Below are 288,358 nucleotides of genomic sequence, written 5' to 3' on the forward strand. Positions count from 1 at the left end.
CATCAAGTGACTGAAAATGTAAGTATATTGTCAAATCATCTAAGTTATAAGGTGAGCTTGGACAGCAGTGATCTATCATATGTTGGAAATGATACATACAGGATCAGGTCTAAGAAAGTCCAGAGGGCACAAGTAAATTTCACAAAGGGATGACTAGACTCCCATGTCACCACCCTCTGTTGCACCAGTGATTCTCTATCATTCCACACCTATGGTCTCATGAGATGTTCCCTGTGACCAACTGACAGAGGAGAAAAAAAAATCCAAGCCTATTTTAAATATGGCTTGGCTCCATATATTGGTACAAGTGAAAATGATCTGCTGTTGTGCTATATCCCATCCATAGGACTACTGCCACTAAAAGACGGTGGTAAAAAGAAAGTCTCATTGCGGGCAGAGGTTGGAATAGACACTTCGTGTATGGAAGAAAAACTAGCCTAATATAAGGATATATACGCTCTCCTGTGCAGTGGTGAATTACTTGGCTGATTGGTCAGAGGCCTAGGATGAATAAGATTTTAATATTGAGTATAAAGTGGGAGAGAGGTATATGGAGTATAGGAATAGAAACAAACATGCACATCCTTGTGTCTTACACTAATGTCTACCAGAGAGTATCTATGACCCCCAACAACCAGGAGTCTCCTCAAGCAAATGTTAGCCAGCCTCTGTTCTTAATACCCCAATGCTAGTACAATGGACCCATGCACACAGTAGCCTTGTTAGTAGGTATGGAGGCCACGCATGGCCCCAATAATATTGGCTCTTTCTTAGCAAACTGAAATAGCTACTGCTTCTGCAGAAGTTCTGACTTGCCAGCAGCAAAGACCAATACTGAGCATTCAATGAAGTACCAATCCTCAAGGACACAGCCAGGCACTTAATGGCAAGTTGATTACATCAGATCCCTCACCCCCTTCCGGAGGAAGAAGTGATTCATCCTTACAGGAAGCATCTCCTATTCTGGATATGTTCTTGGCTTCCTTGCCCCTAGCATCTCTTTCAGGATTATTACCTGAGGGCTTAGAGAATGATTTATTTACTGACATGGTATCCTAAATAACATCACTTTGGACTAAAAGAACCATAGTGAAGGAGATACAACAACACGACAACAATGAGTACAAGACCATAGGATCCACTGTTCCCACCACACACCATGTTATCTAGACAAAGTTGATCTGATGGAGTGTAACAATGGACTAGTAAGGGTTCAGTTAGTTTGGGGACAACACCCTGTATGGTTGGGAGTTGTTCTACCTGATGAGGTATATGCACTGAGCCAATGATCAATATATGGTGCTGTGTACTCAATAATTATAATACATGGGCCTGGAAACCAAAGTGGGGAAGTAGGAATGGCTCCTCTCACCATAATATCCAGTGAACCTATTGCAAAATTTGTGCTTCCTATTATCACATCCCTAGGCTCTGTTAAATTATAGATCTTGGTTACTGTTGGTGGGAAGAAGAAAATTTCTACTACTGAGGGGTACAACAAGAGTCTCACAAAACCTATAGCTACAACTACCACCCTCTCACTTTGGTTCTTTACACCAGGGTACTAGTAGATAAAGAAGGGCATTTTTTATACTGGCAGGTTAATTGATCTGATTATCATCAGCACCTGGGATTGCTGCTAAATAATGGGAACAGGAGGAGTATTTCTAGATCTCAAAAGATTCACTGGGATTCCCCTTGTTTTTTCATGCCTGGTGATAGCAGTGAATGAAAAGCTGTAGCAACCTCAGCCTTACAGGAGCAAGTCATCCAAGGGCTTAACCTCAAGGATGAAAACCTGGATCTCCCCATCAAACAAACAATTCAGCCCAGCTAAAGTGCTTGCCAAGGGTGAGGAAAATCTATAGTGGGTGGTAGAGAAGGGACCTGATGAATATAAATTATGGTCTTTGGACCAGTTGCAGCATGGGACATCTGCTTGCTACACTAACTCTCTTGCCTTAAGTCCTTTTGAGAATTAGCAACTGGTCATGATCTTAAAGAATTGATGACTGAATGATTTTATATAGGGCAAAAATGGATCTGAAAAGTTTAAATGATAGATGGTAGCAGATACTTTTGGTGTCCTGTGGCACTTCCTTTGATTTCAGCTGCAGAGGTGTTGGACAGTTCCCACGCAAGCCACAGTTCTCCCCCGAGTGCCTGGGGCATCTACCTTCCTGACTCACCACTCTCTCCAAAGCCACAGAAGCTCACTAAGCCTACACTGAATGACCAGACATATGAGGGGACTAATTCCCCTGAAAGCTGCCCTCAATTAATAAGTGAAGGGAGTCAGTTGATAAATGCATCAGCCTTTGTCCTTGGGCGGGAAAATTCTAAGATGGATTCTATATGGTTTCTTGGAGAGTCCTCAGTAAAATTGAGTTCCAGTTGATCGATGTGGTAGCCAGCTCAATAATGTGTTCTCGAATGGCTCTTCTTTCTTATCTCTCTCAGTTTCTCTGCTTCCCAAGATTACCTATCAAATAAGCTACCTCATTCAGTCTGCTTTCTGAGGAACCCAAAGTAGATAGATAAGCCAGTTAGTTGCTGATTGATTATGTTTATAGAAAGGGTTGGCTTTGTTCATAAAGAAAAAGCTAATAATTATTTTGGTGGAGAAAGTGAAATTAATTAAAATTTTGAAACAAACATTTATTGAACACTTTTTATGCATCAAACATTTTAGAAGTATTATACCACTTTCAATTAATTGATGTGACTGGGATGAGTTTTCTAAGCTCATGGGGAAGGAACAGAAAAAAGAGAGAGAAAGAGAAAAGAACACAGACCAAGACATCAGTGAATGAGAGTCAAACTCCTTTATAGTAATGTCTACCACTTATCTAGATAGAGCTACAAACTTTTTTGGGATTATACTGTGTACTATGCTTTAGGTGTGTTAAGAGGTGAAGTTGAGAGTTGATACATGACTGACTGTAGTATATCCAAGTAAGTATAATAAAATTATGTGTTCTAAAAATATGAAATAATTCAACCTGTAGTATGTGGGAAATACAGGGAATCCTAAGATCATTTAGTCCAATGTCCTAGCTTCACAGATGAAGAAAAAGAGTTGGCTTAGTGGCACAATCAGTCCTGGAATATAAGGATTCTGATACTCACCATTATACTTAGAGACTGGCACCACAGGAATGGTTATCAATTGGAAAATGTTTAATACAAAAAAATGTTCTGTACTTATGTGAAGTTTTACAGAGATATGGTGTGTTTATTGATTCCACTAGAGTTCAGTTTCTTGTACACAGTCTCTATTGACTGTGAGTCCCTTATGCTATTAAGCCTTGTTGCGTGACCTTAAATTAAGTTTCATTCCAGTACTTAATGTTCCTAAGAGGCTTAACAATGCAATGCAGAAGAGAAGCGAGTTAGTAGGTTCCTTGGAGATCACCTGCCCAACCTCACCTGTCAGGCAATTTTGTAGATATTTAGTTCCATTCTCAATTCACTGATTTGAATTCTATGACTCTTCTGGCCCAAATGGGAAGGATGGGAAAATAAAAACAGAGAAAGAAGATCATTTTCCAACCTCTTTCTTCTTTCCAACTTCATATCTAGATGTCCTCTATAGCTAACCATGACCTGGGATGGGAAATGACTATTTTACTCCATAAAGGAAGCATTCAATAGATACTTGTTGGTTGATGGGAACAGTATTTTCTAATTATCTGTTCTCTGGAATGGATATCCCAAAGGTAGTGAGGGAAACTTTCATTGAAGAAATCAATGTCCATTTTTTTTATTGTGGTGAAATATACATAACATAAAATTTACTATTTTATCCATTTTTAAAAGTACAATTCAGTGCATTAAGTGTTCACATTGCTGTGCAACTATCACTACCATCCACTTCCAGAGCTTTCTTATTTTCCCAAACTGAAACTCTGTGCCCATTAAATAATAACTTCCCATTCTCATCTCCCTCCAGCCTCTTGCAACCAGCCTTCTCTTTTCTCTATCTCTGAATTTGACTACTCTAAGAACCTCATATAAGAACCCATATAAGTGGAATAAGTGGAATAAGTGGAATCATACAGTATTTGTCCTTTTATCCTTTTGTGACTGGTTTATTTCATTTAGCATAATAGCTTCAAGGTTTGTCCATACTGTAGCATATGCCTGAATTTCCTTCCTTTTTAAGGCTGAATAATAAGCCATTATATATATAACATATTGTTTATCCATTCTTTTGCTGATGGACACTTGGGCTTCCACATTTTGGCTAAGTTAATAATGCTCCTATGAATACTGGTGTACAAATTTCTCTTTGACTCTTTGCTTTTAATTCTTTTGGGTACATACCCAGAAGTGGAATTGCTAGATCATATGGTAACGCTATGTTTAATTTTTTGAGGAACTGCCATACAGTTTAACACAGCAGCTGTACCATTTTTAATTCCTACCATCAATGTACAAGGGGTCCAATTTCTCTTCATAAAACTTATTTTCTGTTTTGTTTTTACAACTGTCATTCTAATGGGTGTGTAGTAGTATTTCATTTTGATTTTGATTTTGATTCTCATTTCCCTAATTATTAGTGATCTTCAGCATTGTTTCTTGTGTTTATTGGCCATTTGTATATGTTCTTTGGAGAAATATATGTGTATTTAAGTCTTTTGCCCATTTTTTAAAAGTAATCTCCACACCCAACATGGGACTCGAACTTACGACCCCAGATCAAGAGTTACATGCTTCATTGACTAAGCCTGTGCCTATTTTTAAATCTGATTGTTTTGTTGTTGTTATTGAGTTATAGGAGTTTTTAGAAAAATTCTGAATATTATTCCCTTATCCAATATATAATTTGCAAATATCTTCTCCCATTCTGTGGGATCCTTTTTTACTCTGTTGATAATGTCCTTTGATGCACAAAATTTTTTAGTTTTGATGAAGTCCAATGTAGCTATTTTTTCTTTTGTTGCCTGTGCTTTGGTCTACTAACTTTTTTTTAAAGATTTTATTCATTTATTTGACACAGAGAGAGAGAGCACAAGCAGGGGGAGCAGCAGAGGGAGAGGGAGAAGCAGGCTCCTTGCTGAGCATGGATCCCAATGTGGGTCTTGATCCTAGGATCCTGGGATCATGACCTGAGCTGAAGGCAGACGCTTAACTGACTGAGCCACCTAGATGCCCTTGGTCTACTAACTTATAAGCTCACATTTTAATGCTAATATTAATTCTTAACTTCAGATACTGCTGGTTGGGTTAACCTAGGTTTTCTAGAGTCTGAAGTATATACAATTCGGGAGACTTGAGAGAAAAATACACGGAAGTGATTTTCATAATTTTTTACTAAATCTTGTAACCATGTTATCACTAGTTAGGACCCCTTCTGGAAGGAGTCATGGAAGCTTCATTAGCTTTATTATTAACCGGCCTTTACTGCCACCACTACCACTTTCTTCTTCCCTCCCCAAAACACCTCTAACAATTCAGAGAGTGTGTAGGGAATTTGAGAGTCTGGGAGACATCATTCCAAGTATAAATCATAATTGAAATATCAGTGCATGGAAGTTTTAGAATAAGAAATTTGCAGTCAAAGAATATCAGAAGAGATTCTCCTATAAATAGCTTTAAACTATTGTTTAGTAAACTGGAAAGAACTGGGGTTTAAAATATCTAGGTCATAATTCTAGCTCTATTACTAATTGGTTTTGAAAATCTGTGCAACTCAAACTTTCTGATATTCAATATGTATAAAATAATGGATTTGGATTTGAAGTTCTCTTTCAGCTCTTATAGGCAATAATTCTTCTTACTTCCAGCTTATTCTTCTACCTGCTTTCAGTGACTGTTCCCCTGCACCAGCCTCTACTCCTGCTTTGCTATAAGCCCATGTCTCCGGTATTGTTCCCTTTGGCCATGGGTTATGACCATCCATGGGTTATGACTCCTCTTCATAGAGAAGTTCTAGGATGTCATAGATGACAACCTGCCTAGACAGATGTTTCTTTTCATATACCAATAGCTTCCAGTCTCTTGTAAGCAATATTTACTTTCTCCTGTTATATTCAAATTTAATTACTATATTACCTCTCCTATTCTATATTGCATTGCACCTGAACATCTCCATTTGGATGTCCCACAGGCACCTCAAAGGTAACATGTTCTACTCTGAACTTATTACTTTTCCCACCTGTCCCTCCTCTAGCCCATCTCAGGGGGCACCCTTGACCACTCTCTCTTCCTCAGCCTCAAAGTCCTGTCTGTTTTACCTTATGGATGTTTCAAATACATCCATTTCTTTTTATTCTCACTGCTATAGTTTAAGTCAATGTTTTATCCTCTCTCACTTCAATAAGTGCAATAGCCTCATAACTAGTCTCCTTGCCTATAAAGTTGCCTCTGAAATCCCATTTTCCATAGTCACAAGAATTGTTACTAAAGTGCAAATCTGATTATTTCATTCTCCTGCATAAAGCTCTTCAGTGGCTCATTATTACTTTCAAGATAAAGACCCAACTCCTTATCAAGGCAAATAAGCCCTCCCCCCACGAATAATCTTGATACCTGCTTTATCTCATATTTTGACATCCCATCAAACTCTTTGCTCCAGCCATATTGTACCTCTTGCTGTTCCCTAAGTAGATTGTGTTATCTCTCATCTTCAGGGCTTTGCCCTTGCTATCCTCAGAGCTTGTAGTCCACTTTCCTACCACCCCTTTTTGTCCGAAAAACTCATCCTTCAGAAATCTGTTCAATTATTGCCTTTGTGTGTGTATGTGTGTGTGTGTGTGTGTGTGTGTGAAGTCTTCTCTGACACCTCAAGCGAGGTTAAGTGTCCCTCTTCCTTTAACACCACATTGCATTGCACCTTATTCTTTGCCGGTCTCTTCCACTAGATTACTAACTTTTTGAGAACAGAGACTGATCCTTAGTCATTACTGCAGCCTCAGCACCTAACGCAGCACCTGGCACACAATAGGCATTTGATAAATATTTCTGCATAAACCATCTTGTGAGAGAAACAGGTGCTAAATAAAGATATCTTGCCTAGCTATCTTTTCCTGTTTCTCTCATATTGCACACCTCCTTTACTGGATTTTTAAAAAGTGAGATTCTAGGTAATAGGATTATGGGTGTATTATATTATTATGTTTCCATTTATTATTTATAATTGAATAGAACTCTACACCAGATGACCTGTGTTATCCTTTTGTGGTAGGGCAAAAAATATTAAATTCATGGAATGACACTGGGTGTCTTGTGAGCATAATGTTGAGGAAAAGGGTCCTCTCAGGCTATGCTGTATAGTGATGGCAGGAACTCATGTGATAGGGTTCAGTGTAAACCAGGGCCTCAATCTCTAACTGCCAAGTTAGAGTGGGAAGAGACTGGTAAATATTGTCTCATTTCAGAGGACACATTTGAGGGGCAAATAGCCTCAGTGACTCAGCTGAGGCTATACATTGGTCTCCTTATTTCCAGTATTATGCTCTTTCCACTATATCATAGAGACAAAACCAGAAACACCTTCTTTGCCCTAGCAAGACTTAGTTATAAAAATTTAAGGAAACAGGGAGTCTTTAGAGCATACGTTTCCGCCTAGAATGTAAAGGATCTAAGAATTCTAAAATGATTGTGAATCTTCTATGCCTAGAATTTGATGGAATAACACTAACTCCTAATTCTCTTTAATTTCATTGAATTATTAGAGCTTAAGAACAGAGCAAAATTTGCATATTTGTTTCTGGCCATCTGCTCCATTCAGAACCTTGGAACTAGACAACTTATTTTCTGGGAGGTCTATGGGGGATGGAGGAATCGGGGTGGGGGGGGGGGGGGGACTGAGTACCTAGCATCTGGGAAAAGATGTAGCCAATTTCAGTCTTCCTTTCTGGAATTCCAACAATTCTGGAAGTATTTCATGATGCTATTCAATCTTCACCTTGTTGTTTTAGATTTTGTAACAGACACTTTATGATAATTTGGCTGCCAATTGGATTTGTTAATAATGTCAGATTTTATGATTGTTAGTTGCATGCTAAAGAGAAATCACATATTATAACATGGGGGAATTCAGTTCTGCAAAACTGCCTGGAGAAAAGAGTTTTTAAAATAGGTACAATTCTACATTTTTAAAGTTTGTGTTAAGATTGTCCTAAAACAACTGATTTACTTCAACACAAGATACACTTTAAAAAAAAATCATTTGACCTACAGGAGTAGAGATGTTAGGAGACAATCAGTAAGAAATAACACATTTAGAAAGGTGAAAATGCACAAGTAATGACACACTTTGGCCCAGCCCTAAATCCTTAAGGAGCTGGCATCTTGTTCCATCTTCTGTTTTTCCCCTTAACTTCCAGCCAACGAGATTTCATATATAATTGTCTCGGTCTCCATTAAGACTGGGAAAAAGTAGGAGTGTAGTGCCATACTAACTGACTGATGAGTTGTACTCTCTCCACACACACATACTGGCGTTGAATTTAGGACAGTGATCGGCCTAGTACATTGTGACCGTCATATCTGTATGAGTTTGAAAGGGTCAAGGCAGGGATTATTGTATTCCGGGCTATTTCATTACCATGTCCGAGGTGCTGAGGCCGGCCTTGGGAGGGAATTGGATGTGAGCTTGACGCTCTTTTTGGGGAAGAGCCACTTGGCCCCAGTGCACGCGACGTTGCGCGTGGAAAGCCTCAGTAATTCGGCACGCGTTCTGCAAACCGAAAAGACCACAGATAGCCCCGTCCTCTTTCGCTGATTTTTTTTACGTAGAACAGCACGCGCGGCACACGGGGCTCACCGCCCAGGTGGGGCTTTGGGGATCCCCACCGCAGGGGGAAGCACCTGGCGGCAAGGTCCCGGCAGGCCCTCCCGAAGCGCCTGTAACCGGCGAGAATGCGGGGCTGGCGGCGGCGGCGCGGGGCGGGGCTTGGCTGCGGAGAAATGACGTCGCCGTCCCCGCGAGCTCGGCGGGCCGCGCGCCCTGGTAACGGCAGCTCCGCGGCTACCGAGTCCTCCTCCATGTCCCCGCCTCTCCCCGCACCAGCCCGCCCCGACTCCTCCTCCCTCCGCAGCCCCGGCGGCGGCCGTCTCGCTAGGTCCCTGGTGCCGGGTGGGAGCAGGACCCGCGGGGCCACGCTGCCCACGACGCCTCCGCCAGACGTCAGCTGAAGAGCGGGAGAGAGCGGGCCGGGCCCGGGACCGCGCTGCTGGACCCCTGGCGTCTGTCCCGCGTGGTTGTCGCCTGCGGCCTCGATCCGGCGGGGCTGCCCCGTCCCTGGACGGGGGTGACTGGAGGGTCGTGGACCGGAGGGCGCCTGCGGCCGCACCTGACAGACACCCGGGATCAGGTCCGGAAGCGGCCGCCCCGGGTTTTGCCTCCCAGACGCCGTTGCTCCGCGGGCCGCCCCCAGAGCGCGAGGACAGGTGCCCCGGCCGGGGTCTGTCGGGAAGATGGCGACCCCGGGCATGAGCTGGCAGCAGCACTATTACGGCGGCTCTGCGGCCGGAGCGGCCAAATTCGCGCCCTCGCCGGCCGCCGCGCAGCAGGCGGGGCACAGCATGGACTATAGCCAGGACCTGCACCTGAAAATGAGCAAGAAAATCGCCCAGCTCACTAAGGTAAGGGCGCGGCGGCGGGGTCGGCACGGCGGGGACCCCGTGCGGGCCGCGCAGCGGCGGGGCTGGGAGGCTGCGCGCCCTCCGCCCGGGGCAGTTGAAGGGGGCTTCTCTGGGGAAGCAACAGCCGGAGACTAAGCTCCAGGAACCGTTCAAACTTCGGTGGAACGCTGGAGATGTTCATTTAAACTAGACAACTCAACGGCACGGCCGGGTTTACGGGACTTGCACCCCGCTGCCCTTTAGGGGCAAGCCAGCACAGAACAAATTGGGATCTACTTCCTTTATTGCACGATAATAAATCACTTTAGTTTTGGTCGCATGCATCTGCCCAGACTCCACGAGCCTTTACACTACTGTATGAAGTACTGTACCGTATTTACCTAACATGACCCGGAATCTTCTCAATTAATCAGTATCTTCTATTGTTTATGTACTTAAGGGGAGAATAAACCTGAGCAATGTAGGAGGGTAAAACATACTTTGCGTGCCGTTTGGGGGATTTAATGAGTCATTCCTTATTCTGACAAAATGTCAAACAAGGCTTCTTAGATGAATCATGTGTCTGCATATAGATGTTTCAGTCTATCAAAAGATAAATTTTCAGAGCTTAAGCCTGCAGATTTGGTCAACTGTAGTTTAGGATGGTGAGCTTTTTTCTAGTTAATGTCGATGATAAGTAGTTGGTATCTGTGAAGCAAGAGCAATTCAGATCGATTGATTCTGTTGCTCTGTTTACATCTCACCAGCAGTCTTTCAATACCCCTTAATTGCGAACAGGTGATTCCTGGTGTCGAAAGTTAATAGAGGTGATCTTAATGTGTTTAAGCTGAGTCAGCTAACCACTTGTTAGTGGCGTGGCTATGATGAAGAGAGGTGGGCATCCTGGGCGTTTACTAATAGGTAAGCCCAGAAGTCTGACTCTTTTCAACTCCAAAATTCCCATTATATAATTCCAGTACTAGTTGACACTATTGAGAGGGTAAAGTAAAACAGAGCTGGAAAAAAGGAAATGGGAGTGAAAATGGGGATCAAAAGAGGGTAAAAAGAAGATTTAGGTGAAGAAATATGATTGACGGTAGAAAGAGAAGTAACATGAAAGGACTGAAGAGTGAGGGCTCCAACAGAAAAGTAAAGGAAAAGGAGCAAGTACCTAAGAGTTAAAACTCAGCCATGCAGAGCAAGGCAACACTGGGGGAAATTTTGTTTTCTGATTTTTGTTTTAGGTCCGTGCTGTCTCAGAGTTTGCTCTGTGCCCGGTTTTTACTGTTTCCTCTTCTTACAGTCCCCATATTCAGAGAAAGGAAGGCCCAAGAAGAAACAATAGTATATCATCAGGGCATTTATACATTTGGGAGCCCAAAGCCAGGTTTCCTGAAATCATGTTTGTTCTTCAGAATAATGATGTTCAGAATGAAGCACATGGATGTTTATGTATTCTGACTTTCTTTTTTTTTTTTTTTTTAAGATTTTATTTATTTATTTGACAGAGAGATAGCGAGAGCAGGAACACAAGCAGGGGGAGTGGGAGAGGGAGAAGCAGGCTTCCCGCGGAGTGGGGAGCCCGATGCGGGGCTCGATCCCAGCACCCTGGGATCATGACCTGAGCCGAAGACAGACACTTAACGACTGAGCCACCCAGGAGCCCTATTCTGACTTTCTTATGGTGTGTCCACAACACCCATTGTTCTGATTTTAGATTATAACCCTCTAGGTTCCTACTGTAAGTAATAGAAACACTCAGTAAGTTGGTAGTGGAACTGTGTGCAGTTTAATGAGGTTTCTCATCTCTCCAGTAAACTGCTTTTCTTTTTACTTATACTTTTTCAATTATCTGTTCTTTTATCAGAAAAATAATTCACAACTGTTAAAGGTGAGAGTATTGATAGAAGCTGCTATCACGTTCTGTTTACCCACTTTAAATCTAATGAGGCAGGAAGCTGCCCCCATACCAGTGTTCGTCAAGGCTTGAGTGCTATCCGGACTCTCTGATTTAGTGTTTATAGTTACAATCTCTAAACACTCATGCCACCTCCTCTGCTAAGTGCCTTGGACATTTAATCCCTTATACTAGAGTTTCTCAGCCTTAGCACTTGAGCATTTTGATTTGGCTAATTCCTTGGAAGCAGGCAGGGCTGTCCTTTGTATTATAGAATGTTTAACAGCATTCCTGGATTCCTGGTGCTACCTAGTAGATTCCAGTGGCACCCCACACCTGCATGACATACCAGCATGACAATAAACATGTCTCTAGACATTGCCATATGTTCCCTGGGAGGTGTGAGGACTCGCCCCATGTTGAGAAGCACTGACATACTGGAATATCTAGGGTTTCTCTTGCATTTATTACTAAGATAAGATGTGAGAATGAAATAATCAGATAATAGGACTGTGTTGCAGCCAACACCCTTTAGTTTCTGAAACATACAATAAGACATGCTTCCCTTATGTATCATTTTGGAAACTGTCAAATTTTACAGTCACATATACTTCATGTAAATACTATACCATAAAAATGATATCATGAATAATATTTCAACTGTTAGAAACTTTACTGGTATCTACTATATAGAATTTTCATTCATCAGGAGTTTATTAATGAATTCACATCAGTAGAGGTAGGTTGGAAGCTTAGCTTATATTTCAAAATTAGACATTATAATCATTAAAATAGGATTTTATTTCTTTTGGTAATGAGTCAGTAGTACTCAACTCTTCAGCATTATAGTTAGCATGGTTTGGGAATCTGACTGTCTTGATTTAAAACTCCTATTCTACTGCTTACTAGTAATATGACCTTGGGCAAGTCACTAAATTCTGAGCCTCCATTTCCTAATCTTTAAAAGAGGGGTGATGATACTACAACTAAGATAGTAGGCTCTTAATTCAGGCTGTCACTGAAAAGAGAGAATCTGTGCCAACAAAGTATTAGTGAAATACTGGATAATATATTTTTTTAAATGTTCCTCTTTTTTTAAACTAGTCTGCATTTAATAGCATTGTTATTGTATTTCTTTTGAGAGTTTTCTATGAAACTCTTTAAAAATATATACGGTAATTGTTCTATTTGAATAGCAAAGTTTAAATTTTTCACATGTATCCTGCATTGTTATAGTACAGTATTGAAAATACATGCATTTTCCAGATACTTGGCTGGCTATGAAAGGATAAGGATGAAAGTAATCTGTATTACAATTTTGTACATAGTAAGACTCAATAGATGTTTAACTAAAAAGCCATTCAGCTGCAGACATATTTGTTCAGATTCTATTTCCTTAGAACCTAACATAGCCATCTCTTAGAAAGGAGAACAGTAGTTTTTAAAGTACCTTTTTATGTAAGGGATGCTTTGCTAAGTGTTAAGAGATACAGTAGGGAGCAGGACACAGTCTCTGCCTTTAAAGTGAATCTATTATATTTAGGCTACTCTTAGTAAATTTTAAGAATTACTGTTAGATTTTTGAGTCATGTAATGGCAAATTTCTGGGACTGTTAATGGCTGAACCATCTCAGGATAGCAGAGAAGCTGGATGGGCTGAGTTATGTTTAGTAGGATCACATTTGTGTACTTCTCTACTCTCCACTGTGTTGCCTCTTTAGTGCATTAGGGTGAAAAGCAAGAATTGTGGAAAGTAATTATAAAACAGCTTTTTTTGTGTTACTCACTGTCCCTTTCAGTTTACTCTGTGAGGCTGGCTCATCCTCTGCCCATAGATAAACTTGGCTTTTCTGGTTGCTTTTAGAAAATATAAATTGTCCTTCAGTAACTAAATTGCAGAAGTCTCAATTTGATTATTAAAATGTTCAGGCACCTGGCTGGCTCTTTTGGAAGAGCATGTGACTCTTGATCTTGGTGTTGTGAGTTCGAGCCCCATGTTGGGTGTAGAGATTACTTAAAAATAAAAAAATCTTTAAAAAAATAAAAATAAAATGTACAGTGCCAACAAATAAAAACCCTAAACCAAACCTAAATTAAGGATGAAGCTTCTCCCCCATGCCCATTCCCAGCCAATAATCGGGGAAGGGGGACATCATTGACTTTTTTCTTCTGACTCGGCTTTTCTATTCTTCTTGCTTTGTCTTGCCAGTCCTAGTTTAACACCCTCCCCTCCCTCACTGGGCAAAGAAGAAGGAAAGAGGGGAAAGACTAGCAGTAAAATTTATTTGAATAGTTCATGGTAATCTAGCTTCAGTGCTGTTGTAGACTTGGCACACATTTAAAGCTCATTCTTTCACTCCTGCATCTTCCACCTCCTACCTCCATTGCTCAGGATTCCTCAGCTCAGGTTGCTTGACAGTGAGAATGCATGTGTATTCTGGCTGGTTGCTTAATCCTTCCTCAGCCTCTTAGATCTGGCAGGACCTTCATGTTTATTTTGCCAAGGTCTGTTCAAGCTTCAGGTAACTCTCTTGGATAGACCCAGATGACCCCACCCCAGCTTACTCTGTTTCTTTCCCATAGGGCCCATCTTGGTCCATAGGGAGCATTCATTCTATGTCCAGACAGACTCTGATAGTGGTCTCAATTCAGCATCTCTCATTCAGTCTCACATACCTCTTCATCCAGTTTCTCATCCTTTCGATTTTCCAAGAATGAATCAGATGCCACTTCAGTATGCTCTTCTAAGTGCTTGAGACACATATCAAGATCTTCAAGTGGTCCCATCAAAGCCTTTTCCTCTAGGCTTTAGGTGAGTGACAAGCATCCATCCTTTCTCTTAAAGGCAAGGACACTTGTTCCTGTAGCTCTCCCCAAGGAAACCTTCTCCAAAACCCTGCTCTGTAACCTCTTTGAGGCTTTTCTCACTAATACTGGGTGTAGGAAGTAGCACATCTCAAGACTGCTCTCTTTAGACTGCCTTTTTTTTTTTTTTAATTTTGAGAATATTCTGTCACCTGCTTTGACATGTCAGTTGCCTTTGGTTCTCAATAGAAACTTCCCTTTTAATATCTTGTTATGTTAGCTGCTCATAAGTGACTCCTTAGTTGATTGTACTTTTTTAATACAGTTCAGTCTAGATATCACTAACTGACATAACTAGTATAAGGTAGGGTATATGGTTCCAAAGAGCAGGAGTAGTTTCTTTGTGTTCTCTGTGCTCAGGATCAATCATTCTTAAAAGTCTTCTTTTAGGGGCGCCTGGGTGGCTCAGTCGTTAAGCGTCTGCCTTCGGCTCAGGTCATGGTCCCAGGGTCCTGGGATCGAGCCCCACATCGGGCTCCCTGCTCAGCGGGGAGTCTGCTTCTCCCTCTCCCACTCCCCCTGCTTGTGTTCCCTCTCTCACTGTGTCTTTCTCTGTGAAATAAATAAAATCTTTAAAAAAAAAAAAGTCTTCTTTTAATACTCAGCTTATGTCTCCCCCCCACCCCAACCCCTCCTGAAAATTGCCCTGTCCAACCTAGGCCTTGTTAGGCTTGCCTTACTCTGAATTACTATAACATTTATTGTCTGTTGTACTTATTGGTACTTAATACAGATATGTGAAATGTTTATTTTGTTTATAAATATATCTTGTTTCTGTAATTTGAATGTAATTTCTTCAGCTATAGAGACTATTTTTCATGTAACTTTAATTTGAATACTTTGCACGTAGTATAAAAGCTTAATAGATATTTATTGAAAGTGATGGTGGTGGTGTTGATGGTAATGATGCTGTACCAAGTAATTTTGTTATACAGTTGGTTTAGTAAATATTTCTGAGGACCATATCTGCTATTCTTCTGGGTTAATGTTAGATCATGTCAGCTGAATTAAATTACTTTTAAATATTTAAATGTTTATTGGTTTCCTCTTAAACTGTTTCAAAAGCTATATTATTTCATAATATACTTAATATTTTTGATGCAAAAATAAAAAATATAAAGCACTCTGTTTAAAATATAAATATTTGTCATTGCAAAAGTTAGGTAATTGATACCAGATTCTTAGCAAATAAAAAAAAAATAGTCTTGTGATCAGTCATTTAATACTAACTGCTTTTACTATATCCCAAATCAGACTATGTTAATATACTAGTGAAATTTTCAAACAATTGTGTTTTCTGTTCATTAAATACAACCCATTTTTCACTAGTTTGAATTACCTAGATATTGTTTGATCATACTATTCAGTTTTAGTTATGACCTGGGTTGTTTCGGTTTAGCACATATCAGATACTGCATCTTTTTTCCCCTCCTTTGTTTCACTGCAGCTTTGCCATTCTCTTATGTAGTAGCTTGGATGTAATCTTTTAGTCATAGTTGAGTGGTTTGAATTAATTTCTTATATTTTACCAATGGGCACAAAAATGTGATGTATGGTTTATCAATTGTCCAAATGCTTATAAAGGGACTCCCTTTAGAGTTAAAAGGTTTAGAGCTGGAAGAAACCACAGATTCTGACCAGCCTAACCCTCTGATTTTATAGGTGTGGAAGTTGAGGGCCCAGAGTCATTTGAAGATTACACAGTTCGTCACTAGCAGAACCTGAACACGAACCCAGGCCTCTGGATTGGTCTAAGAGAAGGGCAGCTATGCTAGCAGGTCTCTTTTCCCTGTGTCTGCCGTCTTTCTAATACTACTCATTCATTTCCTGAGAAGCCAGAGTTGTCTTGATGGTGGTTTTCTCACACTGGAACCATGTTTTGTTTACTGTCTGAATCAGACTTCTGGTGACAGTGAACCATGTGCCGCCCCTCCCATACACTGAACAACCTCTGGATTTATAGGTTGTACAATATGTAACTGGCTTTGGTAAATTTGTAACAGCTATTTTTATGTATTCTCAGATAAATGTCATAATATTTTTATGTTTTTATTAACAGCTTTAGTCATTCCAGACTAAAAAAATGTTTTAATTACTTTGATTTGGAGACTGTCATGCTTGGTGTCAAAGTTACTACTGGATGGTATTTTAAATATTTTTCCTTTGACTGCTTGCTTGCTTAATTGGATTATTGCTTAGGTCTCATTCCCAAAGACAGGAAGTTGGAAGTTTTCCTGTTTTTCTCCTTCCATCCCTCTCTCTGTGTTGTTCATGAAAATCCTTTGCGGTCTTCTAATTGCCAACCTCTTAAAAAGTGGTTAAGAAGGATAAAGGTTCAGCAAAATGCGAGTGAAGCAATCTGGTAAATTTTTTTAAGATTTATTTATTTATTTGAGAGAGAGAGAGAGAGAGCGCGCGCATGCGTGCATGGGGAGGGGCAGAGGGAGAAGGAGAGAGAGAATCTTCAAGCAGACTCCCTGCTGTGCGAGGAGCCTGACCTTGGGGCTCCATCCCAGGACCTGGAGATCATGACCTGAGCGGAAATCAAGAGTCAGCCACTCGACTGACTGAGCCACCCAGGCACCCTGCAATCTGGTCACTTTAATTCTGAATGGCAATAGGAAGTAATTGGGGTGGGGAAGGGAGGAGGAATTTTAAAAATGATATTCTGTCCTTTCAGTTTATCTTATGAGATCTAAAAAGTTTCTAATCCTTGAGCATTCAAATAAACTTGGATATTATGCCATGAAATGGGACTGATGTGAGTAATGGAAATTTGTTAAAGCCGTACTTGTTTTTTCAGTACAGGAAGTTTCTATTTTGTAGACCACTTAATAGGTGAGAAGGACATTAAGTACGTCTGTCAGAATTGTTATTCCCCAGTCCTTTTTGGAGATAAACACCTGAGGAAAGGTGGGAGACAATTGCTAATTGAATTCAGAATTTTTTTTTTGGTAAATAAAAGTGATGTTATAAATGGTAGTTTGATGTGGGGGAAATATTACTATCAAGTTTTATTTTGTATTGCAAGTGTGACCTGAGCCACAAAGGCTTTTTTAGATTGACCTGGAAACTTACAGTTATTTAAGTATTACTGGAGAATAGCTTCTGACGGCCAATCAGTGTTAATATACAAAAGTGAATTTTGGGAACACCAGTCTTCGCAGGTTGGGGATTGCCACTTATAGTCAGTATTTTGGTATACTTAACATTTGAGACCGAAGAAAATATTTTAGAAGATAAGCTTTTATTCTTAGCTTTCTATTAAACTACAACAGTGTGCACTGTCATTTGTAGGTCTCAAGCTTCATTATTGATTACATCTTTCTTTCCTACTAAAGCTTTGACAAAATGTACAAAATTAGTGAAGTTGAATATGTAAATTTTTTTTTTTTTTTAAAGATTTTATTTATTTATGTGAGAGAGAGAGAATGAGAGATAGAGAGCACGAGAGGGAAGAGGGTCAGAGGGAGAAGCAGACTCCCCGCCGAGCAGGGAGCCTGATGCGGGACTCGATCCTGGGCCTCGAGGATCATGACCTGAGCCGAAGGCAGTCGCTCAACCAACTGAGCCACCCAGGCGCCCCGAATATGTAAATTTTTTATCCTACATCTTTTACCTTCATCTTGAGATGTAAAGGGAGGTTAAAACTACCAAAGGACCTATAGTAGATGGAAAAGCAAAAGGTTTAGTGATCAACCAGAATACTTGGGATTTGAACAGTTTAGACTCAGGTCCTAATGTGCCACCTAATTTATTACAAAGGAGATACTATTTTTAATGACTTCTAAAAATTACGAATCAGTATTTTCTAATTTATATGTACCATTTCTATTTTGAGGTTTAAAAAGGTTTGAAAATGAAAATTTGATTTACAAAATACATTGCTAATATTTATCTCTAAAACTGACAATTTTAGTAAAATATTAGGATAAACCCTATTCAAAATTATTGGAGAATGAGTTATTTTAGTTGATGAGAAATTACCATAAGTACTGATAATTTTCTGCCTTCCAAAATAATATACTTACATTTAAACCATACCATTCATAAGTTACATGGAGTCCTTTATTATCTCTAGATCATTGTTAGAATCATCAGTATATGCATTGAAGATTAGGCCAAACCTATACTAATCCTATGGCAAATGCTGATATTTTATTTCTGAATAAATTCTGTTACTTCTTTTTTTATTTGCCCTGTCTCTCTTATAAAGTGAAGTGCAAAGTTTGAATATGCACAAATTCTAGACATTGACTTTCTGGTTGGGAAGATTTAGTTTATTCTGCTGAATGTGTGTCTGTGTGCTCACAGGTATTTGCATTTTTCATCCTGTTCCTTCTGAAACACTTCATAACAGAATTTCATCTCTCTCAGAAAACATTTCATAACTGAAACCCTAAATAGTACCAAAATGCATGTAATTTTGAGGGGAAGTTTTGTGTGTGTGTGTGTGTGTGTGTGTGTGCATGCGCGTGTGTGCATGTATATACATGTGTTTGATATACTGGTCTACCCAGAGTAACAAAAGAAGGTATACTTAAATATGACTAAAATAGAGCATATAGATCCATATGGTTGGTAAACTTTTGTTGAATGCCTAGTCCATGAAAGATGCTGTGTTAGGCACTATTGATTATTTAATACTAGTAATTTATCATTCCACTTCTGGACTATATTTATTTTTCATTCTTTTCAGTAGACTTGTGAGAAAATATCAGAACAAAGCAGGTGAACATTTTAATCAACAGATTAATCTGACAAAAAATTTTTTAAAGATTTTATTTATTAGAGAGAGAGCACAAGCAGGGGGAGCAGCAGGGAGAGGGAGAAGCAGACTCCCCGCTGAGCAAGGAGCCGGATGCAGGGCTTGATCCCAGGACCCTGAGATCATGACCTGAGCTGAAGGCAGACACTTAACTGACTGAGCCACCCAGGCGCCCCTAATCTGACAAATTTTAAATGCTTAATTATTGGCAACTTTTTGGTTGGTTTGTTTTGGGTAGAATTTATATATCTAATTTTCTTAGATAAAGAAGCTAGTGCCTTCTGGTGTCTTCTTCAATAAGGTTTTTAATAATAATTTAAAGAATAAGGTTGACACATTCTCTGGTTACGAATCTGTAACGTATTTGTCCAGGGGATAAAGGAGGTAAGGGAAACTTCAGTCTTCTGAAACCCAGGAGTTAATGGGTCTGTATTAGGTTTAGGTGTCTCATGGGCAGGCCAGAGAGCCACAGTCCCAGAGCCATATGGCCCAGTGAGGCAGCAGTGTCTATCATGTAGGTCAGAGGTATGGGGTCAGTGGGTTAGACAGACCCCAGTTTGAATTTCAGGTTCACCACTTATTAGTGTTTGACCTTTAATAAATTTTAACCTGTGAGAGCCTCAGTCTTCTCATCTATAAAATGAGAATAGCGAAGCCTACCTCATAGAATTATTGTAGAGCTTAAATAAGATAATTTGTGTAGGAAAGAAGGTCAGTAAATGTCAATTTCTACCCATTTTCTGGGCCCCTACCCCTTGGTTCAGCCTTTAACAGTTAACAGTCTTTAGCAATTAAGTATGTTGGGGTACCTGGGTGGCTCAATCAGTTGAGTGTCTGACTCTTGGTTTCGGCTCAGGTCATGGTCTTGGGGTCCTGGGATCGAGCCCATGTCAGGCTCCGTGCTCAGCAGGGAGTCTGCTTCCCCTCTCACTCTCCCCATCTGCCCCTCCCCCTGCTCAGGCACATTGTCTTTCTCGCTCTCTCGCAAATAAATAAATAAATAAATAAACAAACAAACAAGTATGTTTTTGTATATATTTTCTCTTTTGATGGAGATATATTCTATATTATTAGGGACCACAGCTATCAAAAGTAAAGGTTTAACAGCAAATAAAATACTGTTGATTCTCACTGAGATGGTTATATTCTATCAAGTTATGTTCTAGGGGTAATACAGGGTTATGTTCCTGACACCCTCTGGTCACGTTTTTATCAACCAGTAAATATATAACCTTGTTTTATGTGTGTTTCTGTTTAATGGCACCTTATTTAATACATATTATCTATTCATTAAGAGTGAACTCATAGAGGGCGCCTGGGTGGCTCAGTCGTTAAGCGTCTGCCTTCAGCTGAGGTCATGATCCCAGAGTCCTGGGATCAAGCCCTGCATCAAGCTACCTGTTCTGTGGGGAGCCTGCTTCTCCCTCTCCCTCTGCCTGCTGCTCCTCCTGCTTGTGCTTATGTGCAGCCTCTCTCTCTCTGTCAAATAAATAAATAAATAAAATCTTAAAAAAAAAAGTAAACTTATAGGCAATAGCATTATAGCTCATGCGTGAATGAAGCTTATCTAACATTCTGTGAGTGTTAGATTGTGAGGTTATATATAAATTTTAGCAAGTAGGCAAACTTGGAAATATGGAATCCACAATAATGAGGATCTACTGTATCTAAAAATGGATACAGAACTTTGCATCTGCTGTTTACTTAGCCCCTGCTCTGGTTTTTCAGCTGTTGCCATGGACCTGTGTGACTACGACTCTTATTAATACCCCGAACACCCTCACATGAGTGTGACTTTGACTCTTATTATCTTGCTAAGCTCCCACAGATGAAAGGGTGTGGATGGGATAGTGGGGGCAGGAATACTCATCTTTTGTGTGAGTTGCCAGTCACCAAGCAGCTACCCTACAATCATAAATAGGGGACAAAATTACACGATTCTCTCCTTGTGTATAAACTGTGATCTTCATAATCTGAACGTGGATCTACTACATTGCCCTAGGTCAGAAGGAATAAAATATATAAATTATTCCACAGCATGGAGTGAAACCTTTGGAAGTATAATGTTGACTTAATTAAAATAAAGTCTTATTTTTTTATATTCATCATTTGCTTAAAATATGTTTGTGGTTCCTTCCCAATACAAACTGTCAGTGTGGGAGTTGTTTTTGTTAAAAGCCTTTGTCTAGGTATCTAAAGATAACTAGGAATCTTATATTTTCTGGGTTCAGCGCATTTGGTTGGAAGTCTCTGTAGTAACTTTATGCAACATACAGGAAACTTAAAATATTTAAATAGAGAATATTTTGGCAGATAATTAGGCTTGACCTATACCTTTTTTAAATGACTTAGAAGAATGTGTATTTTCAATGTTGTTAATAGTAGAGAATGTTCGTATCTGTCAATACCTTCTTATCCTAGTCCCCCGGTGATTATCAGAAAATGCTGGTGAAAAGGAGCCTGGATAAGAGCACTCTGTGGTCTTCAAGGAGTTAGTAAGGTTAACTGGCCTAGAAAAAGACTTTGATCTGAAGCCAAGCCTGTCACTTTGATATTGCTCTCTTTAGGACCCTGCATATCTTTAATTTCAATCCTGAGTCTCTCTTGCTATTTATTTTTTCTGTTTCTGGATTGTGGAGCATTGTCAGAGAAAATTATGGAACTGGACTCTGGCAGAAAAATGCTACCCCTCACTTCCTTACCCCCAAAGGATTCTACATCCCAATCCCTGGAATCTTTGAACATTTACTTTACATTTGCAAATATGACTAAGTGAAGGATTTTGAGATGGAGAGATTATCCTTGATTATTTGGATGGGGCCAGTGTAATTACAAGAATCCTCCTGAGTGAAAGAGGGAGGGAGGGAGGAAGGTAAGTCAGTGCCAGAGTGATGGGATGTGAGAAGGACTTGACTAGCCATTACTGACTTTGAAGATGGATTGTGGCCATGAGCCAAGGAAGGTAGGTGGCCTCTAGGAACTGGAAAAGGCAAGGAAATGAATTCTCCCCGAGAGCCTCCAGATTTTAGCCTAATGAAAGTGGTTTGAGACCTCCAGAATTGTAAGATTAATAAATCTGTGTTGCTTTACACCGCTAGCTTTGTGACAAATTGTTACAGCAACAAGAGGAAACTAATGCTTGCACATTGATAGCTCTCTGCAACATCATGTGACCCAATTCTGCTTGATCATGTAGTGTTGGTGCATAATGTTGCTGTCTCTCCGAATTGCCTCCTGTTGCTTCCTCTCATACTCATCATGTAGATAAGCTGCTCTCTATTTTACTAAAACTGTGAAGACTATCAAGCTTCAGTTACTTGTCTACAAAGATACTGGGGTCATTCATTCCTTGAGAGAACTTTCTCCTGGTCCTGCCACCTTAACTCTTACGTATATGCTGCTTCTCTATGTCTTAAATAGCTCACTCTTGGCAGGGACAGATGGGAATCAAGGAAACTAATTGGGAGGGTATTGGAATACAGTATTGATGAGAGATTATGAGGGCCTAGATTAGGACTCTGGTAGGAGAGAGAAAGAGATTTGGGAAATCTTGAGGGGCAGATTTAAGAAACATTTAGGAAGTAAACTTGTCAGGTCTTTGCAACAATCTGTTGTAGTGGAAGATTGAGGATAACAGATCTTTTGTCACATGGTAGATACTCATGAATGAATGTTAATGGATGAGTGACCAGATGGATATTAATGTCAACTGAGATAGGAATATAGGAAGGACATCTATTTCTGTATAACAAGTTACTCCCAAATTTAGCAGGTTAATACAACAAACATTTATTATCTCGCTATTTCTGAGGTTCAGGAATGTAGGTGTCAGTTAGCTTGGTGGTTTTGGCCCAGGGTTTCTCATGAGGTTACAGTCAAGCAGAAGATTTGACTGGCTCTGGATGCTCCATTTTTTTTAGTTAACTCCTCTGCTGTTAGCAGGAGACTTTAGTCCTTCACCACATTGACCTCTCTCTACATCAAGTGATCCTAGGGGATTGGGGGAGAAAGAGACCAAAATGCAAGCTGTGGTCTTTTTGTAATATAATCGTAGAGTGACATATTATCACCTTTGCCATATTCTTACACAAACCAACCATGGTATACTAGAGGTAGTGACTACACAAAGATTTGACTATCAAGAGACAAAAATCAGTGTAGGCCATTTTAGAGGCTGGTTATCCCAAGAGAGAAGCAGAATTAATGGGAGAGAGAGAATGAGTTCAGAGTCTGAGATGGCTGTGTATATCCAGGTAGAAATAGTTAGCAAACGTTTGGATATTCATTTTAAGTCAAAAAGAGAGATCAATACTAGAAATAAAAATTTAAAAGTCATTAGCATATAAGTGATAATTAAAATCATGAGTGGCTGGGGCCTCAAACAGAGTAGAAATTATTTAGTATAGTTGCTAGGGGAAAGAAGAGAAAATCAATGGCCAGATCTTTTCAAAGAAAAAATCCAGGGAGATGTGTTGTTGTCCCAAGAGGAAATTAGATGTGGTATTTGGTCTTAATTTAAATGCTTCACAGTTTTCTGGAAAGTCCTATGGAGAGGATCATTGTTCACCAAATGTAGGAGAGAAGAGGGCAGTTATTAAAGGATTATTCCAGAGTCTGAGTTTTGCCTGATGGGTATAGCAGAAGGACTGGGGTAAGAGAGCTAAAGAACTTTGATAGACAGTTCTGTTAATCTGCCTTCAGGCTGCATGGGGAAGGAAGTGAGGTTAGGACAGAGTTGACAGATTACGGAAACGTTAGGAATTGAGAGGACCATTGGTGTGAATGTAGATAATGCTCAGAGGCTGAGGGTTTACAGCAAGGAGTTTTAACGTGAGAGGGGGGCTGTTTCTGAGGTGGAGTAAGTTAAAATGAGATGCAGGGTACAGTCTTGAGAATGTTTATAGGGGAGTGACAGTTGTTGTATAGGGGAGTGACAGTTGTTGGAGTTAGGAATCCCAAAGAACTGTAAGTCTGGTCTTTTAGATTCTACATGCATTTTTGAAATCTCCAAAGGTAATGACAGTTGGGATAGGAGGGAAATTTGTGAGTCCCAATGCCTAGGTTTACACTGAATATAGGCATTGTGACAGGCCATGGCTACCCTGACCCCAACTACCTGCAGAATGTGCTGGCAGAGCTGGTGCCTGGGGGTGACCGAGGACTGCCTGGAGCAGCAGTGACCCCCAGCCTGACCAGCCCCATCTCCACCCGCCTCCGGCTGGCAGCCAGCCACCCTCTCCCCATGCTGCCGGCTGGGCTTCCCTGGGATGGGCAGGCGGGAAGGTGCCTTTCCTCAGAGGCTGCAGTGTTTGTCGGGGGCCTGCCTTCCGCCCCCAGCCCCCCCAGGCCAGGATCTGTGTGAGAGTTGGACAAGCCTGGGGAGTTGTACTTGTGTGGGCTTAAGATGCAGCTACCTCAGTGCGTGGGACCCTGCCCTTGGCGGGCTGCTTTGCATCCATAGTGCCGGGGACCTGGCGTGGGGTGAGTGAGACTGCCCCATTGTAGCCAGGGCAGGCGTGGGTTCCAGGTCAGCTTCTTATACCTCAGATATTCTTTTGTAATAAATGCCCTATAGCCAAAAAGAAAAAAAAAAAAAGATTGAGTCTGGTTTATTACTATCATGAGGCAGGTGGAGTGATAAAGCTAAATAATAGAACGATTTGTCTGACTGTGCCATGTTGTGCCTTTTAGAAGGCAGCACTGGGTAGCTAGGTAAATGCCCAAGTCACTTCCAAATCCCATGATGAGTTAGGTGCAACATAGAGTATGGCTTCTGGTGGAAGGGAATCCGTGTCTTTGGCCAAGAGGGGCAAAAATGAGGTTCTGAAGATGTAAGAAGTTAGTTTTATTTATGTGGGTGGGTGGTGGGTGTTTGATCTAATACTTAAATATGGGCTCAGAGATTGAAAAGAGTACAATAAGAAGAGGGTGGGGGACCAGCGGTGGAGGAACCAGGGGATGAAGATGGATACCAGAATTTAGCTTGCAGCCGTTCTGCAGTCATATGGCTAAGTAAGGTGGAATATATTGTCTTAAAATGCAGAATCTTGGGGCACCTGGGTGGCTCAGTCGTTAAGCGTCTGCCTTCGGCTCAGGTCATGATCCCAGGGTCCTGGGTTCGAGCCCCGCATCGGGCTCCCTGCTCAGCGGGAAGCCTGCTTCTCCCTCTCCCACTCCCCCTGCTTGTGTTCCCTCTCTCGCTGTGTCTCTGTCAAAGAAATAAATAAATCTTTAAAAAAAAAAAAAAAAAAAATGCAGAATCTTATTTTGCTTAAGTTTTTTTTTTAATTAGCAACTAGAAAATCGTAAATCTTCAATTCATATTAAACAAGAAACTACAGGGCGCCTGGGTGGCTCAGTCAGTTAAGCATCTGCCTTCGGCTCAGGTCATGATCCCAGGGACCTGGGCTCGAGTCCTGCATCGGGCTCCCTGCTTAGTGGGGAGCCTGCTTCTCCCTCTCCCTCTGTCTGCCGCTCCGCCTACTTGTGATCTCTCTCTCTCTTTCTCTCAGAAATAAATAGAATCTTAAAAAAGAAGAAAATAGAATTTTTAAGAAAAACATGATGTATTTGTGAATTATTTGATCAAACTGTCTTTTCTAACTGATTAATGTTTTAGAACTTTTAAGAAAAATATATATTTGTGAATTATTTGATCAAATGGTCTTTTCTAACTGATTAATGTTTTAGAACTTTTAAGAAAAATATATATTTGTGAATTATTTGATCAAATGGTCTTTTCTAACTTGATTATTAATGTTTATATAAAATTTCTGCATAGTTTGTCATCCTTAAAATAATAGCATGAATAAATATACCAATATTCTATTTATTAGATATATGGGTATATTTTTAGGTTTTACCTTTTGTTGGTTGATACTTAAATCTGAAAGTCACATTTTATAAAATCTAAACATCTTTTAGAAAACTAGCATAGAAGCTATTTAACAAAAGAAGAGGTATTGTGCCAAATACAGCCTCTGGAATTAACATGTCTGAGGTATGGAACTTTGGCTGTTTTACTTTATTCCTATATGGATAGTCGTTCAGTAGCCATTTTGAGTGTCTAATAAATGCTAGACACCGGGGGTGGGGGGAACAAGTAAGTCCTGGAGCTCATCCTTCAGGAGCTTGCAATTTAACAGATGTACAAGACAGAACATACCTGAGACAAAGCAACATTTGGCAATGCTCTTAATGTTTTATGTTATCTGAGTGAAACTCTGGCCAGATCAGTAAGCGCCTTCTGAGTCCTTTCATTCCCTCTACTGAGCACGACTGCTTCTACCACAAGATGGGAGAGAGGAACTGAGAGGACCATTGGGGTGAATGTAGATAATGCCCAGAGGCCGAGGGTTTACAGCAGGCTGTCTCGTGCACACTTGGTTACAGTTTCTTGGAAGGACCATATCAATAAGCAAAAACAATTAAACCAAAAAGTGTACTGTGCAATACTGTGTGTTGGACACTGTGTTAAGCACTTTACATGCATTATGTTGTTTCACCATCATAACTTCATAAACTAGATACTTGCTCTCTAGAGCTCTTGCTCCCTGCTGAACAGACTTCTCTGTAGCCACATCTCTTCATCAAATACTCTATCTGCTCATTGTAATTGAAAACCTGCTCTCTCCCCAGGTTACTGCTTTTTCTGCTGCCTTTGCAGGTGACCACTACTCATTTTCACACATTGCATCAATCAAAGGTCCTGGAGACAACATTTTTCTTCTAGCTCTCATTGCAACCTGTAAACCATTCCTGCTAGACTCTTCTGTAAATACAGTTCTTGAGATTTAGGCCAACTATCTCTTCCTCCTGCACCTCTCTTTGTTGCTTCCCATGCTCAGCAGAGAGTTGCTGTCTATGGGTGGCTCATCTAACATCCTAGTCTCACGGTTCTTGACCTTTGCAGATTCTGTGATCTTTACCTTTACTCAAGCTACTCGTACACATTTTCCTCTCAATCTTAATTGATTCTTAATTCTCAATCTCAGAATACCCATATGGAAGATGCTCTAAATATCTGTTGATTAAATCAATGAACTTCTCCCTTCCTTTTTCACATTTTACCCATTCTCCAGCCCCTCTGGTTCTTTTTCTTCCTGTTCATGAGCCCTTCCTTTCTTCACTTCGCTCTTCATCTGTCCTAGACTGCTTGCACTATTACTGCAGCCACTGTCGTGCCCAGTGTTTTTCCACCACACTTTCCAAACCAGCAAGAGGATAATAGTGGCCAGACGTGCAGCTTGTTCACCCTGTCAGTAAGAAAGCGTAATGTCCTTGCAGACACCTCTAGAAGGACCCAGCTGAGTGGGGTGAAAGCAGAAGGGACACTGGTAGGGGTGCTTAGAAGTGAGTGAGTTCCAGGGGTGGGATGTAACTGGGATGATAACACCTGGTTTTAACTGAATATCTTCTGAAAAGTCTAAACTTTAATTAGAAGTGACTAAACACTTAGAGAAACAACAGGACTAAGTTTTTCTCTGCCAAGTAGTTACAAAGATTCATAAAGAAAATGAAGTTCTCTCAGGAAAATGAAGAGCTTGATTTTTTATGCTATGATTTGTGAGTGACCAATTTGTCCTTGTTAAATATAATAACAAGTTATAAAATAGACTATTTATAAAAATGCAATGGTTTGAAGAGTTTGTATTAAGATTACATATTAAACAAGAATAGTCTTTTTGTTAAACAGTAAAATGAGCTTTTTCTGGCAAAATATGACTTGTGATGAGAGTAGATATATAGAATTCAATATAGCTAACTCAATAATAAAGCGTTTATAATGATAAAATGTGAAGTACTGGTATAGTGCTTTGTTTACGATAAGTGCTGAATAATTCTTATGCCTGACAGAATGTTTACTTATCATGGTTATAGTTGGGTGCACAACATCTTGCTTCAAGTAATTATGTCTTTAGTCATGACCTAATTCAAACATAGATTGCAATTAAAGGGTGAAAAAGACTGAAATAATTCCAGTAAGTGGAGAGAATGTTAGAAACAAGCTTTTAAAACAAATAAGCTGGAAATCAAACCCTAGGAAATGATTTTATTGGATATGATGGTTTCTAAAGTTGAATTGTCAAAATAAATGGGGAAATTAACAAAACTGGCAAAAAAGAATTTCTTTGGGAATGGAAGTTTCAGCAAAGTGAAGGGGAACAAAAATGTGAAGTTCAGTCACTAAAGTGAGTGGGGACGGGCATGTTACCCACCATACACATTCCAGTTAGCTGTTGCTGCTCTGGGTTTCCAGTGCTGCCTTCACACCACCCAAAAGTCTTGCAAAAACAGCCACCACTTTATTCTCACAAATTCTTGGGTCAAGAATTCAGAGACAGAGGGTCTGGTTTGTCTGCTCAATGATGTCTGTGTTTTCAGATGGGAAGACTGGAATGGATGGGTGTGATTTGCTCCGCGGGCAGTTGAAACGACTGGGGTTGGAGAATCTACTTGCAAGATGACTTCTTTCTTCCTCTGGTGACTTGAAGGCTGGGCTCAGCTGGGGCAGTTGACTAGAGGACCTCATGCCCTCTCATGTAGCTTTCGTCTTTCACAGCATGGCAGCATCTGGAGACTGAGTCTTCCAGAGACTGAGAAGGAAGCGGCAAGACTTCTACTGATCTGGGCTTGGAAACCATTCAGTATCATTTTTGCCACATTTTGTTGGTTACAAGTGAATCATTAAGGCCAGCCTAGAGTTGAGAGACTTGAACTCCTTGTCGGGGGATTGGCAAGGTCATATTGCAGAAGAGCATGTGGGAGGGAAATATTGTGACCCTTTTGGGAAAACACAGTCTGCTAAAATGTATACTTTCTGGGAATGGGGGAAAAATTAACCCACATTTATAGCTTTTTCAGGGATTAGCCACAGACTTTTTTTTTTTTAAAGATTTTATTTATTCACTTGAGAAGGAGAGATGGAGAGAACATGAGCAGGGGGAGCAGCAGAGGCAGAGGGAGAAGCAGACTCCCTGCTGAGGAGGGAGCCCGACATGGGGCTCAATCCCAGGACCCTGAGATCCCGACCCGAGCCGAAGGCAGACGCTTAACCATCTGAGCCACCCAGGTGCCCCTAGCCATAGACTTTTAAGAGAATAAAAAAATGAGAGAGATGGTAACGTAATATAAATTATTAGGAAAAAGCTCTTCCTGCCATTTGAACACAAATATAGAATCCTCAGATTAGCAGAAACACTTTCCAGCAGCATTTAATAAAGGCATTATTAGATTTATGATAATATATGGAATAAGAAGGACTTTTTTATTATAAGCATAGCAGAGAGTTAGAGCTTACACTATATAATTGCATGCACTTTGGGTATTGTCACTCCTTAACCACTTGTCAGTTTTCTACCTATTGGGACAGTAAGCAAGAGGACCATAATTGAAGACTTTTTGAGATGTTGAACTTGAGATCTTTGAGATTTTGGATCTTTGCCTCAGTGGTAATAGTGCATGTGTATGTATTTGGGCAGCAGCCTTTACTGGTTTCAAGTTATGCTACATTAATTTTTAACCATATTGTGGAATGAAGTTCTCAATCTGACTAAGCTCTTTTTTCTATCCTCCTAGCCCCTTTGAGAAAGGGGCAGATGGTGACACAAGTAGTGGCTGTGTCAGGAAGAAAGAAAGCCAAATCTTTAGCACACTGGTGAGGGCCTCCCAGACCAGAGTCACACAGGACATAGTCCTATCTAGGAGGACTTAAGGGGGTTAATGATTTTGTGGTTTGAATGCTGAATATTTATGATAATTCTTGTCTCTTGGTTTCCTTTTATCACTATGTAAGTGCTCAGCATGTGTGAGTGCCCAAGTTTACATCGCTTTGGAAAGGAAGGAAGTTCTTCGTAGATCATATGAAGAGCATCAGTTTGGGAAATGTTTGAAGATTTTAGTGATGGAGCTGATAAACTAACTGCACAGTAGAACCCTGGTTCAGTAGCCAGTTACTTTGATGCCCAATGCCAAGTGATGCCCTTCAGTAAGACAAGGGATACATTCTGGTGAGCATAAAATGTTGCTGTGGGATAGTAGAACCCTAAATTAATTTTAGGAAGCTTCTGTCCATTTCATCTTTTAAGACCGTCATCTGTACCTGGATGTCTGCCATCACCTCAAATGCCACATGTCCAAAATTGAATTAATCATCTTCTCCATCAGACCTCTCCCATATGCCAAAGAATAAAGAAATAAACCAAAAAACCTAGTTTCCTTTCTCAACTGTAGCATTTCTGTCTGACCCTACTCTCCTTTTAGAGTGGAACTTTGGAATTAAATTTTCTTCTTTTTTCTTGCATTTTTGTTTCTCTGATATTTTTTTTAGATTTTCAATTTCATTTGCATTTGCCCCAGGCAGGAATCCATGTAGGCCTTGTTTTTGTAGTCTCCTGACTTTTGTACTCTCCCTATTTCAATTTGTCTTGCTTAGTGATGTTGTACTATTAACAAACATAAGCCCTACACAAGTACTCATTGTCTCTTTTTTGTTCACTGGAGCAAATCTAAATTCCTTTGCGTGAATTTTGCTTATTTGCTTATTTGTTTGTGGGGTAAGGGGCTTCTAAGGCTCAAGCACCTGTATTAGTCAGGGTTCTCCAGAGAAACAGAGCCAATAGAGTATGTGTATGTGTATATGCCCTATGTAAGCAAACCAAAATCTAAGCCTGTAAATGTCTCAGGGTTATGAAATCTAACCCTAAGGATAACCATTCACAAAGAGCCAACTAGGGTTTATGCTATAGCCAATCAGATAATTTCCTTGCTTTGCTTCCACGTCTTCACTATAAAAGTCTCTCCCCTAGCTCCTGTCAGTGGAATGTTCCTAATCACTTTTGGTTTGGTACCGCCCAATTTGAATTGAGTTTTGCTCAAATAAACTTCAAATTTTAAATATGCCTCCGCTTATCTTTTAGCAATGTGTTAGGAAATATAAATATGATTTATTATGAAGTATTGGTTCACATGATTATGGAGGCTGAGAAGTCCCAGGATCTGTACTCCACAAGCTGGGGACTCAGGGGAGCTGATGATATAGTTCTAGTTCCAGGGCAGGAGAAACCAATGTCCAGCTCAAACAGGACAAAGAAGTTAGTTATCTCTTAGTCTTTTTTGTTCTATTTGGGTCAAATAGAACCAGTAGCCTGTTTTGATTGATGAGGCAATCTGCTTTACCCAGCCTACGAATTCAAATGTTAATCTCATGCAGAAACATCCTCACAGACACACCCAGAATAATGTTTGACCATATACCTGGGAACCCCATGTTCCAGTCAAGTTGACACATAAAATTCACCATCACAGCTCTTCAGTTGGAAAGGTTTTTTTTTCCCATCATTGCTTTTACTCACAAATCAAATGGCAGACAGACTGCCGACTAGTGAATAACAGGAATAGAGAAAGAGAATGGGATAACATTTAATAGTACCAAGGACAAAGGGTAGGTGAAGGACTAAGTCTGTAGGGCTTGTCGCCTATGCATATTAAGAAGGAAGGACGTGGAGGAAGAGAGAGGAGCCTGGAGTCAAAGGGAGAGGTGGTTTAGAATGTGGAAAAATTAAGAAGGACTTTGGAAATGTGGAACATGAGACTGGGAAGCAGAAGAGGGAATTGAGAGAAAGGGAAAAGTTAGTCTACAGAAGTAGGCCTGAGAGAGGCTGCTGGGATGAGGGCAAGGCTGTATGAAGGAAAGCTCAGTATGGGTTGTCCAGGTGGGAGCAGGAACATGATGGGGAGTAGGCCTCAGAGATGAAGTGGAGACTTCAGGCTTTGCAGGAGGAAGAAGAGAGTAGGCTAATAGACAAGGACCATGGCTTTTGGGGAGGTAACCAAGACATACAAATAATTAGTTGCCATCACTAGTCATTAGGGAAATGCAAATCAAAACTACAATGAGATCACCCACTAAGACAGGTATAATAATTTTTAAAAAATAGACAGTAAAGTGTTGGCAAAGATGTGGAGAAATTGGAACCTTATATATTGCTTATGGGATTGAAAGATGATGCAACCACTTTGGAAAATAGTTTTTCAGTTTCTCAGTAAGGTAACGTAGAGTTACCACATGACCCATCAATTCTACTCTTAGGTATATACCCAAGAAAATTGAAAATATGTCCACACAAACACTTGTACATGGATGTTCATAGCAGCATTACTTATAATAGCTAAAAAGTGGAAACAGGGGCGCCTGGGTGGCTCAGTCGTTAAGCGTCTGCTTTTGGCTCAGGTCATGATCCCAGGGTCCTGGGATCAAGCCCCGCATCGGGCTCCCTGCTCGGCGGGAAGCCTGCTTCTCCCTCTCCCACTCCCCCTGCCTGTGTTCCCTCTCTTGCTGTATCTCTCTCTGTCAAATAAATAAATAAAATCTTTAAAAAAAAATAAAAAAAATAAAAAGTGGAAACAGCCCAAATGTCCATCAACTGATGTGGGTGAACAAAATGCGGCATGTCCATATAATGGAATATTATTTGGTCATAAAAAGGAGGGAAGTACTGATCGATGCTAAAACACAGATGAACCTTGAAAACAGTTAAGTGAAAGCAGCCACATATTGTTGATTTCATCTCTCTCAAGTGTCCAGAATGGGCAAATCCATAGAGACAGAAAGTAGATTAGCTATTGCCAGGGGTCAGAGGGGAATGGGAGTAACTACTAATGGTTATAGTTTCTTTTAGGGTGATGAAGATGTTCTGGAATTAGATAGTGGTAATGGTCATACAACCTTGTGAATTTACTCAAAACAATTGAATTGCATACTTTAAAAGGGTGAATTTTATGGTATGTGAATTATATCTCAAAACTTATTTAAAAAAAAATCGCAATGTTTAAGGCTCAACAAAAGCATTTTTTGAGCATAGGGCCTGTAAGATAAGAAGTCTGTGAATTCCTCCTGCTTTCATCTTTCCCTAAAAAATAATGGGTGATTTCACAGATTTGATGAGCTATTTTAGTGACTGTTAAGGTAAATGTATTGATTCCTTAAAGTCATCTCCTGTGCCACACTTTGGGAAAATCTGGGTCATTGCACGCGGTTGCCAAGCTAGGATGCTTTATTTTATTGTAATTCACTCATTTACGTTAGCTTCCCTTTCAGAGTTACATATAATATTTTCTTTAAAAATTTCTGTTAAAGCGGTGCCTGGGTGGCTCAGTCAGTTAAGCGTCTGTCTTCTGCTCAGGTCATGATCCCAGGGTCCTGGGATTGAGCCTCACCTTGAGCTCCCTGCTCAGCAGGGAGCCTACTTCTCCCTCTCCCTCTGCTGCTCCCCCTGCTTGTGCTCTCTCTGTCTCTCAAATAAATAAATAAAATCTTTAAAAAAATTCTGTTAAAAAAAGTAGAGATGAGTCAGTAAAGGAATATGTGTTTTGTTTGTTTTGGGTCACCAAATTAAATATGAATTTTTTTCTGTAAAGAATTTGAATATTGACAACTTTAAAGCTCTTTCCTAGAATTTCATTACCTTTCTTAACTTCAGATCCTTTCAGAATGGTACTGAAATTTTCTCAGTAGGGAGAGCATCATAATATTGGTCTCATTAAACTCTGTGTAGTTCCTGCTGAGAAGTAGATTGAGACCTGAAAATGTTTATCACCATAGGAAACAACAGAAAAAATATATCAAACATACACAGTAACTTCTCTTAGAATTCAATTTGGAACACTGCTGCTACATATCTGAATTCTTATTCTTATAAAATAGGTTAGTAAAGCAGTAGGTGGTTCTCAATCTTTTTTCCACTTTAATCCCTTCCCTCTGTGGGTGTGTTGGTAGCCATCAGAAAGGGAGAGGGGAATGAGTGTGTAGTTTTAAAAGGCCACTTGGTTATTCTTATCTTGCAACCTATCCCTAGATCAAAGTAAGAATGTCTGCCACAGTGATCAAAAGTTTAATGGGAGTGAAATATCCCCTTGGTTGTTGGGCAGAAAAATGGTTAAGGACAAGTAGCCTTAGAAAGGCTAGAGAAATTTGGGATGATGTGCTTTTACAAGTGCCTGCTCTGCTGGGAAGGTAGAAGCTAAAGACAGAACTGTAGACCTGGGAGCCAGAGGCTCCTGAGTTCTGTCCCATTCCAGCCCAGGTCTGTCTGAACAAAGACACTCTGGAGGTGGGGATAGGTGGCAGAGGGGTGGGACATGTGAGTAATATCATTTAGTAGGCGCTGAACAAGTCCCCTGTAACTCATCAGGTATGAGCCCTGGTTGAAGACAGAATGAAATTTGTAGAGGTACATAACCTCCCTGACAGACCGAACAACTGGGAGAAGCTCTCTCTCCTCCCACTTTGATTCCCTTGCTGTGTATGACTTCCTAAATAGCTCTGAACAATCAGGTTATCATCTCTCCCTGCCAAGGGTTTGTGTTAGGAACCTCATGAGGTTTCCTGAGTTAATTTAATGCATTTTGACTGTTTTTTAGTCTTACCCCATCTAATGTATCCTCCACAGTGCAGTCAGAATTTACTTTCTAAAATGCAAGTCAGATCAAGTTATTTTTCTGCTTAAAACCCCTCACTGATTCTCCCATTACTTATTAAAAAAAAAAAAGGTGTATTTATTGAATTTCTTTTTCTTTTTTTTTAAGATTTTATTTATTTATTCATGAGAGACAGAGAGAGAGAGAGAGAGAAGCAGACTCCCAAGGAGCAGGGAGCCCGATGCGGGACTCGATCCCAGGACCCTGGGATCATGACCTGAGCCGAAGGCAGACACTTAACCATCTGAGCCACCCAGGTGCCCTATTTATTGAATTTCTTAAAAGGTGCTGGCACCTTGACTTTTGATTGATTCATTATATTGGAGTACTTTCTTTAAGAAAACTCAGTATCTAGAAATTCAAGTTCCTCATGAGTTTTACACACATTGCTTCTCAACACAGCCTGTGTAGTACTGGTCTCTCTCAGCTAGTGCTGTTTCCTCCCTTGTCTCTGGTGTTATGTTTGTTGAATCATTTGGGGAAAATGGCTTAGGTCAGGAATGGGGACCAGATCAGGTACAATTTTGAAGGTCACAAAAAAAGGATTTTTTTTTTTTTGTATTTGTGTGATGAAAAACTATTAGAGCATTGTTAAAATGACCTCAGCTCTCTGAAAAGTTCAACAAAACTTACGATTTTGTAGGTATAGCTCATTCCTTTTAACACTGAGTAATATCCCACTGTCTAGATGTACTACGGTTTATCCCTTTACCTACAGCAGTATAACTTGATTGCTTCCAAGTTTTGGCAGTTATGAATAAAGCTGCTGTAAGCATAATGTATGCAAGTTTTTGTGTGGACATATTTCCAACTCATTCGGGTAAATACTGAAGAGCAAGTTGCTGGATCATATGGTAAGAGCACATTTAGTTTTTTGAGAAACTGCTGAACTTTTTAAAAATATAGTTGACCTACAATGTTATATTAGTTTCAGGTGTGCAACATAGTGATTTCCACAGGTCTATACTAAACTTAGTTATGCTAAGTTTATAGTAAATTATGTTAAGTTTACACTAAGTGTTTACTAAGTCTATACTGCCTATAAAGTAGCTATTCCATATTGCATTCCTACCAGCAATGAATAAGAGTTCCTATTGATCCTCATTCTCACCAGTGTTTGGTGTTATTGGTGTTTTGGATTTTGGCCATTTTAACAGGTGTGTAGTGATATCTCCTTGTTTAATTTGCAGTTGCCAAATGTCATGTGATGTTGAGCATCTTTTCATATGCTTATTTATTTCCCTCATATCTTCTTTGCTGAGGTGTCTGTTCAGATCTTTTGCCCATTTTTAAAATCAGGTTATTCATTTTCTTATTGTTTGTTTGAGTTCTTTGTATATTTTGGATAACCATCCTTTATCGGGTATGTCTTTTGCAAATACTGTCCCCACGTTGGCGGCTTGTTAGATTTTTCACCAAATCCTCTGCTCCTAGTCCCATGCCTCATCCCTGCCCTCTTTTGTGCCCAGTGTTATCCAGCCTGGAGATGTTCCAGCTGACTTTTCCCAGTTCACTTCCCTTCTAATTTTTATCAGTGTAGAGAAGACTTAACTGTTTGTATGCTTGATCCAAGAGATGACTTGGGGGCTTAACTGCTCTTGACAAACTTGGGAGCTTAACTGCTCTTGACAAACTTGGGAACAACCTCCCTATCATCATACCCTGATTTTACCCACTGCTTTCCAGAGCTCTGCTGGAAATGGCATATCTCTCTCTCAACTCAGGTTTTACAACTTCTACTCTGAAAAATAATTTACGATTTCCACATCTGATTTCTATCCTCTGGTCTCAACTCTTCACTTTCTGTGAGGACTCAATTTCGATGTGTTCCTGCCCCTTCCTGCTGTAGACCATCTGATCGTTTCTGTTTCTTGTGAGCAAGAGGTTCAGGCAGTTTTTTGGAGAGTTACAAATTGACTATGTTCTACCTTAAACATAAAACACTTTTTTTCCCTCATCTACTCTTCCTAATGACTTCATAGCACTCTTGATTCATAGTGGTTGATTTTTAAGATGCCCATCATTGTTTTATGTACCACTAAGGGGGAGAAAAGTTGCTGTCCAAATATGATACACAATTTATTGCAAGATTCATCCAAATTTAAGAGATGTTTAAGTGTGGAAAAAAACAAAGTATGTCTTAGAATCATTGTCCAGGAGTGCTTGGGTAGCTCAGTCAGTTAAACATCTGCCTTCGGCTCCGGTCACGATGCCAGGGTCCTGGGATTGAGCCCCGCTTCAGGCTCCCTGCTCAGCAGGGGAGTCTGCTTCTCTCTCTCTCTCTGCCCCTGCTCGTGTGCTCTCTCTCTCTCAAATAAATAGCATCTTAAAAAAAAAGAATCATTGTCCAGTACCATAGTAAGCATACAAACAGGAAAATATGTATAGATCTAAATCTAAAATTACTGGAGAGACCTGTTTCCCAATTAAATTACAGGGACAAAATTAATCACTGGGAACTTTTTATTTTTAACTTTAACTGACTTACCCTAGCACTCACCATTTTGTCTGTTCAGGATTATCTGACCATACCAACCACCAGAATCATTCTTGTCTTATACCTTAACTCAGGCTGCTTTCTTCACAGTTACTGCAGTCTTCATCTAATGAAACTCCACTGAAAACTTCTCATGCTGTATGTGGTGTTTTGTGCTCTATAGCTTGACACTGAATATATATTATCTAAAATTGTCTGCCATTATTTTATGTATGTTTTAAGTAGTTCTATTTAAGTAAGATTAAGTAGGAACATGTATACTTTTCTTTGCCAGAATGCATATAAAAATGTACTGAGCACATAAGATGGTATTCAGTAAAAGTCTGTTGATTTTTAAGTTTTTTTGGTTAAAGTTCAGTAGCACAGATCCTGTTGCTCAAACCCTAAATAATAAACCTTATAATAAGATTTTTGTTTGCTATTTCAGAAGTCAAGTTAAATCTTCTGGGGAAACAGATGTATTCTACATTACCATAGGGGAAGATACATCCAATGTTTCTAGATTTTATGAATATTTTTCAAAAGACTTTTCCAACAATAATTATAGATAGCATAGAGAACAAACATATCTCTAAAGGTAATTCTTTCTCAAAGCAATTGGGCTTTAAAGCTCTTTTTAAATTAGGGTTTTATAGTGCCCTTGGCTTAAATAAATCCAAATGAGCTTTTTGTGTTAACTGCCTTGTAAATGTTTCATTTGGACATAAGTCTATTGATGGAATTAATTTGATTACATAATGTATGGAGAACAGCCTTTGTTTTTTTATTTTTCTATCTAACTTAAAACAAAAGAACCTGGACTAAGAAAAGAAAAAATATGGAAGCGATTCATTGCCAGGACTAAACTACTCTATTGTTCCCTTTCTACTCACCTTAAACTCCACATCTTCAGTGTATCTCCCTAGTTCTGCAGTCATTAGTGGCGATGCGATGTGGCTGAATATTTTGTGAGAATATGGGTTAAGAGGGCTTACATCTCACGTCATATTATAAAGGAGTGTTAGGATCCTCTCTAAATACCCAGCCTGCTTGTCTCCTCATCACTCTCAAAGACTCTTAGAAAAATCCCCTCCATACTAATGAGCAGTTCAAGCCTGGCCTTTGGCTTACAAACTCCACTCAGGAAAAGAAAGGAGAAGTAGCCCACAGGAATGATTATTATTCAGACAATCCCTCTTGAAGGGCTTGCCACACATAGGTAGGATGCTTTATCTTAGGGACTAAACTTTTTGTAAACAAAATTAAATTAATTTTGTAATTTTTGTCCTCATTTCTAAATGGCTTTAAACTGAGTAGGACATCATAAAGAAGGGACAGTGGGTTGGAAGAGGGCGGAGTTGGGGGGAGAGTTATATTGGAAAAGCAGACTGATAAATGTGCCTTCATATTGTGGTACTAATACCCAAAAACTAATAGGATGGGTTGAGAAAACACAACATAAAATTTCCACAAAGAGGAACCTGACATAATTCTATAAAAATCTTTATCATATGCATTCTACAAGACAACCTTAGCCTGGTCTGTTAAAAAATGTCAATGTCATGGAAAAAAGGCTTAGTTTTGCTTCTTGTCTTCAATACAGTAAAGGAGACTGAAGTAATATGACAGCTCAGTACAATATGGGATCCTTGATTGAATTTGCATCAGTAGAGAAAAGCTCTATAAATTTCACTATTGGAATAATTTGTAAACTTGAATACAGGCTGTGTATTAGATAATACTCCATTGGGTTAAATTTCTTGGGTGTGATAATGCAGTTGTCTTTGATCTTGGTAAATATATACTAAAGTACTTAGAGGTCATTAGTCCTGATATCTGCAATTTATTTTGAGATGGTTCAGACAAAATGTGTGGTGTGTATGTGTGTGTGTGTGCATGCGCACATGCATGCATGCACGTGCATGTGAGTGCACATGTTTGGTGCTGAGTTAGGGGTTTTCTCTTTCAGACATTTATTTCACACTAAGTGATGTTCTGTGTGTTTTGCTTCTTGCTTTTTTTTCTTTAGGATGCACGCTCATTTGTGACTTCCTAGTTTTTATTTTTTCCTTGTATCCATTCTGCTACATGGGCTACTTGGGACTAGTTTTTTTTTTTTAAGATTTTATTTATTTATTTGACAGAGAGAGACACAGCAAGAGCAGGAACATAAGCAGGGGGAGTGGGAGAGGGGGAAGCAGGCTTCCCGCGGAGCAGGGAACCCGATGCGGGGCTCTATCCCAGGACTCTGGGATCATGACCTGAGCCAAAGGCAGACGCTTAACGACTGAGCCACCCAGGCACCCCTACTTGGGACTAGTTCTTGAATTGAGTTCTATAAACCTATAGTTTATTTTTAAACTGTTTCTTTTCTTACACTGCAATGATTAAGCCTGTAATCTAGGTTGCAAAAATACATGCTATTATTACTGATAGAATAGGTAAGAAAATATGGAGGGATTTGTGCAATTTAATCACCTCTAAAAGAAAAAGTTTTTTGTTTTAAAGATTTTATTTATTTATTTGAGAGAGAGAGAATACAAGCAGGGAGGAGGGGCACAGGGAGAGAGAGAAGCAAGCTCCCGACTGAGCAGGGACCCTGATGTGGGACTCGATTCTGAAGGCAGATGCTTAACTGACTGAGCCAGCCAGGTGCCCCTAAAAGAAAGTGTTTTTAAAATTGAAGTATAATTAATATGTTAATTAGTTACAGGTATACAAACATATTGATTTGACAATTCTATACATTACTCAGTGCTCACACAAGTGTAGTTACCGTCTGTTACCATACAGTGTTTTTATATTACTGACTGTATTCCCTTTACTGTACTTTACATCTCTAGGGCTTATTTATTTTATAAGTGTAAGTTTGTACCTCTTAATCCCCTTTATTTTGCCCACCCACCTAATACTCTACCCTCTGGCAGCAACCAGCTTGTTCTCTGTATTAAAAATCTGTTTTTTTTTTTCTTCTTAAGATTTTACTTATTTATTTTAGAGATATAGCACGAGAGCATGTGTGTGAGTGGGGCAAGGGAGAGAGGAAGAAGAAGAGAATCTCAAGCAGACCCCACAGTCAGCGCAGAGCCCAACGTGGGGCTCCATCTCATGACCCTGAGATCGCAATCAGGGTTGCAAAATCAAGAGTTGGTAGCTCACCCCACTGAGCCACCCAGGCACCCCAAGAGTCTGTTTTTGTGTGTTTGTTCATTCATTTGTTTTGTTTTTTATTTTTTTAAATTATTTTTTAAGATTTTATTTTTTTAAGGGATCTCTGCACCCAATGTGGGGCTCGAACCCACAACCCCGAGATCAAGAGTCGCATGCTCTACCAGCTGAACCAGCCAGGTGCCCCCATTTGTTTTGTTTTTTATTTTTTATTTTTATTTATTTTTTTAAAGATTTTATTTTATTTATTTGACAGAGAGAGACACAGCGAGAGAAGGAACACAAGCAGGGGGGAGTGAGAGAGGGAGAAGCAGGCTTCCCGCCGAGCAGGGAGCCTGATGTGGGGCTCGATCCCAGGACCCCGGGATCATGACCTGAGCCGAAAGCAGACGCTTAACCACTGAGCCACCCAGGCGCCCCTGTTTTGTTTTTTAGATTGCACATTTAAGTGAAATCATATGGTAATTGTCTTTTTTTGTCGGACTTATGTTGCTTACCATAATACCCATTAGGTCCATTTGTGTCACCAATGGCAAGATCTCATTTGTTTTTTTGTTTTGTTTTGTTTTAATTTTTTTTTATTATTATGTTGTGTTAATCACCATACATTACATCATTAGTTTTTGATGTAGTGTTCCATGATTCATTGTTTGAGTACAACACCCAGTGCTCCATGCAGTATGTGCCCTCTTTAATACCCATCACCAGGCTAACAATCCCCCCACCCCCATCCCCTCTAGAACCCTCAGTTTGTTTCTCATATCTCATTTGTTTTTATGGCTGAGTAAAATTCCATTTTGTGTATGTATCATATCTTATTTATCCATTCATCTATCATGGATACTTGGGTTGCTTCTATATGTTGGCTATTGTAAATAATGCTGCGATATACATAGGGGTACATATATCTTTTTGAATTTGTGTTTTTGTTTTCTTCAGGTAAATACCCAGTAGTGGAATTAAAAGATTGTATGATAGTTCTGTTTTTCATTTTTTTTAATTTTTAATTTAAATTCAATTTAATTAACATATAGTATATTATTAGTTTCAGAGGTAGAATTTAGTGATTTATCAGTTGCATATAACACCCAGAGCTCATTCCATCAAGTGCCCTCCTTAATGCCCATCACCCAGTTACCTCATCCCCCTCCAACCTCCTATTTTTAAATTTTTAAGGAACCTCTATACTGTTTTCCACAGTGGCTGCACCAATTTATATTCCCACCAACAGTGCACAAAGATTCCTTTTCCACATCCTCACCAATACTTATTTCTTGTCTTTTTAATACTAGTCATTCTGACTCAATATCTCATAGTGGTTTGATTATTTGCATTTTCCTGGTGATTAGTGATGTTGAGCATCTTTTCCTGTGTCTACTGGGCATCTGTATGTCTTATTTGGAGAAATGTCTATTCAGGTCCTCTCCTCATTTTTTAATTGGATTGTTCGGTTTTTTTGTTGTTGTTGTTGTTGCTGAATTGTATGAATTCTTTATATATTTTGGTTATTAACCCCTTATGGGATATGTCATTTGTAAATATCTTCTCCCAGTCACTGGGTTGCCTTTTCGTTTTATGGTTTCCTTTGCTGTGCAAAAGTTGTTAATTTTGGTGTAATCCCAATAGTTTATTTTTGCTTTTGTTTCCCTTACCTAAGGAGACATATCTATAAATACATTGCTAAGGTCAATGTCCAAGAGATTACTGTCTGTTTTCTTTTAGGAGTGTTATGGTTTCAGTCTTATATTTAACTCTTTAATCCATTTTGAGTTTATTTTTGTATATGGTGTAAGAAAGTGGTCTCATTTCATTCTTTTACATATGGCTGTCCAGTTTTCCTAGCACCATTTACTGAAGAGACTGTGTTTTCCCTTTGTATATTCTTGCCTCCTTTGTCCTGTACTAATTGATCATATAGGTATGGGTTTATTTCTTCGCTCTCTCTCCTGTACCATTATTCTGTGTGTCTGTTTTTGTGCCAGTACCATACTAGTTTGATTATTGTAGCTTTGAGTGTATCATGAAATCTGGGATTGTGATACCTCCAACTTTGTTCTTCATTCTCAAGATTGCCCCGGCTATTTGGGATCTTTTGTTGTTCTTTACAAATTTTAGTAGTATTTGTTCTGATTCTGTGAAAATACTTACTGGTATTTTGATAGGGGTTGCATTGAATCTGTGGATTGTTTTGGGTACGATGGACATTTTAATGATAATCTTCCAGTCTATGAGCATAGTATACCTTCCCATTTGTATCATCTTCATTTTTATTCATCAGTGTCTTACAGTTTTCAGAGTATAGGTCTTTTACCTCCTTGGTTAAATTTACTCCTAGATATTTTATTCTTGTTGGCACAATGGTAAATGGGATTCTTTTCTTAATTTCTGTTTCAGCTATTTCGTTTTTAGTATGTAGAAATGCAACAGATTTTTGTGTATTAATTTTGTAGCTGAAAACTTTACTGAATGCATATATTTGTTCTAATAGGTTTTTGGTGGAGTCTCTAGGGCTTTCCATATATAGTATGTCATCTGCAGATAGTGACAGTTTTATTTCTTCCTTATCATTTGGGATTCCTTTTAGTTCTTTTTCTCATCTGATTGCTGTGACCAGGGCTTCTAGTACTATGTTGAATAAAAGCAGTGAGAGTGGACATCCATGTCTTGTTACTGATCTTGGAGGAAAAGTTTTCAGTTTTTCACCACTGAGTATGATGTTAGCTGTAGATGTCATATGTGGCCTTTATTCTGTTGAGGTATATTCCCTCTAAGCCTGGTTTGTTGAGAGTTTGTTTTTTTTTTTTAATCATGAATGGGTGTTAAATTTTGTTAAATGCTTTTTCTGCATCAATTGAGATGCATCTATTGAGATTTTTATCCTTCTTCATGTTAATATGATATATAGCATTGATTTTGCAAATACTGAACCACTCTTACATCCCTGGAATAAATCCCACTTGATCATGGTGTATGATTTTTTTTTTTTTTAGTGTATTGTTGAATTTGATTTGCTAATACTTTCTTGAGGATATTTGTATCTGTGTTCATCAGAGATATTAGCCTGTAGTTCTCTTCTTTTGTAGTGTCTGTCTGGTGTTGCTATCAGAATAATGCAGTCTTCTTAGAATAAATTTGGAACTTTTCTGTCCTTTTCTATTTTTTTGGAATAGTTTGAGAAGAATAGGTATTAACTCTTCCGTAAATGTTTGGTAGAATTTACCTCTGAAGCCATTTGGTCCTGGACTTTTGTTTGTTGGGAATTTTTTAATTACCAAGTCAATTTTGTTAAAAGTAATTGGTCTGTTCAGATTTTCTATTTCTTCCTGATTTGGTTTCGGAAGATTGTATGTTTCTAGGAATTTATCTATTTCTTCTAGATTGTCCAATTTCTTGGCATATAGTTTTTTTTATAATATTCTTTTACCATCCTTTGTATTTCTGTGCTGTCAGTTTCCTGTTTTGTATCTGATTTATTTATCTATTTATCTTTTTTTCTTGATGAGGCTGGCCACGGGTTTATCAATTTTGTTGATCTTTTTGAAGAACTGGCTCTTGGTTTCATTGATCTTTTCAATTGTTTTTTTAGTCTCTATTTCATTTATTTCTGATCTAATCTTTATTATTTCCTACTTTCTACTACCTTTGGGCTTTGTTTTTCTTCTTTTTCTTGCTACCTCAGGTGTAAGGTTAGGTTATTTATTTGAGATTTGTTTCTTGAGGTAGGCCTCAAGTTTATGTTATAAACTTCCTTCTTAGAACTGCTTTTGCTGCATCCCAAAGATTTTGGACCATTGTGTTTTCATTTTCATCTGTTTCCATGTATTTTTGGTCTCCTCTTTGATTTGTTGGTTGACCCATTGGTTGTTTAGTAGCATGTTGTTTAGCCTTCGTGTGTTTGTGTTCTTTCCAGGTTTTTTTTTTTGTTTTGTTTTGTTTTTGGTAATTGATTTCTAGTTTCATACTTTTGTGGTTGGAAAAGATGCTTGATATGATTTCAGTCTTCTTAAATTTATTGAAGCTTGTTTTGTTGCCTAACGTGGAGAATATTCCATGCACACTTGAAAAGAATGTGTATTCTGCTGTTTGGGTATGGAAAGTTCTGTATGTATCTGTTAGGTCCATCTGGTGTAATGTATCATTTAAAGCACTGTTTCCTTATTGATTTTCTGTCTAGATGAGCTATCCATTGATGTAAATATACCATCCCTTACTATTATTTTATTGCTGTCAATTTCTCCTTTTATGTCTGTTGTTTTCTATTTAGGTGCTCCTATCTTGGGTCCATAGACATTTACAGTTATCATATCCTCTTGTTAGATTGATCCCTTTATCATTATGTAGTGCCTCTCTTTGTCTCTGGCTTACAGTCTTTGTCTTAAAGTCTATTTTGTCTGATACAAATATTACCACCCTGACTTTTGTGTTTTTTTGTGTGTTGGGGTTTTTTTGCTTCCATTTTTCTACCCCTTCACTTTTAGTCTGTTTGTTTCTTCAGGTCTGAAATAAGTCTCTTGTAGGCAGCATATAGCTGGGTCCTTTTTTTTTTTTTTTTTTATCCATTCAGTCACCCTGTGTCTTTTGGAGCATTTCCTCTATTTACATTTAACCTTGCTGGGTAGAGTATTCTTGGTTGCAGGTTTTTCTCTTTCAGTACTTTGAATATCCTACTCCTTCCTGGCCTGCAAAATTTCTGCTGAAAAATCAACTGGTAGCTGGTAGCCTTATGGGGTTTCTCTTGTATGTAATTGTTATCTTTTATTGCTTTAAAATTCTCTCTTTATCATTACAGCTTGCCATTTTAATTATTATGTGTCTTTGAGTGGACCTCCTTGGGTTCATCTTGTTAGGGACTGTCTGTACTTCCTGGACCTGAATGTCTGTTTCCTTCCCCAGATTAAGGAAATTTTCAGCTACTGTTTCTTCAAATAAGTTTTTTGCCCCCTTCTTTCTCTCTTCTCCTTTTGGGATCCCTGTCAAGTGAATGTTATTATGCTTGATGTTGTCACTGAGTTGCTTTAACCTGTTTTCATTCTTTATTATTTTTTTTTGTTTTTGTTGTTCAACTTGGTTGTTTCCCATACACTGTCTTCCAGAGTGTGGATCCGTTCTTGTGCTTCCTCTAGTCTGCTGTTCATTCTCCAGTGATTTTTTTCAGTTACTTAATGCTTCTTCTCTGACTGGTTCCTTTTTATATTTTCTATCTCTTTGTTGAAGTTCTCACTGAGACCCTCCACTCTTTTCTCAAGTCCACTGAGTATCTTTATGACCATTACTTGGAATTCTTTATCAGTCATATTGCCTATCTCCATTTCACTTAGCTCTTTTACTGTGGTTTTGTCTCATTCTTTTATTTGGGAAGTATTCCTCTGTCTTCTCATTTTGTCTAACTCTCTGTGTTTGTTTCTATGTATTAGGGAGGTCAGCTATGTCTCCTGGTCTTGAAAGTAGTGACTTTGTGTAAAAGAGGTCTGTGGTGTCCTGTAATGCAGTACCCCCTGGTACCAGAATGAGGTTTTCCACTGAGTGTCTCCTGTGTGGGCTGTGTGTCCCCTACTGTTGTGACTGAGCCGTGTTTGCCTGTAGCCCAGATGGCTTCACTGACCTGCTTTTCCTACTGTGGGCATATTGGGCAGGGTTTGGTCCCCACACAGTTGAAAGGCCTCTCTCAGGTTGCCTAGAGCTCATTGGTGGGTGAGGTTGGGGTCAGGCTATTTATCTACAGTTAGCCTCTCTGCCATAACTACAGGCATAGAGGATAACAGGGCTTGCTCCCTGTGTGCTCAGCTAAGAGGCTCAGCTGCTGGATCTGCAGACATGCTGATGTGTTGGGTTCCATCTCCCCCTCTCCTCCGAGTAGGAGTAAAACTTTAGGGTGGCACATGTCCCTGCTAGGGCTGCTTGTAGGGAGTGATGGGGCAGAAGCTACTTTGGAGGATGCCTGCTGAGGTGGGTTCCCAGGGAATGCAGTGCTAACAACATCGATGGAGAGTGTTAGTCTGGCTCCAGCAAGTGTCCAGTTATCTAGGCTGGGGGAAGGGAAGAGAAATGGTGCCTGTCAGCACTATTATTCCTGGAGAAATCTGAACATCCCTGCCCCTCCAGTGCCCGTTCTGAGATTAGTAAATAAACCTTCATGTATAGCATAGGTCTGTGTCTCTGGTTGAGTTAGTTATTATACTGGCTCTTTAAGGATGGGGACCCAGTTTCCTATTGCCCTTCAGCTCTCCTGGAGTTAAGCCCGCTGATTTTTTTCCTTTTTTCTTTTTTTTTTCTAAGATTTTATTCATTTATTAGAGAGCAGGAGGGAGACGGAGAGAGAATCTGAAGCAGACTGCGCTGAGCGCAGAGCCTGACGCAAGGCTTGATCCCATAACCACGAGATAATGATCTATGTCAAAGCCAAGAGTCAGTGCTCAACCAACTGAGCCACCCTTAGCTCACTGAATTTTAAAACTCCCAAAGTTAAGGCTCATCGGTTTTCAAAGCCAGGTGTTATAGGGACTTGTATTCCTAGTACGGGTCCCTAGTGCCTAGAGTGCCTGGTGTGGGGTCTGATCCTCTCGCTTCTTTGTGCTTGTGGTGTCCCTCCTGTTTGTGGTTAGTTTCACAGAGGGGTTTGGTTCTCAGCCACGCCTATGCCCCTCCTACCCTTTTCGATGTGGCTTCCTCTCTATGATTAGTTGTGGAAGATCTGTTCTGCCAGTCTTCAGGTCATTTTCAGAGTTAGTTGCATATATGTAGTTGTTACATCAGAGTGTCCATGGGAGAAGGTGAGCTCAAGATCCTGAGAAGAAGTCTTAAACACATTTTATTAACATGCCCTTATATAGCTAAGTATGCTAATAATATGCCAGCTTCAAAAGATGAACCATTTCACAGAAACATTAGATTCCCTAATAAGCCACATAGAGTTCATTGGTAATATTTGATAATTTGTGAAAATTTTACTTATACAGCTGGTCTGGGAGTACTTTTGAATATAAACGGTGGTATAGAGCAATGGTCCGTGTTATTGCTCTGGAACAGATAGGATAGACGCTGCATGGCAGAGTTCAAGAATCCACTATTTTTGAGAAGTTTTCTTAAGGCTCAAAGTAGCTTTTTGGTGAGTAGCTCAATTAGAAGAACTGAGTGTTTAATAATAAAAGCATATTCTTCGTTCGTTTAAAATGTACAGGATCTTTTTTTAATTAATCTGAGATTGCTCTTTTATTACTTCATAAGTTTCCTTGTGCTTCATATAGTGCTTATGTACTTGAGGGTAAATCCTTTCTCCCTCCCTCCTCTCTCTCTCTCTCTCTCTCTCTCCTGTTGGTACGTTTTCTGTCTCTGACATTGATAAGAAAGGGAAAGTGACCAAGTTTCCAGAATTTTCAAATAAGCAAAAAATCAAGATTGAGACTGGCAGGAAAACATTTGGAGGAGCAGTGAGGAGGAGGATCTACTCATGGTTGCTGTGCGTCTGAGTCTGTCTTCAGTGAGACGTACTGGGAAGACTGGGACTGGCCTCACTAGTAACATTAGTAGCATTGTCTACGGCCAGTGGGGAGAAGGTGCTGACGGCTCCTGTGCTCTATGAGGATGATTTCATCTCCCAATTATGGAGGAGTGTGAAGCCATCAGAAAGTAGTTGTCCATCTTCCCGCTCTCTCTACCTAAAACCTCAGTCTTCAGCTTTGCTCTCTTGGAGGACTTTTTCCTACTCTGAGCCAACACCAGTCTTTCCACCTGTGCTGGGGAAGCCTGACCTCAGCCTTTCTCCATGACTTCGGTTCCATAGTTGACCCTTCCTGGTTCCCATTTTCAGTCCCTCTTTTAAAAAAAGCACTCTCCCTGGATTCTGCTGCCTCCTAGTTGTCCCTAGTTGTTTCTTACCCACAATTTCTTGGAGTTTTTTCTCTACTAGTGGACTGCCTCCATTCACTTACCATCCACTCACCCACTTTTGCCACTTATCCTCCAGCTCTTCCCGCCCCATTCTACCAAATGTGCTCTCAAAGACCTACTTCTGAGATTTAGGTTCTGAATGCAGGGGCTTTGAGTCCTCATTTTTCTTGATTTTTGTGCAGCCTTTGACAAGATCTACTGTCCATCCCTTGCTTCTTAGACCTTGGTCCTCCGTCTAAAGGTCCTCATCTCTCCAGGACGTTGCCTCTATCTGTGGGTCCTCATCCTCCCTGCCACCCCTGAACCTGTCCAAGGCCTGGTCCTCAGTCTTTTTCACTCTTTCTCAGTAGTTTCTCCCCTCTGGATCCCATTCAGCCCAACAGCTACAAGTACCTCTGCAGTGTGAGCATGTCCACCCTTCCAGCTCTGGAACCCATTTTTCCCTTCACAGAGTCCTGTACTTTTTCCATCTCTGTGCCTTCTGCTCTTACTGAGCCTTTGGCCCAGGATTCTCTCTCTATAGCTTCCCGCTTAAAATTCTCACTAAATGAAGAGATCCTGGTTAAGATAAAGTAAGCATTTCACTCAGAATAAGGGGAAACTCCTACATTACCATTGTCACTCCCACCCCTTGCAAAGACTCATTTTGTATTCTCCTTTGTATAACTTACTGAAATTTTACTTTGACTAATGGAGTAAATATTTCTTTAAGGTTGTCTCTACCAAGCAGCATGAGAGCAAATACCACATATGTGCATTCAGTTCACAGTTGTGTTTACTGTGCCAGTTATAGGTCTTGGCACATAGCAGGTGTGCAATATATTTTTGCTGAAGGGAAGAATAAATGAAGTAGGAATTGACCGTTAAAGATTTGCCAGTATGTTATCAAATTTTAACTACGTAATTGGATTTTTAAAAATTTTCTCAAAATACATGTTCTTTTTCGTAAGTAAAATGATTAACATTCAATATTCTTTAAAAAATTTAAGAATGACTTTTATAAATGTTTTATTTCAGTGGGTGATTTTTAAGGAAATTTTCAGGGTATCTGTTGGTAATTAATGAATGTTTCTTTAATTTTCCCTTTCAGTTTGATTGTTAGGTTTTTCTAAAATGAAAGCATTTTGAGTATTGATTATTATTTTAGCATAATTAATGTTAATCTTTGAAAAGGGTTTAATGTTTTCTAACTGTAATAGTAACATATATTCATTATTGAAGGTTCAGAAATACTGAATATCTCCAATTAAAATTTGGTTTATTTCTTTACATACCTTTAATATGTATCTGCACACACATACACACATTTTTCCCTCTATAAGATTGGATCTTATTGATACAGCATTATGGTCTCTTATAGGCTTTTTCTTATATTATGAAATATTCTTCTAAATAAGATGTGCATTTTAATGGCTTCACGATACTACATTGTATGAATTTACCATCATTTATTCAATGATTCTGTTACTTTAACAGTGTTAAAACTGTTGGTATAACATGCAACAATTTAGCTTAACATTTTAAGCTAATATACACACACTTTTCAATGAAAGTACTTTATTACTAATGAGTTAGATTTTAGTGGGAACATATTTATATATTGCCAATGTATTAGTTCAGTCTGCCATGACAAAGAACCATAAACCTTCCCACTGTATCTTCACATGGCTGAAAGAGAAAGGAAGCAAGCTCTCCAGTGTCTCTTATGAAGGCACTGATCCCATCATGAGGACACCACCCTCACAATCTTGTCTAAATTTAATTATGTCCCAAAGGCCCCATCTCCAAATACCGTCATAACGGCAGCTCAGGCTTCAAGAGATGAATTATGTTTGGGGAGGGAGGTGGACACAATTCGGTCCGTAGCAGTCAACAGTGAGAACTATTTCAGAAACAATTTGTTGTTCCCCAAGTAGCATTTTAAAAACTAGGACATAGAATTGTTTTTATTTTATCCATGGGTAAGATTATCTGAAAATCTTCATAGAAGAAGTAAAAATTCTAACTATTCCTTATTCATCATGGAATATATAGGTAAATTATGCATTATTGGCATAAAATGGCACTGTGAAGTTACATGAAATTGCTGAAATGATTGTACTGTCCCATTCTCTGAATGTTCATAGTTCCAGAAAAACTACAGGTGGCTCTTAATGTCTTTTAAAATAGTTTATGAAAAGAGACATTAGAGAGTTTCCTTTTCCTGTGTGGAAAATAATAGCCAATTTTATGGGTGATTATTATCACTTACCAAAGTTTCTTCTAAAATTAGTCTCATTCTGTCCATAAATGATACAACTAATAAAAACGGTTTACCATCTTATAGTGCTTTATATTTTTTGAAAAATCTTTGTATAACATCATTTTTTAAATGTCAGTGATAGATCTTATAACAATGTCACTAGAATAGAATAAATATCTCTATTTAATATTTGAGAAACTTGAAGCTTGGAGAAATTAAGTTATCTTACCTAGGGTCAAAAATCCGGTTTGGATCAATTCTATTACTTCAAGTCATATCTTCTATGTGTTCAAAGAATCTACAACATTTCTGTTTCTTTGGTCTGAGAAATAGTAATTAATCAGAGAAAGATACTTTAAAATGGTTACCTTTGTAATTATGTAGAAAAGTGAACAGTTAGAGGATACTACATCTTGTTAATGTTAACTCGAAAATTCATATATAGCATTCTCATTTAAAAATAATATCATTAAATAGTGGTATATTTTAAATGGTCATTTAAGAGCACTATTGGGGCCCCTGGGTGGCTCAGTAAGTTAAGCGTCTGCCTTTGGCTCAGGTCATGATCCCAGGGTCCTGGGACCGAGCCCCGCACTGGGCTCCCTGCTCAGCGGAAAGCCTGCTTCTCCCTCTCCCCCTCTTGTGTTCTCTCTCTCTCTTTCAAATAAATAAATAAAATCTTTTTTAAAAAATAAAAGCACTATCGGGGTGCCTGGGTGGCTCAGTCGGTTAAGCGTCTGCCTTCGGCTCACGTCATGATCTCAGGGTCCTGGGATCGAGCCCCACATCGGGCTCCCTGCTTAGCAGGGAGCCTGCTTCTCCTTCTCACTCTCCCTCTGTGCTCTCCCTCTCTCTCTCAAATAAATACATAAAATCTTTAAAAAAAATAAAATAAAAGCACTATTAATTTGTTATTATGCTTGGCATCCTTTTATTGTTCCTTTTTAAGTTTTTAGAAACTTTATTTTAACATTGTTGTCCTGAAGATATTGTTATATGGCCAGTAGAATATTGTATTTCTTTTATATAATATAGTTTCAGAATCAAATAATTGGTTTTCTTAATGTGTGAGTTGTTGTGGTTGGAACCCTGGACTATTTGAGACTAAACAAAGCTACTGCAAATTCAGATATTTTTTATTTTTGGCTGATAAGATGGCATGTGTATATCATCAGAACAGGAGTCAGTAGTAAGGTCTCTTTTTTACAACTCCTCAACTTTGCTGTTGTAGTGGGAAAGCAACTGTAGGCTATCCATATGCAAAGGGGAATAGCTGTGCTCCAATAAAACTATTTACAGAGACAGGCAACAGCCATATTGGGCCTGCAGGTCCCAGTTTGCTGACCCCTGGATTAGAATATCAAGTGAAATAGAGCTCTTCACCATACGATTTCCCTATTGTTAGCTGTTTTATTTACTTAAATTCTATTCTTTTTAACTTAATGCTTTCATTTTGTATGCTACTGTGCTTTTATATTGTCAGCTATTTTTCTAGGCTCTCTAACGTACTTGCACAGCTTTCCGACACTGTTGTCAAGACCCCCAAATTTAATCAATTGAACGTTTACTGAGTTTCAGGACTGAGTGGTGGTAAGGAAATGGAGGTACTGGATTTAAAGAGAGACAGACTCCCATGGACTTGGGTGGTCTTGGAAGACTTATTAAAGGATACAGGACTTGAGGTGACCCTTCAAAGACTGCAAGGAAATGAAGTATTAGAAAAAAGAGAAGAGTATTTAGAGGCACCTGGGTGGCTCAGTCAGTTAAGCATCTGCCTCTGGTTCAGGTCATGATCCCGGGGTCCTGGGATCGTGCCCTGCATTGGGCTCCCTGCTCAGCAGGAAGCCTGCTTCTCCCTCTTCCTCCCTCCCTGCTTGTGCTCTCACTCTCTCTCTCACTTTCTATAAATAAATAAATAAATAAATAAATAAAATCTTTTTAAAAAAGAAGTTTATTATATTTTTAGAAGATTTTATTTATTCATTTGACAGAGCACACAAGCGGGGGGGGAGTGGTAGGCTGAGGGAGTTTCCTCCCCAGTTTCATCCCCAGTTATGTGGAATCCCACCAAGAGTGGTCCTTTTCAAGATCATTTCCTGGGATAAAATGATGAAAGTGTGACTTGTTTTTCTCTAGGGATTCCTTCTCTTTGCATTATCTCTTTTCCTTCCACATGCTTCATATGATAGATAAGGGATGCACACAGACTGCCCTGGGAAGGTCTGAGACCTGTGGCCTGTAGCACTCTAGCAAATGGACTTCTTTCCAGCTGGTTGGTGTGTTTTTCCCTAGTGCCTCTTTTAGCCTTTTCTGGGCATCCACATGCTAGGCAGGTATGACCCTGGGGGAGGGTTGTAGGAGACCACCAACTTTCTTGGCTTATAAGCTACCTTTAAGCTTAAATGTGTAAATGAAAGGAGTCTTCCATGGGGATCTTTGCTAGCTCATTAGGGACATAACCTGAGATTTGGAATTAGAGTTATTTAAAAAAAAAAAAGAGAGAAACTATAAATAAGCATTTATTTCCCTCTGTTGCACATATTTTCCTTTGGAGGTAGCTAGCAGGAGAAGTAGCTGGCAAGAATAATGGGGTCTTGCCATCTCTCAGTCTTTTCGCCTTTGTTATGATTACATCTCACAAAATAGAGCAGACCAAGTGAATATATGGGTAGGGAATTGATTCTGGAAGACAGGGCCCTGTGTGGAAAGAGTGAAGCCCCTGCAGTGGGGTAAGTCTCCAATGTGTCTTCTCCTTGCATAAGTACAGCTGTAAGCCAGGCAGGTGCCTGCCTAGATTTAGCAGTGGGATCTAGCCTTATCAGGTTATGTGAAGAGCCAGGGAGTCTGTCTCCATTGCCTCAGACTACGTAAACAAATTCTCTACACAAATGGCAATGCTTTTGCATCTTCATGGCAGTTTCTGGCTCTTGGTGCTGGAATACATTTCTAAAGCCAGAATAAGATCACATTAAAATGAGCAAAGCTCCAGGACACTGATTTTTAGCTTCTGGATAGTTGGATTGTATAGTGTTCATTTTTTTATACTTCAGAAGAAAGTGGGTGCATCTCTAAGCCTTAAGTAATAGTCATGAATATTGTACTATTTGACTACAGTGGTATGATGGAGGGTATCAAAGAACATGCAAGAATGGGAGCATTACTATAAAGGGACTATGTTGTCATTTGGAATTAAGGTTGGGGAAATCTTAATGGAATCACTAAAATCCAAGGACTAAAATGAAAATAAAGACCTGTACCCAGGACACTCTGGCTCTAGGGACCTGGCTTGCCTGGAGACAGGAAAAATTAGGGAGGGAGTAAAACTACAGTGTTTGATTTGTGAGCAGAAAAGTATGAATTGGATTTTGTAAGGAGACGACTAGGAACTTGAAGATAAGAGGATTAGCCTTAAAAACAGACCATAGGGGAATTAGAAAAGAAAATCTCTAAATTTAGAACCTACCAGACATTAAACAGTTGAAAGAGGCCTTTAGGAAGAGTTAGGGCCTAGATGCAAAGCGTCTCTTCCTCTGGGACACTTGCGTAGGGCAGATACTTACTCTGAGGCTTTTCTCCTGACCCTCACCCCCAAGCTAGACTGGGCCATATGGAAAACTCCTTTCTTCTAGGCCACGGGGCCTCCTTTGTGTCTTTTCTCCTCACTGTTTGATTTGTAGTGAAGTCTTCCGGTGCAACTTTTAAGGTTGGACTAAGGTAAAACTAGCCAAGTAAATCAATCTATGAATCCAAAACAATGCATGAAGCTTCAGTATTTAGTATTTACCATAGCCAATATTATGTGTGTTGAATAACATCAGTCCAAATGAAAGAATTAACTTCCAGTAAGAAAAGAACGTGGTTTGCTGAATTGCTTCTCCCTTTTTCAAAATCATGCAGGTAATATATGCTTTAAACACTAAAAATGATGAGCATGAATCTGCAATCCAAGCCCTCAAAGATGCTCATGAAGAAGAAATCCAACAGATTCTTGCCGAAACAAGAGAAAAAATACTGCAGTATAAAAGCAAAGTGACAGAGGAGTTAGACCTTAAGAGAAAGATTCAGGTTTTAGAAGCATCATTAGAAGATCACATAAAAATGAAGCAGCAGGCTTTGACAGAATTTGAAGCTTATAAGCACAGAGTTGAGGACATGCAACTTTGTGCAGAAGCCCAGCATGTCCAACGCATAGTAACCATGTCTAGAGAGGTTGAAGAGATTAGAAGGAAATTTGAGGAAAGATTACGGAGTTTTGGACAACTCCAGGTACAGTTCGAAAAAGACAAACGCTTGGCATTGGAAGATTTGCGAACTGCTCACAGACGGGAGATCCAGGAGCTGTTGAAGTCACAGCAGGATCACAGCGCCTCGGTCAGTAAAGGGCAGGAGAAGGCAGAGGAGCTGCACAGGATGGAGGTGGAGACTTTAAACCAAACACTGGACGAGCTAAGACTTGAACAGAAAAAGCTCATTGAGGATTATCAAGGCAAGTTGAATAAAGCTCAGTCCTTTTATGAGCATGAGCTTGATACTTTGAAAAGGTCACAGCTTTTTACAGCAGAAAGCCTACAAGCTAGCAAAGAAAAGGAAGCTGATCTTAGAAAAGAATTTCAGGGACAAGAAGCAATTTTACGAAAAACCATAGGAAAATTAAAGACAGAGTTACAGATGGTGCAGGATGAAGCTGGAAGTCTTCGTGACAAGTGCCAGAAGCTTCAGATAGCACTTGGTACAGCAGAGAACAGCGTTCAGGTAAGTAGAGAATGTCACAGTCAACATACAGATTTCCCCCCCCCCAGTTTTGTCTTTCTCTTTCCAATTAGACTACTTTAACTTTTTTTTTTTTCCATTTTGCTTTCTCCTACTTTTCCTTTGTGAGAAAATCCATAAAGGGGTAATTTTTACTACTCTGTAGTTATTATTTCCAACTCTAACTTCAGATATTAAAGGCCCATAAAGATAACTTAAAATCTTACTGATTATGAAAGGATTTTATTGAAATAACATGTTAATATTTTTCACAAGTGGCTTGGGAGAGTCAAAATATTGGGCTTTGGGTTTAATTGTGTTTTCTCCTTTACCTTCATTAATAATGATCTGCCCAGACAATGAACAAAAAATTGATTGCTTTATAAACCTTAATTAAATAGGCATATGGCATGTGTTTGAAAAAAAAAGCCACGAAGTCCCTACAAATTTTGTTTTATTGGCATAGAAAATTTCAAGGCTGTTTTTAATATCTGTGCAGTATTGAGTGGATTAGAAGGGGTAGAATGGTCTTTCATGATTGAGTCATACGATTTATGAAGATATAAGTGTTATCAAAACAGATTTAAAAGTAGGTATTATTAACTGTGACTTTTGAATAAGAGAAAGTTGATGCTTGTAATTTAAGTGAATTAGCATCATTGGCTTAGCTAATTAGCTCAGCATCATTCTTGCATTTTAATAATGGCTATTTGATCATTCTTAGGTTCTTCAGAAACAGCTTGATGATGCCAAGGAGGGAGAGATGGCCTTGTTGAGCAAGCACAAAGAAGTGGAGAGTGAGCTAGCTGCAGCCAGAGAACATTTACAACAACAAGCTTCAGACCTTGTCCTCAAAGCTAGTATGTGTGACCACAGTTCTTGGTATATTCCTCAGCTAAAACCAACACTAAAATGTTAATTCAAGACAAAATTTGCTTTTTCTTCTCATACTTTAAAATTATTTAGACTCTAAACATGTTAAAGGATTCTAATTTCTTCTTAATCATAAGTTAGATAAGCAAATGATAACTTATTTTTAGGAATATATATTTATAGAAAAATTAAGAGATAGCAATAAATCATTCACTAAAAGAACAATGAAGCATTCTTTCTAAAAGGTTTTTTGTTCTTTAAAAACATATGTTTAAAAAAACCCATATGTTTTAAAGTATTTAAATTATTGGAACTTTATGTGAATTACAATGTTTCATTTCATTTGGTTTATTAATAGGGGTCATTTTACACACTAAAGCTGAGTTGCCCATCCTGCTATGGCTGATGTGCTCATTTCATAGCCCATACTAGAGGAGGTGGTGACCCATGTCATATACCCAAGTGTTTATTGTGCCAGGTAAAGCCATTTGAACTCGTTCTCTGAGGATGTCATTTGATTGGCTCATCAGCAAATCCCATATAACCTTTCCCCTAAGTAGGAGTTTTTCAACTTTAATGTGTATGAAAATCACCCCAAAGGGCTTGTGCAACCACAGGTGCTAGGTTCCAGCTTCAGAGCTTCTGAGACAGTAGGTCTGGGATGTTCTTCATTGCCAGTGAGGGCTCCAGGTCTGCTGGTCCAGAGCACATTGAGAATCACTGCCCTGACACAAGCTTTCTGAGACCCTTTTTCTCATACTCATTGTTCATCTCTCTTTCTCTCTCATCGCCCCTTCCCTTTTTTGTTGTTGTCATTTAGTTTTTCTTTGATAACCTCGCTGTCCTTATCTGTCTCTTAATCCACCTTGGTTCTTTATCACATCTCTTGTCTAAAACAATTCAGTTTCAGCCAAATAGCTGCCTGCCATATTTACTGCCTACATACAGATTTCTTTGTCTTTTATGAGAATTTGAAAAAAGAAGAGATTAGAAAAGAACAGATTACTCATTTTGGTGCCATAGTACTAGTCAGTACATCCTCTGTTTTACTCCCAAGGATATTATATACATCCCTGAGGAGTTGCTTCTCCTTCAGCTTGTTTAGTTGGAAATCTTAAAAAAAAAAAAAAATGATTCCTGGGTATTGGGGGCAACATCAGCAATGTGAAAATGGAGTTCTTTTTTTTTTTTTTAGGTTCTTTCAACTTTATTTTTTTTAACCATATGGTTTTTTTAATTTTATTATGTTAATCACCATACATTACATCATTAGTTTTTGTACATCATTAGTTTTTGATGTAGTGTTCCATGATTCATTGTTTGTGTATAACACCCAGTGCTCCATTCAATACGTGCCCTCTTTAATACCCATCACCAGACTAACCCATTCCCCCCACCCCTCTCCCCTCTAGAACCCTCAGTTTGTTTCTCAGAGTCCATAGTCTCTCATGGTTCATTTCCCCCTCCGATTCCCCCCCTTGGGGAGGGTATGTGCTATGGTGAGCGCTGTGAAATGTGTAAGACTGTTGAATCACAGACCTGTACTTCTGGAACAAATAATACATTATATGGGAAAAATGGACTTCTTTCTAGTTTAAATTATTCTACTTGGATAAGTATTCCCATGGTATTTCTATTTTATACAGATTTCTGAAGAAATCAAAGTACTATTTGTACATGCAGACTATTTATTTCACTCAGATAGTAAGTACAACTGTGTCATTAAATATAAACTGTTTTATACCACAATGCAATAGATTTTAAAGTGAAGGTTTTCTTTTTGGGGCATAGGTCATATTGGAATGCTTCAAGCAACTCAAATGACCCAGGAGGTTACAATTAAAGATCTAGAATCAGAAAAATCAAGGGCCAATGAGAGATTATCTCAGCTTGAAGAAGAAAGAGCTTTTTTGCAAAGCAAAACTCAGAGTCTGGATGAAGAGCAGAAGCAGCAGATTTTGGAACTGGAGAAGGTAAAAAGCAGTGGAATCCATGTCCTCTCTCCCCGCCACCAAAGAAAGGAAAAGAAAAAAAAGTTCAGTTTTTATCTTTTTCAAATTTGATTTAAAGTGTTTACTTCTTCACGGTAACAGTCTATCTCTTAATTCTAGTTAAGTTTTTGTTTTTGAGGAAAAATGGTATATAGCTGTACTATCCCATATTGTGTATATGTTCAGAATATTACTAACAATTTATAATGTAGAAACTTAAGACATTTCAACCTATTTCAACCAGAAACTGAATAAACTTTTATTCCGGTGGAATGTACATTTGTGGTTAATCGTATATGTTTTTGTATTAATGAAATATATTATTGCATATACACCTAGGAAATTTCTATAAAACTAAAAAGAACAACAAGCATCAAGATCTGAAAATTCATACACCAACATATTGAATTTCTAGATTAAACAAATAAGACCTATCATTTGTAGAGTAATTGCTAAATATTTATTGCAATTTTTCAGATATTCACAATACTGAGTGGGAGTTTTGGATACTTCTTTTTCTTTCCCTCAAGAACCAAGCATACCCAAGTATCGTGTGGTTTCTCTTAGCACCACTCCACAGAATCTATGTTTGTCCCAGCCTCCAGTGACATTCTGGTTGCTGGACTTGGTGAATCTTGTCCAACTGTGGTACTTACTCCTCTCTGATTTACAGCGTCTCTGTTTTGGTGTTTCACATTCTCGCACGTTTTCCTCCTGTCTCCCCGGCCTTGAAGTCTTATTTCAGAGCTTCCTTCTTCAATCTGTTCCCTATCCTTGATGCTCCCCAGCATTTTCACCTCATTCTACAGGCTCATCCATTCTAGAAGCATAAAACTTGTTCAGTGATCGCTCCCAAATCTTACTCCTTTTTTTCAACCGGTAGCACTAAAGTCCATCTAGTTTGGTAATTTCAGTCATTATTGACTGTTTCCTTAACGCTTTTATCTGTTACCAAGTCCTATTGGTTTTCTACTCCCTTAATGTATGTTTTATTTCATCGTCTGTCTTCATACCCTTTCACAGATTCTAGATTTAGGTTTAGGTAATTGTGGCCTGGATTTCAGTTACAACTTCCTAAACACTCCCCCTGCCTCAGTCAACTCACCAGCCTACTGCCAACGTGATTGTTGTGAAAAATATGTCAATTGTGTAAGTGCAATGATTTCTCATTCCTATCATAATGAAATCCAGAGTCCTTAGCAGAAAAGACCCTTTCTCATCATTTGACTCCTGCCTCCCGCTGAGCCTTATCCCTCACCACTGTCAGCCTCGTATCTTCTGTTCTGTCCATACTGCTCAGCTGCATGGTCTTCCTGTCTTACCTGAACTTCACCACCGCAGACTACCGCTCATCTTTCAAAATGCTGGAAATGGTTGTGAATTCAGGCTTTTGACATCAAATCTAGGTTTGAAATATTCTCATCTCTCATTTCCTGATGGGCTTGTGAGAATTAAATGAGAGAATGTGTCATCAGCAGCTCACATGTTTTTTCTTCTGGAAAGCTTTCCCTGATGTATATATGTATGTATGGGTGGGTGTGGGTGTCTCTCTCTCTCTCTCATACACACATCCTTTCCCACCCCAGCCAGGTTCTCCCTCTCTCTCTCTCACACGCACACACACACACCCTTTCCCACCTGTTCCAGCTTAGACTCCTTTACTGTATACTCTTACAACACATGATGTACACTCCTTTCATAGAATTTATAAAATTATATTGCCACTGTCTTTTGCCTTTTTCCCATCATTAAACTGGGGCCGCTTAAAAGGCATATAACTGGCACTCAATAAAATTAGGTTGAATAACATCATCTGAGTGGGTAAATTGGTAAGCCATTTTGTGTACAGCTTTGACATACAGGAAGCCTTTCTCGTAAGCTCACAGATGTGCTAACTTGCGCTTGGTTCTAACCTAATAATACTCTACTTTATCACTTGTGTTGAAAGTATTCATTTTGCCTGTGCTACCCTGTCATTTTCTGAGAACACCAATGATGTAATCTCATGTCCAAAGTGTAAATCCTGTAGTGCTCAGTTCATTCAAGTTTATGTATTTATTGAGTATTCAAAATACTAATATCAGTAATGAAAAAAGCAGGTACAGTTATTGATCTTTATTTGCTTTAATTTTAGAAAGTAAATGAAGCAAAGAAAACTCAGCAAGAATATTATGAGATGGAGCTGAAAAACCTGCAAAATAGATTGGAAGGGGAGGTAGCTCAATTAAATGAGGCTCATTCTAAGACTTTGGAAGAATTAGCTTGGAAGCACCACGTGGCAATTGAGGCTGTCCACAGTAATGCAACTAGGGATAAGAAAAAACTGCAAGTGGTGAGTACAAATTCAACGTAGCCTTGCATTGTTAAACTGGAGGGGTTTCTGTAATGATCCAGTGTGACCCATATTGTGGAGTAAATGAGTTGCTTCATTCTGATGGCTGCTCTCTCATAATCACTTTGTAAATCATGATTCAAAGAGTAACGTACTTAAAAACTGCTGACAAGAGATGTAGTTTGGTAAATTGATATGAAGCATTCCTACTTTGTGTAAGCCATAGTAGAAACACTCCCTTGATCTTGAGCTGTCTCTTCATGAGACAGCATCTTAGATGTGCTCCTCAGGAAGCCTCAACTAGTTGAAGCACTTTCTCCTGTAGATGTAGAAAAAGCAAGTGTCTGACAGATGTGGGCCCTACACTGAGCTCTTTGCTTACGAGCTGCCTAATCTTGGCTCTCAAAAGCCACACCTCAAGCTCCTCATCTGACAGAGGAAGATAAAATCCATCTTGTAATGTTCCTGTGAGGGTTAAGTGAGATAAAGTGTTGAGAACTCAGACATGTCCTAGCATATAGTGATAAATAAATGTTAGTTATTGGGGCACCTGGGTGGCTCAGTCGGTTAAGCGTCTGCCTTCGGCTTAGGTCATGATCCCAGGATCCTGCGATCGAGTCCCATATCAGGCTCCCTGCTCAGTAGGGAGCCTGCTTCTCCCTCTCCCTCTGCTGCTCTCCCTGCTTGTGCTCTCTCTCCCAAATAAATAAAACCTTTAAAAAAATAAATAAATGTTAGTTATTAGTATTTCTTACTGTGTGCCAGGCACTGCAGTGATGTTTTCCTTCTGTTTTATTTAATCCTCACAACACTCTCATAGGTTTAATTGCTATACCCTTCTTCCTGAAGGAGGGTAGATGATGGAGGATGGAGAGGTTAAACACTTGCACAAACACATGCAACTAGTAAGAATCAGTCAGGTCTTGAACTCAGGTCTCAGGTATCAAATCCTAAGACATTTAACCACCACACATAGGCATGTATTCATGATGGTTGTTATATGTTTTATGTAATAGCATTTTACAGTCTACTAAGCGTTCTTGTATATTCTTTATTACTTAAGACTTGGAGATTAATGTCGTTTTATTATATAGATGGTGAAATAGGTTTAGTAAACCTAAATGATTTATTCAGTACCACTAACCTAGTAAATAGTAGAGGCTGTATCTGAATTGAGACCTTTGCCTCTATGTCTCTTCCTTTTGTGAAAACTAGTTGGAAAAAATATTCAACACCTGAACTTAATTAAAAATTCAAATAAAACTTCCAGTTAGAATGTTATTTCTATCTAAACTTACTATTTTATGTTTATGTAGCTGGAGACAAAACTTAATGACATGTTATTTCTCAAAATTGTGGTTGTTGGTTTCTCTGTGCCAGCTCACTATTCCAGAACAAATTTGTACAGCTTTAATTATGTGGTACATGTGCATGCTTACTGACTATACGTATGTGCCAAGAGCTCAGGGATTTAGAGGGAAGTATTTAGTGGTAACTGCTGCTTCAGTTAGCTCTTCCATAGCTATTTTTTGTTACTATTTTTTCATTTCTACATCCCTTATTCACCTTAGCTTTTTCCTCTCTTTTCATAGTATTTAACTTGCAGGTGTTCTGCCTTTTGTCTCTCTTTATTCCTCTGTATTAAGTTCTAAGTACTAGAATCTTAGACTAGAATCTAAGTACTAGAACCACCCAGATGCCCCAATAACTAACATTTATTTATCACTATATGCTAGGACATGTCTGAGTTCTCAACACTTTATCTCACTTAACCCTCACAGGAACATTACAAGATGGATTTTATCTTCCTCTGTCAGATGAGGAGCTTGAGGTGTGGCTTTTGAGAGCCAAGATTAGGCAGCTAGTAAGCAAAGAGCTCAGTGTAGGGCCCACATCTGTCAGACACCTGTATTAAGTTCTAAGTCCTAGAATCAAGGCATCTGTCATCAATATCATTTTTGCCTCCTTACTTCCCTCCTAATTATCCCCCTGCCTGTTGAATTTCAATTTCTGAGCCACCTAAAAATCTGCTTTACGCTATTTACATTTCTTGCAATCTTTCTTTAAAATGTGCTTGCTATAAAACAGATGACATGAATTTCCTGTGTGTGAACATAGTCAAAACTCATGATAGCTTTATCTGTACCCTTCTCTTTTCTCAAAATAACTTATCACTTGCTGCTTCATTCCTCTCTTGCCTAGCTAGCTCATGTCTGAGCCTAAGCTCAAACCACCCTCCTTTTAGAATAGTCTTTCTCCAATGTCAAATTATCTTTTTTTTTTTAAGATTTTATTTATTTATTTGACAGAGGGAGAGAGACAGCTAGAGAGGGAACACAAGCAGGGGGAGTGGGAGAGGGAGAAGCAGGCTTCCTGATGTGGGGCTGGATCCCAGGACCCTGGGATCATGAAGTGAGCCAGAGGCAGATGCTTAATGACTGAGCCACCCAGGTGCCCCTGAAATTATCTTTTAAAGAATATTTACCGAAAGGTGACTTCTCCATTCCTTATTAGTTATCAAAAGGGATTATATTTTCTTTCATAAATCTAGTTTACCCACCGTATTTGAAAGTGAATATATAGAGAATCCATGCAGAAAAGAGTTAACATAGGGCGCCTGGGTGGCTCAGTTGGTTAAGCGACTGCCTTCGGCTCAGGTCATGTTCCTGGAGTCCCAGGATCGAGTCCCGCATCGGACTCCCTGCTCAGCGGGGAGTCTGCTTCTCCCTCTGATCCTCCCCCTCTCATGCTCTCTGTCTCCCATTCTCTCTCTCAGATAAATAAATAAAAAATCTTTAAAAAAAAAAAAAAAAAAAAGAAAAGAGTTAACATAGCAGGCCTGAAGCTGCTGTCCTTAGAAAGGCAGGGGGCAAGGTTGGCCCTTGCTAGTATCTGGGAACTTGAATTTCAGGAAGGTTTCCACCATTCCCTAATAAGAATGGCTCATGTGCCTAAAGGGTTTATGCAAACAATATGGTTTGTGCTGAACATCTGCTTTCCTTCTTGAAGTCTGGAAGTTTGGCACATGCTAGTCAGAGGGTACTACGTCATTAGCTCCCAATGAAAAACGTGGGCACTGAGTCACTCATGAGTTTTCCTGGTAGACAGCATTTCCCATCATTGTCACAACTTTCTGGAGAGTCCTGTGTGAGAGGACTCTTGAAAACTTGTGCCTGGTTTCCTGCAGACTTCGCCCCATACACATTTTCCCTTTGCTTAGTATCCTTTTGCTGTATGATAAATTATAGCTGTGAGTATGACTAGATGCTGAATCCCGTGTGTCCTCCCAGCAAATCATCAAACCTGGACTTTGCCTTGGGAATTCCATAGAACCCTGTTTATTCCTCTTCCTACCTTACACTGTAGAAACATTGAATTGCTTGTAACATACCAGGTTCTTTGCACCGCCGTGGTTTTTGCACAGGTTTCTTCTGTCTTCTCTTTCCCTCTTTCTTCATCACCTTTTCTTACTGATGCACTCCTTCAGACTTGACTTAGGAATTGTGTTCTCTGTGCAGGTTTCCTCACCAAGCTAGAACTTATCAGTTCTCCATCCACATATCCCTGTAGTCCCTATGGTCATTTTAATTTTCATCACATATTCTTTAATTGCTTGTTGACCTTTAGCTTGTTAAGGGCAGACCCCATGTCTTACTGCCTGTGTATCCCAAGTATTATTAAGTAGCATGACAAATAGTAGGCGTTCTTCAGTAAGTATCAATTTTACTGGTATTGCTTCTTTTGATGCCTTAATTTTGTACTTAGTAATTCTTGACTATGTTCCAGTGTTCCAGAACTGTTCCTGGATTTTGTTTTTTTTTTTATGTAAATATAAAAGAATTCTGTATTCAAGAGATAGTTAGAATTTTTTCTTTATCTCCCCAAATTATCACTTATGTCATACATTTCTGTTGTTGGCTTAGCTTGATCTAGACCAAATATTCTAACCATTTAAAGTAATTATTTAACCACATCCTAAGTGATTCAGAATGATAGAATCTAAGCCCGTAGGATTAATTAGACTAATAACTCCAATATTATTGTTTAAGGATAAAGCTAATTTGAAAAGCTAAGTATCAAAATATAAAACAGAATGGCCTTTGTCTTGGAGTCTTTGAAGTATATAATATTGACAGTTTTGTTAATTTTTAAAAATGTCTTTTCCTAAGGAATTGGAGGAGCAATATAAAAAGGAGAAACTAAACCTGGAAGAGGATAAAAGTCAACTTCAACAAGAGCTGGAAAACCTGAAGGAAGAGCTGGAAGACAAGCTAAATACAGCCAATCAAGAGGCAAGAATTCTTTAGGCTTGTCACCTGTGTTATGTCTTATTGGTAACATCTTATTTGGTAACGTCGTATATGTAGGTGAGCCTCACTGATGGTAAAATATCTAGAGTAAAAATAATCACACACTTTCACTGATGCTGAGTTTTTCATAATACATTGGTTATATCTCACCAGGTAAAAATTTACTACCCAAAACATCAGACCAAGGTGCCTTTGTGGGAAAAAACAAAACAAAGGATAACATCACCTTGTAAGAAAGAAAACAGAAGAGGTTATCTACCTTTTGTAAAACAGTGACTTACTCTTCTCTACACTGTATCTTTGTTTTAAAAAGGGGCGCCTGGGTTGCTCAGTCCTTAAGCGTCTGCCTTCGGCTCAGGTCCTGGGATCAAGCCCCACATCGGGCTCTCTGCTCAGCAGGGAGCTTGCTTCTCCCTCTCCCACTCCCCCTGCTTGTGTTCCCTCTCTCGCTGTGTCTCTCTCTGTCAAATAAATAAATAAAATCTTAAAAATAAAAAGCAAGAGGCTTTATAAGTTCTAGAGAGTGACATCTAAAATAATTTTTAAATGCCATAAGAAAATAGTATTGTTTACCTTAGGAAAGACTAAGAATAGAGTATAAGAATGTCATAAATCAAGAAGTTGTGAATAAAATAAATGTAAAGACAATTTAAAAACTATAATACTGTCTGTTCTGTTCCTTTCTCTCTATTGCCCAGGTTCACCTATGCCCTAGAATAGCCTCCCTGTTGTCATCTTGTCCTTCCGTTCCAGTTCATCCTTCATGTGGACAGTCTTGTCTTGTAGAGTGGTCTTCCGAAAACAAGTCTCTGTCTGGACATTTCTCATCTTGTCAGCTGTTCCTCCCTTACTAGCATCATCTCTCCCAAGAGTCTTTAGGTCCTACTTTCTCATCACTCGGCTTCTGCTCACAGAAACCACACCAAAACATGAGTGCCCCAGGGCATGCTAATAATTTGCACTCCGTCTTCTTTAATTATCTTTAAACATTTATCCAGAGAAGGCACCGATCACCGTTTGGGAATGATAGAATCAAGATTGTTGCAGGTTTCCCCTGCTTATCTGTAAGTAGAGCATCCTGTGAAATCTTTTGTAAGCTGAAATGGTGTAAAGCGAATAAGCAGTTACCATTAATTTATACAGAAAAAATTTTGAGCACTCTGAGACCCCAAAACTAACCTCTCTTAGGCTTTTCTGATACCTTAGGATCCATCTTGCCAACAGATGCACAGATGCTCACAGTTCAAAACTATGGTGGCATGATACTGAGATGCTGAGTGTGGTTCCAGGACAGGGACTTGGCGGGGCCGCTCTCAGTGCTTGGGATGAGCGCTGCCTCTAGAAGGGCTCACTGCAAAGCAAATGCTGAACGCTCTTTTACTTTTTGCCTTTTTCTGTAAAAGCGAAAAATCTCTCCAGATTACTTTTGGTTAGCAGAAAGTACTATGGTAGGTCTTTTATGAAAGTGAAGTGGTGTAACATGAACTTTGAAAAAGCAGGGATATACCTATATTTGTATTAGTTCAGCCTCTCCTCTTGTCCAAGATAATTCACTGCTGGCCCCAGGTTTGCATACCTCTCTCAGCAGAATGTGTTCCTTGTAGTTATGGTGTCCCACTCTCATTAGAACGCAGTTTAGTGACCATCTGTGTTTCTCAGGAAGGTCCCCCAGGGTCTACTCTCAGTTCGAAATGGTTTAAGTATTTCTCCACTCTATACACTGTAATTTCACTGAGAGGAGTTCTAATAAACATGTAATTGATTTTCCTTTTAGATACATTCTCGATTATGCTTTAGCACCCTAGTGATGTTTTAGTGCCATATTAGAATTGCTCCTCAAGAATCTGCCTGGCTTATCCCTCCACATGCACCTGCCTTCAACCTGGACATCTTTTTACTTGTCCTACTTTGCTGGATAGGATCTCTAGAGATAAGCTTTCTTATTTTGTTTCCTGCTCTTAAAGTGAAGGATGTCAACATTTTACAGTTAAATATTATGCTTCTCTAAAGTTTTATTTTGTAAATGCTCTTTAACAAGTTTAGGAAATTCCCTTATAATTCAGGTTTCTTAAGTTAAAAGTCACAAATTGACGTTGATTTTTCTGCATATATTGAGATCATACTTTTTTCTTTAATTTGTTAATGTGGTACCTTATATTAATTTTCTAATATTAAATCAACTTTGGATTTCTAAAGAAGGTTCTAGCTAGTCATGATAGATTATATATATCTTTTTTATATAATAAATAGATTTAGTTTCCTAATATTCATTTTGGGATTTTTGGGCCTGGGTTCAGTAAGATTGCTTTGTACCTTTCCCTTTTTGTATCATCCTTTTCTAGTTTTGGAATCAAGGTCCTACTAGCCTCACACAGTGAAAAAAGACTTATTTCCTTTTCTGTACTCTGGGAGAGTTGTGTGAGATTGACATTGTTTTTTAATCTTAACTGCATCATGATTAAAAATTGTGGTTTGTATGAAAACAATTTTTGAAACTTAAGTCTAGTGTGACACATGAAAGAAATGTAATACTCTGGGTGTGTCCAGTTGTTCAGTGTAGTCTTGTATGCCGGTGAAATCAAAATTTTAAGTTATTTTCTTCAAATATTCTGTATTCTTTTTGACTTTTATCTTTTTGATTCATCATTTACTAAAAACTGATTCTATCATGGTGGATTTGTTTATTTCTTCTTACATTCTGTCAATTTTTGCTTTGAATATTTAGAAGCTTTGTATGTGCATACAAATATAAAACTGTTTAGCCACGTAATGAATCATACCTTTTCGTTTAGTCTGTTTTGTTTGATATTGTATAACCAGCTTTCTTTTAGTTTGATATGACTGGTATATCTTTTTCCATCTGCTGACCTTTCGTTGTTCTGCAACCTTATGTTTGGCCTCTTGGCAAACACATGTAGCTGCATTTTATCTAGTCTGAAGGTTTTACTATTTATTTATTTATTTATTTATTTATTTATTTATTTTTTGAGAGAGAGAGAGTGTGCAAGTGAGAGGAGGAGCAGAGAGGGAAGAGAGGGTCAGGGAGAGAATCTTCAGCAGACTCTGCACCAAGCGCAGAGCCCCTGAGATCATGATCTGTGTCGAAACCAAGAGTCGGACACCCAACTGATTGAGCCACCCAGGCGCACTTTAAGTTTTTACCTTTTAAACTGAGTTTATTCCATTTATATTTATTGGGTGGAAAGTAGGTATATCTATGGAAAGACAGGAGGAAAGAATTAGGGCGTACTTCATAAAGACTAAAGTGCTTGTTTTAGAAAAAAAGAATGTATTATCTTCATAAGATGGATCTTGATACTCTTACAAATGATAAAAACCAAAAACATAAATAGGTCAACTGTGGATTTCAGTGATCAATTCATGAATGCCAGAATCATATTAGGATATTAAGGAAAGCTAATGAATCTAAAATCTCAGGTGGAGGATAATCCTGTTATCCCATCAATTGTTATTTGGGATCACCTTTTGAGGACAAAATACTAGGCTGAATGGTCAATAAATCTAACTATTATGGTCTTTTTAAATGTTTTTATAACATTTAAGTTGTAGATTTTCTTCTGGATGTAAGTTTTTTAAGCGTATATATAGTTCAGTATTTTGTTAAAAATCATTTGGATTTATTATAAAATGTTATATCACAGTTGATACACTGCCTGACACATAGTAGGAGATCATTATTTGTGAATGAAATATTTGTCGAATGAGTAAAACTCATCATTGTAAACTAAGTCAACTTAGTTATGGGTCAGGAGTCCAAGTATAGGTTGGCTGGGTCCTCTGCTCAGGATCTCACAAGGTTGAAATCAAAGTGACAGCCACACTGCAGTCCCATGTGAGGCACAGGGTCCTTTTTCAATTAATTTCTTTTTGGCTGTATGACTGACGTCCCCATTTTCTTGCTAGCTGTTACAGGCCAGAAACTGCTCTCAACTTCTAAAACCCCCCTCAAGCCCTTGCAACCTGGCTGCCTCCTCTCTTAACATAGCAGTTTACTCTTTCAAGGCTAGCAGGAAAACCTCTGTGGCTTCGAACTACTCTGACTTCTAAGGCTCACCTGATTATGTCAGGCCCAACTAGAATAGTCTCTCTTTTGATGACCTTAAAGTCAATTTAAGGATCTTAATTATATCTGCAAGATACCTTTTGCTAAATAACATAATACAGTTATGGGAGTGATATCCCATTATTTATGCATAGGTTCTGGGGAAAGTGAGAGTCAGAGAGGGGTCATGTTAGAATTCAGCCTACTGCAACACACAAATAACTCATATCTCTGGCTCCTGTCGTGGGTACACTAGCATTTAGGTAATAGAGGACAAACAGGCTATTTATTCCTATGATTTAGAGAACAAGGATTGAGTTTCTTCCTTTCTTTTTTTTTTTTTTAAGTGGCGGGGAGGGATAGAGGTAGAGGGGGAAAGAGAGAGAATCTTAAGCCAGGCACCCAGCACAGAGCCCAACATGGGGCTCAATCTAACGACCCTGAGACTGACCTAAGCCAAAATCAAGAGTTGGACACTTAACCGACTGAGCCACCCAGACACCCCAAGGATTGAGTTTCTAAACTCTGTTCTGGAATATCTATAATATATACCATTCAGAGACACTGATTGATAGGTGCTAAAATTTTGAGTAGTGCTCTTTATGAACTTAAGCAGTTTTACCAAAAAAAAAAAAAAAAAAAAGTAAGAACCTGAGGAATGTTTTCAGAATTTCAGATTTTCTAATGGTATTTAATATGTATATGTGCATTTTAATATGGTTACAATCTATATTCACAAATGCTTTCTGTACTTGATTTATAAAACTTTAGTCCATATAAATATTTCCACTTAATTTTGTCTACGTTAGTCATTTAAAATATTCATATAGTGTTCCATTATATATCTTTACCATAGTTGTTTAAACATTTTCTTTGTTGAACATTTAATGTTTTAAATATTTTATTATAAATAGTAATAATTTTAAGGAGTTGCCCCCTCTTACTTGAGTGGGGAGGATTGTCATGCAAGGCCAGGGCCAGAATAGCAAAATTGGGTTGTCCTAAGGGCAGTTCCGTGTCCTTATCAGTGACCAACCAAGGCATATTTCAGCCATGAGCCCTGAGACCCTGAGGAGCATGGGGTATTAGAGAGGACTTCTCTCAGCCCTGTTTATCAGGGTCTTACTTTTACTGGTAAGTCGATATATGATCTTTTATTAATACTTTTGTTCATTTTTAAAAATTATTTCCTTTTTGTCTAGCTCTTGCCCTAAATGAAATTACTGGGCCAAAGAGTAGGAATGATGTTATAGGTCTCATACCTTATTACTAAATTGGTCTCCAGAAAAGTTGGAACTAGAGTCCAGTAACATCAGTAATATTTGCATATCTTTTATGATTTAGGAAACATTTATTGACTGCATGGTATCTTCTAGGTGGTAGGGATACTTTGACAAAATGTCAAGGAACTCATAGCTTCAAGTGGCTGTTACGACTGGTGATAAATACAATGTATTTTTAAATTCCAGAGGAGGGAGTGATTCTCTACCATAAGCATTCATAAAAGCTCTGGAGAATGTGATATTGGAGAATTTTTAAATGTGGTATGGGAGGTGGCCTTTGAAACGTAAATGTAAATTTGCAGATGTACGAATGATGAAAGACAGTATGGGTACAAGGAATAGTGTAAGTATGGTCATGTAGGTACTCAAGTTAAAATGCCTTGGTGAACCATAGAAAGTTCAGTGTCATTACACCATAGTCTCTCAACCCCAGCACTACTGATTGGGCAGATAATTCTTTTTTTTTTTTTTTAAAGATTTTATTTATTTATTTGAGAGAGAGAGAATGAGAAAGAGAGAACACATGAGAGGGGATAGGGTCAGAGGGCGAAGCAGACTCCCTGCCGAGCAGGGAGCCCGATGCGGGGCTCGATCCAGGGACTCCAGGATCATGACCTGAGCCGAAGGCAGTCGCTTAACCAACTGAGCCACCCAGGCGCCCCATGGGCAGATAATTCTTTAGGATGTTTAGTAGTATCCCTGGTCTCTACATACTCGATACTAGTAGTGTGTGCCACAACCTTTCCCCTTCCTTGTAACAACCAGACACAGTCCTTGGGGGCAGAATTGACTGTGGTTGAGAATTAGTGTACTTGACGATATGGCACTTGTCAAGAACTGTGATTGAAAGGGAAGCTGAAGCTAAACTATGAGTGACTCTTGCGCTGTAGCAAAGACTTCAGAATTTATCCTGATGATCGAGTGCTAGCAGCAGCCCAGCAGCTGGCTCTCTCAGATGGTCCCAGGAAAAGAATTCTGGTGGCAGTAGGAGGATGAAGTTGTATGGGGAGGGGACTGGTAATTAGACTTGGGTAGATGACTTAAGATGCTATAGTCTGGGCAAGAGTTGATTAGCTTCTTGACTAGGAAAGCAAAACCTGAGAGTGGAGATTATTAAGAAATAAAATTTACAGGACTTGATGTGGTAAGTGGTAGAAAAAGACTCAGGTGTCTAGCTCAGGTGTTTGGAGAGGTAATTATGCCACTCTGGGAAGCTGGGTATTACAGGAGGACAGATACATAGGAATGGCAAGACACTGAGTTGTTTGGACCTGAGGGGATTGTAAGACATCTAGGCTGGAACTAAGTAGAGAGTTCAGGCTTAGGGCTAAAGATTAGGCAGTCACTGAAGCCATTAACACCGAAGAGCTCACCAGAAGATTGCTGGTAACAAAGAGGAGCACCAGTAGCACCAGTACTGAGTTAACAGAGCCAGGGAAAGAGGTGGAGAAGGAGAAATCAGAAGCATGAGAATGAGAACTAATGGGAATGAGAAAAACATGAAAACAGATACTTTCAAGAGTTGGAAGTGCCTAGTGCCTCACACTGTCACACAATGATTAGAAGCCAAAGTGTGAGACCTGGAAAGGTCATGCCATCAAGGGTTCTCTGAGGACCTTCCTACAACGTCAGTGGAAAAGTAGGACAGAAGTTAGATTTAATAGGTTTAATCTGAAACTGTTCTTTTAAGACCATATAAATGGAAGAAGAGAGAAAAATGAAGTTCTTCTTCAACCTCATACCAGAGATGTTCTAGATGGGCTAAGTTTGAAATGTAATATCATATCATGAATATAAATAAAATATGAAAATGCAAGTGACAAACCTTAGGACAAGGAAGGCCTTTCGACACATGATGGCAATGTTAGGAATTAAAAACACAATATTTGTACAGTTAAAGCTACAATTTTTGTATATCGAGATACACCATAAGTAAAATTATGAGAGAGGAAAAATTAGGGAGGGGTGGAATAAGTGATTGGCAAAGTGTATGAGTAACAAAATTCATGTCTTTAACACCTTAAAGATGTATACAAAACATTAAAAAATACAGCTACCCTAATTTTTTTAATGAGCTAAAGGAGAACATGAAAAAAAAAATAATTTTAACCGCTACAATTTAAAAACTGGAAATGAAACTAATGAGATGCTATTCCCATTACCATAAAATTAACAATGATAAAAATTGAGACCATGAAGTGTTGATAAGGGTAAAGAAATAAGCACAAAAAGCTGCTGATGGGAATATAAAATCGTGTAATTTTCCTGGAAGAATTTAGCACTATTAAAAGCCTTAAAGATAGGCATGCCCTTTGACTCCTGCATTTCAGTGTATTTAACAGAAGCAAATAATTAAATATTATTGACAAAATTTCAGCACTGTTTATAGAAGAAATTTAGAAACAAGAACAAGTCTGACAAATATTGCAAAATGGTGGTGATTAACAGGGGTTTGCCACAAGAATGAACTGAGGAAAGGTTCTTCAAAGGCCCTGAGGCACAAGAATTTTCTAGGAATTGAAGGATGTCAGTGTGGGTGGAACTGTGATTGCAACTATCATAATAATTCATATTTATTTAGTTCTTACCATGTCCCAGGCATTGTTTTATATAGTCTCTCCTTTATACTGTTTTTTCCTTTAATTCTCTCAATAACTCCATACTCTAATTACTAGTTATCAAGTCACAAAAAAGCTGTGGAACTTGCCCAGTCACATAGTAACTGGGTAAAACCAGAATTCCAATCCTGGCAGTGTGATTTCAGAATTCAGTTCTTAACTGCAGTGCTATTTTCCCAAGGAGCCTAAAGACCGAGGAGGGGAGCTGCCAAGCTGAGGCTGGAGAGTGAGGCAGGGTCTTGGCTTTGGAGGCCTTGTAAGCCCTTGAAAGATTTTGGATGTTATCTTAAGAGGAACATGAAGCATTTGGAAGATGCTGAGTACAAATAAGTGGATGCTTGCTTGGTCTCAGGGCTTATACTCATGTCCATATTTGTAATTTATAAAAAACTGACACAGGCAATGCAAGGAGATTGGATCAGAGAAGAGCACGCATGAGTGAATATTCCAGGGAAGAGGTTTCTACTTACTGTATTCCCTCAGTGTTCAAGAGGAATCAGAGGATCGATCTCTACTGCAAGTGACAGAAATCCCAGCTCAAACCAGCCTATGGACATTTATTGAATCATGTTGACTGGAAAAGTCCAGGGGAACGTTAGCATCAGGCATGACCAGATTCAGAACTGAAATTGTTTACACTGGAACTCAGCTTCTCTTTTTCTCGAATTGGATTTGTTATACATTCTCAATACATTCCCTTAGGTTATATGTGCTACTGGAAAAAGACCTTTTTTAGGAACTCCTGTAGAAGTCCAGAGATCACTGTGAGTAGATGAACTTAAACCATGTGCCTGCCTCTGAACCAGTCCCCATGGCCAACAGAATGAGATTACCTAACTGGTTTATGCTTCAAGGGAGTGCCAGGTTCATTCCTGGGTTTGGGTTGACATGGACCCATAGGGAAGAAAGGTAGATGCCCCACATGACAAAAAGAGATTTTGATATCGGGAGACAATAGATGTGTTCCTTACATATCCACTTTTATTATATTTTACAAAAACAAAATTTAATTAGTTGTGTTCGTTACTTATTATTTGCTTATGTTTAATTGTGCAGCATTTTAAAGTTTTTGTCTATTTAAAAGTTCATTCTGTCTCTAATTACTTAGTTTCTTGAACAGACTTTCTCTTTTAATTCTTTGTGTAATAACTAGAATACTGTTCTTTATAAGTTTTTTCATGTATTCCATTTGTACATGTAATCTTATTTGAAAATTATCTGGATTTTGGAACAAAATTTTTCTCTATGTTGATAAATTTGGTCGTCCCTTCCTTACTGATTGGTACCTGATATTTGTATGTTGCTTTCTAATTAAAGAATCTTTTCCCATATATCCTTGAATTTAAATATTATAATAACTGTGAGGTAGGTATTATTATTCTTATTTTATAGTAGCAGACCAAGAACTTGAAACTAGATTTTTTACTAAGTTCAATACTCTTTTTTTTTTTTTTTTTTAAGTAAACTCTACCCCCAAGGTAGGGCTCAAACTCACAACCCTAAGGGTCCACAGACTGAGCTAGCAGATGCCCCAGGTTCAATACTGTTTAACTCTGTTACACCTTATATTATTCATTCACCCCTGTAACACATTTATGGCAAGCCAGAGCAACATAGAAAGCAGGGAAGATACAAATAAGCCAGATAGACTAGAGAAAGGGGGCATAAATTCAGGGACAAAGAAAATTCTAAAACATGGTAAATGAATATTATATGCAAATATGCTATTAAATTTTTTAAATTAGGAAAAAAGATGTCTTTGTATTTTAAATTTCTAAAGTGACTTGAAGTAGTTGATCAATCTGATGGAACCAATTATAACCATGAAATAAATACTCCCAACATGTATCTAGAGAGGCACTAGGCCCAGAAGATTTTAATGAGTGAATTTTATTAAAATTTTAAGAAACAGATAAATTGTAACTGTGAAAATATTTCAGAGCACAGAAAAAACGGAAGCTTCCCAGCTCACTGTATAAGGTAGGCATCCCTTTAAAGATACTAACAAGATAAAATGTTACCTTCACCAGAATTGTTCAGTATATAAACATCTGCATGGAAAGGGAACAGGAAGAGGGGTGGTGAATTGAGAGGAGGCTGAAAGAGAATGTTTGCAGTTTTCCTTGTGATGCCTGTATTTACAATGGGAAATATTCAGGTGTTATTTTAAAATTAGCAGTTTTCATTCCTATAGAGTTTTGATAAAATTGGCTGTTTTATAAAAAGGAGATTTTTACTTCATAACACTTTCCTAGATAAAGTATTTCATTTATTGGTTTTAGTGCTCATAACTTGAAGAAATGGATCTGCCTAATCAACAAATTGTCTTATTAGCCCCTAATTTCAAGAGTGTATAAATTCAACTCTTAACAATTTCATGAGGAAATTTTGTATGGAAACGAAGAAATCACAACTTATTCTAATATGCATTTCGCAGCTTGTCGGTATTGACCTAAATCAGTCACTTTTATAACCAGCAGGAGAACTGGGCTCAAATGAAGTATAAGTGATTCCATTTTAAAGAGCAGTTTTAAAAATATTTTTATCTAAAAAAATACTTTTTTCCCTCTGTCTTTGATATAATCTTCATCTTGTTCCAGTTTCATTTTGGAGGGATTTGATTATTTGATAGAACCAGGAATTCTCTTTGTTAAAATGGGGACTTGAGTTATTCACTTATTCACATGGTTGTCATGAAAGAGGGAAATCATAAATATGGAGGTCTTTGCAAAACAAAAAACAAAAAAACACACATACACACAACAACGGATGAAAGCTATCCTGATTATTTGAGTGCTTCTTCCAAATTCATCAAAAAAGATCCATTCAGTAAAATTACCACTAAAGAAAAGACTTTAAGAAAAAAAAAATGGCTGTTTTGCTGGTCAATAACAATGAAGTATATTAAAAGTACTGTATGTACTTGCAGATTGGCCGCCTCCAAGATCTGGTGAGGAAAAGTGAACAAGGTCTTGGCTCTGCAGAAGGCCTCATTGCTAGTCTTCAGGACTCCCAGGAGAGACTTCAGAATGAGCTCGACTTGACTAAAGGCAGGCTGAAGGAGACCAAAGATGCTCTATTAAATGTTGAGGTAATTTTATAATACCTGCTATAATCTAAAATTAGCAAGGTAAAAATATTTAGTTACTTTGCTTAAATATCACATTGTATGGAGTGTATTAGTTTCACAGGGCTTTCCTACCAAAGTACTAAAACTAAGTGGCTTAAAACAACAGGAATTTACTTTCTCACAGTCTGGAGGCTGAAAGTCCAAAATCAAGGTGTTGTCAGGGCCATTCTCCCTTTTCAACCTAGGAGGGTGGATCCTTCCTCACCTTTTCCAGCCCCTGGTAGCCCCAGGCCTTCCTTGGTTGGTGGCACATTTCAGTTTCCTCCTCAGTGGTCAGTGGCATTCTTCCTGTGTCCTCCTAAGAAGATACCCTTCACCTAGGACTAGGGGCTCACCCTACTCCAGTATGACCTCCTCTTAACTAATTACCTCTTCACTGACCCTATTTCCAAATAAGTTCACATTCTGAGGTACAGGAGGTTAGGACTTCCATGTATCTCTTTGGGATCACAATTCAAACCATAATAATTAGGATGCACAAGTCTTTTATTGGTAAGAGTCTGAACTCTCATGTATAGCAACAAAGCAATTCTCTATGACCTAAAAATTTTGAAAGGCTCTGTGACCTTCCATTCTCAGGAAGCAGAGCAAATATTTACATTGCCTCAGAAAGTAGAGAAAAGCATCCATAAGAACTAAGAGGATAGTATCCAGAGAGTTCTTAATTTTCCTTCAGAGAGGTGACTGAGAGTGTGGGCCCTGAAGTCAGATTGGTTGGGTGTGAATTCTTGATCCACCACTTAGTCACTTCAGACAAGTTATTTATTCTAATCCTCAATTTACTCATCTGCACAATGCAGGAGTGGCAGGGGATAATAATACACTTCACACCACTATTGTAAGAATTAAATGAGGTAAACCATTTACAGCACAGTGCTTAGTAAAATAGTAAGCACTCAGGAAATGTTGCCTTTTATTAATATTTCAAATTTAATTTTTTTAGCTTGGAATTCAAATCAGTTTCATTTCTTTAAGGTCCTTGCACATATTTACATTGCTCTTCTTTTTTTTTTTTTTTTTTTTTTTTTTACATTGCTCTTCTATCAGGTAGTAGAACTTAATAAAAACTGTAAGCAAAACCTTAGCAACTGTTCATCTTTTGTTCTGCTGGACAACTTTAATCAAGAAAATGTAGGTGCTGCATCACAGTTTACCACAACTTTAGGAAGGCTCCTTAACAGGTGTTCTGTCTGGATGGGAGTTTTTTTCCCCTCCTCCCTGCTGAGTTTCTGTTGTGTATTATATAACTGAACCCATCATCAAGTGGATATTGGTCCCTGACTATATGTCAACTTGTTGGTTGGTACCTGTGGGGGATCCAGTCACAGGTAAGGCAAGACTCTGCCCTTAAGACACCTTAGATCATGGTTGGTAAATAAGGGGTAAGATGCTGATGACAATGATGATAATATTAGTTTAACAGTTGCAGATCTGTAGTGTGGAGTTTATAGTTTCTGGCATTACTAAACCTTGCTGAGGCTCCGTTTCCTCACTATCACCTCCCCATGTTGTTATGAGGATCCCAGGAGGTGATGGATATGGAACACTTGAGGAAAAAAAAGAGCAAGTATTTTCTTTACCTCTTTCCTTACCCCACTGATGTCTAATAAAGTACTTTGCATTCAATAAAAGAAATACTTTTTAAGTATTCTATCCCATTTAATGCTGCCTGTGATGGAAAAAGTAGTAGTTCCTAGAGGCAGAATACTTAGTGAAAAGGACCATTGGCTAAGATGGCTGGATCCAGTTTTCAGAATTTACTGTTTATAGCCAGGTCAGCAATGTAGAATGGCAGTTTCAACAATGACGTTCTTCTCTCCCATTAATCTGGATATGCCCTTCAGCCATGCTCCAACACCTGCTCTTGGTAAGTGGGTGATCCAGAAAGGGTCATTGTTACAACAGAAGGAAGCACCATCATCTGTTCCTCATCTGTTGTAGCCGAAGAGCAGCTCCACGGCCGGCAGGGCCCCAGGGTTGCCTTGTTGTCCAAACAGGTCACCTCTAGCACTGGGCTCCAGAGAGCCACAGGCATTTCATCTATATCGTATTATCACTTATTTTAATCATGTCAGTGAGGTAGAGCTATAATGCTTCAGTTTTCAATAAATAGCAGACTTTTGAATATAAATATGAATGAATTTGAATAACATATCTATGTTATGTGTATATTTTTATATGAAGATAATAGATACCCATGATATGGAAAGTTAAGATTATTTATTATGCTAGCTTTAAACTATTCAAAATGATTTGTAAAATTATAAGCCTTAATGAAATATAGTTTGCACAAGGACACTTAAAATATATGTGCCATATATTATCTGAAAATCTCCAGTAATCGTTATAGATAGCACTATCAATTATTGTGCTGTAGGAATTTAAGTTATAATACAAGCGCTCTGCTTATTTGAAATAACCAGCAATGAATTTGCTTTTGAAGACTTGTTTTCATTGAAAAGTTTTTATTCTTCAGGGTGAGCTAGAACAAGCAAGGCAACAGCATGAAGAAACACTTGCTGCCATGAAAGAGGAAGAGAAGCTCAGAGTGGACAGAATGGCCCATGACTTAGAAATAAAATGGACTGAAAACCTTAGGTACATTTTTTACTCTGTAATGTAATCTTATCAATACAGATGTGCAAAAATGTTTTTCTGTTATAAGGCTTATGTTGTCTTATCGTTAAAATCATAGTGACAGCATTTTTAATGAATTTTTTTTCCCAATTAGATGCAGAGAAATTGTTATTCTCCTTTTCTGCTTGAATACTTTTTCTGATTTTATTTTCTTTATAAAATACTAACCTCAAGTCAGAAGATTTATTTATTCTAATACCTGTTCTGCCATTAATAGCTGATGAACTAATAATCTTAGGTAAGTTACCAATTTACCTTACAGTTCTGTAAGCCTGGCTGAAAAAATAACCACTTTTATTCTGAGTTGACTTTTGAGGAGGATTAATTAAATACTTAAAAAAACCGTGAACAACTATACTATAGCTACTGAGAGGAATAATTCTCTTTAAAAATAAAGGCATTCATTTTATTTTAGACAGGAGTGTTCTAAACTTCGTGAAGAGTTAAGACTTCAACATGAAGAGGATAAGAAGTCAGCCATGTCTCAACTTTTGCAGTTAAAGGAGCGAGAAAAAAATGCAGCCAGGGATTCATGGCAGAAGAAAGTAGAAGATCTCCTAAACCAGGTAATTAATAGTCTCTACGTTCTGAAGATTCATTTTCCTTGACATTCTCTAGCCAGGAAAACATTATAAAACATTATGTGTTAATTCACTGTATTTTGTTATTTTTCATATGGCAAATTAAAAATTTTAAAAATGTATAAAATCAAGGAGATATATTCATTAACCTGTGAAAACATTGTACTAAATAATGTTACCTATGCAGTCCTAAATTCTGAGAAGAATTTACAGGTTTTGGCTTAATATTTGAACTGACCACATTAGAGATTTTTAAATGGAAAAGTTACCCATATTTTGAAAGTATAAAATCTTTTTTCAAACCATTAGCTATCACTTGGGCCCCAGAAGGTAAAATTTATTAAATGCATCCTGATTGCCTAAAGCCGTACCAGAAGTGAGCAGTTTACTTCTCAGCAGAAGGATGTTGCCTGTTACACTTCAAAATGTTATCAACAAAAGGTAGTGATATCCCTAAGTGTATCTTATGTCCTAAATCTATCTTCTTATGTCAGGTTCACTTATTTCCATTTATAACTATAATTAAATGAATTTTCACTCATTTACACAACTTCTAAATTTATGAATTCTTAGCACTCTCCTGCAAAGCCTGTTATTAAATAAGACTGACTGCATGAGTCACTAGTTGATAAGCAAGTACAGAACTTGGACAAGAAGGAGCTCCATAATTTAGTTCTAGAAATCTACTATTATCTTTCTATTTGTGATCATGATGAATTTCAAAATAAACAGGATAGGCTTTCTGTAAGATAACTTATTACAGAGGATACATACATGCAGTATCTTTCAAGAGTACTTGGGGCCTGGCGATTTGTGTCAGATCTTTCATAATAGTTAATAATGTTACCCTGTAAAGGGAGTGTATATATATATATATATATATATATATATATATATATGAATTTTTGTGAATAAATTTGAAACCTTTGAAATTCAGACAAAAATAAAAAGAAAACAACTCTCACTAGAAGTTGGGCACCAGGTTAGCATTGTTTATTGGTTACCTTCTGTATACTTATTTTACATTCCTATTTAGATACCTAGAAGGACAGATTTTCCTGGGTAGAATGGTACTACTCTTCTATGATGTTCTGTACTTAAAAAGATTAGTTCAATTGTATGATAAAAATGAAAAATACTCCTGAGAGTCTGCCTTGTTTTTTAATCACAAAGTATTGACACAGACATTTTTTGGCTGAACTTGGCACTGTAAAGAGGACCTACCACTTCTCCCACCTGTTTTCTCTTAGATTATTTCATTACTCATGTAATCTCTCTTAAAATAAATTGTCAGATTTCATCCATGCTTCTCTGATATTTTTTTTTCTTTTACCAATATCTGTTCTGCATTGATTATTCCTGAGAGGACATAATGTTTTGCCTATTATTTTAGTTCTGTGTCATAAAGTAATTTATTACATAATGGCTCCAATTTTGCCAACTTTACAGAAATAATTTTTTGATCAGATTAACCATAAATATCAATAGAACCAGGAATTACTTGCCTCCAAAGATGAAGCTGTTCTGTGCTGCTCTATGTCATCAGTCCCATTTCCAAAATGATAATATCTTCCCTGCTCCCCACTTCTAAAATCTAGAGGGCATACACATTCCTGTAGATAAACTGGAAAATAGCTGTTACATCTTGGGATTTTATGTACCTGAAGAAAGTTAGGAAAACAGTTGAACAGACGATTCCACACTGAAGTGAAAGTGGGTATTATGTTATCAAAGTTGCACTCTTTCCAGGTATGTCAGAGGACAGAAACTTCTAGCAGGACCAGCAGTCTTTTTAATAGAACTTTGTTATGGACAAAGGACCCTTCCCTCCTTGGCCCTTTGGATTTGTTCTCTTGGTTATTGTGGATGGATTCCTAGAGCCAGTGTGGTGTGCCTGCTCTCCTACTTTCCACTTGCCTGCTCCTACTGAACCCTGGTCCTCATACTGTCCACCCCCAGCTCCGAGCCCTACAACCATCTCACTCTACTTACTACTACTGGCCTCACTCATCCCCTTGTTCCTAGCACTGCCAGCACCCTTCTGCACTTAGGGAAACCAGATCTGGCTTGGGCTTTGGGACATTTAAGGAGTAAGAGTGGAGAATGGAATTGGAACAGCCAGGCCTTAGGCAGAAACATATATCGTGAAAAGTATCAGAGGTTCTGTGTTTTCACATATTTTAACTATTTCTGAGTGAACTGAACACAAGTCTTTTTTTGTGCCTTGGTTTACCTATATTTCATTCCGCTTAGAGCCAAGAAGAAATAATTTATCTTTCATGTTGAACTTAATCTCTTGAGAGTTAAATTTGATTTAAACTTACCTATCAAGAAATGGGCAAAGAAAGGCATAAGAGTTTCACTTTTCTTCAGTCAGATATTCTTTATCAAAATTTCCCAAAGCTATTATTTTTATTCTGTGCTCTGATCAGAGTCTGACTTCATATTTTTAGTTTTTTAATGTTTCATTGTGTTCTTTTTTTCTGTCCAATGATTACCCCTTAGTCCAAAAACTAGGCATACTTCCTGGGCTAATCAGTGTACATTTGAATTCCTTTAAAGCAAAAGAACTACATTTTTACTCTTCAACTCTGTCTAAAGAAAAGTGAGTATACAGAGTGCTCTGTGATCATATTATCTGTGTGTGATCCTAAAATGTCATCATATATTCCTTTATTTCACCTTTTTCAGGGCAAATTTTATTTTAGGTCCAGTATGATGACTTAATATTCCAATTCCCTCATTCAGATCCACGGACTGAGAAATTTGTGAGACATACAATCATTCAGACAAAGAACTGTGGGACTTTGTAGTTTGGGTCTGACTTCATTTTGAGCTTTGAGGCCCAAGGTTATTTAGGGGGTTATAGCCACCATGTATCTGACACAGTTTTTAGCCTCCACATACCTCCAATCTGATAGCATTTTACCTACAGTAAAAGTCACTGCAGTGAGTGACCATAAATGGTCTAGACAGTTTGTACTCTAGGAGCAGTGATGTGCTGGATCTGGCTCCTCCCAGCTCACATAGCCCTGACTGTGTGCAGGCCTTCTCAACTCCATATTCTGGGACATGTTGGTGGCTAGCAGTCATCGATGGTGGGAGTATTTACAACACAGTACCAGCACATGCTACACATCAGGGCTTTATTTTTCAGAGAGCTATTACATACTTACCAACTTAACCACTGGGTGGGAGTATAGAATAGAGAAAGAGTGACATAGCCAATGTGATTGGGAAAAATTTCATTAAAGAGGTCAGCTTTAGTGTGACTTTCAAATAGGGTAAAGGATGAACACAAATATTTTTATTCATTTGACATTTTATTGAATATACTCTTATTTTCCAGGCACTATGAGGAATACAGAAAAATGAGGTGGGGACAGTTGGGGAGATAGGTCATTGTGAAAAATTTTGACTTCCAATCATAGGAGTTCAGAGTTCACTCAGTAGGCTATGGGATTCTGTCAAAGGTTTATGGATAGGAGAATAACATGTTGAAATTTTTATTTTAGGGAGCTTAATGTGGCTATGATATTGAAGTGAGGAGGAAATGGAGACAGCTCAATATAGATAATCCAAAATGTCTGAACAGAACTCTTGAATACACATCACGTACCCAACCATCACCCCTCAACCTAAGCCAGACTGCTGCTCAGCCGTCTCTGACTCCTCTCTGTCACACTGTGCACCCAGTCCGTCAGCAATTCCTGCTGCTCTGCCTTCGAAGTACACCCAGGATCTGCCCATTTCCAGCACTTCCTCCACTACCACCCTAGTCCAAGCTACTTGCATTTCTCTCCTACACTGCGAATGGAACCTACATTTGGTCTTCCTGCTTCTTCTCTTGCCCACCTACATATTATTTCTCAACCAGCCAGAGTGATGCTCTTAAAATATTAAGTTGGATCATGTTACTCTCCTGCTTCAAATCTTCTACGTTTAGATTACAACCCACACTTTTACTGTGGCCTGTAGTAGCCTTATGATTTGTTCCCTGCCAACATCATCTCCTGCCACTCCTCCCTTCCTTTTCTGTAGTCCTACTGGAAGACTTGGAGTTCCTGGAAAAACACACACACACACACACACACACACACACACACACACCCACCACGCTTAATCCATGCGGGGCCTTTGCACCTGCCAGTCCCTCCACATGGAACCCACTTTCCCCAGATCTTCCTGGCTTGTTCTTTTACTTTGTTCAATTCTCTGCTCAATCCTAAGTGTTCAAAAAGATCTTCCCTAGCCACTCCCTCTAAAATAGCACCCTCCATCACTCTGTGTCCTCTTACTCTGCTTTGTGTTTCTTCAAAACATTTACTACTACATAGCCTCATATTGATTCTTTTCCCTATTAGAATGTAGTTCCATGAAAGCTGGATCTTTATCTGTACTGTTCACAATTGCATATCCAGCTACTTAAACTGCCTGGCATATAGTAAGCACTCAATAGTTGTTGAATGGAATGAACAAAAACTGAGGCATAGCGACTGAAGAGGAAGTTGTCAAATATATGAAGTACAAATAATTCTAACCATTTAGGACCTGTTTCACTGAGAATACAAGAGAAACTATAGAGGAACAAATCATGAAATTTGATAGAATACTTTGCTAAAGGAGAAAGAAATGTTAAAGGTGACTGAGGATTTAAAGCCAGGATAACCAAAAGAAGAGCATCTGAGACAGGGAGGTCATGAACTACTTAATTGGGGGGAAGTCGGGTGGTGAGATGGTAAGTTTGGTTTTAGACATACTGATTCTACATCACAGGAAATTTTAGAATTTTTCACACTCAGTTGGAAAGGGCAATGACATGAATTAGAAATAGAGCATTAAAATAAGTGCTGTTGATCAAGAGCAATGGAGAAGCCAGTCTCTTCAGGCTGTTACAGACCATGTTCTGACTTCTAGACCAGTGCTGTCCAAGATGGTAGCTACTAGCCACATACGACTGCTGAGCACCTGAAATGAGGTTCATCCAAATTGAGATGTCACCGTAAAATGTATGCTGGGTATCAGATACTTAGTACAAAAAGTGGATGGAACGTCTCACTAATATTTTTATCAGCTATAATTACATGTTGAGATGATAATGTTTGGATATAGTGGGTTAAATATATGACTAAAAATCTACTTTTTTAAAAATATGGCTACTAAAAACTTTTTAGATTACACCTGTGGCTCTCAATTACAATTCTATTTGATAGCACTGGTCTATACTATTTAGATCACAAAAATTTGGAGTAAATTTGGCTTAGTGCTCATTCTGCTAGCTCCATCTCTTAACTCTTATTAAATTAAGTTTGATGTTAGGAAGGAAGGCATTCTCTTTAGAAATTGCATTTCTGCCTACTGAAAAAATATATTTATATTTATATCAGTTTTTATGTTTGTTTTAAAAGAATAACAATAATACCTTTTAATGGAAGAATAGATGGATTCTGAGGTAGAGATATTAGAAAGGGAGCTGAAATAATCAGCTCTTCCCAGCTAACTCAAAGACCTTGACAGAGCCCCGAGCAGTGATAGGAGATCAATGAAGCTGACCTGGAAGGTTCTAAATCCTCTGTAGAAATTAGGAGAGCAGGAAACTACATAGAACAAACATCAGAGATCCAGCCTCAGCCCTGGGAAAAGAGATCACTTGAGTTAGGAAAAGGGAAGTCAAAGAAAAAAACAGCAGAAAGAGTGAAGGGAAAGAACATATGGAGAAAGAGATAGAGAAACCAGATAGAAGAGAGAGTGTGAATAGCAGGTAGGACCCCAGAAAATGTGGAATGGAATTAAAGTCTACCAAAACCGAGCCAACATCCATTATTCTTCATACTTCAGTTCCTGGATTCAAAATTAGTATGCAGTATTTTCCTTAGTAAATATGGAAGCTTGTTTCTAAATTCTCTTCAGTCAAAAAATTAATGATATTATTTTACTTTAACTGTATTTTATCCTCTTTTATCAGACTTAGTGTTGTTAGTGTTCTTCCTCTTGAGACTTTTTTCTCAAGATTAAGAGTACTAAATTGTTTTCTGAATTAATTTGCAAATCTAAAAATGTTTAATTTTCTTTTCCCTACCAAAAACTCCCTTTTTAGAATAAGTTTATCCAGTTCTTAAATTGGTATATTTAGGAGAAGAGAGTGAAGAGATAGAACAGTGATATCTACACCTGGCTTTAAAAAGAGATGCTTAAAATACTGGGAAATTATTAATGTGTACTAAGTATATATCTGTTCTGCAAAATACTATAGGAAGACCTGTGATGAAATGCAGAACAGTTTGTGCCTTCACACCTGAAAAATACTTATGAACATTTAGATAGCATTGTAGTAACAAATCAACTTAGCATATTCCTAATTTCAAATGACAAAATACTAAAAAAACAGCACTGGGGATCTGAAAGGGTTCAATGGGTATATGATTATAAAGTTATTTAAGATAATCTGAGAAAAGCGTTAAGAATTATCTAACGTCTTAGTTTGTCTTCACCTTAATTTCATTTATTATATGCCTGTTACTACAACTTTAGTTTAAATATTGAACACTTGTTCATGAATTTTTCTTTTTTTTGCTTTAGGAGAATTATTAAAATTGTGATTGTCAGTTCTAAGACTTAGGTTTGTTGGTTACTTTTCTGTAGATATTAGTAAACCTTGAAATTAATATTAGAAAAAGACTATATAATTTGCTTTAAGAAATTACCATATTATATATTAAATATTGAATTTTAGAACATTTTATTAAGCTTTAACATTTTACTTGAATTGCAGTGTAATATCGGTGTACATATTATTTCAAGGAAATTAAAAATTTGATAAATGACATTTCTTGTATTAGTAATGAGAATTTTATTCTGTGGACATTTGATGGCATTTTGACATTTGTCAAGAATTTAGTGTTTCTGATAGGCCATGTAGTGTGCTAGACCCATAATGGAGTCATAATGATCTCTACCTTCCCGTTGCTTATAATCTAGAAAGGAGGGCAAAGAGAAATAACAGTTTGACACATTAACTCATTACAATTGTGATACACAGTGTGTGTACCCTGGGGACCTAACATAGTCTGGGAACTTGGGGAAGGTTCCTTTGACTGTGGGATCATTTACCTAGGACCTGAAAGAGAAGGAGTCAGGCCAAGAGGAGAAGGAGACAGAATTCTGAGCAGAAGGGGACGTATATGCAAAGGCCCTCAGGCAGCCCCCAAATACCTTTCCTTGGAGACCAGAGGCTGGGGAGGTAGACAGGTTGGATCACTTGGGGTTTTGTTGGGACTTTGTCTAAAGGACAATGAGGAGCTGTTGAAAGATTTTAATCAGTAGTGTGAAATATTCAAATGTTATAATTTCAAAACTCTGGCTACAGTATGGAGAATAGACTACAGTGGGACAAGTTAGGTGCCATTCAATGAATATCTTTCCCTCTTGGCAATCTTTCTTTGTTCGGATTAATATTTTCTGGACAAATATTTACTATACTTGGTATACTCATTAGTTCATTTCTCAGGATACATTTCTAAGTCTTGACTACAGGATTTCTGCATGATACCAATGTATGTATTTTTTCTAAATTTTTTCTTTTTAACTGAAATTTTCTCTTTACTGCTTCCGTTATTATGGGGGAGAGGAAAAGTAAGGTAGGGAGTAGCAAAAACTAAATAAAAGTCTGTGTCATTCATTTAGTCTTGAAATAAGTATTTATTGACCTATTTACTTTTTGTCACATACCATTAGGCACTTTGGATACAAACTCTGAATAAGACATAATCTTTGTCCTTCAAAAGCTGGTAATTCAGTGGATTTCAATATGTATATACTAATATGTTTACAAATGGCAAACATGTAAAACCTTGTGCTATTTTCTAAATGAATAAAGTCAGGTTTAGAACAATGAGATGACTCCTGAGAGCATAGTTTCTTACAAACAAAGCTTTAAATTTCTAATTAAGTGCAGCAACTTTGTTAGTTATTTTTAGCTTTCTCACTTATCTGAAAATCTGATTATATTCATCCTTCAAGAAAAGAAATCCTGAAACACATTCAGTAAGCCTTCTATGTTGAGGTATGAGTGCTATCTATTGAAGAGGATGCGCTGAGGCCCTTTTCACTCATCTCAAAAACTGACAAGCTTAAGATGTTTTAAAACAAATTGACTATTATATAGGGTATCAGTTTTTATTAACATGTATCTTGCTTATATAGAATGCTTGCCAAATAATATTTTTGCATACAGATTTTTAGTTCATCCAATATTCTTTCTTTTTTTTTTTGACAGAGAATTTATTTACTTATTTATTTGACAGAGAGAGACACAGCGAGAGAGGGAACACAAGCAGGGAGAGTGGGAGAGGGAGAAATAGGCTTCCCGCGGAGCAGGGAGCCTAATGCGGGGCTCAATCCCAGGACTCTGGGATCATGACCCGAGCCCAAGGCAGCCGCTCAACGACCGAGCCACCCAGGCGCCCCCATCCAATATTCTTTCAAGCAGACACTTAACTTGGGGGATCTCATCTAGTGTTGTGGCATAAATACCATCTATATGTCAGTGACTTGCAAAGTTAAATCTCTAGCCTTGACATCTTCACCTGAACTCAGAATCACATGGTTGGCTAACAGGTATCTCAAATTTCACATGTCTGACTCCGAAATACTGGTTCCCAGTCACCATCCCCCAAACCATCATCTTTACTTCTTGGCATTGCTTGTTGCTCAAAACAAAAACTGAAGAGTCATCCTTGATTTCTTCCTTTCCTTTATCTCTCATGTAATCTGTCAATCCTATTCATTCCACCTCCAGAACACCCCAGCTCTGTCTGCTTCTATAGCCCCTAGTAAACACTAGGCCAAGTCACCATTGTAATAGCCTCCTATCCAATCTTCCCAATTTCACTTTTCTTCATAGCACTCAAAGTAATCTTTTATGATGTAATCAGATCTTACCATTCCCCTCCTTTTAAAATTCTCTCAAGGTACTTCACTCAATTAAGGCTCTTTGTTTTTATGGTCCTACAAGACCATAAGCCATCTGGCCCCTGCAAAAAATCACCCATCTCATGTCATCCTCACAAACCTTCCCCCTCAACACACATACACACATGTATATCCAGTCACTCCCAGCTCACTTCCCCCTCAGGGTCTTTGCGCTGGCTAATCCATTTGCCCGGGTACACTTTCCCCAGGATCATCGCATTTCGTGGCTGGCTTTTTCATTGATTCCAAGTTAAAATGTCACTTCTTTCAACAGATGTTTTCTTACGATCAACCCAGTATCACTTCTAGTCATTTTCTATCACAGCAATCTTTTTTTTCATCATAGCTTTTATCATCAAGTCTTTATTTTTTAATTTTTTTTGTATATTTGTTTTATTGTCTTATTCAACTCTCTGTATCACTCTGTACTTAAGGTATTTCCTGGAATTTAATAATACTCCAATAAAGATTTTTCTAAATTAAAAAAAATCTACTTCATTTACGTATTAACCAATAAGGGTTGTAACCCAATAGCACGAGTGCATTTCCCCATTGCCACAGCCAGGTCTGTGATGTGAGTCACCCCAAGTCACAGCTCAAGGACCGTGCCTTTTGGTTTAGCTCTTTCCATGGCTTATAACTAACTGTGTTGACAGAGACAGTGCCCCTGTGAGTTTAGATTCCAAGTGTTCTAATATACTTCTGTTGTATAAAACCCAAAATCTAGAATTCCTAAGGGAAGACCTGGCATGCTACTTTATGATCTGTCGTATTAGCCTAGTTTTATCAGTTAGCTCAGGAATCCTAAGTAACATACATATTTTTGTCTGATGATAGCTTACTTAAAGAATGAAAAATAAAATCTACTTCATAAGTAAATGCCATACATTTTAAGTTAACTTCTAGTACTAGGACATCAGTTCTGAGAAATACAAAGAGGTAAAACAAAAATGAAAAAACACAACTAAAAATCCCTCAGCTTTTCATAAATTTTGCGAAGTCTGGAGAAGTGTCTTATTAGTATATAAAGAATACGGAGTATGAAAAAGCATAAAGAGAAAGTAAATAAAATTAACACAACTAATATATATAAAAGAAAAATTGTGTATGTATATATAAAATGTATATTGTTATTACATATATAATTTTATGTATTATATATATATGAGAAACATTAAATTGAGCACTTATAGAATAACCAGATAGAAATTAATCTTTTTTCTCAACTTATTTTTATAACTATACTATATCCTAAATTATATATTAGTCTAACTTATTAGTAAAAAATTATTTACCAGATAAAAACAAGTTTTAGTTTATGACACACCAAGGAGTAATCACATTATGAAAAAAAAATTATTTTCTGTCTAAAATTTGATTAATGTCCAAAGTAAAAACTATTTCACAGAAACTTTTGTACTTAAATTACTAATATAACTGGGGCGCCTGGGTGGCCCAGTCGGTTGAGAATTTGCCTTTGATTCAGGTCATGATCCCAGGGTCCTGGGATCGAGCCCCGCATCGGGCTCCCTGCTCAGCGGGAAGCCTGCTTCTCCCTCTCCCACTCCTCCTGCTTGTGTTCCCTCTCTCACTGTCTCTCTCTGTCAAATAAATAAAATCTTTAAAAAAAATACTAATATAACTTCAAAATACTATTTTGTATTTTTGGAAAGGAAAAAAAAATGAGGCAATTGAAAATGAAATCATATTTTCCCCCATATTTGGGGAAAGAGAGGGTGTGGGTGTTTCCAGTTGTTTTATGTCACTCAAAATTGGAATGAACTTCTGAAAAATAAACCCAGATCATAATTTTGCCAAATATATCCTAGAAAATAGGATTGAAAAGATATAAAGGGGGGCACCTGGGTGGCTCAGTCATTAAGCATCTGCCTTCGGCTCAGGTCATGATCCCAGGGTCCTGGGATCGAGCCCTGCATTGGGCTCCCTGCTCAGCGGGAAGCCTGCTTCTCCCTCTACCAGTCCCTCTGCTTGTGTTCCCCCTCTCGCTATGTCTCTCTCTGTCAAATAAATAAATAAAATCTTTAAAAAAGAAAAGAAAAGATACAAAGGCACCCCTTCTTTCCCCCAAGTATAAAATCAGATTATTATTAAATCACATTTTTAATGATTAACTCATTTATTTTTGGCCTCCAAATTATGCAGACAATCAAGTTCGTGTTTCAGTTCTCATCTGCTCATTTGTCTTGAGAAATCTGTCATAAGCATACTATACCAGTACTGAGTATAATGCTTTGAAGCATTATATTTTAGATTTCTGGGAGGAACTTAGAACAGTAATATTTCTTCTAGGTCCTTCAATAACCATTATCTTTTCAAGTGAACTCTGATTTGTATGTACTGGCCTTCAGTATTTTGCATAGGTAAGTCTGCCATTCCCACAAACATCAGATACTGTTTTAAGGGACTACAGATAATTAGATTGTGTGTCTTAAATTTTTTTGTCTAATTCCTTTCTCAGAACTGTTTTCAATTTATTTTTTCTTGAGCATATTATAATTAATGTCCTGTGTTTTACTCTCCCTTTTATATCCCTCTTTCTTTCACTTAGTTGATTTCTGAATGTTTCCCTTTTATTCCTTTGATTTTTTTTCTTCCTAGCGGCACTCTCTGGGTGAAGCTTTGCATAAATCTATCAACAATGTAAGTGAGCGGCACTTACAATTTGTACACAAGGGCATGTTGCACTTTTAATTTTGCATAAATATCATCACTGCTTTAAAGCTTTTAACTTATGATATAAAAAATACACTTCGGCATTCACTAAGTTATGTTTTGTATATGGGTAACAAAAGCTTTCAGCCATTCGTTTGTGTATGTGTATACATCTACCACGTTATATTAATGAGCATATTTTTATTATAAAGCCAAGCAAGATTTTACCTCTCAGGCATAAAATTCATTATTTAAATGTTTACTTTGAAAAATATTTTTTGAAAACTATTAACTAGTTGACTGTTGTAACAATGCAAATAAATGTAAATTTGCTTTTCTTTTGTTAAACTATTTTTTGAGAAAGTAGTGTCAATAAACAAGTGTTAGATGTGAAGTTCATGAGATTCAGAACATATTTTACATTTTGATGTTGTAATTATTAAAAGATTTAAGTGAAATGAAGTAAATCCCTTTTCTAAGAATTGGTAAAGCTATTGTTCTTACTTAAATATGTAGAAATTAAGCTTCAAAGTAATATTCCAATGTAAACACTCATTTAAAATTTTTTTGTAATATGAAGAGAAAAAAATGAGATTTATTTTTACCATACCCAATGTTGTTTAAAATAGCAGAGCTGAACATCCTTGGATATTTTTCTTAGATATCCGAGGGCAGAGGTCCTCAAACATTTTCTGTAAAGGGCCAGATGGTAACATACTTTTGGCCTTGGGGGCCGTGCAGTTTCTCTGGCAGCTATTGGACTTTGCTATTTTAGGATGAAAGTGGCCATAGACAACATGCGAGTGAATCTGGGTGGCCATGTTCCAGTAGAACTTAAGTTACAAAAACAGGCTGCAGTGTGCCAACTCCTGTCTTAGGGGAATCAAAACTTGAGTCGAGGAGATGTTCTGTGAAATTTTGATACTTCTGGAGTGAAACTATTTCCTCATACCTTTCTAAATTCTTTCTACTACCAAGAAAAGAACATTTTATCTACCTTTAATATTAAACTTTGTTTTCTATGTAAAAAGTAATTAGAAATACATGAAAAAAGGGGCACCTGGCTGGCTCAGTCAGTGGACCATGGGACTCTTGATCCTTGAGGTTGTGAGTTCGAGCCCCACATTGGGCGGAGAGATTACTTAAAAATAAAATCTTTAAAAAATAAATACATGAATACATTTAACACCATTTAAAAATATAAATAACAAGCAACAAAGATATTTCTCTCAATGTTGGTAAAATAAGGCTACATTTAAAAGCAATTCACATATTAAAAAAAAGAAATTCACATATAACATAGTAAGAATTTGGGCATGATCAGTATATTAAACCAGAACCACTATATATAAACCATATATACTAATTGGAGTAGGAGTAAGAACCCAAATAAGATGATTATCAGAATTAATTGAACTTCAAAATACTTGTGACAACATAGTTACCTTTTCTTAATTATACATGAATAGTTATAAATGAAAAAAAACAACCTTAAATTGAAGTTAAATCTATTAGTAACTAAAATGGGAACTCCTTGATTCATCTCCTACAAAAAAAGTAAAAGGGGTTGGTGACACAATGAAATCCCCATTAATTAATTTCCTTTTGTAACATTATAGTCATTGAGGATCAGTTCTTCTATTCTGTCATCATCCAAACAAAATATTGCCTTGTCAGTGTTGTTGAGCAGGGTGAGCATCTACCCACCCCCTCCACACATTCTTTCCTAGCCTTCCATGCAAGTTTTCTGCTATATACTGTCTTGTTCTAAAAAACAAGTGGTTATGGATACCTTTGTCCTTTATAAAAGCTCTCTAATTTTTTTCAACGAAGAATGAGAGGGTGATTGGGAACATATTATAGAAATAGCTTAAGGACATTAAGTAGGCATTTTTGTGATTCTTAATTGATAAGTTCAGTTTATAGGTTTTCTTAGAAAAATACCAAGAAATTATGAACAATTCAGAATTTTCTCAGAATGGTCATAATTTCCCTAAGCTTAAATTTATTTTCTTAGCTAGACTCTTCAAAAATAGCAAATTAGTGGTTAAAAAGGGGGAAAAAAGGAATTAAAATATTCAGGGACCTTCAAACATTTTACATGAACAATTATTTTTTTTAATGATTTTATTTATTTGACAGAGAGACAGCAAGAGAGGGAACACAAACCAGGGGAGTGGGAGAGGGAGAAGCAGGCTTCCTGCTGAGCAGGGAGCCCGGTGCGGGTCTTGATGCCAGGACTCTGGGATCATGGCCCGAGCCGAAGGCAGACACTTCACCGACTGAGCCACCCAGGCGCCCCTATGTGAACATTTATATAAGTTGTTGACATAGTAAAAAATTATCCTTACTGTCCTCCAAGCCTGTGTTAACAGTTTTTAATATTGCCTTATATATTTGAAAGTATTGAACTGAGTATCATATGGTTTAGACTTTCTAAGAATTTGCGTTGACCTTTCTTGTCAAAATTGATAAATATTTTGGCTTAACATAATTCCATGTCCCATGTTGACATACTGTCAGATCCAGTACCTCAGATTTGATTCATTTTCTATTTGAGGGTGTTTTTTCATGCACCACTGTGAAGGGACAGAATCATTGTGAAACTGCCCTGGAGGAAATAGGTAAAGCTTTCCTTTCTACAGATAAATGTATCCATATGTTTAATTTTAATTTTCATCTTTTTGAAAATTTTACACTTTATTTTCAAAAAGACATCAGTGTTTTAAGTGGTAGAGATCAGAGAGTAGCAATTACTATTGGCCTTTAAAATTGTTTACAAAGTATCTCATACCTGTTGATCAGTAGAATACCTTATATAATTCATATCAAACACCTGTGGTAAGAATTTTTTAAATGAGGACTAAAATTCTTTTTTGAAATAAGGATTTTTCTGGTTTATTTAAAGACAACAAAATAAAAAGCATTAAAATTTAAAATTAGAACAAATGAATAGAAACTAATACCTATACTACATACTTTGAACATATTATTTGAATAACCATTTTCATTCATTTATCCAACAAATGCCTTTCTATAATTTTGTAATAAAAGTTCTGACCAAGATTGCCCAAACTATTTGACACAAAGTCTGTCTTTGTTCTTTTATTTTGAATTAATGAAGTTTTATATTAGTATGTATTTCCATAAATATACTAAACTCAGCTGCTTAAATTATAGCTATAAACATTAGTTCATTTTACATTGCTTTGCTCATTATTTCTGTGTTTTAAAGTGCCATGTAATTTTCATGTTGAATAAAGGCTGACAATTTAATGCAATGCTACAAATTTATTTATAAAATCAACAAAGTAAGTTTTGATGCTGCGTTGCATGATAAAGGCTTTCTGCATATAATTCATGTTATGGTCTTGAGCATGAATCCAGAGATTTTAGATAGCCTTAATATTATTTTGGTGTGCTTTCAAAGTTAAGAATACAGAATATCTAAACTAAGTATATTTGAACACTACATTGCATGATAATGTCTTTTTTGCGTGTATTTTATCCAGCATAGTTACAAAGATTAATCTTATATCCTAAAATGAAAAATACTTTGGAATTCTTTCACGGTAAAGTATATTAAGTGTAAAATATTAAGTAAAATATTTAAGTGTATTTTATTTAAGCTAGAGAGGTTTGAAAGTGTGCTTAGATTTTAAATATGTAACTATTATACTACTGTGGTACCTCATTTTAAATGTTTCTTCATAAGTTTCATCCTTAAATAGTTAAAGTGTGAGTCATTTGTAGTCAAATTAACATATAAGAGCTTTTTTTGATGCAGTGAATGTTTGAAGTGGGTATTGCAGAAAATCAGATACACTGCCATGAACTGACTGGCTCATCCCTCAGTGCACCCTTACCTGGGGTACTGGACCCAGGGCTACTACTAGTGCATATGGTACCTGTGTGCAAATTGGAAAACCATGACCCTTTGCTTTGAGTCAATGCAGACGCATATCACGGCAGATTCGTGAGCAGTTTGTTCACTGGATGGATTTTAGTCCTTACTTGTCCAGGGGCCAATTAATAGCTTTGACAATATCAATCATTATAATATATCAATCATTATTCTGCATGTAACATAGTCTTTTCCTAACGTTCCCATATATGTTCTAACAAGTTGTCACCAGAGACAAGGCGGTCACATGGGTCCCCATGCTGGGTCTGCAACAAGGTTGAACTTGGGAAGAGAGTAGTTAGACAGGTGCCTTTTCTATTTCAAGGACCAGCTAGCTGGGAAGAAAATGACTCTACCAATTACACGTTAGTGTTCACAAACACACATTTTTGTTGCCTTTTACCCTTTTATGATTTACTTTTTCTTTCTGGGTTGTCCTTAATATTCATTTCATCCTGATTTTCTTTGCATAAAATGGTAAGAAGACACATAGTATAATTTGTCTTAGTCTTCCTACTCTACAAGTATGGCCTTAACTGTTGCTATAACATTGTCCTTATTTTTCCTTCTTATTTTTTGCATCTCTGGTGATTCTCCACCCTTTTTCTTTCCCAGGCCCCTTCTCCTTGTGAGACATCTGAGGCATCCTATATCTGCCTTCCATCAATCAAAAGAAAATCTTTTCCCATTTACAAAAAGTCACTTTACAGTGTCCTCTCTCCCTTAGCCTTCTTGGCCACAGAAACTGTTTTACTTGTATATAAACACATATAGCATCTTAAATTACTTACTGGAACACATTTGACAACTTTTATCTGCTTCTCCCTATGTTCTTTTTAGCTTCAGGCTTCTACTAGAATACAGATAAGTTCCAAGTTACAGTTTCTTGTTTATGAAAACAGAAATAGATCAAATTAAATGGTTATATCAAATGTATATGTGAACATATATATACATATACATGTGTTTTGTGCTTTTATTCTTTAAAAAGGACTTAATTTTAAGTATTTTAAAACACCCAGAAACAATGCAGACATGTTAGTGGTGACGTCTGTGTACAAAAGGAGTGACAGATCAGTTTTCCACAGTTAAAGTCCCTGTCATTGTGAAGATACAAATAGAGGACTGTGGTATGTTTGTGGTTTTTAAAAAAGCTTGAAGTTTTGCAAATCCTTTGAATTAAATCAAAATCCAAAAGTGAAAATCCTTTTTATTTACAGAAGGATTTTAAGTTATAAATAGATAAATCTGTTAAAGAGTAATTTTTTTAATTCTCAAATAATCTTAGTTAATATTTATTGAGCACTTACTACATGCCAGGGGCTGTTCTAAGTGAACTATGTGTAGTAACACTCTTCAGCTCACACAGCCTGGTCAAGTACTAATACAGCAAGTGGCAGAGCTAGGATTTTAACTCGGAGCCCACATTCTTAACTACTCAACTTTACCACCTTACAAATAAGCAGTTTAACTTTTTATACTATCTCCTTGAGGTGACCATAACCTAATAAATACATTAACATTAGTTGTCCTGTTCTTAGTTCATATTATAAATTTTTATTGCAATGTAACATAGGTGTTCATTATAACAAATAGGTGTATTTCTAAACATGGGCTACAATGTTCTTTAGAGAGTCCACAAACTTAATACCAATAAAACAGTCTATTTTTTAGGATAATTACTAAGAATAGAATAAAAAGTGGTGATACATAAATATTAAATAATCTATGATATATTGTAAAACATTTTAAGTGGATACTTAGTTAAGGCAACTATTTTACTACAGTTAATATCGTTGACATGTTTTTTTCCCCTTAGATTGGCAATTTGTGAAATATGCCTTGTACTTACTCTTCATTGTACCATTCTATGGCATAGATTTCCTTGCTGAAACAGAATCTGGAGATGCAGCTTTCCCAGTCTCAGACTTCTTTGCAGCAACTGCAAGCCCAGTTTACACAAGAACGACAACGACTTACCCAAGAGCTTGAAGAATTAGAGGAACAACATCAACAGAGACATAAATCTTTAAAAGAAGCACATGTCCTTGCATTTCAAACTATGGAAGAAGAAAAAGAAAAGGAACAAAGAGTAAGTTTAATGTGATATATGTTCAAAGGTAATCCAATAGCCTAATAATTATTAGCCTTCAAATTCTTAAGAATTCATTTTTTGCCTCCCAAGTTATATATTGCTTTATTTCACTGTGTTTTCTAGAATCTGCCTTCTTGTGGGGGGTCAGAATGACTAAACATACACACCAGTTACACAGAATAAGGCCAACATTTTATTTCTGTTTCCCAACATAATGCCGAGTTCATGATGAGACTAATACACCATCTGGTTTGTCATATAGTTAACAGTGGTTAAATAAATTTAGCATGGTCCTACTGAGCTGTAACCACTGTAATCACTTAGTACAATTTTGAACTTTTATAATAGTCTTTCATCAAATTTTTAATTTTTCTCTTTCAGGCTGGATCTAAAAAAGACATATATATATCCAAGGGATTTATATTTTTTTATCCCACATTTTTTAACTTACACTTTTTCCCCCTTATATACAAAGTTCACAATGAAATGAAATTTGGAGACATTTTTAAAATAGTACCTTTCCCTATATACAGCCCCAAAGGCTATGTGAAAAATCAGTGATACAGACGGCTCGTGCACAAGAGATTTAAATCAAATAGATACATTATTGGGTTAATCAAATTGTATGCCAGAATCTCCCCATATCCATTACTTTCTTCTCTGTGAAAACACTAGTTTGACATAGTCTTAGGGTAATTAATTTTGGTTCAGTTTATTTCTTTACACCATATTTTTCAATTTCTTCTAAGAACCTTATGATAATTAAGGTAAAGATTTGATAGAAAAATGCAGTTTTACTAACAATGATTTTTACCATATATAGTTATTACTGATATAGGTTGCTTTAATCCTTTATTTGGGTGTGGACAACTATTTTAAGAACTGGTAGGCTATAAAGAAATTGTTAAAACAAAAAAGTCGTATTCCTTTAAAAACCATTAACTTGCCTATACAATAAGTTGTAGTCTCTTCTTTTTTTCTTTCTTTTTTTTTTACTTTAGTCTCTTGATCTTGTCCAGAAAGTTAAGGAAGTTTCTTTGGTCAAAAATTAGGCCTTATTTCCATTATCCCTGATGAGTATAGATACAGAAACTGTTAACAAAGTATCAGCCAAATTCAACAATACACTGAAAAAATCTGTACACCATGATCACATGGGTTTTATTCCAGGGATACAAGGATGGTTCAATATCTGCAAATCAGTGTAATTACTACATTAATAAATGAAGGATAAAAATCACATGATCATCTCAATAGATGCAGGAAAAGCATTTGACAAAATTCAACATTCGTTTATGATAAAAACTCTCAACAAAGTGAGTATAGATAGAACATGCCTCAACATAATAAAGGCCATATGTGACAAACCCACAGTTAACCTCATACTTGACAAAAGCTGAAAGCTTTTCCTCTAAGACCAAGAACAAGACAAGGAAGCCCGCTCTCGCCACTTTTATTCAATGTAGTATTGGAAGTCCTAGCCACAGCAGTTGGACAAGGAAAAGAAATAAATGGCATCCAAATTGATAAAGAAAAAGTAAAACTATCACTATTTGCAGATGACATGATACTTTATACAGAAAACCCATCATATCAAGAGAAAAGATAAGAACTGTATGATCATTTCAGTAGATGCAGGAAAAGCATTTGACAGAGTACAACACTGATTCACAATAAAAACCTTCAACAAAGTTGGTTTAGAGGAAACCTACCTCAACATAATAAAGGCTATATATGAAAAACCCACAGCTAACATCATCCAAAATGGGGAAAAACAGAGCCTTTACCCTAAGGTCAGGAATAAGACAAGGATCTCCGCTCTCACCACTTTTATTCAGCATAGTACTGGAAGTCCTAGCCACAGCAGTCAGACAACAAAAAGAAAAGGCATCCAAATCGGGAAGGAAGAAGTAAAACTTCTATTGAAGTTATCATCTGCACTATTTGCAGATGATATGATAAAATATATCCGATACTGTATAGAGAAAACCTAAATGACTCCACCAAAAAACTGCTAGAACTGGTAAATGAATTCCGTGAAGTCACAGGATACAAAATTAATGTGCAGAAATCTCTTGCATTTCTATACACTAATAATGAAACAGCAGAAAGTGAAATTAAGAAAACAATCCCATTTGTAATTGTACCAAAAATAATAAGATACCTAGGAATAAACCTAACCAAAGAGGTGAAAGATCTATACTCTGAAAACATTAAAACACTGATGAAAGAAATTGAAGAGGACACAAAGAAACATTCCATGCTCATGGGTTGGAAGCAAATATTGTTAAAATATCTATACTGCCCAAAACAAACTACACATTTCATGCAATCCCTATCAAAATACCAACAGCATTTTTCACAGAGCCAAAACAAACAATCCTAAAATTTGTATGGAACCACAAAGGACCCCAAAGACCCAAAGCAATCTTGAAAAACAAAACAAAACAAAGCTGTAGGCATCACAATTCTAGACTTTAAGTTATGTTACAAAGCTGTAGTGATTGGAACATTTTAGTACTGGCACAAAAATAGACACACAGATGAATGGAACAGAATAGAAAATCCAGAAATAAATCCACAATTATATGGTCAATTAATCTTTGACAAAGCAGGAAAGAATATCCGATGGGAAAATGTCTCTGCAACAAATGGTGTTGGGAAAACTGGACCACTTTCTTACACCATACACAAAAATAAATTCAAAGTGGATTAAAGACCTAAATGTGAGACCTGAAACCATAAAAATCCTAAAAGAGAGCACAAGCAGTAATATCTCTGACAATGGCCATAGCAAATTTTTCTAGATCGGTTCCTTGAGGCAAGGGATACAAAAGCAAAAATAAACTCTTGTGACTACATCAAAAAAGGAGGCTTCTGCACAATGAAGAAAACACTGAATAGGAGAAGATAGCTGCAAGTGACATATCTGATAAAAGGTGAATATTCAAAATATATAAAGAACTTATATAAATCAACACCCAAAAAACACACAATCCAATTAAAAATGGGCAGGAGACATGCACAGACATTTCAGCAGAGATGACACAGATGGCCAAAAGACCCATGGAAAGATGCTCAAAATCACTTATCATCAGGGAAAGCAAACCAAAACTACAGTGAGATATCACCTCACACCTATCAGAATGGCTAAAATCAGTGACACAGGAAACAATCGGTATTGGCAAGGATGTGGAGAAAAAGGAACCCTCTTGCACTGTTGGTGGGAATGCAAACTGGTACAGCCACGATGGAAAACACTATGGAAGTTCCTCTAAAAGTTAAAAATAGAACTACTCTACAATCCAGCAGTTGCACTATTGGGTATTTACCCAAAGAATACAAAAACTAATTCAAAAGGATACATGCAGCCCTGTGTTTGTAGCAGCATTATTTAAAAGAGCCAAGATATGGAAGCAGCCTAAGTGTCTATCGATAGATGAATGGATAATGAAGATGTGGCATCTGAGTAATGGAATATTACTCAGCCATTAAAAAGAAGTGAAATCTGCCATTTGTGACAACATGGATGGACCTAGGGGCTATTATATTAAGTGAAATAAGTTAGAGAAAGGCAAATACTGCATGATTTCACTTACCCGTAGAAAATTTTAAAAGCAAAACAAATGAACAAACAAAACCTAAACAGACTTATAAATACAGAGAACAAACTGGTGGTTGCCAGAGGGGAGGAGGTAGGGGGATGGGCAAAATAGGTGACAGGGATTAAGAGGTACAAACTTCCAGTTATAAGACAAGATATGGGGATGTAGTCAGTAATATTGTAATAACTTTGGTGACGGATGGTAACTAGAATTACCATGGTGGTTATTTCCTAGCATTCATCAGTGTTGAATCACTGTGTTGTACACCTGAACCTAATATTGTATGTCAACTGTACTTCAGTATAGCCCATAAACACACAATGAGGCCTGACTGGTAAATAACCTATTCATTGATATCATTTGTGAATTAGAACACATAAGCTCTTGTATCAGTACTTTAATTTTACACTTTCAGTCTCTTTGAAACCTGAATCCTATTCAGAAGAAATCACAGCATGCAATTTTATAGTTGTCATTAGGTAGCCAAGCTACCTATGTAACTAATGTCTAAACTAAAAGTCCTTTATATTGTTATATTTAAAGAAACCTGTGCTTTTTTTTTTTTTTAAAGATTTTATTTATTTATTTGACAGAGAGAGACACAGCGAGAGAGGGAACACAAGCGGGGGGAGTGGGAGAGGGAGAAGCAGGCTTTCCACTGAGCAGGGAGCCCGATTCGGGGCTCGATCCCAGGACACTGGGATCATGACCTGAGCCGAAGGCAGACGCTTAACGACTCAGCCACCCAGGCGCCCCAGAAATAAAACACTTTAGAAACAGTGAGCGTAAGTAGCCAAATATTAATTTATAAAAACAGTATTTTAGAGTAATGGTTAAAGAAATATAACCCTAATTACAACATGGTATCTTTCTCAGAAACCCTTCATGTTGCAGATTATGCTAAGGAAAACCCATCCTGGCACAGTTCAGTCTCTAAACTTGAAGTACCCTGAGCTCTCTCTTTTCCCATGGCCACATAGCTTCTCTGAGTCTCAGCCACATGTAGTCTGTTTTCTCTGGTCAGGCTTTTAGAACTAATCACATGAGAGGTTTGTTTACTTTTCCACTTACCTACTCTCACACCTTTGCTTCTGTTCGAAAATGCCTGCAGAAAGTTGCGACAAAATATTTGATAAGGTTGGAGTTGTAAAAGCCATCATCATCTCTTTCTGATCAGAAGATCTTTTCTTGTTAATGCCCCTCTCCTCTCTTCTCTTTCCTAAGTTTGTGCACACAGAGAAATTACGCATTAATTTAGGTGGCTTACCCCCTCAGCAACTTGACAATGACTTTTTTTTGAAAACTACCTTAAAGGGCCCACCCATATCCTAATTCAGACACACTATATTGAATCAAACTGATTTCAAAAGGATTGTTCTACTGAAGTGACCCTACTAATTTATTTTCTAAAGGTCATTAATCTTATATATAATTTTCTTGAAAATGAATTACAAATGCCTTGTTTTTCTTAAATAACTGAGTTTTAGTAATTTTTTATTTTGTTTGCATTTTCCTTCCTGTATTCTAGCATAATAATTTGAGTATGTTTCTCCTGTTTTAGGCTCTTGAAAATCATTTACAACAAAAACATTCTGCAGAGCTTCAGTCATTAAAAGATGCACACAGAGAGTCAATGGAGGGCTTCCGGATAGAAATGGAACAGGAACTTCAAACTCTTCGGTTTGAATTAGAAGATGAAGGAAAGGCTATGCTTGGTATTTTGAAAGGATTATAATATTGTCATATTTATTTGTATGTTCTACTTTAAAATTCAATATGAAATCACAGCTTTATTTTTAATTTTTGAAACACCAAAATGAATATCTAAGTGTTTTGGATATTTAAAGTTACCAGGTGAAGAGGTGAGGATGGAGGAGTAGAATGGATAGAACAGAAACAGTGAGGTGAGGTCCCCTCAACTTTCTCCATACTCTGGCTATGTAAACAACACCCACTGGTGCTGCTACCTACCACTAAGGGACTAAATGGAGTCAGGACATTCAGACTTTCCACTCTCCAGTGACTAAAAGAAGTAGATAGGCATGGAGCCAACATGTCCTTAGACTTGATAGTCATATGTTTATTTTCCACTTCAGGATTTTGTTTTTAGGAGAAAACTCATGTTTAGGTCTGACTTTTTGTCTAGGCATTTTTCAGATATTTCTTTAACAGGATTTTAATCTTTGAAGTATTCAAATCACTGCCCTTTTTATAAGGAGATCAGTTGACATTTGAAGAAAAACTGTATACGTATTTAAAGAGTTTTTGGAGGTTTTTTTGGTGGTGTTCAATAACTTTTTATTCCTACCTTCTCATTTTCCTTTTGTTTTTTTCCCCCTAATTCTTTTAAGAGTTTTTATTGTATGTTGTCACATTTCAGAGGTATACCCTTTCCAAGTAGGAATTGGGAACAAAGAAGACCAAAGTGTTGCGGATACTTCGGGCCCCAAAGGCAAAGCCGTCTGACCCAGTTCATTGTCTCTACTATTGCTGGGAGCCCTAGGCCAAGTCATCAGAACTCTATCCTCTTCCTCCTTTACCAGCCACTGTGATAGCTAGGGTGAAAATCATAGTGAGACTATTTATCAGACATTTGTGTGATACCTCTTTACATGCTACAGAAACTGCTGAGCAAGGAGAATTCAAAAATGAACTGTTGCTCTGTATTTATATAGAAGGAGCTTATAGTCAAATGCAGAGGTAGTCTGTAAGATTCTGGTCCAAGGGACCACAGACTTTCCCCAGCTGTGTGAGGAGAAGTAAAAACAGGCCAAGTGTGGGACGCCTGGGTGGCTCAGTCGGTTAAGCGTCTGCCTTCAGCTCAGGTCATGATCCCAGGGTCCTGGGATTGAGTCCCGCATCGGGCTCCCTGCTCTGCCTCTGCCTCTCTCTCTCTCTATCTCTCATAAATAAATAAATAAAATCTTTAAAAAAAAACAAAAAGGCCAAGTGTTAGCACTATTGTTTAGTCCATTGAAACTTGATTTCAATACCTCTTTATTGGCAAAAGGACTTTTAGTGATTTTTTTAAATTAAACTTTTTTATTTTGAGATAGTCGTAGATTCATATGAGCTTGTAAGAAATAATACAGAGAGATCCTCTGAACCCTTTATCCGTTTTCCCCAGAACTATAGTTCATATCACAACCAGGATATTGACATTGACACTGTCAAGACCTAGAACACTCCCATTACCATGTGGGTCCCTGTTGCCCATTTATAGCGACACCTACTTCCTTTTCCTCCCCACATTTAATTCCTGATAACCATTAATCTGTTATCCATTTCTATAACTTTGTCATTTAAAAAATGTTATAAATGTAATAATGTGTAACCTTTTGGGGATTGCTTTTTTTCACCCCTCATAATTCTCTAGAGATTCATCCAGGTTGTTGTATGTATCAGTAGTTTGTCCCTTTTTATTGCTGAAGGTCAGTTGTTGTCCTTCACCCATTGAAGGACATCCGGTGTTTTCAGTTTTGTGTAAGTGTAAATTTTCATTTCTCTGGGATAAATGCCTGGGAGTGGAGTTGCCAGGTCATATGATGGTTGTAGGTTTAGTTTTCTTTTAAGAAACTGCCCAACTATTTTCTAGAATGGCTGTACCATTTTATATCCTCACCAGCAATGAATGAGTGACAGTTTTCTGCCACATCCTTACCAGCAGTTGATGTCACTGTGTTGTAGTTTAGCCATTCAGATAGGAGTGTGGTATTATCTCATTGTGAATTTTACTCTGCATTTCTCTAATGGCTAATGACGTTCAACATGTTTTCATGTGTTCATCTGCTATCTGTATATCTTCTCTAACTGGATTGTTTGTATTTTTACTGTTGAGTTTTGAGAGTTCTTCATGTATTCTAGATACTTAGTCCTTTGTCAGGATCATTCAGGTCTACATTTTGCCCCCATTATTCCATTGAAATTACTCTCCCTGAGGTCACCATTGAACTTTGAAATTCCACTGCACTCCCACTTTTCTGATCCCTGCTCTTTAATCTCATGTGCTAGTCCTGTTTCCCATGCATCTGTTAAATATTGCTGTTTCCCAGGATTTAGTCCCCAGCCCTCTGGTCCATTTTTCGGTCTTCAGGCTTTTCCTGGTTGATTGGATTCACAACTATGACTTCAACTACCATCTATTATGCTAGTGATTCCAAATACGTATTTCTAGATCAAACTGCTTTCCTTGTGAATTAGATTTCTATTTTTTACTGCATATTAGAAAGTTAGATATTCTAACTTATACTCTATATTTTTAAATATTAGCTCACCATCTCCCTCAGGTCCAAAATGTGTTGCCATTCCTGTACCTCCCATTTTAATTAAGAGTATTACTGTTTACCCATTTGCCCAAGCCAGGAAGGTAGAAGATGCATTTAACTTTTTTTCTTTTGCTTCCATATCCTGTTAGTTCCTTCACTTAAATATTTCCTACATCTGTTCCCTCTTCTTTAGTCCTTTTGTCATACTCAGTTCAGGGTCGTATCATTTTTCACCTGGGTTATTGCTGTAACCTTCTCGTTGATCTTTTTCCTGCAGTTCACCCTCCAGACTCCAGTCTGGCTAATCTTTGTAAGACTCAAATCTCACCATGGAACTTCCCAACTTTAAATCCTTCAGTGACCCCCATGTCCTACCTCAGTGCCTGTCAAGTTTTTCCACAGAAGTAGCCCTTACCGCAGGGAGACTGAACTTATGCCCCCTACATAGAGGTCTCAGGAAGAGCCTAAAATGACTAGTTACAAGCACAACATTTCTTTGAAGTTGTCTCATGTTTTAGCTTTAAAATGTACAATTTGCATTTTACTCATATCTCCTTTGTATTAACATGAAAGTAATGGCTTTCCCCAAAATCTTCAAGTACAATTCATGTTTCAGAAGATGATCGTGTGTACTCTAAAAGTCCCTCAGACATACTGCCACACATATCCCAGATTGAGAACCATGAACCCAAATGTAAAGTCAAAAGCATTTTGTGCTAAAACTTTCTCAGACTGGGCTCCATTTTCTTTCCACTATGACCACATGCTCTGTGGGCACCCACCACACCAGTCTTCTTACAGTTCACCTGATCGATTTGGTTCTTTCTGCTTTTGCATGTTATCCCTTCCTCATTAATGCTTTTCTCTTTCTCCACTTGGGAGAACCCTTACTCAGTGCGTTAGACTGAGTTATTGTGACAGTTCCTTTGTGATAGCATTCCCAGTTTCCTTCTCCTAGGAAATTTGGGTGCTTCCACCACTGTGCTTTCATTCATAATATTCATCTCTGCTATCCCACTTAATTCCCTGGCTTGATGCCTTTCCCTCTAGCCTGTGTGGTTATTAGGACAGGGTCATATTTTGTTCTCCCTTAGTGTAGTACCTGGCATTCAATAAATGTGGTTTGTATCAAATAATCTCAGATTCAAATAAAAATCATGACTTAAAAATCAAAGCATTCACCAGCCAGTGTTTAACGTCTTTCAGAACTATTGTGGAAGAATTCTTACCTGGGTGGGAAGTTGTTCCTAAATGAGAATGTTATGGCACTGTTCAGTTCTAAAATGTTACTATTCCAATAGTGAATTAGAAAAGTTAAAAAACATTTTGTCTCCATTCACACCTTACTGGCAAACCAAAAGCATATATGGAAATACCTTGATCCATCTGAGCAGATGAAAATTTTCTTATCCTTACAAAGCTAGATGACCTCTAAATTCATGATGTTATATGATAGTCTAGGATATTTTAATGGGCATACACAAGTGTCCTAATTTAAAAAAATACTATTCTGTGACTTTTATAATTTTTATGTGAAGTATCAATAATATTTCTAAAATACACAAAAGGTTTTTTTTTTTCCCTTGTATTCCAGCTTCCTTACGCTCGGAACTAAACCATCAACATGCAGCTGCAATTGATTTGTTACGGCATAGTCATCATCAAGAATTGGCAGCTGCTAAAATGGAATTAGAGCGAAGCATAGACATCAGCAGAAGACAGGTAAAGAAGAACATTCTGTTATGTAACGATTCCTTAAATGTGAATAGATTTGAATGTTGACCATTTTCTGAAAATTATTTTGTAATAACTAGTATTTTCACTAGTTATTATTTACCATCTATATTTAAGAGTCTTATTTTTAAAGGGAAATAGGTAACTTGACTTTAGCATATTGGTCATAAAATTACATTTTATGAATTTTTAATTGAATATTTTGAATTTTACTTGCATCTTGAGAAGGTGAACAATGAAATATAAATAATACGAAGAGTGAAGGCAGAATACTATGAAACAGCACGGTCTATAGAACTTTCCAAGATGATGGACCTGTTCTATATCTGTGCTATCCACTATGGGAGTCACTGGCCACATGGCCTTATGTCTAGTGTGACTATGTGTCTGGTTTTGTTTAATTTTAAATAATTTAAACTTGAATTTAAATAGTCATACTGGATAGCATAACTATAGAAGTAGCAGATGCTCAAGAAAAAAGATAACTGATATTTGCATATCACTCTAGCACAGGTACTACTTCGGCTTTTTAAACTTTGCTCTTTGGACAAGTATGCTTCCTTCAATTAGATAGTTTATGATCTAAAATGTCTGGATGGATGGATTTCTAGACATAGTGCATGAAGGCCATCATTTGTTAGACTTAAAACTTTGACTTTGTTAGTCTTTAGCTATGTTAAATGATCAGCTCAAACTTTCTCTTCATTGCTATGAAGTTTTAAATGAGTCACTTTATAACCATGGAGGGAAATTATGTTTTCTTCTAACTAGGCTGACACTGAAATTGACAATGTGTAGATAGACATTGCAGAAAACAGTGACTTCTAGGAAAATGGAAGGGAGCTTATCTTTCAGACAAGGTAACTGCTATATCAACACTAAGCAGACAGTCTGCTTTCTAAGCCATAGGATGTGTGTGTGTGTGCCTGTGTGTGCGTGCTGGGATAGCCTCCCTAGATGCAGGGCCTTTTTAAATGAAAGGACAATTGTGCCAGAATTTTATTGTAAGCCCATATAACTTGGTGAGTATGGAGGAGCCCTGCATTCTAATCTCAGCCCCGCTTCATTATAAATCATCCTTGGACAGATATCTCTTGGGTAATGGTTTCTTCATCTGTAAAGTGTGTGGGAGATGTGCTTTCATGGTCTTTTGGGCCTCTTGTCACCCTGATATTATCCATATAAACACTTCTTATAGATGGGAAGAGAAGAGGCCTTTAGGTTTTATTTCAGCAGTTTGCAAGCAATGTCATTAAATTGGACATTCCACTATGTCATTTTCTTTCCCTTAGGTAAATGCAGTAAGCAAATACTAGAAAACTTTTAAGAATTATTTGTAGGGTATCTAGCTTGCTCTGTCAGTAGAGCATGTGGCTCTTGATCTCAGGGTCGTGAGTTCAAGCCCTGCACAGAGGTTACTTAAAAAAAAATTATTTGTACTTTGCAGAGTAAGGAACATATGTGTAGAATAACAGATCTACAAGAGGAATTAAGGCACAGAGAGCATCACATCTCAGACTTGGATAAGGAGGTACAGCACCTTCATGAAAATATAAGTGCCCTAACCAAAGAATTGGAATTTAAGGGGAAAGAAATTCTCAGAATACGAAGTGAATCTAACCAACAGATGAGGTATGCCATTAATTACAAAAGAAGGAATATACAGTGTTATCTAAAAGACTGTTGTATAGTAGTTAGCAATAAATGTCTATTTTTATGGCTAGACTGCCTTCTAGTAGATATTGATTACCACTTCTTACTTTATTTGTTGACTGCTGTAATTTAGAACATAGATGAAGTGTTTGTATTTTGAATAATATGTATGCATTCAATAACTTCGGAAATTGTATAATTATCTAAAATCTTTATAAAATAGAATTTAAAAAGCATTAAAGGAGACAACTTTAACAAGCTAGAAGATTAGAGCAAAGTAAGTAACTTACTTTAGGCTGTTTCCATTAATTTTCTATATATTATACCTGAAACCATTTCAAATCTGGTAGAGTATAGAAAGTTTTGAAAGCTTGACCTCAGAATAACGTATTCTTAACTAAAAATAAATTAAACAGGTTGCATGAACAAGATTTAAACAAGAGACTTGAAAAAGAGCTGGATGTCATGACAGCAGACCACCTCAGAGAGAAAAATATCATGCGGGCAGATTTTAATAAGACTAACGAGCTACTCAAGGAAATAAATGCAGCTTTACAAGTGTCGTAAGTCGTATTATATTAAAGAAAATTCGTATGTGGGAAATAAACTGAGGAGACTGTGTCTAACCTCAGTTTAGCTACTCTTTTAAATCTAATTGATACTTAAAAAAGAAAACGTAAATGCTGTATTACAGATGGTAATTGCAATGTGATATTTTCAGTAACGAGAAGGCAGTTGAGTGACTATCAGCTGCCACAGCTACAGATGCACTGGGACGGTCCTTGCCGAAAGCCTGTCCCTCACAATCATGAACTGTCAGGCCACGGTGAAAACTCTAGAGACGTCCATTATATAATGTTAAGTAAAAAGAGCATATTGTGGCCAATAGGAATATTAGGATCCTACCCATACACTAATAATACATGTTTTATATACAAATATCAAAAGAGCTTAAAAAACAAATACAAAATTTTAATGACAGGACTTCCCTCTAGGGAGTGGATTCCAGGGTGTTGGAGGTGGGGAAGAGCAAAATCTTCCTTTTTATTTTTTATACTCTACATAGATACTGTTCGAGTTCCTACAAACAAGCATTTAATTTTGATTTTAAAAATTAATGAAAGTAAAACATCAGAAATAGTTACTACTCATATATAGTAACTCCAGGATTGTTAAAAACCAAGATTTCTAATTACTGTTTAATGTTTTAAGGAAGTATTTAATAGCCCCTCTCTTTCCTACACCCTTATAAACTATTAGAGCCAGTGTGCAAATAGCATTCACTCCCATCTCTGAGGCCTAAACTCTAGTTCAACTTAAATTATCTCAGAATTAATCTATTCTAAGCTGCTGCTGCAAATGGTTTATTCACCTTTAGTCTCTCTTTTTCTAACCAATTAAAAAACCTGCATAAAAATATATAGATATCTCCACATACCGTAGTAAAGTGAAAACAGTGACGAATCCCATTACCCTTAGTCTCAGGTGCACCTTACCCTTCCGTGTCAGCCACACCAGCCTGTTTCCTGCTAAGATTCTCCTGTGTTTACAGCCTAGGATAACCTCCTACGTTATTACTACCTGATTACCTTCCCCATCTAAAACTCATCTCACATTTTACCCATTTAACTAATTAAGCCTCATAGTAAATATTGTTACATATATGTAATATATATACCCACATTCACTTAAGCTGAAACAAAACCAGGCCCCTCCCCCTCCCCAGTGGTTGGCATTTACTTCAGCAGCTCCTGAGGTGAGGTACCCTCTCCTGGACACACACAGAATTTTCACATTAATAGGCACTCAGATGTTTCCTGAATGAATTTTTTTGAGGATTCCCTATAACATTTACCACTTCATGAAGTTACACTTGAAATGGTGAGGAGACTCATGAGATCATTTTCCCAGTCACAGTGATTTTTTAGTGTTTGCTGTTGTGGGAGGTAATTTTTAAATCCTCTTGAGCCACAGTAAGAGCTCATAATCTTAGGCATTTTGCAAAAATTAGTTACAATAAACTCTACTGTTTACTTTTCCTTTTCTTGGCCCCATTGGACAGAGGCTGAAGTCCTGGCATCCCCCTCTTCACAGTCTGAAAAAACATGCTCACAAAAAGAATAACCCCTGTCTGTCTGTGTGTCCTGTCTCCTTAGGAATGTTAATTTACAAAGATTAAAGGCTTGTTTCTACTTTATTCTGTTTTACATGGTTTTACACATTATGAATTTTCAGTAGATAATTAGTTTTTTATATTATGCTAATTTTTAATGATCAAAGAATTAGTATTACTCATGAGTCAAATATTTTATCTGCTTTTCTAGATCTACCATTTGTTTTATACTAGGTTAGTATAGGTCCACGCTAACCAACTGTCTTTCTTTTTTCAACAGAAAACTACCACTGTCATATAATTAGTCTCTAGCTTAAGTATTTATTCTTTTAGTTGAAACCAAACATACATACAAAAGTATTTAGACCAGCGCTGTCCAGTAGTTTTTCTGTGGTAACGAAAATGTCCTATATGTGCTCTGTCCAGTACAGCTGTTACCAGTCAAACAAAATGGCGGTTGAGCATTTGAACTGTAGTTAGTACAACCAAGGAGTTGAATTTTTAATTCAATTTTAATTAATTCAAATATAAATAGCCACATATGGACTAGTGGCTACCATATTGGAAAGCACAGTTTTATACAACTGGATATTTCTGTTCTATATCCTTAAATGCAGCGTGCTTGGATCTGCTGAACAGCTTAGATGTAGTCAGAGGTGGTGAGCAAGGAGAGTGCATTCCAGCTTAAGGAGCTGGGGGACACTTGAATTTTCTCTGCCTGTTGCAAAGGACTGAGGGCACCTTACTGAAATTTCTAACCGACTGTATGCTGACTTTAACTCTTTGAAATCGGAAAAACCCTGTGGATTTCTAGAAGTGGGTGGTAGTGGGAGGGCTGGAGGAACATGGGTCAGGCCGAATCCTGGAGGGGAGGGACCTCTGGAGCTGCTGGAAGCTTCTTGCTTCTGTTCCCACCCCAAATCCTGTTTAGACACCAGGGAAGAGGGGACTAGAAATTTAAAGAACAGAAAATACCCTCTAAACATTGTAGAAATAGTAATGAGTTCTGTAGCTCTTATGGAATGATTACTAAAAAACCCCTTTTCTAGTGCTGGGTACTAAAGTCTTAGATTTTTGGATATTCTATAGAAATGGTTTTATTTTTCTGAGTGGTATAGTAGTAAAAACCTTGTGTCTAATATGTCACAGTTTTTGTTTTAGAAACAAATGAGAGAATGAACTGTTTTAAAGAACTTTAATCTAAATCTAAACATACGTAGAACTTGGGATCATTATAGTTCTTTATTATGCAGAAAAGGGGGTTCAGAGATTATTATTGATTGTTTAAGTTTACATTAACTTCTCACTGTACTGAAACAAAAAGATAGTTTCTTCTTGGAGGAAGCATTGAGTTTTCTGTACGGGGCTGTTAAGTAGGTCAGTAATCCCTAATTGAAAAGAAACACTCCACCATGCCAGAATTACTTATTCTTTAAAAGTTGTTTGAGTTCTTTTATCTATAATACCCTGATCGTTCTTTGTTGTTGTTCTTTGATTTTTAAATTACCATTCTGGTTGTGTTCATATGCTTTGTGAGGTAAGGAAAAAGTATTTCTGTTGTCATGCATCAGAGTCCGTGCCCATAAATTATGGGGAAAGAAAGGTTCAACATTAAACTTCTTCAATTATATATTTCTTAAACTCTAGAAAGGATGGTATAATAGAGTTTATCCTTATACAATTAAGATTCTAAAGCACATGTATGCCAATACTGTTGTTTGGCCTAGAATCTCAATTTACTGACTTTGTCAATTATTTTTTTTAAAAAGCCCAGGAGAACTGCCACCTTGAAAATATTTTTACGCGTTTTATACAGCTTTTTTAGGTATTCCTATTTTTGGTTTGTGTTGTCCACGAACCCTAGACATTGACCTATATAGAGCCAAAAATAAATAAATAAATAAAAATCAGGGCATGCATGCCTGGGGAGAATCCAACAGTGACCTAATTAGTAATTATGTATGTTTTACTTCTGTTTTCTCTTAAAGGAAATCCTATATTTTGAGTAAAAGACTATATAAACTTGTATGTTTCCCTCAACACAGTGTTTCCCAGGCTTTAAGCTTTCAGAATTTGGTCATTTCTGGCTACCTTTGATACTGTTTTCATATTTTTAATTGATTCATTGTAACTTAAAAATTTAACAGGAAGACTTCATTATTTCTGCAGTAAAACCATTATCACTACTGAAAAATTGTATCCATTTTTCTAAATAGAAGCCAGGCTATACTTATAAATATGTAAAGTCTGTGAAAATAAAACCGTGTTATTAGATTCTAGCTAGTGTTGCTGCTGCAGGCCAGTCTGAGCCCGGTGAAATAGGGTAATAAGCTTATGTTGTGAAGCCCATTTAAGATACATAGGACCGGGCGCCTGGGTGGCTCAGTTGGTTAAGTGACTGCCTTCGGCTCAGGTCATGATCCCGGAGTCCCGGGATCAAGTCCCGCATCGGGCTCCCTGCTCAGCGAGGAGCCTGCTTCTCCCTCTGACCCTCCCCCCTCTCATGTACTCTCTCTCTCTCATTCTCGCTCTCTCAAATAAATAAATAAATCTTAAAAAAAAAAAAGATACATAGGACCACACCAAGACTGTTTCCTTCTTGTGACCAGAAAGATTAAAGGAGAACAAAGTAAGATCATTCCTTGTACCACCAGTTGTTCACACACCTAGTCTTTGGGAAACTGTGCTGGCCTAGAGAACTGACGGGGCAGCTGAAGAAGGGGAGACTGTTGACCAGCGCTGGCTTGAAATGGATCAGAGTAATACCAGGTGTTCTTCCTGTTAGAATTTTGAAAGACTTAGTAATTCTGGAAGTATATTTGCGAGTTAAATCTAGATCATATTACTTGTTCTCTCCTTTAATGCTTTCCAATTTGTGTTTATATGAATTGTTTCTTCAATTTAATCAATTATTTTTTCCCTTTTTAATATCAAGGTATCTTTTTAAAGTTTTTTTTGGTGATATTAACTGATAATAATTTTGTAGGTAAAGCATGTTTAAACTAAATGAAAACACACACTAGAATTGAGGCTCAGAGCGGAAAAAGGTGGTTCAGGGATTTTAAGTGATTGTTCTAGACTCACTTTAACTTATTGTACTAGAACAAAACAATAGAAATAATAGTTTTATTTATTTTATTCAATAATAGTTTTAAAAAAGGCATTAAATTGAGTTTTTTAGCGACCATTTACTGCCAAGTATTCTTGTTCAGCTAGTTCAAAAATCTTCTATTTTGCTTTTAATGATAAAGTACCATGGTGACATCTTGTGGCTACTCTGGTATTAAACCCAATGCCTTTTTCCTTGACTAGATCATTGTTCCTCAAGCTTCTTTTTTTTGCCCATAAAACGCCGTATCATGATAAAATACAAGGTCCCTCTATGTGAGCCCAGTGAAGCACATTTTTCACTCAGTCTGCATCGTCACAAAAGAATAAAAGATAGTGAAACTAACCTCAAACTGAATGGACAAAGTCCCCTCTGATCCTGAGACATGGTGACTTCCTAACCCCACACTTGTCTTTACCCACATATCTTCCTGAACCCTCCAGATTAGAACTTTAGGTTGGGCTGAGTTAGCGGAGTTTTTTTACTAAAATTCCTAAAATATGCAGAGATTCTTGTGATTCCTAGAAGAGAGATGTTACTCAGTATTTGTTGAATAAATTTCTCTGTGCATCTTCATTCACTGTGATTTTGAGCTTACGTTCTACCCTTTTACTTTGCAAACAGTAAGTTTTTAAATTGCTGTAATTATGTAAAGTTTCTAAAACTGAAATTGTTTCTCCCCCACACTCCCAATTGAGCTGGCAGTTTCCATTTGCATCCTCTTCATTCTGCCCTGTCCTATATTTTTAGACTCTGCAGGGTCTATGGTGCCTCTGCTCATAAAAGGTGGCCTCTATTCTAGAGTCTTCAGTGGCATTCAGGACTATTGCCTTCTCATCTCATTTGGGGCAGAAGAAGCCTAGAAAATTAATTATCTTATCTGATGAGCCTTTTTACAGTGTATATGTATTAGCTGATAATACAGAATTTTTAAATTGTGTTTCCCATAAGAAAGAATGATGTCATGTGTGTGTCCTTTGTTTCCCTTTCCTCTGTATCTTTTCTTGTCCCTTTTCTGTATGTTACCAAGCCTTATGTCATCACACAGGAGTGTATTTTTGGTAAGTTCTCCTGATAGGGAGACAACAATTCCAGCATCAGACCTATATTTAGAGGTTAGTATTATTCATTATATCATTTCTTCTACAGAGCTTACCTCACCTCATCCCCACACACTGCTGAATGACTTACAATGAGTGAATTCTTGCAAAAGTAATCTGTAGTCTTTAATAACATCATCTACCCCCTTAGAGCCTTTAATAACACTAGAGCTATTTGAGGCAGTCATGTTATTATGCTGAAAAGTTTTAAGGAAAAAAATTTGGTTTTTTCCAAAGTTTTAAGGAAAAAAAATTGGTATGTGTTCAACTGGACTAATTTGAAAAATGTAGGTATTACAGAAGAATGTGTCTGAGTCCTGTCAATGAACTAAAAGGTTTCTTGTTTTCAGACTAGAAGAAATGGAAGAAAAATATCTAATGAGAGAATCAAAACCAGAAGATATACAGATGATTACAGAATTAAAAGCCATGCTTACAGAAAGAGACCAAGTCATAAAGAAATTAATTGTAAGATTTTGGGGGGGAGGAATGTAACCATGTTAGTTACCATGTTTGCCAGTCAACAGTCTGTTGGTTAAGTATTAAGTAATGCTAAATGAAAATTGAAAGTATAAAATATGTGCATTGTGATTAAAAGTTTATTAAAAATGTTCATGAATAAGGATAAGAAACAAATTTTTAAATTTGGTATTAGGTAAGGGAATTGTGCCTCTTTTCAGTATTTTTTAGAAGTCTTCAGTACTTATTTTTGTTTAATAATGTCATTGCCAACATATAGTTAATATGTTATTGAAGGTGTGTATTGTTCATGTAGAATTAGAATTGGATAGGAAAGAAGAATCAACACACGCATGCATTAGCCTGCACTGTGTACTTCCAGTTAGTCATGTTAACTTACCCTAATCCAAAGAGATACTCATGGGAAAAGGGTTCCATTTTCTTAGGGTTCTAACTAAGAAAAGTTATAGGCTCTCTCTTAAGAGTCTTGGTCCAAACTGAGGTGTAAGAGTCTCTGAGCGGTCCATCAGGGAAGGAAATCCAGTTTTAACAATAAATAAACTGCCTTCATTAAAGCTATTATTCTTCAAGGATAATACACAAATGTCTTAATTCATAAAACATTTTAGAGTCTTCCAAAATTATATATCCTGATCAATAATTAAAATAATTGTTTTTTATGGTCACAAAAAAAGAAAAATCTTTCAGAGTAAAAACTAAAAATAGAATGCTAATCACTCTATTGGTTCATTGATCTCTTCAACTGAAAACTATGGATGTAATTAGCATGCAAAGAGAGCCTAGAAGCATTTATTTCTGAAGTCCTTTTTTCTTTAAAGAGCCTCTCTTTGTTGGCATTTAGGAAAGTCAGCCTATTGGCTGGGACTACAAGTTCCTGCTAAAAGCAGAAGGTTATAGATTGGGGTTCATTATGGAACCCAGGAGCAGACATTGGCAAGATTTTCCAGGCATTGTGAACATGAGCACAGGCCTCATAGATTCCTCTGATTACCTTCTATTCCACACATGAAGTCAGCAAAGGGATTAAGTATATTTATTTCATCTGGTAGAAATAGCTTTTCCAGTTCATAGCGAACAGATGTTAAAGATATAGTTGTATTTTATCCTCACAACAGGATAGGTATTAGACTTCAAAGAATAAAGCAAACACAAAGCAATATAGCTAGTTGGTGACAGGCTAGGAATCCAGCTAAGGGTTGTTCTACACTCTTGCCACTGCACACCAATTCTGCGGACTCTGAAGCACATGGGCTGAGATTGGTGTGAATGACAGTGGTAACTAAGAAGGGGATGAAGAATCTAGTTCTACTAGAGCACAGTCCTGCATTTCACACTCATGTGTTTACTTCCTACAGTTTGTTCAGTTGACACATGGTGGTGGTGAAGTGAAAGGCAAAGGATTTATCTGTATGTAGGTCACTTTTTCTTCGGTCAGTGATTAGCACTGCTGTAATACAGTGGACCCTTGAATAGTGCATGCGGCACCAACTCCCTGCACAGTCGAAAATCCGCATATAACGTGACTCCCCGAAAACTGGATTACTGATAAACTACTGTTGTCCGGAAGCCTTACTGGTAACAAAGTCAATTAACACCTATTTTGTATATTATATACTGTATTCTGATAAGCTGGAGAGAAAAATGTTACTAAGAAAATCATAATGAAGAGAAAATAACATTTATAGTACTGTATTCATAAAAAAAAAAAAAATCAGCATGTAAGTGGACCCATGGAGATCAAACCTGTGTTGTTCAAAAGTCACCTGAACACTGAGGTCTCAGAGAGGAGATTAGGCAAGATCAAATGTATTACCAGTACTGAAGAGTAAGGATATATCAGTGTCACCTTTATAGAAACAACAAATCCATGCATACAACTCCATGAATGTAAGTTAAGCTGCTCGAACTGCACAGTCAGCCCTTTGGAATAGAGATGGGACCAAATAAAACATTTCGATCCAGTCTTGGAGAAAAAAGTTATTAAACAGTAGAGAAGAGCCCCAAAGCATAGGATTTTGAAAAGTTTTGAAAACCTTCCCACCAGCAGTCATTAAGACACTGGCAGTCAGATCTAGAAATCTTTGATGAATGAGGTATATAAGTCCTCACTCATGTTTTATAGTAAATTTTGAATGAAATGGCATTTAAACAGTTTTAAATTTTCAACAGAAAATGTCTAAGTGATGTTTATAATTCTTTTGCGTAGGAGGATAATAAGTTTTATCAGCTGGAATTAGTCAATCGAGAAACTAACTTCAACAAAGTGTTTAACTCAAGCCCTACTGTTGGTGTTGTTAATCCATTGACTAAGGTATGTGCTGTAAACACTCTAAAATAGGGATGTAGTTTAAAACTTGCTTAAAATTTTTAATATTTAGAGCAGCATAGGATAAACCTTCCAAATAGTGTTTTCTTAAATTTAATATTTAGGATTAAAATCTATGAAATCTATGTATACATTTTCACAGAATGAGACTAATATTTTTGTTGAGAATTCGTACTCCTTAAAACATGATTGTAAAACCTTGGTTTCTATCATTTTGTTTTTCATATCTCCAAAGAAAACTAACATCATTTTCTTGGTGTTCACTATCCTCTATGGGGTCCTGAAAGGTACTCCAGCCGTGTATACCCAACAGCTCTCCCTAACTTAAGGCCTGAGGCCTGCCATGTTAATGAACCTTGTTGCTTACCAGTCTTTGGAGAAGAGCTTGACTTCTCTCAGTCTTAGGACCTTTCTTGACACTTAAAATTGAAGATGGCCCATTCTGATACTTTGTTACTCTCTTAGGAGCATAGAAGAGCCTTGTAGACAAGTGAAATGGACATGGCCAAGTCTTACACATCTTTGTACCCCAGCTTCCTATGGCTCCCCTCATAGTGCTTTGGGTATAGTAGGTATTCGGTTGCAAATTTCATCACATTTGCTATAAGTGGCCACAAATAAGTGAATAAAGCAAATAATGAAGAATTAATTATGTATATTGGCTTCATAGGGATTACATAGCTTTTGGCAGAAATCAGTAGTAGAAATAAATTAAAGTACTAGTGCGAAAGTTATTTTTTGATTCAGATTTAATTTGCCCATTATGCCTAATTTATATTAGGCCCTTAGCCAGAAATTTTTTCTTTCAATGCTCATAAAAACTTCTCTGTTAAGAACATGGACTCTACCTTTCCTTCACAAGTTAAAGTGCTTCAAACTTTAAGCCTTTAACACAGAATGAACTTAAATGTTTTATGAAACAGAATGACTAAAGCAGGGATGCCTATAGCTGTATCTACAGAGCCCAAAATACTACCTGGCACGTGGAAGGCTCTCATAGTTGGTGAATTAATTAATACAGTTATAGTTTTTAAGTTCATAATTTAAGGTGAAATACAACAAAGCAAGATTATGAGACTTGTTGAAACAAATAATAAAATGAAAATATTTCTAATATATTTTTTGGAATTACATTTTGAGGTACAAAACGGTTACTGTAGAACTTTACCAATGATACTTTTGATTTCTTCAAATAGAAACCTATAGTAGGTTTATTTATGCCCTCTGGTGACTAGAATAAGAAAATGCAAAAGATACATCTTTGTTCACTTTTGAGTGATTTCAGCTTTAATAGTTGTGATTCTAGAAGACATTATTATTTTTCCTTTCTCTTTTCAGTTATGCAGAGTAGACTCTGTCAGAGACTCCGTGATTCACAGAATATGACAGAGGAGGGCAAGGTCTAGATAGTAAGATCATTACTTTGTAAATAAAGGAAAAAGGCCAATTAGGCTATTAGTTTTTTTTTTTTAATCATTTTGCAGAAAAATATTTCATAAATTCAGTTAGCACAGATTTAACTTGTAAAAGATGGTGTTAAAAATATCTTGCAAAATGTTAAATTTTATTATGTTACAGCAAGATGATGCTCATTGATTCTAGAGGTGTGAATAAAATAGAATTGATTTGCAAGCTGATAGGTTTTGATAATCTGAAGGTGTTCCTCTTCCTGTTAATTTTAAAGACCAACTAAAATATTTAATAAATGGATCACTTTTTTTATAACCTTTTAATGTTTTTAAAAGATTATGAGCCAATTATTGATACCACCAATTGGGAAATGAGACTTAATTATGCAGATTTAATTTTCTCTCTTCAAAAAGTACAGTGAATTTAAAACCAGTTACTTGAGTCAGCTTTAGGTCTTAAGTAGGAATGTGGGATATGTTTCAAACTACTTTGCCAAGCACTTTTCCATTCCCATTTTTTTTTTCCAGACAAGGACTGCCTCCCTTTGACAGAAGGCTAAAGTTCACGGACCTCCCTTTTAAAACTGTTTAACTTTATAACCTTCTTCTCCTAATTTTAGCCCAAATCTGTTTAACCTCATGGTATCTGCAAGATCTCCTTCTACCTTTCCTCCCAGTAGTCTTTACCCTTTGACATTCTTTCCATCTCCTCCCCTCCCCATGAACACCAATTCGTGTTTCTTCCTCATTCTTTCTGGCCCAGCAGCATGTCTGTCCCTAAGGATTCCATGTAGATAAAGAACACCTCCAAGGATCCCCAGACCACACTTTGGGTAACACTGGTTCATTTTAACATCCTAATTTAACATAAAGCTTCCAAAATCTTCCCATGCCAAATTTATATCTTCTACTATTCCTATTTTCTCATTTGTCCTTATGCAGGGACTATCCTCACATGTATTATTTTTAATGCAGCAAAAGAAGAAGAATGATAAGTCACCAACAAACAGGTTTGTGAGTGTTCCCAATCTAAGTGCTCTGGAATCTGGTGGAGTGGGCAATGGACATCCTAACCGCCTGGATCCCATTCCTAATTCTCCAGTCCACGATATTGAGTTCAACAGCAGCAAACCACTTCCTCAGCCAGTGCCACCTAAAGAGCCCAAGACATTTTTGAGGTGAGCCCCGTCTCACCAGTGATTTTTTTTTCTTTTCTTTTTTAACTTGAAAAATTTACCTTCTTACATTGCAGAAATTCACTACTTTAAGACCAGCCTAGGAAAAGAAATATTACTGTGAAAGATTTTCACAATATATTTATCACTTCTCTAAGGAACTCCTTTTTGGCTCTTAAGATTTTTTTCTAATTTCTTGCCAATTTTTCTGTAAGCTGAAAGAGGTGCTAATGTAATTTGTATGCTTAGAATTTTAATATTTATGGATATTTGCTTCATTTTCAGTATTGTAGCAAATTTTTCACTAATAATCCATCTTTATTACAGAACTTTAAAATTTTTTTTTGTTTTTCTTGTATTTTCTTTTTCACTTTCTTGCTTACCAGGCTTATTTACAAATATATATGCTTACTGCCAAAATAAAAAATATGTAAGCTTTGGGAATTTAATGATATACAAAAGCAAAAAGTAAATTTAGAAAAAAAATTTTACAACTGATACTCCAATTTGAAGTTAACCTCAGACTTGATTAAATGTATTAACAAGAATTTAAATGAAACCCAATTGTTTATCCATTAAATAACATCAGAAAGTATTGTTGTTTTAGGTTTACCTTACTGAGTCTGTGCTTTAATTTTTTTAACTTATTCCTACTAAATCTCAGCAGTGTCACTAGTAATAGTCTTACAGGTAGACGACCTTTTTCTAGGGTAAGTGATGACATAGTTAATGACTTTCAAATTGAAGAATGTAGCAAGAATAAAAATAGTCACATACACTTTTGAATGTGCCTCCTGCTAAATATTTTGTGTTGCTTATTTTCCCTTGTGCATGGGTATGTTCAGGTATCAGTAAGATGCATGTGCATGAGCTCAAGGAACTTGACTGCTGGAGTTTCCATTACACATTGTTGCGTGCCTTGTAATTTCCCCCAAAGACGGTAGGGATTCTTTTATTTTCTCAACTAGCCCAAAGAATCGTTAGTTAGAATTAAGTATAAATGATATAACTTTGAAGATGGAGGGGAAATGGGCTTCTTAATTGTACTCCTTTCCCCCTAGACTATTTGTTTATGGAATTATGAAAGTTAAAATGAATATACATGTAGTAAAAATAGTATGCCATGGCTTAGTTACTTAGTTATATATGTGGACACATCTGTAAAAATCAAATGCTTGTGTCAGATTCTGAAATTTTAAGTAAAAAGGTGCTGAAAAAGAGGAATGTTATCTTGTTCTCATTTCTGACAATTCCTCCTGAATTTTTTTATTCAAAGAAGGTGACATTTTTCTCAGCGGTCTGATTTTTCTCTTTTTGTAATTTTTTGTAATTGTTTTGATGTGGCTCCTCCTTAACTGACTTCATCTGAGCTGCTGATGATGCACTCTCATGCTCTCATGGAGTGGAGAAACCGATCTAGTGTAGAGGGATCTACAAAACACATCTAACACAGAACCAGTTGTGGTCATCGACACTGATGTTTTTTGTGCTTTTCTCTTCATTTTGCAAAACAGCTTAATGCTGGGTTACATGTCTCTCTTTTTTTATGAATTCAGTCCTCCTCAGAGTGAAGCTTCCCCGGTGGCTTCTCCAGATCCCCAGCGCCAGGAGTGGTTTGCCCGGTACTTCACATTCTGACAGAATTGTGTTGGCAACAGCTAGCTCTGTGTGGACTAAGAGCATGACCTCATACAGACGTTATGTGAACAGGCTTTCCTATGTCAGACACTGTGAATGAGAAAGCATTTGTCTCTCCAATTTGAAAATACACTATTTCCTGTGATATTTATTGGAATTACTCTACTATATTATGTGTGTAATTATAACAGTTATTTTTATTTGAGATGGAAGAGTCTTTAACCTTTGTAATTACTGCATAATAAATTTTGTTAGAACAAACAGTGCTTTTCATTTTTTTCTAGTAAGCTTGTTAGACTTTTTAAATATTTTTTAATTTAAATAAGACTTACTGAAAAGGTGTTTTCTAAAAAATTTTACTGCATAATAAAATATCAAATTATTTGACTTTAATAATCATAACACAATCAGGATAAATACATTATAACCTACTAATTTGTTCCATTTCCATGTATAACTATAACTATAAACTGTGTTCTCTAAATTTATAAGACTATAATGAAAACACTCGTGGAAATTATAAACTTTCAGCTATAAAAGTACTGCTGACTTATTTATAGTGTATTTTATTATTCTGATAGTTGAGGATCTAGAACTTCTAATATAGTTAGTCTCTATGATTAATATGATTTATGGCCAAAAGTTATTTGGTAAAGAGACAGTTAGTGGGTGAGGGGTATTAAGGAGGGCACTTGATGTAGTGAGCACAGGGTGTTATATGCAACTGATGAATCACTAAACTCTACCTCTGAAACTAATACACTATATGTTAATTAAATCTAAATTAAAATTTAGAAAGAAAAAAAAATTTGTTACTGATATATCAACTCAACTAGTGTTCAACAACTAGAGTGCCAAATTTAGTTGACTAAGCAATGTAGATTTTAGAAGAATCTGGGGGAACAAGATGAATACAAATACCTGATCTATGAATGATTGTACCAACAATAAAGACCAGTTTTTTTAGTGGTTATTATGTGTCACTGTGCTGAGGGGCATTAGAAAGATTATTTAATCTTCACACAATCTTCAAGAAACAAACCACTGGATATGCGCTTGCACAGTTGGCGTGTTCTTTTAAGTTATCCTGGGGGAGAAAAAAGTTTACATAAAATACTTGCTCTGAATTTTTCCTTCAACTGAGACTGAATTTTCTAAGTGGTTAATTCTTATTTCAGAAAACAAATCTAGTTATAAGCACATATTCTTGTCCCTGATTTTTATTTTACCTAATAATTTGGAGATTATTTACCAAGGATTTGATGATTAGTACTCGTGCAGGTGACTATGCTAGACACAGACATACAGAGATGATGAACACCTGTCCTCAAGAGCTAACCACATACTTGCTGAAATAGTCAAGGATCAAACTTTTTCAATATCAGAGCAATATCAGAAGGGACACTAGATTTATGGAATGTACAATGAGAACAGAGAGGAGGAAGTGATTAATTCTACCTAGGTGGTATCAGGGAAAGCTTGACATGGAAATGGTACCCAATTATAATTTTGAAAGATGGGTAGGAATTAACCAGACCAGGGACAGGGCTGTTTGAGGCACAAACTGGAACAAGTATCAAGAAAGAACAGGCCAGCTACATCCAGAGAATTAAGTGCAATCCTATGGGATCAATGTGTAGGGCTAAAGAATATGGCATGAGACAGCAACCATTCCTTGAGCACCTAGCCTTTTATTAGAATTTAACATTTTTTTTTTAAAGATTTATTTATTTATTTGACAGAGAGAGACACAGCGAGAGAGGGAACACAAGCAGGGGGAGTGGGAGAGGGAGAAGCAGGCTTCCCGCTGAGCAGGGAGCCCGATGCGGGGCTTGATCCCAGGACCCCGGGATCAGGACCCGAGCCGAAGGCAGATGCCCAATGACTGAGCCACCCAGGTGCCCCTAGAATTTAACATTTTTTTTTTTTTTAAGATTTTTTTATTTATTTGTGAGAGAGACAATGAGAGAGAGAGAGCATGAGAGGGAGGAGGGTCAGAGGGAGAAGCAGACTCCCTGCCGAGCAGGGAGCCCGATGCGGGACTCGATCCTGGGACTCCAGGATCATGACCTGAGCCGAAGGCAGTCGCTTAACCAACTGAGCCACCCAGGCGCCCCTAGAATTTAACATTTTTAACTCATTAACAACTCAGATGAAGAATACAAATGTACAAGTAGTAAAGGTTAAAACCTATGCTCTATTATGCTACAAAGGGCCTGAAATGCTTAGTAAGGAATTCAACTTGATCCTTTAGAATTTTGAGCAAGTAATAGCATGATTAGATTTAAAATTTTTAAATCACCATACTGGCTGGAAAAAAAAAAAAAGACCTACTTATATGCTGCCTACAAGAGACTCACTTTAGACCTAAAGACACATATAGACATTGAAAGTGAAAGGATGGAAAAAGATATTCCATGCAAATGGAAGAAACAACAACACGAAACAGACCAGGATAGCAATACATATATCAGACAATAGACTTTAAAACAAAGACTGTAACAAGAGATAATAAAAAAAGGACATTACATAATGATACTCCAACAAAACACAGAATAACTGTAAATATCTATGCACCCAACATTGGAGCCTTTAAACCATAAAGCAAGTATTAACAGACATAAAGGGAGAAATTGACAGTATTACAATTATAGTAGGGGAATTTAACACCCCACTCATATCAATGAATAGATCAGGCAGAAAATCAATAAGGAAATAGTGCCTTTGAATGACACATTAGACAAGATGGACTTAACAGATACTTACAGAATATTCCATCCAAAAACATCAGAATACACATTCTTTTCAAACGTGCTTGGAACATTCTCCAGGACAGATCACATGTTAGGCCATAAAACAAATCACATAAATTTAAAAGTAGAATCATACCATGCACCTTTTCTGGCCACAACAGTATGGAACTAGAAATCAATCACAAGAAGAAAAAAAAAACTAGAAAAAAAAAATACCACAAACACATGGATGCTAAATAACATGGTACTGAACAACCAATGGATCAACAAAGAAACCCAAAGAGGAAATCAAAAAATACATAGGGACAAATGAAGATACAATGGTCCAAAATCTTGGATGCAGCAAAAGCGGTTCCAAGAGGGAAATTTAGAGCAATACAGGCTTAAATGAAAAAAAAATAATTCAAACAATCTAAACTAATACCTAAAGGAACTAGAAAAAGAAGAAGGAAAAAAAAAAAAAGCCCAAGGTTAGTAGAAGGAAGGAAATAATAAAAACCACAGCACAAATAAATGAAATAGACACACACACTCCCACATACCCACAACCGAAAAGATCAATGAAACCAAAAGCTGGTTCTCTGAAAAAAACAAAATTGATAAATCTTTAGCCAGATTCCTCAAGAAAAAAAGAACACATTCAATAAGAAACAAAAAAGGAGAAAGAACTGACACCACAGAAATACAAAGAGTAGTAAGCAAATAATGTAAAAAATTCTATGCCAACAAATTGGACAAGCTAGAAGAAATGAATTCCTGGAAACACACAATCTTTCAAAACTGAACCAGGAATAAAAAATAAATCGGAACAGATCAATTACTAGTAACAAAATTGACTCAGTAACCAAAAAATTCCCAACAAACAAAAGGCCAGGATCAGACAGCTTCACAGGTGAATTCTACCAAACATTTAAAGAACGTTTGGTCCTACTACAAAAACTAGAAAAAGAAGAAAAGCTTCCAAATACATTGTACAAAGCCAGCATTACCCTGATACCAAAACCAAAGACACTACCAAAAAAAAGGAAAATACAGGCCAATATCCCTGATGAACATAGATGCAAAAATCCTCAACAAAATTTGAGCAAACCAAATTCAACAATACGTTAAAAAAAAAAATCATACACCATGATTAAGTGGGATTTATTCCAGGAATGCAAGGGTAGTTCAACATTAGCAAATCATGGGGCACCTGGCTGGCTCAGTTGGTTAAGCATCTGCCTTCGGCTCAGGTCACGATCCCAGGGTCCTGGGATCGAGCCCCATGTCGGGCTCCCCACTCAGTGGGGAGCCTGCTTCTCCCTCTCCCTCTGCCTGCCGCTCCCCGTGCTGTGTTCTCTCTCTGTGTCAAATAAATAAGTAGAATCTTTAAAAAAAAAAAAATTAGCAAATCAATCAACATGATATACGGCATTAACAAAGCAAATAGATGCAGAAAAAGCATTTGACAAAGTACAACATCCATTCATGACAAAACCCCTCCAGAAAGTAGGTTTAGAGGGAACATACCTCAACATAATAAAGGCCATATATGAAAAACCCACAGTTAATATATTCATCATACAAGGATGTCCACTTTTGCCACATTTACTAATATAGTATTAGAAGCCCTAGCCACAGCAATCAAGTAACAAAAGGCATCCAAATTGATAAATAAAATTCACTATTTGCACATGACATGATGTTATATATAGAAAATTCTAAAGACCCCCCAAAAAATTAGAATAATTGAATTCAGCAAATTTGCAGGATAGAAAAATCAATACAAAGAAATCAGTTGTGTTTCTACACACTTATAAGTAGCAGAAACAGAATTTTTTTAAAAAAATATTTTCACATAACAGACACCTATTTTTTTTTTAAAGATTTTATTTATGTATTTGAGAGAGAGAGAATGAGAGAGAGCACATGAGAGGGGTTAGGGCCAGAGGGAGAAGCAGACTCCCTGCCGAGCAGGGAGCCCGATGCGGGACTCGATCCCGGGACTCCAGGATCATGACCTGAGCCGAAGGCAGTCGCTTAACCAACTGAGCCACCCAGGCACGCGCAGATACAGTAAAAATCCCATTTACAATAGCAACCAGACGAGTAAAATAGGGGTGCCTGGCTGGCTCAGTTGGTAGAGCATGTGACCCTTGATCTTGGGGTTGTGGGTTTGAGCCCCATGGTGGGTATACAGATTACTTAAAATCTTAAAAAAAAAAAAAGAAAAAAGAATAAAAGACCTAGGAATAAACTTAACCAAAGAGGTGAAACAACTCTGTAAAACACTGATGAAAGAAACTGAAGACAACACAAATAAATGGAAAGATATTTCATGATCATGAATTAGAAGAATATTGTTTAAATGTCTACACTACCAAAAGCAATTACAGATTTAATGCAAGCCCTATCAAAATAGCAACAGCACTTTTCATAGACCTCAAACATATAATACTAAAATTTGTATGGAATCACAAAAGACCCCAAATAGGCAAAGCAATCTTGAAAAAGAACAAGAAAGGTAGAGGTATCACAATCCCACACTTCAAGATATACTACAAAGCTGTAGTAATCAAAACAGTACAGTACTAGCACGAAAACAGCCATGGAGATCAGTGGAACAGAATAGAGAGTTCAGAAATAAATCCATGCTCTATGGTCAATTAATCTGACAAAGGAAGCAAGAATATACAATGGGGAAAAGATAGCTTCTTCAATAAATGGTGCTGGGAAAACCGGACAGCTACATACATACAAAAGAATGAAACTGGACCACTTTTTTACACCATATACAAAAATAAACTCAAAAAGACAAGAAACAACAAGTGTTGTCAAGGGTGTGGAGAAAAAGGGCCCCTTTGTGCACTACTGGTGGAAATATGAATGTAAACAGTATGGAGCATCCTCAAAAAAAATAAAAAAAACTACCTTGTGATCCAGTAATTCCACTACTGGGTATTTATCCAAAGAAAACAAAAACACTAAGTCGAAAAGATATATGCACTCCTATGTTTAATGCAGCATTATCTACAATGGCCAAGATATGAAAACAACCCAAGTGTCCATGGATAGATGAATAAATAAAGATGATGTGATAAACACACACACACACACTAAATATATATATATATATATATATATATATATATATATATATATAATGGAATATTACTTAGCCATAAAAAGAATGAGATCTTGCCATTTGTGACAACATGGATGGACCCAGAGGGTATTATGCTAAGTGAAATAAGTCAGACAAATATTATATGATTTCACTTATATGTGGAATCTAACAAAATGAATAAGCAAACATAAGGCAGAAACAGACCCATAAGTACAGAGATGGCTGCCAGAGGGGAGATATGGGTGGGGGGTTGGGCAAAATGGTGAAGGGGAGGGGGGACTGTTTTCTGGTTGTAGAATGAGTAAGTCATGGAGATGAAAGGTACAGGATAGGGAATGCTGTCAGTGGTACTGTAATAGTGTTGTATGACAGATGGCAACTACACTTGTGGTGAGCACAGCATAACATACAGACTTGTTGAATCACTACGTTGTACTCCTGAAATTAATGCAACATTGTGTGTCAACTATACATCAATAAAAAATAAATACTTTCCATGGAAAACAATAAAAATAAAAAAGACTGCAGCTTCAGGAAACCTCAGCAGAACTGCCTGAGATATCTGCAGAATGTTCTTGCTGATTCTATACCTAGAGCCTTTATCTATGCCACCGTGATGTTCTGCCAAAGAGGTCCTACATGGAGTTTGGATTTGCCCTCCCTTTCTGGGGCCTTTGGGGTGATAGGACCCTAGGATGAGACCAAAGCCTTTCTACCTTTCTCTCCCTCTCTTTCTCAATCTCTCTCTCTCTCTCTCTCTCACACACACACACACATGGTCAAAGTAGTCATATAAATGGTTAACACTGTAACTGAAGAAAAATAGTTTCAGCAAAACATTTATTTTGATAGAAAAAGCAACATGGAATCCTAGAATCTTGGAGTTAGAAGAATCCTTAAAAGCCATCTCTTCTAGGGGTGTCTGAGTGGCTCAGTAGGTTAAGCATCTGCCTTTGGCTCAGGTCATGATCCCAGGTTACTGGGATCAAGCCCCACATCCAGCTCCCCAGTCAGCAGGGAGCCTGCTTGTCCCTCTCCCTCTGCCCCTCCCCCACACTCGTGTGCTCTCTCTCAAATGGATTATAAACAAAATCTTTAAAAAAAAAAAAAAAAAGCCATCTCTTCTAACCTCCCACAGAAGGCTTTAATCTCCCCTGGAACATCCCTGACTGAACGTGGATACTCCAGTGATAGGAAGCTCACTTCCTCTGAGGCTCCCTAGACCTGGCTCTGCCACCAACAAATATCTTAACGTCTTGTGACTCAGTCTCCAGGTCTGTATAATAAAATGATACCTTCTACCCTACCTTCCTACAAAGATAAAATGAGATATTTTGGGAAAGATATAAATTACTATAGCTGTCCTGGAAAGTAGAAGAGCAAATTTATTAGAGAAGAGTAAAAGGATTATCAGGCAGTGATTGAGATCGGAGGCTATATATTTATATTGAAACCCATCAGCCTGATTGTGCTCTTTGCCGATCTTTAGCTACTTAGATACAGGTTATATCAATGGGTAGTTATACTTCACCAGGTTTAGGATTTTGTTAGGCAAGTACAACAAAAGGAGGGAGGTCAGAAAAGTGAGAGTATTTGCAGAGACATGATAACAATGATAAAAACGCTATTTATCATCTTTAACATAATTATTTTTATGCTAGGAATTTAGAAGTAAAACCATAGTGGACGTATACTACCAATTAATTACCTTACTAATGGCACTGATCACCAATTTCCAATGTGTGTCAGGGATGAAAGTGGGGTCGTCCCATATATCCTAGCCATTTCCCAACACCAGCAGTGTGTTCTACAATTCAACTCAATTCTGACACTACCTGGAGATGGCATCAGATCCTACAGTTAAGTGCTCATTCTACAAGATTGCTCTCCACTTTACACCCCAATCCCAAGCCTAGGTTGTTACCTGTGCTTTTGACCACCTGGCTATAAGTCAGAGATTCCCACAATCCCCTCCTTGGGTTCAATTAATTTGCTAGAGCCACTCACAGAACTCAGGAAACCTGTTTACACATTAGCTTGCTGGTTTATTACAAAGAATATTAAAGGTTACAGATGGACATGATGAAAAGCTACATAGGGCAAGATCCCAAACAAAGGTGCTTCTATCCTTCTGGAGTTGGGGGCCTGGCACAGTGGCACATGGAAGTGTTCTGGTTCCCCAACCCAAAAGCTCTCTGAACCCTGTCCTTTTGCGTTTTTATGGAGGCATCATTACACAGGCAAAACTGATTAAATTCAGTGGCCACTAGTTCCTGACCCCAATCTCTAAGCCCCTCTTCCCTCCCTGGAGACCCAGGGGTTTCAACCCTCTAATCACAGGGTTGGCCTCCCTGGCAGGGCACAAATCCTTAGGTGGGGTCCAAAAATCAGCTGAATCACATAACAAAAGACACCTTGAGCACTCTGCCTACTTAGGAAATTCCAATGGTTGTAGGAGCTCTGTGTGAGAAATGGGACAAAGGTCAATATGTATTTCTTATTATAAATCACAATATCAGTTTTACTTTGGAAGATGTCAAGCTGATTTTTACGTACAGGTTGAGATATTTAGTTTTTATCTCATTCAGTCACCTCCTTCATAACCAATCTGTATGTAGGTATGATAAAAACTTTTGTTCCTAATGCCATATCTTCACATATTTACTTAAGGCTTTTCATCATCAAACAGTGAGTTGAGTTTCCAGCTTTTAGCTTTTCCCCAACACTCTAATTTTAAATCTAGAATGAAGAGGCCCTGAGAGGAGAATCACAAAGACCATATATAGGATTGGGGGATGGAGTAAGAAAAATTTATAATATAACATGGTTGGAAAGACTTTATTCATGTCCACAGAAACCATATGCAAAATTCTGTAAGAAAAACAATACAAATAGATATTTGGAAATATATCACAAACAAGTTTCTGAGTTAAGTATTCAGATTCTAAGAACGTATTAATGATAAAAGCATATAAAAATATTGAGAGCAGTATTTTACTTTAGACCCAAGTAAAAACTATCCATAGAAGTCTCAAGTATTATTTTTGTATATGAAGTGGAGAACTTATTTTATCTAGCAAAACAAATTGAATAGCATATTTTGCCACAGACATATTCTTTGAACATAATGATATGCATAACTTCTTTCATGTTATCACAAACTTTCTAACATTGCCTATTACAAGATACCACTGTGAAAATGGATTATACATTAATTTTGGTTCAGAAGATTACTACATATCAACCACATCTGTTAATCCCTGGAATATAATATCTAATTTTCTGAATGTAGTTATATTTAATTTTAACAATATAATTTTAATCATTTAATTTTATAATTTTACAATTATAATTTATAATTAGTAGTCAAAATCTGTTTGAAATAAAATAGTCCAGAAAAAAACTCTTACACATATAGTCAAATGATTTTTGACAAGGGTGCCAAGATTATTCAGTGGGAAAAGGACAGTTTTTTCCATAAATGGCACTGGGAAAACCAGATATCAACAAGAAAAAAAAAAATGAAAATGGACCATTACCTTACACCATATACAAAAACTAACACAAAGTGGATCAAAGACTCAAATTTAAGAGCTAAAACTATACAACTCTTAGAAGAAAACATAGGGTAAACCTTCATGACATTAGATTGGGCAAGGATTTCCTGGCTATGACACCAAAAGCATAGGTAACAAAAGCACAAATAAATAAACTGGACTTCATCAATATTCAAAGCCTTTGTGCATCAAAAGACATTATGAACAAAGTGAAAGGGCAATCCCCCAAAATGGGAAAAAAAATTCACAAAGCATATTTGTGATAAGGGATTAATAGCAAGAACATATAAATAAACTACTAAGACTCAGCAACAACAACAAAAAAACCCAATTCAAAAATGGGTAAAGGACTTAAACATTTCTCCAAAGAATATATACAAATGGCCAATAAATACATGAAGATGCTCAACATCATTAGTCATTAGAAATGTCAAGTCAAAACCACAATGAGATACCACTTCACACCCATTAGGATGACTTATTTTAAAAAGGTGGGAGGGCCACAAACAAATGGAAATATAGTCCATATTCACGGATTGGAGGAACAAATATTATTAAAACATCCATACTACCCAAACAATCTACAGATTTAATGCAATTCCTATCAAAATACCAACAGCATTCTTAACAGAACTAGAACAATCCTACAATTTGTATGGAATCACGAAAGACCCCAAACACCCAAAGCAAACTTGAAAACAAAAAACAAAAACAACAAAGCTGGAGGTATCACAATTCCGGATTTCAAGTTACTCTACAAAGGTATAGTAATCCAAACAGTATGGTACTGGCACAAAAACAGACACATAGATCAATGGCATAAAATAGAGAGCCCAAAAATAAACCCACACTTATATGGTCAATTAATCTTTGACAAAGCAGAAAAGAATATGCAATGGGAAAAAAACAGTCTCTTCAACAAATGGTGTTGGGAAAACTGAACCACTACATGCAAAACAATGAAACCGGACCATTTTATTACATCATACATAAAAATGAATTCAAAATGGATTAAGGACCTAAATATGAGACCTGAAGTCATAAAAATACTAGAAAAGAATACAAGCAGTAATTTCTCTGACATCAGTGCTAACATTTTTCTAGCTACGTCTCCTGAGGCAAAGGAAACAAAAGCACAAATAAACTACTGGGATTACATCAAAATAAAAAGCTTCTGCACAGCAAAGGAAACAACTAAAAAAACTAAAAGACAACTGACTAGGGGTGCCTGGGTGGCTCAGTCGTTAAGCATCTACCTTCGGCTCAGGTCATGATCCCAGGGTCCTGGGATCGAGCCCCACATCGGGCTCCCTGCTCAGCGGGAAGCCTGCTTCTCCCTCTCCCACTCCCCCTGCTTGTGTATCTGCTCTCACTATCTCTCTCTGTGAAATAAATAAATAAAACCTTTAAAAAATAAATAAATAAATAAAACCTTTAAAAAATAAATAAATAAAAGACAACCTACTAAATGGGAGAAGATATCTGAAAATGACATATCTGATAAAGGGTTAGTATCCAAAATATATAAAAAACTGGGGCACCTGGGTGGCTCAGTTGGCTGTGTCAAACTCTTGATTTCGGCTCAGGTCACGATCTCAGGGTTGTGAGATTGAGCCCCATGTTGGGCTCTGCACTGGGTGTAAAGCCTGCTTGAGATTCTCTCTCTCCCTCTGCGCCCCCCCCAAAAAATGTGTGTGTGTGTACACACATATAAAGAAATATATATGTGTGTGTATAACTTGTGTGTGTGTGTATATAACTTATACAGCTAAATACAAAAAACCCCATATAATCCAATTTTAAAAAGGGCAGAAGACATGAACAAACATTTCTCCAAAGAAGATACCCAGATAGCCAACAGACACATGAAAAGATGCTCAACATCAGTCATTGTCAGGGAAACACAAATCAAAACCACAATGAGATATCACCTCACACCTGTCAAATGGCTAAAATCAAAAACACAAGAAACAACAAGCTTTGGGGAGGATGTGGAGAAAAAAGGACCCTCTTGCACTGTTGGTGGGAATGCAAACTGGTGCAGTGAAAACCAGTTTGGAGGTTTTTCAAAAAGTTAAAAATAGAACTAACCTATCTATGATCCAGTAATCGCACTACTGCATATTTACCCAAAAAATACAAAAACACTAATTCAAAGGGATACATGCACCATTGTTTATTGCAGCATAATTTGTAATAGACAAACTATGGAAGCAGCCCAAATATCCATCCATAGATGAATGGATAAAGAAGATGTGGTGTATATATGTACAATGGAATAGTATTCAGCCACGAAAACTGATGAAATCTTGCCATTTGCAACAACATGGATGGAGCTAAAGAGTATAATGCTAAGTGAAATACATCAGTTAGAGAAATACAAATACCATATTGTTTCACTTATATGTGGAATTTAAGAAACAAACAAAGGGGGAAAAAAAACAAACCAAAAACAGACCCTTTACTATATAGAACAAACTGATGGTTACCATCAGCGGTGTGGGGGAAAGAGATGAAGGGGATTAAGAGTACACTTATCTTGATGGGCACTGAGTAATGTATAGAATTCTTGAAACACTATATTGTACATCTTAAATTAATATAATACTGTATATTAACTATACTGGAATTTAAAAAAAGAAAAAAGGTGGGAGGGCTAAGTGTTGGCAAGGATGTTGAGAATGTGGGACACTTTTGCACTGCTGGTATGAATGTAAAATGATATAGTCACTGCGGAAAATAGTTTGCTGTTCCTCAAAAAGCTAAAGAGAATTATCATATGATTCAGCTATTCTACATGTAGGTACATATTCAAAAGCAAAATTGAAAGCAGCAACTCAGACAGATACCTGCACACCAACGGTCACAGCGGCATTATTCACAATAGCCACAAGGTGGAAAATAACGGAAACGTCCATGAACAGATAAACGGGTAACTAAAATAAAAAACCCAGCCTTTACCTTCTGTTGTAGGGAAATACCTCAATTCAGTCTATCTCCTGTGTATCTCCTGTAGTTCTCATACAAAACATTTATTTCTGACACTTCTGGTCAACAAATGTGTAGCTGTTTTCTCCCCCGAACAACCAACAAGTCTCTGACACCAGCTGAGTGTCCTACGATTTAACTCAATTCTGATACTATCTACCCAGAGACAGCACTGGATCCCAGAGCTTCAGGGTTTTGTCCCACAGACTGTTCCCACCCACTGCCCCCCACATATACGCACATTTCAGAAGCCGCGTTCAGGTTATCACCTGTGCTTCCGACCAACCAACTATAGATTGGAGGTTCTAATGACCCTGGGTTCAGTTAATTTGCCAAAGTGGCTAACTGAACTCAGGGAAACACATCTACCAGATTATGGAAGGATATAACGGATAAACAGCCAGATGAAGAGATGTGTAAGGTAAGATCTCAGATGTTCCTGAATGAAGGAGCTTTTGTCCCCATGGAGTTGGGGTGCATCATCCTCCCAGTATGGATGTGTTTGCAAACCTGGAAGCTCTCTGAACCCCATACTTTTGGGATTTTATGGAGGCTTCCTCAAATAGGCATGATCAATTATTAATGTCATTTCCAGCCCCTTTCGCCTCTCTGGAAGATAGAGGTAAGGCTGAAAATTCTAAGCCTCTAATCATGGCTTAGTCTTTCTGGTGACCAGTGCCCTATCCAGGAGCCCTCCTAGAGGTACCTCACTAGAACAAAAGATGCTCCTAGTGCTCTTATCACTGAGGAATTTAGAAGAGTTTTAGGAGCCCTGTGTCAGGGATGGGGTCAAAAACCAAATATTAAAATAAGATTGCCCCTTGGGGTGCCTGGGTGGCGTCTGCCTTCAGCTCAGGTCATGATCCCAGGGTCCTGGGATCGAACCCCATGTCGGGCTCTCTGCTCAGCGGGAGCCTGTTTCTCCCTCTCCCTGCCACTCCCCCTGCTTGTACTTTCTCTGTCAAATAAATAAATAAAATCTTAAAACAACAACAATAAGATTGCCCCTAGTATTCTTATAACTTAGGAAATTACAAGGGTTTTAGGAGCTTTGTGCCCAGGAATTGGGGGCAGAGACCAATATATACATTTTTTCTATTATCTTACAATAACAAAATGTGCTATATACATATAATGGAATCTTATTCAGCCTTAAATAGGAGTGAAAATCTGACATATGCTACAACACAGATGAACCCTGAAAACATGCTAGGTGAAATAAGCCAGACAAAAGAACAAATATTGTATGATTCCACCTATGTGAATAACCTAGAACAGACAAATTCATAATGACAGAAAGAAGATCAGAGGTTGCCAGGAATAAAGGGAAGGAGGTAAAAGAGAGTTACTGTTTAATGGGTGCAGACTCTGTTTGAAATAAAAAATTCCAGAGATCAATAGTGGTGATGGTTGCATAACATTGTGAATATACTTAATACCAATGAATTGTGCACTCATTAAAAAGAAAATGTTATATATGTTATGTATATATGTTATATATATTTTTTATCACATTTTTTAAAAAAAGCAATAAAAGCAAAAAAAGTGGACTATATCAAACTAAAAAGCTTCTGCACAGCAAAGGAGACCCATCAACAAAACAAAAAGGCAACCTACTGAATGGGAGAAAATATATGGAAATCATATAGTTGATAAGTGGCTAACAGTCAAAATATATAAAGAATTCATACAACTCAATAGCAAAAAAAAAAAAAGTGAACAATCTGATTGAAAAACGGGCTGAGAATCTGAATAGACATTTTTCCAAAGACATTCAAATGGCCAAGACACAGGAAAAGATGTCCAACAAAACCAATCATCAGGGATAGGCAAATCAAAGCGACAAGGAGATATCACCTCACACAAGTCAGAATGGCTAGTATCAACAAGACAAATAGAAAGTGCTGGCATGGATGTGGAGAAAAGGGAACCCTCATGCATTGTTGGTAGGAATGTAAATTGGAGCAGCCACTATGGAAACAGTATGGAGGTTCCCCAAAAAAACGGAAAATAGGACTATCATATAATCCAACAATTCCACTTAGGTATTTATCCAAAAGAAATAAAAACACAAAGTCAAAAATATATATGCACCCCCCATGTTCATTGTAGCATTATTTACAATAGTCAAGACATGGAAACAACCTAACTCTCCATCCACGGGCGAATGGATAAAGAAAATGTTGTGTGTACAGACACACAACACACACACACTATACAACACAATATTATTCAACCATAAAAAAGAATGAAATCTTGCCATTTGTCACAACATGGATGGACCTCCAAGGCATTATGCTAAGTGAAATAAGTTGGATAGGGAAAGACAAATACCACATGATCTCACTTATATATGGAATCTAAAATAGCAAAAACAAAAAACAAAACCCAGTTCGTAGATACAGAAAACAGACTGGTGGTTGCAAGAGGCAGAAAGGTGGAGAAGGGGGTGTGGAGGGAGAGAAATGGGTGAAGGAGCTCAAAAGGTGAGAACATCCAGTTATAAAATAAATAAGTCATGGGGATGTAATGTACAGCATGGTGACTGTAGTTAATTATACTATATTGCATATTTTAATGTTGCTGAGAGATCTTAAAAGTTACATAATATTTGATTTTCTAGTATCTTGTTGAGAATTTCTGCATCCATGTTCATCAGGGAAAAATTGGTCTGTAATTCTCCTTTTTAGTGGGGTCTTTGTCTGGTTTTGGAATCAAGGTAATGTTGCCCTCATAGAAGGAGTTTGGAAATTTTACTTCCATTTCTATTTTTTGGAACTTGAGAATTATTCACCATGATCAAATGGAATTTATTCCTGGGCAGCAGGGGTGATTCAACATTTGCAAATCAATCAACATGATACACCATATTAATAAAAGAAAGGATAAGAACCAGATCCTCTCAACAGATGCAGGAAAAGCATTTGACAAAATACAGCATTGGTTCTTTTTTTTTTTTTTTAGATTTTATTTATTTTTTTGACAGAGAGAGACACAGCGAGAGAGGGAACACAAGCAGGGGGAGGAGGAGAGGGAGAAGCAGGCCTCCCGCCGAGCAGGAAGCCCGATGCGGGGCTCGATCCCAGGACCCCGGAATCATGACCCGAGCCGAAGGCAGACGCCCAACGACTGAGCCACCCAGGCGCCCCTACAGCATTGATTCTTGATAAAAACCCTCAACAAACTAGAGGTAGAGGGAACATAACCTCAACGTTATAAAGGCCATATTCAAAAGACCCACAGCTAATCATCCTCAATGGGGAAAAATCGAGAGTTTTTCCTCTATGGTCAGGAATAAGACAGGGATGTCCACTCTCACCATTGCTATTTAACATAGTACTGGAAGTCCTAGCCTCAGCAATCAGACAACAAAAACAACAAAAAGGCATCCAAATTGGCAAGGAAGAATTCAAACTTTCACTATTCACAGATGACATGATACTTTATGTAGAAAACCCGAAAGACTCCACCAAAAAATTACTAGAATACACAAATTCAGCTAAGTCGCAGGATATAAAAATCAATGTACTGAAATCTGTTGCATTTCTATACACCAAAAATGAAGCAGCAGAAAGAAAAATCAAGGAATCGATCCCATTTACAATTGCACCAAAAACCCTAAGATATCTAGGAATAAACCTAGCCAGAGAGGTAAAGGATCTGTCTTCTGAAAACTGTAGAACACTTATGAAAGAAATTGAAGAGGACACAAAGAAATGGAAAAGCTCTCCATGCTCATGGACTGGAAGAACAAATACTGTTAAAATGTTCATACTACCCAAAGCAATCTATACATTTAATGCAATCCCTATCAAAATACCACCAGCATTTGGGGCACTGGGTGGCTCAGTCAGTTAAGCATCTGACTCTTGATTTCAGCTCAGGTCATGATCTCAGAGTTGTGAGACTGAGTCCCACATCAGGCCCCGTGCTCAGTGTGGAGTCTGCCGGAGATTCTCTCCCTCTGCCCCTCCCCCTGCTCTCTCTCTCTGAAATAAATAAATAAAATCTTAAAAAAAATACCACCAGTATTTTTCACAGAGTTAGAACAAACAATCTTAAAATTTGTATGGGACCACAAAAGACCCCAAATAGCCAAAGCAATTTTGAAAAAGAAAAGCAAAGCAAGGGGCATCACAATTCCAGATCAAGCTATGTTACAAATCTGTAGTTATCAACACAGTATGGCACTGGCACCGAAACAGACAGGTAGATCAATGGAACAGAACAGAAAACCCAGAAAGGGACCTACAACTATATGGTCAACTCATCTTTGACAAAGCAGGAAAGAATATCCAATGGATAAAAGACAGTCTCTTCAACAAATCAGAAAGCAACATATAGAAGACTGAGACTAGAACACTTTCTTACACCATACACAAAAATAAATTCAAAATGGATGAAAGACCTAAATGTGAGAGAGGAAACTATCAAAATCCTAGAGAAGAACATAGGCAGCAACCTCTCTCTGACCTCAGCTGAAGCAACTTCTTACTAGACACATTGCCACAGACAAGGGAAACAAAAGCAAAAAAACTATTGGGACTTCATCAAGATAAAAAGCTTCTGAACAGCAAAGGAAACAATCAACAAAACTAAAACACAACCTATGGAATGGGAGAAGATATTTGCAAATGACATATCTGATAAAGGGTTAATATCCAAAATCTGTAAAGAACTTAGCAAACTCGACACCCCAAAAATAAATTATCCAGTTAAGACATAGGCAGAATACATGAACAGATATTTTTCCAAAGAAGACATAGAGATGGCTAACAGACACATGAAAAGATGCTCAACATCACTCATCATCAGGGAAATACAAATCAAAACCACAATGAGATACCACCTCACACCAGTCAGAATGGCTAAAATTAACAACACATAACAACACATAAAACAACAGATGTTGGCAAGAATGCGGAGATAAGGGGAACCCTCCTACACTGTTGGTGGGAATGCAAACTGGTGCAGCCACTCTGGGAAACAGTATGGAGTTTCCTCAAAATGTTAAAAATAGAGCTACCCTATGGCCTAGCAATTGCACTACTAGGTATTTACCCAAAGGACACAAAAATACTGATTTGAAGGGGCACATGCACCCCAATGTTTATAGCAGCACTATCCACAATAGCCAAAATACGGAAAGAACCCAAATGTCCATCGACTGATGAATGGATAAAGAAGAGGTGGTATGTATGTATGTATGTGTATCTGTGTGTGTATATATATATACACACAGCAATATTACTCAGCCATCAAAAAGAATGAAGTCTTGCCATTTGCAATGACACGGACAGAGCTAGAGTTTATTGCGCTAATTGAAATAAGTCAGTCAGAGAAAGACAAATACCACATGATTTCACTCATATGTGGAATATAAGAAACAAAACAGATGAACATAGGGAAGGGGAAAAAAAAAGAGGGAAGCAAACCATAAGAGACTCTTAACTATAGAGAACAAACTACAGGTTGCTGTAGGGGAGGTGGGCAGGGGATGGGCTTCATGGGTGATAGGTATTAAGGAGGGTTACTTGTGTTAAGCACTGGGTGTAATATGTAAGTGATGAATCACTTAAGTTCTACACCTGAAACCAATTTTACCATATGTTAATTAACTAGAATTTAAATTAAAAATTGAAATAAAAAAGTAAATAAAATTCTAAGAAAATAAATTTTTGTAGCTATGTAAGATGACAGATGTTAATTAGACTTACTGTGGTGATCATTTCACAATATCAAACTCCTGATGTTGTATGCCTGAAACTAATGTTATATGAAAATTATGCTTCAATTTCAATTTTTTTTAGATATATTTTATTTGAGAGAGTGAGAGAGTGAGCGAGTGAGCGAGCACGTACACGCGTGAGGGAAGGGCAGAGGGAGAGAATCCCCAAGCGGACTCCTTGCTGAGCAGAGCCCAGATGCGGGGCTCAATCTCACTACCCGTGAGATCAGGACCTGAGCTGAAACCAAGAGTTGGACGCTTAACTGACTGAGCCACCCAGGTGCCCCTCAATCAATTTTTTTTTTTTTAAACTAAGTAGTATAGTACTATCCCAGTGACTCTGCATTGTTTTCCGAATAAAAATATTTAAAAATGCATTCCTTTTCCTTTTTCTCTACATACCATCTTCTGCATGAATACTGTGCCCTCCGGTGCCTCCGCATATGCTTCCGGCTCAGCATTTGAACTGAAGCTGCTTGGAATATACAGTCAGAGAAGTGGACAGGAAGGACTGGAGATTACTTAAGATGCCAGAAGGCCATGTGCCGACCAAGCCATGGGTTTTACCTTCAGTATTACCAAGGCACTGGCCCTTCTTATCCTTGAGTTCTCTGGGCTTGTGCCTGAAATACCTTTCTGTTGCCACCTACAGAACTCTGTTTTCACTTCTGTGGAAGTTTTTTTTCATGCCCTCACAATGAGCTAGGCATTCTTTTCTATGTGTACCCATAGCACTTATATTACCATTATTCAGATATTTATTATGTCCTACTATGTGCCAGGCATTCCTTAAGGCTGTTGGAATAGGTCATTGAACAAAATGTACAAATATCCCTGTCCTCATGGAACTTAGATTAGAATCAGGGGAAATGGACAATGATCAATAAACATAATAAATCCACTGAATGTTAGAAAGTGGTAAGTGATATAGAAAAGAGAAAAAGGATGGTAGGGTATCAGTGCAGGGGGTGAGAAAAGATGGGCGTGGCACAGTATTAAACAGAATAGTCCAGATTAGCCCCATTAAAAGGTGATATAAGAGCAAAGATATGTTTTCTGTCTCCCCAGATGGTCTTAAAGTCAATTACCATGTAATTTATTTTTGGGCTTTCCTTTCTGGTACAATGTCAAACTCTCAGTAGGTTATAAAGTGAATTAACTGAAATAGGTCTGTATCTTTAAAAGAAACTGACTCTTTGTGTGTCCACATGTTCACACATATGTCGTCATACATACACAGAAATTCTTTACATTCTAAATTCATTGCTATTTTATATTTCATTTATATATACATTAAATATATATACACATACTGCTTTATTTAAAAAAGATTAAAAGTGACTACAAAGAAGACATACAGGGGCACCTGGGCAGCTCAGTCAGTTAAGGGTCTGTCTTTGGCTTAGGTCATGATCCCAGGGTCCTGATATTGAGCCCCACATTCGGCTCCCTGCTCAGTAGGGAGTCTGCTTCTCCCTCTGCCCCCACCTCCCCCGCTCGTGCTCTCTCTCTCCCCCCCAATAAAATATTTTTAAAAAGGAGACATACAATTAAAATATTCTTTATTAAATTTTCTAATTAAGGGCACCAGAATGGCTCAGTTGGTTAAGCATCTGACTCTTGATTTTGGCTCAGGTCATGATCTCAGGGGTGTGAGATCGAGCCCCCTGTCAGGGATCCTGCTTAAGGTTCTCTCTCTCCCTCTCCCCACCCTCTGCTTGCACTCTTCCTCTTTCTCTCTCTCTCTCTCGATAAATAGATAGATGATAGATAAATAAAGTTACTAATTAAATTGTAGAAAATCAGGACTAACTGAAAGAAGAATAGAAACATGAATTGGGTGCCTGGGTGGCTCAGTCATTAAGCGTCTGCCTTCGGCTCAGGTTATGATCCGAGGGTTCTGGGATCGAGCCCCACATCGGGCTCCCTGCTCGGCAGGAAGCCTGCTTCTCCCTCTCCCACTCCCCCTGCTTGTGTTCCCTCTCTCGCTGTGTCTCTCTCTATGTCAAATAAATAAGATCTTAAAAAAAAAACAAACATGTAATTGAAGACCAACATAATGCCTTAAACTTCAATGCTTGCCTGATGCATCTTTAAACTAGACTGAAAAGATATATGGTTACTTGATTCTTATTATCAGAAAAGAGGAAGGCTTTTAGGGAGGAGAAAAAGTTTTCATAACTCTGAACTGTAGAAGGAATTTTCACAGAACTTCATTATGACAACTGGATAAAGCAGGAAATGGAATTCTTTATTATTATTACAATAAAACAAGTGAATTTCACAAAGCTGTTTTAAGTAAACTTGATAAAAAGGAAAATTATAGTATTTAAAAATAACTCAATGTAAGAAATTCCACAAAAATACCAGACTAAATAGTAGCTTTCTAGTGTATAACTTGATCCTTGGATAGAATTGAGAATGTAAGAGTGAAAAGTCCCTCAGACAATGTTCCTCAAATACCATGTCTCTCAGAGAGGCTCTTGGCTAGCAGGAAGAGGTTATAATCTGACAATTACTAATGACAAGACTTGGAATGCTGCTAGTTTATATTTCTAACTGATGATAGAACCATATGCTTTGGAAATGGCAGAATTGACATCAAATCATGAAATCTGAGATAACCTGTGTTATGGCTGCCTCCTCTGACCATTTCATTTCAAGCAAAATAAAAATTTTCCTCAATAAGCTGCTTTTAATTGAATCTATTTTAGCTCTTAAAAATCACTTTTTTACTGGAATTCCAGAGCTCCATGTTGTTGTAAAGTACAGCTGAAATAATTTTGGCTGGAACACTTTCAAAGCAGCTGTTGACATCGTCCACAATAGCCAAATAGCCTCAGTCATGCATCCCTGAAGCATCTGCTTAGAGCTGCATGACTTCCTGGTGTATAATTTAACTACAAAATGTCTTTCTAGAAAACTAAAATTCAATTTGCTGTGTGGCAATGCTAGAAACCAATTACCTATTGTGCAAAAGTCATTTATTTTATTTTTCAGTTAATAAATTTCCTGAATAACTTTATGTGCTAGTTACTGTTCAAAATATATTTCTGTTGATGTTGAGTCATGTTTTCCTGATAATTTAAAAATGGGACTTTTTTTTTTTTTTTAGATCAGGGAGACTTTCATGCTAGATGGCAGAGAAGGATCCTAAGCTCACCTTGTCCCATGGATACAACAACACCCACAGCAGTGTAAATAACCCAGAAAATGACCCAAAGACTGGCAGAATAGACTCTCCATAGTTAAATGTAAACAAGAGGCCACAGCCAAGAGGGTAGGAGGGTCAGAGAGGCAGTCGGGAACTAAAAGGACCCATGGGACTCTCTGTGAGAGAGAGGGACCAGTCAGTGCAGAGAGGGGAGAGGAGCAGATCAGCACACCCAGCATCCCAGGCTTGGGGAAATGAATCCCATAACATTTGGCTCTGAAAACCAGAAGGCCTAACAATCAGTGGGGCTTAACACCTGGAAATTTAAAAATCAGCAGGCTCAGCTCTAGGAGAGCCAGAAGGGCAGATTCCCCACCCTTAAAGAGACAGCACAGCTGAGATACAGCATAGAAATAACAGTTTAACAAATACCTGGGGTATATGGAAGGAGATTTGCTTACTAATCTCCGATCCTCAGCCGGAAGGATAGGGATCATTGAGACACCTCTTCAAGAACACAAAAGCAGGCAGTGCCATTTCCCTCTCTCACCCCCCAACCTAGAAACACAGAGACCTGCAGGAACCAGTGCAGCACAACACCATCCACTTAACTGGTTAACAGCATACACTACTCCATGGCTTCCGCAGATCTGCCCCCTCCAACCTAGCTGGCCTCCATAGTTTTCCCAGGGGGCTACATGTCCCCTGCCACAGAAGACCAGCATGGAGCTTGCTAGAACTGTGCCCCCAACCCACATTCTCCTACATACCTGCCCCCTCCAATAAACCCTTCACTGGAGCACATCCAAAGTGGAGCCACAAGCCTGGCAGTGTGCAAGGAGCACTGACAAGGACCAGCACCACTCCAAAGTGACTCCTGCCTGGGGAGAGGGAAAGACAACCACACACAACAGCCTGACTGTGGCCCCAGCAATGAGTTGAGGACAGACATCTAGGCTGACTACTGGCCCAACCCACCAATGGAAGCTTTTCAGAGGACAACACAGGGAAAGCACCCTGCAGTACACTGCTACAACATCTCTGGAAAACAGTCGGTCTGACCCACACTGGCCCACTACCAACACAGGGATCAAACCCTGCTCACAATAGGCAAAGAGAGCCACCGCAGATGACTGAACTGAAGGCAAATGTGGCAAAGCCACAACAGTAGGACACAAGGAACACACACAGGAGACACTCCTGGAGCACCAGGTTCTGGTAAACAGGGGACACTGCACTGTAAGGCACTACAGGACCTCTTCTTCATAAGGTCATTACCCTCAAGAGCAAGAGACGTAGCTGACGTTCCTAACACAGAGAAACAGACATGGAGAGTTAGACAAAATGAGGAGGCAGAGGAATATGTCCCAAATGAAAGAATGGAACAAAATCACAGCAAGAGAACTAAGTGAAACAGAAATAAGTAATATGTCTTGTAGAGAATTTAAAGTAATGCTCATAAAGTAGCACTGGAAAAGAGTAGAGGAGCTCAGTGAGACCCTCAACAAAGATACAGAAAACATAAAAAAGAACCAATCAGAGATGAAGAACTCAATAACTAAAACTAAAAATAGACTCTATGGAATAGACTAGAGGAAGCTGAACAGATTGGTGACCTGGAGGACAAAGTAACAGAAGAAATCAAGCTGAACAAGAGAGAGAAAAAATAATAATAATAGAGTTAGGGAACTCAGTGGCAGCATCAAATGTAGTAACATTCCCATTTTAGAAATTTCAGAAGAAGAGAGAGGAAAGGGTCAGAAGGAATAAAAGCCCAAAACTTCCTGAGCCTGGGGGACGAAACAGAAATCCAGGACCAGGTAACACAGAGAACCCCCAAAAATCAACCCAAGAAGGTTGGCAAAAAGTGGTGGATAAAGAGAGAATTTTAAAAGCAGCAAGAAAAAAGTAAACAGTTCTCTATAAGGAAAACCCTATAAGGCTATCAGTGGATATTTCAGCAGAAAGTTTGCAGGCCAAAAGAGAGTGGCATAACATATTCAGAGCGCAGAAAGGAAAAAATCTACAACCAAGAATACTCTGTCCAGCAAGGCTATCATTCAGAATAGAAGGAGAGATAAAGAGTTTCTCAAACAAAAGTTAAAGGAATTCATCACTAAACCAGCCTAAAAGAACTATTAAAGGGAACTTTCTGGATGGAAAGACCATAAGTAAGAGTAAGAAAAGTAGGAAGGACAAAAGCAATAAAATTAAATATATCTATAAAAAAATCAGTCAAGGAACTTACAAAATAAAAGGATATAAAGTATGACACCACATACCTAAAACATATGGGGGTGGGGAGGAGCAAAGAATGGGTTCAAACTTAAATGAACTAAACTTAGTATAGAATGCCTTTGCATAAGATGCTATATATGAACCTAATGGTAACCACAAATCAAAAACCAGTGACATGCAAAAAACAAAGAGAAAGGAATCTCAAGTATATCACTAAAGAAAGCCAATAAACCATGAGAACACAGAGAAAGAGAAGAAAGGTATAGAGAAGAACTACAAAAACAACCAGAATACAAATGACAAAATGGCAATAAGTACATACCTATGAATAATTACTTTGAATGTAAATGGACTAAAAGCTCCAATCAAAAGACATAGTGTGACAGAAGGGATAAAAAGCAAGACCCATCTATATGCTGCCTACAAAGGACTCATTTCAGACCTAAAGACATACGCAGATTGAAAGTGAAGGGATGGAAAATAATTTATCATGCAAATGGAGGTGAAAAGAAAGCTGGGGTAGTAATACTTATATCAGACAAATAGACTTTAAATGAAGACCAACAAGAGACAAAGAAGGACACCGTATAATTGTAAAGGGAACAATCCAACAAAAAGATATAACAATTGTAAATATTTATGCACTCAACATGGGAGTACCTTAATACATAAAGCAGCTCATAACAAATATAAAGAACATAGTTAACGGTAATACAATAATAGTAGGGGACTTTAACACCAATGGATAGATCATCCAAACAGAAAATCAACAAGGGAACAGTGGCTTTGAATGACACATTGGGCCAAATGGATCTAAAAAGATATATTCAGAACATTCCATCCAAGAAGAGTGGAATACAGATTCTTTTCAAGTGCACAGGGAGCATTCTCCAGAAGAGATCACATGTTAGTCCACAAAATAAGTCTCAACAAATTGAAGAAGACTGAAGTTATACCATGCATCTTTTCCAGCCATGGAATCAACCACAAGAAAAAAATCTGGAAAGAACACAAATACATAGAGGTTAAATGACATACTACTTACAATGAATGGGCCAACCATTAAATCAAAGAGGAAATAAAAAAATACATGCAGACAAATGGAAACACAACAGTCCAAAATCTGGGATGCAGCAAAAGCTGTTCTAAGAGGGAAGTTTATAGCAATACAGGCCTACCTCAAGAAGTAAGAAAAATCTCAAATGAACAACCTAAACTTACATGTAAAGGCATTAGAAAAAGATTAAACAAATTCCAAAACCAGTAGAAGGAAATTAAAGATTAGAACAGAAATAAAATAGTAAAAAAAACCACAAAAAACAAAAGAACAGATAAATGAAACCAGGAGCTGGTTCTTTGAAAAGATCAATAAAATTGATAAATGTTTAGACAGATTCATCAAAAAGAAGAGAAAGGACTCAAACAAAATCAGAAATGAAAGAGGAGAAATAACAACAGACACCACAGACTTACAAAGGATTATAAGAATACTATGAAAAATTATATGTCAACAAATTGGACAACCTAGAAGAAATGGATAAATTCCTAGAAATATATAACCACCCAAAACTAAGCCAAGAATAAATAGAATATTTGAACAAATTACCAGCAAGGAAATTGAATTGGTAATCAAAAAGCTCCCAACAAAAGCTCAGGATTAGACAGCTTCACAGGTGAATTCTACCAAACATTTAAAGAAGAGTTAACACCTATTCTCCTCAAACTACTACAAAAAAACTAGAAAAGGAAGAAAAGCTTCCAAATACATTGTACAAAGCCAGCATTACCCTGATACTAAAACTAGACAAAGACACTAGCAAAAAAAAAAAGAAAATACAGGCCAATATCCCTGATGAACATAGATGCAAAAATCCTCAACAAAATTTGAGCAAACCAAATTCAACAATACATTTAAAAAATTTCATACACCATGATTAAGTGGATTTATTCCAGGAATGCAAGGGTAGTTCAACAGCAAATCAATCAACAGGATACACTGCATTAACAAAGCAAAGGATAAAGATTCTATCAATTCAATTGATGCAGAAAAAAACATTTGACAAAGTACAACATCCATTCATGACAAAATCCCTCAGCAAAGTAGGTTTAAAGGGGACATAACTCAACATAATAAAGGTCATATATGAAAAAACCCACAGTTAACATCATATTCAGTGGTGAAAAACTAAAAGCTTTTTTCCTAAGGTCAAGAACAAGGATGTATACTCCCACCACTTTTATTCAACATAGTATTGGGGCATCTGGGTGGCTCAGTCAGTTAAGTGTCTGCCTTGGGCTCAGGTCATGATCGGGGTCCTGGGATCAAGCCCTGTATCAGGCTCCCTGATCAGTGGGGAGTCTGCTTCTCTCCCTTCCTCTGCCCCTCCCTCCTGTTTCTGTTTTCTCGCTCGCTCTCTCAAATGAATAGATAAAATCTTAAAAAAAAAAAAAAAAAAAAGAACAAAAACCACACACCATAGTATTAGAAGTCCTAGCCACAACAATCAGACAACAAAAAGATAGAAAAGGCATCCAAACTGGTAAGGAAGAAGTAAAACTTTCACTATTTGCAGATGACATGATACAATATACAGAAAACCCTAAAGATTCCATCAAAAACTATTAAATTGATAAATGAATTCAGTAAGGTCACAAGATACAAAATCAATGTACAGAAATCTATTGCATTTCTGTACATTAATAATGAAGTCACAGAAGCAGAATTTAAGAAAAAATTCCCATTTACAATTACACCAAAAATAATAAAATACCAAGGAATAAACTTAACCAAGGAGGTAAAAGATCTATACTCTGAAAACTATAAAACACTGATGAAAGAAACTGAAGTCAACACAAACAAATGGAAAGATATTCCAGGCTTATGAACTGGAACAAATTTTGCTAAGGTGTCCATACTACCCAAAGCAATCTACAGATTTAATGCAATTCCTGCCAAAATACCAACAGCATTCTTCACAGAACTAGAATAAACAATCCTAAAATGCGTATGGAATTACAAAATTTCTTAAATAGCCAAAGCAATCTTGAAAGAAAAGTAAAGCTGGAGGTATCATAATTCCAAATTTGAAGTTACACTACAAAGCTGTACTAATCAAAACAGTACAATAGACACATAGATCAATGGCAGAGAATAGAGAGGCCAGAAATAAGCCCACTCTTATATGGTCAATTAATTTTCAACAAAGCACGAAAGGATATGCAATGGGAAAAAGTCTCTTCAATAAATGGCCCTGGGAATACTGGACAGCAATATGTAAAATAATGGAACTGGATCACTTTCTTGCACCATACACAAAAATAGACTCAAAATGGATTAAATACCCAAGTGTGAGACCTGAAGCCATAAAAATCCTGTAAGAGAGCAGAAGCAGTAATTTCTCGGACATGGGCCATAGCAACATGTTTCTAGATATGTCTCTGGAGGCAAGAGAAACAAAAGAAAAATAGACTATTAGTACTACACCAAAATAAAACCCGCACAGCAAAAAAAAACAATCAACAAAAGATAACCTACTAAATAGAAGATATTTGCAAATGACATATCTGACATGCATCCAAAATATATGAAGAACTTATACAACTCAACACCAAAAAAGAAATAATCTGATTAAAATGGGCAGAAGACATGAACATTTCTCCAAAAATATACAGATGGCCAACAGATACATGAAAATATGCTCAACATCACTCATCATCAGGGAAATGCAAACCAAAACCACAATGAGACAACATCTATCAGAATGGCTAAAACCAAAACCACAAGAAACAACAAATGTTGGTGAGGATGTGGAGAAAAAGGAACCCTTGTGCACTGCTGGTGGAAAATCAAACTGGTGCAGCCCCTATGGAAAACAGTGTGGAGATTCCTCAAAAAACTAAGAGTAGAATTATTATATGACCCAGTAATTCCACTACTGGGTATTTACCCAAAGGATGAAAACACTAACTCAAAAAGATATATGCACCCCTCAGTTTACTGCAGCATTATTTACAGTAGCCAAATTATGGAAGCAGCCCAAGTGTCCATCAATAGGTGAATGAATAAAAAAGAGATGGTACATAATATATAGTGGAATATTACTCAGCCATTAAAAAAATGAAATTTTGCCATTTGCAACAACATGGGTAGATCTAGAGGATATGATGCTAAGTGAAACAAGTCAATCAGAGAAAGACAAACACCATATGATCTCACTCATAAGTGGAATTTAAGAAACAAAACAATGAGCATAGGAGAAAAAGAGAAAGACAAACCAAGAAACAAAGTCTTAACTGTAGAGAACAAACTGATGGTTACCAGAAGGGAGGTGGCTGGGGGGTGGGTTAAATAGGTGGGGATTACGGCATGGGCTTGCTAAGATGAGCATCAAGTGATGTTCACTACATTGAATCACTATATTATAGTACACCTGAAACTAATATAACACTGTATGTTAATTAACAGTAATTAAAATAAAAACTTAAAAAAAAATAGAGTTCTGTCCTTTTCTGAGGAGGCAGCTAGAATCTATTAGGTAGCATAGTTTGAGTTGACAGAGCAGAAAACATTGAAAAGAGGTCTTGTGAACTAGTCTCACGATGAAAACTATAAAAACTAAAAGTCAAAGGTGAAGTAAATTGTTAAAAATATTAAAGTCAGATAAACACAGTAATATTTCCATGATTTACTGCCCACATACAATGTGTCAAGGACTGTTTTAAGATTAGGGATACACCAGTGCGGGTGGGGGGCATATAAGTACTAGCTTATATTGCTGTGGGAGTGTGTGCATATGTGTAAAAATGTTATACACATTTATACATATAATAGATAAAAATAAGTAAAAAGCATGGATGTATATTGTCAGATTATAAGTAATAAGTACAATGGAGCAAAATAAAGAAGGGTAGAAAGGAGTACAAGGCAGGGACTGGGGCTGTGGAGTAGGCCATGAAGGGAGTAAACCAGGTAGATAATTGGCAGGTAAGCATTCCAGGCAGGAGTAACAGCAAATGCAAAGTGCTAAGGGAGAAGAGAACCAATGTCTGATGAACAGCACTGTTGCTGTATTGGAGTGAGCGGAGGAGGAGAGTAGTAGGATATACAATAAAGTGATGAAAGTTTTAAAAGCTTAAAAAGATATTTAAAGACTAAAGCAAAGTCATATAAACAAATATTTTAGTGCTAGGACAAAAATTCAATACAACAAACATTATTCAGTCTCTACTATGTGAAAGACAGTGTTTTAAGAGCTTTGAAACTAACAAAGATTCCTGCTCACATTTTAGCAGAATGTAAATTATTAGATAAAATGGAATACAAGAAGATACAAAATAGAAAGACAGAAAGATCTACTGTAATAAAGTAATTTCCAACGACACAACTAGAAATTTACAGAAACTAGGTAAAGGATTCAAAATTACATAATTAACAATATGAAGGATCAAGTGGTAGAGGAACATATTAAGTAGAGACATGATAGAAAATATTTTTTTAAAGACACAAATTCAACTTCTAGAGATGAAAACTACAATGGCTGAGATGTAAAATACATTGAATAGGATTGACAGATTAGACATTGCAGAAGATTAGTGAATCTGTAGACACAGAAATAGAAACTATTTAAAATGAAAGAGAAAAAAGAGTCCAAAAAATTAACAGAATTTTCAGTGAGCTCTGTAAGCCAATGTCAAATAGCATAAAAATATGTATAGTTGGGAGTTCCCAAAGCACAGGGGTATGGACAGCAGAAAAAAATATTAGATGAAATAAAAGCCAAAATGTTTTCCAAATTTGATGAAAACTATAAACCCACAGATCTAAGAAACTCAACAAATCCAAGGTTCAAAAAATATGAAGAAAAATATATCAAGGCAAATCATAAGCTGCTCAACAGGTGATAAAGAGGATAGTTTTAAAGGAGCCAAGAGGAAGGGCATTATTTATAAACAAACTAAAATAAGGATGACAATAGATCTCTTACTGGAAACAGTGCAAGACAGAAGATAGTAGAGCAAGGTCGGTAAGATACTAAAAACAACAGTAACAGTGTGTTAACCTACAATTTTATGCCCAGTAAAAACGTCTTTCAAAAATATAGGTTATATCTAACAAAGCTATGGTAATCAAAACAGTATGGTACCAGCACAAAAATAAATACATAGATCAACAGAACAGAGAACCCAGAAATAAACCCACAATTATATGGTCAATGAATCTATGACATAGGAGGCAAGAATATACATATTCCCAAATGGTGCTGGGAAAACTGGACAGCTACATGCAAAAGAAAGAAACTAGACCACTTTTTCCACACCATACACAAATATAAACTCAAAATGGCTTACAGACCTAAATGTGAAAACTGAAACCATAAAATTCCTAAAAGAAAACATAGGCGGTAACTTCTTTGACATCATCCTTAGCAACTTTTTTCTAGATAGGTCTCCTCAGGCAAGGAAAATGAAAGCAAAAATAAACTATTGGGACTACACCAAAATAAAAACTTTCACATATTGAAGGAAACCATTAACAAAATGAAAAGGCAATCTACTGAATGGGAAAGAATATTTGCAAATGATATATCTGATAGGGAGTTAATAACTAAAATATATATGGTACTTATACAATTCAACAGCAAAAAAGCCCCAAATAATCTGATTTGAAAATGGGCAGAGAACCTGAATAGACATTTTTCCAAAGAAGACATATAGCTGATCAATGGACACATGAAAATATGCTCAACATCACTAATGATCAGGGAAATGCAAATCAAAACCACATGGAGATATCACCTTACACCTGTCAGAATAGCTAGAATCAGAAAGATAAGAAATAATTGTTGGCAAAAACGTGAAGAAAAAGTAACCCTCATACACTGCTCATGGTAATGTAAATGGGTGCAGCCACTATGGAAAACAGTATGGAGGTTCCTCAAAAAATTAAAAATAGGTGTGCCTGGGTGTCTCAGTCAGGCGAACGAGTCTTGATCTTAATTCAGATCTTGATCTCCGGGTCGTGAGTTCAAGCCCCGCATTGGGCTCTGCGCTGGGTGTGGAGCCTACTTAAAAAAAAAATTAAAAATAGAAATGCTATATGATCCAGGAATTCCACTACTGAGTATTTACTCAAAGAAAACAAAAACACTAATTCAAAAAGATACATGCATTCATGTGTTTATTGCAGCATTATTTACAATAGCCAAGACATGGAAGCCAGCTAAGTGTCCATTGGTAGACAAATGATAAAGAAGATGTGACATATATATCATATATATATATATATGATATATATACACATACACACACACACACCGTGGAATATTACTCAGCCATAGGAAAAAAATGAGATCTTACCATTTGCAACAATATGGATAACCCCTAGATGATATTATGCTAAGTGAAATGTCACTGAAAGATAAATACCATATGATTTTACTTACATGTGGAATAAAACAAATGAATAAACAAACAAAAAGCAGAAACAGACCTGTAAATACAGAGAACTAATGGGGAAGGGAGGGGGGATTTGGACAAAATGGGTGAAAGAGAATGGGAGATACAGCCTCCCAGTTATGGAATGAGTCACAGAATAAAAGGTATGGTAAGGAATACAGTCAATGGTATTATAATAGTGTTGTATGGTGACAATAACTACACTTGTGGTGAGCACAGCATTATGTGTAACCTTGTCGAATCATTATATTTTACACCAGAAACTAATATAATGTTGTGTGTCAACTATGCTTCAATTAAAAAATATATACATGTCATACCTAAATATCAAATCATTATGTAGCATACCTGGAACTAATATAATGCTGTATATCAACTATGTCTCAATAAGAAAAAATATATATATGACATCTTCAGACATATAAAAGTATGCATTCATCACCAAAAGACCTGTGCTACAAGAAATATTAATGGCAGACAAAAGAAAAATTACATCAAAAGAATACATGTGTAATTGAAGCCATCAAAAGGGAGAGGTGTAGAAAATATTTGAAGAAATAATGGAAGAACACTGGACATCACAACTACTTGAGTAAATACATATGATTATTTTCTTGTGGTTATTTAAATCTCTTTAAAAGATAATTGAGGGGGCGCCTGGGTGGCTCAGTTGTTAAGCGTCTGCCTTCAGCTCAGGTCATGATCCCAGGGTCCTGGGATCGAGCCCTGCATTAGGCTCCCTGCTCCACAGAAAGCCTGTTTCTCCCTCTCCCACTCCCCCTGCTTGTGTTTCCTCTCTCGCTGTGTCTCTCTCTCCCAAATAAATAAATAAAATCTTTAAAAAAATAAAAAATAAATAAAAGATAATTGAGACTTCCAGTTTCTGGTCAGCATTTAGGAAGCCTGAAAGTTGCCACTCCACCCTACAAAGTAAGAACCTGAAAAGCTTAAAAAATCAACAACTCTTCTTGTATCAATAAAAGAAGGGAGGTCACAGAGCAAACGACTGCCCCCCAACCTGGAGAGATAATGGGCTAATACAGAGAATCACAACTTACCAGAGCAGAAACTGAGCTGAAAACCTCCATAAGAAGGGATGCCAGGGTAGGTAAACTTGAACTGCAATTGACTAATTACTGGTGGCTCGGTGTGGGCAAGTCCAAAAAGATAAAAATGTCAGGGGGGCACAGTCACACTTCTGAGAGTTTTTCTTCTAGGAGTTCACGGGATCCTCACAGTGGCTATTGGAGTAAAGTCCCTTTGTGCTTCCAACAGGGTTTGGGGAAAGGGAACCATTTTGAAACACACCGGAGCATTTTGTTCTTTTCAAAAAAGTTCTGCCTTCAGGTGAAACTAGTTAACCAGAGCCTAACCTGCTGGGGTTTATCAGAGCCTAATTGTTCTGGGGGAAGAAAAACATTCAACTCCTGCTGGTTCTAGCCTTTCAGAGGAAGGGAGGGAAATACACAATTCCTGCCCACTGTAACCATCCTGTCCCACCTACAGGGGGTGGGGACTGAGAACAGGTGAGGTTCACAGTCCAGAGGCAAAAGCTAACTGGAGCCTGAGACCTAATCATAGGACTATGAAACACTTCCTCTCCCCCCACATCTTACCACCACATTCCTAAAGCCTATTTACAGCACTTTTACCCAGTACATCATGTCCATCTTTCAACAAAAAATTAGAAAACATACTAAAAGAAAAAACACAGTTTGAAAAAAAAAAACAGAGCAAGAATTAAAACCAGACTCAGATATGGCAGGGATATTGAGTTATCAGACTGGGATATAAAATAACTATGATTAATATGCTTAGGGCTCTAATGGATAGATAACATGTAAGAGCATATAGGAAGTGTAGGCAGAGAGATTGAAATAAGAACAAAAAAAGAAATACTAGAGATTAAAAACACTGTAACAGAATTGAGGAATGCCTTTGATGGTCTCATCAATAGATCGCATGCAGCTGAGGAAAAAAATCTCTGCGCTTAAGGATATGTCAATAGACACTCCAAAACTGAAAAGACAAAAAAGACTGAAAAATAAAAAGCCCCAGAATATCCAAGAATCCTAGGACAACTACAAATGTAACATACCTGTAATGGGAATACCAAAAAGAGGAGAAAGAAAGAAAAAGAAGCAATATTAGAAGCAATAATGACTGTAAACTTCCTCCAAATTAATGTCAGACACCAAACCAAGGATCCAGACAGCTCAGAGAATAGTAACCAGGATAAATGTCAAAAAAACTACACATAGGCATACTATTCTCAAACTATAGACAATCAAATATAAAGAAAAATTCGTGAAAAGAGAGGAGAAAAACACCCATAGAGGAGCAGAGATGAGAATTTTATTCAACTTCTCAGAAACCACGCAAGCAAGAAGAGAGTGCAGTGAAATATTTATGGTGTCAAGAAAAAAACCCACCAACCTAGAATTCTGTGTACCTTGAGAAATTATCCTTCTAATATGAAGTAGAAATAAACACTTTCTCAGACAAACAAAAATTAAGGTAATTTGTTGCAAGCCAACCTATCTTGTAAGAAACATTAAAAGTTCTTTAGAAAGAAGGAAAATTATATAGGTTAGAAAGTCAGAACTATAAAAGGAAGAGAACCGAAGAAGGGTTGAAGGAAGGTAAAATAAAAACTTTTATTTTTCTTATTCTTAATTGATCTAACAGATAACAGTTTGTTCAAAATAATAATAGCAACAATGTATTTGTGTATGCTTATGTCTTATAAGCAAAATGAATGACTAGCAATGATACAAGAGATTGGAAGGAAGAATGAGGATTACTTTGTCACTGTTAAGGTACTTGCACTACCCTAGAAATGGACTTGGAAAGCCGTAAATGTATATTGCAGACTCTAGGGCAACCAATAAAAAAAGTTAAAAAAAAAAAAGCAGCATAATCGATTTGCTAAGAAAGAAAAGAAAATGGAATCATATAAAATTCTCAATTAAAACCACAAGTGACAGAAAAAATATGGAAGCCAATAACAGGAACAAAGGCAACAAACAAAAGATTAACAAATATAGTAGATACTAATCCAATTATATCAATAATCACTTTGAACATCAATGGCCTAAATATGTGAATAAAAGGCAGAGACTGTCAGAGTAGATTTAAAAAAAAAATCCAACTATATGTTATCTATAAGAAATCTACTTTAAATAAGGACACATAAGATTAAAAGTAAAGAGATGGAAAAAGATATACCATGCAAACACTAAGCAAAAGAAAGCAGGAGTAGCTATATTAATTTCAGACAGATTAAAAGTAAAGAGATGGAGAAAGATATACCATGCAAACACTAAGCAGAAGAAAGCAGGAGTAGCTATGTTAATTTCAGACAGAGCAGACTTCAAAGCAAGGGAAGTTATCAGGGATAGAGAAAGGCATTACATAACGATAAAGGGGTCAACCCTCTAAGAAGACATAACAATCTTTAATGTGTATGGGTCTCAGAATATGTGAAGCAAAAATTGACAGAACTGCAAAGAGAAACAGATGTATCCTATTGCAGACTCCAACACCCCTCTAGAGAAATGGACAGATCCAGCAGGCAGAAAATCAGTTAAGGTCAGAGTTGAACTCAACACCATCAATCAACTGGATATGATGAACATCTGTAGACTACTTCATCCAACAGCAGATTACATTCTTCTCAAACTTACATGAAACGTTCACCAAGACAGACAACATTCTGAGCCATAAAACAAACTTTAACACATTTAAAAGAATAGGTATCATACAATGTCTGCTCTTAGACTATAATGAAATAAACTAGAAATTCATAACAATGGAAAATCACAAAATAATTGGACATCAAGCAACTTCTAAACAACACATGGGTCAAAGAAGAAATCTTAAGAGAAATTTTAAAAATACTTTAAATTATAAAAAAAATACTTTGAACTAAATGAAAATAAAAACACAACTTATCAAAATTTGTGGGATGCAGCAGAAAAAGTGCTTACAGCAAAATTTATAACACTGAATGGATATATTAGAAAAGAAGAAAGATCTAATATCAATCATCTAAGCTTCAACCTTAGGTAAACAGGAAAAGAAGAGCAAATTGAATCCAAAGTAAACAAAAGAAAAGAAATAATAAAAATTAGAGCAGAAATCAATGAAACTAAAAACAGGAAGACAATAGAAAGTCAACAAAACCAAACGCTGTTTCTTTAAAAAGATTAATAAAATCAATAAGCCTCTAGCCAGACTAAAGAAAAAAAGAAAGAAGACACAAATTACTAATATAAAAAAATGAAAGAGAGGGTATCACTGCGGATCCCCTAGACATTAAAAGGGTAATAGTAATATATTATGAACAACTTTATGCCCATACATTTGATAGCCTAGAAGAAATGGACCAATTCCATGAAAGGTACAAACTGCCAAAATTCACAGATGAAGAAACAGACAATCTGAATAGGTGCATATCAAAGAAATTTAATCAATAATTAATAAGCTTCCAAAACAGAAAGAACCAGGCTTTCTTGAGTTTACCTATGAATTCTACCAAACATTTTTTTTTTTTTTTTTAAGATTTTATTTATTTATTTGACAGAGAGAGCGAGCGAGAGCGGGAACACAAGCAGGGGAAGTAGGAGAGGGAGAAGCAGGCTTCCCGCGAAGCGGGGAGCCCGATGCGGGGCTGGATCCCAGGATCCTGGGATCATGACCTGAGCCAAAGGGAGATGCCTAACGACTGAGCCACCCAGGCGCCCCTCTACCAAACATTTAAGAAAGAAACTATACCAATTCTCTACAGTCTCTTCTAGAACACAGAAGCAGAGGGAATATTTCCTAACTCAGTCTTTCAGGCCAGCATTACTCCAGTGCCAAAATCAGACAGAGACACTACAAGAAAAAGAGACCAGTATCTCTCATGAACATAGATGCAAAAATCCTCAACAAAATATTAGCAAATTGAATCCAATAATGTATAAAAAGAATTAGGCACCACACCCAAGAGGGATTTATCCAAGGTAGGCAAGGCTGTTTCAACATTTGAAAATCAGTTACTATAATGCATCATATCAACAGACTAATGAAGGAAAATCATGGGATTATATAAAGAGAAGCAGAAAAAGTATTTGACAAATCTAACACTCATTCATGATAAAAACTCCCAGCAAACTAGAAATAGAGGAGAACTTCCTCAACTTGATAAAGAACATCTACCAAAAATTCTGGCAGCTAACATCATATTTATTAGTGAGAAACTTGCTTTCCCACTAAGATCAGGAACAAGGCAAGGGTGTCCCCTTTTGTCCCTGCTTTTTAACATCATACTAGAAGTCCCAGTTAATGCAATAAAAAAAGAAAAGAAAAATGACAGAGATTGGGAAGGAAGAAATAAAACTACTTATTTGCAGGTGACATGATCATCTATGTAGAACATCTGAAAGAATCTACATATAAAACTTCTGGATCTAATAAGTGATTATGGCAAGATTCCAGCATACAAATGTATGGAAGTTAACTGCTTTCTTATATATAAGCAATGAACAAGTGGAATTTGAAATTAAAAACATATTACCATTTACAGTAGCACCCCCTCCACACACACACACACAGTAATACTTAGGTATAAATCTAACAAGATATGTACAAAATCTATATGAGGAAAACTACAAAACTCTGATGAAAGATATCAAAGAAGAACTAAATTAGTGGAGAGATAGATATTCCATATTCATAGATAGGAAGACTCAATATTGTCAAAACATTAGTTCTTCCCACTTGATCTATAGTTTCATCCCATCCCAATCAAAATCCCAGCAAGTTATTTTATGGATGTTGACAAAAGGATTCTAAAGTCTATATGGAGAAGCAAAAGACCGAGAATAGCCACTCAATATTGAAGGAGAATAAATTTGGAGGACTGACACTATCTGACTTCAAGACTCACTGTAAAAGTACAGTAATCAAGACAGTGTGGTATTAGTGAAAGAACAGACTAGTAGATTAATGGAACAGAATAGAGAGCCCACAAATAGACCACATAAATATAGTTAACTGATCTTTGACAAGGGATCAAAGGCAATACAGATCTTTGACAAATGGAACAAAATAGTCTTTTCAACAAATAGTGGTAGACCAATTGGACAACCATATATGTGCATATGCGTGTATGCATACACAATCTAGACATAGATCTTAACACCCTTCACAAAAATTAACTCAGAGTAGATCATAGACCTAAGTGTAAAACACAAAACTATAAACGCCCTAAAACATAGGAGAAAACCTAGATGACTTTGGGAATGGTGATAACTTTTCAAATACAACACCAAAAGCAAAACCCATGAAAGAAATAATTAATAAGCTGGATATAATTAAAACTAAAAATCTGTTCAGTGAGAGACAATGTTAAAAGAAAGAAGATGGGAAGCCTGGGTGGCTCAGTCGTTAAGCGTCTGCCTTCGGCTCAGGTCGTGATCCCAGAGACCTGGGATCGAGCCCCACATCGGACTCCCTGCTCAGCAGGAAGCCTGCTTCTCCCTCTCCCTCTCCCCCTGCTTGTGTTCCCTCTCTCGTTGTGTCTCTGTCAAATAAATAAATAAAATCTTTAAAAAAAAAAAGAGAGAGAAGATAAGGCACAGACTGGAAGTATTCTCAAGACATTTCTGATAAAGGACTTTTAGAACTAGACAATAAGAAAACAACATGATTTAAAGATAAAAGATCTGGACACCTCACCAAAGAAGATATACAGATGAAAAGTAAACATATGAAAAGATGTTCACCATCACAGGTTGTCAGGGAACTGCAAATTAACATAACAATGAGGTATCACTACAGACCTATTAGAGTGGCCAAAATCCAAAATACTGACAACATCAAATGCTGGAGGGGACATGGAGCAACAAGAACTCTCATTCATTGCTGTCAGGAATGCAAAGTTGTATGATCTCTTTGGAAGACATTTTGGTGGTTTCCTTACAAAACTAAACATACCCTTACCATATAATTCATTCAAGAAGCAATTATGATCTTTGGTATTTACCCAAAGGAGCTGAAAACTTATACCCACACAAAAACCTGGATGGATAAATATACTGGCTTTATTCATGTAGTGGTTATTCATTCAGTGGTCTCTCACTGAACAGATTTTTAGTTTTAATTATATCCAGCTTATTAATTATTTCTTTCATGGATTTTGCTTTTGGTGTTGTATTTGAAAAGTTATCACCATTCCCAAAGTCATCTAGGTTTTCTCCTATGTTTTAGGGCGTTTATAGTTTTGTGTTTTACACTTAGGTCTATGATCTACTCTGAGTTAATTTTTGTGAAGGGTGTTAAGATTTATGTCTAGATTGTGTATGCATACACGCATATGCACATATATGGTTGTCCAATTGGTCTAGCACTATTTGTTGAAAAGACTATTTTGTTCCATTTGTCATAGGTTATTATATCCCTACATGGATAAATATACTGGCTTTATTCATAACTGGTAAAACTTGGAAGCAACCAAGATATCCTTCAGTAGGTAAGTGGACAAATAAAATGTGGTATATCCAGATAATGGATTATTATTCAGCACCAAAAAGAAATGAGCTATCAAGCCATGAAAAGACATGGAGGAAACTTAAATATATATTACTAGTGAAAGAAGACAACCTGAAAAAGCTACATACTGTATGATTTCAACTACAGGTGACCCTTGAACAACAGGGGTTGGGGTTGACCCCCTCACACATTAAAAATCCACATGTAACTTTTGACTCCTTCAAAAAGTTAACTACTAATGGCCTGTTGACAAGAAGCCTTACCGATAACATAAACAATTACTACATATTTTGTATACATATTATATACTGTATTATTACAGTAAAGTGAGCTAGAGAAAAGAAAGTGTAATTTAAAAAATCATAAGGAGGGACACCTGGCTGGCTCAGTCAGCAGAGTGTGTCATGCTTGACTTCAGGGTCATGAGTTCGAGCCCCATGTGGGGTATAGAGATTACTTAAATAAATCTTAAAAAAATCATAAGGAAAAGAAAATACATTTACAGTACTGTAAAAAAACCCATGTATAAGTGGACCCATACAGTTCAAACCTGTGTTATTTAAGTCAATTATATATGACATCCTGGAAAAGGAAAAACTATGGAAACAGTAAAAAGATTAGTTGCTGCTACAGATTAGGTGGGAGGGAGGGATGAAGAGAGCACAGACTTTCAGAGCAGTGAAACTATTCTGTATATACAACGACAGTGGATACATGTTGTTATACTACATCTGTTAAAACCCATAGAATGTACAACACCAAGAGCCAACAACACTGTAAACAATGTACTTTGGGTGATGGCGATGTTTCAATGTATGCTCACTGATTGTAACAAACGCACCATCTGGTGAGAAGATGTTGACAATGGTGTAGGTTGTGGGTGCGCGGGGAATATGGTATATGAGGGGGAGGGTTATATGGGAACGCTGTACCTTCATCCTAAAACGTATAGAAGAAAACAGCAGAAAATCTTCGCGATTTTGTGCTTGCCAGAGTTCTTAGACCAAAAGCGCGAAACACACGGGCCACTTAAGCCACCGCACAACCCCCGCTCTTCTGCTTCCACCTGGGGCGGGAGGCTCAGCCTGGCCCCGCCCTGGAACTCCTCGGGGCCTGCCCCGGCCCTCCTAGCCCCTCCCACCCCGCCCCGCCCCACCTTCTCGCGTCCCGCGGCACCAGGCGGGGCGCGCGCCCGCCCGCTTTTCCACCCGGAAGAGCCACCTGAACGGCGAAGTTGAGGCGGTGCGCGGCTCGGCGTCCGTCGGGTGCGCGGGCCCGGCCGAGGAGCCGGCGCAGCGCCTATTTCGCCCAGGCGCGAGGCGGATCCGTCGGAGCCTGCGCGCCCCCGCGGCCAGCGACGCCTCGAGCGGCCGGCGCACGCGCCCCGCCCCGCCCCCAGCGGCCTCCTCGAGCCCCCGCAGCCAGGCCCGAGCTCTCCGCGCCCCTTGGCCTCGGGAGCAGCGTGTCCCCGATGACTTCTGACACTGCGTATCCGCCAGTAAGTGACAGCCGCAGCCTCGTTTCACCGTTACTATTTTTCTTTCTCCCCCAGTTCGTCCTAAGTCTCGCCCACATCTGGTTAGTTCCCAAACTATTCAACTCCGGGGTTGGTCGGGCGACCGAGCTGCCCGGTTGCCGAGCCCGGGTAGTGTCAGAGTCTTGCTGAGGTATCGTAGGGCAGGGGATGCGTCCAGAGACGGAAGTGTGATAAGCAGCCCCCTGAGTACACCCCGACTCCTCGTTTGCCGAGCGCCCGCGGGCAGCTAGCGGGCGGACGGGGAGGAGGTGCCTGGAAGACGCGGGCAGCCGGCGAGAGGGGCGGGTCTTAGGACGCGGCGCCGCGGGGGCCGACGAGGGGGCGTGGCTCCCGGTGGGTGTGGCGTGGCCGCTGGGCGGGCGGGGATTCCGGGTGGTCCAGCTGGAAGTCGCCCCTCATTAGCCCTCCTGGCTCTCGTGGGCGCTTCACGTGGTCCGAAGGATGAAGTAGCACATCGTTGTATTTTGACTTCACTCTAAGTAAAAGGAAAGGGAACTTGAAAGTTGTAGAACAATAAGGGTGGGCATGTTTATAGGGGTAACAAACTGCTTAGAAACAGTTGAACAGTTTTGCGCAGATTTTGAAAGGGGATGCTGTTTTTTTTTTTAAAGATGCCATTTCAAAAAAGACTAGACAGAATTTAATCTGACTTTAGTTTGAACCATGAATTCTGCAGCTACCCCCTTTCTGCCCTATGTGGAGCTTTTAGATTGCTAAACTTGTGGCTCCAAATATAATATGTATTTATAGAATCTTAGAGATTCATTTGTAGCAACTCTTTACACTTGGCTGAATTTATATTACCTAATCAAAACAAATTACTTATCAATATAATGGCCATAATTTGCTTTCACTCATTCTCCTAGATATACACATACCCATCTGTCAGTCTCACACTTGTATCCTGTAATTGTGAGACTTCTTGGCCTATGACACATACTCCCTGTACTCCTTTCACACCTTCTAGAATAGTAGGTTCCCTGAAAAGGCAAAATATTGCTAATAAATAGCCTGTGTAACGCATAGTTAGGATGCTGAAATGTGAACTTCATAAGTCATCTTTTATCATCTATTTGTTGAACCTAATACAATAAATTGTGGGTGAATGAAATGTCAAATTAAAGCACATTTGTCCTCCAGTTCTCTGTTACCAAACCAAATAAGGGTTTCTTAGATGATCGATTTCGACAGTTTATTTGGAACTGCCCATTGCCATGTCTAGGATTGTCACTCCATTTAAATTTAATCCTTTTCTCCTTTGTACTCCCATTCTTATTGCATTTTTACCGCTATTAGGGCACTGTTTCATTTTGATCTGTCCCTTGGTTCTCCGAGGCATTGAGGATCTTTTATTGTGCTTTTTATTTCCCAACATAGTGAATGAGTATGATAGATATCTGTCTGTATACATGAAAATAGAATGGGGGTAGGCTCTTTTAATCTGTAGATACAAATTAAAAAAATATATATTACCAGGGGAATAAGATAGGTGAAGTAATGTAATATAGTATATTTATTTTCAATCCTAGTTATTTATCATTTAAAGACCAATTTTCCTTTCCTCAGCTTAATTATCTAGTTTCTTTACACTATTGCCAGCTGTTTTTGCGGAAGCCAATAGGTTTCCTAGGTTAGAAAGAGAAAATGAGAGGCAAATTCATCTCAAAATGTAAATTTCTGAAGCAAATCTGTTAACTATTCAAGTCAGAACTGGCTATCCATGTATGTTCCATTTATGTAGCAGAAAACCCATGAATATGTGTGTGTAATGAGAGAGAGTGAAAGAGAGAAAGGAGGGTATGTTCTTTGTATGGATAAAACCTCGAACCGGAGCACATGCAAAGAACTTCAGCCAAAAGACTGCTGTTTAAGATTTTATACCTGAGAGCAAACGTGCATATGGAATGTGGTTAAAGAAAAGGGAAGGGCCTTTTTCATAGTGTATCATAGGATTAATGAGGAGGAAGTTTTGGGAAAAGCTACGGGAAAGCCATTGGACCATTTTGGATTTCACTGATCAGTACAAACAGAATTCTTGGGCTTTGGTTTAGCTTCACTTTCTTAAAAAATACATTTACTAAGTGACTATAACAGGTAATTCAGATCTTACTAAGATTTTAATTTGGATAATATTTTGAGTTGATAGTGCGGCCCATAACAATTTACAACCAGTTTTTTTGTTTGTTTGTTTGTTAACTTGTGTCTAAGTCGCAATATCAAAGGTATAATATGGTCTTTTTCTTTAATCACCTAGATTCAAGATGAACAGTGATCAAGTTACACTGGTTGGTCAAGTGTTCGAATCCTATGTTTCGGAATACCATAAGAATGATATTCTTCTAATCTTGAAGGAAAGTGACGAAGATGCTCATTACCCAGTTGTGGTTAATGCCATGACCCTTTTTGAGACTAACATGGAAATTGGGGAATATTTCAATGCATTTCCAAGTGAAGTACTAACAGTTTTTGATAGCGCTCTGCGAAGATCAGCCTTGACAATTCTCCAATCCCTTTCTCAACCTGAGGGTGCTTCTATGAAGCAGAATCTTCATGCCAGGATATCAGGTGAATCACTTAAGGATTTTACTGCCACTTATTCTCTAGGAACATTTTGAAAAATTCTAACACATACTGAACTCAGAGCACTAAGAAATAATTGATATTTATACTTAAAAATATATTTATTGTGTAGTTGATAGTCACTTTTAAAGCAGAATAATAATTTTATACTGTTTCCTCTGGACATTTGGAAGGCTGGGGTACTAGCCATGCCAACCGAAGGGAAGGAGAATGTATGGAGACAACAGTATATTAGTGTGCACATACACACACATGGATATGTGTGTATAAAATTATAATTCAAAGCAGCCTTAATGAGCTTTTGTGACTACTAACAAAAGAATTGATAATACCAAGAATTAGAAAAGTGGTACCTTCCACCCTGTGATCTTCAGAACTATTTTAGGAAATTTATTATTTTTATATCTCAAATTTAGCATTATGCTGGCCACCTAATAGGCACTCAGTTTTTGTTGAATGAATGAGAGATTAAGTATCTTAATTTTTAAGGTGCAGGGCACCTGGGTGGCTCAGTTGGTTAAGCGTCTGCCTTTGGCTCAGGTCATGATTCCAGGGTGTTGGGATCAAGCCCTGCATCAGGCTCCTTGCTCAGCAGGGAGCCTGCTTCTCCCTCTCCCCCACTTGTGTTCTCTTTCTCTCTCTCTCTCTCTCAAATAAATAAAATCTTCAAAAAAAAATTTTTTTTTAAGATGCTGCAGTGGAGCAATCAGCTTGTGGCAAAGCTGTATCTTTGAATTACTGCAGATTAAGTTGGAGAACACATGTACCATTTTGTTTAGAAATAAATACTTTATAGTACATTTCAGAAAGGTGGGGATTTATAATCAACAAAAATGCTTGCTATGATTCCAAAAAGATGAGTCAGTATAGCAGAACTCTTTGGAGACAAATTAAGATCGCCCTGCCAAAAGACCATACATTTGATTTAATTGAAAAAATAGTATTTTATCTAGAATAAAATTATGAATATTACAAATCTTTAAGCATCAGGACACTAGATAATCTCTTGGTAGGATCAAGAACAAATGTTTCCTTATAATAATGTTGCAAAAAGATTGTTAAAAGGGACTTTAGTTAATGTTACTGAAATGGTATTTAGGAATGGTTTTAGGCTGTCCTTATATTTAGATATTTTTCCATGCTTAGTTTAAATACCAAAATTTTGTCTGCCTAGGTGACCCTATTGGTTTCAGGTAAATTTAGCCTATTTTTTTTTTCTAATTCTCTGAAAAAAAAAAATTGCAAATTATGTTACTACCATGGTGCATTTATTCTACAAATGCATTAAGTGTAGGCATTTGCTAGTCTCTTGAGAAACCAAAATAATATGGTATAGTCCCTCATCTAAATAAGCTCATAGCTGTAGGGGATATAGCTATATAGTCAAATATTTACCAAATGGTGTACGTATGCTCAAGGATACATGCCTATGTGCATGTTAAACATAATTGTTTATGGAGCTTAGTGGCAGCTTTTATGTTATGTGATGCATGCCTCACTCAAGGTAGGTGCAAGATATATTAGCCCACAGAACAGGGAATGAATTCTAGCAGATTCACTGGAGATTACAAGAAGAGAAGGTAAGGTGGGGATGGAAATAGTCTGGTTTTAGGTGTATTGCAGCTTCATCTTGGATTCCAGGCAAGGCATTCAATTATAAAAACAGGTTGCCTCTGTGTTTCAGTCTTCTTAGGAACCTAAGACATTTTCTGGTTTATCTTTCCAGGATATACGTTGCTCTTTGTCTTCTGGGATTTTTATTAACCTAAAGTTTACTTGCTATTTCCAGTGGTTTTGATGAAAGGTGTTCTAATACACAGATAGCATCAAACTAAATGAGAAGGAAAAAATAGCATTCATGTGTTACTTAAACTAGTGGTTCTCAAACATGAATGTCGATCAGAATCAACTGTAGGTCTTGTTAAAACACTGATTGTTAGGCCCCACCCACAGAGTTTCTAATTGAGGACTGGCATGAGGCCCAAGAATTTGCATTTCTAACAGATCCTAGGTGATGCTGATGCTGCTCTTCCAGGAATTACATGCTGAAAACCAGGGGCCTGAAGTAATTGATGTGGACATATCTCTAGCATAGACATAGATATGGACAGCTCAGAATCTATTTCCAAAATTTCTTTTTGTTCTTGATCATTGAATGAATCAGGGAATGATAAAGGTTTTTGTGTTCAGCACTAATCGTGGCTTAGTGCCTGATGTACACCACACACCACCACCACCACCCCTTCACTAGTATAGTTGAAGAACATACTTAGTAACATGTATAGTAAGACAGAAAGATGAAAATAAATTGACATTTCTATCAAAACACTGTCTCTTAGCATCTTTTTTAGTATTAAGATTTTGATTGTATATGGTCAGTTTTGCTTAACATTATGTTGCCTTTATCTTTATATTTTAAGCTTATTTAAAAATCACAGGGGCGCCTGAGTGGCTCAGTCAGTTAAGAGTCTGCCTTTAGCTTAGATCATGATCCCAGGATCCTGGGATTGAGCCCGCATTGGGGCTCTCTGCTCAGCAGGGAGCCTGCTTCTCCCTCTCCCTCTGCCTGCCACTCCCCCTGCTTGTGCGCACAGTCTCTCTCTCTCTCTCTGTCAAATAAATAAATAAAATCTTAAAAAAAAAATTTTTCTTTGGCATTTTGTACCTTTTAAAAAGTTGCCTGTTTATTAATGGTGAAAAACACAAGTTTTTTAAGGGATAAAATGGTGCCACTGTGGGTGAACCTCTAGGTAATTCAAGGCTTGGAAACAGTCAGATTTATGTATTAATAAATTCTGAACCTAACTAAAAAAAGCAATAGCCTTCTAGCACGGTGGGGCTCTGGTCATTATGCTACCCTCCCTTTATCACTCAGCTTTGTGGTTTACTCAGTCATCAGTTGATTTTATGTATTGCCTGTGGCAGTATGTTTTTTGTTGAATGAGGTTACAATTACATACTGTATTTAGAGTCTACTGTGCTAGCCCTCTTATGAAAATCAATCCTTTTTTTTAATCCTGGTTATTTTATGTCATCTGGATATATACTTTTATTTTTTTTAACGATTTTATTTGTTAGAGAGCACAGAGGGAGAGGGAGAAGCAGACTCCCCGCTGAGCAGAGAGCCTGATGGCAGGGCTCGATTCCAGGACCCTGGGATCATGACATGAGCTGAAGGCAGATGCTTAACCGACTGAGCCACCCAGGCGCCCTTGGATATATACTTTTAGAAGGAGTACACTGATCATTGTTATTTAAAATAATCCTTGTCTATTTTCTATATTGAGTTGATCTGATTTTTTTTTTTTTTTTTTTTTTTTAAAGATTTTATTTTTTTTTTGAGAGAGAGAGAGAGAGAGCACATGAGAGGGGGGAGGGTCAGAGGGAGAAGCAGACTCCCTGCTGAGCAGGGAGCCCGATGCGGGACTCGATCCCGGGACTCCAGGATCATGACCTGAGCCTAAGGCAGTCGCTTAACCAACTGAGCCACCCAGGCGCCCCATCTGATTTTTTTTCTTAAGTGAAACTCAAATTTTAGGCAAACTCAAATACCTTCTTCCCTAGGAAATATGAGAAGAATATATTCCATGGAGTCAAATCCCAAGATATAAGTTGATGTGGTTTTTGTTGTTTCTCTCCATCAGGTTTACCTGTTTGTCCTGAGCTGGTGAGGGAGCACATCCCTAAAACCAAGGATGTGGGACACTTTTTATCTGTCACTGGGACAGTAATTCGAACAAGCCTGGCGAAGATCCTGGAGTTTGAGCGAGATTACATGTGTAACAAATGCAAACATGTATTTGTGGTCAAGGCTGACTTTGAGCAGTATTATACCTTCTACCGTCCATCCTCCTGTCCCAGCTTGGAGAGCTGTGATTCTTCAAAATTCACTTGCCTCTCAGGCTTGTCTTCATCTCCAACTAGGTGTAGAGATTACCAGGAAATCAAAATTCAGGAACAGGTAAATGATCAAAGAAATGAGAAAAATAACAACTCTGAAGAAGGTTTTTTTCAGCTGTGGGCAAATTACCAGGACTCGGGAACACATACAGGACTACAAATGGAACTTGTGTCATCACACATTATAGTTGCACATATATCAGAATACAGTCTTTAGAGACATGCAGTAATCATCTCTGTATAGAGAGCATTGGCATAAGGGTTGTGGAATGACTTAATAATTATGTTAAAATTAAGTGAATATTTAAGAAGTTCAAACAAGCTGTATTTAAGGGATGGGAGAAAATTAAATGGGTTTAAGTGATTGTTAAACATTGGAGTGGTCAGGATTTGGCGGTTAGGCCCGATTTTATTTTCTGTGTCCAATAAGGCATACATAGACACTCTTTAACATGTCAGAGTGTGCCAGGTTTTCCTTTACTTGCCACTGAAACACAAAGGCATATTCAGTGTTGAGGACTCAAACTCCTGTGTTTCTATACCATTCTTAACACATGGCCTCTATTCTTAGTCCAGGATGGTAGTTACAACTCTGTCACTGGTGTATGCTAGTCAGGGAGGAGGGAAAGGGAGGGACAGACAACAGCATCAGCCGTCTAACCCCAACTCTCCATTCGAGTCAGTCTTCCTGAAGTCTCTCGCAGCATATCTACTCGTATTTCATTGGCCAGAGCTTAGTCATATGACCATGCCCAGGTGCAGGGGAGCTGGGAAATACAGTCTTTTTACTGGGTACATGTCCACGTGGAATAAAACCAGGGTTCTGTCACTAAGGAATAATCAAAGGAACAGTGATTTGTCCCAGGTCTTAGGACTAGAGATCAGGAAAGAACTAGGTAAGTAACTTTGTTACTGTGTTTAATAATTGGAGTGTATGTTTCTTTTGACCATCCACAGGGTAGATTATATTTGGAGCTATTTTCCATAATGGTGTTTTTATTTTACTCTGGTTTTAGTGAGTTTATAAATGGGTAGTAGGCACAATTTTCAAGAAAATTCTATAAATCCCCATCATAATTAAATTGTATGATAATACCAGGGAAATAGAAACAGTAATTTCAAGAACTGCTAGGCTTCTGAATACTTAGAATGTATTTAAGCATACTCAGTATGTGTCTGCTTTTCCTTGCTAGGTGCAAAGGCTATCTGTTGGAAGTATTCCACGATCTATGAAGGTTATCCTGGAAGACGACTTAGTAGACAGTTGCAAATCTGGTGAGAAATAACTTTTGCTAGCTTATATAAGATGTCCTAAAGTACTGATTAGGAAAAAGCCACTTTTTATTTTCCCAAGAACACTGGGAAGTGAGTGCGAAGGCTTAATTGTTCACCTTGAGAATAGAAACTGGCATGGAGGTGGGAGGTGATACATAACAGGAAAGAAGCTGGGCTATAGCTTAGCAGTCCAGTCCAGCCACTTGTTTTATAAATGAAGAACCCAACTTGCCCAAGGTCACATGGAGAGTTAAGTGGCAGAACTAGAACATAAACCCAGATCCACTGACTTTTTCGTCCAGTTGTCTCTTCAGTATATCCTTGCTTAACAGCAGCAACTTTAAAAATTGTAGCAGATTTAGCATTCAGTTGAATAAAATGCATCAGACAGTATGACTGTCAGATGCTACTGTACTCTTATTGCTATCCAGAAGAAAGGAGGTGATTGTTCCTCTCTCCTCTGTGCTGGAGTCACATTGATTTTGTCCTCTGAGGGATCTCAATGTTTCTATTGGCCAATTGCTCGAATTGGGAAGGAACTCAAAACCATACTGAAAAGAACTATGGGTGTTTAGCATAGAGAAGCCTCAGGAAGGACATGATAGCCAACTTTTCATTAATTGGAAGGTTGTCATACAGAAATGGAATTATAGTTCCAGAAGATACTATTGGGTTTCAGTAGGCTGAAGCTCTAGGAAGGTAGATATTTGACTCAATATCTAATAATATAAGGTGTTCACCCTGGGACTCAGATGATGGTGAGTTTCTTTTCTCAGAGACAATCAAGCATAGGGTGTACAGCATCTTGTTAGTGACTTAGGTCTCATGATGGCAGTTGGTCTGGATGATCTACAATGTTCGGCAAATCAAAGACTCTGAGCCTCTGAGCTGTTCTGGAAATCTGAGGGCTCCAGAAGGGGTTGTTGCAATGTCATCTTGGTTATATTTTGATCTTGAGGCTAATCAGACCACTCATAAGCTCTCTTTTGCCCTATCTCAACTCATCCTGCCCCTCCTATTCTCGCTGGGGAGGCTGGGGAGAATCAAACTTTAAAGTGTTTGTGGAAAGGGACACCTGGGTGGCTCAGTTGGTTGAGCATCTGACTCTTGGTTTCAGCTCAGGTCATGATCTCAGGGTCGTGAGATTGAGCCCCGCATTAGGTTCTGTGCTCAGGGCAGAGTCTGCTGAAGATTATCTCCCTCACCCTACCCACTCTGCTTGTGCTCTCTCTTTCTCTAAAATAAATAAATGAAATCTTAAAAAAAAAAAAGTATTTGTGGAAGGGCAAGGATTAATATTGGCCCTCATGTATAGAATGGAAGTGTTCTACATTGAATTTTAAAATTATTGTTTTTATAAAGAATATGGTAGGGAAGAGTTTTATTGGAAAAATTAAGATGTTAGGAGGTTTTATAAATCAGTAGTGTTGCTCAAGAGAATAAATGCTATTCTCTCTTCTGCAGTAACCACATTTAAATATCATGAGATATTCTTAATAAAATTTGGTATGTTTTTAAAACGTGGTGGTATTATTTTACATATGTAATGCAAAAAGAAAGAATAAGAGAATAAAGGGAGCTTTTTTCAGTTGTTGGTAGAAGCTAGGGCTGTAAAATTGACATGGCACTGGTCAGCTAAAGGTAAAGATCTCAGACACCAAGTGGACTGCCTTCGAAAGGATAATCTGAAAGTTGTTTTTTTTTTTAAGATTTTATTTATTTATTTGACAGAGACCCAGCGAGAGAGCGAACACAAGCAGGGGGAGTGGGAGAGGGAGAAGCAGGCCTCCCGCCGAGCAGGGATCCCGTTGTGGGGCTTGATCCCAGGACCCCGGGGTCATGACCTGAGCCGAAGGCAGATGCTTAACGACTGAGCCACCCAGGCACTCTTAATCTCAAAGTTTTCATCAGAAACTTTTATCAGAACTGACAGGTACTAAAGACTAGAATGGAGTTTAAAAAGTCTTTTGGATTTACAGAATTTCAGTCCCTAAAAAAGTTATCCTAAAAACTGCGAAACTTTTGTCAGCGTCTCTGAGGCTACTGTTTCCAGCCCTAGTAAAGGCAGATGGCATCCTGCCCCTAAAGCCGGCATCTTCTGCTCCCTATACACATTCCCAGGCCTTGACCAGACCTTTGTCTGTGGAGAAGGTATGAGAGCTTATTCTTTCTCTTTCCTCTTCTTATTCCAAATAACTTTAAAACTGTTGCTTTTACTGTTTGCCTAGGAATTTCCATTTGCTTTTTAACATATAAGTTACATTGAAGGTGGGTCAGAAAATGGAAATGGTTGGTAAACTTCAGCTGGGTGTCAACAGTTGTTTCTTAATTCACCTCAACATTCCCTACTTTAAGTATTTCCTGTTCTCACTCAAACCTTAATCTCACTCACCCTTAGTCTGTATAGAAAACTCATAGCACAAATGTGTCCCCTGGCAGAAACAGGTATATCTGACCTCTTATTCTACATCCCTGTTCTCCCCTACCAGACAGATCAAAAGTGCTTCATTTCTCCAAATTCCATTGTTTCTCTCCTTTTTTAATCATAGATTTCTCCAAATGCCTCATTTATAAAATATTTCCTGAGCTGCCATTTCATTAAAACAATGAGGCAAACAACTATGGAAATAAGAGTTCAGTATCTAGAGTCAAGAGTAATTTGTCAAGAAACTGCCCCCATCCACCCAAGAATCACCAACCTATAGTTTGAAATTTATGTCAAATATATTAACAGTTTATAGTTGTCTAAAGAGTACTCCATGGAAATAACAACTTTGATCATGGATTGCCTGATAAATGGACCAGGCTGTGTCAAAGTACTTTTTTCATACAGGACTCTATATTTTAACCAAAACCTGTAATATCTGGATTAGCAAAGTAGTGCTTATGTAAGCTTAGCCTGAACATGAAAGCTTAGCCTGAACACCAAACCATGAACCTTTGATAGAAAATAAGATGTTTTCATGCAGTCCATCTAAACTGAATTCTTTCTGCACTGAAAAAAATCTAAAGCTATTTTTCTTTTACATGTCACTAATAATAATGGATGGAAACAGTCCGTCAACAGCGTTTTTTTCATTTATCCATAGCTACAAACCTCTGCGGGAATCAAAAGATAAATGGCATAATCCTTGACCTTCAGGAATTTACAGTCTGGTTGGGAACCCCAATCTGACACATGGAGAGTAATAAAGTTGGAGGTTGTGTCCTGATAACTGCCATTGCAGCAGGAGATCAGAGATGGGTCCGCCTGGGGGTGGCTGCAGTGGTAAATAGGCTGCAGAAGACAGAGCGGCACAAAGAGAGAGGATTATATAAAAGTAGGAATTGTAGTTCCCTGCAAATAACATTGTTTATAACTTTTACTACAGGAAAGTTTAAGTGTAATAACAAGGCTTAGTATAATAGCTGATACTTAGCTGTTGAGCACATATTATATTCTAGATATTGTATGAAGTAATTTATAAACATTTTCTGAGTTAATTTTCACTGTGGTCCTGTGACATAAATATAACTATTCCCATTTTGTAGGTCAAAACGTAGGTTCAGCAAAGTTAGGTAATTTGCCCAAGAACATAACCAGTGAGTGGTGGAGCTGGGATTTGAACCCAAATCTGACAAAATCAGGCTTTTGGCCATTCTTCAGGACACTACATTTTCCACATTTTCACTGCTTATTGAAGTCCGATTATTTGTGGGTGCTGTATCTAAAAGTTAAGTTTCTTATTCAACCAATTTAGAAACAACCTAAGTATGATCCATTAAAATGAAAGTAAAGGACTGTTCCAAGTGCTCATATAGTTACCCCAGTTATTTTCATCTAAAAACTGGGGGCAGACAATATAGTAAATGATCATTATTCTTGATTCTGTTTGAAAACCATCCAAGCAGTGGCTTCAAAAGATCTTGAAAACACATGCAAAGCACCTATTGAATGTGTTTGTCACCATTTATTATGAAGTTGCCTTTGGCTAGAAATATGCTATCATGTAATTGCTATCACCAGTTCCATTCGTTTAGCATTTACAGAACACTTTCTTCAGAAAATCAAAAGCTCTGCAGATTACACATTACGCATTGAAATTTAGAGAGTTAAAGGCTTTTGCATCAGCAAATACCATATATTTGACACAGGCTTGGAAATGAAGACTTGCCAGTTAGTTCAGAGACACTATTTGTTGCACAAATTATAAATACCAGATTGGATTTGGGGTATGTCCAACATCTTATATTCAATAAGATTTTGAGGACTAGGCTCATCTTTTCTTCTTCTGTCCCCCTTTTCTCTCATACCAAAATACTGGATGCCAACCATTCATTCATATATACCTGTTAATTGATGCATGAATTGCACAGATGTCAGTGTTTGGAGAATGTGCCCATGAGTGACCCAAGGCCTCTTAGGAAAACCTGTAAAAGTTTAATACTCTGATCACCAGGAATAGGAGAGTTTCTTCAGGTGGGAAGGAACCAACCAAGAAGGAACAGGCAGGATTTATCTTGTGCTTTCATAGTTTATGGAAAAGGGCTTTGAAGTAAAACAGTATTTACTTATTTCTTAGTTCATTCATCTGTTTTTTTAAGGCAGTAAGTAAAATAGCAATAAAGGTGATACATAAAAATTAATATATAAGGAAACTAAAACTAATGTCAGTTATCACAAGATCGTCTCCTTTCCTGACACCAAATTGATTATAGCTTAACCTTCCAGCTGTGGTTCCCACCTGTTCTTTAAATGAGACCTGTATGGTTAGGAATTATGAGAGGATGAACATTTCACCCCATATAATAACAATGAATAAATCACCTGGTAAGCTATTTTTCCAGTGAAGGGTAATAATTTGGTGTGATCATCATGTGGCAGATAAAGAAAAATAAAAACGCTGACTTTAGCTTTTAGCTAAAGATACAAGCGCTTGTAAAACAAACAAAGAGCCAGAAGAAGGGAAAAGTAGGAAACCTGTGGCGTTCCTTTGCCTCCAGATTGTTTTCTGGATGAGTGTTTACCATTCTAAACCTGGTGGGAGAGTGGTTTCTTGTTTCTGGATCTGTGTCATGCAAGTCTGTGCCCAGCAAGCGGTGTGCTCTCTCCTAGGTGATGACCTCACTATTTACGGAGTTGTAATGCAACGGTGGAAGCCTTTTCAGCAAGATGTGCGCTGTGAAGTGGAGATAGTCCTGAAAGCCAATTATGTCCAAGTAAATAATGAGCAGTCTGCAGGGATCATCATGGATGAGGAGGTCCAAAAGGAATTTGAAGATTTTTGGGAGTCCTATAAGAGTGATCCCTTTGCAGGTTTGTGATTAAGGGTATAAAGCTGATACTTATTAATGGCATTTCATTAAGTAGTTAAATATGAGGTCTGTCATTAGGAGGAGCCTTACCTGCTGCAAAACTCAGTGGCTGAATTCAAAAAGTGGTAGCATCCATCAGTACTTCCAGCCGCAGCTTCCTTTTGAAGAGCCCTTTTCTGATATAGTCTTTTCTATTTAGAGATCTTTGTGGAAAATCAAGGCTGGATTACAAGAAATTTTCCATTTCTATTATTTTAGACATCTCTTGTACTGCCAGTTCTCTCCCTTCTTTACCAATCAAATATACAATTCCTCCTTAAATAGACAAAACGCATCCTACTATGAAACATCATCCTATGAAAGCCTTATTTCTTCTCTGATGTACCTTAGATAATAAAGACAACTGCACACTATTTTAGCTAAAGATTTTTAAATATGCAGTCAATATGAAAGAGATGATGAGAAAAAGATACAAAAAATAAGCTTTGTCATCACAGCAAAAACTTTTGACTATGGCACTAAGATATGTAGACTAAAACATCACAGCCTTTGGGTTCATAGGGTATTTTTTATTTAAAAATTCCGAAGGTATAAAACACCAGTTAAATCTTCAAATGTCTGTTTTCATTCTTCCTTGGAGGCATCTTCTGAGAAAAATAAACTGAAGGCAGTGATAGACTATTTCTAATAAACTTCATCTCAAGTCTCATACATATTGATCACTTTATTCTTAAATACTGAAGTGGGGTGCCTGGGTGGCGCAGTCGCTTAAGTGTCCAACTCTTGGTTTCGGCTCAGGTCGTGATCTTAAGGTCATGAGATCAAGTCCTGCATTGGGCTCTGCACTCAGCACGGAGTCTGCTTGAGATTCTCTCTCCCTCTCCTTGTGCCCCTCCCGCTTATGAGGTGTCTCTCTCTCTCTCTCTAAAATAAACAAAAATCTTTAAAAAAAAAAAAAATACTGAACTGAACAGATACCAATTCACAAAGTAAGGTTCTTGTTTGTCTATAGGTAGTTTGCTTTTATTTTGTGTGATGAATTTTTATTTTTTTCCTTCTGCATATAGCACATATATGTAGTAGTTCCTGATCATTCTTTAATCTGTACAGAAGGAACTAAAGTTCTCTACATTGTGGCTTTATTAAGCAAGCCCTTTAAGAACCATATATATTTTTAAATGAATTTTTGTATTTAAAATTGTTTCTTAGGGTCAGGTCCTCACAAAAATCTGTTAACTCTTCTTTGGACCACAGTCATTTCTTATTAATTGCAGTGCCACAGCTCAGCTCTTCCTGTAACAGTAAAGGAAGGGCATCATACAGTGTCCTAACCAGACCATGAGAAGTGCTTTATGCTGGCAATTAAAGAGTCTACTTTGTTTTAATTAGAAGGTTATGGGTGTACAACTCATTTACTGGATAAAAAGAAGTAAATATAATGACCTTGTAAGAAACATAAGAAAAAGAAAATGAGGCAACATTTTTCTTTTTAGTCTGAATGGATTCTGCTTTTAGTTTCCCAAGTACACAGTACCAGTACACTGTACTGTACCAATTCAAAGTGTATGTGTGCTAGTTGGGGGAAATAAGGGAAGGGGTGGTGAAGGTGGGGAGCTGTATCCAGAAGGATGTCTTCATTTTGCTAGTCTAAAGCCAGAGATTACTTCCTCCTCAGCTCTTGGAGGTTGATCTGCTTCATTAAGATCTGATACTGTGGGTACTGTCTAGAAGCTGAAGACTTTATTCCAGTCTATAGTAATGTCTGGGATCCTCTGACCCTGGTGCTTAGATGCTGCATAGAAACCCCAGATGTAGGGATTGGGGTCTTTTGGGCCATCTGAACCCATTCTGGGATGACTGTTATCTTAGATCTAGGAAGTCCTCTTCATTGGGGTAACTGAGGGCCATGCCACAAGAGTAGGCTAATAGGCCATAGACACACTATTAACATGGTCTAGAATCAGAAATTTGGGAGGGAGATAGGGTTGGGGGAGTATTCACTCTAATGCATTCTCTTCCATGATCTAGCCATAGGAGCATCTATTGTCATGATTCAAGGAACTTTAGACAACAAATTTAAGGGAATGGTTCTTCCCCTTTATTTTTCTCTTGTACTTCAGACCTGGCTTTGTATCTTTTGTGTTAACTACATTGTGAGGAAATCTTGAGATCAGAAATAAGCACAAGTAATACAGGTAGTATAATAGCTTAACAGTTAAGTGTGTCAGGTATTATTTGTTCTATGTGCTATACACTTATTAACTCCTTTGATCCTCAATAGTTCTACAAGATACCATTATCTTTCCATTTTACAGATAAGAAAATAGAGGCAGAGAGGTTAAGAAACTTGCCCAAGGTCAGACGGGTAGTAAGTAATAGCACTGGAATGTGAATCCAGGCCTCTGGCCCCGGAGCCTGCGCTCTTTACCACTGGGATTGTTTCCTGTAAGCACATCAGGCATGAGTCCACCTTTATTCAGCACAGCCGCATGGAAGTCTCCCGGGCCAGTTTGTCTACATCCAAACCTGCCTGTTGGGGCTAGTCCTTCCTTCTTTGTATGTATAAGTCTGGTTAGAACTTACCTACCTGCTGTAGTGTCTTATTTGCTTAGATCCCAAACCGTCTTCATCTTTTTTTCTCTGGGCTTTCTCCCTCAGGAAAGGAAGAGATTCTCTCTGGCACTTAATGAACTGCCTTCTAGGATTTACTAATTCTTTTTTCTAATTCCCATTTTACTAAAAGGTTTTCTTTCTTCACCATTTCTGCCATCCCAGGTCGTATCACCCCACATAGCCATTGGATCAATTCTGATTCATTACAAAAAGTAGCCTTTGTGTATAAGGCCATAAATTCTGGAGGAAGCCCCTTTCCTTTCCCTTAATGCTTTGTCAGAAAAGCTTCTGGAACTGGAATAATCAGCTAAATATTTACAAGATTATTTTCCTCTTCAAAAGAACTACCTCTGAAACATGAGCACAAACATGAAGTCCTGAAACACGCAACAGTTGCCAGCATGTAGATAGAGTACCATCACAGTAGTGAATTCCACATAAGTTAGGACAAGCTCAGGACAGGCTTGTTAGGATGTCATAGGTTCTAAGAGCCCCTGCTGGTTAATTAGGCCAGTGATCGAATGAAATACCTACTTTATTTATATGTGGCATAGGCAGATTCTCAGATTTGGTGTTTTGACATTTCTGAAAACAGAAACTCAAGACAGTGATATTCTCTTATTTAAACCACATGATTGGGGCACCTGGGTGGCTCAGTTGGTTAAGCGTCTGCCTTCGGCTCAGGTCATGATCCCCTGGTCCTGGGGTCCTGGGATCGAGCCCTGCATCCAGCTCCCTGCTCAGCACGGAGCCTGCTTCTCCCTCTGCCTGCTGCTCCCTCTGCTTGTGCCACCCCCAACCCTGTCAAATAAATAAAAAAATCTTTAAAAAAAAAAAAAGGCACGTGATCAGGCTAAGCCTCTTGACTCTTCATTTCGGTTCAGGTCATGATCTCAGGGTCCTGGGATCAAGCCCCAAGTTGGGCTCCATGCTCAGCACAGAGTCTGCTTGAGATTCTCTCTCTCTCTCCCTCTACCCCTCCTGCTCATGCTCTAAAATAAATAAATAAAATCTTAAAAAACAACAAACACATCAGGAGAATCCAAGACTTCCAGCTTGGATTGCTAGAATTATAGTTTATATTGATTTTTTTAATACTCTGATACCCTGGTAACATTATTCTACGTAAAACAGACTTTACCAAACTATTCAGAGCAAATGCTGCACTGACTCACAGGGTAGATTATTTTACTTCTCTTATACCTCTGGAGAAGCTCCATGAACTCCAAGTACCTCTTGTATTTATAGATTACTGGCTCCTGCAATCTGACTTACTGAGATTGAGCACCTTCATTTTATTTAGACAATGGAGTAAAGTGCAGTGGTATTTTAAAGGGATAATGTTGGCTTCATGAGGGAATAAAGGAGATTCCTTTCTGTCCCTTGTAAAGTATGATAAATTTATGGAAACTTAAGCAGGTATAAAAATAAAAAACAAGGAATAAAAAGCAGACTTTTCCTATATGGCATTAATAAGAGAAGGAGTTTTAGGACCAAAACAGTTATTTACTCCTTTTCTCCTTTTAGGCATTTAGAAATGGTCCTCTGGATCATTTTAGATGACAGAGTATATTTCTAGGAAGTTAGGATAAGAAGGGAAATTTCAGATAGGATTTCTTGAAAACTGTCGGTAACATCTGATCTTTCTGCCTTTCCTAGGAAGGAATGAAATATTGGCCAGCTTGTGCCCTCAAGTTTTTGGGATGTATCTAGTAAAGCTTGCTGTGGCCATGGTGCTGGCTGGTGGGATTCAAAGGACTGATGCTACAGGAACACGGGTCAGAGGTTAGTACCTACTTAAAACTTTTTGAGAAATGTTAATACATATAAGGTGAGAAGCTAGAATTTTTCTTCCCTGAATAAAAATGACTTGTCGAGCTTTATTTTCTAACCATAATCTTTTAAAGCTGACAGTTGCCTAATACTTAGTCCAGCATCTATATATCAAAAAGTAATTTCTAGAATTCCAAAGACTAAAAGAAATATTAAGTTTTTTGATGAACATATATTTTTGCCCCAATCTGTAAGGGTGACACAAAATAAAACCTTTACATTTTGATTACTCTGTTTTTCATTGGATCCCCAGTCTGTCTTCAAGAGGAAAAGATTAGAAATAGTGCTTTTTAAGGTCTCCAAGTCAGCATCTCTCCATCTGTGACTGTTAGTGTGTTTTTCTCAGACTGCTGCTCTCAGTCATCTGCCTGCTGATTCCCCTTCTGCTGGTAGGTAGCAGAAGTGCCATCTGCCATGAGGTGCTGCTGTAGGTCACACGTTCAAGCGAAGATAACTCTAAGTGTATAATTATGTTCAAATGGCAGAAAGCTCTTTTGCGGCTAACACGTTTAACTGACCTGAATCTGGCATAGCGTAGGTTTATTATGGCCCTTATATAGGCCGCCTGAGGGTCATAATAACCAAAGACTAAAAGGACATTGTTATAAACAAGACTGTTAATAAGATTTCTAAAACCATATGGTATGGTATAGAATAGTAAGTATAATAAAGTTTATGTGTATTGTATGCTTTGATGACCTATTAATTGCAAGGCACTCCGCTAAATGTTGAGCTTAAGTAGGAGTTTCCTATTAATGTATTTAGGAAATACTTGAATATTACTGAATAAATTGATCAGTGAGATAATACATACCACAAGATACTCATATGTTCATTTGTTACATTTGAAAATAAGTACTTTAAGGTAGATATTTCATTAAATTACTAAAATTTTCATAAAATGAAAAGGTCATTTAACTATTACAATCATAAGTAATTTGATACTTATAAAGCACTTATAAAGCACTGAACACTTAAAAATACTTGAATAAAAATGGAATAAAATATTTGTATGGCTTGTATGGAAAGATTTAATCAAGTAGTTTGGTATTTAAAAATAGATTAAGGGGCGCCTGGGTGGCTGAGTCGGTTAAGCGTCTGCCTTCGGCTCAGGTCATGATCCTGGGGTCCTGGGATAGAGCCCCGCATCGGGCTCCCTGCTCTGCGGGAAGCTTGCTTCTCCCTCTCCCACTCCCCCTGCTTGTGTTCCCTCTCTCGCTGTGTCTCTATCAAATAAATAAATAAAATCTTTAAAAAAAAAAATCTTTAATAAAATAAAAATAGATTAAATAAAATCAGAAACTTTATAAGCCAAAAATTTTTAAAATGTTAAACATATGCCTGAACATCTGGAAATAACACAAAGTTTATTAATTTAGATTTTAAATGTCACATTCAGCAATCACTTAAAGATTGTTATTTATGATGATAGTTAACTTTTCTGAGGATATCTAGTTAAGTCTGTCCTTCAATGACCTTAAGTATATAGCAAAAACATAAAATATAAATTCTGTTGGCATTCCAAGTAGACCATTTTCTTCCTGATTAATTATACTTATTCATAGGTCTTTTCATAGAAATTTAAAACTTTATTAACTTTTTTAGGTGAATCTCATCTTTTATTGGTTGGGGATCCTGGCACAGGGAAATCTCAATTCCTCAAGTATGCAGCAAAGATTACACCACGCTCTGTGCTCACCACAGGAATTGGATCTACTAGTGCAGGTATTTTACATGACAATTTCAATTAATTGAACTTTACTACAGACACTAGCACAATGTTCTTCTGATGAAAAAGTACCTAACATAGGATAAATTTCAAGCTAATTTTTGAGTTACTGGCAAAAATTGAAGAAAATATGTAGTACTTTTGTAGCTCTAAGAAAGTATTTTAAAAGCTCCACTTTCACTTATTTTCCTAAAACTTATCCCATATATCTTTTTGCATCTTAGTTTTGAAAGATCCTATTTAATGTGGAAAAAGCATGCACCATCTGGCATTTCATGAAGACCTAGTAAACAGAATGTTGAGATAAATGGGAAAAAATCTCACTTTACCAAAGTAGATCGATGGCGTAGAGCTTGAGGCATTTTTGTGCTTATAGATCTCACGGCAACAGTAGCTCCTACTGAAAATTCTTAGGGAGAAAATTTGTCTTAATATGTGGAAAGCATACTTTTATTGCATTGTGGAGCTTCATTCATACATTGTGATGATTCTTCAAGTACATTTAAAAGCCTTTGCAGATAGAATGTCAGGATTTGATTATAAAGTAACTTTAGGAAAATTTTTAGAAAACATGTCTTGATGCCATTTTGTATTTTACACTGTTTTGACTGGGGAAATATTTCTCCTGTACTTCTGTAATAGGCCTTTGGTTTCACCCATTTTACAAATGTTCTTTGCTATTTACTAAGGGAAGCCTGTGCTGAAATTTCTTATGAGAAACTTACACTATAAAACTTGTCACAAAGCAGCAAATGCTGCATTAATGGTCCTACATAAGGAAAGCCCCATTCTAAGAGGCTCTCAGATTTTGAAATTTAACTGAATAGTACATTAAGCATGGATGAGAAGGGATTTGTGAATGGAGAGGCGTAGACAAGGTTCAGCATACTGGAAGGGTAGTAGGCAAGAATATATAAATAACACTTTATGTGCATTTAAAAATTCTTATGACCCAGTATTCTAGAGTTCTGTATAAAATGATACCAGTAACAAACAAATAGAAGTGTTTGCCAAGTAATTATGTGGACTGTTTCCTAAGTTAATTATATGGAGGGCCAAGAAATGAGTCCAGGCCATGTGATGGGCTACTAGTTATTTCAGAATATTTGGACAGTTTTCAAGTGAATGGCTTTTGATTGACTACACTAGCACTTTTCCGTCTTTTTTTTAATGTCAAGATCATAATCCAAATATAAGAGAAAAGACAGGTATGGGGAATATAAATTTCAGAGTGATAGAAAAGTTATTGCCAAGTCTCATCTACTCAAAAGGCCAGACTAGCCTTTCTTCAAACTGTGTATCGCAACCCCTAAGAGTCATAAACGTCAGTTCAGGGGGTCAAAACCAGCACTTTAAAAATGAAATACAATAAAAGATACCAGAATGTACTGCACACAATAAAGATGCACTATATGGGTGCATTTTCATGAAAATTAACATAAATACTATGTTGCAGGGTCATACTTTTTTTTTTTAAATCAGGGATTACAGTAAAAAGTTTTGAAAATTGCTGCCATAAACTTTCTTGGTAAAATCAGAAACCCCAAATCTTAAAACCAAACTATAAGACCACATGGAAGCCTAAAGTTATAAATGAACAAATGCATGCATGCTCCTCAGATTTCCTGAATGTTTTCTTAGCTCACCTGATACCTCATTCCCTCCAGCCTACTTGCTTCTCTCTCCTGTGGCATAAGTAATTGGTTCACGTTTATCTTTTCATGACAGAGCCATTTACTATGATCAAAAAGGAGGAAAACTGCTCCAAACATTTTAGCTGTAATTCAGATAGTGTCTATAAATGAAGCGAAACAGGGAAAATAAAACCCCATGCTATAGCTTCTTAGCGCCTAATAGTTGAATTCTAAATCTTATAGCATCATAAAAATTTAAGAGATGACTTAAAAACTAAGTCTCAACCTTTTGTGAAAATTAGCTGTTTACAAACTGATGTAAAAACCTAACCCTTGGTGTCAATACGAATCAATCATTATAATTAAAATAAAAACTCAGCAGTAAATTGCTTTATTTGGTAATTTGGCTTGTATATGCTTTATTTCTAACAAGCACATATCTTGTTATATTAATCACTGAGCTCTTTGTTGGAAAATTTTACTTTTATTTTCATTTTAATATTTTAACATTTTCCTTTAATTGCAATTAGACAAAAATGAAATTTTCTTCATATAGTTTTAACAGTTGGATGTATTTTATTTTTAAAATCTATGAACTAGTTAGTGGACAGTATTTTAATAATCTGGTATATTAAATTTCAAAGTTTAACATTTAGCAAAATTTGCTTCACAGATTCTTTTTTAGAATGACAGGAAATATATACAACTTAGAATCCATATTCAGACAAATGCCCTTTACCCTTCCTCAAAATAAAAGCTTTAAAAAGTGCAGTATAAAAGTTCTAGATATAAAGGCACTGCATAACTGCATCATATGGCTAATGTCTTGCTTAGCAGCAAGAGTAATGAGAGTGTTCTACACTTAATTTAATGAAGCATAAGAAACTTTGAGGAAGGACCTAGCTCTCATCAAAGAAAAAGAACACTTTGGCCCACTTAGTTAATGTATTCCTTTCCAAGATTGCTTTTAAAAAACTTATCTGGAAAGGCTATCTAAAATATGTCAACCACAAACATGCCTAATCTTATCCTGCATGAGTGTTAAGGAATATGGAGAAGAGTACCACATGTGTGAAAATATATATATTTCCAAAATAGTGACTTATCTATTACGATAAAGCTAAATACACCTTCTGAAATCCACTGTTTTTTGTTTTTTTTTTTTTATAAATGCTGCCAACAACAGATGATCTACCAAGTCAGTTTTGAAGAGTTACGGTCATAGTATTTTTATAAATCTCATGAATAGATCTAAGTCATTATAATATCCTATTCTTAAACTTAGCGAGTTTATATCTGCTCTTGACATGTTGAATTCATTGGGTAAAAATGATATATGATTCAAGGAGTATTCTGATGTCCTAAACTGTTATAAAACAAAAACCATAGCCAAAGGACCTTAAGAACAATTAACCACATTTGTTATCATCTTAGAAACCAAACTGAATGTTGTCTAACATTCCATTTAGTAGTAGCCATACTACTATGGTGGCCTAGAAAATCAGGTCCTAAAGTTTGTGTAGCATATAGTTGACTTCAAATCCTTTCTTTAAGGACATGACAAAAAAGAATGGAAATTTGCCCCTCACATTAAATCAAACTATTTATCACAGGAAGAAACATTTTAGTTGAAGTCGAAAGTTTGTTCTTCTGAAGGCCAGTAAAATAGTGGTCCAAAGATTATTGTCCAAAAGGCTAAGACAGCTTTACAACCTGGTCTTATGATTTATATTTTTCTTTATAAGTGCTTTAATTACATATAGAGGAGAAGAAAATAATATATATGTTTTAATCAGATTAGTTTCAGAACAAATAAAATAACACATTAGAGAAAAAAATTACTTAAAAATAGTTGTATTTATATTCCACAATTTGCTCAAATACTGGTTTTCTTATAAACTTTCTACAGGATGTTTTTAAACAAATTCTTCACATTGTGTCTTGACTATGTACTTACGGAATTTCAGGGAAATAGTTCTGTGTGTTTTTATAGCTTAATTTGTACTAAAGGGATGGCAGGTGGTCACATGCAGTCCATATGGGATTCTAACATGACATTTAGTGAGTTTTCTGACGTGGACCATCCCTTTGATGCTGAAGGTAATGCATCTGTTGAAAGAAGTGATTGTAGATTTGGATTACTGCTCTCTGCATCTTCCAGTTTTTCTGTGTTATCTTCCCAATTAATGTGGAATCTTGTAACTCTGGGATTAGATGCCAAAATGTTCCTTTGAAGCTAAAGGAAAAAGGAAATATATAAATAGACAGCATTAAGAAAGTTAGATACCATATACAAATAGCTTAATAAAATGGTTCTTTGTATCAGTACTCCTAAAGGGCTAAGTTCATTTACAAAGGCATAAAATTAAGTAAAGCAATTTAAACATAACTAATACACAAGGACTAGGGCTACAGCAGAAAAATTATTTTAGCATAATGGAAAGGATATGGAGAATCTGAGGGAATTCATCCAGAACATTTACTAACCAATAAAGTAACCCCTCTATGCTTCTGTTTCCTAAAAGGGAGAGAATCTCTTCTTTTTTGAGGGTGAATTCTTCACAGGATACTTTATCTAACTAGCATCCTTGCTTTTTAGATTGATATGGTGTCTCTTCAGTAATATTTTCAAAGAAAATAAAATTTTCCCCAAGTATAACCTCTCATTATTAGTGGTTTCCTACCTTTTAATTATTATGGTTCACTCTCGGAAATAGTATTCTAGTTTTTTGTTTTTTGCTATACAAGGTGCCATATAGGTAACTAATACATTGAGTCACGGGAAGGTCCCATACCAGGATTAAATATTCCAGCCTAATTATCAGAAAGAACATTCCATTCTACTCCCCATGTAATTTTTCTTGCATGATCGGGCAGAGGGAGTGTTGTGTTCAATCTCACATAAGTCACCAGTTACCAAGCTGTTACAGGTTCCAATGAAAAATCATAAAATAGGAAGTATTTCTGAGAATCTGTATTTCTGAAGCACAAGTTTCAGCTTCTCACTCAGAAGCTGTTTCCCATAACCAGAAATACTTAAGACCTTTGGTTTAATCTCTAATACATATGATGTATGGGAAATGCCATAGAGAAAGTTGTAAACAACTATCTTGTTTCTAACAGGAGGCACTTTCAACTTTCTAAACCATCAGAGACTCTGAAGGTGCCTGACCAACATTAATTACTAGTGATTCATCAGGAGGTAGGGTCTGAGGTCAAGGATGGGAATGGAATGGTTAGTTTGCCCAGTTGGCACAAGGACCTCAAATTTATTTTGTCTCCAAGCTATTTTCATAATATACTATGAAATGGCATCTACTTAAAAAAAAAAGTATAGTAAAAGTAATGAAAAAGGAACAGTCAGAACATTACCTTAGAAAAGTCTGGTTTTACTGGCGGATTTTCCCTTAGTTCTGTCTCAGTATATTCATTATTTACATAATAGCCAACTCTAATAAATTCTTGACCTCGATAGGTGCATGTAATTAGCACAACTGTTACACCTACTGCATCTGCATCTGGAATGAGTCCTGGATTAGGTGCATCAGCCTAGAATAATTTAAAAAGAAAAGAAACACATCACAAAAGGCTGTTAACTGCAAGCAAGACTGGAGTTTTGGTTACCCTGAGCACCCTCAGTTAAGGGCAGAGCAACAAAAACTTGGAAATCATACTGGGAAGGCAAATGCTCATTTTTGAGATTGACTTATAGTCAGAAAATATAGTTCGATTATTTTTCTACAGTATACCTAATTATTCTGGGCACCTGAAAACTTCACTACTTTTATAGGAAGATAAATCTAGTCAGACTGTGTGGTAGTTCATGAGGGATTAAGCCAATAGTCTAATTGATTCCAGTCATAATTTCCAAACCTAAATTGGTAAATATTCAATGAACTCCACACAGCCTGTTGGCAGCAAATATTTATTATACTAGTTTCTTTCTTATACTCGGGACACCTTCTCACACCCACTCTCCTACCCTGCACAGATATTCTAATAGTAAATTAATGTAAGACTGAAAATGGAATAGAAATAGCTCTATAGCAGATTTTCAAAAATATTAATCGTCTATTGTGAATGACTTTGATAGGCACTAAAATATAGTATACTACTTAAACCACACATACTATGGAAATACAATGAAGGTAAAGATTGGTTTAAGAAGATATACTTAATGACACTGTTTTGAATCAGGCCGCTGAATCTTGAGGAATGCAGAAGGTGAAGCAAGTGAGCTAGAGAAGGCTAACAGCATGAGCAAAGGCTAGGGTCCTATCCATGGCAGTGCGAGAGGCAGTAAGGAGACTGGTTGGAAAGAGTCATGGGCTGATGGGCATCTGAGTGTGACCTGAGGCAGCCATTCTGAGTGGTGAATGGATGAAGCTCATCCCAGCAGATTAGCTTACTCTTGCCAGGACACTAAAGAACATCCCTGGGCCTGGGTGAACACTTCAGCCAGTGCCGTAGCTTGGGAACACCCCTGGCTGACATTCTCAATCAGGCCATTATCATCAAAGACTAATGATTATTGTGTACCTACTACATGCAGATGACACAGAAAGGCACAGTATCTATCCAGTCTAAAACATCGACCTAGGCTAAAAATTTCCATACCTTCTTCCTTAACTCCCATATCCAGCCAGTCTCAACATTTCTCATCTCTGAAGACTCAGATCGTGTCTTCATCTCTTACCTGGAATACTGCTGAAACTTTCTAACTGGAATCCCCCAGCTCACCTGCTATTTGCACTACTGCCAGCATTAGCTAGGCAAAGATCCATTCCTGTTTTCTTCACCAGCTTTAAAAACTCCAGATTACTCCCATTTCTGAAGTAAAAATCTGTTCTTTAACTGCATTTATAAGGCCCTTCACAATTTGTCTTCAACCATTCACACTCCCTTTAATTCTACACCTCCTTCTTTTGTTCTAGGATTAGACAGAGTTCTTTAAAATGCAGTGGTAATCTTTCATGCCTCTGTGCCTTGCATATACTATTCTCTTGGCCTGCAAGATTCTTCCCTAACACCCTAAAAAATTCATCTTTCTAAATTTCATGAAATGTATCCTTAGTGAAGCCCTTTCTTAAGAAGGCTCCATGCCCAGTGTAGAGCCCAACACGGGGCTTGAACTCAAAATCCTGAGATCAAGACCTGAGCTGAGATCGAGGCAGACACTTAACCAACTGAGCCACCCAGGTGACCCCAGTGAACCCCTTTCTGATTCAGAAGGTAGAATAATACTGTTTTTGCACTTAAAATTACTTGACACACATCCTCTACTAATCTGTGTCCAATAATCTAAATAAGTATGTTTACCCTTCAGTCTTCCCTGGGATTCTAAGCTTTTTCCTGGGCAAAAGTTCTATCCAGTTCATTTGTATAATCTCATGTCTGGCACAGCTCTGGGCACAGAGTATATACTTAGTATTTTGAAATTCATTCGTAACTCAATTCCTGACATGAAGTAATTTGACTGATTGGAAAGAGATCAGCAGGGGGACTGAGGGCCTGTCCTGGGAATATGCTATTTGTCTTACAGATCCTGTACATTCCCCCCTCCCCCCAGAGGGGTCAGGTTACTTCCAGGTTACCCAAAGAGATTCTAATGTCCTGGAAATGAGTGGAGAATGGGAAACAGAGGTAGTTCAGTACTGCTATGGAGATCTTCCCCCCATAGTGCTTCCCATTCCCTCAGTAGATTGGTTCTAGCCATGTTTGTTTTTTAAAATTTGTTTGCCAAAGGATTCAACTTGGGCAAATTCACATTCAAGTAGAAAAACCCACAGGCCTCTCAGATCACTTAGGATGAAGTGATAGGTAGAGATTTTTAACTTCAACCAGCAGTACTAGGCAGATGTCTGGACATCTTCCTGCTAGTCTTTGACTAGCATATTTATTCATGGCATATTTATTCATGGCAGTTTGTTTAAAGTACAAAACAAAAACTGTATTTTAGTCTCTTTGCTGATAATGGTGAATTTTGTAAGATGTACAGGCTGACCATCTGATTTAAATTGCGTAGTGCTTTCTCTGTCCTTCTTGGCAACACAAACACTTATACCAAGGTAAAACTACTGGAAAATCACTAGAGGGAAATATTTTTGAATAAATTATTCACTCTAAGCCAAAAACTTTAGAGTGTTCTTAACAACGTAAACACACAGAAAAGACATTTAAGGGTTTGTTTCAAAGCCAAGGGATTTATTTGCAGGTTTTACAATAGCATAAAAAGGTATCTCGCTACATGTCAATCCATGTTTCTTATCACATCATGAATTATCATCAGTGAAGTATGGGTTTTCCAAGCTTGTCGGTCAAAGCAAATACTGCTTCTTTTATGTAACAATTTCAAGAATTTAAGAGAATAAAAATTTAGTTCTAATAGAAGTAGGGTGCTATTTGTCAGTGATAGCACTTAACTGCTTTATTCCTCATTTAATCCTCATAACATTCCGATGAGGTAGGATATTATCCATATTTTATAGACGACTAGTGTGACTAAGGGAGGCTAGGGAGCCTGTCTAAAGTCACACGTGTCTAATAAGCAACAGAGCCAGGATCTGAAGCAGGTCTATAACTGCAGTGCTTCCCTCTACACATTGTCTGGTACCCACATCTTTCACCAACGTTATGCACTCCCATAATTCAGGTTAACAGCACTTTTAATGAGTAGATTTGAACTAATATATTTGAGCTTTTCTTAACCATTTGTTGAAACATAGGCAATTATTTGTTGGTTTTTAATAAAAAGCACTAAGGCTAGGAGACCAAGATTCTGAAATCTGTGTTTAGGAGAAGGGACGGATGGGTAGCAACTCTAGAGATACCATATGTTTATAATTCTTGGCCCATATCTGATGGAATTAGCTGACCAACATTATTCATTTAAATTGGTTCCATCCGTGAAATGAGAAAAAAAGGGAGGGCAGGGATAGGAAGAGTTAATTTTCTTTCTGGATGAAGTCTTTTCAGTAGGTTCTATTTAACTAATGGGGACTTTGTTGTATAGAAATACTTGTAACAAAATTAATAGTTTTTTGTTGTTTTTTTAAACCTGTGGCTACTCTTTGGGCTACTTATAAGTATCTCCCTCTAATAAGCATGGATAATTGAGAAGTGACTGAATAGCTTTATACAACAATTTAACATGGATTCAAAGAAGTAACACTTTGAATACAGAAGACAGTGTCTAAAGCCTTGGCACAGACCCAAATACTCTGAGTGATAGCTGAGAACATAATTTGTATTAGAATTTCCTCTAACAAATAATAAACAGAGCAGTAGATTTGTAACAGTAATCCTCTCTAATATGTGTAGATTAGATGCTTTAGTAAACCACCGGACCTTAAGTCCAACGATTCAAGTTTATGCAGTAGATCTCTATCTAGCAGCATACTTATTAACCTAGCTCATTTACTGATTATGCTGAAATAAAGCTGTTGTTTTCGTGATCATTACTCCTAATGGACGAAACCATAAACTGAAGATGCATATAATTAACGAAGCCAGTTAGTAGTATGCACTGAACCCCTGTATTGGGCTGCTGGACAGCCACTCTGAAAGTCTGATACCGTGGGACTATTCACAGGAAGATTCCCGAATTCACCACCACGTGTGCCACGACACTGGAAGCTTTACCGTGTGCTATGCAAACTCTGGATAACCTCACATTAACATCTCACAGCACACAACGGGAGCAGATAAAAAGTGAATACAGCAGAAGCAGAGTGACTTAACCCAAGAGGAAATGGATAAGGACCATGAGATAATAGTTTAGAAACATATCTGGCATACATATTTACCAAGAATCATCTTACCTGAAATACAAACATATGCCTTCCTGCGGGAACAGGGCCCACTAAAACAGAGTCTAAAACTTGGTCGTATTCTTCACTTTCTGCAGAGCCCACATAGATAATTTTCCATTCCAAGTCTAGGGTTAAAAACCAAAACATTATTTCATATTCAGTATTTACATTATGAGATGATATCAAAGACCCTTTTAATGTCCACTTAAGCCATTTATTGGCTGCTAAAATTGGCTTCTCATGGCAGAAAATCCAGAAAGATACTGAATTGCTCCTTATTAAATTCTTACATTTCTTACCAGAGTTTCTCAAAATGTTCTTTTGTGAAACACTAGTCCCTGGGCAGGGCTCCTCACAAACAAAACAACATGGCCAAAAACTTGGGAAATGCTACAACCTTGTCTTGAGGATTCATAAAGCACACTGGCAGAGTAAGTGTTCTGAGACTTCTTCAGTAAAGAACACCAGTAACATTAATCCGGCATTTACCATTTGTTCGGCCTATGGAATCCCTCCCCTTTTTTATATATGTCATCTTTTAACAAGCTACTAACACTAAGCACACTTTGGAAGGGCTACCCCATATTACGTTGCACAGATCCAAATTATCAAAGAGCTCCAAAGTGGGGAAAATCATTATTAGCAAACTTCCCTTGTGGCTCAGAAGTTTAAGAGGCTTCAGCTCATCAACTGTCAAATTACTTGTAGTCGGGTAATTTTTCCTCATGGCACCTCTTCATGTCATAGGTGAGGAAACCAAGGATCCTTATAACCACTTGCTACAGGAATATAGGTGGTGGGAACAGGCGTGAGGAGGAATAAGATACATTAAAGTGCAACCCAAGACATTCTATGCAATTGTTATATGTAATTCAGCTTTTATTGAGTACCTTTTACAGAACGCTCTGCTACAAGAACCCAGAGGTGAGTAAAACAACTGCTCTTTCAAAGGAGCCACCTCCTCTTTAGTAGGGGGAGGAAGACAACTGCAAATCACCTCTGAGACCTTATGGTCCTAAGGTGTTTAGCACTGTGTGGCCTGCCTCTTGGATTCACTATACCGAGGCTTCGGCAGCACTCCCAGAGGGGTGTTTCTAGATCACGCACTGAGAATCTACTTAGTGCTGCCATGGTGTTGCCATTTTTGTGTGATTGTGTATTTTTGTTCCCTAAATAGGCAAGAGAAATAGTACAGGTACTACTTATTCATACTGTATGATAAACTGCAATTTATGGAAAAGCTCCTTTAGTTTTATTCTCTTACTAAGCAGTCATTTTCTGAGGATCTGTTATGTATTTCATGGCTCTGTCCTAGACCACTTACATTTCCATCTTCTGGCACATTTCCAGATGCAAGGTGTTCCTGCATCTGACATCTCACAAGATCTTTTATTTGTTGATGAAGATTAAAAGAGGAAAGAAGCAATATGAATATCTTGTTAGAAGGAATATCAAATATCTGGAAGTAGGAGCATGCTTATTAGCTTGCTCAAGAAAAAGCAAGGAGGCCAGGGCTGGTGCAAACTGAATAAAGGGGGAAATAACTGACCATTAGATTGGGTCAGTTAGGGGCATGGCCAGATTATGCAAAGTTTTAAAGGCCATCATTAAAGACTTCTGATTTTTATACTGAGTGGCAATGGAAGCCATTGGGAGGGTTCTGATTGGAAGGGTAACATGATCCAGCTTTCATTTTAGAAGGATCATTTTGGATCCTGTGTTCAGTACGGACTGTAAGACGGTGAGGGAAGAAACAGGTGGATATTTTAACAACTGAGGCAAAAACTGATGGTAGCTCGGACCACATGTAGCCATGAGGATGAGAAGCAGTCACACTCTGGATGAATCTTGAGGATAAAGGCAGCAAGCGTCACCTTTTTTGCAAGAGGCAGGGGATGAAAACAACCAGGAACTAGTTTTGGAAAAGCCTGAGATATCTATTAGATAGGTATCAATGACATAGGAAACCCAAAAGCTAAGAGGAGAAACTTAAGACAGGAGTGAAAAACCTACTAAACTAGCCAAGTGAGGGTAAGTCTGGTAATTGTCACATGCAGTTTTCATATTTTGTTCATTTGTACCAATACATATAGTGCTCTTGGCCTCCTAACTGGTATAAGGCATTTGTGGTCTGGCATAGGAACATAGTCAGGAGTTATAAAATACCTACTATGTGCTGGGCATTGGTCTTGCCAACTTCACACCTGTTCTTTAAATCTCAACAGCTTTATCATATGGATTTAATTATACTATTATGCAAACAAGAAAGCTGAGGCCCCAGGAGGCTAAGTAATCTACCCAAATTCACACAGCTAGCAAACCGAAGAATCAGAACCCAAGTTGTTTCTGCAACTCCAAAGCCCGGGCTCTTTCCAAAACCAAAACTAGGAAGAGAATTCTTCCATTTCTGGCTCTCAAATGAATAGTGGAATAAAGGAACTTAAATTGTGTGTGTGTGGGGGGGGGGAAGATGGGTGAGGAGATAGGCCATGGAAAGATAATCTACCCTTAAGGAGCACAGGCTGTAACTCAGTGAACACCTGTACCTTAATTTTTATGCTAATGGAATCCTTGCTGTAGCTACTGAGTTTAGAATGCTCAGTAACTTATTTATAAATGAGCATCAGTTGTTTTACTCCTAAACTCTGCTTTCATTCCCCTGTCCCCTGTATTCAAAGGAGGAAAAGGGATAGAATCAGATGCACAGGTTATCTGTTGGAGTTTATTCATTTATTTAAAAAGTTAACTAATTGTTTCATTTAATTGTGGTAACCCTAGTCTGCAAGTATCTGCAATTATGGTTGGGAGTGAGGGAGGTCACCAAGGGAATTTTAAACTAATTACCCTACTTGGGAAGATCTGTGGTTAGTGTAAAGTATGTAATCTTTGGGAATTAGAACAAGCCTGAAGTTTAAAAGCATAAAACACCATGTTCAATTCTGGTACACTGTAAGGGTTCAACTGACAGTAGCTTATAATTATTGATATTGACCAACTTAAAAAAAAAATGGCTCCATTCTGTTAGAGAAACAAAGAATCAGCAGTCTACAGAGGGCATAAGATTAGCAGGAAGGTCAATCAAAACTTGTACAAGCTTGGGAACCATCAGATCAAACATATCCTGAGTCTCTTACCAAGTTTAAGTATGAAAAATGGTGGCCAACCTCTGGCTTGGGACTTAAGACAAAATTATGAAGTGAAAATTTCTCTTAAGAATATTCTGTAGTTTCATTTTAAGAACAGAATTTTTTAAAGAATTGCAATATAAAAGTATGGAACTTGTAAGAAGCTTTTGCTAAATAAACTCAATTTCCTTAATCCACATAGCCTCTAGGTGGAGTACACAAGCATGGCACCTTTTTGAAAGATTCCTTTGCAGCTTCAGTATGACTCAGCTTAAACTCTTTTGAAAAATGCTAAATAACCAGTATAAGTGCCCTAGAAAGAGGAGTACAAGTGGAAGTAAGTGTATTGTTGATACTAATATCATAAAAACTCTGACGTGATTCAGCCGAGTTCTGAATAGATGCCAGTTAAAAATGGAACATAATTCTGCTTCCATGAATGGTGGGTTTCAACCATTCAATGTCAAAGCCCTGTAACATCCTGAATCATCTATCATCCTTGTCCTAAAACTGGCTCTTAAAATGGAAAGTCTCACTTGGGAAATACTTATAATTTGAAGAACTTCTAAAGCTTAAAACATATAGTACATTGGAATGGACTGATCAATGGTTTCTCTTGCGTTTGCCCATTTTTATATGCAACTGGCAATAAAAAGGAAAACTTACTGTTGGGTATGAAAAATTGGCCTGATAGCTGAAATGATTATAGTAGTACTCTGGGAAAGTAATCAAATGGCTTCAGTGTAATAAAAAAAATCCCCTTTAATTTTATTATCAGTGGCCTATTAGAAATTAGTTTAATAAATGAATTGTCTTTCAAAATGTCACCTACATATATATATGCATATATGCTTTATGTATGCATTAATACTTATTGGATGAGCAAAGATTAAAGTGTTAATTATAATTACAGGAGATGGTGGAAGGCATTTGAGTACAGAGAACTGTTACTTTCTATATGTATGTACAGCTTTTAAAAAGTTTATTCCAATGAGCATGTATTGCTTTTATAATTTGAAAACTAACACCCTACATAAAATACATTTTGTGGAGATTAAAAACTTTTTAAATGAAATGCTTTATATACCATGGTTAGCATAATTTTAAATGCATCTTTGTTAAATATACTTGTAGGTTCAAATAAGTATGTCCCCTATTTAATTGTAAAATTACCATTGATGAAATTAAATTTTTTCTCCTCAAATTTTGAAAGGGAAGCACTGGATTATTTTAATAAAATCTAAGAGCAAAGATAAAAACCTTGGCAAATTTTAGCTTTCTAAATATTTATTACTGCACATAATAAAACTATCTTTGGAGGCCTTAAAACGAACTTAGAAAAAAACTGTAAAAATTTTTGCATTGCTATCAGGACTTTTTTATTTCTTAGCCCACTTTGGTGTTTTATGCTCAGGGTGTTTGGATGTGGAGTTATTTTAATTAGATTTCAACACATTCTTGAAGAAAAGTCTCTCGGACCACTAAGAAGCCAGTGATTAAGTCCTGGAAATTATTTCAGTGTTTTACTTATTCCTGCTCTTGGGTTAAATGTAACTTTCTAGCTTAGCAGTATTTCTCTTCCTGAGAGAGAGGAGAGGTTTCCGTCGTTACGGAACAGGAGTCCACGCCAGTCCGGGCGAGCCTGCGCGCCAGCATCCCCGGGCGCCCGGAGCATCCCGGGCGCCGGCTGGGGAGTGCCGCGGGGGCGCACCCGCCGTCCCCGGGGAGCGCCGGAGTCCGGCCCGCGGCGCGGAGGGGCCGAGCCTGCGCCCGCCTCCCCCGCTGGTTGGTCCAGGGAGCCAGAAATCAGCGCGAGGACAGCCTCGCTCTCCTCCCCGGAGCGGCCGGGCACGGCCACCCCAGAGAGTAGGGCAACTCCAGCATAAGCTCTAAAAATGGATTTGCCTCTCGCTCGGGGGCAGAAGGTGGGCAGGCGGGGCGCCGTGTTCGTCACCCGCGGCGCGGAGAGGAGGCGTCGTGACGCCGGGGTCGGTGGCCCAATTCTCTACTCTTGGTAAGATGGCTCCGCTGCTAACTCGCCGGCGCGACCACACACATGCCTCTCCCTTCCCAACCTCTGTGCCGGGGCCGCGGAGGCCGTTCGCGGTGCGGGGCCAGGCCGGCGCGACCCCCGGCCGGCGCCGCGGGCTCGAGTGCGGGTCTCGCGAACCGCCCGCCCGCCAGACAAAGCTGACAACATGGCTACCTCCGCTCGAACAAGTTCCTCGCAAGTTGAGCCACGGCAGGCGCCCCGGCTGCGGCCGAACGCCGCGCGCGCCTCGGCGGCCGTCGTCCATCAACTTCAAGTTTCCCTCCGCAGAGCCGAGCCCGCCGCCCGTCCGGCGCCGAGCACCGGCCGCCCGCGCGAGGCCGGGCCCGGGAAACTTTCAACGTCTGCAGCCCGCAACTGACAACCCGGCGGCGGGCGGGCGCCCGACTCACCTTCAGACAGGTCCTCGATGCACTCGAAGGTGATCTCGAACTGGAACGGGTTGTAGAAAGGAGAAGGGTTATCCAGCACCACTACATTGTTCACCTGAACCTTTGCCATATTTTGAAAAAAACACAAACAATGGGAACGGGGGCTTGTTGCGGCACAATAAAGTCCAGCGCGCGGCCGCTCGGGAGAGCGCAGACCCTCGCCCCGGCGCCTGCCCGACGTCGTGCAGCGGCGACTTGAGAAACTTTTTTTTCCTCTTTTTATTTACACGGGAGCACTCCACAGTGTTTTGCAGCTTTCCTATTTCACTAAACTACAGCCCATTCTGCTCTGATAACTAGCAGCGTTGCCCGCGATTGGCTGCACCCGAGCTCTGACCCTCCTCCTCCAGCGAGGGCCTCGGCGGCGAGCAAGATGGGCTCCCGCTCCCGGAATGGACTCAGAAACTTTAACTGCGGCTCCACCTGCTGGTGTGGATTAGGACAAAGGCGGAGAACAAAGTGAGTGGAATACGGGCTGGGAGGCCCGCGCGGAGGCCGCCGGCGGCGGCGGCGGGGGGGGGGGGGGGGGGGGGGGGGGGGGGGGGGCGGCCCCCGGCCCGGCGGCTCCCGCGCCTCACGTCGGGCGTGGCCGCGGCGGGGCGGGGCGGGGGTCGGAGGAGGCGTGGCCGCGGCGGGGAGGCGTGCTCGCGGCCGGCGAGGCGGCGGGAGGGCGCGATTCGGGGCGACGCCCGCCCCTCGGGTTTTTGCTTGGTGTGGTTTCTGCTTGGGTTTTTTTTTTTTTTTCTTTTAACGCTCTTTTTACATCAGTCCAACGGTTGTGCCGTCTTTCTACTGAATTTAGAGCTGTGATTCGGTTGTCTATACTGGGTTAGGTTCCGCTGTCTACGTACAGGGTAACATTTGGGGTAGAGAGAAGGGTTGGTTGCAGTGGAAATAAATTGTATTTTATAGACCCTATGCCAGCTCGAAAGGAGCAAAGCCATTTTGGAAATCTGGTTCTTGGTCAATATCTGCGTTTGGGCACTACAGCGCCGTTAGTTAAATAGACACAAAATGAAGGGTGAAGAGAGGCTTTTCCACGCACACTTTGCTTGGAAAATCTGAGTAGGTAATATTTGGGCTGCACCTGGGTCTCCCGTTCTAATCTGGAAAGCCCTAGAATAAGAAAAAGATTGCTAGAGATGTGATCAGTTACACCCCAGGTTTCTGTCGTTTGGTGAGCATAACAGGAACATAAAAAGAGAAAATGGAAGTGTCAGGAAACCAAAGGGCAAAAAATATGGTAAGAAAGGGAAAGGAAGAGTAAAGACAGCAGCATACCAGGACATGTGATTTTCAAAAAATTTATGACGAACCGTTACCAAATAAAAATTTGTGGCACCACAAACAAGTTTTTTGAGGAGTCTTTGCTTGATTCATTGGCATTCATGTCAATTCATTTATGCTGTTTGACTACCATTGTGGGGAAAGGGAGAGGTTTTAACACATTTGTGGGGTTGTTGAACAATTTCTGTTTACCTAGTAAGAGTGCTATAAAGATTTCTTTTAATACCTGCTGTTCATAAACCATTATTTTTTTCCTTTCAGTGTTTTGAGTGAAACCAATGACCTTGGCTAATTAAATTCAGAGAAAATATTATTTCTTAGTTATCATCTGTGCTGAAGGAGTTGTTTTTTAGTATAGTGCCCAGGATTTTGAGTTGTCATTCTTTGGGCATTGTTCATACTTAAGTAGGTTGCTGTTGATGTGGCTTCTTTATTTGCTGGTCTTTTGAAAGTTAATATGGCACAGGTAATACCAGGCCTCCCCATATTTAGGAAAACTACTTAGAGGGGGAGTTCTCATTTTATTGGCAATGGATTAAACAGTAAACTAGAACCTACCAGAAAAGGTTTCCTCAAGCCCAGTTGTTTGTGTGGTGATAAATGCAGATTACTGTGACTGATAAACTATATTCTCTGTTCACTCCTAATAGTGCTGGTCCTAACACTAGCCAAGATAAAGTGTTAATTGCTGTACGCTGTTAAGATACACTAGGTATGTAAGATAAATGGCCGTTTGAAGATTAAAACATGACTCCCTTGAGAATGGTGTATACAGTTTTCTGATTATTGCAGGCACTCTTAAGAGGAGATTCTAATTTACTTGCTTTATAAAAATGACATTATAAGCTTGGTAAAATAAAGTGTATTTTGCAGTCTGACCATAGGTATGTCATAATAAGGTACATCTTCCATAAAACTTGATGCATGAAGAACTGAAAAGATCAACCTGGATACCACTGGTTTGGCTTATTTTCTTTAAAATCTTTTGTTTAACATGTCATATACAACCATATTTAAGGGAGAAATGACCTTCCTTAATAGTCCGCTGGAAGCCACAAATATTGGCTCTGGGCCTCTCATGTTGTCTGTCCTAACTCTTTTATCCTCAGAAACATTAAAGAGCCTTTGAGCACTTTCTCCCATAGTTTCTTTCTTCACCATTGACAATACTTTGCAAGAAAGGTCAAAGGGATTCCCAGATGTGCGGTGGCATATTTCAAAGTGAGCTGGTGTCTCATAGAGGGGAAAACGTTGTAAAAGCACCACTCTGGTTTCAGAGACAATTTATAAGATCTCTTGCTGGACAACTTTTTGGTGACTCTCAAACAGCTAACCATATTGTAACAGATGGGGCACCATGAGTGTCTTCATTTATTAAGTACCCAAGGGGACCCATGTGATGCTTGGAGGGCTACATAGAACATAATCTCCAAAATTGCTTCTCTCTGTACAGATTATGTGGGAGAAGGATGGCTGAAAGAGATCCTTTGGGTTCTAAGATGAACAAAGCCTAAACTAGTGCCTCTCAGACAGAGATAAATGAACCTAGTTAGCTATTGTTATAGGCTGAATTGTGTCCCCCCACCCCATTCATATGTTGAAGCCCTAACTCTCCAGTACCTCAAAATGTGACTGTATTTGGTGATAAGGCCTTTAAAAAGATGGTTAAGTTAAAATGAGTTCCTGAAAGTGGACCCTAATCCATTCTAACTGGTGTCCCTAGACAGGAGGGAATTTGGACATAAAGAGAGACACCAAGGGTAGCATACACAGAGAAAAGACCATCTGAGGACACAGCAAGAAGGCAGCTATTTGCAAGCCAAAGAGAGGCTGTAAAAGAAACCAACCCTGCTGACACCTTAATCTTGTACTTCTAGCCTCCAAAACTGTGAGAAAATACATTTATATTGTGTAAGCTATCCGGGCTGGTATTTTGTTATGGTGGCCCTAGCAAAAGAATACAGCTACAATTATTTTCCCTCACAGTTAGGCTTATTTGGCAATCTAAGTTTATTTAATCCAGTTATTGGTCTGTTATCAAGTGCTTTCTGTGGTGTGAAATGAGGTGACCATGTAGCCATGCCAGTAGGTTGTGGCGGGGTGTGGAGTGGTGTGCCATAGCTATTCAGAGAAAGTACCTACTGGTGTTGGGCATACAACTTAAAATCTGAAGGGACAAGATGCAGCTTGCTTCCTTGCTCCAAAGCTCCTCTGCAGAGGGCTTTTTAAGAATCTTAAACTTGAAGTCACACACAAAACAAGATGAAAGAGTGAATTAAAATGAACTAGAATTAAATTGAATTAAATTAAAATACATTGAATTAAAATATATTATAACTAAGATTTAAATCAAGTCTCAGCTCCTGCCTGCTGCAGAAGTTATAGGAATGGAAGTGCTAACCTCTTGCTTTTGTTCAAATCCTGGATTTCCACCTGGGGTAATTATATTAGCCCTGCATTTAATTCTTTTTAAAGAGACATTTGCATTATTGTCCTCCTCTTTTAAAAAAATTCTCATGTAAGGTTTGTTGTAGTATGATCTTTAGTTAGTTTAAAGGGTTCCCAATTATTTACTAGTTATAGGATGTCAAAATTTAATGATAGTTTTAATCATTTTTTTAAAGATTTTATTTATTTATTTATTTGTCGGAGATTGAGTACAAGGAGGGGCAGCGGCAGGCAGAGGGAGAAGCAGGCTCCCTGCTGAGCAAGGAGCCTGATGTGGGACTCGATCCCAGGACCCTGGGATCATGACTTGAGCTGAAGGCAAGACGCTTAACCAACTGAGCCACCCAGGCATCCCTTAATGGATAGTTTTAAATAAGATTTTCTAAATAAATGTAGAATGTCAAGATTGGCTGCAGTTTACATTTCTAAAAGGAATAAATCCTACAATAATGATTTTAAGAACTCATAGAGAGAGAGCATTTATTACGTGAAATTGTCCTAGTGTCTGTGGAATATTCAAAGACAAAACATACATAGACTTTATTGGAAAGGTAACTATGCAATCAAGTGAGTATGGTACAGAATAGAATGTGTTAGATGCAACTTTAGTTATTGTTAAAGTTCTGTGGGAGGCAAATTGGGTATCACAATAAAGGCTTTGTGTGTATGTGTGTGCATGTGTGTATAGTTTATGTGTATGTATATATGGTACGATATATATATGGTACATATGTATAATATGGTGTGATGCTTTATCATTTGTAAAGAATGTTTAAATAACCTGCTTTTAAGCTTCAAAACATCCTGGGATGGTAGGAGGGTAAGGTATTATTCCCACATAACAAATGAAGACACGGGTGCTCAGAAACTTGTTCCTTTAATTGCTGACCTAGTGCTTCTCTAATCTCTCTCCTCTGTCAGATATTTAAAGTGGCCTCTTTGAGAAGAAAAAGCAATTGGTATCATTTCCTGGAAGAACCCATAGGCTGGCAGACACAGTAGTAATGTCTTGATTAATGAACTCTTGAGGAACGCAGCTCCGTGAATGAGGTTAGCGCAGGTATATACTGGGAGTGAGAGGAGGCTAGCCAAGGCAAAGCGATGGGAGTCTCCCCCTTGAGGCACTACAGAGCTCAAGCCTGCTGCTGCAGAAGGGATGTCTGGGGGAGGATGGAACTACACATCCTAGAACCTTGCTATACTTTTTAAGAGGTTTCCGTATTTGTTACATAAAGTATGACCCCCCCCCCCATTCTGTGTTCCACCTCATTAATAACATTTTCACTGTTTTGTGTTCACTGCTACCCATCATTAGGTTACAAATTTGTTGAAGATATAAACAACTGTTTGTTGTTGACAGTTTGTTGATGTTAATATCATTATAGTGTTTCTGACCAGAAGAATATGAATGGAAATGCTTAATAATTATTTTCTATTTCTTGTATCTAGTTTTTTACCATGTGTTCTTACCCCTCTAATAAACGAAGCTCCTTCTAAATTCATTTTCCTCTTGAACTCAGTCTCCACTCATCCATCTTCCTTCATGTTTTATATTCAGTCCTTTTCTCTTTAACCTTCTACCTCTCATTCATCAGATGCTCTCTTTTTCCGGTATCAGGAGAAATGTGTGGTAAGTAGAGAAAGGACTCAAATCTTTAAAACCTCTCTAGGCTAGAGCACTGCTTGCACAAAGCCACTGCTAAGCATAGCAGCATTTCTAGTTGGTTACTATAGAGACAATCAGCATTAGATGGAGCCTCGCTTGACGGAAGCTAGGCAAGAAGGCTTTGTGAGACTGGAGGCCTCATATGCAGGGTCATGTGGAAGAGGCCAAAACCTAGAAAAGATAGGAAGGGGAAATGTTTCACAAATGAGCTAACAGGTAATTAATTGATAGATTTCAGGTTGGTTAAATCTGTGCCTGCAAAAGCCTTGAATCCAGCACACAAAGAATCTACTTCTAAGAACCCCAGTATGATTACAATTTTTTTTAAATAACAGCTGTGCTGCTATGAACATTTGTGTACAAATTTTTGTGCAGGACTTATGTTTCCATTCCTTTGGTTATATGCTTAATTAAGAGTGGAATTGCTGGGTCATATGATAACTCCTTTTGAGGAACTACCAGGCTGTTTTCCAAAGTAGCTGCACCATTTTACATTCCCACCAGCAACATGTGAGCATTCCAATTTCTCCACATCCTCACCAATGCTTGTTATTATGTCTTTTTGATTATAGCCATGGGTGGTATGTAAAGTGGTATCTCATTGTGTTTTGACTTATATTTCCCTGGTGGCTAAAGATGTTGAGCATTTTTTGTTTGCTTATTGGCCATTTGTATATCTTCTGTGGAGAAATGTCTGTTCAGATCCTTTGGTCATTTAAACAATTGGGTTTTTGTCTTTTTCTTATTGAGTTGAAAGAGTTCTTTATATATCCTAGTATATGTGCTGCTGAAGCAATCACAAGTTCTTTATATATTCTTTTTTTTTTTTTTTGAGATTTTATTTATTTCTTTGACAGAGAGAGACACAGCGAGAGAGGGAACACAAGCAAGGGGAGTGGGAGAGGGAGAAGCAGGCTCCCCGCTGAGCAGGGAGCCTGATGCGGGGCTCGATCAAAGGACCCTGGGATCATGACCTGAGCCGAAGGCAGACGCATCATGACTGAACCACTCAGGCGCCCCAGTTCTTTATGTATTCTAAATACAAGGCTCTTATCAGAGACTTTCAGAGATTTGTATATATGAGGTTCAGAAAAATTTTCTCCCATTCTGTGAGGTTTTTTTTTCCTTTTTTTTGGGGGGGTGGGGGGTGGTAGCCTTTGCTGCCCAAAAGCTCTTAATTTAGATGAAGTACAGTTTATCTATTTTGCTTTTTTTGCTTGTTCTTTTTGTGTCACTTCTTGAAAACACTGCCATTATAATCAAAGGTCATGAAGATTTACACCTGTTTTATTTAATTGAAGCATTTTATACATTTACTTTATTTTTGTTTTCTTCGAGGATTTTAAGTTTCATTTTTTAAGTTTTTTTATTATATTCAGTGTATTTAAACTAAAATTAAAAAAAAAAAAAACAGTTCATCCATTTCTCCCTCCATACCAATAGATAGGCAACCACCAATCTATCTCTTGTTTCTATGAGCTTGATTCTCTATATCTATGAGCTTTTTTAGATTTCACGTGTAAGAGAGATCATGCAGTATTTGTCTTTCTCTGTCTATTTTGCTTAGCATAGTGCCCTCGAGGTTTATCCATGTGTTGTGAATGGCAAGTTTCTTTCTTTTTTATGGCTAAATAATATTCCATTGTGTATATATACTACAATTTCTTTATTCATCCATCAACACTTAGCTTGTTTTCATGTCTTGGCCATTGTAAATAATGCTGCAGTGAACATGGAAGTGCATGTATCTTTCCTAGTTAATGTTTTTGTTTTCTCCAGATAAATACCCAAAGTGGAATTGTTAGATGGTTTTCCTCTAAGAGTTTTATACTTTCAGCACCTTATATTTAAGTCTTTGATCCAGTTTGAACTATTTTTGTATATGATGTGAAGTAGGGGTCCAGATTCATATTTTTGCAAGTGGATGTCCAATTTCCCATCAGTATCATTTGAAAAGACTATTCTTTCCCCCAAGAATGAATTGACCATAAATGTATGGGTTTATTTCTGGACAATCAATTCTGTTCTGTTGGTCTATATCCTTATGCCATTACCATATTGTCTTGATTATTGTAGCTTTGTAGTAAGTTTTGAAGTCAGGAAGTGTGCATCTTCCAACTTTGTTCTTTTTCAAGATTATGTTGGCTATTTGGGATTCATTGAATTTCCATATGAATTTTAGTATCACTTTATCAATTTCTACAAAGAAGATAGTTGAGATTTTGATAGGGATTGCATTGAATCTGTAGAAACCTTTGGGGAATATTGTCATCTTAACAATATTAAGTCTTCCAGCCTGGGTGGCTCAGTCGGTTAAGTCTCTGCCTTCGGCTCAGGTCATGATCTCAGGGTCCTGGGATCAAGCCCCATGTCAGGCTCCCTGCTCAACAGTCTGCTTCTCCCTCTCACCCTGCTCGTGCTTGCTTGTGCTCTCTCTCTCTCAAAAAAAAAACAATAAAATCTTTAAAAAAAGTGTATAGGCATACAACTGATTTTTAAAAATTGATTTTGTATTCTTAAACTTGCTGAACTCATTTATTAGTTGTAATAAATTTTTTGTGGATTCCTTAGGATTTTCTGTATGCAAGATTATGTTATCTGCAAATAGAGATAGTTTTACGTCTTCGTTTCCCCCTCTGGATGCCTGTGATTTCATTTTTGGCCTAATTGCCCTTTCCAGAATCTCCAGTACAGTGTTTAATAGAAATAGTGAGAGTGGGGTTGCCTGGGTAGTTCAGTTGGTTGAGTTCCCAACTCTTGGTTTAGGTTGAGGTCCTGGTCTCCAGGTTGGGTCCTAGGATTAAACCAGCATGGGGCTCTGTGCTCAGCAGGGAGTATGCTTCTCCTCTTCCTCTCCTTGTGCCCCTCCCTGCCCCCGCCCCCTGGATGCTCTCTCTCTCATAAATAAATAAATCTAAAAAAAAAAAAAAAAATAGAGTGAACATCCCTATCTTGTTTCTGATCTTAGCAGGAAAACATTGAGTCTTATACCATTAAGAATGATGTTTAGTTGTGAGTTTTCTATAGATGCCCTTTATCAGGTTGAGGAATTTCCCTTCTGTTCCTAGTTTGTTGAGTGTTTTTACATGAAAGAGTATTGAATTTTGTCAAATGTTTTTGCTGCCTCTGTCGAGGTGATCATGTGCTTTTTGTCCTTTATTCTATTAATATGAGAATGGTACATAAATTGGTTTCCAGATCTACATCAATCTTATATTTCTCAGATAAATCCCACTTGGTCATGGTGTATAATTCTTTTTATATATTGTTGGATTTGGTTTGCTAGTATTTTGTTGAGGCTTTTTGTATTTGTAGTCATAAGAGATATTGGTCTTTAGTATTCTTGTGATGTCTTTGCTTTTTGGTATGTGGGTAATACTGACCTCATAGAATGAGTTAGGAAGTGTTCCCTCCTCTTCAACTTTTAAAGAGTTGTGAAGAATTGTTACTTGATTTTTTAGATGTTTGGTAGAATTCACCAGTGAAGCTCTATCTGTGTGTGGGTTTTTCTTCATGAGTAGTTTATTATTATTACTAATTCAATCTCTTCACTTATTATAGGTCTATTCAGATTTTCTTTTTTTCTTGAATCAGTTTTGGTAGTGTCTTTCTAGGAATTTGTCAGTTTCATCCAGGTTATAGAAGTAGTTAACACACAGTTGTTCATTGTATTCCCTTATAATAATCCTTTTTATTTTTCTAAAGTCAGTAATAATGTCTCATCTTTGAGTCCTATTTTAGTAATTTGATTCTTCTCTTTTATTGGTTTGGTCAGGTACCTAAAAGACTGTCAACTTTTGGTTTTATTTTCTCTGTCATTTTTGTATTGTCTATTTCAGTTTCTGCTCTAATATTTATTATTTCCTTCTTTCTGCTTGCTTTGGATTTAGTTTGCTTTTCTTTTTTTTCTTTTCCAGTGTCTTAAGTGGAAGCATAGATTATTGATTTGAGATTTTTCTTCTTTTTAAATGTAGGCATTTATAGCTATAAGTTACTCTCTAAGAACTGCCTTAGCTGCATCCCGTAAGTTATGGTAAGTTGTGTCCTCATTTTCTTTCCTCTCAAAGTATTTTCTATTTCCTTTTTCATATTTTATTAATTTATTAAAAGTAATTTCTACACCCAATGTCCGGTCTAATTACTTTTTTATACGGCTACCTATTCATTGCATGGGTGTCTTTCTACACTATCTCTGACAAATGGACATTCCACATTTGCTTACATAATTACTTTGATGAAAAGTTACTGCTTTGTAAAGTAGCCCATTCCATTTTAAGCACCTCAAGTTTTCCAGTAGTTGCCTATAAAATTCTGCGTGATGGTCTCTGTTATTTCTTTTGAAGCTGCCCCCAATTAGTCTAATTTCTCTTCCAAAGGATAGTTCTCTAAGTATGTAAAAATTATTTTCTCTTCTCTAAATCTTTCAGGCTAATCATACCCTGTGCCATAAACTATTCTTTAAATAACATTATTTCCTTGTCCTTTATTATCTGTTTACCCTTCTCTTTTTTAGTATTTCTTTTAAACTTTGATGTCCCAAAAGTAAACATTAATTTTCTAGATCAACAATCAGCAACCTTTTTTCTATAAAAGGCCATCTATGAATATTTTAGATTTTGACAGCCATACAGTGTTTGTCACAACTACTTACCTCTGACATTGTAGTTTGAAAGTAGCCATTGACAATAAGTAAATGATGAGCATGATTGTGTTGCAAAAAAACCTGTTTTTACAAAAACAAGTGGTTGGGCCAGATTTTGCCCACAGATCATAGTTTGCTGACTTCTGCTCTAGATGTTATCTAACTAGTGCAGAAGCCAGTGTGATTATATCTTCGCTTGTGAATGCTATTCTCACATTAACATATTTTTAAAATTGTATTAAAATATTTCTCTGATATTAGCATAGCCACTGCAACCCTCCTTTGGTTACTGTCTAAAGTGTGTCTCTTGTAGACAACATATAGTTGCATCATGTCTTTATATTCATTCTACAAACTGCTTTTTATTAAAGTGTTTGTTTACATTTGACATACTTACTGATGGGGTAGGATTTATGAATGCTTTATTCCACTGTTTTCCACACGGCTTATGTCTTCTTTGTTGCGGTATTCTCCATTACTGCCTTCTTTTGTGCTTAATGTAATTTTTAGTATATCATTTTAATACCCTTATGCTTCTTTTACTGTATTTTTGGGGGTTATTTTCTTAGTGATTATCTTGGGGGTTATTATAACATCTTAATGTAAAAACAATCCAATTCAGATTAATACTAATTTAATTTTAATAGTATATAAAAATTTTGTTCCAGTATAATTCTGTTCCCCTTACTTTCTTTTGTGCTATTGTCATACAGATTTCATCTATATACATTATAAGCTGATCAACACAGTTTTATAATTTTTGCTTTCTGTAGTTTTTACTTAAATCAGAAGAAAAGAGTTACAACAAAATTACATTGATACCGTCTTTAATATTTACCTATGTAGTTAACTTTACTGGTGTTTTTTATTTCTTTATGTGTACTTGAGTTACTGTCTTAGTGTTCTTTCATTTCAGCCTGAAAGACTCCCCTAGTATTTCTTGTAGGTCAGGTCTATTCGCACTAATTTGTTTTTGCCTGGTATTTTTACTTTACAGTAATGAAATTGTAGAGTGTGTATTCTTTTGCTCAATATTTTGTTTTAATATTTCATCTATATTGTGTTTAGTTGCACTGCATTTTTTTATTGCTGTCTTATTGCACAGTATGAATATACAACAATTTCTTTATCTGTTCTACTGTTAATGGACTTTTGAGTCTATCATGTGAGGTTTTTTCCTTCTTTAGTCTGTTGATGTGATAGATAATATCAATTGATTTTTGCTTGTTGAACCAGCCTTGCATACCTCAGATAAATCCCACTAGGTCATGGTGTATAATTCTTTTTATACATTGTTGGATTTAGTTTGCTAATATTTTAGTATACGTGCTGCCGAAGGGAGCACAAGTTTGCTAATATTTTACTGAAGATTTTTGCATCTATGTTCATGAGAGATATGGGCTGTAGTTTTCTTCTAATGTCTTTGTTGGGTTTTGGTATTCAGGTAATGCTGGCATAGAATGAGTTAGGAAGTATTACCTCTACTTCTGTCTTCTGCAAAAACTGTAGAGAATGGGTATCCTTTCTTCCTTAAATGTTTAGTAGAATTCACCAGTGAAGCCATCTGGGCCTGATACTTTCTATTTTAGAAGGTTATTAATTATTGATTCAATTTCTTTAATGGATATGGGCCTATTCAGATTGTCTGTTTCTTCTGTGAGTTGGCAGCTTATGTCTTTCAAGGAATTGGTCCATTTCATCTAGGTTATCAAATTTGTCGGCATAAAGTTGTTCGTAATAATTCTTCTTTATCTGCTTAATGTCAATAGGATCAGTAGTGATGTCCCCTCTTCATTTCTGATATTAGTAATTTGTGTCTTTTCTCTTTTTTTTCTTAGCTTATCAATTTTATTGATCTTGTCAAGGAACAGATTTTGGTTTCAATGATTTTCTCTATTGATTTCCTGCTTTCAATTTCATTGATTTCTGCTGTAATTTTTATTATTCCCTTTCTTCTGCTTGCTTTGGATTTAGTTTGCTCTTCTTTTTCTAGTTTCCTAAAGTGGAAGCTTGTATTATTGATTTTAGATCTTTCTTCTCTTCTAATATATGCACTTAGTGATATCAGTTTCTCTAAGCAGTGCTTTCAGTGCATCCCACACATTTTGATAAGTTATATTTTCATTTTGATTTAGTTCAAAACATTTTTAAATTTCTCTTAAGATTTCTTCCTGGTCCGATGTGTTACTTAGAAGTGTGTTGTTTAATCTCCACGTAATTTGGGATTTTCTAGTTCTCTTTCTGTTATTGCTTTCTAGTTTAATTACATTGTGGTCTGAAAGAGGATTTATGATTTATTTTCTAAATTTGCTAAGGTGTGTTTTATCGTCCAGCATGTGGTCTATCTTGGTGAATATTCCATGGAATCTGGAGAAAAAATACATTTTGCTGTTGTTGGATGAAGTCGTTTATAGATGCTTGTTATATTCAGTTGATTGATGGTACTTTTGAGTTTACTTATGGCCTTACTGATTTTCTGCCTGCTGGATATGTCCATTTACCATAAAAGAGTACGGTAAGTCTCCAACTATAATACAAATTCATCTACTTCTCCTTTGACTTCCACTAGTTTTTACCTCACATATTCTGAGGTCCATAAATACTAAGGATTGTTACATCATCTTGGAGTGTTGACCCCCTCTTATCATTATGTAATGCTCCTCTGTCTCCCTGATAAATTTTCTTGCCCTGACATCTGTTCTGTCTGAAATTAATACAGCTACTCTCATATTTATTTGGGTTAGTGTTAGCATGGTATATCTTTCTCTATCTTTACTTTTAATCTATATGTCTTTATATTTAAAGTGGGTTTCAAAAAAGTAAAAATAAAGTGGGTTTCTCACAGATGTATAGTTGGGTCTTTTTTTATCAACTCTGATAATCTTTTAATTGGTGTATTTAGACTGTAGATGTTCAAAGTGATTATTGACAGAGCTGGATTTATACTTGCCATATTTATTAGCATTTTCTATTTGTTGCCCTTGTTCTTTGTTCCTGTTTTTATCTTCCACCTTTTCTACCTATTATGGTTTTAATTGAACATTTTATATGATTCCAGTTTTTCTCCCTTCATAGTATATCAATTATGCTTCTTTTTAACTTTTGTAATTGGTTGCTCTAGAGTTTGCAATATACATTTACAATTTTTCCAAGTCCACTTTCAAATAATACTAAAAACACTTCATGGGTAGCACAGTACCTTATAACTAGCAAGATATTTCTTATTCCTCCCTCTCGTCCTTTTTATTATTGCTCTCATTCATTCACTTGAACATAAACACATATAAGCATACATATTTGAATACATTATTGCTATTATTTTTAACAAACTATTGTATGTTAGATGAATTAATAAGAAAAACAAGTTTTTATTTTAGCTAGTCCTTCTTCATTCCTCCATACTTTATGTAGATCTGAGTTTCTTTTTCTTTTTTTTAACTTTATTTATATAAGTAATCTCTACACCGCATGTGGGGCTCGAACTCACAACCCCAAGACCAAGAGTTCTATGCTTTTCCGACTGAACCAGCCAGGTCTCTTTGTGTAGATCTGAGTTTCTGACCTATATAATTTTCCTTCTCTCTGAAGAACTTCCTTTAACATTTCTTGCAAGGCAGGTCTCCTGGCAACAAATTACCTCAAAAAAATTTTGTTTTCTTTTTCACTTTTGAAGATAATTTCACGAAAGGTACAGAATTCTAGGCTGGCAGGCTTTTTCTCTCGATACTTTGAATATTTCATTCTACTCTTGTTACTCGCGTGGTTTCTGAGGGGAAGTTGGATATCATTCTCATGTTTGCTCCTCTACAGCTAAGTTGTATTTTTCCTTTGATTTCTTTCAAGATTTTTTCTTTATGTTTGATTTTCTGACATTTAAATATGACATGGCTACATGTAGTTTTTTTTAAAAAAAAAAAAAAAAAAAAAAACAACATTTTTCCTGCTTAGTGTTAGCTTGAGTTTTCTGGATCCATGGTTTGGTATCGACATTAATTAATCAATTAATGACTAATTCTTAGTCATTATTGCTTCAAATATTGCTTCTGTTCCTTTCTCTCTTTCTTTTTATGCTGGTTTCCCATGACATTTATGTTACACCTTTTATAGTTCCACAGTTCTTGGATATTCTGTTGTGTTATTTTTCACCTTTTCTCCTGTTTGCTTTTCAGTTTTGAAAGTTTCCATTGAAACTTATACTATCTTTACATTCAGAGATTCTTTACTCAACCATGTCCAATCCACTAATGAGCTCATCAAAGGCATTCTTCCTTTCTTTTACAGTGTTTTTGATCTCTAGAATTTTTTTATTTTTTTCTTAGACTTTCCATCTCTTTGCTTATAATATCAGAGAAAAATTGCCAATATTTAATGTGAGAACCTGGGATAACTCTTGGAGTTAAAACTCACAAAAGTCTGAGGGTCCCCCATGAATGGAGATTTTAATTCTCAGAGTTGTCCACTCTGAGCCTCCAGCAATTCATCAATTACAGTTCAGGTTTTCTTATACCATTACTGGTTCCCCTAGAGATAACAGCTCTGGTAAGTTGTGATTCTCTGTCTTTCTGTCTTCCTAATTTGGGGGAGGGGGGGCATTGGTTTGCCCTGTGACCTCATTTCTCTAATGCATCTTAGAAGAATTATTCATTTTTCAGTTTGTTCAGGTTTTAACTTACTGTTAAACAAGTGGCAACTTGTGGCAACTTCTGAGCTCCTTAAATGCTGGACTGGAAAACAGAAGAATTCACATAGATTTTCTCTTGTATTTTCTTCTATGAGTTTTCATCTATAAGTTTTACATTTTTCGTTTAGATCTTTTCATTCATTGGGTTAATTTTTGTATCACATTTGAGGTATGGATCAAGATTGATTTTTTTTTTCCTTTTTGCATAAGGCTGTCCAGTTATTCCAGCACCATTTATAGAACAGATTATCTTTTCTTCATTGAATTGCTTTTGTATTTTTATCAAAAAATCACTTGACCAGATATGTGTGGGCCTATTATTGGACTCTATTCCATTGTTCTCTCTGTCTCTTCTTTTTCTAGTATGACACTGAATTGATTACTGTAGCTTTGTAGTAAATGTGGAAATTAAATCATGACCTCCTACTTTGTTTTTTGGTTTGATTCTTCTATTTCCTTTGCTTCTCCATATAAATTTTGGAATCACTGTCAATTTCTATAAAAAGAAAAACCCCATTAGAATTTTGTTGGAGGGGCGCCTAGGTGGTGCAGTTGGTTGTGTCTGACTCTTGGTGTCGCTCAGGGGGTGAGATTGAGCTCTCGTCAGACTCTGTGCCCAGTGCACCGTCTGCTTAGGACTCTCTCTCCATCTGTGCCCCTCCCCCACCTGCTTGCTCTCATTCTCTCAAATAAATAAATCTTTTTAAAAAAATTTGTGTTTGGAATTTCACTGAATCTATAGACCAATTTAGGGAGAATTATAGAACAATTTGGGGAAGCATCTTTAAAATACTGAGTTTTTCAGGGTTGCCTGGGTGGCTCAGTCAGTTAAGCATCTGCCTTCAGCTCAGGTCATGATCCCGGGGTCCTGGGATCAAGTCCTGCATTGGGCTCCTTGCTCAGCAGGGAACCTGCTTCTCCCTCTGCCTGCCAATCCCCTTGCTTGTGCTCACTCTCTCTGACAAATAAAAAAATAAAATCTTTAAAAAATAAATAAATAAAATACTGAGTTTTTCAATTCATTTCATGAACATGGACTATCTCTTGATTTAATTAGTTATCTTTGATTTCTTTCATCAGTGTTTTGTGGTTCTTACGTACAGATCTTGCACATTTTTCTTTAAAGATTTTATTTATTCATTTGAGACAGATATATATAGAGAGAGAGAGCACAGGAGCAGGGGGAGAGGCAGAGGGAGAGGGAGAAGCAGGCTCCCTGCTGAGCCAGGAGCCCAACATGGGGCTTGATCCCGAAGGCAGACGCTTAACCGACTGAGCCACCCAGGTGCCCCTTGCACATTTTTAAAATTTTTTATTTATTTTTTAGTAATCTCTGCACTCAGGTGGGGCTCGAATTCACAGCCCAGATCTCGCACATTTTTAAAGATTTATACCCAGGTATTTAATATTTTCAGGTGCTATTATAAATTGTATTATTTTAATTTTTATTATTTTTAAAGATTTTATTTATTTGAGAGAGCGAGAATGAGAGAGAGAGCATGAGCAGGGAGAGGGGCAGAGGGAGAAGCAGACTTCCTGATGAGGAGGGAGCCCAAGAGCGGGGCTCGACTGGGGACTCTGGGATCACGACCTGAGCGGAAGGCACTTAACCGACGGAGCCACCCAGGTGCCCCAATTTGTATTATGTTTTAATTGCCATTTTTAATTTTTTTCTAATGTATAGAGATATGACTGATTTTTATATATTGACTTGCATCCTGCAACCTTGCTATACTCACTTAGTTCTAGTAGCTTTTTTGTAGATTACTTGGAATTTTATACACAGTCATATTGGTCTGAAAATATAAAGTCTTATTTTTCCTTTTTGATCTGATGGTTGTTAATTTCTTTTCCTTTATTTTACTGGCTAGAACCTCCACCAAGATTTTGAATAGGAATGATGAGAGCTAATCTTCTTGCCTTGTCCTGATCTTGGGGATGAGGGTGGGGGTAAGCATTCAGTCTTTTATGATTAAATATGTCATGATTTTTGTAAATACTAAGAATGACGAAGTTCCCTCTCTTCCTGGCTTTCTGAGAGACTTTTTTATCATGAATAATTGTTGAGTTTTGTCAGGTGTTTTTCTGAATATATTGAGATGGTCATTTGCTTTTTCTTCCTTAGTTTATTGATATGGTGAATTATATTGGTTAGTTTTTGAATGTTGAATTAGCCTTGCATTCCCAAGATAAACCCTACTTGGTTATAATCTATTATTTTATGTATTGTTTGAGTTGCTTGCATTTTTTGAGGATTTTTGCATCTATGTTTATGAGAGATACTGGTCTTTAGTTTTCCTTTGATATATCTTTTATCTGGCTTTGGTATCTTAATAATGCTGGCTATACTAAATGAGTTGGGAAGTGTTCCTTGTTTTTCTGTATTTTTGAAAATCTGGTGTAAAATTGGTATTATCTCTTTCATAAATGTTTGGTAGAATTCACCATGAAGTCATCTTAGTCTGTAGATTTAAATAGATATAGGAGTATGCGAGCTATTGATTCCTTTTTAGATAAACTTCACAGTTTATATATTTCAAAGAATTTGACCATTTCATCTAAGTTATCAAACTTAGGACATAGAGTTGTTCATTGTATTTACTTACTATTATTAAGTATCTGTAGGGTTTATAGTGATATCCCCCTTTCATTCCTGATATTTGTAATTTGTTTCTCCTCTTTTTTTCTTGGTCAGCCTAGCTTATCAATTTTGATCAACAGTAGTTATTATAAGTACTCATTATGTGTCATATACCTTTTAAAGAGCTTTATTATATTCTATTTGAACATCCAAGACTCTATAAGATACATTCCATTGTTATCCCCTTTTATAAATGAATAGAGGCCAGAACATATTAGGAAACTTGCCTATATATGACAACCAGAATGACAGATCCAGGATTCAGGATCCAAGTCTGTGTGACTCCAAAGCCTTTGCCTTTTTATTTATTTTTTTGTTTGTTTATTTTAGAGAGCACGCACGTGCACAAGTCGGGAGAGGGCCAGAGGGGAAGGGAGAGGGAAAGAATCTCAAATAGACTCTCCGCTGAGTGCTGAGCCCACTGCGGGGCTCAGTCTCATGACCCCAAGATTATGACTTGGGCTGACACCAAGAGTCAGATGCTTAACTGATGGAGCCAGCCAGGTGCCCCCAAAGCCTTTACTTTTGACCACTCTGGTATAAAGGATGAATCAAAACCAGAAAAGACATATTAAAGGAGTCTTCTTTCTCACGCTGTGACTAGGAGCAAACTTTTCATTTTCATCATTGGACTCTAATATCTACTGTTTTCTGTCTTTGGACCCCTCTCTATAAACAGCATATAATACAGAACCTCTTGTCAGAAGATCTCTGGAGATCTGTTTGCTCCTTCTGTTCAGTGAGGGTCCCTACCAAAGAAAGAGAAAATTTGGAGACTTCCGGTTGCTATAAAATACTCAATAACACATCTTATATTTTCAGAACATAGGATCTTCTGAGGCCTTCCAGTGCCTGGACACCAGAAATAGTTGTCCTGATGCCATCCATTTTTTTTATTGAAGTGTAGTTGACATACAATATTATATTTATTTCAGGTATACAACATAGTGATTCAACATTTATATACATTATGAAATGCTCACCATGATCAGTCTAGTTACCATCCGTCACCATACAAAGTTATTACGATATTATTGACTATATTCTCTATGCTGTACTTTACATCCCTGTGATTCATTTGTAAGTTTGTACTTCTTAATTCCCTTCCCTTATTTTGCCTATCCTCCCATTCCTCCTCCCCTTGGGAACCACCAGTTCTCTGTCTGATGCCATTCCTTCTTGACAGATTAGAAATAAAAGCATTGACTCTTTTCCATTTAAAATGTAGGTACTTTCCCCTTATAGGTATAAAATATGCTTTTGAAAATAAAAGCTGACATAGCTTGCTTGTTTCCTTAGGTCTGACAGTAACTGCTGTGAAAGACTCAGGAGAATGGAATTTGGAGGCTGGCGCATTAGTACTTGCAGATGCGGGCCTTTGCTGTATCGATGAGTTTAACAGCCTCAAAGAGCATGATAGAACCAGTATCCACGAGGCAATGGAGCAACAAACCATAAGTGTTGCTAAGGCTGGGTAAGAGTTTCTTTTCTTTAAAATCTACGGGAATAATGAGATTAGTTAACAATGTGATTGTGGAAAAAGGTGAACCTTACTGAACTGCAAGGTATGTTTGGTCTTATCAGGGATTATCAGTTACATTCATCAAGACACACATTAGCATCCCCATGGAGGTGTATGAGGAAGTAAAAATGAGTTGTTGGGACAAAGAAAGGAAAAACTAAAGTATAAATGTAAGTTGACTTAATTCAGGGAGGGGACTTATGAAGAGCTTTCTTTCAATGCAGGATCCAACATACTCTCTCATTCAGTAATGTATATCTACTTACTATGTTAGGAATTTTTAAAGATTCAGAAAGAAATAACATGATTTCTGCTTTCAGTGGCATTCTCCTTATCTATCCTAATAGAAGGTTGATCACGGCATGTGGAAAACTAAATAATAAAATACATTAGTAAAATGAAGTGCCTATTGTGACTCAAGGAGGTGTAGGGGTTGAGGTATGTGAGTCACTTGCAACATATAACCACTGAGGAGGAAAAATGGGGAAGTCAGATAGAAATCCATTCACCCAGGCCCTGAGATGGTTACGAGAAACTTACCTGGCTACAAAGGCTGACCACCAAGTGGTCTGCCGGATCATCCAAAGGACAGAGCTAGAACTATCTCAGCCCTAATGCTACTATTACAGGTGTGAGGCCAGTTGATCAGGCAGGTGGGCTGCCAGCAGAGTCTTCAAACAGTAGTGGGCACGAAAAGGGATGCTGGTGTATATAGAGTCTGTGAGATCTAATTATATACACTTGGAAAGAAAAAGGGGGGTGTGGGTGGGTGAGAGGAGAGAGCCCATAGGGAAAAAAACGCAAGAAAAAGCTAGGTAGAACAATGACCAGATCTATTCGTTTCATTCAATATACAATGACTCAGTGTATATTCATGAAGAGCCTGCTAGATACCAGGCGCTGTGCTAGGTCTCCAACCCATGGGCTTTTGGCGGAAGAGTAGAGGCAAAAAAACCCAAAACCTTTCTACTTCAGGAAGAGGTTAGATTAGGGCATCTTCCTTCCCTCCCGCAGGAGCTAGACAAAATGGCCCTTCTGGGAGAAGGGTAGGAGCAAAAGCCTTCTTCTCCTGAGGGAAGGACTGGAAACACTCTTCAGGGCCAGGATCCCGAACCAAGGCAAAACAGTGGTCTGTACCATCGGGAAAGGGACAGAACAGCAACTCCTGCCCAAGGACCACTACAGATACATGGCAGGGTTCTGCTGCCACCAGGTGGGAGGGACAGAAGAGCTTACAGCTTTCTAGCCCATCCCATCCAAAAGCAGGCTCATAGACCCTGTCTCAGACCAGGAGACCAAAAACCAACCTGGCCCCCAAATAAGCCTAACACCTAGTAACAAGCAGTCTGTCAGTGGGGAAGGTGCAGTAATATGGAAAGAGACCCCAGTGTGGTGAGTTGTGTGGTGACTGCTGAAAGCTGAAGGTAGAGTAGGAACACTGAGAATGATCTTCCAGCACTGCGCTACAACCCCCATCTAGATGCACAAAGTAACACAGCTCAACAATGAAAGAATTCGAAATGTCTGGTGCATTGAGGGTAAAGATAACAACAGTGCCAATACCCAGATCAACTGTCAGGGCCTTACAGACACTAATGGCCTTACGCTATACACAAAGTGGTATAATATCATTTGAAGGTAGACTGTAAGAAGTTAAAGATGTAAACTCTAGAACAACCACTAGAAAATGAAAGAGGTGTAACTAATAAACCAGTGGTAGAGGTAAAATGGAATCATAAAAAAATAACAAAAGAATGCAGGAAGAGAAGAAAAAGGGAACAAAGAATAGATGGGACAAATAGAATGCAATTAGCAAGATGGTAGATACAAATTCAACCATATCAATGATTATATTAATAATCACGTAAACAATTAAAAGGCAGTGACTGTCAGATTGGATAGAAAAGCAAGACCCAACTAAATGCTGCCTTCAAGAAACTGACTTTAAATTCAAACGCATAGATAAGTTAAAAGGATGGGGAAGAAATATTCCATGGAAATACCAAAACCTGACCAAGACATTACAAGAAAATAAAACTACAGAATGATATCCCCCATGAACATAAGACATGAAAACTCTTTTCTGTTTTTTTTTTTTTTTTTAAAGTAGGCTCCACACCCAAAGTGGGGCTTGAACTCACTGCTGAGATCAAGAGTACATGCTCTATCGACTAAGCCAGCCAGGTGCCCCATGACATGAGAGTTCTTAATAATACTTTAGTAAATTAAATCCAGCAGTATATTAAAAAGATTATACATTATAACCAAGTGAGGATCATCCAGGAATGCAAAGTTGATGTAATATTTGAAAATCAATCAATGTGAATTCACAATATTAACAGACTAAAAAAGAAAACATCCCTATAGATGCAGAAAAAGTATCGGACAAAATTAAATACCCAATAATGATAAACATTATCAGCAAATAGGAGGAGAAGTCCATCTGCCTGTTTAAATATCATCTATGGAAAACTTAAAAGAAACATTTCATACTTTATGATGAAGTGAAATGTTTTCCATTTAAGATTGGGAGCAAGTCAAGGATGTCCAGTCTTACTACTTCTGGCCAGTTTTTGTAGTGGAAGTCCTAGTCAGTTTAGTAATGCAAGAAAAAGAAATAAAAGACATTCAGTTTGGAAAGGAAGAAGTTAAAACGGTCTATATGACATGATTGTCTCCATAGAAGATCTCAAAAGAATCAATGAGAAAAAGGGTCACCTGGGTGGCTCAGTCGTTGGGCGTCTGCCTTCGGCTCAGGTCATGATCCCAGGGTCTTCTCCCATTCTCCCTACTGTGTTCCCTCTCTCGCTTTGTCTCTCTCTGTCAAATAAATAAAGTCTTAAAAAAAAAAAGAATCAATGAAAAAGGTATTAGAACTAATAAATGAGTTTTAAAAAGTCACAGATTGATGTATAAAAATTAATTGTATTTCTATGTGCTACCAATGAACAGTTAGAAACTGAAGTTAAAACATACCACTTAACAATAGTATCCACAAATAGAAATGTTTAGGGATAAATCTAGTAAAATACATTCTAGATTTTTACAATGAAAACTGCAGAACATTGGTGAAAGAAATTAAAGAAGACCTAAGTAAATGGAGATATATACCCAGTTTCATTCATCAGAAGACAGTGTTGTTAAAATATCTGTTTTCCTCTAAGCGACCTATAGAATCTACAATTTCAATTAAAATCCCAGCAAGCTTTTTGCAGAAATCGACAAGCTAATTTTAAATTTTATATGGAAAAGCACAGGAACTAGAATAGCCAAAACAACTTTGAAAAAGAACAAATCTGTAGAACTTACTTATTTCAAGATTTACTATAAATCTGCAATAATCAAGGTAGCATAGCATTGGTGTAAAGATAGACATAGATCAATGGAAGAGAATACAGGTCCAGAAATAGACTCACAGGTATAAAGTTAGTTGATTTTCAAGAAAAATGCCAAGATAATTCAATAAAAAAAGGATAGTCATTTTTTAAAAATGGTGCTAGAACACTTGGATATTTATTTACAAAAAATGACTTGCACATAAATGCTTATAGCACCTTTAGTCATAATCACCCAAGATTGAAAATAGCCCAGAAATCCATCAACTGGTAAATGGATAAACATTTTGATAAATTCATACAATAGAATACTACTAGAAAGATAAAAGAACAAACTATTGATACATGCAACAACATGATTGAATCTTAAAAGCGCTATGTGAAGTGAAAGATGCCAGGCACAATGACTAGTTTATGATTCCATTTATATCATATTCTAGAAAAGGCAAAATTGTAAGAAGAGAAATCAAATCAATGGTTGCCAAGGATTGGCCATTAGGAGAAGAGACTGACTGCAGAGGGGCACCTAAAAAAGTTGGATTTGGGTGCCTGGGTGGCTCAGTCGTTAAGCGTCTGCCTTCAGCTCAGGTCGTGATCCCAGGGTCCTGGGATCGAGCCCCACATCGGGCTCCCTGCTCTGCGGGAAGCCTGCTTCTCCCTCTCCCACTCCCCCTGCTTGTGTTCCTGCTCTCGCTATGTCTCTCTCTGTCAAATAAATAAATAAAATCTTTAAAAAAAAAAAAAAAGTTGGATTTTACTATATGTAAATTATACCACAGTAATCCTTAATTTAAAAAATATGTAAACCCATGTTTTTAATTTTTATTTTTTCCATATATTTTATTTTTAGATTCAACAGACATGAAATCACTCTGTGAAATTGCTATTGAAATTTCTAAACACTTACTTTTTTTGTACTTATCTCTTCCCTGATTGGTAACAGTGTATGGACAGGTACAAGTTCATGGCCCAAGCTTTGACTGCTGCTGGTGGGCTTGGATGGTAAGCTACCACATAAGGATGGATGAAGGGAATGGAAAGAAACAACAGTACCAAGGAGAGATGATACATTTATCATTAGTAAAACCCTTTTTTTTAACTTGTACTGACATCTTCTAAAGGAAATAATTTTAATGAATAATTTTCGGATTGGATTTCTTTGTCTGTTGGGAAAGGAGACAGTTTACAGCCAGAAAGACGTGTGCTACTCATATTTACAGTTTTAAATTATTTCTCCTTTAATCCATTTGTCAAATATATAATATGTACTCAAAGGAGTTTTGCATGAGAAGCACTTTGAATGCTTTGATCTTATGAACTTTTCTTAAGGACTTACTTTTTTGACCATTGTACCACAGTAGATATTGATATTATGGTTATTATTATGGTGAACATTTGTATGATTATCTTTTCAAGATAAAATTCTTCAAATGTTTGTCTTTTGTCTTGGCTACTATCCAGACCTTAATACCTCTTTGAACTGTGGCATGGATCAGACTTGATATTTTAGCCTTTCAGCTTCTTTACATTTATGCAAGAATTTTTATTTTTTGAAGCTTTTTGGCATATCTATTTTACTTAAAGATTACTATAATTTACCACATTCCAGGAATTATAGATCTTTGTTCTCTTCTAGTTATTATCATTACACTAGTTCTTATTCATCCAGGTGTGGATGTTGGTGGCATTCTGATTTGTTCCACACCCTACATAACTATTTCTGGATTCATAAAGATATTTATACCATTCAATTTTTATCATGCATTTTAAGACACAGTTTGTAAATGTTGCATAACTGTATTATTATGTAATGGTTTGTTTTTTAAATTTCTCCATCTTGAAAGGGTTTCTTGAGCAATTTAGTGAAGATATTTTTTAATTACCTTGTACTAACAGAGCTTAGGTTCCTGTGGTCTCTGGACGTACCAAACAGCCAATTCCCAGGGGTAACAGGGCCACCACATGTGGATGAGCATTTAGCAGTACTGCTTTTGCTTTTGAACATGATGTCTCTAATGCATGCTGGCCTGAACATGTATTTCAACCAGATTTCACATTTTTGACACTGTTCAAGAATTTAAAATTGTATTTAAAAAAGATTACACATATAACTTGGATTTGAATCTCTTCCACCTTGAGTTGTTAGGCTCCATATTTTGCAGGCAGAGGATGTGACCTGAAACAACACTCAGGAAGAACAGCTGTTACTGTCCAAGAGACCAAACATCTTTCCTCTGGAATTATTTCCCTCCTTGTGCATTCTTGGTAAAACTCCTTAAAACTGCTACTGTCACTACTCAGTAACAACAAATATCCAACAATAACAAAAGCAGTGAATGTCCCTTCATTTAAATAAAAGGAAAGTATGGGGCGCCTGGGTGGCTCATTCCGTTAAGCGTCCGACTCTTGGTTTCTGCTTAGGTCATGATCTCAGGGTTGTGAGATTTAGCCCAAGCACTCAGTGCTCAGTGGGCTTGAGATTCTTTCCCTCTTCCTCTCCCTCCTCCTCTGCTCCTCCCCTGCTGGCGCCCGCCCCCTCAAATAAATAAATAAATAAAATCTTTTAAAAAATTAAAAAATAAGGCAAAACTAAATTGTTAATATTCTTTTCAAAAAATCGAGTGGTTACCATGGTGGAAAGAGCATAAGCTTTGGGGTCAGAGAAACCCACAGTCAATTCTAGTCTCTGTTACTACTTTCTGGTCTTATGCAACATAATTGCCACCTCTGGGCTGCAATTTAGTCATCTGTGGAAGGAAAATAACAATACCCTTCTTTCAGGGATAGTCTCAACTTAGGGTTGATAGATGTCTGTATCCTGGCTCTATGCCTACCATATGGTAAAATTCACAAACATGAAACTTAAAATCTTAACCATTTTTAAGCATACAGTTCAGCCATATTAAGTACATTTAAATTGTTGTGCAAGTATTTATGTACTTTTTAAAAAACTTTGTTTTCTAACCAGTCCTATTAGGTTAGGGTAAGTTAGGACTTACGACTCTCCGAAATTATTTTATTTCATATGTATATGAAAGTTCACAGAACTCCTTGTGTTTCTGAATTCAATTGAGTCTGCAAAATAGTTTCAGAATTATTATACCAACACTGTTGCCAATAACAACCACCACAAAAAAAAACTAATATTCAAGCCTTCTTTGCAGTTTTTCTTGTGCTTAGAATATACTCCACCAAGGTCATATTTGGTCAGAGTGCATATTCAAAGGTTTTTTGAATTAATTATTTTCTTTTTTTTTTTAAGATTTTATTTATTTATTTGATAGAGAGAGATACCGCGAGAGAGGGAACACAAGCAGGGGGAGTGGGAGAAGGAGAAGCAGGCTTTCCGCGGAGCAGGGAGCCCGATGTGGGGCTCGATCCCAGGACCCTGGGATCATGACCTGAGCCGGAGGCAGACGCTTAACGACTGAGCCACCCAGGTGCCCCATGAATTAATTATTTTCTTTGTGTGGTCATATTACTGACTTGGTAGACAGTTAGGAATCAGGGTTTTAAATTTATGCTTGTGTTCGCTTTTAGAGTTTGCTTTTTTCAGTGTTCTTAAAATTTTATTTTCTGAATTTGTAAAACGTATTTCAAAAGTCAAAACAATATAGAAAGCTATACCAGTGATATCCCTACCTCTTCCATTCTATTTTTTCCTGTTCTTTATGGATATCTTTTTCATTGGTTTCTGATTTATCCTTCCTATGTTTCCTTTTTTTGCAAAAATAAGCAAAAACACACGGTGGGAGGGGTTGCGTGAGCATGTGTTTGCATCTCTTCTCTTATGCAAAAGATAATATATATATATTTATATATGTGTATATATATATATATACACACATACACACTCTTCGGTACTGCTTCAATAATTATATGTAGCATTCTCATTATCATCTTTTCATATGTTTTAGAAATTCTGCAGTTTGGATTTGTATATCCCCTTTCTCCCAAGAGTTTGCTTTAAAGAGTTTTTTAGTGTTCAGGTAGAAAAAACTTTTTTAAATTTACTTGTGTTTTGATATTATTAGTTTCTAGTTTTATGGCATTGTGGCCAGAAAATCTTGTTTGCATTATAGGTACTTTAAGGTACTTCATAAGGTTTTTTGTTTGTTTGTTTTGGTTTTGGTTTGGTTTGGTTTGGTTTTTGTGTGTGTGTGGTCTAATATAAAGACAATTTCATGACTGGCCCATGTATGCTTGAGAAATTCTGTTCTCTGTAATCAGAATGTAATATACACACACGTGAACTATACCTTATAAATGACGTTGTTTAGGTCCCCTATATCTTTACTTACCTTTTGTATGTTTGACATGTCTCAGACTGAGAAGGTGTGTTAGTCCCTTATTCTGTGTCTGCCGGGTTCTCTTTGCATCTCTCATAGCTTCTGCTTTCTGGAGGTAGTTGCTGTGGCTTTGGCATTTGTACTTCTCTGTCTTCATGCTTTTTGGTCGGAATGTTGCCTTGCCTGGTATCAAGATCATAACTCCTGATTTCATATTATTTGCATTTGCCTAATATATCTTTGCTCGTTCTTTCATGCTTAACCTTTAGATTTCAGTTTGTTATTTTTTAAATTTTTAAAATTTTTATTTTTGAGGTGCTTTTATTATATCATGGGGACAGGACCTGTGGACAGAAAAAGCTGCCTCAGTTTGTTCTCTTATATAGAGCATACAGTTGGTCTTACTTTATTTTGCTTTATGAATGACCTGAAAATCTTTTTCTTTTAATGTATGAATTAAGCACATTTACATTTATTGGTATTATCAATATGATTGGTGTTAACGATTTCATTTTTTAAAAACTTAACTACATTTCTTTTTCTATGTGTTTGGCATTTAGGAAGATATGTATTTTTGTTATACATTAGGAGTTGGCAAACTTTTTCTATAAAGGCCCAGATGGTGAATATTTAAGGCTTTGTGGACCATACCATCTCTTACACACCACTCACCTCTGTTGATTTGGACAGTATGACTACGTTAGTATCTACGATGTAGACAGAGCAAAAGAAGTCATAGGCAATATGTAACTGGATGGATTTGGCTGTGTCCCATTGAAACTTGATTTACAAAAACAGGTGAACTGGATTTGACCTGCCACCTAAAGTTTGCCAACACCTGTTCTAGGACTTACCTTTAAAAAAATACCTTTTATAATGCCAGCAGCCCCTTTATCCTCAGTTGGGAGCTTAAAATAATACCTTTGACTCTGTTATCCATATGGTAATCAACGAGCTTATTCTACTTTCCCCCTCTTCCCTTCTCTTTACTACTAAAAAAAAGATTGTATTATTTATACTTTGACAGGACAGATAACACATACTCTTCTAAATGTACCCCTTCCTATGTTTCAGTCTTTGATCTAAAATTAAATGTCTTCAGTGTTCACCATCAATCCAGAGCATCTCTGACATCTCTTACTTAAATGAAGCTCATCCTCTTAGGAGATTCCCTGGAAAGGGCTCCTGAATACCATACTGAGTTTGTGTGGTTTCAAACTATTTTTCATAGCTTCAATACTTGAAAACAGCTTGGCTGGATATGAAGACCTAGCCTTACACTTTCTTTCCTGTAGTCTTGCTATGTGTGTTGCTGTTGACAAATATGATACCATTATGATATCCTTTGCTTTGTAGGTGATTTGATTTTCTTGCCTGAGGCCCAGAAGGATTTTTTTTCTTTTGTTTTAAATGCAATATTTTTATTAGGCTATGCCTCAGTTGATTATTCTTGGTCAGTTTGTCTAGATGTTAGCGAGCCCTTTGAAATATAGAATTCTTTCTGAAAATTTTTCTTGAATTACAGTTTTATATATATAAGCTCTGTCCTTTGTTTTTATTTTTCAGAAATTCTAATTACATATAGTTTAGGTCTTCTTTGCCTAGATTCTGTAGCTACCAATTTGTATCTCAGACTTTTTAGCTCTTTTGTATTTTGTTTTTATTCTCTTGGCATTTTTATTCCTCTTCATAGCACTCTCTATTATATTTCCAGTCTTGTCTCTTTGGGCATCTCAGTTGAATGTTCATTTCTGAAATTATTTTGTCTTCTCTCTCTCTCTTCCTTTTCTTCCCTGAGTCATCTCTGGATATGTATCTTTTTTGTACTTTTCTGTTTTGGGTTTTTGAATTTCTGACTTGGAGTGTTTTTTCACATATGCAAATGTTTGTTTAAGGATATTAAAGTGAGCAGATTATATACAGATTTTTTCTGCTTTGTGGGTTTTATGGCAGGATATTGGATAAGGAGTTTTATCACCTGAGGTATTTTGATTCTTATAGTAGTTTTATATGGATGTTGCATGTTATTTCCATTACTTTTAAAATGTCTTATCTTTTTCTAAATCAATAATAGTTATTCTATTGTGATGTGATGAGAAGAATTGTGATGATGGTGAGAAGTTTGGAGGATGTACTAGTTTTTAGTTCAGAGTAATCTCAGGCGAGTGCATATTACTTAACAGTGTTTTTTCTAAAGGTTAAGGGGCTGGTTGATGTGTCTTCTGATTCTATTTCTTATTTGTTTAGTAGGATCTTTTTTTTTTTTAAAGATTTTATTTATTTATTTGAGAGAGAGAATGAGAGACAGAAAGCACGAGAGGGAAGAGAGTCAGAGGGAGAAGCAGACCCCCCACTGAGCAGGGAGCCCGATATGGGACTCAATCCCGGGACTCCAGGATCATAACCTGAGCTGAAGGCAGTCGCTTAACCAACTGAGCCACCCAGGCGCCCATTTAGTAGGATCTTTAATATCCACTGCTTGTCTCCCCCTTCCCCTGATCACCAAGACTCCAGTGACCCTTGCTGGTCACTGCCATCTAATCGAGGAGCTTTCCCAAGAAGGCCACCTCTGCTCTCAAGAACTTTCAGGTCCTTCTTTTTGTTCCCCAGTAGCCACTGCTTTGACCCACAAGGTTTCAAACCTTTTCTCAGTATTTCCCTATTCCATATGGGACTCTGTCCTTCTAAGAGTGATGTTAGCTATGTTCCACCATCATGAGGAGCCTGTTGGTCTCTTCTCCTTTTCACTTAGTCTCCACTGATCTTTCTATTCCATCGTGGGCTCTAAATTAGCTTTGCCAGTTTTTAATATCTATTTGTTGATTTCCATGTAAATTGAACTTTGCAGTATTCTCTCTCACTCTTACTTCTTAGTTTTGTTTTATGGGTTTATTTGCTCCAATCTGTAAGGTCTCTGAAGGATATGTGGAGAAATTTGGATATAAGCAGCTGCCATCATCCTCTGGAAACCTGGAAATCAGCATCTTATTTCTTAAGTTATTCTTTCTCATTTACTCATACCAACTTTTGCTGTGTATTTTTAAAATATTACCCATGTTTTCTTTGAACCATTTCTAGAAAGAGTAATTGGAGAAATAGTTATCTATAATTATTTTAAAGGGTTCAAATATATAGAAATGGAATTAAACTTTTCTATATCCTTTAGGAATCAATGGCCAGAAAGCAGGGAAGTGTTTTAGAATCCGTACAAGGAAGACCTCTTAGGTTAGAGCTGCCTAGAGGTCAAGTAGGCTGCCTATATGGTTGTGTGGGCCTTCAAGTGTAGACTAGAAAAAATTTGTGTAAGGAATTCAGACATCTAATGAGTAAATAGATAACGTTTAAGGTATCACCTATGAGATGCTGTAAACCTCACCCATGACAAATGAATTCAGCTGCTGGCTGGTTGATTGCAGAATATGTACATATATAAAATATGGTTTCAGGGGCGCCTGGGTGGCTCAGTCGTTAAGCGTCTGCCTTCGGCTCAGCTCATGATCTCAGGGTCCTGGGATCGAGCCCCTGTCGGGCTCCCACTCCCCCTGCTGTGTTCCCTCTCTCCCTGTCTCTCTGTCAAATAAATAAATAAAATTAAAAAAATATATATGGTTTCAAGTTATATCATGAAATATTGAATGTGATCTATGCTAGATAAGGAACAAGTTTAGGAAACTGCATCAAGAACTCCACCTTTTTTTTTTTTTTTAGTGAATACAAAAACACATTGGGTATTGAAAGAATTATAATAATTAAGAGGAAGAGCCTCAGCTAGTCTGGCTGGGTTGAGGTTTCGGCTCTACTACCTACTAGCTAATTACTGACATTTTACTCGACTTCTCTTCCTTGGCTTTCTCATTGGTAAGATGGTGAGAATTACTCCATTTCAAAGGGCTACTGTGAAAATTAAATGAGTTAATCCATGTAAAGTGCTTGATATAACCTAACCTCTAATAAATGCTAGTTAAGTATTATTGTTATAGGCCTACAGTTCTTTTTAGAAACCCTTGAGACCAAATACATGGCGGAATTCAGATTTTTTTGTTTTCATTTTGGGAAAGTAACACAGTGCATATGTCCTATATTATGAAACCTACCAGCAGTGCCGGAGATGTGCCCTGTAATCAAACATTTTCATTCTATTGCAGTGAAGCTTATGAAACTTCACACTCAATAAAGACACATCAGTTTAGGTCAGATTTTCCTGCCAAATTAACTATGAACAACTTGCTTTCCCAGAACTTTTTGGAAGGAATATGGACTATTGTCACCATCATCATTAGGCTCCTCCATCTGTCCAGGAACTTTGATCAGTCAGCCAAAACATGATTCTGCTCCAGGATGAAATATTGAGTGCTAGAGGGTGGATGATAACTGGGAAGGCCTTTTAAAGTTATAATGAGAAGAGCTCATGTTACCTGAAGCACACCTTAAGCCTAGGGTACCCCGGGCGGCAAAAGCTGCATCTTTTGATGACTGAAACATAATTTGGAAAATGGGAGTTTGTTCAAAGTAGATATAAAATTGAAGCTGTATTGTTTCATTGCTGCCTTAGTATCAGAAGGATATTCACCTTCAAACCTGCTCTCCCATTATTGTGACTCAGATACTTTCTCTGATTTTGTGTGTGTGTCTGTGCGTCTTGCAGCCTCGTTCATCTCTCTTTAGTCGTTAGTACTCACTAACTGTAATTCTTCTATATAAATGCTCGTGCTGATGCTTAAAGCTGTATGATTCATTTTACTTCTTCTTTAGTTGATGTCTAAACTCCTTGTTTTGAAGGGGGGAAAAAACACCTTCAGGTATATATATGTGAGTAACTTACTACAAGAAAAATAGAAGTCCAGTCCAGTGATTCCTGTGGGCACATGGAGCAACAGAAGGCAGGCCTTTGCATCACCTAGGGCTTCAGGAAGTTTCTTAATGAAAACCTAGGGGGAAAAAAGAGAAAAAAAAATGAACAGAAAATTATAAGTAAAAAGGAAAACCACCACCACCAACAACAAAAATTGGAAAGGTCCAGGCTGGATGACATGCTTCATGTGGTTCCAGCGTTCAAAACATCGGTTCCTGTGGCACCATTGAGAAGAAGCCGCAGTAATTCCCTACCATGTGTTCATATTTTTGGGTTGTTTTCCAGTTTTCTAAATCCACACACTCCTCGAGAAGCCAGTGAGGCACTTATTTACTGCTCTTGTCACTGTTTTTTTGCTGCCACCCTGGCTTTGGTGAGGGACGCCAGGACCCAGGCCTCAGCTGTGGGGGGATGGTTGCTGGTAGGCTGACAACATCAGGCACATGTTCTGCTTGTTGACAATGAGGACGGGACCACCTCACCTTGGTTCACACAGATGTCATTCCCTTTCAGCACATAGTACTCTTTGATGAATGAGGTCCAACGTCAGCATTTAAGGAGTCTCACCGTGTTTCTAAGACTTGATGAGTGTCTTGTGCCCAGGCTTGCTGGATTTCAGTGTTGGTGGCTTGCAGAATGATCTGCTCAGAAGTCTCTCTGTTCATGAGTGCAGACTTGCTGGGGTCACTGTCCACGTTCTCATCCGGGACCAAGTAATTCATCATGATTCTCCTTGCAGTCCAGGGTGAAGGACCCCTTCCAGAGTAGTTTGCTAAAGGTGACAGTGTGCTCAAAGAGGAACATGTGCCTCTACTTGGTCTGGGACTGCATGCCTGTATCCAGCTCAGTCATGTAAAACGTGTCCTGCTGCAACAGTGTCTTCAAAAGGCAGCCCACAGAGTGGGAGAAAATATTTGCCAACCATATATTGGATAAAGGGTTAATATTCAAAATATATGCAGAACTCATACAACAAACAATTGGATTAAAAAATGGGCAGAGAACTAAGTAGACGTTTTTCCAAAGAAGACATACAAGTGGCCAACAGGTACATGAAAAGGTACTCAACATCACTAACCATTGGGGAAATGCAAATCAAAGCCTCAATGAGATATCATCTCATACCTGTTAGAATGGTTATCATCAAGAAGATGAGATAACAAGTGCTGGAAAAGATGTGGAGAAAAGGAAACCCTTGTACACTGTTGGTAGGAATGTATTATTGGTGCAACCACTATGGAAAATAGTATGGAGGGTCCTCAAAAAATTAAAAAAGAGGGGTGCCTGGGTGGCTCACTTATTAAGTGTCTGCCTTTGGCTCAGGTCCTAGGATCAGGCCCCGCATCAGGCTCCCTGCAGGAAGCCTGCTTCTCCCTCTCCCACTCCCCTTGCTAGTATTCCTGCTCTCGCTATCTCTCTCTCTCTGTCAAATAAATAAATAAAATCTTAAAAAAAAAAATTAAAAAAGAACTCCATGATCCAGCAATCCAATTTCTGGGTATACACTAGAAGAAATGAAAACAGGTTATCAAGGAGATATCCTGCACTCCCATGTTTACTGCAGCATTCTTCACAATAGCCAAGATATGGAAACAACCCAAGTGCCTACCAACAGATGAATGGATAAAGCAGATGTGGTATGTGTATATATAATGGAATACATTGAGCCATGAGAAAAAAGGAAATCTGCCATTTATGACAAGGATGGACCTTGAGGACATTATGCTAAGTAAAATAAGTCAGACAGAAAGGCAAATACTGTATGATATCACTTATATATACCATTATAAAAAATCGAACTCATAAAAACAGAGAGTAAAATAGTGGTTATCAGCGCCTGGAGGTTGGGGGAGAAGGAAAGATGTTTTTTAAGGGTATAAACTTGCAACTGGTAGACTAGTCCTGGAGATCTAATGCACAGTATGGTGAATATAAACAACAATATTATAATCATCGAACTTGCTAAGAGACTAAATCTCTTTTTTTTTTTTTAAAGATTTATTTATTTTTTTGTTGCGGGGGGAGGCGGAGGGAGAGGGAGAGCCTTAAGCAGACTCTGCACTGAGTGCAGAGCCCGACGTGGGGCTCGATCTCACAACCCTGAGATCATGACCTGAGCCAAAACCAAGAGTCAGAGGCTTAACCAACTGAGTCACCCAGGCGCCCTGAGACTAGATCTTAATCACTCTCACTATAAAAAAGAAATGGTAATCACATAACATGATGGAAGTGCTAACTTTCACTACAATGGCAACATATTACAATATATAAGAGTATCAAATCAGTATGTTGTATACCTTGAGTTTATATAATGTTACATGTCAAATAGAATTCAATAAAATAGAAAAAGAAGGTTGGTTTACTCTTACATGTAAATCACACAGCATGGTATCTGGCACATGATGAGGTGCTTAACTATAATAAGTAACACAAGTATCTGTAGCCAAATCTATTTTGTTCCTGAATTTGGGTAGCAAGGAATTTATCAGAAAATTTATCTTACTATATTCAAATTCCTATTTTCAGAAAGCAGGAGTTTGGATAATAAGGGATATCTGTATTTATCTAGTACTTACTAGGTGCCAGGCTCTTGTACACATAAGAACCCATTTCTTTCTCACAATAGTTCTATATCAGACTGCTATCATTATAACCCCCTTTTTACAAATGTGGAAACTGAGGACCAGAAAAACAGAAGCTGCTTCTTTTGGTGACTGGAACATAATTTGGGGAATGGGAGTTTGTGCAAAGTAGATATAAAATAGCAGCCATTCCTGCTGTCCCATTCTTGTGACTCAGATACTTTGCTGTGACTGTTTCTGCGTGTGTGTATTTGTGGGTCTCTCAGACTTGTTCAGCTCTCTTTAGTAGTTTAGTTCTCCCTCTTGTGTCCATTCCAGATACCCTCAAAAGAGGGCCACTGAGATTGTCCCTAGTAGATTCATGTAGCAGCAGCTCCGAGGCCTCCAGGTGGCTTGGGGAGGGGCTGGCCTTAGTCAGTCTCCAACCTCGGGCCTAGCCCGCCATTCACGCATGGCAGTTCTCAAAAGAAGGGACTGTGGAGTTCTGGGCTTGACGGACATTCCAGTGGCCGGCCTGTCCGGGACTTCTGTGCACGGAGGACAAAAGAATCACTTAAGGAATACACTGAAGAACAAGTCCTACAACAGTTGTCCCTGCTGGGAGGCTTGTCAGTGCTGGGGAGCGATAGTTTAGACAGACAGCCTGGTGACTCCATCTAAATAGGAGATGCCTCTGGATGAGGAGAGTCTTGAGCTCAGTGGGTCTCAAAGAGCTAGATAAAAAGGGTGGCGGGGTTTATAAAGACACTACTTTGTCATGCGTGGTCAAGCTCTGTGGTAGCTTTTACAGTTTGTCCCCAGATCACATCTACACCAATTATGTGATATTTTTCCTCCAGCTGAAGGAATTGTCCTTTGACATAATGTCACTTAGAAAACAGTGCAAGAATAGCACATACTGGCTTTGCTCTTGGGATGGCTGTCAGGTGTGCCTTTGGTGCGCCGTGTGCTTGTATGATCTGCTCGGTGGTGGGAACAACGGAAACATCTTCAAGTTCCCCTGTAGCTCATGTTCGTTTTCCTTTTTTTTTTTCTTTTTAAGATTTTATTTATTTGAGAAAGGGAGAGACAGAGCACGAGCAGGGGAGAGCGACAGGCAGAGGCAGAGGCAGAGGGAGCCTGATGCAGGGCTCGATCCCAGGACCCTGGGATCATGACCTGAGCCAAAGGCAGACGCTTAATGACTGAGCCACCCAGGCGCCCCTCATGTTCATTTTTCATGGCACTTAATCTGTGTGTCACTCTACAATTTATGAAAGAGTTGGATCTGCCTCCAACAGTAGCTCATCTAATTTTTTGGCTAACGGTTTTCAGAATCTTCAGTTCATTCTCTCCCTAATTAGAAGCCTGTTAATCTTCCTGATGCAAAGTATACAGTTATTTGCCAAATGCAGAGCTCTTGAGAAAATGTCTCTAGAGACATAAAGCATATCGAGTTGTTAATTAGCAGGCAGATTAGAAGGGTTAAGTGTGAAAAGGGAATACTTAATCATGTATTCTACCAAAGTAAAATAAAGATACCTGAATTTTACCCTTAAAAGACCTTACCTACTCCTCACTCCTCAGTTCAAAGACTTCTTCATTTGGCCAGCAATGCAAAAGCCATCATCATCCAGATGTTCTGGGCCCTTTTTTTCTGAGAACACTTCAAGTTTTTCTTTAAGATGTTTGATACCTTACAACATCATATCTAGGAATTCTTAAATGTGTCTGCTTTTGCTTTTTCTCTTTCTCTCATGTTTCAAGTGAATAAAGTCTGATTGCTTTGTGAAGGATTTTTTTTTATCTGAATTATAATATCCTTTAAGGATATCAGTATGAACCACTGAATCAGAATATCTGGCTGACCTCCAAGGTTGCAGGGAATTTCTGAGGTTTTTTGTTTGTTTTGTTTTGTTTTATTTTGTTTTTAATGTGTCCCTTTGCACACACTGCACAGATTTAGAATTCCAGGGCAGGGTGTCAGTAGACTCCTAAGTAATAGAGGATTCCTTTGCTATTTGCTAAGGACCATTGTAGGAAAAAATCTGATATTGCAATTATATATTTGGTGCTGTTCCTCAGTCTAAATTTTAAAAAACAAGCATGATAACAATTTATTGTTTTGCTCAATAAACATATCTGGAGCACTAAGCAACGTCATGCTCTCTGCTAGCTACTCACACCACAAAGATGAAAAGACAAAGCCTCTGTCCTCCAGATGCTCAAAACTTTGTAGCGAGACCGACAAGTAGACATTTATTGTATGTGCGATTCTGCCAGTCATAGAAGAGCCACAGCAGCAGTCCACTCAGCTGATCTTCAGTTTTCGAGGCCACGCCCAGCCTACGCATCAGACTCTCAGTGATGGGACCTGGGAATCTATATTATTAAAACCCACCTTGGTTCTCATTGATGAGCCAGGCTTAGGAACCCCTGCTCCCAGGTCGGATTGCTCTGCACACCAGGCAACCTGTCTGCCTCTTCCTCCAGACCTTGTGAAGCCACATCTCTGGAGGCATCCTCCTCGGGTCAGCCTCAGGTTAAGGCGGGGAGACAGGGAAAGGGGGGAACAAGTCCGCTGAGAGCGCTCTGACTCCTGGGGGACTGAGGAGGCTCTGGAACAAGTCGAGAGGTGTCCCGTGGAGGCCTCCAAGTTGCCACCAGGATGTGAAAATGGTTCACATCATGTACTTTGAGAGTTTTTGTTCTTTCTAGATGCTCTGTATGAGCAGTACTTTGACTCCCGTCCTGGCTTGTGACTTTCTTGTTACCCTTCATTGAATCAATCTAGAGTAAAAGGCAATTTGTTAACTTTATCAACCTTACGGAAAAGCAGGAGAGGGTGTGTATACCTAGCATTGAAGATTACCAAATATGTATGTAAAGGATTGTGAGAATATCATTAGCATATTTTTATTTTGTACATTTTTGTGAGGCTTTTAACCCCATTTTCAGGGTGCTAAGTTGTTTTTTTTTTTTTTAATTGAGAGCCCTATACTAAAAATGTTGGATGATCTAGAAACGTGACTGTTGCATTGCAGGCTGTTGTTTGGCCTGATTCTTTTGGTGAGGAGACCGCTCAAACATTGGAGTAGTTTTTGCCACAGCCAAAGGATCTGGTGCTCATTAGAGAGATTTGTTCTGTATCACTCAGGGTAGGCTCACTGCTGTAGCAGACAGCAGCTTAACGCAGTCTAAGTTGTGTCTTGCTCATCTGTGTGTGGGAGAGGAGTTGTTCTAGCCCATGAAATCACTCAGGGGCCCTGGCCCCTTCCATTCTAGAGCTTTTTAGCTTTCAGGACTGGTCCTGAAGAACATTGGCATAATGTTGCCAAGGTTCATCCAAGTTGTTGCATGGACCAATAGTTTGTTCCTTTTCATGGCCAAATAGTACTCCATTGTATGACTATACCACAGTTTGTTTATCCATTTATCAGTTGATGGAACTTTGGGCTATTTACACTTTTTGGCTATTATAAATAATGCTACTAAGAAGATTCACATCCAAATTTTGTGTGGATATATATTTTCATTGCTCTCGGGTATATAATAGGAGAGATTGCTGGCTCATATGGGAACTATATTTAACTTGTTAAGGAACCATCAAACTGTTTTCCAGCACCGCTGTACCAGTTTACAGTCCCTCAAGCTGTGTAAGAAGGTTCCCATTTCTCTACATCCTTGCCAACACTTGTTGTCTTTGTGATTATAACAATCCTGGTGTCTAAAGTAGTATCTCACCTGTGGTCTTGATTCGCATTTCCCTAATGACTGAATTACTGAGCATCTTTTCACCTGCTTATTGGCCATTTGTGTATCTTCATTGGCGAAATATCTATTCGAATCCTTTGCCCATTTTTTTTTTTTTTAAAGATTTTTTATTTATTTATCTGAGAGAGAGAATGGGAGACAGAGAGCATGAGAGGGGGAGGATCAGAGGGAGAAGCAGATTCCCCGCTGAGCAGGGAGTCCGATGCGGGACTCGATCCCGGGACTCCAGGATCATGACCTGAGCTGAAGGCAGCCGCTTAACCAACTGAGCCACCCAGGCGCCCCTCCTTTGCCCATTTTTGAAGTGGATTATTTGTTCTTTTATTGTTGACTTTTAGGAGTTATTTGTATGTTCTGGATATAAGTCCTTTCACACATATATGATATGCAAATAATTTCATTCTGTGGGTTTTTTCACTTCTTTGATGGTATTCTTTGAAGCACAAAGTTTTTAATTTTGATGAAGTCCATTTTATCTATTCTGTCTTTTTTTGCTTGTACTTCTGGTGTCCTCTTTGCCCCAGGTTGTTTTACAACTTGAAAGCAATGGAGGCTTTCTTTAGAGTGAGGTGGTGGTTTCTTGGGCAGCACAGATCCCCTGGAAACAGGCCTCTCATCTCTTTGCTTCCCATCAGTTGCATGTGCCAGGATCCAGAGTTCTTTTCTTCACATATTCCTCGAGCCTGGTTTGTTGGGTTTTTGTTTTCTTCTTTGCCTTTGTCTTATTGTGGGCTGCTATAACAAAATACCATCGACTGGGTGGCTTCAACAGCAGACATTTATTTCTCACAGTTCTGGAAGCTGGAAGTACAAGGTCAAAGTGCTGGCAGATTCGGTTCCTAGTGAGAACCCTCTTCCTGGCTTGTAAACAGCTGCCTTCTCCCAGTGCTCACATGGTTTTTCCTTGCTCTGTGTGTGTATGTGTGTGTGTGTGTGTAGAGAGAGACACAGAGAGAGAGCTCTGGTCTCTCCTCCACTTCCCACAAGGACATTTATCCCATTATGGGGGCACGACCCTCCCTTAGGCCCCAACTCAGTATCATCACATTGGGGGTTAGGGCTTCAACATGTGAATTTGGGGGAATCACAAACATTCAGTCCATAAAAGCTTCCATTTTTTTTATTGTGGTTAAAAAAATACATAACATGAAATTTACCACCCTAATTATTTCTAATTACTGTGCTAATGTACTGTTCAGTGGTGTTAAGTATATTCATATTCACATTGTTGTACAACTAATCTTCAAAACTATTTTCATCTTGCAGAACTGAAACTCTATACCCATTAAACCACAACTCCCCATTTTCCCCTCTCCCCAGTCCCTGGAAATCACCATTTTACTTTCTGTTGCTATGAATTTGACTACTCTAGAAATCCCATATAAGTGTGATCATTCCATATTTATCTTTTGTGACTGACTTATTTCCCTTAGTATACTAATGTCCTCTAGGTTCATCCCTGTTGTAGTAAATAGAACTTCCTTTCTTTTTAAAGCTGAATAATATTTCATTGTGTGCATGTGTGTGTGTATCACATTTTGTTTATGTATTCATCCATCCATGGACACCTGTGTTGCTCCCACCTCTTGGCCATTGTGAATAGTATTGCTGTGAACATTCCTCTTTTATTCATCCTAGTGGTGGCTGCCTTCAGGCCATCTAAAACTGAAGGCTTCACCTTACTTACCCTGGGTCATTTTGTACAACTGAGAAAATTTACAACAGGGCTCTGTTGTTCAAAGCCTTTTCAGTCTTGCTGTTACTCTCTGGGGTCTAGAAGCAGTTGTGTTTTTTTACAGCCTTTCAAAACTTCACAGTTCTGAGCTGTCTATTGTCTTTCATTCCTGCTTGAGAACTGGTCAGTTCTTTCCTATGCTCATCTCTTTCCTGCAGGATGTTGCCAAAGGGAGTTTTTCTTGCTTCACGCCACAGTCTAATGTGGGTTGAGGGTGGGATGCTCTGCTCAACACAATCATCCAGGACCCAGGCTTCCTCCTTCAGGTGGCTCTCTGACTCCATGGCCTTATCCTTGTCTATCCTGGCAAAGAGAGAGAGAGAACAAGGACGGTTGCACAGGAAGGCTTTTAGGGACCCCCCCGGAAATGGCATGTTCCTTCACCCCCATTCCACTGGCAACACTTACTCACTGCAGTCCTACTTGACCCCCATAAAAGAGATGGGAAACACGGTCTGGCTCTGCTCTTAGGGTGAAAGGGAAACAAAGTTTGGTGAACACATAGCAGCCACCGTCACAAGCGAGAACTGAGTTTAGGGGTACCAGTGTATCAACGGTGATTGAAGCCATGAGTGGAGATGGGGATCACCTCGTAAAGGATGTACCGAGAATACTGGGAGAGCATTGCAAAAACGAAAGCACTTTCCGGAGAGCCTGTAATAGTGAAAATAATTTATGTAACCTAACTTTACAATGTTTAGAAAAGTTACTATGTTTTTAGGAAAGTATAAACATGTAGACTAAAAATAGAAAAATTATCGTATGATTTCACTCATACATGGAATTTAAGAAACAAAACAGAGGACCATAGGGGAAGGGAGGGAAAAATAAAATAAATCGAAATCAGAGGGGGAGACAAACCGTAAGAGAGTCTTAGTCATAGGAAATAAACAGGGTTGCTGGGGGGAGGGGGCGGGAAGATAGGGTAACTGGGTGGTGGACTTTAAGGAGGGCACCTGATGTAGTGAGCACTGGTGTTATATGCAACTGATGAATCACTAAACTCTACCTCTGAAACTAATAATACGCTATATGTTAATTAACTGAATTTTTAAAAAGGTGGCTTTTCCAGAAACTGGAATGTTTTCATTCCTTGAAGTTAATGTAGAAAAATATGCATGTTAGCATGATTATTTTATGGCTGTTGAAACCTGTAAGTATAGAATGGCACTGAATTTTAGAAATACTGAACTAGGTAAAGCTTTGTTTTTTAATTTTTCGTGTATTTAGTAAATGTTTATGAGCATTTAATATGTGACAGGCATGTGAGGACAACAATAAGTCACAGCCCCTCAAGGAGGATCAAATCAAGTAGGAAAAAGATAAGGCAAGTCAGTGAATACCTAAAGCATCAGGAGGGTTCTCTGTGACCACAGGAACTGTTTCAGATGGTACACCGTCGGGGGGGAGGGGGCAGTCTGCAGGTAAAAGAGCACTGGTTGTGGAGCTGGCTGGTCTGGGTTTGAATGGCAGCTCTGCTGCTCTCTGTCACCTGTCAGGGAGTTACTAACGTCTTTCAACTTCTACTTTCCATATTTCCAAGTTGGTGATATGTTATCTACCTTTCAGGTGATTGTGCCTCTTAGGGAAAGTATGTATACATAAAGCCTAGCACAAATCTTGCTATTACAGATACGGTAGTTACCGTTATTGTTATGGAAGAAAATGGAGGTCCTACTGGGTTGGAAAAATGACCATTACCTTACACTAATTGGTGAGTTCATTAAGGAGTTATTTAGTGAGCCACCACTATGCACAAAGTACTTAGGATTCGATTGTGTATGTGTATCTGCGTTTTCTAAAGCCCCATTCAGCTTCTAATGCAGTAGTGTTTGTTTGTATCACAGATCTGCAACCACTAGGCATGTGTACTACCTTCCCTTCTTTCAGATGACCACTCCCCTATTTTTCATTGCTCACATTTCCACTAACTGCTTATCAGGCAGCCCTTTTCTTCACATATAAATTGTCCTTAGCCCCCTTCCTTAAGCTTATTCATTTCATTTTCTCCCAATTAGGAATAATTCACCACCTTCTTTCTGTGGTTGCTTGTTTATTTTCCTTCTCATATCATGGATAGCTGTAAGATTATATACCTTGTAGATACCCAGGAGTCTCCGTGGAAGTGTCTCTTAGCCGATGCTAATGCTGACATGGATGCCGTCATCCGTTGCTTGGCAGGCGCTGCGTAGAACCTCCCCATCCCCCAGCGGTTCTGTTGTAAACTGACTGAAGGCAGGGACCACTGTATACCTTCTTGAAACCTCAGTCCAGTCCTTTGCAAACAGGAAATGGCTTATTTGTTGATCAGAGAGAGGAAGAACAGTCAATTGTACCTCACATTGAAAATAATTTTTTTTAAAAATCACTTTGTATGCAGTTGTATTTTGTTTCCTTGCCAGTATTCCAGCAATATTCCTTTTCCATGATAAATGCAAGCAGCCTCACTTCAGTATGGATTAAATGTGTTTAGTGGGATTAGTTAGGAGCAATCTACTACATTCTTTTTGGCAAACTAGGTTCCAAGTTCTAAACAACTACCTTTATAAAGCCATTTTGGCACATACATTATAAGATGTAGACTGTCTGTTCAGAATTTTTCCCTTTCAGTAATTTTTTTAAAGGGGATTTGGTTTTAAAGGGGGGATTTGGTGCCTTGTTTGTCTTTCTTTGATGAGTGTCTTCTTGTGCCATTTACCACAAATAAAGATTCTCAAACTTTTTCAGTCTTAGGGCATGGGCTGATCACTAGAGCCAACTGGAAATAGACATTAACAAATGTAGCACATGTTTGCTGATGTCACCGGGCTGTGACTGCTGAGAGGCAGACATGCCACTATAACTAAAAACGGCCATTGAATAGAGAGCATACAAATTTGCAGAGAGAAAAGAATCTACATTTGTTATTGTTAATGAATATGCCATGTTATTTTAGGGACTTGCCCATCATTAATAAGTTTAAAAACAGTATCTAAGTTATGGCATAACCATACCCACGGTGCCACTGCTCCTTCAGGACTTGTGTGCCTCTCCCCGTACCATTGCCCCATCTCCTCCATGGGTCCTGGCCACAATTTTCCCCATATAGACCTCCTCAGTCTGCCCTTCACTGTTGCTCTTCAAAAACGTGATGCTTTTCATATCTGTTGGCCATCTGTGTATCTTCTTTGGAAAAATAACCATGCAGGTCCTCTGCCCACTTTTTAATTGGATTGTTTGGTTTCTTTGGTGCTGAGTTCTGTAAGTTCTTTATATATTTTGGATATTAACCCTTTCCGGATTTATCATTTACAAACATCTCCTCCCATTCAGTAAGTTGTCTTTTGTTTTCTTGATGGTTGCCTTTGCTGTAAAAAAGCTTTTTATTTTGATGTATTCCCAATAGCTTATTTTTGCTTTCATTTCTCTTGTTTTAGGAGACTTATCTAGAAAAATGTTGCTATATGGGTGGCTCAGTTGGTTAAGCGTCTGACTTGGTTTCAGCTCAGGTCATGATCTCAGGGTCCTGAGATTGAGCCCAGCTTTAGGGGCTCAGTGTGGAATCTGCTTGTCCCTCTCCCTCCCCCTCTGCCCCTCCTCCCTGCTTGTACAAGCACACACACACTCTCTCTTTCAAATAAATAAAATCTATTTAAGAAAGGAAGGAAGGAGGAAGGAAGGAAGGAAGAAAGAGAACGAAAGAAAAAGAAAAGTGTTGCTATGGTTGATGTTAGAGAAATTACTGCCCATGTTCTCTTCTAGGATGGTTTCAGGTCTCATGCTTAGGTCTTTAATCCATTTTATTTTTGTGCATGGTATTAGAAAGTAGTCCAGTTTCAGTCTTGTCCAGTTTTCACAGCACCATTTATTGAAAAAACTGTCTTTTCCCCATTGTGTATTCTTGCCTCCTTTCTCATAGATGAACTGACCATGTAATTCGTGAGTTTGTTTCTGGAGTCTATGCTGTTCCATTGATCTATGTGTCTGTTTTTGTGCCAGTACCATACTGTTTCGATTACTACAGCTTTGTAATATATCTTGAAATCTAGAATTGTGATACCTCCATCTTTGTTCTTTCTCAGGATTGTTTTGACTATTTGGGGTCTTCTGTGAGTCCATACAAATTTTGCTATTTGTTCTAGTTCTGTGAAAAATAATGTTGGTATTTTGATAGAGATTGCATTGAATTTATAGATGACTTTGGGTAGTGTAGACATTTTAGGAGTATTTGTTCTTCCAACCCATGAGCATGAAAAATCTTTCCATTTGTTTGTGTCACCTTCAATTTCTTTCATCAGTGTTTTATAGTTTTCAGAGTATAGGTCTTTCACCTCTTTGGTTAAGCTTATTTCTAGGTATTTTATTCTTTTTGGTGCAGCTGTAAATGGTGTTTTTTTTTTAAATTTCTCTTTCTGCAGTTTCATTGTTAGTGTATGGAAAAGCTACAGATTTCTTGGTACTAATTTTGTATCTTGCCACTTTACTGAATTTGTTTATTCTAGTACTTTTTTGGTGGATTCTTTAGGATTTTCTGGCCCTGAATAGACATTTTTCCAAAGAAGACATACTGATGGCCAACAGACACATAAAAAGATGCTCACCGTCACTAATCATCACGGAAATGCAAATCAAAACTATAATGAGATATCACCTGCTAGAATGGCTAAAATAAAAAAGATAAGAAACAACAAATGTTAGTGAGGTTGTGGAGAAAAAGGAACCCTCCTGCACTGTTGGTGGGAATGTAAATTGGTATAGCTATTGTGGAAAGCAGTATGGAGGTTCCTCAAAAAATTAAAAATAGAAACACCATATGGTCCAATAATTCCACTATTGGAAAACAAAAACACTAACTCAAAAAGATATATGCACTCTTATGTTTATTGAAGCATTATTTACAACAGCTAAGACATGGAAGCAACCTAAGTGTCCATCAATAGACAAATGGATAAGGAAAATATGATGTGTATGTACACACACACACACATACACAAATATTACTCAGCTGTAAAAAACGATGAGATCATGCCATTTGAGACAACATGGATGGACCTAGAGGATATTATGCTGAGTGAAATAAGTCAGACTGAGAAAGACAAATACCTTATATAAGTCTACTCATAAATGAAATAAAGCAGAATCAGAACTATAACTACAAAGAACAAACTAATGGTTGCCAAAGGGAAGGGGGATGGGAGTTGGGGCAAAATAGGTGAAAGGGAGAGGGAATGAGTTCAGTTTTGGAATGAGTAAGTCACGGGAATAAAAAGCAGAGTGTAAGGAACATAGTGATATTGTAGTAGCGATGTGATGGGACAGATAATAGCTACGCTGGTGGTGAACATAGTAGAATGTATAAACTTGTCAAATCACTGAAGTTATACACCTGAAACTAATGTAACATTGTGTCTCCACTATATTCAAAACAAACAAAAGACGTGATGCTAATCAATCCTTATTTTTCCTGATTTCCTTTCCCCCTCTCCCCCTCTTTTCCTTCCTTTGTTTCTCTCCCTCCCTCTCCCCCTTCTCTCTGACTCTTGTTTCTTTCACTTTTAGAAAAATCAAAAGAAGCGAGCACACAGGAAGTTTTTGCTTCAACCACTTACCATTCTCCAAAGTCACCCTTACCCCTGCCCCTCACCTTCACTCTCAACAATATGTGTGTGTGCATATATGTGTGTATATTTGTATGTAGGTGTGTATATATACACACACCTATCTACCTCCACTTAAAAAAAGTCCAGATGTTATGAAGGGTCCAGTTCAAAAGCTACTTGGTAATGTTTCTCTAATCATCTCTTCCATCCACGTAAATGAATATACATCATCTTTACTTACCTTGGGAACTTTATCCTTCTAGAACTTACCATAGTCTTCCCTCTCTTACCATTATAGCTCATAGATTTCAAGCTCCTTAAGAGCAGAATCCATGTTTAGTTAATTTCGTATACCTCTTAACACCCAGCAGAAGGGTCTGCTCATAGTAGGGGCATAAGAAGTGTTTATTCAGTAGTAACTTCCCTTCAGGATAGGTTACTGTAAGTGTACTTCCTTCGAACTTGGTGTTTGTGATTTGTCCCTGTATCATTCCACATCCTTTTTCACACAAGTCTCTCTAGATTTTCAGGGTACAAGAGCAGCCCCTTTTTATTAACAAGTTTAATTTTGCTTTTTATTTTAATCTCAACAGTCAGTGAATTGTACCCTTTCTTTTAATAGCCTCGTGTGCAAGCTGAACACAAGGACCACCATCCTGGCAGCAACTAACCCCAAAGGCCAGTATGACCCCCATGAGTCCGTGTCTGTGAACATCGCCCTCGGCAGCCCCCTCTTAAGTCGATTTGATCTGATCCTGGTTTTGCTTGATACCAAGAATGAAGACTGGGATCGTATAATTTCCTCCTTTATCTTAGAAAACAAAGGTACGTGGAGATAAATCATTCAAGTTGACCAAGAAAAAGTAGACATAACCAAATGAAATTCTCTTTGAAGAAAATGAAGTAAATACCCAAGGCGCCCTACCTAAGCGGCAGTAGAGATGCCTGCACAGAAGGCTGTCCGAGGAGCCATTTAGTGCGCCCAGAATAACGAGCAGGAAGGGCCTACCGAGGGTGTTACAGCCAGTGAATACGTTCTTTGTGATGAAAGGGGGCAACCGTATGATATAGAATTATCACTCATCTCTTGCACACAAAGAAAACTGGACTGAATTATGAAACAGAAATCTGTAAATGTAAGTTTCTCTTTAAGTTAGATTTACTCAAATACTGTGTATTACAATAGGACAGACCAGAATTATTATGGATAATTTTAGCCCCTGTAGGAAGTTTACCTTTATTGAGCTTAGATCCTAAGGCTACTTATTCTTGAACTATATGCTATGCAGAGTCATCTAGGTTTCAGTGCCCACAAACCTGAAAGTTATCTTTTTAAAAATGAGTGTAAGAACTTTATCAAAACCCTTAAAGCAGATGTTTGTCTGTTCCTAGAAATTACTGACCTAGCACCTGATATATACAGGTTACCCAAGCAAATCAAAGAAGCTCTGGAGCATGGAAAAGATGAAAACCTACTTCTGCCTGATTAGGAATCTACAGCCCAGGCTGTCCGATGTGGGTAATCAAGTCCTTCTCCGGTACTACCAGATGCAGAGGCAGAGTGACTCCCGGAACGCTGCCCGGACCACCATCCGCCTGTTGGAAAGCTTGATCCGATTAGCAGAAGGTTTATTTCATTCAACAAATAATACTTCTATTGGGTGCCCAATATGTGTAAGGCATGGAGCTTGGCATCATGGATTCAAAGATGAATAAGAAGAATCTCTACTCTAAGGTGCTCATAGTCGCTTAAAAAGTAAAGGCTCTGAGCTATGAAACCTCTGTTCTTCTGGGGACAGATTATGGGTATTGAGTAGAATGTAGCATCATTAAGAAAGTGGAATCTTAGAGACATCATTCATTTAGAAAGTCTTATTTACTAATGTTTGTTTCTCAATGGCAGTCTGTTAGCACTTGGGGTGGAACACTTTCTTGTTTAGAGTTGTTTCCTGTATAGCATCTCTGTTTTTTTTCTAATTGCTATTCATACCCCACCACTAACAGAGGAAACTAGCCCATCCCAAAGGCATGAGACTTAACGTGCATACCTACAACTAACATGCATCTCAAGACTTTTTTCCTAAGAGTGACTTTTACACTTAGCTTTTGTTAAAATAACTCTTAAAAAAAAAGTTCCACATGAACTGAATGTATCATATGATGACAGAATATATGCTTAATAAAAAGTTCTATAAAACCAATGCACTTTACTTTGTCAAGGATTTATAGCTAAAATTAAGACAAGAAGTACCCCAAATGCAAGCTGATGAGTTTGGTAGTTTTGAAAAGCCCAGAGATGAGAAATCAGTTTGATATTGTGTATTTCTATAAGAGACAAGAGAATGAGGATTAAAAGGTGTCTAACCCCTTTCTTTTTGGAGCCCAGAGTACTTTTTCATATAAATGCCCAGAAGTGCCATGGGCTGTGCAAGATTAGGCCCATTATTTTATTTATTAGGCCCAACTTTAAAGCTAGTTGAAATGAGACTTTTGTGCTTGTTTTAGTAAAATGAATTTGTTATTAGTAGCTCATTCATTAAATATACTTTTTCGGGGGAGTCAGATAAAGTATTACATATATCACTTCAAATACTCATTAAAGATGTTTCTGTCTTCCTAATCTTCATAGCTCATGCCCGCCTGATGTTTCGTGACACTGTGACTCTGGAAGACGCCGTTACAGCCGTGTCAGTAATGGAATCCTCGATGCAGGTGAGGGCGTTCAGCACCTAATATTTGTTTTTTGGGTTTTTTTTAAAGATTTTATTTATTTATTTGACAGAGACACAGCGAGAGAGGGAACACAAGCAGGGGGAGTGGGAGAGGGAGAAGCAGGCTCACCGCTGAGCAGGGAGCCCGATGCGGGGCTTGATCCCAGGACCCTGAGATCATGACCTGAGCCGAAGGCAGATGCTTAACGACTGAGCCACCCAGGTGCCCCTAGCACCTAATATTTGAACCCTAATTATAAGCATGTAAAAAAAGAAAAGACAGAAAAAGAAAGAAAGAAAAGACAGTTTACAGCATATCAGAAGTTATAAAAATGATTGTATTCTAGATATAGATCCAGAGGAAATAGATCCAAAGGAAACCATTTAAAAGGACGAAAAACTCGTCGTGGAAATAGCCTTTGCATCCGTAGCATCGCTTTTGCCCACTGGTGTACAGTAGGGGTCTCACTCAGCACATCTGAGGGGTGCTCATGGCCCCACTAGGGCAGTGTGCTTCCTGGAGCAATGCTTGCTACCAGGAATTGGGGGAGAGAACTGCTGAAATTTGGAAAAGGCCCCCAGGTGATTCTGATACCAAGATGGGGGTGGAGAGGGCTGATCTGGGAGCAGTGGTCTCTAGTGGGTGCTTCCTCGATGCAGGTTGACCTGGGGATTCCCCCTGCTATATTTCCATTTTCTCGCCCCTTCAGGGTGGTGCACTGCTGGGAGGGGTGAATGCGCTCCACACTTCCTTTCCTGAAAACCCTCTGAAGCAGTACCAGAGGCAGTGCGAACTTATTCTGGAAAAGCTAGAGCTGCACAACCTCTTGAGTGAAGAGCTAAGAAGACTTGAAAGGTGAGAAAAGAAATCCAAGAAAGGCTTATAATGGAAAATCCTTGTTGGACATTTAGTGAAACAAAGAAAGTGGAAACTGAGTGGAAAATCTGTCTGTACTATCTGTGGGGGATTGTCTCAGTTATCTATTTCTGTATAATCAACTACCGAAAAGCTCAGTGGCTTAAAAAACAAACAAAAAAACCCCACCGCCACCACCGTTTTAGTGCTCACTTTTCTGAGAGTCAGAAATTCAGGAGGGCTCAGTGAGAATGCTATCTCCACTCCACTTGGTGTTGGCTGGGCTCTCTCTACTATAAGGCAGTAGCTTAAGGCTCCAACAGAACAAAAATGGAAGCTGCCAGGCCTCTTATGAGCTGGGCCAGAACTGGTACAACATCATTTCTGCCACATTTTATACAAGATCAGGCCTCATGCAAGGTAGGGGAAAATAGACACCACCTCTTGATGGGAGGGGTGACATAGACATACAGGAACAGGGGAATTGATGGCTCCCATCTTTGGAGACCACCTTCCATAGCTACATTTCCTTGGCTTGCTGGTTTGGTGAGCCTCATAGAGAACACTGGCTGGTCCTTTCCTATATATACCAAACTGTATATTAATTTACTGAATTTATACCACTGGTTCCCAATTACATGAGAAACACCAAATTTGGCTACTCACAGTTTACACTGAAGACACACAGTTTCCATGGAATCAAGAAATCTTGGTAAATGGGCTTCATTCTGTTTACTGCCACTACTTCTTCTCTTCTTTTCTTTGGCTCAAGAGAAGTAGAGCAGTGCTATTCAGAGAGGTGCCTGGGAATGCTGTTAAGAAAGAAGAAGTTGGACTCCAGGAAAGTGATCTACCCCAAGCCAGACCCAGACACAAAATATTTTAATAATTTGGCTTTATCATTTTTCCTTGCCAGGAAAGGACATGCGCAAGGGAGTTTACATAAAGAATCTTAGTGTTTATTAATATTTTAATTTTATTCTTAATGTTTTTAAGCTTTTCTCCAAGCATAATAAATATTTGATCTTTATATAACCCTGGTGAAAGAAAATCACAGAAGACTGAGGCCCAGACTGCTTTAGGCCAGCCAAAGCTAGCATGTGGGGAAAGTTAGGGAAGTAGAGATAACTAGTACTGACTTTCACCTGGGAAAGGCAACAGCTCTGACCCTCCCTTCAGCATCATCATTTCCCTTCCCTACATGCCCAAAGTCATGACTTTTAAAATTTTACATATTTAACAGACTAAAAAAAAAAAACCCCTAGGGAGAATGATGTATTTTGTTAAAGAAGAAAATCTATTTCTCATCCCACAGGGTAACAACTCAAGAATGACAAAAGCAATGTTTCAAAACTCCGCTTTCTAAGTTTTGTTAAAATATGGACACATGGGAAGGAACGTGTCACGTGCCTTACCTAAAGAATTTTTGCGCCCACTTTAATGTTTGCATGCTCCCTGCATACATGAGCTTCTAAAAAGCTAGACTTTGAGTGTATACCTGTGAAACATGAGTGAGCAATGGCAGGGGTATCCATCTGGGTCTCTTCGTGATCAATGCAAGTGGCTCAGTGACTGCCCTGAGTCTGGCTGTTGGCGTTGACCTCCAAGCTGGGGGCTGGTGAATGGAGACATGTGGAAGCAGAGCAGCTGCTGAAGGAGAATTTGGGGACTGTAGGGGGACTGTTGACTGAATAAGTAAAACCTTGAGAATTCTTTTCTTGGCTTTTCTCCTTTCAGTCACTGCCTTCATCCAGTAGCATTCTCTCTCAAACTCCTAAAACGCCAGCACAGCCTTCTGGGGGAGTGTGGGACTGGCTTTGTGTTGCTAATACCCAGGTGCCAGCCTGCAGTAATCTTGCCCTTTGTATAAAATCAACCCCCTTTCCTTTTGGTCTCCTGGCTTTTTAATGATCCAGAGCATGGTGTTGAGATGAAAGCTATTCCTTTGGTTCTTTTATGGTTTGATGTAGCAGATCCTTTTCAGGCCTGCCCCGGGCCTGGCTTGGCTTTGGAGAAGCTGCTCATTTTGACTGACCAGAAACTGGTCATGTGGACTACCAAAAGCTGTCATATGCTGGATTCAGGAAGGAAAGAAATACGAAGCTCAGAATCGGTGTTATGTGATAGAAAAATAGCAGTTGGACTTAACCAAATTCAAAATGACCCTTCTGGAGGGAAAGAAGAAGAAAAAAAAGAATAGATAATGATCTAAAAAAAGGATTCTATCTTAAAATATTCTTTTCTTCTGGTATAGACGTCTTTGAAATGCAGGGGCATGTTCTGGGTGTTGATCCTCAAAGCTATAAAACCAGGTGCATTGCAAATGAAAGTGAATGACCTCCAAGACACATCTAAAGCCAATCTTACCATGTGAGAAAAGCCCAAGTAGCTTTTGGGTTTATCCCCTTAGGAAAGAGTTCTCTATCCCTTCAGGGGGTCAAATATGAGTAATACAACTATTTGTATTTTTATCACACTTTTATTCTGGAAAATGCTTACTAGTGACAGCCAGCCTCAAATGGTGGCCATTGTATCCACCTGAAAACAGAATGCAAAGAAGCTGTGTTTTAGGAACGTATAGTAAAACTGCCGACATTTTATGTCGGGGAGAATTTAATTGCCAAAGTCAGAATTAGACTAAAATGGTAGGGCTAAATTATTCTACCCCTTTAAAATTCCCTATCTTTTAGAACATTTTTAAGGAGCTTTGACAATTATGAATATCCCTAACCTCAATTTGATGTATATCAGATAGTAGTAATTTTGAAAGCTATTTCTTTTTTCTTGTTGTTTGGTTATGACTACAATGAATATGGATTTTGCTGTATTAATGTGTCCAAATCTACAGTGAGTGAATATAACCCAGTATTTTTACAATAATTTTTTGCGGTTTTTTTCCTGATCATAAGAGGTAATACATGTTCTTTATAGAGTATTTTGGAAAGTAACAGTAATAAATTAAGAAAGCAAAAATCGCATATAATCTTATTTCCCAGAAAGGCCTACCATTAACATTTTAATATATTTAAATATATTTAAATTTAAAATGCATTTAAATTTAATGTCTTTTCTTCTACGCCTTTTTCTGTGATTACACATGACTTAGAATAATTTACTCATCCGCTTTTTGGTTTAATTCCTTTTCAAATTTAACACATGGAAGTGGGGTCATGTTGCCCCTTATACTGAGAAGCCATTTCTGAGTTGTTAGGAAGGGCTTTCTGAAGGACCTTCTTTTGAGAAACTACCATCTCTGTTACAAATTGGTCCTCTGGAATTATTTCAGTTTCTAATATGCCCAAGATTAAAAATGATTATCACTGATCAGATCCTTCATTCCAGGAGGTCAGTAGGTTTCACCTCTGTGTCAGCTTGATAGAGAGTAGCTGCCCAGAGCACATGTTGAAGCGTGGGCTGAGCTTTGCAGGAAAGATGTCCCAGTTGCCTGGAGGGCGTGTGCCGTGCACGCGCCGTCCCGGGGGCAGTGTGAGCCACAGTGGCGGGAATCATGGTCTCTACTCCCAAGGAAGGGGACTTGTAGGTGCACTAACATTCAGTACTCAGGTCAAGAGATGTGAGATCATAATTTCTGCTCTTCCACTTTGTTTCTGATCTGCAAACCGGCTATGAAACAACCACTTGATCAGCAACTGGCCACCATGCAAATAGCGACAAGCCTGTCTTATAGCAGAACATTTAACAGGAGAGATAAGAATGAGTATTTTACACTGACCTTCAAACAGTCTTAAATAACTTGAATGGACTTGTAGGGAGAGCTTAAAAAGTAGACAGACCTGCTACTTCATTTCCTTTGTTTCACTAAATTTTAAAATGATTATCAGAGCACTTAAATCCTATACTGATGAAAAAGGATAATTTCCTCCTGCTGCTCTAAGAGACTATATTTGGCATTAACTTGGAATTATGTTGGACTCAAGCCCTTTAGATGGCATCTCAGAGACTAAAGAAATGGAAAGGTTAACGCAAATTCTCTTCTCTCAATACATTTTCCTTACTTATCTCTGCTACAGGTTACAGAATCAGAGTGTGCACCAATCCCAGCCACAGGCAGTGGAGGCAGAGACTAACCCAGGATCCTCCAAAAATGACCCAGGAGAAGCACCAAAGTCCAGAATCTGGTCAGCACAGCAGGAAGTGAACTGTAGCATGCTGACCTCCTCTCCTGGATGCAGTCCCGAGGGAAGCCCACTTCCCGATCCCCTATCCCATGGGGGGCCTAATAGACCAACAAATAGAAAATATTCCACTGAGCACAAAAATAGCAAAGATGACAGTTTGGACTGGTTTGACTCCATAGCAACTCATCAGCTTGAACCTCAAAACACTGTGCCTGTATTTCCCAAAACAACTGGGGGGAAAATGGCTTTGCAAAACTTCAAGAACAAATCTCAGGGTAAGGTAAAGGGTGAGCCAGGCCAAAGGAGCAAATTGGAAACTGGACAGCTTCCAGCACCAGGACAGACAGAAGCTCCATCGAGGCCAGACCATGTTGAAGGGAAAGAGGCAAAAAGGGCAGCAATCGTTTCCGAAGTAGCAGGATCTGCTGGTGAACCGGACTCAGTACTGACTCATCACGTCCCCAGGAAGCTGCACCAGCTGCGCAAGGCCGGTGCGCAGGAGTTGTGCGGGAGCCCCGCCACGGTGCCTTTACAGCCCACAGGCCCTCCTCAGCCTCGGTCCAGTCCTGCCCCTGGCCCTGAAGGAACACTGGAAACTCCCAAAAGAAAGAGACAAAAATCCCTTGCTCAGATGGAAGAGCCTGAGCTTGAAAGTGTTGAGAGTCCAGGTCCCCCCCTGGCCAAACTGGCAAAATTTACTTTCAAACAGAAGTCAAAACTGACCCACTCCCCTGAAGACCACAGTGCTGTGTCTCCTGGCACAACTGAAGGAGCAGTTCCAAGTCCCAGAACTCGCCAGAGAGCAAGAAAAGAAGCAGCTCTGCCTGGGAAGGGGCCACAAAAGTTGGCTTCTACCTCAGGAAGCAGAAACTCGAATGAGCCACAGGGTAAGGCACAGGAAGTGTCTCAGCGGGCACTGGAGGAAGACCGGTCAAGAGAGGAAAGCAAACACGGCCCTGAAGGAAGAGTCACCCAGCCTGAACTTGAGCTTGGGAACCAGACTGGGCATTCTCCTCTTACTTGTCAAAGAGACAGAAAGGAAGAGGTCTCATGCAATAATAAGAGCAGCAAGGTTCATGCTTGCACATTAGCCAGATTGGCCAACTTCTCCTTTACTTCCCCCTCTGAATCCAAATCAGAATCCCCTCCTCCTCCTGAAAGTGAGAACCGGGGGGCGAGAGGCCCCAGCCCTCCTCCCGGGGCCACAGCTATAGTGCTTGGCAGGAAAAGGAAAACTTTTCAGCTGGAGGGGTCCACTGAGAGATTGCTTCTTTCCAAAAACTCTCTCTTTACTTTATCAGAACTAGATGACGAAGCATTAGATTTTGATTGGGATGAAGAAATGAGAAAAAAGCCATAATCATGAAAAGCTTTCTAGTCACATTTCAGCCTCCCCAGCTCCACACAGCACCTTCGGGATATCGACATGTGTCCGTATGTGTACAGAACTATTGGCCATATTGAGTACCATTCTGAATACCAGCTCTCCCGACAGGTTTTATAATTTCAGGTTTATCTTCATGACTTGCGAAGTTGTATAATCAATGCCGGGCAGTGTGATACAGCATTTGAAGTAATTGACATTGTGCTTAATTTTGCAGATGGAATACTTGTATTCCCAAGATGTTTCTGTTTGTTTTGGTTTCGTTTTTTAGTTGGTTTTGTTCCCTCTCTCTCTTTCTTTTTTTAAATTGGGGGTTGGGTCTTCCTAAGATTGCTTCTCCCATTCACTCAGGAGCAAATGCCAGGAAGGTAGCCCTCATAAAGCTAACAAGTTAGATGAAGTCTTTTCTGTTGTTTTTTTTTTTCCTATTTTTTTCCTTCACCCAAGATATGCGAAGTGTGAATATTTATTATTTGCCCTCATAAAGCTAACAAGTTAGATGAACTCTTTTCTGTTGTTTTTTTTTTTCCTATTTTTTTCCTTCACCCAAGATGTGCGAAGTGTAAATATTTATTATTTGCCAAAATCATGTGATTTTTCTAATATTATCTCTGTGTTTATTCTCATGTGTCAGATTAGATGTGACTAATGCTTTTCCTTCTTTGAGAGGCATCCTTACAGTTCCGTGGTATTCCTAAGGATCTGGCAGCTGGTCAAACTGTAGCTTTCGGAGGTATTGACCTTTTGAGTTTTCCGTTTGCTTGAGCTAACATGTTGTGCTTCAGATTCTTTGTTCCTTTGGGAGACCTACCCTCAACACAACTTAAAGCCTGTAGTTAGAAGGAGAATGTGCAGTAATCTCAATCATATATCATGGCATCTACCCAAGTGGTTAATATGGAAATGTGATTCCTACTAAGTTATGATTCATTTGTCCTTCAAAACCAAGCAAATGATGACTGTTTGGTAGAAATAGACAACTCAAGCTTTGTCTTTCTTAAGTCCTTTTAAAATCACTTCCTCCTTTGGATTCTAGCAGGGGCTGTTAGGATTCCATAATTACAGACTTTCTCTTTTGAAATATGAATTTTTTTTTAAGATTTTTTAAATTTATTTTGACGGAGAGAGACAACGAGAGAGGGAACACAAGCAGGGGAAGTGGGAGAGGGAGAAGCAGGCTTCCTGCCGAGCAGGGAGCCCGATGCGGGGCTCGATCCCAGGACCCTGGGACCATGACCTGAGCCGAAGGCAGACGCTTAACGACCGAGCCACCCAGGCGCCCCTGAATTATGAATTTTTAAAATAATAATTAATAGAGGCTTTCATTGTCTGAGGCACTTTTAGATGTGAAGGATACCCAAAACTATAAATACTTCATTTAAGGATTGCTTCATTAAATTCATACCAAAAAAATTAAGGAACCCTAAATTTTCTTGAGTATTTAAACGTTAATTGCAAAATTGACTAAATTTTCTGAAAAATTTTAAACTGTGAGTACAAATTTAGTATGGAGAAATAACACCTTAAACAGCTGGTAAAAGATAGCTATAAGCAGTGATTATAAAATGTATTATTGCATATTCCCTTCAACCTATTCTAAAACATTAAGACTATGGTTTGGGTAATTTCTTGTTATTTCCGTACTTACTTAATAACTTCCCAGTATGATTCTTAACGTGATCTATTCCCAATGTCTCAGTATTAGTGCTTTCCTGAGTTTCAGTGGTCTGACCAGAGGTGAGGGAAAAAGAGAGGATCTGGGTTATTGACCAGGTGAATCTTGGTCTAGACACGGTCTGGCCTGATTGTGTAGTAGGCTGCGGTAATTCAATTGTGAGTCACCCTGCCGAGCTGTTTTTGTGTGTGTGTGTGTGTGTGTGTGTGTGTGTGGTAAACTATTAATTCCTCTTCTTATAAATATTTGTCCTTGAAACTTGGCATCTTTTGCAGCTATGATGTATTAAGCTTTGCATGGCTGGTAGTACCTACCCTGTTGGCTTGTCATTCGGATATTTTGATCTGTTCTGTTTTCATTATTTAAAATGGCTGCATTCCTTATTGGGAATCTTGATTCTAGAGCTTTCATTTCTTGGTAATGAGGGATTTAGTTTGTGTAGTTAACTTATCTCTTCAGGACATTGAATAATTCATGTTTTAAAATACAGTGTTGAATTGTCTCTCTTCCCTAATTATTGTATATGACCACCTGTGCCACCTGCTACATGGTTATTATTTGTGCTCACCTTACATCCTATTCTTTATGCTAATAAATCCACCCTATTTTTTATTTTAGTACCTTCTACCAGGATCGTTTGGCCAAGTTCCTAGTTCCGTGTATTTTTTCTTTGATGCTTACCTGGTTGGAAATAACTATATATGTAAATATTGTAAACAGACAAAATTATTAGAAGGAATAAAATACTCAATACAGGGGCGCCTGGGTGGCTCAGTCTGCTAAGCAGCTGCCTTTGGCTCTGGTCATGATCCCGGGGTCCTGGGATCGAGACTGAGCCCTGCATCGCATCAGGCTCCCTGCTCAGTGGGGCGTCTGCTTCTCCCTCTGCCCCTCCCCCACCCACTTGTGCGCTCTCTCTCTCAAATACATAAAATCTTAAAAAAAATAAAATAAAAATATGAATACTCCCCTACTTTCTAAAAAATTTAAACTACTTTTTTGTTATGACTACCTTGCTGTGCTTGTATTTGATGCTCAAAGTCTCACAACTTGATCAATAGGAAGTCCCATTATGTTGATGCCAATGTCCTTTCAGGACTCTGACATTTCTAAAAGTATCCATAGTATCTGAAAACAACAGCATGCTCCGGACACGTTTTAATTTTTTTCCTGCCTCAGGTCTTAGAATCAGTTACCGCCTAAGGCAGTCTATTCCCTTTCTGGGCGGATGGTATTACAAGCCAAACTCATGGTCTCAAGGATGCACAGGGAGTCAGCAGTGGGCAGAAGAACTACCGCTGCTGTTGGCTCCCTGTAGTAGTTCCAGAGCTGAAAATGTCTAATGTCCTGAGGTCACATTTTATCCTGCTGAAAATGTCTAATGTCCTGAGGTCACATTATGTGAATTCACAAGACTTTCTCTTATATGGTCTTTAGCGTGTACCAAAGAAGCACATAGGCATCTTGGGGGAAATAGGTACAGTCTCAAAAATCATATTTCTGGTCAAAAAAGGAAAGTGTAAAAATAACCTTTAATTCTGAATCAACATGTCAGAATATTTTTATTTCAGGCCAGTGAAGTCCTAATTTTTAATTTTAATAATGTAAAGTTATTTTTTTAAAGATTTATTTATTTGAGAGAGGGGGGAAAGAGAGAGAGAGTGGGGGGGAGGGGCAGAGGGAGTGAGAGAAACTCAAGCAGACTCCATGCTGAGCGCGGAGCCCAACGCTCGAACCCACGACCCTGAGATCATGACCTGAGCTGAAATCAAGAGTCAGACACTTAACCAACTGAGCCACCCAGGTGCCCCAATAATGTAAAATTATTTAATCATAATAAAAATTGTACCTAATTTTCTTTGTGAGACCAAACCAGAATTTTAACTCTATTATAATTATGTAAAAGAAATGAGTTTTCTGACATTGTAAAAGACAGTGTCTTCAATGTATATGTGATGGTCTAAAATTTATAATAGGGATTTTATTATTGTAATTTTTAGTGTTTCTTAGAAATACAGACAGAATAAGCTTATTATTCTGATACCTTTAACTGTTTGGCTTAATTTAAACTTTAAACTTTTTCTGAGGGTGTACCAAAACTTTAATAATAGATATCTACTCTTGGTTGACAAATTTTAATTCTAACAAACACTGTACTTTTAATACCTTCCTCAAGTGCTAAACCCACCTAGCTGATAGAATGACTGGAAGACCAATTCTAGAAAAAAATCTTAGGTTAGCCACAAAGAGGATATCTAGAACTCACTTTTAACCAATTCACAACACTTAGGAATTCAGAACCAACCTACACTGAAAGACTAGGTCACTAGGGACTACCTGCAGCCAGGTTAACCTTTCAGATGCAGTTTATCAGACAGCCTAGTTCCAAATTTAACAAACTCAGAGTGTGGCAGGCTAGGCCACTGCAGATTCCTCAGTGTTCAGAGTCGCCTCTTCTGTGTCTGCTGTCTATATTGTAACATTCAAGAGGGATAAAAGAAGGCTCCTGGCTCACGTATGTACTACTTCAGTAGGCGTTTTGCCGTCCCCGTCCCAGGCGACGTGTGCCATAGCCCCCGGGTGTGTGGGGAGCCGTTGCCTACACATCCCCTTGACTTTCTCAGGAGACCCACACAGGACGCTGTGGTAATTGCTCCCCGTGACGTACTTTTCTGTTGTACTCCTATCAGTTCCACTGTCTCTCCTCTTAAAGATTTAAAAATGCATCTAAATTTAATATTTGTATTAAATATTAATATTAATCATGTATTAAATATTGTATTTAATACTTAAAAGTGAACTTGACAGAAATGTTAAGTTAGGCTTAACTAAATTGTTGATGTGTCTAAGTAAATATGCCAATTCAGGATACAGTCCCAAAAGGGAAGTAGGATATACATACTGGGCCTGATCTCCCCATGAATTCGGGTGCTCCCATTTACTGTCCTTCTCTGTGGCCCTGTTTTCTGTGCTAATTCGGGATTGTGCTGTGCCAGGTGCCTTGTAGATTTTGATCTACCTTGGGGCCTGGCTCCCAGCTGTGCCTTTTTCTGACCTTTCCAGACGATTCACCCATCCTCATCTTACAGATTCAGGGTCAGTGTTCAGCTGGTTCAAGAGAGTGTCCTGGTGCCAACATAGCACCCAGAGCTGTGGGCGGGGTCAGTCTCCAGAATGGGGTGGGAGGCCTGGATTGGCAGGTCTGTCACACTTCTGTCTTCACAGGGCTTGGGGTTATAGTTCTATAATTCTATAACCTTTATTGTTTCTATTACAGTTACCGAGTTGAGAGAGCATGTCTCTAAAGGTACTTGGATCGTCTTTCCTAAGGGAGCCATGTAAATTCCTGACCTGACAACAGTCGGGTTTTCCAAGGATTGCAAACCACGCTGGGCATGATGGAAGTGCAATTCAGGCTGCTGGCCACAGAGGGAGCTCTTTGCTGTGTCACTGGTTATCAAGCTTCCATTTTCCTGTGCATCGATTTCTCATCATAACTATTATAGGTTTTAGAAACACTTGGATGAAAATCAAAATAGATGGGAGTATGTGAAGGATATTACTCTGAAACTATTCTTTAGGAATAATCTCTGCAGTTAAGATATATATTAACATTTTCCAAATTTTTGACTTCATAATTGCCAACAAAGCAGGGAGTAGATCCACAGTGATGGGAAGATACGTGTGTCTTAAATCTTAGGCCTACTTTAGCCCTTCTAGAATTACAGATAGTCCAGGATAACTTTAAATTGAGGATTCACATAACATTGATCTTTAATGATCTTATTTTATTATTGTTCGAAATTAAACTGCTTTGAAGAAGGGAAACCCAAAGCTGCCTTGAGGGCTCTAGAACATCAGAGACCTTTGATTTGCTGCCTTTGAGAGGATTCAGTGTGAATGGGAGATGACACTGGGAACACAGTAAACCCCTGGAGAGACTCCTTTATTTACAGACTTTGTCCCTAAGAACTAGTAAGGATGGAAAAACATAAAGTATCTGCGTAAGACAACCCATCCTTGAATGCGAAGTCAGCTGCCGGATGCCATCCAGTCGTTTTTCTTCCAATATCATTGTGTGTTCATGAAAATTACAAAAACTGTGAAATTTTAATTTCATTATAATTAGATATATGGATGTTATAATAGTTTTCCCCAAAAATGCTACAATAAACTGAAAGAAACTTTGAGCCAAAATTAAATTCACAGCAATTGAAATTTTTCTAAATTGGTTTTAAGTACTTATTTACCCTGATGAAATTTTAATTACAACATAACAATATCAATCATCATATATTAGTACTTTTCAAAACATATTTAATATATGACACTTGATTTTTACATCAATACTATTCATAATTCAGGTGATACCCACTTTTACAAATAAATGGGGGAAAACCTCAGACATTTAAGTAATTTTTTTAAAGAAGAGATGTTTCTTTTTTTTTTTTAATTTTTTATTGTTCTTTTTTTATAGAATGTTATTTTTCTTTTTTTTTTTTTAAGTCTATTAAGTAATCTTCGCACCCAACATGGGGCTCGAACTCACGACCCCGACATCAACAGTTTCATGCTCTCTCAACTGAGCCAGCCAAGCACCCCTAAGTAATTTTTTTGAAAGAATAGGTTCTGGAACATCTCAACTCCCCTCACTTTTTATTGCTCCATTAAAAATATCTGTTGAGGGCGCCTGGGTGGCTCAGTTGGTTGAGCGACTGCCTTCGGCTCAGGTCATGATCCTGGAGTCCCTGGATCGAGTCCCACATCGGGCTCCCTGCTCAGCAGGGAGTCTGCTTCTCCCTCTGACCCTCCTCCCTCTCATGCTCTCTGTCTCTCATTCTCTTTCTCGCAAATAAATAAAAATCTTAAAAAAAAAAAAAAAAAAAAAAAAATTAAAAAATATCTGTTGATAAAGGGTAAAAGTTATCTATTTAGATTGCTTACTATGTACTAGTTATTCCTTAAGCACTTTTCAATATTTAGATGAAAGTATTTATTCTTAACTCATTTAATCCTCCCAGCATTCTCTAACATAGGTAGTATTGTTATTCTTGTTTTATAAATTAGGTAACTGTAACCTAGAGATACTAAATAACCTGACCAAAGTTACATTATTAGTGTCAGCCTCAATGAAAAGGTAAACTGAGGCAAGCCTGAATTACCAGAAACCTAGTTTACTTGGGAATAGCAGAGGAATTGCAATTTGGAGAACGCATGCTACTGCAAGCCCCAGAGAGTCTGGGGAGGGTTTGGGATGGCTTGTATTTATGGGCAAGGAGTACAAAGAGGGGGACATCCAACCAGAGTTCAAAAAGTAAGGTCATTGGCGTGAGGATGGGGAGAGACTTGGTAGATGTTCCCTGGTCATAAGGTAAAGCTCTGTCTTCTGTAAATCGGGCATTTCCAGGAAATCAGGCTCTCGGTTCTTAAGTTCTGTTCCTCTGAGGCGCTTGAATGAGATTCTCCATCTCATATCCTCCTTTCCACTTTAGACTGAAACCCTTTCACAGTAGTTAGCGATTTGATATCTATGTTAATTCCTAAAAGGAGAGAGGCAAGTATCACCCAGAAGAAACTCCTCACTTTGCCCTACTCTTAGTCCACCTCGCAGCATCCGTACGCCCTTGCCAGGACCCGCACCACCTTCTCTCCACATTGCTGTGCCCTCCCACCAGAGTGCCAGGTCCCACCCCTCCTGCCTCTTCTGGACAAGGCCCCAGCACTCCTCCCCAGGCCCCCTCCCTACCCTATCATTTCCACCATTGGTTCAAAAAAACAAAAACAACAGAAGAACACCTCACATGACCCTATTTCCTCACTATGTCTGTGTTTCCCCTCTTAATAAAACTTTTTGGGAGAGTTGTCTATCCCCCTGTCTCCAGTTCTCCTCCCTTCTACTGAGCCTGCTCCAGTGAAGTTTTTGGCCTCCCCACTGCGTCTAAGCAGCCTTATCAAGGTGACCTTCAGTGCTCATTCTCTGTCCTGATCTTATTTGATTTGATGGAGCTGATTACTCTCCCCTCCCTGAAATCCTTCATCACTTGCCCTCCAGGACAACACATGTGTGTGGTTTTCCCTACTAACCTCTTCTGCCTCCTTGGTCTTTTTGCAACTTACCCAGTTCCTCCTCTTCTCGCAGACCTTGAATGCTTGAGTGGCCCAGGGCTCTTTTCTATCCCTGTTATTTTCACGGAATCTTAGGGCTCTCAGAACCTACCTATTAGCTGATGATGCCTTTCCTGAGCTCCAAATGCCAGTATCAAACTCCTTTTCAGTATATCTCCTTGGTTATCTAAAGGACATCTGAAGGACATGTGTTCCAAATTATACTCCTGATTTTATCTCCCTAAACTTGCTCCTTTCCCAGATTTATCCATCTTGGTAAATGAAATGGCTACTCTATCCTTCCAATGCTTGGGTCAACCACTTGAGTCATCCTTGACAATTTATTTTCTTGTGTATATCACACCCCACCTGTCAGCAAATCCTATGGCCTCTCTATTAAAAATATATACAGAATCTAGACACTTCTCACCAAATTTGCTGCTATCCCCCCCATCCAAGCCTCTATTCTCTCTTGCCTTGCCACCCCTCCTTGACTCCCTACAGGCTGTTCTCAGCACAGTAGCCAGAGCGAGCCTGTTAATAAATGCAGTCAGGTCATGATAACTCTTACCCCAGACCCTCTAGTGGCTCCCCATCCCATTCCGGGCAAAAGCCAAGTCCTTATAATAATGACCTCTAAAGTCCTCCACATCGGGCCACATGCTACCACCAACCTTGCTGTTCCTGTAATTCTCCAGACATGAGCCAGCCTCCAGGCCTTTTCCCTTACTGCTCTATCTGTGGAATGCCTATCCCCGGAAAGTGATCACCCTCACCTTCTTCAAGATTTTGTTCAAATGTCACTTCAGTGAAGAAGTCTACCATAACCTCTTCAAAATTGCAAAACATTTCTCCCCTTACCCAATTTTCCATAGCATTTTCATCATCTAACATACTATAACATTTACTCACTGTATTGTCTGTCACAGGTGCTAACCAAGGGTGCGGGGAATCTAGAATGGATAGAAGAAAGAGACCATGAGTTTCCGGTCTCTAGATCAGCTGCTGTGGTGGGGGCTGTGGATCGTACCACAACCGCTACAATTGGCACTGCTAGTTGACGGAACTTGGGATAGTCTGCTGATATCTTCCAGGAGCTAATTTGTGTAGGGGCCAGACTGATGAGTTAAATGGAGATATGATGGGAATTATCGCTCTGCTTCCTTTAAGTCTTTAAGGGTGGCACTAATTTCTGCTATTTGCCTTGGGATGTTTGTAATTTGCAGTCTTGCCCACAGAGGGGTATAGGGGACACTTCAGAGCCTCCTATCTGTCCTTCCCCACTATGATAACTTTTGTTCACAGGCCAAGAACCAATGTATGCATGTGGGCATTCTGTCAACGCCCAAGAATTAACTATTTCATTTATACATCAAGGACCAGGGACTAGACCCACTGTGAAGTGAACCTGGGCTGTGAGTCCATTTATTACCTGGCCCCCATACACATCTACTCTGCCAGAGGACCATGATTTGTATCATACCGGTTCTCACTGTCTACTCAGATCTTGTGTCCAACAGCTCTCAAAATCTTGGGCTATTTCCTCTCCCCAGGGTATGGTTACCCAGGTAAATATCTGTTGGTCCCTTTGGGGAAGTACTGGGGTAGTCATTGTCATGCAGACATGCCAAGGATACTTCTTCCTGAGGACTTGGCCTTTCCTTCAGTTAGTGGGCTCTGAGTCCGAAAATTGGTTCAAATCCAAAGCTTGTCAAAAAATTTTGACTTCTTGTCGGCACAGACGAGCCTTAGCCTCCTCGTGATCCTTCCTCTTGACTGTACAGATCAGGACATCAGAATCACCTGCAGGCCTTGTGGACTGCAGATGGCCGGTCCCCAGGCCCAGAGTTTCTAATAGAGTAGGTCTGGACTGGAGCCTGAGAACTGGTGTTTCTAACAAATTCTCATGTTGATGCCGCTGGTCAGGGACCACACTTTGAGAATCACTGGCACAGACTGATCTTGCATCTGGGGACTCCAGCCATTTCCCTGGCTCTCTGTGCATCCGTCTCTCTCCCTGCAGCTCTGACTTGGGGCTCAGTGAGGTATTTGCTCTCACCTGGCTTCTGACAGGTGGGCGTTGTCATTCGGCCTCTCTGGGGGCAGAGATTCAGCTGTGGGTGGTCACTACTCTCAGCAGCTGGGGACAGTGTGTACAGAGGTCTGGAAGGGGAAATGAGGGTGATGCCCTTCAGACCCTACCGTGCTTCTACCTGCATCTGTCCCATGGCCAGGGCTAATGAGGGGAGTGAGATTTGCTTCAGGTAGGGACACCAAAAAAAAAAACAAAAAAAAAATCAAGTTAAATATTTTGATACAGTATTTTAGAAAAATGAAAATGCAAAAAAAATCCATGATATGAGCAAAATGTCAACATTTCAAAGGCAGGATCAATGTTACTGATTTCTCCTTTGACTTGGGCTCTGATACGGCTCAGCATGGCACTGTCTTCCCTCACTAGAATCAGGCTCCATGAGGGAGCAGGGATTTTGTCTCTTTTACTCACTGATATGCCCCCAGTACTTTAGAAGAGTGCCAGGCACATAGTAGATGTTGAATAAATACTTAGTGAATGAGACACTTAAGACATTTGAAAGAAGAGTGACCATTGAATCTACATTTCCACGTTTCTCCCTCTCTTCTTTTCCTCCCCAGTGTTTGTTCACTAGTGTTGACTATACACAAGAGGCTGCCTTCCCCTTCGACCAGGAGACTTTGGGTGAGTTAGGCGCAACTTAGGGAAAGCACCTGACAAAAATAGGATGTATTTGATGACAAAGGTCAATTGTGAGGTATTTAAAAATATATGCTCAATTGATTTAATAATCATCACATCTAAGGGATATATATAGAACATGTCACTGTACTAACCACCCTATTTGTTGTCGGCTTACATAAATATGAGAAACAGTTTTCAGAAACTGCTCTGTTGATCCTAGAAAATTGTCCTGCCTCCCAAGTACAGATGGATTTAGAATTCCAGGACCAAAAGCTGAACAGAAAAACTTGACGCAGAGGGGCAAGTGTAATGGGCAGCAGGCTGCCCACCTCCCCTGTGCTCCATCCCCGGGAGACCTATCAGGATCCTGAGGTTGGTGTGAGTGCATGGAGGGAACCCTTCTGGGTGTAGGCTAGCCAGCATTTTTGTACAGGATGCTGGAGAGCATGTGGCCAGAGCTGCTGGGCATTGACTCTCGTAGGTGCCCTCCTCACTGCAGGGCCTGCTATCACCACACCCTACCCGTTTTGCACCCACAACCAATTCTAATTTCTTTTTAGCCAGTGAGGGGAACTTGGGAATCTTTGGGTCAGATAAGAATCTCAGTGTGTTAAAGACAATTCATATTCGCCACAGAAAAATGAGATTGCTTGTGTCCTACCAAGGCTAGATTACAGAGGAAACCCCAAGCCTCAGATCTCCATTGTCATTTCAAAACAAAACAAAACAAAAACAAGCCTGCCTCATACAAATTTAGACTTTTAAAGGGGATTAAGAGTACACCTATCATGATGAGTACTGAGTAGTATATAGATTTGTTAAATCACTATATTGTATACCTGAAACTAATATAATGCTGCATGTTAACTATACTGGAATTTTAAAAAATTTAGACCTAAGAAACTTCATAAGCAGGTGGACTGAGTCTGTTTACCTTGTCCCTCTGTGAAGCGAGGGCCATATATGCAGACTGCAGGAATGTTGATGCTCCCCCTCCCCCGATGACATGTATGGACTGCTGTCTTCTCTAGCACAGGAGAGCATATACGATTGTGAAGCTATGGGGGGATAAAGGAAGTGCCTGGCACTGGGCACCTACTAGGTGTTAGGCATCATATTAGACACTTTATCTATGTATGTGAGTCCATATGAGATAGGTAGGTAGGTAGGTAGGTAGATAGATATTTAGTTTGCACAGGAATTCGGTGAGAAAGGTATCATTAACTGTTTACAGGTGAAACATGATCAGAGGGACTAAGTTAATTTTTCACAGCACACAGCTAACCAGTGGTGTCTGGTGGGGGAGGAACTATGTGACTTCAAAGCCAGTGCGCTGTCAGCTGTGTCAGCACAGCTCCCACAAGAAATGGGACTATCAGGGCCAGGCCAAAGTCATCTCCCAGTAAGTCGTGTGCTTCCAGAAAGAAAAGCATGGCGCAGCCCTTTCCTGATGGTCACTAAGCTGTGGCAACAGTGCCGGGCTGAGGGCGGGTCTCCATTCCTCTCCAAGCCGACCCCTCAATGAGCTTGGCCTTGGCTCAGCACCTCGGGAGATGCAGGAATACCGCGAGGGGGCCATTCACAGCGTGTTGGACTCCGGGCACCGTCCACAGATGATGGCAAGGTGCGGCCCTGCCAAAGCTGCCTTTTTATCTTCATCAAATGTGCGCAAATACTTTCTTGTCCATGGAGAAGTTTTCCACATTAAAAAGTTTTCAATTGCTGGGCCCTGGACAACCGCCCTGGGTGGTGGTGGTGTTGGGGTGGGGGTGGGGGGTTGTTTGTTGGTTTCCTGCAGTTGCTTGCTTGGACAATGAGGGCTCTAACAAGTGAATAGCCGGAGTGGAAGGGAATCTAGGTCAGCTTGTTCTTTCTGCTGCTCACACCACTAGGGGGCATGAAGCTTCTCCGAGAGAGGAACTAAAAAGGCGGGCACGTGTAAAATGTCCAGCAAAGACTGGAGGCTTGCCTGCATTCAACTCTCATGATGAAAACATTTCTTCCAAAACCAGTCTCGTTTGGGCACTTCCAGCAGACACACAGGCCAACCGAGGAGTGGGCCAGGAGAATGGCAACGGTGCCGCGAGGGGCACGCCATTTGGTCATTACCGAACACCTGCTCCGTCTTCTGAAGCCTCTGAAAATGCCAACCTAAAGAGCCAGGATGTAACTGAGCTTTGAAACCCTGTGAGCCATGAGATCAGAGTCCATTTCATAAAAGCCTATAATCTGAAAGACCATGCATTTAATAATGTCATTTCTTTGGGAGGTGGGGGGCAAGCAGTCAGATTCCAATTCCACAAGAATTCCCTTTCTGAGGGAAAGATTTTGCTAATCAGAAGCTTAAAAAAATCCCCAGAATTTCACACAAGCAATAGCCTGTATATTTTATTGAGATATAATGTTTAAGTTAAAAATGTATAGCATGTTGGTTGGATAACTGATATATTGCAATAAGATTACCACTGTAACTCTAGCTAACACCTCCATCATGTCATATAATTAGCATTTCTTTTTTATGGTGAGAACAATTAAGATCTAGTCTCTTAGCAACTTTCAAGTATATAATACAGTGTTATTAACTATAATCATCATGCTGTGCATTAGATCTCCAGAATTTATTCATCTTCTAACTGCACATTTGTACCATTTGACCGACATCTCTCCAATTTGCCCAGCTCCCCAACCCCTGGTAACCACCACTCAACTCCCTATTTCTATGAGTTCAGATTTTTTAGAGTCCACATATAAGGAATATCATTACAATATTTGTCTTTCTCTGTCTGCTTTATCTCAGTGTAATGCCCTCAAAGATCTATCCATGTTGTCACAAGCAGCAGGATGTCCTCCTTTCTCATGGCCAAATAACATTTCATTATATATGTAAACATCTTATATCGTTTTATATATACATATAGCATCTTACATCTTTATCCATCCATCTGTTGATGGACATTTTGGTTATTTCCACATCTTGGCTATTGTGAATAATGCTGCAACGAAGAATGCAGATATCTCTCCAAGATTCTGTTCTCATTTCCTCTGGTGTATACCCGAGTGGAATTACTGGATCATACAGATTTTTAATTTTTTGAGGAACCTCCGTACTGTTTTCTATAGTGGCTGAACCAATTTACATTCCTGCCAATAGTGCACAAATGTTCCTTTTTCTCCACATCCTCGCCAACATTTATTTCTTGCCTTTTTGAGAACAGCCATTCTAACAGATGTGAAATGATATCACATTATGGTTTTGATTTGCATTTCCCTGATGATTAGTGATGTTGAACACCTTCTCATGTACTTGTTGGCCATTTATGTGTCTTCTTTGGAAAAATATCTATTCTGTTCCTCTGCCCACTTTTTAATCAGATTGGTTTTTTCTTTTTTTTCCATTATGAAATGATCCCCACAATAAGTCTAGTTACCATCTGTCACCAAAGTTATTACAATATTATTGACTATATTCCCTATGCCATGCATTACATTGCCATGACTTATTCATTTTATAGATGGAAGTCTGTACCCCTTAATCCCTTTCCCTTATTGTGCCCACTGCCCCAACCCATCCCAGGGACTCACTCACTGCTCTCCCTGTCTTCCAAGGGAAAGATCCTTGGCCTCCTCTTTCTCTAAGCTGTGCTGTCTTAGAGGGAAAGGGTAATGTGAGCCAAATTCCTCTTACCCAATCAAATGCATCCAAACTCTTTTTTTTTTTTTTTTTTTTTGGTTTTGGTTTTGGTTTTGGTTTTGCTCCAACAGAGTGCTGGAACTTCTCTGGACACTTGAATTTCTACATAGTCACTCTTGTCTGTGGTGTCTGCCCAAGTCGGCATTCTCCGGGTGCTCCTGGACTACAGCAAGCTGAAAGAGGTTGGAGCCAGTTTATAGGCTTGCTGGCAGCTCCACTGCCCATACTAGGGTCTGTCTGCCGATTGCTCAATGCTCCCAGGTCCCTAGGTGTATGCTGCCAGGCCCCACAGCTCCCACAGAAGCCCTTCTGTTTGTGGATAGTTGCCAAATTTAAGATGTTAAAGGGGACAAAAATGAGGGACATCTTAGGCTGCCATGTTGCTGATATCACTCCTTCCGATAGCCTGCATATTGGCTGCTCCATATTTTAGCATCCATTCAGGTGTGATGATGAAAAGAACATGAGATTGGGTGCAGGACGAGCTGCTACTCTCTGGCTTTGTGACTGCCAGAGTACTTAATCTGAACATCAACAAAACGGCAGAGTATCTCCTCTGTAGGATTGTTCAACACCAACAAATATTTATCAAAGACCTAGGGGGTGCCAGCATTGTGCTAGGCCCTGAGGATGGCTAAATGATAACACAGCCATGATTGGTCCCTGCCTCTTGCACATCACATTGTACTGAGGGTTGTATCACCAGGAGGGATTTATCTAATGTGACTGCATAGTGCCCAGCACATCACAACACTTCACACATGTTACTCGTTTTCTCCCATCCTTTCCCTCCGTGTCTCTTCCTCCTCAAAAATATAGACTGTAGGGCCAGGTCAAGATTCCCCTTGGCAGTGTGGGTTTCTAGAAACACAGAGGAGATTCATTCACACTTTACTTTTTATCTGCCTACACTTAGCGCTTACTATTTGCCAGGCTGTGCTAATCTTGAGTGATCTGTAGTAGATATTTGTCATTTTTTTCTGGCCACCATTATCTGATTCACCTTCCTTATTTGAGAAATTTCCCCACCTTCTCTGACCAGGCTGCAAACATCAATTATTCACCTTCCCAGTTTCTCCTGCACTCAGAGTATTGGTACTTTGAGGCTCAGCCAATCAGATGCATGTACCCCAGTGTGATTTGGGAGCCAAAGAGGGCTCAAAGGAAGTAAGAAGGAAGTAGGGAGGATAGATCATCCACCAAGGGGGAGGGCTATGGCAGATGCTGTAACAGCCTTTAGTTTCTAGCAACAGTTGGCAATGCCAGTGGGAAAGCTGTGCATTTTGGTGTCAAGTGGCCTATTTCGTAGTGTGGCTTTGAATGTGGCCATAGCTGCTTTTAATTTCCTTTCTTCACACCTATTTTCAAGCTCCACTTTCTGATCTCCCTACTGGTTCAGCGAGCTATCCAATTCCTTTTAGCAAAATTCTTATGTACTTAAATCAACACAGATAGATGTTGTTCCATGCAGCTAAGAACCCCAACTGACCCAGGAGGAAAAACAAGTAAGATTCTGACCTCTGTCTCTTAGGAGCTCCACACACAAATGATTTCAATACAATCCGTGGAATGGAGGAAAGATAGGACATGTTGGGGATATCTACTATACTGGACAGTGAGAATCAGTAATGAACACTAAGGGCTGCTGACCACAAGGAATTCGGTCTACTGGGAGAGATGGATTCATCACTAGATAATGGCATAGCAATGTCATAAAGACAGAGCTAGAGATGTGCACAGGGTTTGGTGGAAGCACCAAGGAGGGATACAGCCCAGCTGAGGGCAGGTGGGGATGCTGGCTGAAGAAGGCTTTGGAGAAGAGGATGCCATGTTTGAGCCAAGTCTTCAAAGAAGAGTAAATGTAAGTCAGACCAACGCAGAGGAGCCTGGGAGAAAAAAAGGCATTCCCTTGTGCAAGAGGAAAGGCCCAGAGGAGAGATTCAACATGGGGTGTGTGGAATTACACAGGTTGGTGTTGCTAGAACCACTGTATTCCCCGTGAAGAATACGAAAGTTGTCATGGGTACAGGACTGAATGTGAGGTAAGAGTGGGGAGTAGCTGCCTAGAAAAATGGGAGACAGTGTTGACCCGGGCTAAGGAAAAAGATTCAGGGGTGCAGAGGGCCCAGGAGAGGGTGGATACCATGATATTTTAGTGGAACCAGCCCACATCAGATTTTCTCCAGAAATATTTAGCTACCAGTGTATAGCAGTAAAGAAAGACATTGGTCCAGAATTAGGGTTTTGCTATGAAAATGAATACTGACATCTGAATTTGGAACCCCTGATCTTGGACCAGGTTTGCTCAGGTATAACTAGGCATGCAGTTGCAACCTGCTTTTGGTTGGATGAGGGAGGAGATATAGGACAAGGGGGAGGAGGGTGGCAGCGTATAGGATTGACTGAAATCTGTGACATATGGCCCAAATCCATTTCATGCCCTAATGCAAGGGTCATTATGTTTTGAGTATAAAAGAAAATTGTGTTTATAAAATAAAAAGATAATCATCTCAATTCACTAACCATGGGGGCCAAGATGTTCTTCACATTTTTATAGTATATTGACACAGCATTCATTTCCCCTATGAGGAAAGTGTATAAGCACTTTTCAAACATTTTAAGGAAAAAACTTGAAATAATTATACAAACAATTTACAGAGGGCTTTCAAATGCATAAAGCCCTTATTTAATCTTTATAAAAGCCCTCAGAGGTAGGCATGATTATTAATCCATTTCACAGATGGAAGAACTGAAGGGCAGAGAACTTAAGTGACTTGCCCAACGTCACATAGGTGGCAGGTGGGAAAGCCGAGATCTGAACACAGATGGTCTGCTCCGTACCTCAGGATATGATTGTATTTGGAGAAAGGGCCTTGAAAGGGGTGATTATACTAAAATGAGTCCCCTTGGGTGAGCTCTAATCCAGTTTGACCAGGGGCCTTACAGGAAGAGGGGATTTCGACACAGACACATACAGAGGGAAGATGGTGTGAAGACACAGAGAGAGATGACCATCTATAAGCCAAGGAGAAAGGCCTCAGAAGAAACCAGCCCTGCCAACACCTTGATCTTGAACTTGCAGCCTTCAGAACTCTAAGAAAACAAATTTCTGTTGTTTAAGCCCTGCAGTCTGTGGTATTTTGTTACAGCAGCCCTAGCAAACTATACCCTCATTGACCATCAGTTAAGAAGGAGCAGGAGAAGGGGGAGGCAAAGTAGAAATTAATCTTTTCAGTGAACTCCCATCCTTATTTAAAATACAAAATATGTACATTTCATTAGTTAAGTGAAGCTTAATAGGATCATGCTTTAAGCAAATTAATCTGGAATTCAGTTCTATAATGGGAGTAAAATAAAGCAGGAACAGTCTTCATTTATATTGAAGTAGTATCACAGACAGGAAAGGGCAGCTTAATTAAGGCCAAAGTGTGTTTGTTAATTAGCTGTCATCCTGTCCAGTGAGCCCACCAAGGGATGCCATAAACAATTAGGGAGCATGGATTTATTGATGGAAAGATGAGGTAAGCTGAACATTAAGTGCACTGTGTTTCCTTAGAAGGCACAGTCCTTTCATTAATAATGAATACTGTCTTTCCTCCTGTCTTCTGAGTTTCCCACTACACGGGAATTACTGGTGTGAAACACGAGGCCTCCAGTAGTTACAGGCCATTGAGAGATTCTTAGAAAGTGCAATAGCGTCATATTCCAGGGGAAAAGTAATTTCCAGCATATTTATTTTTTCTCTAATGAATTTGAACCCACATATATTTAGAATCAACTACCTGCAAGGTGGCCCTGGGGGCTGCACCGTGTTCAGGATTCTGGAAGTACTCAGAGCTGAGGCCCTTTGGACGTCTGTTTTCTGAGAAATAAATTAGCAAGTGTCCCAGACACAAGTTTGAATTGTTTGAAGATTGAAAAACCTTATTTATAGATTTGAAAAAATTCAGACTTTGGCCAGTTTGTCACATTTTCAGTTCCTGTTCTATGCTTTACAGAACCATGTGTTTTATGTTTGGAAAAGTTTTCAAAAGTTTAAAAGCAGTTTAATTAAATGTTCCATTTTTACAGAAATTATAGTCTCATTTCTCTCTATGCCTGAGAGCTTAGTTCTCCTTTTACCAACTTATTTCTTACTGGCCTCGAAGGGTATCAACATTCTGTGTAGACTAACACAGGATTGACGTGATGTATATCCCTAGAAAACTCCATCACAGGTCAGGGAAATGGTCAAAACAATTTTTTTCTCCTCGCATGTCACTGACTTTTTAAAAAAATTATTTATTTATTTATTTGAGAGAGCAAGAAGGAGAGACAGTGAGAGAGCACAAGCGGGGAGGAGAGGGAAAAGCGGGCTCCCCACAGAGCAAGGAGCCTGATGTGGGGCTTGATCCCAGGACCCTGGGATCATGACCTCAGCTGAAGGCAGACACCCAACCGACTGAGCCACCCAGGCGCCCCATGTCACTGACTTTTGAAAATAAGATCAACTGAAGTGCCTGCACGAAAAAGCCACTAGATTCAGAGTTGGGGGAAGGAGGAGTTTTACAATTTCTGGAGACAATTTACAGTGGCTGGCAGTCAGTCCAACTTTGAATAAATGAATGAGAAGAAAAGGAGAGGAAAGTGTGGGGGAAAGTGGCAAAAAACAGAGGAGAGAAATAGAAGGAGACAGATAGTTTATAAGAGGAGTAATACAGAGAGAAAACCAGAGGAAGGTGTGCCCCGGCACAGAGATACATGTACGAGAAGGAGATACACAGGGTCATACTGGGGTCAAACACCCCAACTTCCATGACATCCCACGCCTCATCGTCAGCATACTATTGCTTTCAAAGCTGCGTCACATTTGTCACACCAAAACAAAAACAAAAAATGCAAATTAAAAACATAAATAAGAAATGAACCTTGTTCCACAAACTGAAGTAAAATAATATTGAAGGCCAAATCTGAATGGACTGGATTTCTCTCTTCTCCATTTGTGTATGCACACGCACACTCACATGCACGCTCACACACACACACACACACACACACACACCTCTCAATGTTTTTGGATAATGAGAGACTCTACTGTTCTGCCAATCAGACCACGGGATGGCTCTGCAAAGCCAGTGAGAAAGAGATTTGCAGTGATAATGATTCACATCAAACCCCAAATATGCCAGCAGTTGGCTGGGCCGACAGGTTGCCAACTGTACTTGCTTTGACTTATATGTAGAAGTGGCCAGAGGCTGTTTTAAACTGTATTCAAATCTATATTCAAATCTTCACTCATTCTCTCTGAAAATCTCTCTGATTTTCTCTTCTTTCCTGTTAGGAACCTGCTTCGGGTGCACCCTCGCTGGCCGGATCTCCTCCCCTCCTTTGCTCTCACCACTTCTCTCTAGTGCGCTCCCACACTGTTCAAGAGGCCGTGCTTCATGGCCTGAACAGAATGGAAGTGGTCAAGCAAGAAAAAACAGCCAAGCAGGGAGAAGGAAGATTTTCAAATTTCTTGCCCTTGACTGGCTCTTCTCGATGAGCCTCAGAGACGTGGATCAATCTAGTAAGTCCCATGTACCAATATTTTTCATTCTGTACTGGTTGGAAGCATCCCCCTAGTCCTCTTACAGGAATTATAGTCTAGTGGTCTTTACATAATACACTAGTCTTTTTGCATTTCTGTCTCTCCAAATGGCTTAACTATATAATTTTCGCCAACTCAACTCTGCTGATAGATTAAACTAATGGTTACCTACTGAGCCCTGATATATTTTAGACCGTCTCTACCTTGGAATTATTCTGAAGGCAACAACAAATAAAAAATCTGCTGGGAAAATGCAGTAGTAATGCAACTGGTGGTGAGGGTGAATGTGTACACACACTTTTGTCTTCAAATCCTCCATTCCCCAAGACATGCCCAGAGCTGAGGGGTTTGATGAATTCTGAGCATGTGTGTATTGGTAGCTCATTTCGTGAATGTTCCACCACCTACTCGCAGACCACGGAGAATTCCACAGCAATTATGTATGTGGCGGAGGGAACCAGGCAGCTGAGGATGGAAGCGAGTTGTAGATTTTTCTATCTTTTCATTCAGCTTTCTTTCAAATGCTCGTCTCTTTTCAAGAATCGTCGGAATGCCTTTCCTTTAAAGTTAACACTAGAAGGAATCGAAGTCTCATTTCCTGGAAATACAGGGCTGGACGGCAGCCATCCCTCAAATGAGCCCCCGTGAAGAAGCCTTGGAGACATGAGCTCCCAACTCAGGTTTCCGGTGGATGGGTCTTAAATCCCACAGACTGGAAGCTGAGGTCATAGATTACTTTCTCATTGCCATCAAGGGTCAGTTCAACTTATACTTCCTGTCATTATTGTCTTAGATCATGCATGACTCAATCCTTCTTAGCCCATTTCCTCACACACAGATTTCTAATCAGCTGTGAAAAAAAATACTATTAATATCTGTACATTCAAGAAGAGATGTTAATGGGATAAGGGCTGAGGAGCTGCTCTGAACTGGCAATAGCAGGAGTCCAATAAAATAGGACAGCAAATCAGGAAATGGGGTAATGGTAGTCATTTGAGGAGAGGAAGTTAAGCAGACCGGTCAACACCACCGCAAAAATGTTTCTTGCTCTGCTCTGCAACTTCATTTGCATAACTGGGGTAGCATGGGGATACGGTGGGTGGGAATGAGCTTTGCTACCAGATAAGTACAGGTAGGAACCCTGCCTCTTTCACTGGGCTCTGTGAGACTGGACAAGTTTCTTTACCCTTCTCCGCCTCTTGTCAGGGATAATTCCAAACTTTCAAAACTGTGGCAAGAAACAGAGATCACGTATGAAGAGCAGTTGGTACAGAGAGACACTCAGTACACGGTAAAGCAAATAATAATAATAAGTGTGTGCCCAGTGGTGCTCTGGCCTGGTGCTCAGCGTGATGGGGGCAGGGAAAGAGGAAAGATAATCAGGAAGCTATCAGGCCCCCGCGAGAGCAACATTAAACTCACTTAATTTGCCTTTTGTTCTCATCACATCTTCACCAACATTTCCCTTAACTTCAAGTCCAATGATGACTCAAGAGATAACAAGACAAAATAATGTCAAGAACTGTGAAGGGTCTGAAATTTTTACCCTGCTCTCAAACTAACAAGTCAGCCAATCACAGCTTCACTGAAGCTGGCAGAAGACATGAGACTCGCGGTCAGAGACAAAGGACTTTATCAGAGCACAGAAGGCAGAATGAGCTCCCCCCAGTCCTGTGGGGGTGATGCAGAGGCAGGCACGGATGGATGCTGTGCACGCACAGTGGGTTTATGCCACAGCTGAGGGACCATGAGTTTAGGAAACACTCAATCTTATAGTGGGATGTTAGTGAGACCGGGAAACTGAAGGACTCCATAAAAATCTGCTTTTTGCTCCGTTTCCTTCTTCTATTCTTGCTAGGGCCTGCACCCCCACCTCACTTTACACATGCCTCAGAATGCAAATCGTGTATGTCCTCCTTGTAAGGGACAAGGAGTTAACGGTTTCTTTAGAATAAATAACATCTAAGGAAGGACCAGGTGAGAATGACCAGACGGAGCTATTACATGCATATTCCAGACCACCAGCGCTAGACGTCTCAAAGCCAAGACCCCCTGGCTCCAAGGAATAACACCTGGGTCGTTGTCTTTGTTCTAACTGGTTCTTGGATGCCTGAGAAGACGCATACACCAGACCACAATCCTCAGTACAAATCCCCAGATCATAAACAAAGACAACATTCATGCTACTTTCCTTTCTGAGTCTCCCAGGCGCTCCATCTGCATCTGCTCTCTCTATATCTTCAATAAGCCCTGCTCCCACTTCCTGCTGGCTTGCATTTGATTTCTATCCTGAGCGAAGCCAAGGACCCTCTTGAGGGGTCCTGCTGGATCCCCTTGGGGGCCTTGGATCCGGCCTGCTGGCAGCATTAGCAAACCTACCCAACCTTTGTCCCAGAGGGACATTATCTTTATTATCCTCCCCGGGAAACAAATCTGCCCTCTGCCCTAGAGAGAGACTCTGTCTCTGTCTTTCGAGATCCTTTTGTATACAGATAGCCTTGAAAAGACAGTCTGGAACAAGAGCTGTGACAAGACATATAAAACACCACAGGCAGTTGCCCCCCACCTTCAACAGCTGAGACACAGCCAGAGGCAGAACTCAGAAGAAGACGCTGTGACTGAGATGTCTTGAAGCACTTATTTATTTAATCAACAGAATTGATAATCTCACATAGAATCTTAAATAACATAGCTCCTGCGGTTGCCTGAGACTAGAGAGAAAGACAATTACAGCTCCGTTACATACCGGCGTGGACCCCCCCGGCCCAACTTCGTAGCACCTCAGCTGTGGGAATGGAACAGGACACCTGCTCCCATTGCCACCGAAGGGCCTACTGGGGTGTTTTCCTTCACGCAGTTTCTAATCAGTGTCAAATGGAACTTTAGCCCAGTGAAAGAAAATGCATTAGGGTTTTTTTGTTTTGTTTTTTACCTAAGGAAAAAAAAGAAAGAAGCCAGCTTTGTTCCTTTCTAACTTCCTTTGGGCCTTATGAGATTAAAAATGGTTTGGGGAAAAGAATTCTTTTAGAGGCCACTTGTGAGGATTATGGAATCCTGAGATTTATCCAGATCAGTCGTCTTCTTCATGTGCCTTTGTGAGGTCAGATATGGTTCTCTTAATGACTTGAGAACCTAGAGCACACGCCCCAGAGAGCTCCTGGCATTTCAGGTCCCACCATGGAGCACACCCTCGGAGCCCTAAAAGCAGAACCACCTCGAGGACCTTACCCCTTCGTTTGGAAAACAGTTCTGCCCCTGTGTCAGACCACACAGGAATCTGTATCCCAAGTTTTAGTTAAAAAAAAAAAAAAAATTATAATCGGTGGCAAAATGAAGTAATTGTCATAGTAAGGAATTCAGGGACTGTCTTATTTGAGAGTTTGACGACAGAACAGCCAGGTGTGTGGCAGTTAAGGGGGTAGGTGATTCGGGCAATGTCCTCTTGTCTCCACTTCTAACAGAAGGACACAGTCCCCAGTTGCTAAAGCCACAAATCTGGTTGTAACTCCTCCTTCTCCCTTGCTTTCCTCATCCAATCAGTCACAAAGTACTACTGACGCTCCTGAATATTCCTCAGATCTGCCCACAATCTCTTTGTCTTTGCTAAGTTCTCTTTTTTATTCTTCTGTGGTGTTTATATATATAGATAGATATAATATGAAATTTTTCATTTTTATTGTTGCATCCTGTGAGGTAAAAATCTAATTGGATTTTTCTCAAGCTCCAAGAAGAGTTGGCAATATACCCTTATAACTCCCACTCCCTTCCACAGCACACTCAACACACACGCACACTCACCCACACATGCGTGCATGCACACGTAAACGGGAGACAACCCTCTCATCCCATGCGTGTTCTTTCCATTTGCCCGGAACTCAGTTTTTCTCAGTCATCTCTAGCTACCAAGAGGAGCCCCTCAAGTGCAGATTGTCAACACAGAGGCAGGGGGCTTGGCTGGGCCAATTAAAACGGGACATTGGTGGCCCTGCCCCTGCCTGGCAGGAGCCCAGCAGTGTGACCCCAGCCAGGGTCCAGCTCCAGCTTCCGATGTCCTCAACCTGCCCCTATGGCCTGAGCCGAGCTCATCCTCCTCCCAGTGAGCTGGAGCTCTGTGAGCTGAACTAAGGGGCAAACCCTACACCTGAACTACTGATGCAAAAACACGCATATGAAATCCATTCGTATTTGAATCCTGAGAAATATACTGCCGATTACCTCCACCATAGTTTCTTGTAGCAGAGCAAATGACTATAATGCAAACTTGGAATCAAACTTTCTTGTTAGAATCCTGGGAGCCTATTATTGTATTAAAAAACAAATACTATGTCCTTTTAATGTTTAATGTTTTATATTAATAGCATTTTCTCATATGTCAGACATTGCTTGGGTATATGATAAATAAATTTCAGTCTCCTATTAAAAAAAAAATCCCTTTAAAGGAACTTTAAAAGGGAGCCCTCCTCCCCCAGCATTCCCATTCCCAAGGAAGGAGAATTGGCCGCATTGATTTCACATGGAGTCGGCCAGCAAGAGCTGTTGGGAGAATAGACAATGGGGCTCTCTGTAGCCTGCTGAAACGGAGAACAGAAATGCTGACATTTCGATGATTATATTTGGGCTCTACAGTGGCCCTGGGGCATCCCAAAGATCACTTAATAGATGAGTCTTATCTTGTTTTCAGAGCTTAAATTAGCTTTCAAATATCTGAAAGGTTAGAGAATATATCATTTAGTTAGAGAGGGAAACCTAGTTTCCTTCTCCGTTCCCATTAAGCACTAGTGCATGCGTCTGTGTGTGTGTGTGTGTGTGTGTGTGTGTGATTTCACATTTTTTTTTTGCATAGATTTTGCAATGCTGGGAGCTGCAAATAGCTACAGACTTTATGCCCTCTCCATAAGTTAACCACACATCAGGACAGTTATTTCAAATATTTTATTCTTTCTGTAGGATGGGTCATGGTTTTTTATTGAGCAAGTATATTTACTTAAATGTTTCAGTGTCAGTACCCAGCACAATGCCTCACACAGAGTACTGAATAAATGATTAATTTTATGGCTTATACACTCTGGAATTCTGCTAATAAAGATGGATACACAGAAAACCTACTCAGTAATATTCCTTAATTCGCCTTTGGTAAAACAGAAATTCCAATACCGCCCGTACTTCTTCACACACAGCCTTGCAGGGATTTCACTCGTCACAGAAATGAGCCGTATGGTTGCTGCCCTAAGGTCCCATGTCACCCAAATCTCCCTGTTTTGCACATGCACAGCAGATTGTCTCCTTACCGACTGCAAGAAGCTGTTTCTTAAATAACTGCAGCAAAATTGTGTTTGTCAAATGTCAAGAACAAAGTGCATTTTTGTAAGTCAGTAGTCTTATTTATAATCGACCCAATTTCCTGAATATTCAACATTCAATAACCTGGCTTTAGGTTTCCAGCTCCTTTGCACAAACTAATAATGCTTAATAAAGCTCAGAAACCACCTTCAGCTATGTCTTCACACTGGGGGTTCATCAGACTGAGGAAGTACAAAAGTGGGTCTGTCTACCCTCTTAAAGATGAGTGTGGACCCCCGAAGGCCCAGCCAGCTGTTGGCAGTTGTGGTTCGGCCACCCGGGCTACACCACAGCTCAGGTGTGTTAACCTGCCAAGTGTTTTCACCTGCGACTGAAGAGGTCCTGAGAACCTCAGGCTCAGCTCATCGTGCTGCAAGTTAGCTTAATCAGACTAATGCCGGCTCCCCGTTTGAGCCAGCTTGACTCTGACTTGTGTTTTGAAATGGGAGATAGGACCATAACAGTATGAATTGTGTGATGGTTTTTCAGCTGAAATAGAAATAGAAAGGAAGAACTTTTATTTTTAATTTTTGCATATGTACCTGGGAGAACAATCAAGATGGTGAGGCCCTGTATGTCCGGTGTCAGTTCCTTGGTCAATCCGAGGGACCAGGGGGCCACGTTCTACAGAAGATGTCCAGGGCACAGGAGTACCCTGCTGTGAGCAGGGACGTCAGCTGCCCCTGGGATACTGTGGCGGTGACGGAGGATTCAGGTTGCGTTCCCATGACTTTATGAGCAGCCAGCATCACAGTGAGGGTTAGGATTCATGGCCACAAGAGGGACAACATCTAGAACTCTTAGAAAGAATTTGTGAATTGAGGAAGGAGCTGAAGCCCTTCATGAAGAGGTGGTTTAAAAGCCGTGAAACTTGGGCTATGACTATTGTCAGGAAAAAAATCCCAGTGTCCTCGGCCCGGTCGTTTCCTATGGAGTCATGATCAGAGAGCACCAACCAGCAATCAGGAGCAAATTAATTCTGATCTTTACTTGTATCTCTCAAGTGACATTCAAAAAGAAATACAGTTTATAATCTCGTCTCGTTACGAATCTCCTTTCCCTTCCTCCCAGGCTCCCACACATTCCCACCCTGTAGCCTGCTCAGACCTCCTGCTCCCTGCTGTGGGAGCTTCGCAGCCTTTTCTGACTTTCAATGTGATCCTCTCAGTGTGCTCCTTACATGAATTAATCTGCTCTGAAATGTGGGTGTGAGTTTTGATCCGGATGGGGGTGTAGTGGTACAGAATGCTGAGCAGTAAAACACCAGCATCTTCCTCCAGAGATAAGGGGAAGGGGAGGCTTAGACATTCATCATTTCTGTGTCTGTGCATTATTGATGGGGTCCCCGCTGATGCGCTAGAGAGACCTGGGGAAACCTTTGTCACAGAAATTATGAAATCAAGCTTTGTATTTAGTTCTCCAGCTTCCCTTTTCTACAAAGTTTCCCCAGCATTCAATTATTCATACATTTGACAAACACTTACGAATGCCTCCTCTACACTAGCAGTTCAGAAAGAAATATTCTAGAGAAGGACACAGAGAAGTGAATAAATACATCAGTGTAACAAACACTATAATTGAGTTACAAGAGTAAAATATAAAAACAATAGCTGGTTTTTGCACATCCCCATTCCCCCAATTCAGTGGCTTACACAAGAAAGGAGTTCCGTTCTCTCTTACAAAACAGTCCCCGGGTGAGTAGTCAAGGGATGCTGTGGAGGTTCCCTGTGACAGGGACCAAGGCTGCTTCTCTCTGTAGCCCATTCATCCCCTCATCCCCTTGGGTGGGCATTGCCCTCATCTGCATATTCACAGATAACTCACCACCACCCACACTGGACCTGCATTCTGACCCCCAGGACAGGGGAAAAGAGAAAGTGCTTCCTTTAAGGAGACAACCTGGAACTTTGATTCTGCGCACATACCATCAGCAAGAATTTACTCATTTCATCCCATTGAGCTGCAAGGGAGGCTGCAAAGTGTGCCAGCAAAAGCTTGGGTTTTGAATTTTCTGAATGAAGAAGGAAAGAATGGATGTGGGGAGGACAACTTCTGGTCTCTGCTACACTGGATAACTAACTCATTATTCCCTAAGACTGTGTTGGCCAAGCAAAAACACTTGGTTCTCAGGAGCAATGGCTTCTAAACATACTGCTTCCTTACTCCCCTGAACAGGACCACAACATGAAGCCCAAATCTGGAAAAGCCACAAGACAAAGAGAAACTAGAAGACAGGTACTTCTGGTATCGGCAGCACAAAGTATTTGCCAAACAGGTCAAGGCTCTAAGCCAAGGAATCTGGGTAGCAGATACCACTGGGCTCATCCCCCCGCACGTATGTTCCTCCTGTTCGTGATGAAACATGAGGCTCTCCCTGTAAGTACTCCAGGTTTGAGAATTTATCAACAAGTAGTATCCTGTGTCCATCTACTCCCATCATGTGGGCACACATAGTCTTCAGTGGGTCCTCGCAGTCCCCCCAGATTTCTCTTCATCTTACACTTCTACAGGAAACCTCAACAATATGCTGACAGCCTGGTGGAGAAAGTAGCAAAACTTTCACCTGGACCAAGACCTAGAACAGTAGGAACGGTGTGTAGGGACCAGAAGGGCGTTCACAATAGCTCACCTTCCTGTTCTAAAGAGCGCACGTCAGGGGGCTTGGTGCTGCCATTTCAATCTGGATACTCTGATTTGGTCATTTTGACCAGAATAAAACCAAACTATTAACTTTTCTTTTTATTTTCCAAAATGAAAACCACTTTATTATTTTCATCTGATGACAAAACTAATAAATACCCATTTAAAAATGATCGGACAATGCCAAAAATTATAACATAAAACCCATCCAACATAAAATACTTGCTGGATGTTTTGTGGTTTGTTTTTGATTTTTTGCCAGAATTTGTCTGCTGGATATGTACAAAAACCACTGGTTAGGTTTTCTGGGAAGCAGATTCTGAGATGGAGTTTGTTGTGAGAGATAGTTCTTAAGGACTGTCCTTGGGGTCAACATCTGCGGAAAGACGGGGATGAGAGCAGCATTGGGTAGTGAGGGAAACAGCTGTGTTTCAGGCCTGATGACAGTCTCAGCTGACCCCACAGGGAGCACTGGGGGGAAAATAGCCCATCAGAGTGGTTCTCTGTTGAGCTAAAACAACTGCCCTATGTCCCTGCCTCTGTCAGGATGTGACCACCAGCCCTGCTCAGGAGGGCGGGACACTGGAGAGGTGGCTCTGCCATAAGGCAGTTCCTGAAGGGGCAGGCAGGGGGGCGATAAGTCCTTTTTTGAAGGGTATCTGGGCATTGCCTCTTCATGTCCATTACACACACGCACACGCACACGCACACACACACACACAGTATAATTTTAAATAAAAATGTGATCATGTCATCTACGCTCTTATGACACCGATATTTTTTACTTAGTAACATAATGTCAATATTTTCCCCATGACCCAAAATATAGACCACATTCACTTTTAATTACTGTGGATAGTCTATTGGATACATCTATAATTATCAAATCCCTGTTGATGGGCATTTGAGAACCTTTCTATTTTTTGTTTTTTGTCTTTACAAATAACTCAATCATGAACATCCTAACATATGTATCTTTTCACACATGTGTAATTATTACCATAAAGTAATTCCCCAAACTGGAATTGCTGGGCCAAAATGTATGCACATTTATATTTTGAAGTACAATGCCAAATTACCCCCTAGCAAGCCTGTACCAATTTGGCTGAGGATAATCAACATCAATCTTCTTAATCTTTGCTAATAGGTGAAAAATAGCTCATTGTTTTCTTCTTCTTTTTTTATTTTTAAAGTAGGCTCCACCCCCAGTGTGGAGCCCAAAGCCCATTTTGGAGTGTGGAGCCCAACACTGGGCTTGAACCCATGACTTGAGCTGAGATCAAGAATTGGACGCTTAACCAACTGAGCCACTCAGGCGCCCCTGCTCTTGTTTTGTTAATAATACTTATTAATTAGTAGCCAGGCTAAATGTCCTTTGAAATGTTGACAGATCATATTTCTTCATTTATTTTTCCTTTTGTGAATTATCTATAGCCATCCTTTCCCCACTTTTGTCTGGTTTGTGTCTGTTATATTAAAGATACATATATATATAAACCCATTTGGTATGTATGATACAGTGTTATTTCCTACTATGTCATCTGTGTCTTCTTTCCTTCCCCTCCCCTCCCCCTTTCTTTCTTCCAGCTTTGTTTGGGTGTTATTCCTCCCAAGTTTCTCTCTACCCAACTCTACAGAGATATTCTTCTGAATTTTCTTATTGCTCTTTTATAAATTCTCATACTTTCAAGTTTTCTGTTAGTAAGTAATGCAAAAAAAAAAAAAAAAAAAAAAAGCCATGCTCTCCCCAACCCACTCCTTAGTGTCATCTAATTCCCCAACCACACTGAATTACCTCATACTGAGAAATATTATGAAGAAAACACAGTTTTTACATTTCAAAAAAATGGTGATTTGGATGCCGCTGCACCAAGCCGGCTGCTTGAACAGTCTTCCCTCCATCAGAAGTGGCCCTGACTGTCAGAACTGCCGGCCCAGTGCACGGAAGCCCTGCTGCGAGCTTACAATAGGAGCTGCGCACTTTCGGCCCCTTGTGTGCTAACCTCGGGTGACCTTCCTGGACACAAGCTACGGACAATGTAAAGTGGACAAAATAAAGTTCCAAACAGCAGCACCCGTCCTGGGCAGTTTTCCTGCCCATCCCTACCTTACCCCACATTCCCTTTCTCTCTTATTTAATTACAGGGTACAGGCTTCCCAGCTCTGTTTTACACAGGTTATCCATCCTGCTTTTCCTTCCAGTTGCTTTTTGAAAAACAGCTTTATGGAGGTATAACTCAGATACCACAGAATTCACCCAGGTTAAATGCACATTGCAATGATTATTAGTAAATTTACCGAGTTGTGCACAATCCAGTTTAGAACATATTCATCATCACCCCAGGAAGATCCTTCATGCCCATTTATAGTTAATCCCCATTCCCATCCCCAGCCCCAGGCAACCACTAATCTACTTTCTATCTCCATAAAGTTGCCTTTTCTGGACATATCAGATAAATGGAATCGTATACCCCTCTAGTTTGACATTGCCTCTTATCTCCAATGAGAAACTCCAGATTCAACCTCAGCGCTGCGGAAACTGATCAGTCAGACCCAGGTTTGCATAGCTAGTACACGACAGAGCTCTGACTCAAATCCAAGTCTTGTGATTCCAAATCCTTTCCACTCCCTCCTGTTTTCCTGATCTGAATGCATTTTCAACGTTGAATGGAAAATTTGGTAATGGCCATTTAGAAAGCCTCAAAGATCACTACTGGCCTTCTGGGTCGGGACACGGAGTTCGTGACCCTTCTCAGCCACCAGGGGGCGCCCAAAAGACCTATCTTTGAACTGGCTTTTGCTTGTCGCAGCTGGGCATCTTAAGAAAGAGAATGTCAATTGTGACCTGAGGGGGTGGGTGGGATTTTTCTTCCAACACGTTTCCTTTCTGGGTAATTGCAAATAGCAATGAAGAATAAAAGCTAGAATGCTTTTGGCGCACATTGAAAGTTTCTTTTCAGGCTTCCCAGACCAGGATTTTTTTTTTTTTTAATATAATAAAAGGGGAAAATACAGACTTGATTCAGGAAGCTTGATGAGGAGTTCTTAAGCTATGACGATCTCGCATAACAGATATTGATTAATCATAATGTTAGCAGGATATTGCTAATCTTTCGCATTTTTACATAACTAAAGTGATACTTTGGGGGAAGGGAAATGGAAAGTTTTTTCAAAGATTTTATTTCTTTGAGAGAGAGCACATCCAGGTGCAGGCACAAGATGGAGAAGCAGACTCCTCGCTGAGCAGGGAGCCGGATGTGGGGCTCGATCCCATGACCCTGAGATCATGACCTGAGCTGAAAGCAGACACTTAACCAATGGAGCGACCCAGGTGCCCCTAGAAGAGGTGTTTTAAAGTTGTTTCCTAAATCCAGTATCTGTGTAGCTAGAATTAACCAGATAATAATTGAATATGACAACTGAATTTATCTTTTGAGAAATAATTTTATTGTGATATTTCCCCAGCTATGTGGGCTAAAAATGGCTGAATTTGGTCGACAGTTTTGACTTTAAAAGGAACTCAACATCATAGTCACCAGAATCCAGAGGGCATATGTGCCCGTTGGCCTCCCCCAGCTGAATACCTCCTACACCCTCTGCCAGTCTGGATGAATGGATGGATGGGTGAGGGCTGCTCGACAGCCAGGATGGGAGCACCTGGGAGCATCTTTAGGGAAACTTAATGAGGAGTTGCACTCAGCACCACCCCTGCCAGTTGTCCAAGTCACTGGAACCATCTGTCTGGTGGTGCTGTGTCCCTGTTCCCTTCCTGGACTGCAGGATCGCCAGAGTCCTGGCTGCAGCTATGGTAGGCCAGAGTCACAAGACATGGGGTTAGGACGGGCTCTTCCCATACCGAGCTCCGTGTCACTTATCCTCTCAGTATGTCACTTGTAAAATCTGTAAAATGGCAATAATAATTTTTGCCTTGCCCACCTTCTACTTCACAGGGCCTGTGTGTGAGAGAGAGAAAAGAAGCCGGGGCGAAGACTCAGAAACAGATAAACAGAGAGGAGAAACTCAGGGAGGGACAGGGTGAAGGAGAGAGAAACATCTCAGCTCTGCAGTCACCATCCTTCTTGCAAGCACACTATGGGATCGAAAGACACCCTGCCCCATCTTTATTCTAAGCCACCCTTCTCTGAAAGATAGAAAATTACTCATTCCAGGTTCATGAGATGATTTTTACTAATATTATTCAAGCATCAGAACTTCAAAAACATTTTTATGCTTTTCCAGGAGGATTAATTTGCTTTTATAATGTTAATGCCCCAACCAAATATCAGGATTGGATGGTTCCAGTTAAAATCTCACAGTAACGGCAACGGGCGGTCAGCACAGACTCACCGGAAGCGGGCAGGTGGGCCTCTTATGTCTATCCTTCCCCTGACAACAAAGCCAACCGCGAAAACCCTGCCTTTAAGTGATGGAAAGGAGGGTGCTTAGAATTTTTAAAAATAGCAAACCTGCAAATATCAAAGCACCTAATTATATACAATTAATTAATATGCTAATTAGGAAACACAGCACTCTGGTCACCTCTGTCGGGTCCCTGCTACCATGCTAGCTGCAGGTCTCCAGCCCAGATGGCAGGCCATTCGAACTGGCGCCGCTTAATGCTCTCTGACTAGAAAGTATGGTGTCTACAAAAAGTGATTGAACCATAATGTTGAAATAGCACTTTTTAAAAGTGTGGTAAAATATACATAAAATTTACCAATTTAGCCATTTTTAAGTGTACAATTCCTTGGCTGTTAAGTACACTTACAAGGATGTGTAAACATTATCACTATCCATTTCCAGAACATTTTTTTATCATCCCAAACAGAATTAAACATTAAACAATAACTCCCCACTCCACCCAGCCACTGGTAACCATGAAATATCACTTTCTTTAAGTTTTCATTTAAATTCCAGTTAGTTAACATGCAGTGTAATACTAATTTCAGGTGCACAATATGGTGATTCAGCACTTCCACACAACACCCGGTGCTCACTGGGACAAGTGCCCTCCTTCATCCCCATCACCTTTTTAACCCCCCCACCCGCTCCCTTCTGGTAACCATGAAATATTACTTTTTAAGCACATTTATTTAGTGTCCCTGGGGTGAGAAAGTCATTTTGCGAAAAGGAAAAGCCAAGGAGTTGGAAAATGGCAAAACTCCACAAAAGTTATTGTAGTGAAAATTGTCACCTTGCCCATTTTTCCTAGCCCAAAATGAGCATCAGAATCAGCTAGGGCATGGGGCGCCTGGGTGGCTCAGTCGTTAAACGTCTGCCTTCGGCTCTGGTCATGATCCCAGGGTCCTGGAATCGAGCCCCGCATCCGGCTCCCTGCTCCGTGGGAGGCCTGCTTCTCCCGCTCCCACTCCCCCTGCTTGTGTTCCCTCTCTCGCTGTCTCTCTCTCTGTCAAATAAATAAATGAAATCTTAAAAAAAAAAAAAAAAGAATCGTCTAGGACAAGAAATGTCCTTGCATACAGAAAGTAAAGGTGACACCCGATCCGAGATGTGTCTGCTGAACACGGAGGAAGCTCCCACCAAGTAAGGATGTCATAGAACCCAGAGGCGCCCCGGCGAGACTGGTAGGCGTGGGCCGGCCTGGGGTCAGCAGCAGGGGCAAGACCTCGGTCTCATCCAGAAACTTCAGTCTCAACCTTTTCCCCATACTACACTTTTAATTACCGCCCAAAGGAACATTGTTCTACAGTTGGAAACACCTACACAATTACCTCTTGAATAAAATTCAGTCTCTAAACCAATCACAGTTCACACGTGTAAAAAAGCATATAAAAATGTTAACGAAGAAATTAATGATAATAATGATCTATCTTTAATCTGGACTCCTACAGTCTCTTCCTTTATGCTTTATTTACAATCTTGGGCACCTACCCTAACTGGCCCCTTTCCAGGACACTGTTTCTTTGGAAAGCACATGGATTTCATTGTGAAGGAAATACAGACACTTAATGCCTTTCTAGGCTCCCTGCCCCCTAGGCGTTTTGCTAATGTGTACCAGAACATTCTTGAAAGGAGAAAAAAGAAAAAAAGAGAAAGAAATGCTTTGTAAAGAAAAGGGTCTGCCTGCTGGCACTTCCAGCACCACTGCCCTTCTATTAATCTGCAACCTAGTTAAGGGAACCCAAAATAGTTGTGTGTGGTGCTTTCTAGAAGAACAGCTAACCTTCATTTGAATGCTTACGTCTTGCCCGCCACTGCGCTACATTCTTCCTGTGGATAATCTCACTTGCTCGGCACCACTACCGGTTAAGGTAGGAATCACCTCTATCAATATTGCATATATTGAGGAAACTGAGGCTGAACGACTTGAAGCAGCTTGCCCAGAATCACATAGCAAGTAAGTGGGCTAGCCAGAATTTGAACCCTACGTAGTCTGACTCCAGGGGCCTCGCTGAATTAAATTACACTGATTTAATTTATGCAAAATCTCTATAGTGTATACATTTTTACTTTTTTTTACAGATGAGAAAACTGGAGTTTAGAGTACTTCATCGATTGGCCCAAGATTGCAGCTATTATGTGATTGAGCGGAGAATCGGGCTCGGCGCGCTGGACCCTCAAGGCCTTGTTCTTCCCCTTAAACACACATGTCTGAGCTGCTCCCATTCTCTACAGAGCAAGAGCAGTGGGGTGGCGGTTTATGATTCCCACCAAGCTGTTGCTTCTGGGAGGCTTCAGGGTCTGAGAGATCTTTGCACACATTCTCAGTCTCGCCGGCAGTCTCTTGAGTGGCACTTGGCAGGAATTTGATAATCAAAGTTCAATTACAGAAGGGGATGAAAATAACACAAATTGTAGGGTTTGCTTCCACGCTCTCTGGCTCCCATAGGAACCACCAACCAACAAATGTTGGAGGTCCAGATGAAAGAACGGAGAGCACGTGATAATAAATGTACCAGTGTTTTATGGAATGCTCAAGTGCTCTTGCCCTTAAACGTTTGATTTTTCTCTCAGGGAAAAGCAACTCCAATGATCTAAACTCTATAATTTAGGACAGGAGTTTTCCTTACCCTTTGTGAAGTTCTTGCAAACTAAAAGTTATGACTCAATAAGCTTCTCTCCAAACCAAAGTGTGATGTCAAATTTGGACGGAGAAAAAATTTCTGTAAACATATATAAATTTAATTTTTATCCTAGAATGTTAATTTTATCCTTGTGACTGTTGAGAGAAAAGAATGGTTATAACCATCAGAAAATGAACATACTCTTTGTCAGGGAGCTGGTCAACTAATAACTGTATAAAACCTGTGTGCAGTCAATTTTAAAGATGCCCTAGGGTGGTAGCATTTAAAATGAGCAACTACTCTGGTAAATGTGAACAATCAATGTTTATTTATCTGTTTTAAAAAATATATATTTTTCTTTAATTTTTTTTTTTATTGAGTTGTAATTGACATAGCATTATACTAGTTTCTGGTGTATAACATAATGATTCGATATATGTATATATAGCAAAATGATCACCACGCAAAGTCTAATTAACATCCATCACCACACATAGTTATGAACTTCTTTTTCTCGTGATGAGAACTTTTAAGATTTACTCTCTTAGCAACTTTCAAATACACCGTACAGTAGCTTTTGTTTCAGAGTGAGATGTGAAGGCCAGGAAGAGGATGTTCGGAAAGCAAGTTGGCTACGCAAAATAGGTTGGAAAAGATAGTTCTAGAACAGGGACCTGTGGAGCCAGAAGCTCAGCTTCTCTTTCTTTCTTTCTGTGTCCAAGGGCAAGAAAAGACAGATAGGTTACTGAAAGCTTAGACCTAGTAGGGCCACTAGAGCTCTCCTTTGAAGGAGCCAAGCAGACAACAGCTGAAAGTATGTCCTTATCAGAAGCTGCTGTAAGGGAATCCTCCCTCCTCATCCCATATTCACCCAAGCCCGCTGTTTCCAATTGCCTCCCCCACCCCGGTCTCATTCAGAAAGCGGATCCTGCTCGGCCAAGAGGGAAATGAAGACAACCAGAAGTAGGTCAGAAGACTGCCTCAGCCTACCTGCTCCCTGTAGAGATTCTTTTGTTTCCAGTTTACATTCATCGTTTCCTGCCCCTCCCTTTGTGGGACTCTGGAGCTCATGTTCCTGAAACTGCTCACTCAGACGTCACCCATGAAGTTGCCTCCATCTTCGTCTTTCTCTTTGACATTTCTGCTCTGTCTGTGCTGCTCACTGCTCTATCCTGCAATGCGGTGGAACCCCAGAGCATCTGCCAGCAAGCTGTTTCCCAAATGGGAAGAGGTTCCAAAGGTCGGCCTTTGGAGAGAATGCCCAAGGTCAGCGGTCAAATTCAGAGGGAAGTCAGACTGCTAGAATAGACAAAGTGGGAACGACGAGTAGAAGGTTGGGAATAACAGGTTGCTCAGACTCATTGGAGACCACACGTGCCCCGGGAGGAGGCAGTGCCCGAAGCGAAGTAACTGGAAAGGAGAGAGAGCCTGGTGCCAGCAGTCATGCACAGCGGGGGTGGGGATGGGGCAGAGCGGAGCTATGGAGACAGCAGCCGAGAGGCCCGGAGCCCCACTGTAGAGCCAGACGGGCTTTGCACCTGGAGGCCCAGCCTCTGGAGCCACCACTACGGTTCTTAGGGTGATGGAAGCTCTGCTGAGCAAGACACGAAGGGGCAGTTCTCATGCCTAATCCTGCCCACCAGAACTTGCCTTTTTCTGTCATTTCTGTACATTATATTCACTATTGCTTCATCCTACCCCTACACATCCTACCTGTGACCTTTGGCCTTCTTTGTTTTGATTATCTCTATCCTAACTTCATCTTCTGCTGGTCTCTGTAGCTCCTCTCTCCCTGAGTTCCTGCCTTCCTTATTCACTATGTTCTGGTGCTTCTGCAACCTTATCTCCAGCCCTGTTTGGTGCCTACCTGCCAATTTTCTGGCTTGATCGGCCTCTGAGACCCGCTCGTGGGTCTTCCATGCGCCCACTCTCTCACAGCCCCCACAGCAGAAGCTTGCGACAGGGGTACCACCGCTGGACTGAAATATGGTACTGCTCTGGGTTTCCAGCCTCTTGATTCAGGGGATGGGTGGGGTTTTTCTGGTTCATGTTCTGGAGGCTTACAGTCTTTTTAACTCAGAGTGCTCTCCCTCTATTGGAACTGGCACTTCTCTTAAGGGATTCTAATGGCCAGGGAATTGCTGGACACTTGCATCACTCACCCCGAGGAGGCAGAGCAGAGCCGCTCAGTTTCTGGGACCTCTGGGGCTGGTCAAGGTCACCTACCCAGTAATCCCTGTCCACGAGGTTGGTATGAGCACTTTATCTCTTCCATCTTCTACTTCTCGAACTCACAGTTGGGGCATTCACAGATTGGTCTTCATTTATCCAAAATTCCCTGGCCCCTTCTTGTTTGCTTAACATAGGACTTTGGTATTTCTCCGTCCCCTTATGGCAGCAACTCTTTTCTATGTAATTCTTTTAGCACAGAGGTCTAAAAAGGTTTTGCAAAATTTCACTTTGAAGTCAATGCAAGAAATATTGCTTTTAAGACGCTGGGAAAAAATCTTCTAGAAAGAGTGAAATATTAATTATATCTGAAATTTATCTGGCCTTTGATGTAGAACGAAGACTGTCTTGTTTGCCTGGGACAAACACTGCTTTCTCTCATCTCCTTTTTTTCAATAACCCTTGTAGCTTCTTATTTGCCTTAATGTCGGAACATGGGAAAGTTTTGTGATTTTGAAATGTAGGGTCTTTCTGAGATAGGGATGAAGATATTACAATTTTATAACTTGTCTTAGAAAAACAAAGGATTATGAGAATAAGAAAAATGTCAGGAATGACACTTATATACACATCGAATCCAGGGTTGTGTAGATTGGTGCACTTTGCAAAGGATTGTGACCAACACTGCAAAGAAACTTAGGACTTACTGAATTATTTTGATACCAACAGAAATTACCTTGGGAGTGTCAAATACATTAAAATTATTCTGTTATTTCTCACTAATTATGGGCCTCAAATTTTGCAACTTAATTACTGTAAACTTTGGAGTAAGCCAAGGAGGACTTAATGCATCTTATAAAGTAATGAAATGCTATAGCATTTGTGCTTTCAGAGAAGTCTTAGAATATTCTTGTTATTATCTATAATAATTAGTATTCATGGGCAACTTCAGAGTTTACAGTATAGATGGAGTAGAATTACCTCGCATATTTATCTCTTTTTTAATGAGAACATTTAAGTTCTACTCTCTTAGCAAACTTCAATGACATAAAACAGTGTTATCAACTCTAGGCACCATGTTTTATATTACATTTATGTTACATTTTCAGATCTTTTCATCTTACAGCTGAAAGTCTACCTTTTTACCAACCTCTCCCTGTTTCCTTCACCTCCCAGCCCTGGAAGCCACTTTCTACTCTCTGTTTCTAGGAGTTTTGGTGGTGGTGTTTTTTTTTAATCTACAAATAAATGACACCGTGTAGTATCTGTCTTACTCTGTCTGGCTCATTTCACTTAGCATAATGCCCTCCAGCTTCATTCATGTTGTCACAAATGGCAAGATTTCCTTCTTTCCCATGGATAAATAATATTCCATTGTAGGAATATAGCACATCTTTATCCATTCATCCACTGATGAGCAACTTAAGTTGTTTTCATATCTTAGCTATTGTGAATAATGCTGCAGTGAACATGGGAGCAGAGATTATGTCTTCAAGATTTTGATTTCATTTCCTTTCCGGAAGTGAGATTGCTGGATCATGTGGGAGCTCTATTTGTAGTTGAGGACCCTCCATACTGTTTTCCACAGCGGCTGCACCAGTTTGTATTCCCACCAACAGTGCACAAGGGTTCTCTTTTCACCACATCCTCACCAAGAGTTGTTATTTCTTGGTTTTTATTATAATAGCCATTCTAACCAGTGTGAAGGGCTATCTCGTTGTGGTTTTGATTTGTATTTCCCTGATGATGACTGATATTGAGCACCTTTTCATGTACCTGTTGGCCATTTGTATGTCTTTTTTAAAAAATAGTGTTTATTCAGGTCT

At 38.5% G+C, this 288,358-nt stretch overlaps 3 protein-coding genes across 8 annotated transcripts; 2 read left to right on the forward strand and 1 right to left on the reverse strand.

The window, feature by feature from the left end:
- The first annotated feature begins 8,965 nt into the window (after positions 1-8,965).
- On the forward strand, positions 8,966-121,425 carry FAM184A (family with sequence similarity 184 member A). 6 transcript variants are annotated; one of them, XM_032407982.1, is made up of 19 exons: positions 8,966-9,594; positions 54,251-55,105; positions 55,827-55,962; positions 57,767-57,948; positions 60,101-60,298; positions 64,468-64,590; positions 75,502-75,663; positions 78,179-78,300; positions 78,755-78,905; positions 90,510-90,551; positions 96,347-96,559; positions 101,729-101,882; positions 106,027-106,154; positions 107,614-107,798; positions 108,236-108,382; positions 114,492-114,609; positions 116,828-116,932; positions 119,332-119,534; positions 121,088-121,425. In XM_032407982.1, exons 1-19 carry the CDS (start codon positions 9,427-9,429, stop codon positions 121,167-121,169), a joined length of 3,474 nt encoding a protein of 1,157 aa, XP_032263873.1. In that variant the 5' UTR covers positions 8,966-9,426; the 3' UTR covers positions 121,170-121,425. The 6 variants fall into 6 exon arrangements, with proteins under 6 accessions (XP_032263873.1, XP_032263875.1, XP_032263876.1 ...); XM_032407984.1 differs by lacking the exon at positions 116,828-116,932; XM_032407985.1 differs by lacking the exon at positions 108,236-108,382.
- Positions 121,426-161,111: 39,686 nt separating this feature from the next.
- On the forward strand, positions 161,112-250,736 carry MCM9 (minichromosome maintenance 9 homologous recombination repair factor). The gene is made up of 13 exons (XM_032407988.1): positions 161,112-161,182; positions 163,476-163,786; positions 167,446-167,762; positions 168,895-168,976; positions 174,072-174,272; positions 178,544-178,669; positions 180,323-180,442; positions 214,162-214,336; positions 241,132-241,334; positions 241,933-242,136; positions 243,139-243,221; positions 243,931-244,076; positions 248,108-250,736. The coding sequence occupies exons 2-13, from the start codon at positions 163,483-163,485 to the stop codon at positions 249,573-249,575; spliced, it is 3,429 nt and encodes a 1,142-aa protein (XP_032263879.1). The 5' UTR covers positions 161,112-161,182; positions 163,476-163,482; the 3' UTR covers positions 249,576-250,736.
- Positions 183,892-195,955, reverse strand: ASF1A (anti-silencing function 1A histone chaperone). Its single transcript, XM_032407989.1, has 4 exons — positions 195,459-195,955; positions 189,901-190,016; positions 185,453-185,629; positions 183,892-184,316 (listed from the first exon to the last, which is right to left on the reverse strand). Exons 1-4 carry the CDS (start codon positions 195,565-195,567, stop codon positions 184,104-184,106), a joined length of 615 nt encoding a protein of 204 aa, XP_032263880.1. The 5' UTR covers positions 195,568-195,955; the 3' UTR covers positions 183,892-184,103.
- Positions 250,737-288,358: the final 37,622 nt, after the last annotated feature.

The sequence above is a fragment of the Phoca vitulina genome, unplaced genomic scaffold, assembly GCF_004348235.1.
Source record: "Phoca vitulina isolate PV1807 unplaced genomic scaffold, GSC_HSeal_1.0 scaffold9, whole genome shotgun sequence".
In the NCBI taxonomy this organism is placed as follows: Eukaryota; Metazoa; Chordata; class Mammalia; order Carnivora; family Phocidae; genus Phoca; species Phoca vitulina.

Bases quoted from the DNA above. Each gene is read 5' to 3' on its own strand.
- FAM184A (XM_032407982.1), top strand. From the start codon at position 9,427: ATGGCGACCCCGGGCATGAGCTGGCAGCAGCACTATTACGGCGGCTCT. The intron at 55,106-55,826 runs GTAAGTAGAGAA...GATCATTCTTAG, and splicing joins CAGCAGAGAACAGCGTTCAG to GTTCTTCAGAAACAGCTTGA. The intron at 96,560-101,728 runs GTAAGTTTAATG...CTCCTGTTTTAG, and splicing joins AAAAAGAAAAGGAACAAAGA to GCTCTTGAAAATCATTTACA.
- MCM9 (XM_032407988.1), top strand. From the start codon at position 163,483: ATGAACAGTGATCAAGTTACACTGGTTGGTCAAGTGTTCGAATCCTAT. The intron at 167,763-168,894 runs GTAAATGATCAA...TTTCCTTGCTAG, and splicing joins AAATCAAAATTCAGGAACAG to GTGCAAAGGCTATCTGTTGG. The intron at 168,977-174,071 runs GTGAGAAATAAC...GCTCTCTCCTAG, and splicing joins AGTAGACAGTTGCAAATCTG to GTGATGACCTCACTATTTAC.
- ASF1A (XM_032407989.1), bottom strand. From the start codon at position 195,567: ATGGCAAAGGTTCAGGTGAACAATGTAGTGGTGCTGGATAACCCTTCT. The intron at 190,017-195,458 runs GTGAGTCGGGCG...TTTTAACCCTAG, and splicing joins CATCGAGGACCTGTCTGAAG to ACTTGGAATGGAAAATTATC. The intron at 185,630-189,900 runs GTAAGATGATTC...AAATTATTCTAG, and splicing joins GGCATATGTTTGTATTTCAG to GCTGATGCACCTAATCCAGG.